The sequence below is a fragment of the Ananas comosus genome, linkage group 4 (genome assembly GCF_001540865.1).
Source record: "Ananas comosus cultivar F153 linkage group 4, ASM154086v1, whole genome shotgun sequence".
In the NCBI taxonomy this organism is placed as follows: Eukaryota; Viridiplantae; Streptophyta; class Magnoliopsida; order Poales; family Bromeliaceae; genus Ananas; species Ananas comosus.
This window is the reverse complement of record NC_033624.1, coordinates 2,154,882-2,438,562: the sequence shown is the minus strand read 5'-3', so window position 1 is coordinate 2,438,562 and position 283,681 is coordinate 2,154,882. Positions and strand designations below refer to the sequence as shown.

At 36.6% G+C, this 283,681-nt stretch overlaps 33 protein-coding genes, 3 long non-coding RNA genes and 2 pseudogenes across 51 annotated transcripts in view; 18 read left to right on the top strand and 20 right to left on the bottom strand.

Annotated features, from left to right (window-relative positions):
• Nucleotides 1-1,644, top strand: part of LOC109708443 (non-specific phospholipase C2) — a 3,998-nt gene extending 2,354 nt beyond the window's left edge. For both annotated transcript variants that reach the window (XM_020230189.1, XM_020230190.1), the window contains exons 3-5: nt 98-615; nt 731-910; nt 1,115-1,644. In XM_020230189.1, coding sequence (XP_020085778.1) covers nt 98-615; nt 731-910; nt 1,115-1,428 — 1,012 coding nt within the window. In that variant the 3' untranslated portion in view covers nt 1,429-1,644. The remainder of the gene's footprint in view (nt 1-97; nt 616-730; nt 911-1,114) is intronic.
• On the top strand, nt 3,105-8,881 carry LOC109709464 (hydroxyproline O-arabinosyltransferase 3-like). Of its 3 annotated transcripts, XM_020231720.1 has the most exons (11): nt 3,105-3,159; nt 3,236-3,350; nt 5,807-6,077; nt 6,410-6,551; nt 6,960-7,027; nt 7,122-7,323; nt 7,416-7,513; nt 7,762-7,831; nt 7,910-7,981; nt 8,133-8,246; nt 8,449-8,881. In XM_020231720.1, exons 3-11 carry the CDS (start codon nt 5,809-5,811, stop codon nt 8,602-8,604), a joined length of 1,191 nt encoding a protein of 396 aa, XP_020087309.1. In that variant the 5' UTR covers nt 3,105-3,159; nt 3,236-3,350; nt 5,807-5,808; the 3' UTR covers nt 8,605-8,881. The 3 variants fall into 3 exon arrangements, with proteins under 3 accessions (XP_020087309.1, XP_020087310.1, XP_020087308.1); XM_020231721.1 differs by having other exon boundaries at nt 3,125-3,350; nt 7,783-7,831; XM_020231719.1 differs by having other exon boundaries at nt 3,125-3,350.
• On the top strand, nt 31,358-33,269 carry LOC109708352 (protein LATERAL ROOT PRIMORDIUM 1; the record flags this gene model as incomplete). The annotated part of the gene is given in 2 exon segments (XM_020230053.1): nt 31,358-31,752; nt 31,861-33,269. Coding segments are annotated over 2 exon segments (781 nt in total), but the record flags the coding sequence as incomplete, so codon positions are not given.
• On the bottom strand, nt 43,129-46,627 carry LOC109709302. Its single transcript, XM_020231466.1, has 4 exons — nt 46,318-46,627; nt 45,970-46,139; nt 44,086-44,190; nt 43,129-44,002 (listed from the first exon to the last, which is right to left on the bottom strand). Exons 1-4 carry the CDS (start codon nt 46,372-46,374, stop codon nt 43,567-43,569), a joined length of 768 nt encoding a protein of 255 aa, XP_020087055.1. The 5' UTR covers nt 46,375-46,627; the 3' UTR covers nt 43,129-43,566.
• On the top strand, nt 57,463-59,347 carry LOC109708745 (ABC transporter G family member 23). The gene has a single exon (XM_020230565.1). The coding sequence runs from the start codon at nt 57,509-57,511 to the stop codon at nt 59,345-59,347; it is 1,839 nt and encodes a 612-aa protein (XP_020086154.1). The 5' UTR covers nt 57,463-57,508.
• LOC109709500 (AT-hook motif nuclear-localized protein 23-like) lies at nt 65,465-65,982 on the top strand (the record flags this gene model as incomplete). The annotated part of the gene is made up of 1 exon (XM_020231758.1): nt 65,465-65,982. A coding segment is annotated over exon 1 (501 nt), but the record flags the coding sequence as incomplete, so codon positions are not given.
• LOC109708559 lies at nt 70,831-72,937 on the top strand. Of its 2 annotated transcripts, XR_002215779.1 has the most exons (4): nt 70,831-71,301; nt 71,426-71,484; nt 72,653-72,710; nt 72,810-72,937. It is a non-coding gene; the product is annotated as an uncharacterized LOC109708559 (long non-coding RNA). The 2 variants fall into 2 exon arrangements; XR_002215778.1 differs by having other exon boundaries at nt 70,831-71,484.
• Nucleotides 80,200-82,133, top strand: LOC109709581 (NADPH:quinone oxidoreductase). 2 transcript variants are annotated; one of them, XM_020231879.1, is made up of 3 exons: nt 80,200-80,315; nt 80,485-80,682; nt 81,616-82,133. In XM_020231879.1, exons 1-3 carry the CDS (start codon nt 80,216-80,218, stop codon nt 81,912-81,914), a joined length of 597 nt encoding a protein of 198 aa, XP_020087468.1. In that variant the 5' UTR covers nt 80,200-80,215; the 3' UTR covers nt 81,915-82,133. The 2 variants fall into 2 exon arrangements, with proteins under 2 accessions (XP_020087468.1, XP_020087469.1); XM_020231880.1 differs by having other exon boundaries at nt 80,246-80,315; nt 80,423-80,682.
• Nucleotides 82,194-85,368, bottom strand: LOC109708744 (pentatricopeptide repeat-containing protein At2g03380, mitochondrial-like). The gene is made up of 3 exons (XM_020230564.1): nt 85,298-85,368; nt 84,701-84,905; nt 82,194-84,449 (listed from the first exon to the last, which is right to left on the bottom strand). Exons 1-3 carry the CDS (start codon nt 85,366-85,368, stop codon nt 82,509-82,511), a joined length of 2,217 nt encoding a protein of 738 aa, XP_020086153.1. The 3' UTR covers nt 82,194-82,508.
• Nucleotides 86,080-87,325, top strand: LOC109709551 (transcription factor bHLH100-like). 2 transcript variants are annotated; one of them, XM_020231836.1, is made up of 3 exons: nt 86,080-86,539; nt 86,631-86,978; nt 87,064-87,325. In XM_020231836.1, the coding sequence occupies exons 1-3, from the start codon at nt 86,219-86,221 to the stop codon at nt 87,160-87,162; spliced, it is 768 nt and encodes a 255-aa protein (XP_020087425.1). In that variant the 5' UTR covers nt 86,080-86,218; the 3' UTR covers nt 87,163-87,325. The 2 variants fall into 2 exon arrangements, with proteins under 2 accessions (XP_020087425.1, XP_020087426.1); XM_020231837.1 differs by having other exon boundaries at nt 86,085-86,539; nt 86,634-86,978.
• Nucleotides 88,389-95,794, bottom strand: LOC109709338 (putative amidohydrolase YtcJ). The gene is made up of 15 exons (XM_020231521.1): nt 95,663-95,794; nt 95,423-95,577; nt 95,231-95,332; nt 94,742-94,814; nt 93,810-93,916; nt 93,605-93,728; nt 92,759-92,953; nt 92,334-92,419; nt 91,444-91,551; nt 90,796-90,891; nt 90,605-90,703; nt 90,399-90,473; nt 89,883-90,014; nt 89,668-89,783; nt 88,389-88,815 (listed from the first exon to the last, which is right to left on the bottom strand). The coding sequence occupies exons 1-15, from the start codon at nt 95,751-95,753 to the stop codon at nt 88,641-88,643; spliced, it is 1,734 nt and encodes a 577-aa protein (XP_020087110.1). The 5' UTR covers nt 95,754-95,794; the 3' UTR covers nt 88,389-88,640.
• On the bottom strand, nt 96,495-105,447 carry LOC109709337 (beta-galactosidase). 2 transcript variants are annotated; one of them, XM_020231519.1, is made up of 18 exons: nt 105,303-105,447; nt 104,927-105,133; nt 104,093-104,332; nt 103,308-103,454; nt 102,822-102,900; nt 102,173-102,356; nt 101,571-101,636; nt 101,004-101,246; nt 100,626-100,832; nt 99,879-100,182; nt 99,646-99,805; nt 99,420-99,528; nt 99,128-99,263; nt 98,953-99,011; nt 98,573-98,872; nt 98,346-98,468; nt 97,244-97,945; nt 96,495-96,950 (listed from the first exon to the last, which is right to left on the bottom strand). In XM_020231519.1, the coding sequence occupies exons 2-18, from the start codon at nt 105,057-105,059 to the stop codon at nt 96,780-96,782; spliced, it is 3,363 nt and encodes a 1,120-aa protein (XP_020087108.1). In that variant the 5' UTR covers nt 105,060-105,133; nt 105,303-105,447; the 3' UTR covers nt 96,495-96,779. The 2 variants fall into 2 exon arrangements, with proteins under 2 accessions (XP_020087108.1, XP_020087109.1); XM_020231520.1 differs by lacking the exons at nt 104,927-105,133; nt 105,303-105,447 and having other exon boundaries at nt 102,822-102,913; nt 104,093-104,222.
• On the top strand, nt 112,203-122,462 carry LOC109709448 (bifunctional serine/threonine-protein kinase/NEDD4-like E3 ubiquitin-protein ligase). Of its 2 annotated transcripts, XR_002216101.1 has the most exons (10): nt 112,203-112,611; nt 114,168-114,254; nt 115,935-116,024; nt 116,344-116,424; nt 116,573-116,767; nt 116,856-118,985; nt 119,844-119,990; nt 121,045-121,403; nt 121,803-122,084; nt 122,279-122,462. XR_002216101.1 is itself a non-coding variant. In XM_020231702.1 (9 exons), the coding sequence occupies exons 1-9, from the start codon at nt 112,537-112,539 to the stop codon at nt 121,933-121,935; spliced, it is 3,297 nt and encodes a 1,098-aa protein (XP_020087291.1). In that variant the 5' UTR covers nt 112,203-112,536; the 3' UTR covers nt 121,936-122,269. The 2 variants fall into 2 exon arrangements, 1 of the variants encoding a protein (XP_020087291.1); XM_020231702.1 differs by lacking the exon at nt 122,279-122,462 and having other exon boundaries at nt 121,803-122,269.
• On the bottom strand, nt 122,652-130,464 carry LOC109709446 (F-box protein At3g54460). 3 transcript variants are annotated; one of them, XM_020231700.1, is made up of 9 exons: nt 129,688-130,464; nt 126,192-128,831; nt 125,896-126,109; nt 125,178-125,435; nt 125,029-125,088; nt 124,821-124,951; nt 124,397-124,511; nt 123,839-123,997; nt 122,652-123,069 (listed from the first exon to the last, which is right to left on the bottom strand). In XM_020231700.1, exons 1-8 carry the CDS (start codon nt 130,203-130,205, stop codon nt 123,851-123,853), a joined length of 4,083 nt encoding a protein of 1,360 aa, XP_020087289.1. In that variant the 5' UTR covers nt 130,206-130,464; the 3' UTR covers nt 122,652-123,069; nt 123,839-123,850. The 3 variants fall into 3 exon arrangements, with proteins under 3 accessions (XP_020087289.1, XP_020087288.1, XP_020087290.1); XM_020231699.1 differs by having other exon boundaries at nt 122,652-123,079; nt 129,688-130,462; XM_020231701.1 differs by having other exon boundaries at nt 122,652-123,079; nt 126,192-128,778; nt 129,688-129,780.
• On the top strand, nt 130,922-132,944 carry LOC109709620 (reactive oxygen species modulator 1). The gene is made up of 3 exons (XM_020231927.1): nt 130,922-131,049; nt 131,362-131,399; nt 132,584-132,944. The coding sequence occupies exons 1-3, from the start codon at nt 130,977-130,979 to the stop codon at nt 132,695-132,697; spliced, it is 225 nt and encodes a 74-aa protein (XP_020087516.1). The 5' UTR covers nt 130,922-130,976; the 3' UTR covers nt 132,698-132,944.
• On the bottom strand, nt 133,257-141,954 carry LOC109709619 (condensin complex subunit 1). Of its 2 annotated transcripts, none has more exons than XM_020231924.1 (17): nt 141,729-141,954; nt 141,232-141,560; nt 140,974-141,134; nt 139,747-140,890; nt 139,475-139,666; nt 138,368-139,018; nt 138,032-138,208; nt 137,822-137,889; nt 137,207-137,429; nt 136,992-137,091; nt 136,795-136,910; nt 136,649-136,706; nt 135,120-135,271; nt 134,796-134,991; nt 134,394-134,564; nt 134,222-134,318; nt 133,257-133,555 (listed from the first exon to the last, which is right to left on the bottom strand). In XM_020231924.1, the coding sequence occupies exons 1-17, from the start codon at nt 141,871-141,873 to the stop codon at nt 133,552-133,554; spliced, it is 3,984 nt and encodes a 1,327-aa protein (XP_020087513.1). In that variant the 5' UTR covers nt 141,874-141,954; the 3' UTR covers nt 133,257-133,551. The 2 variants fall into 2 exon arrangements, with proteins under 2 accessions (XP_020087513.1, XP_020087515.1); XM_020231926.1 differs by lacking the exon at nt 133,257-133,555 and adding an exon at nt 133,565-134,125.
• On the top strand, nt 144,663-147,497 carry LOC109709276 (mitochondrial fission 1 protein A-like). The gene is made up of 5 exons (XM_020231427.1): nt 144,663-144,927; nt 145,672-145,801; nt 145,906-146,027; nt 146,951-147,014; nt 147,241-147,497. The coding sequence occupies exons 1-5, from the start codon at nt 144,835-144,837 to the stop codon at nt 147,324-147,326; spliced, it is 495 nt and encodes a 164-aa protein (XP_020087016.1). The 5' UTR covers nt 144,663-144,834; the 3' UTR covers nt 147,327-147,497.
• On the bottom strand, nt 147,925-150,961 carry LOC109709275 (annexin D3). Its single transcript, XM_020231426.1, has 6 exons — nt 150,690-150,961; nt 150,295-150,440; nt 149,393-149,644; nt 148,969-149,181; nt 148,761-148,850; nt 147,925-148,451 (listed from the first exon to the last, which is right to left on the bottom strand). The coding sequence occupies exons 1-6, from the start codon at nt 150,862-150,864 to the stop codon at nt 148,248-148,250; spliced, it is 1,080 nt and encodes a 359-aa protein (XP_020087015.1). The 5' UTR covers nt 150,865-150,961; the 3' UTR covers nt 147,925-148,247.
• Nucleotides 159,072-160,938, top strand: LOC109708393 (annexin D4). The gene is made up of 6 exons (XM_020230112.1): nt 159,072-159,258; nt 159,416-159,600; nt 159,713-159,928; nt 160,028-160,255; nt 160,363-160,434; nt 160,532-160,938. The coding sequence occupies exons 1-6, from the start codon at nt 159,219-159,221 to the stop codon at nt 160,733-160,735; spliced, it is 945 nt and encodes a 314-aa protein (XP_020085701.1). The 5' UTR covers nt 159,072-159,218; the 3' UTR covers nt 160,736-160,938.
• LOC109708602 lies at nt 162,759-164,561 on the bottom strand (annotated as a pseudogene).
• On the bottom strand, nt 167,743-170,121 carry LOC109708601 (annotated as a pseudogene).
• LOC109708743 (L-type lectin-domain containing receptor kinase IX.1-like) lies at nt 177,950-180,295 on the top strand. Its single transcript, XM_020230563.1, has 2 exons — nt 177,950-178,790; nt 178,866-180,295. The coding sequence occupies exons 1-2, from the start codon at nt 177,950-177,952 to the stop codon at nt 180,008-180,010; spliced, it is 1,986 nt and encodes a 661-aa protein (XP_020086152.1). The 3' UTR covers nt 180,011-180,295.
• On the bottom strand, nt 180,643-182,318 carry LOC109709539 (rubredoxin). Its single transcript, XM_020231821.1, has one exon. It carries the CDS (start codon nt 181,647-181,649, stop codon nt 181,008-181,010), a length of 642 nt encoding a protein of 213 aa, XP_020087410.1. The 5' UTR covers nt 181,650-182,318; the 3' UTR covers nt 180,643-181,007.
• LOC109709537 (uridine 5'-monophosphate synthase) lies at nt 182,607-186,341 on the bottom strand. Its single transcript, XM_020231819.1, has 6 exons — nt 185,307-186,341; nt 184,996-185,079; nt 184,661-184,743; nt 184,460-184,547; nt 184,115-184,369; nt 182,607-182,934 (listed from the first exon to the last, which is right to left on the bottom strand). The coding sequence occupies exons 1-6, from the start codon at nt 186,294-186,296 to the stop codon at nt 182,806-182,808; spliced, it is 1,629 nt and encodes a 542-aa protein (XP_020087408.1). The 5' UTR covers nt 186,297-186,341; the 3' UTR covers nt 182,607-182,805.
• LOC109709538 (probable ADP-ribosylation factor GTPase-activating protein AGD11) lies at nt 186,726-190,075 on the top strand. The gene is made up of 9 exons (XM_020231820.1): nt 186,726-186,904; nt 187,055-187,167; nt 187,755-187,848; nt 188,273-188,348; nt 188,440-188,603; nt 188,693-188,894; nt 188,979-189,095; nt 189,203-189,298; nt 189,484-190,075. Exons 2-9 carry the CDS (start codon nt 187,125-187,127, stop codon nt 189,763-189,765), a joined length of 1,074 nt encoding a protein of 357 aa, XP_020087409.1. The 5' UTR covers nt 186,726-186,904; nt 187,055-187,124; the 3' UTR covers nt 189,766-190,075.
• On the bottom strand, nt 191,029-192,587 carry LOC109708477. The gene is made up of 2 exons (XR_002215749.1): nt 191,650-192,587; nt 191,029-191,411 (listed from the first exon to the last, which is right to left on the bottom strand). It is a non-coding gene; the product is annotated as an uncharacterized LOC109708477 (long non-coding RNA).
• Nucleotides 195,643-196,737, top strand: LOC109708742. Its single transcript, XM_020230561.1, has one exon. It carries the CDS (start codon nt 195,643-195,645, stop codon nt 196,735-196,737), a length of 1,095 nt encoding a protein of 364 aa, XP_020086150.1.
• LOC109708741 (putative UPF0481 protein At3g02645) lies at nt 198,752-200,039 on the bottom strand. The gene has a single exon (XM_020230560.1). It carries the CDS (start codon nt 200,005-200,007, stop codon nt 198,784-198,786), a length of 1,224 nt encoding a protein of 407 aa, XP_020086149.1. The 5' UTR covers nt 200,008-200,039; the 3' UTR covers nt 198,752-198,783.
• Nucleotides 201,760-209,399, bottom strand: LOC109708740. Its single transcript, XM_020230559.1, has 2 exons — nt 207,973-209,399; nt 201,760-203,377 (listed from the first exon to the last, which is right to left on the bottom strand). The coding sequence occupies exons 1-2, from the start codon at nt 209,337-209,339 to the stop codon at nt 201,979-201,981; spliced, it is 2,766 nt and encodes a 921-aa protein (XP_020086148.1). The 5' UTR covers nt 209,340-209,399; the 3' UTR covers nt 201,760-201,978.
• LOC109708738 lies at nt 215,000-215,577 on the top strand. The gene is made up of 2 exons (XM_020230558.1): nt 215,000-215,267; nt 215,407-215,577. The coding sequence occupies exons 1-2, from the start codon at nt 215,097-215,099 to the stop codon at nt 215,575-215,577; spliced, it is 342 nt and encodes a 113-aa protein (XP_020086147.1). The 5' UTR covers nt 215,000-215,096.
• Nucleotides 217,320-218,439, top strand: LOC109708737. The gene is made up of 2 exons (XM_020230557.1): nt 217,320-217,344; nt 217,534-218,439. Exons 1-2 carry the CDS (start codon nt 217,320-217,322, stop codon nt 218,133-218,135), a joined length of 627 nt encoding a protein of 208 aa, XP_020086146.1. The 3' UTR covers nt 218,136-218,439.
• On the bottom strand, nt 222,277-223,858 carry LOC109708570 (UPF0481 protein At3g47200-like). Its single transcript, XM_020230369.1, has one exon. The coding sequence runs from the start codon at nt 223,839-223,841 to the stop codon at nt 222,618-222,620; it is 1,224 nt and encodes a 407-aa protein (XP_020085958.1). The 5' UTR covers nt 223,842-223,858; the 3' UTR covers nt 222,277-222,617.
• On the bottom strand, nt 232,004-243,005 carry LOC109709154 (CSC1-like protein At3g54510). Of its 2 annotated transcripts, XM_020231229.1 has the most exons (10): nt 242,567-243,005; nt 241,027-241,173; nt 240,374-240,437; nt 239,660-239,872; nt 238,624-238,815; nt 238,010-238,308; nt 236,741-237,024; nt 235,220-235,494; nt 232,780-233,013; nt 232,004-232,323 (listed from the first exon to the last, which is right to left on the bottom strand). In XM_020231229.1, exons 1-10 carry the CDS (start codon nt 242,836-242,838, stop codon nt 232,174-232,176), a joined length of 2,130 nt encoding a protein of 709 aa, XP_020086818.1. In that variant the 5' UTR covers nt 242,839-243,005; the 3' UTR covers nt 232,004-232,173. The 2 variants fall into 2 exon arrangements, with proteins under 2 accessions (XP_020086818.1, XP_020086817.1); XM_020231228.1 differs by lacking the exon at nt 235,220-235,494 and having other exon boundaries at nt 236,745-237,024; nt 242,567-242,994.
• On the top strand, nt 243,128-245,250 carry LOC109709155 (ganglioside-induced differentiation-associated protein 2). The gene is made up of 3 exons (XM_020231230.1): nt 243,128-243,451; nt 243,547-243,811; nt 244,730-245,250. The coding sequence occupies exons 1-3, from the start codon at nt 243,199-243,201 to the stop codon at nt 244,959-244,961; spliced, it is 750 nt and encodes a 249-aa protein (XP_020086819.1). The 5' UTR covers nt 243,128-243,198; the 3' UTR covers nt 244,962-245,250.
• Nucleotides 245,823-248,800, bottom strand: LOC109708379 (pyrroline-5-carboxylate reductase). Its single transcript, XM_020230089.1, has 7 exons — nt 248,534-248,800; nt 248,398-248,446; nt 248,185-248,276; nt 247,163-247,235; nt 246,659-246,779; nt 246,426-246,531; nt 245,823-246,276 (listed from the first exon to the last, which is right to left on the bottom strand). Exons 1-7 carry the CDS (start codon nt 248,753-248,755, stop codon nt 246,088-246,090), a joined length of 852 nt encoding a protein of 283 aa, XP_020085678.1. The 5' UTR covers nt 248,756-248,800; the 3' UTR covers nt 245,823-246,087.
• Nucleotides 249,785-254,000, bottom strand: LOC109709695 (U-box domain-containing protein 44-like). Its single transcript, XM_020232021.1, has 3 exons — nt 253,037-254,000; nt 252,363-252,663; nt 249,785-251,419 (listed from the first exon to the last, which is right to left on the bottom strand). The coding sequence occupies exons 1-3, from the start codon at nt 253,664-253,666 to the stop codon at nt 249,942-249,944; spliced, it is 2,409 nt and encodes an 802-aa protein (XP_020087610.1). The 5' UTR covers nt 253,667-254,000; the 3' UTR covers nt 249,785-249,941.
• LOC109709426 lies at nt 254,957-257,005 on the bottom strand. Its single transcript, XR_002216094.1, has 3 exons — nt 256,850-257,005; nt 256,675-256,753; nt 254,957-255,191 (listed from the first exon to the last, which is right to left on the bottom strand). It is a non-coding gene; the product is annotated as an uncharacterized LOC109709426 (long non-coding RNA).
• Nucleotides 266,076-270,210, bottom strand: LOC109709659 (BTB/POZ domain and ankyrin repeat-containing protein NPR5-like). 4 transcript variants are annotated; one of them, XM_020231978.1, is made up of 3 exons: nt 269,287-270,210; nt 267,966-268,511; nt 266,076-267,740 (listed from the first exon to the last, which is right to left on the bottom strand). In XM_020231978.1, the coding sequence occupies exons 1-3, from the start codon at nt 269,830-269,832 to the stop codon at nt 267,279-267,281; spliced, it is 1,554 nt and encodes a 517-aa protein (XP_020087567.1). In that variant the 5' UTR covers nt 269,833-270,210; the 3' UTR covers nt 266,076-267,278. The 4 variants fall into 4 exon arrangements, with proteins under 4 accessions (XP_020087567.1, XP_020087569.1, XP_020087568.1 ...); XM_020231980.1 differs by having other exon boundaries at nt 266,076-267,878; nt 267,990-268,511; nt 269,287-270,209; XM_020231979.1 differs by having other exon boundaries at nt 266,076-267,914; nt 268,050-268,511; nt 269,287-270,209.

The window sequence follows — 283,681 nt, the reverse complement described above, 5'->3', positions numbered from 1 at the left end:
AAAATATTTTTATTATACTTTTATTTAAAAATAAGAAATGTGATTAGCTTGTTATTGATGACGTGGTGCAAGTGTGACAGTGTAGAATTCCTCGCAGCTTACTGGCGAAGGGCTACCCGCAAAGGACGATATTCGACAACATCCACGACGCGGGGCTCTCTTTCGGCGTATACTACCAAGACGTGCCGGCCGTTTTGTTCTACCGTAGCCTTCGCAAGCTCAAGTACATCACCAAGTTCTACTCCTACGCCGGAAAATTCAAGGAACATGCGAGCAAAGGCGCTCTCCCCAACTACGCCGTCATCGAGCAGCACTACTTGGACTCCAAGGCTCATCCCGCCAACGACGATCACCCGTCTCACGACGTCTACCAAGGCCAGCTGTTCATCAAGGAGATCTACGAGACCCTGCGTGCCAGCCCCCAGTGGAACCAGACTCTCTTGATTATTACTTACGACGAGCACGGCGGGTTCTTTGATCATGTTCCTACGCCCGTCCAGGGCGTTCCCAGCCCCGACGACATTGTTGGCCCGGACCCTTTCTTCTTTACGTTCGATCGATTGGGAGTGAGGGTTCCGACGATTATGGTTTCACCCTGGATTGAGAAGGGAACCGGTGAGTAATGTCGGAATCGATGAGTTGAGGACGTGTTCTCTTCTTCTTCTTCTTCTTCTTCTTCTTTCGTATTAAAAGCAATGAATGTTGACGGTGTACCATTCACTGGTTGCAGTTGTTCACGGTCCGAATGGTGTTCCGACCGCAACCTCGGAGTATGAGCATTCGTCCATTCCTGCAACTGTAAAGAATCTTTTCAATCTCTCATCGCCTTACTTGACGAAGAGAGATGCATGGGCTGGAACGTTTGAGGGAATTTTGCAGACGCGGACCGAACCTAGGACGGATTGCCCAGGTGATCAGATAGCTAACAAATTCTCAGAATATATATAGAATGAGCTTTTTGTGTCAATGTCACTAATAGCAACATGTTTCTTGAAACAACTTGAACTCATGAACAACATGTTTCTCTTCTGTGTCAATACTCAAATACTCAATATAATCAATCATGTTGATGATACGAATTCTAACTGGTTTCTCGATCGTCAAATTAATGCAGTTGAACTCCCCATGCCTGTGAAGATCAGGGACGGCGAGGCCAACGAAGAAGCCAAGCTGAGCGAGTTCCAGCAGGAGCTCATGCAGCTCGCGTCGGTGCTCAACGGCGATCACCTCCTCACGAGCTTGCAAGAAAGGATAGCGAAGCAGATGAATGTCCGCGAAGGCATCGCCTACATGCGGGGCGCCGTCAAGCGCTTCTTCGAAGCAGGAGTGTCTGCGAAGCGTATGGGGGTCGACGAGGAGCAGATCGTGAAGATGAGGCCGTCCCTCACCTCTCGGACTTCGCCTTCGGCCGCAGCTGTTCATCCTTAACTAGCAAAGAGTTTGTGGTGAAAGATGCATGTTTAGAAATCTTTGTTAGAGAGATCTACAAAAAGCAAGCATTATATTCTTTAGGATGAAACGAAATGCTTGTGAAATTATATATAGGATGCAAACTTAGTCTGTAAATGGAGATTGGTTAGAACAAGTGGGAATCAAGTGTTTCTCAATATTTAATCAATAAAATATCTCAATTATGTTGTCACCTACCAAGAACTATTTGGTTTTCTGTTTGAGATTACGAGGACATTAGGAAATTAATTATTGAAGGCTCAATCTCAGTCGCTGATCACTAACGATTTTGATATTGTAAAATTACTTCTAACGATTCTAGAATTAGATTTTAATGCTTACTTCTAAGGATTCTAGATTTATTTTATGCGTGGAAAAATCCCTATTTTACTATCCTTTCAAAGGAATCATCTGTACATCTCGATGAGTGGAAAAATCAGAGTACTAAAAATCCTAAAAAATCATTCTAAATTTTTCTCAAGAAAATTCAATACTTCCAACTAATCAACCTTTTTTAATGCACAATATATAACTAACCATCCACAATAAATTTTTCTCAACACTGGGAAAATGAGAAAACTCAATACTCAAACTAGTTCTTCGGATGATCTACACAATCCATTATCATGTACTATTTTTAGTTTTATTTTGCCATGCATTGAAAACGATGGTGAAAATAATTTATTTATTTCTAATAGAGATGATTAATTCTATAGACTCATTAGAATATTGCTAGTGATTGTGTGCTAATTAAATTTTTTTAGTGCACAGTTGGCCATTGTCACCATATTTAAGACAGGAAAACCAACATTACATACATTAATTAGTATTTTCAAATATGTTATGTTTTAGAGTAGTCGATGTTCAAGTTAGAATATAAAAATTTGAAACTTATGTGCATTGATTACAACTCTAAATTAAAAAAAAAAAAAACTACTTTTTTACACTAATAGCTACAAACCTGTTTCAAACTTTTATACTTAATATTCACGTTATACGTTACATATAAAAAGGAAATTAATGATAATTAGGATCTCTTGAATTGAAATGGTTTAGAATTAGTTCTAATATCATGTTACCTGATAGATCGATCTAAAAGAAATAAGTAATGAATATATTTTAATTAACATTAGGGCATATATAGTGTTTGAATTTTTCTGTTTGTTTTTTTGAGAGATAGGTAGCACGCTACCCGCTTCGTTTATTTCATTAAAAATAAACTTAACTAGAAATGTGAATTAACTAGGATTCGAATTTGAGATCTCGGGTACCAACCACCAAGCTCTTTGCCACTTGCTCTAGGAACGGTCGGTATTTTTCTGTTTGTTAACACATAGTCTGTTCGAGAGACTAATTAATAAATCGCTCATACCGACCGTCCCTAGAGCAAGTGGTAAAGAGCTTGGTGGTTGGTACCTGAGATCCCAAGTTCGAATCCTAGTTGATTCACATTTCCAGCTAAGTTTATTTTCTAAATGAAATAGACGAAGCGGGTAGCGTGTTACCTATATCTCAAAAAAATAAATCGCTCGCATGAAAGAGTACATAGACCGAGTTGTAATATTGGGATAGTAGGAGGATTATCCAGACAATTTACGCAGTCAAACTTGGATTTTTTTTTTTCCGGTTTGTGGGAAAGGCACTAAATCAATGAAGTGGGAGAATGAGTGTGAGGAGTGAAAAGCAAAACTGGAGAAATTCTCTTCCCACGTAACCATACCTGAATTTATCCATTCCATCCTAACTCTTCAGCAAAAGGTCGAACTTATCTCATCTCATTCGGCAGGTCTCCTACTTTCCTTTCCGGTTTGCTGAAGGTATCTGGCGAAGAAGTTCTGAGCGGAATTTCGCCAATCCAGTTATCAGAAGGAAGCAAGATCCAGCTGGAGTTAAAAACCAAGGTAAAGTTTGGAAAAATAGTTTACTATTTTTAAGTCACGTAATGCATTTACATGCAGTTTACTATCTTATTTATGACTCATAAATAATATTTTATTGCATCTGTATTTCATTTATAAAAAAATACTATTTGTAGGTTGTTGAAGTTATATTTTACAAACTAATTTATGGTGAAATTTTGTAATTTATTATCTAATGATTTATCGTTATCATTATACGATGCAGCACTTTGGTTTATCTTTTCTAGGTAGATTTTTACCTTAAATAAATTTTAAAAAAAAAACCAAAACAAACCAGAGTTAATTGTTCCCTACCAATAAAGTCGGGTTTTTTTTCACATATTTTTTTGAGGGAAAGGTAGTACGATACCCGCTTCATTTATTAGAAAGATGAACTAAGCTACAGGAATGGAGCAGCCAGGCCCCGGTACGGGAAAAAAAAAAAAAAAGAAGGTTTTTTCACATATTAAAGTATACTAAACAAGGTTTTGGAAGTTTTCGATAAAACTAAACGACTTACGTTGAACACCACAATGAAAGCACTGATCCACTCTTTTCCAGCTACCCTTTTTTGGGATTATTTTGTACATATTTTTCTAAAATGTTTTGAAATTGCCAATTTATATCTGCTAACGTTTGATTATCAAATATATCCTTTAAAGATCCAAAATATACAAATTTATCCAAGTTGACTATTGTTAGTTAACAATTAAAATTTTCATCATTTGAAATGTTGTAATGCTAAATACATTTAGCATTTAATTTTTTATTTTTTAAGAATATAATTATTATTTTGTAGAAGAAAAGTCACCTTTAACTAATCCACTAACAAGAGGAATACATTTATATATATATATATATATAGAGAGAGAGAGAGAGAGAGAGTGTGTGTGCGTGTTTCCGAATCGAAGATTCATACCGTTAAGCATTATCTAGAACATTTAAAATTTTTAGAAATTAAATTTTATAATTTTTTGACATCATTTATCTTATGATTAAAAATTTTCAAAATTAACAATTTTTAACAGCCGGTATTCAATACTTGCTAGTTTAATTGTATAAAAAAATAAAAAAATATTGAATTTTTGATAGAAAATTATATTCATTATCTAAGAAAAATCAATAATTCCGATATTAAATTGAAGAATCCGATCATCTATTTTTAGGACGTTGTTCAATTTTTACCGTTCATATATATCCGCTTGATGGACTTTAAAATTATAAAAATTTATTTTTTATAAATTTTAAATACTTTAGATCATATTTAACGGAGTGAATCATTGATTTGAAATCTCCATCATCAAAAATAACTTATCAGTACGAAAGACTCTATACTCATAAGAGTATAGTAGCCCTACTTTCTCTCTCTCTCTCTCTCTCTCTCTCTCTCTCTATATATATATATATATATATATAATATAGGCTGGGGCTATTATACTCATATGAGTATAAAGCCCTTTGTACTCATAAGTTTNTTTAAAGTGTATCAAGTTAGTACCCTGTGGTTTCTCACTTTATCACTTTAGTACTCTGTGATTTAAAGTGTATCAAGTTAGTACCCTTGTGGTTTCTCACTTTATCACTTTAGTACCCTGTGGTTTAAAGTGTATCAAGTTAGTACTCTGTGGTTTTGTTTTTGTATCAAGTTAGTACTCTATTGTTTTTAAACCACAGGGTACTAAAGTGATAAAGTGCGAAACCACAGGATACTAACTTGATACACTTCAAACCATATGGTACTAAAGTGAAAAAGTGCAAAACCATAGGGTACTAAATACATTTTAAACTACATAGTACTAAAGTGAGAAAAAGTGAAACCACAATAGAGGTATTTGAAGTTTTCCCTTTTTATTACTTTGTGAGGATACATATGCAAATATTTTTATTTTTATTTTTTTTTCCATTCCTGTTGTTTGAACACTAGGAAAGCAGCACTTCCCACAGCGCACGAAAATCATATTCAAACAATTTTAGATTCTATTGTCTTCCAAAATCTTCACATTCCAACTCGGCTCTCCACTTTCCATGTGCAATTCCTATTCCATCCCCTTTTTGAGTTGGTGTAATATATACCCCACATTATAAATTTATAACATTTCTTTATATCTACCGGCCATCCCTAGAGTAAATGTCAAAGGACTTGATGGTTGGTACCCGAGGCCCAAGTTCGAATCCTAATTTTTCATATTTCCAGCTAAGTTTATTTCTAAATAAAATAAACGAAGCGAATAGCATGTTACCTATTTCTCAAAAAAAAAAAAAAAAAAAACATTCCTATATATCTACCTCATTAAGTGAACCGTTGCTTCCATGTTCTAAAAGTTTGAGGAACGTTTTGCTTGCATTAACATCTTTACGTTTATTAATACATTCATTAATTGGATTCACTTGTAATTCAGATAAAAAATAAAAAATAAAAAATAACACTCACAAAATAGCACACTATCTTCGTCGAACAGATATGAACGCACGAAAGGAGATCGGGAGAGCATCTCAGTTCCTGGCGGCGGCGGCGGGGCTGGGATTGTTCTTCGCAGCGTTCAACTTCGCGGCGTTGTTCGTGCCGCCGAGGAGGGAAGGGAGCAGCGTCGCCGACGACGACGGCCGCATTAATTGGTTCACGGGCGATAGAGAATTGGCGGCGGCCGCCGGGAAGCGGCCGTTCCACGTGGCGATGACTGCGATGGCGGATCCGTACAGCAGGTGGCAGTGCCGGATTATGTATTACTGGTATGGTTCAAAAATGATGCATATTAGTCCCACATAGTGGTGTCGATCGTAAGTGTTAATCAATTAATTCAAAAAAACGTGCATCTATTCAACTATAATGCTCATGAATTTCGACCTGACTCAATCTATATGAATGCAGTATTCTTAATTTATTAGGCTCAATCCTACGTATTAATCTCTTGACCTATTATTATGGTAGAGAAAATTGAATATATTTTAACCAATAATAAATAGCTAACACGTTACACGTAGTCCTAAAATCGTTAAAACTGATGACGGTAAGTATGTGAAGTTAGTTAAGTTAGTTAGAAAGCTGCAACTTTCACTGACAGGTACAAGCGAGCGAAGGCAGCAGGGGCGGGGGCGGAGGAGATGGGCGGGTTTACGCGGGTGCTGCACTCCGGCGAGGCCGACGATCTCATGGGGGAGATCCCCACCTTCGTCGTCAACCCCCTCCCTCCGGGCGCCGATAGGGTGAGCACTATTTTCCTTCTTTGATTTTTTTTTTTTTTTTTTTTCCCCGTGTTGCAGAATTGTAACTCGTCTAATGTTATTGCCGTCCTTTTGTCTTTGTTTTTTTTTTTTTTGTCTTATTTTTGTTATTATTAATTAGTATGTAATGTATATATAGAATATTAATTTTTCAACAAAAAATGGAAACCGGCAATAAAGTTAGAAAAAGAAATTTCGCGCTAAGTTCTTATTTTCTAATATCAAACAACACGCTTTTTGAAAATATGTTTTTCATATATAGACAATTGTTCTTATGCTTGTTTTCTAGAGATAAGAACAAGAATTTATTCGCTGAATTTCATTCGCACTTGTTTATAATTTCATTTGATCAATTTAAAGTTTTATTTTTCTCATGAACTGTGATATCAGGGTTATGTTGTCCTTAATAGACCATGGGCCTTTGTACAATGGCTGGAAAGAGCAGAGATTCAGGAAGAGTGAGTGCATTATGATTTACGTCGCGGTATCATGCAGTTGTTTTTTTTTCTCTTCTGAAGTTGATTTTCTGCCTGATCAAGACAACAATTACAGGTACATACTAATGGCAGAACCAGATCACATATTTGTGAAGCCTTTGCCGAACTTGGTTCGCGAAGATCGACCTGTCGCGTATCCATTCTTCTACATAAGACCGGCGAAACAAGAAAAGATACTAAGGAAGTACTATCCAGAAGAAAAAGGCCCTGTCACGAACATCGATCCTATCGGAAATTCTCCTGTAATAATCAAAAAGGTGGTTCTTACTGGATTTGCTTGTTAGGTTACAATAAAAATCTGCTATAAAAATGTCTTTTTTTCGATTCTATCTGTAACTTGTTGCTGCAGTCCGCGCTGACGAAGATTGCTCCTACTTGGATGAACATGTCACTGGAAATGAAAATGGATAATAAGACCGACAAAGCTTTCGGATGGGTTTTAGAAATGTGAGAGCCTTTTCTTTCTCATATTTTTTGGTTAAAACGTACGAACCGAACTAATTCGTGAACTACCGCCTGTTTTGAAGAGTCATGAAATCAATCAAATCAAATCAAATAAACTAGAAACGCTGCTAGATGGTCTATGCTAGTTCGATATGTTCTTTTACCCCCTTTTTTTTCTGTAGCTGTACATAGCTACAAACTTACAAGTTCCTTGTCAAATTTGTGCCTTTGAATTTCTGCTAAGACCGCAGGTATGCCTACGCTGTTGCCAGTGCATTGCATGGTGTCCACCATATTCTCTACAAAGATTTTATGATACAGGTATTAATTAACTGTAAGTTTAAGCTAATCTTTATTTAATTTATCGCTTAATTGCTGTGAATATGTCGATTATTGCAGCCTCCTTGGGACTTATCAGTAGGGGAGACATTTATTATTCACTATACTTATGGTTGTGACTATTCACTGAAGGTTTCTACTTTCTTACTTCAGCAAATATATAATTTTGTTAATTTTTTGTTTTGATGTTCGCAATTAGCAACCCTACACAAGCTAATGAACTTACTGTGAGATTCTTTTGTTGATGTGTTATATTTGGTACATTGATTTTGAGCAAAATCAGGGTGAGCTAACTTATGGAAAAATCGGGGAATGGCGCTTCGACAAAAGATCGTATCTTAAAGGCCCGCTACCAAGGAACCTTTCATTACCACCTCCAGGAGTTCCTGAAAGTGTGGTATGTTCGCATCCAAAATTTAAACTACTAAATGCTTATTAGAACAACTCTACACATTAAGCATATGCGATCTACTTCGCTATGGCAAACAATCGGCAGTTTACGTAACAACCGCAGATATTTTCGATTCTGCATATCAAAATTAGAATTTTCGGTTCGAAGAACCTACCACCAACCTTTTTATCTGATGCCACTGATGCAGGTAACATTGGTAAAGATGGTGAACGAGGCTACTGCTAACATTCCTGGGTGGGATGATGATGATGATGATAATAGTGAGTTGCGGAGTAAGTTTGAGGAACTAAACGAGTTACATACCTTAAAACTGATACAAGAAACGGAAAAGAATTACATATAGGAAAAACAAGAAAAAACAAGTTAAACTAGCTAACCAAACGGATTTCGACTGGGCTAGTACTGCGAGTTGAAGCATGCGAGTTATAATTGCTCCATATTGAGATGTTTTCGAGGAGTTATTTTGCTTCAAATGAGGCTTAAACTACTATAGAGGAGTTGCAACAGCTTGTAAAGCAAATATATATGATCTTGCTTAAACTATTTTCTGCTCTTGTTATGTACGTGTAGAGGAGCTACTCTCTTGGTAACTTCTTTAGATTGAATTGAAACCTTTTTTTTTTTTTGATTGGTGTTATACGCACAGTTAATGCACAAACAGTTTGGTTCTTACTAATAGAATATCTTGAGATAATTTTACTCTTTTTATGCATGTAACTGATGGAAATTATTTGCTGTTAGTACTGTTACATCAGCTTAAAAGCATCAACAGTATGCATAAGTTAAGGCTCTTGACATTTCCAGTGATACAGGATATATAGATAATGAAATATCAAGAAAATTAGGTATTGTAATCTAATGAGAAAAAAAAATAAAAAAATCATTTGCTGTAACATTAAAGTTACTACTTCCTAGCCGAATAATTACTCGTGCCTAAAAAAATGTCTTAATTCATTCCTTCAAAACCGAAAAAGGTTAAAAAAAAAAAAAGAATTTCCTAATTCTCCTCTCGTGCTCTTTATGAAAAATATGTGCAATTTTTACTACATTTTAAACGAAAACAAAATATTTTAGTGATAAAGTGTTTGACAGTGTCCAAGCTTTGAAGATCTAAAACATTTAGGCCCAGTTACTGTGGGTGGTCCCAAATGAACCAACCTACTGGCCCAAATCTCTGCATACACCGGGTGCAAGATACTTTATATACCGAAAAGAAAACTCAGCCGTAGTGGATTCACACTTAAAATTTAATAATTAGTGACCTCTTAGTAGGCGACCTAAAATACGTTAACAGATTGTGCTTGATAATATATATATATATATATATAGAGTGAGGCTACTATGCTATCGGAAGCACGGAGTCTTCCGTGCTTCCAGCTCGTTTTCGATGTTGCGACTTTCGAATCGTCGATCGGCTCCATTAAACTTGATCTAGAGTATTTGAAGTAGATAGAAAATAAATTTTATGATTTTACGATATCATTTGCCTAGTGAACGAAGGGGCTCAAAATCAACGGCTGAAAATAAAAATCTTACAAAATGTAATAATATGACATTAAAATTTTAAATCAAAGATATTGATCTTGTTTTATATAGTATAAAGAATTTTNCAAGCTTTGAAGATCTAAAACATTTAGGCCCAGTTACTGTGGGTGGTCCCAAATGAACCAACCTACTGGCCCAAATCTCTGCATACACCGGGTGCAAGATACTTTATATACCGAAAAGAAAACTCAGTCGTAGTGGATTCACACTTAAAATTTAATAATTAGTGACCTCTTAGCAGGCGACCTAAAATACGTTAACAGATTGTGCTTGATAATATATATATATATATATATTATTTAGATCGTAAATTATATTTATTGAATTAAAAGATTGTTATTATGCTTCTGTTTGGATGCACGAGCACATCGTTTGATTAACAAAAAAAAGTGTAGTCCTATTCAACTTATTAGTCCTTTTGGTCTATTATTGTTGAACAGAATTTTTTTTTTTTTGGGAAATAGGTAGCACGTTATCTGCTTCATTCATTTCAAAAATGAATTTGGCTACAAATAGTAAGACAACACGATCTCGAGAAGGAAAATATAGCTTAAAGAAAGAAAAAAAGAAAATTAACAACAAAAATAATCGACAGGTTAATCAGCTCAACAAAAGTCTCTCCACTCTCTTACCAACTCCTCAATGCGCCCGACTACGAAGAGAGGATCAGCAAAGTGATTTTTAAAAATTGCGTTATTTCTTTCCTTCCAGACTAGCTACCAGCACGCTACTACGGTAATCAGATCCTACAGAATCTCCCCCGACCTAATATTTATGATCATTTTACTCTAGATCGTCAGTACATCTTCCACTATCTGTAAACACTGACTGTCCTCTAAGGTTCGAAAAAGTATAAACCTAGTGTACACACATCCTATAAGGAGGTGGTCCATTGTCTTCGTAACTTCACCACAAAGGACACAAAGAGGATTACCCAACCATCCCGTTTTCAGAAAATTATCAGCCGTGGGGATTTTCTTCTTAAGCGATAGTCATAAGAAAATTTTTACTTTATAGATATTTTAAGTTTCCAAATGTGAATCAATCTAGTATCTCGGATGCCTTCCCTTCGAGTCACCAAATAAACCGATTTAACAGAAAATATATTTCCTGCATTTCATCTCCACCGAACTTCATCAGATTTATTTGTCGTCTGAAAGGAAGCAAGCAAATCCTTTAATTCCCTAAGTCTCACACGGCCATTCCGAGCCCATGTTCCAACTCCTCTCCAAATTTTTCGCCGTCTCCATCCATTAGGCGAGAAACACTCGATCCTTAATAAAAGCTTGCTTTGTAACAACCTTATCGTATATGTCTGAAAAATGTATCGGGATCGTCCAACGCTCAAAAGACAGATTGATCAACTGTTCTAACGAGAGTATCAGTCTAAAGAAAATTTTCATACCAAGTTACAAATGCATTATTACCTTACGATATCCAAACAGGGCGAAAGTGAGAGCGGTCTACGAGACGTAGGGATACGCATGGTTCAGGGATAGTTTTGTTTATCTCGGGAAGCGCGCCTATCGCGCGTCGGATCGTGGAAAACGCGGAGCGCAGCGCCGAGCTGGCTCGCGATCGAGGCCGTGAAACGCGTGCCTCCTGCCCACCCTGAATCTGCATGTGAATTAATCGCTCGCCCATCTCCTATACAGTTTGTCGCGTGCACCGGGTGTACAAGCACATCTCATACACCAGAATTATAAAATAGAAAAATGTAATTCACTGAAAGGGCTGTTTGTTTCGAGATTTATAATATTTCGAACATTCTCTGTATTTTCGTTCAAAATTTTTAAATCTTTACCGTACAACTTATTAAGGTAAAGTGATATTGTAGGTGTTGTAAATTATTCATGCCTCTAAAATTAAATTTTAATTTTAGCGGCAATTGCTTATATATTTCTAACAAGTTTTCGGCTTTCGTATTTATTTTTCTTAGGAGGAGGCTAATATTAAAAATATTCTTTTAAAGTTTCAAGTTCTTTCAAATATACTCCTACAGTTAAATTTTGTTAGAAAACTATTAAGAACAGTTGTTATTTCTGTAAAATTTGTATTTTACCCTTTCAAATATATTTTTTTACCCTCACCGATTTTTCTTATTTGCGCATAAGTTAGGAGAAGAAGAAATACTTTGCTTTTTGCCTTTTTTCAAATATTTTTTTTTTTTTACCATAACTAGCTTTTTTTTTTATTTGCCATTAATTAGGGGCAAAATAGGTATTTTTACTATTTTTAACTATAATAGAAATTTAATTTAGATTTAATCCGAGATGAATTAACGGACACTAGCAGTAGAAATATTTTTTAAATAATAGAAAAATATACTGCAAATATTTTAAAAATTTTAAAAGTTATATAGTCCATTATTTCTTTTTCAAAGATTTGGAAAGGTATATTATAGGCAATTATTCCTTAATTTTGAATCGATCCATTGATTTTGGGTTGTTTTTTTGTATTTGGCCACCTCAAAAAAAATATTTTCACAAATAGTTCCACTAATTTTATAATTATAATTTTTACTTTATTCACGCCATACAGGTATCATATAAGTGCCATGCGGTAGGAGTGGAGGGTGTGGGATAAGTTGAATATAATAATTCATTCAACATATCTAGACATGGTAAATAATTTACAGTGTCTAATATATTATATTACTTGAGCGTGAACCATTAAATCACGGTGAATGGTTTACCGTATTTTAACTTACCACTCAACTCCCATCCTACTCGCGTGGCGCTGACGTGGTGCTTGCGTAGCGAAAATAAAATCAAAATTATAATTATAAAATTAATGAGATAATTTATGAAAAAAAAAAAAAACAGCCGGTTGATTTTACTAGTCACGAGTGCGTTATACACCGCATGCAGGCGAGAGGTTCTCGAGTCTCAAAAACGTAAATATGATGACACGCTGCAGGTTTTTGCATATGATATGATAAAAGTGTCGCAGCAAAAGGTACGAGCGGCGCTCTTTCTGCCCAGCGCGATGCCCCCGGTCCCCCCTCCCCACCCACCACCGCCCCAGGGCTCGAGGCGACCAACGAGAGAAATTTTTTTAAATAAAAAAAAAAACACATACACACTCTCCCCACGCCTCGGTAACTGCGACGCGCATCCCCACAGGCCACACCACAGCGCGAGACGGAGAGGACCCTCCCCTCTCTCTCTCTCTCTCTCTCTCTCTCTGAGCCCCATCCTCTCCCCCCCCTCCCCATCTCCGCGCGCGCATCCCCACGCAAGCGGGGTTCTGGGGCGCTCAACGCGGATGCGCGACGCGTGTTCCCCGCAGCTTAATTTGGTGGGGGTACGCGCACAGGAGCTGCAACTGGGAACCGCCGCTTCCGACCCTCGGGAGTGGAAAACTAAGAACCTCCGTACGGTTGTTGTTGGGTTGGGGATGGAGGGGTAGTTAATTCATTCATTAATTTATTGCTCTCTTGCCGAGAAGGCCGAGAATGATAATTTTTAGTTTGTTAATTTATTATAGACCAGGTTAGTTAGATGGTACAAAATTGTTTCCCACCATCCACACTTATTTAGGCTTAGTTCCGTATTGAGATTGATATGCTTCTGCGTTCTCTCGTGAAATTGTAGACAATATATTGTCTACCGACTCATCGCGAAATATGGGGTGTAATATTTTCTCATCACACGTAATGCAATCTCTCCGTAATCCCAAACGAAGGCTGAGTAATTTTTCAAATTCTCCTAATTTTTTAGATAAACTTCAAATTCCATCACTGTGGTTTCGTACTTTTTCACTTTAGTGTTCTTCGGTTTAAATGTATCAATTTAGTATTTTGTGGGTTTTTTTTTTTCTTTTCGTCGCTCCTCTTTTAACATTTTGTTAAATTATATATAAAAAATTTCAGATATTCCATCTAGATTTATCATATATTCACTTTAGTACCTTTTAGTTTTAACTTTGTCACTGATTTAATAAAAAAAAAATTTAGTGAAGAAAAAATAAAAAAAAAAGAAAAAAATGAAACCACGGGATACTAAATTGATACGTTTTAAACCATAGGATACTAAAATAAAAAAGTGCGAAACCACATGCATGATATTTAAAATTTTCTCTATTATTGGATAAAGATTTTTATTTTTAAGGCTTTTTAAATATCTAGTATATGATGCTGAAAATTCATAAAATACAAATCATATTTTTTAAAAATGTTTTAACTCAAACTCGGTAGTGTAATATTCTTTTTGACAAGTTATTTTATATGACTAACGAATTCAGTATATTTGTTTATTTGATAAAATAATACTGTGAGCTTTTACAAGAATTGCATGATGATATAATTAATACTGCGTCTTAAAAAAAAAAAAAAAATCATATTATATACATAAGAAGTAAGCTAAATATATAAGCAGTAAGCTAAATATATAGAAAGCACAATTCCCTTAATAAGAGATGAACTGATAATGGAATGCTAAGGGAGAAGTGCCAAGATGTTTACTATATAATAACCTAACATTAGGCCCCGTTTGGATACCTCTAAAAACGTAGCATAGTTAAACTATACTACGCCGGTAGGAAAATAATCCTATTAAGCGTTTGGAAGAAAAAAAAAAATGTAATTTTTGGAGTATAGTTATACTATACTCCAAAAAATAGAGTAAACTTACAATCCACTTTAACCAAAAGAAAAAATTTTACCATTTTGGGTTCCGAAAGATATATCAATTTCTAAATTTTAAATTTCAACATAAAATTTTAAATTTCAAAATTTAAAATTTTAAAATTCAATTTTAATTTTGATTTTAAATTTTAAATTTCAAATTTCAAATTTCAAAAAGTTCAAATTTCAAATTTCAAATTTCAAATTTCAAATTTCAACTTTCAAATTTCAACTTTCAAATTTCAAATTTCAAATTTCAAATTTCAAAAAGTTCAAATTTCAAATTTCAAATTTCAAATTTTAATTTAATTTTTAATTTTTAATTTTCAATTTTCAAAATTTAAATTTAAACTTAAATTTTAAATTTTAAATTTATAAATATGTAAATTTATAAATTATTAAATTTAAAATTTAAAATTTTAATTATAGATTTTTTAAATTTCAAATTTTAAAGTTTAAATGTTATACTTTAAATTTTAAAATTTAAAGTTTCAAATTTCAAATTTTAAATTCAAATTCCAAATTTCAAATTTCAAATTTAAAACATAAAATCTAATTTAATTTTTTAATTTTAAATTTTAAATTTAAATTTTATATTTTGAATTTTGAATTTTATTTTTTAAAATTTTATTTTTAAATTTTGAATTTTGAATTTTGAATTTTGAATTTTAAAATTTTAGAAATTTAATTATTATAAATACTATGGAATTGTATGATCTGTATCCAAACGGCTTAAAAATGAAGCTGTGGAATTTTTTTGTAGTTACAGGATTTCGTATTTTATTTAGATCAAAACTATAGAATAAAAATGCCATAGAGTTTTTTAACTATGCATCCAAACACGGCCTTAATGTACACTTTAATTAACCGAATGGTACGTGACACGTTTCAATTGATTAATTAATATTAAATTCCATAAGTTTTGAATCTTATCGTAGTTCATTGATGTTAATTAATATATCAATTTGCTTTCCAGAATGTTGTCTACTGAAGCATTGAAAGAGATGCATACTTACTTCGATAGTGATTAATCAATCAACATCTAAGTCACCAACCTTACCACCATTATGTAAAAGTTAGACATTTAAAGTACTTGGTTGAATTACCCTTCTCGTGGATAGTGATGTCAATAGATGGAATTCGGGGCGAATTTTCAAAATCCCAACCTAAATCCAGTTATTCATCTAAATGTGAACTCGAATTCGACAGACTTTAAAAGTTCATATTCAAACCTGAACCAACCAAATATTCGAAATCCGAATCTGAAACAATTATTTCTCTTTATCATATTTCAAAATATAATATTAAATCTAATTTTTTTAAATACAAATTCAAATATAACATCAAAGAGTAAAATAAATTCGAGTTCGGGTTCGGGTACAGGCAAAATTCATATCCGAATCCAAATTTATTGGATTTTTATTTTTTATACTATATTCGAAACTATATTCATTTAGTATCGAATAAATCTGTTATGTTCGAATTTGAGTTCTAATAAAATTTCAAATATTCGTACCCTTTCACATCCCTACTTGTGTATAGTGTGCTAGTAAAAACTACTGGATTTGCATGTGGGTGTGTCGGTGTGAGTATTATTATAAACCCTTTTTAATAAGCAAATTCATTTACGGCAATTCATTATCTAGTGATGCAATTCTATTTTCTATGTAGTTTTCTTCACTTTGGAATGGTTATAGGAAGCTTTTCAGCATCCCTTTCAAGCGTTTCATCATTGCTTTTATTAGATTAAAGTATTTGAACGGTTAGGAAAAACAAATATTAGAGTACAACATTAATATATATATATATATATATATATATATATAAATCAAGATGATTGAGACATCTATTTAGTTCTAATTGTTTTTGTAAAATAATTTTAAAATTAATTGTGCGATGTTAATTACACAAACAAGCTAACATGCTTCGGGCAAAGAAGTAAAAGATTATCATCCGCAGATTTTTTTTAAAATTTCTAATTACTTCTCGGAAGAAGAGCTTGTAGTAATTAATGCTTTTGCGCACTTTAATTAAAAAAGAGTTTGTGCTCCCGACTTCTCCAGCATTGAGATCTTTATAACTAAATGTGCAACAAATTGCGCATAATTGGCGAATAATTTTCAGGTAATTGAGACTAGTGAAATTATTGGTGATTAGATTTTTCATAAAAATAATTTACTGAACAGTTTACTGACTTAGATTAGTCAATAAGGCAATATTGGCAAAGAATTAGTATCACATACCAAATTTGTTTTGCGACCCACAAATTTTAAGTTCTTGGTTTAATTTTATTATTTACCAAATTAGATAATGCCTCATTCGTTAAGTATCCAACTAAAATAAAAATATTGAATTTAAATACCGTAAAACTTTGATTCAAAATTAAGAAACATTAAATTCGATTCAAAATTAAGTTTCGTGCAATGTGGATATAATTTGAATTCCAATTATTGTTGCAGATATTTGAAAAGTCTATACTTAAGCATCCTGCGAAGACCAAAATACTCTCTAGACGGGTTATCTTATAACTAACATTGATGCCTCAATAGCAGATCATTTCTAGAGTCATATATATTATGTCTCCATTTATTCGGAAGCATGACTTATCTATTTTTCAGAGAGAAAATGAATAGTTAGCTTTTGAAGATACTTAATTTGCAGACCAGCTAAAGTGGACGAGATTTCAACTCCTGAAAATCTGGGCTCACGTACGAAAGTATCTGCCAATGAAGCAAATGGCAAAGAGTTTGGTGGTTGATATCCAAGGTTCCAAATTTGAATCTTAGTCAATTAACATTTTCAATTAAGTTTATTTTTAAATAAAATAAACGAAGTGGGTAGCGTGCTACCTATCTCTCAAAAAAATGAAAAAAAAGAAAAAAAAAATCGGTGGTCCATCCTCTAACTAGCACGCAGACCCTCTCTCCTGTGCTTATTTAATCGAATGCCACAAAATTGCTAAATACAACAAACATTCATTTGTAAAATGCCAATTCCTCTTCACTCGTACCGTCCTCTTCGCTCTTCGTACATTAATTAATTACATATCGCACATTATATATGAAATATATAGAATTTTTCCTCTCCTAGATCTCTTCTCCGAACCCCTCCTCCTCACTACATATCTCCTCCTCCTCCTCCACGTCTGCATATATTGTCCTTAGATCTGATATAGATATATAGATATTTGTACTTTAATTGTCCACGCTAATTTTAGTTAAGGACCTTTTTCCGACACTTTTTTTTTTTTTGTTGTCGTGTGATGGGCTCGTGTTCATGCATGCATGGTTGGCGTGTTGATTAGTGATTCGGTGTGTGTGTGTGTGTGTATGTATAAGTATGGATCATTAGGGAATAGTACGTGCTATAGTACGTGCTACAGTGCTATGGGTACCCACATATGTGTTCCCCCAATCTCTCTCTCACTTGTGTAGTGTGTAGAGTGATCAAAGAGATGAGAACGTCGCTGATGGATGGATGTGGTATTCCGGGTTTGGGACCCCTGCACGTACGAACCATTTCATCTGCATGTACATGTGGTCTTATGCGCAGAGTTTTTCAATTGAATCATTAAAATTACTCTATTATATATTCTGTGCGGTTTTGCTTCTGCTTTCGGTAGCAGTAGTTTTAGTAAAGAACTCTTTAATCAACGCCATTTTGTCTTTATAGAGCTTTTAGTCTTTTGATTGATGATCTAGATGTGGACACACTACTTTGTTGGTTTTCCAGCCTTTTTTATCATAAGACGCATGTTATCATTTAAACCCTTATCGAGTTCTGAACATGCCACTTGTTCAAATCTAGCTGGATATTTAGCAATCAAAATTGGTAAGGTTTTAAAAGAAGAATCCTTTGACAATGTTTTCTAGTATAGTGATTTTTCTATCAGCATTATTTAGGATGCATCTATAGATATTCAACTAGCTATTCTTGGAGAAAAATAATTAATTGAAATGGCCTTACCAAAAAAGTAAGATTACACCACATAAGATTACCTACTTAAATTTCATCGGATAATGTATTTTTGTTCCCATGTTTCATACATGATGAACACAAACACACAAGTACTAAGCTAGCTAAATGGACATATTTCTTTTTTTTGAGAGATAGATAGTACGTTACCCGTTTCGTTTATTTCATTTAGAAATAAATTTAGCTAAAAATGTGAATCAACTAGGATTCGAACTTTGGTCTCGAGTACCAACCACCAACCCTTGACATATTTCACACAGCTTTGACCAATTTCTTTTCTTTCTCCAGCTTTGCAATATTGGGCACTAGCATATATATATATATATATATGTATACATGTATACATGTATATACATGTATACATGTATACATGTATATACNATATATGTATATACATATATATGTATATATATACATATATATATACATATACATATATGTATATATATACATATATATATACATATACATATATGTATATATATATATATAGAATTGAGCTCCTATGCTTTTAAAAGTACCAAGTTGTTGGTGTTTGTAGATTTTTAGCAATTGGATTAAGCAATGTGCGGTTAGGATGACGTGAACCCCCTAGGGTTGAGTGGGTGGTGGGTTGAATAGTATAATCTAACGGTTGAAAATAATCAAAGGCATAAATTTAATGGTAAAAAATTTACAAGTACCAAGTGTTTCGTGTTTTTACAAGCATCATAGCCGAACTCTATAGATATATATATATATATATATAACAAATAAAGTTTCCACAAGGTATCCAAACGTCCAAATTGGTGACATTTATTTTTGATAGGGACACACAAAGTACAATCCAACTGTGTTTTCATAGTTCCCCTTTACCCCATTAATACAGCTTTAGTTCACTAATTTAGAAAATTCAATTTTTGAGGGGTTGGGTCCTGATTGTACTTTTCTTTATAAAGAATTAATATATAACTAAATTATTTAAACTGATTTAGTGAAAAATATAGCACTGCACCACCTTAGGAAGAATTTTTTCTAAACTCTGTATGACTCTTTTTTTTTTTTTCTTTGAGAGATAAGTAGCACGCTATCCGTTTTGTTTATTTCATTAAGAAACTCTGTATGACTCTTCATCAGGTGATGAGTAGCTTAATTTTGCCCCGCGTTTGAGGACAATCAATCATGTTTTTTTGGCTCATAATTGAAGTCCAACATTGAGAACAAGTTGTGGTTGGTTGAGAATTTAGTTTGCAAAGGGAAAAAAAAAAAAAAAAAAAAAAAAAAAAAAAAAACTTGAACAATCTTTTCTTGTTACAAGTATCAACTTAGTTAGCATTTGGAATTTACGGGAAACACACCGAATCTATTTTATCATTTCCCTTTTTTGATGGGGTTTGTATCATTTTAAACATATTTTTAAGCTATAAGATTGGTGGGATCGAAGTAGATTGCATTAAGTGTATGACACCATCAGAAGCAATTTTGATCGAGTCTCATGACCTCGCAGTTCAAGATCTATTCTATCAATCGGTTCCACGCGTTCGACACCTATTCTATCAATCGGTTCCACGCGTTCGACACGTATCTTTTTCAAGATTAACATAAATGATGAGGGGGCTGAAGCTCCTGCCTCGGAGTGGCAGCTCCTTGGCGAACTAATTGTACCTAACTGAGGAGAAATGTTAAGCATTAACCCCTTGCGTTTAGCAAAGAGAGAAACTGTCATGACGACGCAATCGTTTAAGGTAACACGAGAATCGCACATCGTACTTTTCTTAAAATTTTTGTTTTGTTTTACCAGCATTTTTTGTGAATTTTAAGATGATTAATTTGTTATTTTTAAAACAATTAATTAAGAAACTTACAAAATTATCGATATTGAGTTGGGTCGTATTCGGTTGTTTTTGTAAGATGAATAATATTATATATTAACCCTTAAAATTTTCCAACACTCAGTGAGAACACGTTCTTTAACAGTTGCCTAACATGCAACGAAAACTAGCTAATTAAATATGTACTTCAATCAGATGATCGAGTATATATGCAATGGAGATAAACTATAACTTGCATCAATAGTTTGATGCTTTTTTTTTTTAGCTGCGAAATCTTTTGATATGCTTGTGATTTATTTAAACTAGTAATTAATACATTCCCCCGCTCAACCAAAAGGATCAAACACTTTTAGTTTTATTCCTTGGGATAAGAACAAATCAGTTTAGATAATGCTTATTAGATATTATATAAACCTTAATTAGTAGTTAATTAAAGAAGTTATGTTAAGCTTGTACATGTACTTAATATCATTGCTTATTGGATTCTTGTGCATGCATGATTGCCTATGGATGCACATAATATTTCTTTTCCAAAAGCATACTTATAATACCTGATCATTTTGGAGACTAGATACTTCCCAATTTTCTTTTCTTTTTTTTTTTCTATTTCATGTACTAATTAATGTGGAGGAAAATTAAGATAGATTGTCCAAATGTGTTAGGTAATTCTCAGCTTCTACTTTTTTACATGCTTTTTGGTATTATATGTGTCACTTGTTAACTTTTGATATAGAACTTCAAATTTAAGGCTCCATCTTATTAAAGTAGGGGTCTTGGAACCTAATTCATCTTTGCATTTAAGAAAAAAGCTCTTCTTTTGGTTTTGCAGTATCTTTCTTGGGCAAAGCAAGTTTACAAACTTAGATTAATAAAGTATTGTTTATTACTTTTGCCTAATTAACTGATATCAAGCTGGTCCCATGATGCAAACTCAAACCAAAATCAATAAAGACCATGGTCCCTAGCTAGAATCTCATAAATGAGATAATGAATCTAATGTAAAAAACCTTGAAATGTTAGGCCCAGATTTGGTTTTTTTTTTTTTTTTTTGAGAATAGGTAGCACGCTATTNAAAAAAAAAAAAAAAAAAAAAAAAAAAAAAAAAAAAAAAAAAAAAAAAAAAAAAAAAAAAAAAAAAAAAAAAAAAAAAAAAAAAAAAAAAAAAAAAAAAAAAAAAAAAAAAAAAAAAAAAAAAAAAAAAAAAAAAAAAAAAAAAAAAAAAAAAAAAAAAAAAAAAAAAAAAAAAAAAAAAAAAACAACGCTCAAAGCAGATCTTTCCACGAAGTTAACAATATCTTGAACCTTTGGACGGCCAAAACAAGGTCGAGCTGTTGATTACGAAAGATAAGGTTATTTCTGGCCTTCCAAATCGTCCACCAGCATGCGACCAATTCAGAAAGTCCATTACTTCTACCGCGCACCGCAGTCTTTTCCGTCCACTTATCCCAAACTACCAGTACATCGTCACCCAGTTCCTCTGCGTGGAAATCCTCGAGTCCCATCATCATGATGTACTTGATAACGACGCATTGAGTGAATAGATGGTACACAGACTCGTCGTGGGCCCTGTACAACACACAGACTGTATCTCCAGTCCACCCTCTCTTAACAAGGTTATCGCATTGAGTGAACAGATTTGGTATTATTATCCAAAAACATTGATTTGATAGGAAACAACTTGTTTAAGTGCATAATAGATTTGATAGACACTTTGAACTAATTGCAAGTTAGGTAATTAGAGTTGGAGAGGGGAGCTTAATTAGGATTGCCTTTGAATTCTGATACCATGTTATTTAAAAGATCTATCGAATAAAATTACACCGGGCCTAGCTAGCTAGTAACATGTTTAACTAGCATGTGATCCTATCTTATCAGTATTAGACTCGAACCCAATTTTGTTAACTATCGATGCTTTGAGTTGAGACTTTTAAACGGAGATATGATGTATGCTTATTTCCTTGGACTTAGTGACAATTTCATTATAATGATAGGGTAATTAAGTTTTACTAGTAACTTTTCAAAATTTTATGTAAGCTTTATTTTAACCTTTGATGGCTTTCAGAGTATCTCAAATATAAACCAAACCAGCCAATTTTGCCGCTGGTGGGTTTTGATATTTTTCAGTTTTATTTTCTCACGATTTTGTTATTTAGTTTGCTTAAATTCAATTTATAAACTTTATCTTCAAAAGATATAAATATCTTTAAATCAAATGTTATAGTTCTCACTATATAAAATCTAAATTATCATGGAAATCAAATTCCCTGTATTTCCCAAAATAGTGATCGAGTAGAAAATAATTCCAGAAATATATATTAACATTCATACTCACGTGCATGATGAATATAAAAAAGAATTAATAAATAAAATAGAGTATAAAAATTTATTCCATTATATAATTAAATTTATTAAATGTCACATGAGAGGGATAGAAACGGCTTAAATACTGTATTATCTAAAAGATCGATTTAGTACGAAACAAGAGCCTAGAAATATATACTAACACTCTGCAACTTCATGTGGAGAAAATTCCTTCGTACAATATGTCAATTTTGCTGTCTCACATTCTTACAATTCCAGTTCAACTTGCAAGAACAATCTTATAAACGTAGCAATCCTATATCATGTTCGCGGCTGAATGAACTTAACCCATCATTGTTATGTAATTTTTTTTTACGTTTTCTGATAATTAAGTTTTTGTTCGGACATGAACAATAGATCTACATTCTTGACGGTTTTACCGTTCATCTAGAGTGACAGAATAAGTCCGAGTCATCGCTATCGACGGGCGTTTCTTCTGTGGGAATCCTAAGATTCCTGTGCAGCTTGAAGAGATCCAGATAAGCTAGCTCTACATCTCTCCCACAAACCTAACATTCAGCAGCAAAGACAACTTAAAAATAGGCCTGAAATCTATCCACCTATCTATCCCTGACCCCCTGACAAAAGACCACCTGTCCAAGTTCATGCCCATGGCACCCTCTCCCCACCCCACTCTCTCCCTACTAGCTAAGCTATATATATAGCTAGGCATAAGAAAGGGTTGTACCAAAATATTAAGGGAAAACTTCAAAAATCTCCCATGTAGTTTCACTTTTTTTATTTTAGTACCATATGGTTTAAAATGTATCAAATCAATACCCTGTAATTTCTCACTTTATCACTTTAGTAACCTGTGGTTTAAAATGTATCAAGTTAGTACCCTGTGGTTTTGCATTTTATCACTTTAGTACCCTGTGTTTTTTTTTTTCAAGTTAGTACCCTGTGATTTATATAAACTATAGGGTACTAAAGTGATAAAGTGTAAAACCATAGGGTACTAAAGTGATAAAGTGAGAAACCACAGGGTACTAACTTGATACATTTTAAACCATAGGATACTAAAGTGAAAAAAATTGAAACCATAGGGTACTAACTTGATACATTTCAAACCACAGATTACTAAAATGAAAAAGTATGAAATCACGGGGGGATTTTTGAAGTTTTCCCAAATATAAACATATAAACAATAAAATAAAATAAAAAAAGAAAAAGAGGGAGAAGAGGAGGGGCCCACATCCCACCATAACTCTCCCATTCGTTGGTGTGTTTTAATTACAATGCAAGCAACCTGCATAGTTTTTTTAATAAATGAACTAGTAGGTTGCTATAGCTAGAGCTAGAGCTGCACAACCTTAGGGACAGTTGGCTAAGGACACTTAAAAGGAGCCGAGTGTGTTAGAATACTTGTTTATTTATTTATTATTACTTTTTAGAAGAATAAAATATCATAGCTATATTAGGACTAAAATTAAACCAAGGGAAAAAAAAAAAGATTTTAAGTGCACGAACTGTATCCGCCATATCGTATCGTACTAATAAGATACCGACACGATACAGACCCAGTATTGATTGCACAACTCAAAATTCTCTATTCTTTAAATTAATAAGTAATTTTCTCAATAAAATTTAAAAGATGCGATAAAAAGACATAATAAATAGTTAGAATATTTTATTGCTAAAAAAAATAAATATTTTATGCTATTATGTGTTAGAATATAATATTTTTTTTGACCGGCACGTATCGGCACGGGTCAGCATGCACCATACCGTACCGTGTCGGTAAGTTTCCGGCACGATCCCGTACCACGATATTTAAATTCTTAAGAAAAAGCACTTAAAATATATTAACTGAAGTTTACCTAATTAAATTGTGCTTTTACTGAATAAATTTTTAAAAGCTCAAAATTTATCATAAGGATAGTATATATTTTTTATACTGTCGATCTCAAATTGTTCATTTCCGAGTACAACTGCTGGCATATCTTTTTATGTATTTGGCCAAACAAACATCTATCTAAATTAAAATATTAAATATATAAAAAAAATAAATTAAAACTATATGAAATGTATAAGACTTTACAAAGCTTTTTAAGAAATTAATACTTTCAAAAATTTTGTTACTATTTAAAATAACAAAAAATTTTGAACCTTAATTAGCAACATATAATTTTTTGAGAAATAGTAGTTGTACACTCAAAAAATAAATATTAAAAAATAATCTTTTAATTTTTTAATATTAAAAAATAATTGATAAGATAAATATAAAATATTAATTTATGGATGAAGGAATGTAAGTTTTATGTTTAGGTCAAATTATAGAAAACTTTCTTATAAATATTTGCCTTCCTAACTTGCAAAAATCTATGTTTTACCATATTTTAAGTTGTTGTATTTAACCCCTTTCAATCAGGATTCGATTATTATTCCGTCAATTTTTTATAATTTATACTAAAAATATTTTTTTAAAATAACATAAATATATTAAAATTTTATTTTTTATAAAAAGAAGTAAGAGCAACTTGATCATCTGCCCTTTTCATTAAAGCTATACTGGCCTAAAAATATTGTTAAAATTTAAAGGGTGCAAAATATAATTTTTTGAAAGTGTTAGGAAGGAAAAATAAAAATACGAATATTTACGGAGGTAAAATAAAATTTGATTTATAGAAATTTAAATGCTCTAGATAATATTTAACGATATGAATCGTCGATTCGGAAACTCTATCATAAAAAATGACTTATGATTACGAAGGCAATTGTACTTATAAAAATATAGTATCTGTACTATATATATATATATATAGCGTCCGGCTACTATACTTTTATGAGTATAGAGTCTATTGTACTCATAAGTTTTTAGCCATTAGATCTATTCTTTAATCATTTTCATCCGTTAGATTATGCTATTCAACCAACCATCCACTCAACCCTAGGGGNGTCTATTGTACTCATAAGTTTTTAGCCATTAGATCTATTCTTTAATCATTTTCATCCGTTAGATTATGCTATTCAACCAACCATCCACTCAACCCATCGTAACCATTTTCATCCTAGCCACACATTTTTTATCTGAACGGTCGAAAACTTATGAGTACAAAGAGCTCTATACTCATATGAGTATAGTAGCCACAGCCTATATATATATATATATATAACTAAGCTGCTATACTATCGGTAGCACGGACGTCTCCATGCTACCAAGTTGTTTTCAATGATGTTGCTTTCAAATCGACGATCGGCTCTGTTAGACTTGATGTATACTATTGAAAGTATTTGGAAACTAAATTTCATAATTTTTCGGTATCAATTACCTATCAAAAGAGTAGTCTAAAAATGAACAACTGAAAATAAAAATCTCATAAAAAATAATGATAGAAGATTTGAATTTAAGATCAGAGGTACCGATCTTACTCTAAATAGTAAAAAAAATTTTCTATAAATTTTAATCTGATTTGGATTCTTTTACACTGTTAAATTTACAAATGCATCACATCTACTATTAAAATTGTCAATTTTGAGACATTTTGATCACTAACCAAATGATGTCGAAAAGTTTTGAAATTTAATTTCCAAATACTTTCAATAGTGTGGATCAAGTCTAACGGGGCCGATCGTCGATTTGGAAGCCATATCATCGAAAACAACTTGGTAGTACGGAAGCCTCCGTGCTACCGATAGTATAGTAACTGGACTATATATATATATATATATATATATATATATATATATATATATATATATAGTTCGGCTATTATACTCTTATGAGTATAGATCTCTTTGTATTCATAAGTTTTGCTCTACCTTTTGATTATTTTCATCCGTTAGATTATACTATTCAACCAACCACCCACTCAATCCTAAGGCTTCGTTTGGTTTGAGTATAAGCCAGGACTGTCTATTCTAGGGATAAGTATAAGTTCAAATATAAATCTGGAATAGACTAATTTTGTATTTGAATGAAAATTGAGTTGTTTTCGGAAATAAAAAAAATAGCGTTTGGATAGATAAAATGGAATAACAAGAATAGCGGATAGTTATAAATAGAAAATAATAATATTGCTCCCTATATTATATTTGATTTTAATTTTTTAAATTTTATATTTAAATATGTAACTTTTAAATTTCAAATATTTAAAATTAAAATTAAAATTTTTAAATTTCAAATTTAAAAATTTAAAGATCTAAATCTAAATTTAGAAATCTAAAATATCAAATTCTAAATTTAAAAAATTTAAAATATTAATTTAAAATTTAAAATTATAAAATTTAAAATTTAAAATTACAAATTATAAATTTTTAAAATTTATAATTTAAATATAAATATTTAATTTTAAATTTTAAAAAATTAAATAGAGGTGGAATAGTTGTTCCCATCTCTATTCCCACACAAGGGGTGGGATAGCAATCCCACCTCATTATTTTTTTTTGTGTTTAGGTATGATGGGAGTCTCCCAACCAAACAACGTGTAGGGGACTACTATCATTATAATTGAAAATTACTATCATTCTNTCCTATATATATATATATATATATATATATATATATATATATATATATTGATTTAAATGAAAAAGTTTGTGAGAGGGGAAAGGGTAAGGACCACGGATTCAAAGTTCAGTGCTCCAGAACCACCGTCGAACAGAGACAATCCAAGCTAAATTTACGGAGGTGGTGGGTCGCAGATGCGAGACCGTACGGACGTCCCCACCATCCCTCCCCAATCCGGGCCCCACCTCCTCCTTTGGCTTTGGTCCCTTCCCTCACCACCTCCCCAGTCCCCACACTCCCCAATCCCCACTCCCCAGTGCCCAGTCCCCAGTCCCCACCCCACCAATTATTACTACTGCCCCTCTTGCGCTCTCTCTCTCTCTCCTCACATCATAATCTCTCTCACTGAAATTATTGCGTGCACCCGGTGTACCATGCACGCCGTAGAATACTTCATGTAGAAAATAATAACAACCAAGTGCAATAACAGAAGTTCTAATAAGAATTTTTTGTTATTTCACGTGATACAAGAGACTTTATATGAGATATAAGACTATGTAATACGACTGTTATAAATAGAATACTGATAGTATCTAATGCAGTTTTAAGTTCTAAGTTTGAAGCATAATTATTTTCACATTTGTAGTTAATACATTTTTTAAAAAATAAAACAAAGCGGTTGTATAGCTTGTTGTTACCTTATGGCTCAAAAGAAAAACTTTGTATGTACATTTTGATTTTTATAATATTAATTATTAATATTATGTGCAGAATATGAATTCTATGAATGCACCTGATGCAGCGAATAATAATCGTGCATCACGCCACTCTACACTCTCATGCCCACCTCATCCCCACCTATTAACTCTCTCTCACTATCAATCACTAAGCGACAAAAAGGAGAAAGCTTTATTAGTTTCTCAAAAAAAAAAACAAACAAAAAATTTCTACCCTAATAGCTACCACTTTCAAAGTTTGAAAACAACAAGTTTGAATTCGGGATACATGCATGTTCCCTTGTAAGTAAGCTCGAGGAGTTGTTCAAGCGAGTGATAATAATAATAATAATAATAATAATAATAATAATAGCAATAATAATAATCGACATGACTTTACTGACAATAATGATGTGTGAATAGTAATTGGGACATAGCACATATCTATTTTATGAAAACTCGCTCGTTTTAATATATATATATATATATATATATATATATATATATATATAGAGAGAGAGAGAGAGAGAGAGAGAGAGTTTGACAATGATATTTTTAAAAGCAACAAGTATTTAATACTTATAAATTTTTAGCCGTTAGATCTGTACTGTTAATCATTTACACTTATTAAATTATATTATTCAATAAATCACCCACTTAACCCTAAGCCACTGTTTGGTTCAGGGTTAAGTAAAAATTTGTTATTCCAGAGATAGAGTTAAGTTCAGGGTTAAGATGGGGTTAGAGTAATTTTGTGTTTGGTTGATAATTGGGTTTAGTCCAGATATAGATAAAATAGTGTTTGGTTGGAGTAGGTGAGATAAAAAAAAATAATGGATAAAATAGTGTTTTGTTTGGTTGGAGTAATGGTGTGGGGTGGGAGTGGGATTAACTAACCCCACCACTAAAATTGGATATTTGGAAATAACTTCGGGGTTAAAGGGATTATTCCACTTCTTAATCCCGAACCAAACGGGTGCTAAGAGACTGACATCATCCTAACCATATATTTTTTAATTCTAAAGCTGAAAACTTATAAGTACAAATAATTTGCTACCTTTAAAAATATAAAAACTTATATATATATATATAAAATTGAGTTAGAATACTTTTAGAAGCATCAATCCCTTGGTGCTCTTAAGTTTCTAGCCTTTGAATTTACTCTTAATTATTAATACCCCTCGCATCAAATACTATTCCACCTACCATCTCTTATTACCGTCATCTCAACCTTACATCGGTTAAAAATTTAAAAATACCAACTCTTGATGTTTTTGAAAGTATTCTAACTCAACTTTCTCTCTCTCTCTCTCTCTCTATATGTGTGTGTGTGTAGTAGTAGTAGTTGTATTCGTCGTCTTAAGGAGATATATTTTAGTCGCATGACGTGTACATGTTCTTTATTTTTATTTTTTAGTAGTTGTATTCGTTATCTTAAGGAGATATATTTTAGTCGCATAACGTGTACATGTTCTTTATTTTTATTTTTTGATTTTGGGAAAGGATAGCTTCGATTTTGAACGGGAACAATCTAGTGGATGCGGCAATGCCTATTTTCGCCAAGCAACCAACCATTTACCAGTTGGGATGGAGGGCAAGTAGAGGAAGATATTCTTGCCTGCACCCGGTGTATCATGCCCCACATACTTAAAATTAATAGTTTATTTATTTACATATATTTTATCGTCTGAACCCAAAAGCTTAAACTACAAGAAACTCCTTGTTTTGTATACACGCTCTAATGTAAAATTAATAATAATTTTAACATGTGCTAGGGTCTATTAGCATACGATTTGATTCAATGTAATCAGTGCATATTATACAAGAATCAAACTAAATATGAAAGATTTTGAGCTAAACCTGATAAGAGCCTAGCAAAGTTGGATGATAAAACCAGTTAAGTGATTAGCTAGGTGAAGACACTAGCCAGATTATATACAACCTATATTTTTTCATCTAGTTGGTTTTTTTATATGCTATAAATGATATTAGAATATCAATAATTGAATGTACATTTGCAACGATCTGATTCACTAGCACTAGTAACTTCGTGGGTCGAAATTAACACTCAAAAATATTTAAACCTAATTATTATTATTATTAGAATTTTTTTTGTCGTCATATTTTGAGTTATTATTATTCTTTTCATCCCATATGGCAGTATTGAAATGTTACATACGCTAGCAGTGCACAAGTAATATGGTGAACCAGGAATAGGCAATAATTTCTCAAAGAGTAAGAGGGAAAGAGGGGTGGGGGCGCATGTTACCTTTGCTGCTAAAATACTAAAAAATACTAAAACACAGGCTCTTTTGCACGATGGCCCCTCTTCTTTGAAAGGGCTTTTCTAAACTACAAGTCGTGCAGGACTAAAAGCGCACTAGACCGTAAAAGCTATCGCATATATTCGCTCCCCTATTATTATAGCCGCGAGAAGTTATTAATGAACCGGTTCTTCAGGTTCGCTTCGGTCCGGTCCAAAATTCATCACACGTGTCGCCTCGTCATTGGTCCCTCTTTGTCCAAATTTTGTCTTTTTCTTAATTTTTTTTTTCTATTAATTTTTGTCTACTAGTAAAAATTTTTTTTTCTTTTTTACACTATATCCAGTAGACGTTCTTACTATTATTATTAATTATTAATTAATAATAAGTTTGATTACTAGTCACGTGACTTTGGGGGGGATAATAATAAGATGAGGAGAAGCCAATAAGAAAGGGAAAAGAAAGGGTGGGGAGAGATAGAGAGGAGAGGGGTGGAGATATAGAGCTGAAAGCTGAGGAGGTGGGGTGGCTTAGCTTTTAACGCAGTTGCAGCAGAAGCAGAAGCAGAAGCAGCAGCTGCAGGCGACAGCAGACGCAGAAGCAGAAGCAGAAGCCGCAGTGAGACAGGAGCCTGCGAGGAAAGAAACAAAGAGAGAAAATATAAGATAGAGAGAGAGAGAGAGAGAGAGAGAGAGAGAGAGAAAGAGAGAGGAGAAAAAGAATGGAAGGGGAGTGATCGAGAAGATCTCGATCAGAAGGAATTTCAGAGTCTCTCCCTCCATAATTAGTCCCGCCAAAAAGAAAAATAAAAAAATAAATAGAATTTGCAAACAAAAGAGGAGGAGAGAAAGAAAAGGAGAGAGAGAGAGAGAGAGAGAGAGAGAGAGGATATAGAAGAGGGAAAAGCAGGAACCCACCTCATCCGCTCCGCAGGGAAAACCCCGACCAACTCCTGGGACAAAGCCCCACCCGATTCATCACTTTCGTTCTGAGAATTCTAGAGATCATAGATCCAGATACTAGAGAGAGAAAATCGCAGGTGTGGAGAGAGAGAGAGAGAGAAAAGACAGAAGGGCGAAGAAGAGGGAGGGTGTAAGAGAGGAGGAGCTAGGGGGGTGTATAGTACTGACCTACTGGTTTGATTTTTTTTTTTTTTTTTTTTTTTTTTNACCAGAGTTAAAACCTAATTAAAATACCTATTTTGCCCCTACTTTATTAAACTATTCCCTTTAGTTATCATCTCTTTCTTTCCCAACTTGGCCTCATTACCCTCAAGCCCGGCACCGCCACCTCCAGCATCCAGTTCTTGCAGCCCCAGCCGCAGCTCCCTAGCAGACCCGTCGCCGCCATCTCCTACATGAGGAAGCCCGTCCCGATGTTCGACGCGCCGGGCATCCTGAGCGGCGCGGGGGTCGGGCTGGCGGGGTCGTCGTCGTCGTCGTCGACCTGCCAGGACTGCGGCAACCAGGCGAAGAAGGACTGCACCCACCGGCGCTGCCGGACGTGCTGCAAGAGCCGCGGCTTCGACTGCTCGACCCACGTGAAGAGCACGTGGGTCCCCGCCGCCCGCCGCCGCGAGCGGCAGCAGCTCACCGCCGCCAACATCGGCGCCGGCTCCTCCGCCTCCACCTCCGCCCCCAAGAAGCCCCGCCTCATCTCCTCCCAGACCACCACCACCTCCCACACCTCCACCTCCAACACCACCCCTCCCCGCAGCTTCGACACCACCTCCAGCCACCAAGGTTTGCTTTAGTTGCCATCTGTCATCCCTTTGCTCGCTCGCTCGCTCGCTCGCTCCCTCCGTTCGATGTGCTTAATTAATACATAGACGGTGTTTTGCTAAAACCTAGACGCGAGCTTCAGGGAGAGCCTGCCGCGGCACGTGCAGGCGCCGGCGGTGTTCAAATGCGTGCGGGTGACGTCCATCGAGGACGGCGAGGACCAGTATGCCTACCAGGCGATGGTCACCATCGGGGGCCACGTGTTCAAGGGCTTCCTCTACGACCAAGGCGTCGACGACGGCGCCGACCACGACCACGACCACGACCACGACCACGCCGCCGCCACCAGCAACGCCAGCGCCATTCCCAACATCTCGGAGCTCCACCTCGGCGGCGGCGCTCGGAACGGAGCCTCGTCCTCCTCTCCGATGCTCCCCTCCGACGTCTATGGCGGCGGGCCGCACGGCGGGGGCGGATTCCTCGGAGGTACGAACTTCGGTAACCCAATAAATTAATTAACCTCTTTCCACTCTCTCCGCTCTCAATCTCACTCTCACTCTCACTCTCACAATCTCTCTCTCTCTCTCTTTTACTAATGAAGAGTCCAAAATGACTCTATTCGTTAGCTTAATTCCGTTGTTTTAGTTTAGTTGTGCATGAGATTATGAGATCATTACGCACCGGTGAAAACGCCGCAACAACGCGCGCGCGATGTTGGTTCCAGTTTGTTTGTTGTTGTTGTTATTGTTATTATTGTTGCTGTTGTATAACATGTAAATCTATGTTGCTTTCTAGCTAGCTTCTTTCCTCTTTTCTTCTTCTTCTTCTTCGAGACATTATTATTCTTCCATCATCATTTAAAAAAAAAAAAAGAAAAGAAAAGAAAAGAAAAGTAGAAGATATACTTCCTACTGGTCGACGATGGGGAGAGTATCGCGAACACGTTACTACGCTGATGAGTATGCTCTACTCTTTTCAATGATGTTTCCGTATATAGAACTGATTGGGTGCAACTGCGGGTGCGCATGATTTCTGTAGGCATCCATTATTGACTATTTAGCTCATGTGATCTCCTTTGTGTACGAGTTGAAATGTTTGACTCCGACACCCCCCCCCCTTCTATCTCTTCTCATGTGTTCTCTTGCGTGCTCTAGCATCCTACCCAAGTAACAGTAATAAGTTTTTAATAATAGTAATGCGTTCTCTGTAGTAAAAGGAATATGTAGGTGGGTAGGGGCATGTGTGCTGTGAAGAGCATAGCATGCATTGGGACTTGTATCTGATTGACACTTTCCCTGTCAAAGTGTTTGTAATGCATGTGGTGGAGAACAACTCTTTTGATCTTTTCAAGCCCCAGCAAGTTAACTATTGGGGCTCTTTGACTGCATCCCTTGGCGAAGGGCCATATATGTACAGCAGGAAAGGCATGGTGGCGGGTGCCTTTCCTAATATTTTGTGCAGTCCCATTTATTCTCTTTGTGGGGGGAGAACCCCGTCAAGGGTGAAAGGATGTGTTGCTATGATATTATTGGCATTTATTTGCCCTCTGTGCTTCCCACATATTCACCTGCTTGTTTGATATTGTTGGCATTTCCATTTCCTAGGCTTTCAAATATTCATTTGCTCGTGTATAATATTGTTGGCATTTATGAAGACGTGATGTGCTTTCACATCCATCTATTCATCATATGAATGTGCTTGTGCAACAGTGAATTTAATAGGTTTTAGTGAGGCCGTTTATTGTACAATTTGGTTAGTTTAACATGGTATTGATGAAGACATACCGTGCGTTATCTAGTTGTTTTCTGTGGAATGATTTAGCTCTTATTACCCAAAAAAAATTTTATTTTAATTTTTATTAAGCTATTTGGACAGCAGTGCCACCCATTTTCACTTGGGTACTGTAGATGTTGTATTTCTAGTAGTGCGATATATATGGTCAAAGTGAGGTCTGCTTCAGCTGTCATGTCATTGAAAACATCTACATCTTTTCAGCCAAGGAATGTGACTCTATTATCTTATGCGTGTAAACAATGAGAAATGTTGAATATTTGAACTCTTAGCTCTTGTTAAAGCTTTATTAATAATGAATTTGCTGCTCACATTGCTACTTTTTGGATGCATAATTAGCAATTGTTATTCAGCTAAGCCTCTTATCTAATAATTTATCTTTTGGCTAGCTCATTGCATATCACTGACTGAATATTCTTTAGTGGTAGTCTTTCCCTTTCGAAATCGATATCTTGTGCTTTTTCATTTTTAAGTTATTTATGATCTTTAGTTTCCTAATGACTTTCTTTTTATGAGCATGCGAGTGAGAGAGGTGTAACAATGTTCTACTGCAACCCGAACATCGTGTGAGACCTGCAGGCCAACACCTTGGGAAAGAACACCAGTGCTGTGAGTAGCTTGGATCCTAGAAAGCAGATGATATCTTGTCTCTTCCGTTGCAATAAAGAAGGATTGGTATAGTCTTTATTTTAATCTTATAATCACAACTGTCATACCTCCTGTTTTACGCGTAGTTTGGTAATGTGGTGGCTAAAATAACCACTTTCATGCCGTGGAAGGTTTTATAAAAATATTTCAAAAGTGCTTTTAATTTTTCCTTCTTTAATGCTATAAAATTATGGTGGCAACCGCTACTGAAGAAGCATATGGTTTTTAAATTTTTATATGCTCCCTTGTGGTCTAGCGCATTTTCACTTTATCGCCCTGTGGTTCAAAAAATTGCACTTAATTATTTTGTTTTATTTTTGTTTCACAGGTAAGAACTAAACGTTAAGCAAGGTACCAAAGTGATACTTTTTATAAACCACATGGTGATACATTATAGCATTTTTACCATCTTATAACCTGCATTGCACTAGCCTATTTAAGAAAAAAAACTATTACTTTACTGGCTTGTTTAACAGCGGTTAATTTCTAATGATGAAACAAAAATAAAACCATAGGGCGGTTAAGTGCAACTTTTGAGGCCCCGGGGAGGCAAGCAAAATTGCACTAAACCATGCGAAGGCTAAATTGACTATGAAAGGAGGGAAGATTGAAAGTGCTTTTAAATTTTTTGAGCTTTTCAAAGTATAAAAATTGTACTTCTAGCCACATTACTAAAATAGGCCTTAATAGTTGGAAGTTGAGTAGTGAGATGTGAGATGATGTTACCCTCATTCTATGACACTCCAATAGTCCCACATGACCACATCGGATAATGTGTGAGAATGCGAAGAGCTTATATATGAAGGACACATTAATAATAATTATTGGGTTTAAGTATTTTAAGCTGGTGGATTGGGCTTAATGGGTTATTATTGCTAGCTGATCGAGTTGTTATATTTGGTATCGGAGCCGGTTCATCAGCCGGAAGTGTGAGATGGGCCTCACATCGCCTGGTTATTTTTTGCTGTGTGTGTGATTGGGCCGACAAAAACGTCAGAACCCAAAAAGGAGTCTATGACACCCCAATAGTCCAATATCAAATAAGAACGGAATTGTGTTTTGGGAATATAACAGATCATGGACCCTAATAATAGTAATTAAGCTTAAGCATTTTGAGCCGACGGTTTGGTTCCAACGAGTTACTATTGCTAGCAGGTTGGATCGTTGCATCTTCAAAGGTTAGAGTGGACCATTTGGACTTGCATGATAGGAGTATTAATTAGTTGGTTAAAACCAACAAATCAGATATATTCCATTTTGACTTGAACTTCCATTCCTTCGAAAGGTAGGAGCTGTGACACATTCACTAAAAAAAAAATTATTGGAGCTGTGACACTTCCACTAAAAAAAAAGCTGATGTGCCTTATATTTTAACTGTTGGTCCTTGGAAAAGATAAAAAGCAAAACATGATAGCTAAGTGTTACACTTTGAACCAAGGGCTAGTAATTTTCAAATGTACTATAGTGAAAACAGGTTTTTGTAGTTTTTCCAATAGTAAAAGTCATTGAGGAAAAAGAACATGTGAAGATTCTCCTCTTGTTATTTGTTCAGGAATAACACACTATTATTTAGATTGGTTGGTCAAAGTTGGTTTTATCGTCATAATCCTAGTTAATTGTTAAGATAGAGTTGAGAGAATGACTTACTCTTTTGTTATTTCAGTTATTATCTAGACTAGATGCCAAGCTTTATTGAAGGCAATTCACAGCTTGATGTACCATATAAGAATCCATATTCCTTTTCCATATATTTTGCTAGTAAATATATTTATCTAATACATGTTGTCTCTCATAATAAGTGGTACCAGTGTTCTCTGTAAAGAGGATTGCCGAGATCTCAAGCCTAACCATATTGTTTTTAGATTTGTTAAGAGCAATCTCCCTTCTTGTCTTGAGCATTATTATAGAGTTTCTGTTGGTCTGATTCTAACAAATATGGATGCTGCCTGATGTACATTAGTAGTTGCTACGGCATGTAGTAGTTCACTTTGCTTGGACTAATTTAGAACGTATCTTTCCGCTGAACATGGAAACTTTTTAGAAAGATGGCTAGGCTGAAGTGTGAAATTTGTTATTCATAGAGGCATTAATGTGAATAGGATAGCTGGGACATTTGATCTTCATCGTTTTCGATTTATGTTGTTTACTAGACTGAGGATAGTAGTTGCTATCCCATGAAATATTGTAGTTGGTACATAATTTTCCGAGCCACTACTCTATGGTACAGTGGTATATGTTAGTGTTGTTTCATTAGCTGAAATTGCTTTTATGCCAATGTTAAGAATGCGCACATCTTTTCCTTGAACATTTTGTCATTTTATGTATGAGGAAATATATTATTACACAGTAAATTGTGTGTTTGTGTAGTAGAATGTAATTTATTTGGGCGTAAATGCAAATTTCACTGGATCAGTCTCTCACTAGCCAAAGATGTATATGATTTTCTGTTTTTGTAATGTTGTGTCAAATGTATAGCAATACAAGGACAAGATTTTCAGTCATGTAGCTTCTACTGTCATATGTTGATTAAGGAAAGGTTCAAACATCAACATGAGTGCAAGAAATTGTAGTCTATAGTTTTACTACACATAAAAGTCATATGATGCTGCAACCAAAATCCCCAAAAACTGAGTCATCTAGTGTACAGGAGGTTTATCATGTTTAAAACAATTCAATCTGTGGGCCTAATTGTTTTAATTTTATCCTTTTCTGTTTTGAGAAAAGTTCAGTTTATCTAGCAGTTTGTTCGTCACTTGATCTGTGATAAAGGTGCATATGTAAAAATTGTCAATTCTGACAAGACTGATTCTTCTTTTTAATTGAAAAAGTTTTTAATAATTACAGTAGATAAAATGAATAACCTCAAAAGTTATTGTGTTTTTTAATAAGTTCAAATCCCTATTGTTTGTGCAGACAGCTGTTATTTAACTTGGTTTTGCTGAAACTCTTAAAACTCCAGCTGTATGTGCTGCTACTATCAGCTGGAAGCATGATTATGACAAGTTCATAATGGCTCTACTAGATATCTGTTGAAAATAATGTGATTTTGTCTAGGAACTTTTACATCATGCTGATTTTAGGCGCATCATGCTCTGGTACTAAATGAGGTTTAAATAAATGTATAATTAATTTATAAATGTTACCTTAGTATCTTATAAATGGTGACGGGAAATTGTAGATTTTCTGTAGCCTGGTGCTTGCTGACGAAGTTATTCTCATGGTGTATCGAATTAAGGTGGACTCGAATAACTTTGTACTCATATAATCTCAAAGTTTCATTCACCGAATCAAGGAATGCACTTGTATATTGAATGCATTTCTTTTAAAGTTTTTAAGAACTAACAATACTTTTTAAGCTGCTGGTATTCTAGATCGAGTACTTTTAGATCATCATTGTACGAAGTTTGTTTTATTAGCCAGAAAATTGCTGAAAGGTTTAGCTTTTTGCTTGGGAGGGACACATGGGCCATATAAAGTTGACTAAATTATCTGAAAGAGGGTGTGGCGTAACACACGTGCCTCCTTTTCTATCTTTCTTTCTCAAGAAGAGGAGAGAAACTACATATGTTGCATAGACACAGATATGGCATGCTAACATGTTACACTCCAAATATGCTAATATGGCAAATCTTTAAAAATAAGGATGCCCGATGTTTTTTTTTTTTTTTTTTGAGAGAGAGATAGGTAGCACGTTACCCGCTTTGTTTATTTCATTTAGAAATAACCTTAGCTGGAAATGTGAATCAACTAGGATTCGAACTTGGGTCTCGGGTACCAACCACCAAGCCCTTTGCCGCTTTCTCTGGAAATGTGAATCAACTAGGATGCCCGATGTTTATTTCAACGAATGTACATGTTTTGTACTTGCGTGTACGTGCATAAATACATAAATAGGAGTTGATATACATAGAGATAAAGTTATAAATATGCACTTGCCATTTTTTGCGCGCATGCCAGCTTGCCCCCACATGAAGACAAATATTTATGTGCATATTATAAACATTTCAATTCATATACAATCAAAAAAGAAGAAAAATCAATTATATGCACTTGTATTTAGTTAATTGGAATATTGATATTGCAAATATTTACATGTAATATTTAATCATACTTCACTAATTTATCCACTGCATGTGTGTGTACAGTATCCATAATAAGTTTTCTTTAATTTGGGTTATTTTTTTAGGTTTCTCATTATCAATGGATATGTTAATTAACATATCCCTTCCATCAAAAATCAAGGAGTGTTCTAAAACTGTAGATCCTAACCATTGCAACATTTCAACCATATTTTTAAAAAAATTTGGAATGTGTAAGAAGTATCTGATGAGCATTGTGTTCGATATGTTGTTAGAATGAACGTGCCTAGAGAATTGAAGTATCCATGTATGGACCACAGGAGAGAACCTATGAACTCAAGTTTGGGAAGAATCATATGAAGTTTCCATGGTTTCACTTCTTTCTTCAACTTTTTCTTTACTTTTAACCTTTTTATCACTTAAAGAGTATCTTTTTTATCAGATTCTCTTGAGAAGCTTTCTGTAATCAAGAAGCATAATTTATTATGTTTGTCTGTATTACTCAAAGCGCTTGTTGATTAGGATTTTCAGGAAGCATAACTTGTTATGGTTGTCTGTGTTGCTCAAAGTACTAGTTGATTAGGATTTTCATTGTAGTGCATTAATGCAGAGCTGTTTGATTGTGACTTCTATATTTAAATTTTGGTGAAGTTTAAATTTCTAAATGTTTTTGCTAACAATTTCTTTATTAGATAACTGCTTACTTTTTATCTTATGGAAAGTATCATAGCTAATTGTTACCGTTGTCTCTTTTTTGGTTTTTCCTTCTTCTGTAAGCAAAGTGTTCAAAGGTTTTTGTTTATCGGCATCCTATAGTCACTAGGCTTTTTGCCGAAACCACAAAGAACATGTCTTGTGTACAGAGACATCATGTGAAATGCTATTGTTAGTAAACACACATAATGTTTCTTTAGTTCAAAAACACAGTCTAAGATAGACAACTTTAGCCTTTGTTTGCATGTTAAAGTTTTCCCCTCATTAGATTTGGTAATGTTTGACTTGATTCCTTTGTGATGGATTCTGTTGCTCTGCTTATGATAGTTGGTTGAATAGATAGACTAAAAAAGTTATTGCAACATATAGGAGTAGAATATCAACTGTTGTTATATATTTATGCGAAGTAGTGTTCCTATGATGACTCGAATGTTTTCGGTGAACTTCTAAAATAAGTTATTGGATCCTTTACTCATATATTTGTGCTAGATTGTTGTCTTTGATAGAGAATCATAATTTTATCGTGCAATTTTAATCTCCTTGACTAGGCATGATTCGAGGGTTGTTTGAATTATGGCTGCAATGTCCTCGAGAGTTTGGTTTGTTACTTATATTTATTTACTTGCTTGCATTCAAATGATATGAAGCTGCATCAATCTGTTTGTCACGTTAATTAATTCTTTTTGCTATTAGAAAATTCTTTTTACTATTAGAAAAGCTTCGAAGAAAGCATTTATAACATTGCATTATATCATTTATTAGTTAAAAGAATGCACTGGAGAAAAAAAAAAAGAATCTACTACAGGAGTGCAAATAATAAAAATAATTGGTTGAATATCCGAGCAGAAGAAAAAATTAACTATAAATGTCTTAAGCACAGTTAGATGCTATCAAAGACGTACAACTTACATTTAACTGTTGAATCTGATGATGTGTGTGGGACAACCTAATGCACTGTCTTGCTAAGGCTGCTTCAATTGGCCACATTAGGAATTGTTATTATAATACCTTAGAGCTAGCTATTAGTTTCATGGGAATACATATTCTATGTTGTTCCAAGAAACTAAGTTGTCTGAGTTGCATGGTTTGAATGGTCACCGATCAAATACCAATAGGAAAATATTCTTTTATACTTTTTACGTAGCAATGATCTGTTTAACTAATCAGTCTATGCTGTACATTCTTTATGCTAGTAACAGTGCTTAGATGTCGTCCGCAAGCTACTCAGATTTTCTGCTTGGAAGCATTTTCAACCATTCTGTTGTAGGATGCTGTTGGAATCCTGCTATTAGTTTCTTGATGGCTTATAAATTTTCATATCATTAAGTGCAAGCAATGGTTCTCCCCCTCCTTGTTCACTGGTTAAATTATTACCTACAGCAGTGGTGGATATGCTTTTGCTTCAAATATGAGTAACAGGTTTAACCAGGAATCTATCTACAAATGTGTTTTATACGTGGGTGTCAGAGGTGTCGGCGTTGCTGCTCTAAAGTGATTGTTTTGCATTTATTGTACAGCTTGTGCAGAACTTTTGAAAGGTTCTTACTTCTTACTAATTCTTGATTCTACAGGAGTAGGATCAGTCGAGTGTATTTGACATCGTAATAATCACACATTAGATAATGTGGGAGTATGTGGGGCTTACATGTAACGGACACATTAGAACTAATTATTGGGTTTTAAGCATTTTGGGTTTATGGTTAAAACGAGTTATTAGTGCTAGTAGACTAAACTGTTACTGAGTAAGTCATAGTTGCCTGTCATCTAGTTATTAGCAGTACTCTTCAGTAAATAAGATCACATGGGTGTTTTTTTGTTTCTCGTTTTGGAGAACTATGAGAACGATATCGACCTTAGTGATTTCATGGTCTTCTAATAATCTTACGATGCATTTCTCGTTGTGGATGATGTATTTCCGCTCAATCTGGATGCACTTTGCTCTACTTTGCATTTAGAGTGCTAAGTTTCTTCTCAACTGCTTGAGTATTGCATTAATCGCCATCAAATTTTGTCACTTTAGGATGAGTTCTCTTTTTCTCCTCGCTCCATTTTGGTGTCTACATAATTGCGCATTCATTTTGGCTGCTAACTGAGGGCATTTGTTGTTCTCTTCTCTGTTTTATTTTATGCGCAGATTGATTAATTTGTGAACACATTTTATCATTTTGAAGTTTTAGCTTAGAGTGGTGCGATTATTGTCATGGTTAATTGGCTGAATATTATATATATTCCTCAGAATATATCATTATCCCCATCCTTGTGTACTAGTACATTTTTGATAGTACAAGTGCATCAATTTTGATGGCATTTTCCAATTTGAAATGGTCGATGAGAAGCATTATGTTTAATTGGATGGAAATCTAATTACCTTCTGATGATGTATGATACTTGCAAGTAGGGCTGTCAACAAGCCGAACATGAGCTCTGGTTGGGCTCGTTTCATAAATGAGCCGAACGCAGAGCTCATGGTTACGCCGACTCGTCAAAGTATCAAACTGAAAAATTTAGCTCATATTTAGCTTGTTTATTAATAAGCTTAACATGAGCTGGCATATAAACAGTAAATTAAAAGGATTAGTATTTAGGAAATAACTTGCCAAATTAGACTTTGATCTCATAATTAAAATTTTATATATAAATAAGTTTTTTTATAATTAAGTTGGGCTAAAAATTAAATAATAAAATATATTATATATTTATTTATTCATAACTAAATATAAATTATATAAATATTTGAAGAATTGAAAATTTTAGCTTGTGTGGGGCTTGTGTACTAAATATGCGACTTGATTTCAAGTTGAACATAAGCTAACTCGCGAACAACCGGCTGGATTGAAATTCTAGGATGTTTTAAAAATTGAAATTTTGGATCGTTCGATTTTTGGCTACTAATTCTTTTTCTTTTCTTTTCTTTTTTTGGTTCTTTATGCTCATGTATCTTGTAAATAAAAAATAGTCATTTTAGCCTTGTTGATTAATGTGCGACTACTAGATGCATATAAAGCTTAGGTTTTTCAAAATTAGCAACCACTTTAGACACACGAGTAATGAATTTGTTTTTGGTTCCCCTTGTATTTGTATATTTAATAGCAACTTGTTTTATGAGAAAGTTAGATGAATAGTATAATTTGGGGCTGTTGCTACAGCGGAAAATTAACAGAAACTATCATTAATCAGCTCAAACCTTAGTTGAGCAACCGGCTGTCTTTAGAGCAAGTGGCAAAGGGTTTAGTGGTTGGTATCCGAGATTCCAAGTTCGAATTCTAGTTGATTTATATTTCCAGCTAAGTTTATTTCTAAATGAAATAAACGAAGCGGATAGTGTGCTACCTATCTCAAGAGAAAAAAAAAAAAATTGAGCAAATAATTGTGCCAGAGTAGGGTCAAACAGAGTCTAGCAGATTTTTAGCAAATCCTAAATTACAATAGCTTGGTCAAAAAATGCGTCGTGGTGGTCTAAAATTTTGTCATGGTTGTCTGGTTCTTTTAAATCGCGAGCAAATATGATAGCCTAAAGCTATTGCGCAAGAAGATGGGGCGAAAGGATACAGAAATTTTTATTTAGCAGGCAAAATAGTGTAGAAATATCCTTTTTGTTCAATTCTTTTACGGGTATTCGGACTTTTTTTTAAGACGTGATTTAGCTCGTCCAACATGCTTTACAAGAAAAGAGTATTGCTACTCATACGCTTAAAAAAAGGTGCATATCATAGAGTCCGCTCATTCAATAGGTGAGTTTGTTTGCTTAAATTTATTCGATAGGTGGAGTGTATATCATACACCAAAACTGGATGTATATATAGGTTTTCTTTTCTGCAATAAATGTTTGAATGGCGGAATAATTTCAGATTTGTTTGGCCCATCGGTGTGGTTAGTGTGGCATGTTTTATGTGAAATGCCTTTGTTTAGCGGAACAATTTTAGGTGTGTTTGGTTCAGTAGTTCGGTCGGCCAGTTGATGAGGCTTCACTTTGATGATTCTTTCAAAATGTAGAATAGTGCAGTTGCATGTAGAGCTAAAGGGACAGCTGCAGTCGTGTGCTACACAAGTTGCGCACGATGCATGGCCAAACACCTACCATCTTCCAAGCTGAGTTGCACGGACGGGCGTTACATCACGGTATTCTCTCTGTTTGTGCTAGCGGGAATATAATTATATCAGTATAAAAAGAAAATGGTCATGGATTCAGTTTCTATTTAAGCAAAGTGGCCAACTGCTTTCAAGTTTAGAGCAATTTAAGAACATCATGATCCTGTACATCTTGCTGTTGCAACCAGCCAAGGTCTCAGTTGAGAGAAATTTCTCTGCTTAATCATCCGCAGAGTCTAGTCACTTAACGACCTTAACAACTAGCAATTCCGAACCCTAAAATCAATGGGACAGTACTAGACATAATCAAATAGGAAAGATATAACCGCATAGATCAGTAAGAGCTGTGGTATAGCTTCCCATGTTGAAACTAGAAAGAACTAACAACAAACCTAAGATCCTGTACACAAGCGGCAGGGTGACCAAATTATACAAAGGGCGCATCCCAGTTCTTCCAAAAAGAAGATTATTATGCGGCCGAAAGGATATGCAAGTTCATCCTTCGCAAGGATGATTATATGCGCCCCAGCCTCTGCAGGTGCTGCTGGTGCTTTGCTGCAGCTGCCTTGTCCGCAGCTTCACGCTTTAAAGCCCTTTTAGCGCGCCTCCCCATCACGTCCTTAGAAGCCTCTTTCTCCTTCTTAGGGCATCGGGATGGGCCGGCATCATCATTGTCAATTTGCTGACGTATGACAGGTCGGGCTTGCTTCCTTCCCGACCTCACAAAGCCGCCATCCCCCCACCTCCTGTTACCAATTCGAACACTTGATGAGCTGCCCATGTAGTAAGACTCCTCAAAATCATCGCCACCGTCATCCTGGTCATACTCATCTTGATAAAAGAGTTCGACTTCTTCAGGAGCCTCTTCTTGGGCCTCCACCTTCAGAGGCACAAACCAGGTGGCTCGCAGGAGAAGGCAAACACTCTCCTCAAACATGTAGTCATGAATACTGGAAAAGGAAGCAGTTAATCCGTATAAACTGATGTAAAATTCCCACCTTTCTTTATCTGAAGGCAATTGTTTGAAATTTACCAGCCATCAAGTGAGCGGTGAACATCCAGGAACTCGAATGGATGCTTGCACTGGGGACAAGAAGGCTTCTGATTGTACGATGCCCATCTCAGAATGCATGTCACACTGCACAAACGAAACAGTGCTGACATAACATTACCATCACAGCAAGTATTGCATTCAAAACATTAGTGTATTCAGGTCGAGTACTATATGAATACCACATTGTTTTAACTTAACATATTCAGAGGCATGATATAGGCATATAGCACAGCAACTCACCTTACAAGATTGCTTTTCGACACTATTTAATCATAAATATAGACCAACAACTGTGTTTTGTTATGATGACATTAACAAACATCAAAATTCAATCTGTAAGCAGCTGTGAGATGAGAAGCAATTAATACAGAATATTCAACCTCTGGGTCTTTGTTTGTAAAGAGTAAGCCAATACATATAACTTTATTTGTGGCATGATTGAGAAGCCCGTCAAAAAGGTTAACGTTAACGCCAACATCGCATATTACTTGTGGCGTGATTGCAAGCCCGTCAAAAAGGTTAACATTAATGCCAACATCACATATATATGCCCTATCAATCACTCGAGATTGACTTTGTGATCAAATTTCTCCTCATGCAATATATATGCCTTATCCAACCAAAAAGAGTTATCACAAAACACACACTTCAACTTATAACAATACATCCCATTTCATTCTAACTTCAGCATTAAAAAATGAAAGCAAAAGATGAAACTAGCAGACATTGTCTAAAAGGATGATAGAAAGTATGTTATATGGAAAGAAAATCAAGATCTTTCACCAATGGTCTTTGATATTAGAAAAGGCTATTAAACCTCCAGAAACACAGAATAATTAGTACTTCAAGTCCATTATCCACTCAATATCGTCAATAAAGCGAAGAGTTGGAAATTGTTAATGAGAGAAATACAATGCTGCAGAGTTTTCCGCTGCAGAGTTTCCTGTACAACTATTGTAACAAGGCTACTATAGAACCAAGAGGTAATATGACTTATTGTAGTTGGATAGCCTGATTATTATCACTGAGCCAGTTTCTAAAATTCTAAAATTAAGAGATGATTTGAGTGCATAATCCTCAAGCCGGGTTGAATTTCAGCTAAGCATAATGTTGGTGAATTTTGACAACAACTGAAGAGAGTGAAACACCATAGAGCTTAATAAATGAAAAACAGAAGTCTAAGCAAAGACAGGATATCTGAGTTCTTCTGACAAAATACCGGTAAGTCTTACTGTAAGCTAAAAAATATCTCACAATTCGAAGGTTACATAGTGCATTCTTTCATATATTTGGCATTTCGGCTTAACTCCAAACAAACAGAAAACTCCTGCCACCAAGAAATTCAACCAATGAGAACAAGTAGCAAACAGGACATCCAGACACCAAGATAACGACGGAACAAGGTTTTGAACACCCATTCTTCCTGATGTTAAAATGAAGCTGTCCTAATCCCCAAATATCCTTGCTCAAACAGTTTCTTCTCATTACCAATATTTGAATGCCTTTTCCCATGCTGATATTATCAATTGTTCTGTTTTAATTTGTCATGTCTACTGCCTTATGTTAAGACTTCTTATTGTGATCACTGCCATGAAGTTTCTGCCCACAACATCTATTCCTGAACATTCAAAACCAGTCTCAAACTTATTCAACTATTCCATATCCTTCCTTTGTCATCTAATTACCATCAACAAGAACCTTGTAACAGAAACACAGGACATGGGAAGCTATTATGGACCAATTAGGCCGAAATTCTTTATACAGATGTGGAATATAGAAATGCTATGACAAAAAAAACAAGAACTCGAAATACATACGAAGCATTTGATTTGCACGAGAAGTTAAACGAGTGCAATGACAAACCAGTAAGCGTGCTCGCAACCTTTTACAAGGGCCGTCTCCTGAAGCAGTATCTTCTCCAAGCAAATGGCGCAGAACCCAAAATCCACCCCCTCTGCAGCAGCGGCGCCCGAATCGGCGCCTCCCATCGCCTTCCCCTTCCCCTTCCCCTTCCCCTTCCCATCGCCACCCACCTAACACCACCACCGACAACAACAGCACGAATCCCACATCAAGAATCAAATCAAACCCTAATCCACATCCACACGACTCAGTTTTTGACCAACGCCCAATCCAACCCCAGATCTAAGAGGAAAAGATCGATCTAAATCTCGAACTAGTGGGAGGAGATCTGAGTATAGAGTATCGCACCTGATCCACGGAATGCGCCGAGGGGGAGATCTCGGGCTGGTCCTCCTCCGTGGCCATGGCGGGGGCGCTGCGCTTAGATGGGGCAGGACGGGAAAGGGAGGAAGAAGAAGAGGAGAAGAGGGTTAGGGTTAGGGTTAGGGTTAGATAAAGAAGGCGATCAATCCACGGCCCCGATTATCCACAGAGGTAAAAGGGAAAAGGGGAAAGTTCGGGGGAGAATGGGGGACTTTTTGGTGTACGACCGCGCAATAGAGGCGACGAAGATGCCGAGGGATTATTCGCGGAATAAAAAAAAACGAACAATTTCTCCCGGAGATTCTAAATTCTTCGTCAAACGCTTGGCGTACCCGCAATTGTACCCGAGAAAAGTCCCGCACTCGTGATAGCCGATAGGTCTGTTTACGTGTACTTCTCTTGCGGTACGCGGAGATGAAAAGCATGCGGACGCGTGGAATTCACCGGGGACTATTTGGACGGATAGAGATTTGTTTTGGGCGAATGGACGGCTAGTGATGTAGGGGACAGTTGATGAGTTGATTGGCGAATGAACGGTGGTTGCCGACGCTTCCACCGCCTTATATGCGGTGTATATATATGATGCTCCCGCATAGTTTTCCTCCTACATGGATATATTATGTTTTTGGTTTCTAAATTTTAATTTATCTGATTAAAAATTTTAAAAATTAAATTTGTGTCATTCTTTAGTTTCATAGCTAACTTGTGTGCAAATATAATAATAAAAAAAAAAATTATGATGCATTAATTTTGGTCAGGGAGAAAATTAAATTATGCTGTAAAAACTCTAAAATGCCTATTCAAAGTTTTGAAATCCAAGTTGCATGGCCATTTTTCGGATTATGGGCAAAATATATTACACACACACACACAAAAAAGTGATTGCATTAAATTTGTGCCACATGTTAGATGCCCCATTAATTAAACTATAATGAAAGTACATATCAAACTCTAATTCAATTGGAAGGGATTTGAACCAATTTCAAACTCAATAAAAACTCTTCTTCTTTCTCTTTCTCTTCCTCTCTTTCTTTCATACTAGTTTCGAATTCATAACTAAAATTTTTCTATCCTTATCCATCCACGACACTGTATCGTTTCGCCCGTATCGAACGCTCATTACTTTTTCATTCAATTTTTCTCTATAATTTTTTTTATTTTGCTTAAAAGAAAGGGTTTAAGAGAAAAAGAATGAGAGAATAGATTATAACAATAGTGGATTGAGTTGGATTTTAAAGAGAGAGAAAATAACTATTTAAAATTTTTTTAGAGGACATTTTTTGTACGATTATAGCAGTTGGAATATTGGAACAATTAGAGAGACATATTTGTGATGACAAAATTGATATTTTACTTATCTACTGTTAAAAAAATAAAGTAACAAATAAAAAAATATATAAATATTAATGAACTTTTATAAAAAATAACATAAAAAATTAAATTTTATAAAAAATATATTTATAATTTATTATAGGGGCAATTGATTTATAAAAAGCTATATATAACTAAGCCTTATTTTGGTATTGAGTTCTATCTAACGCTATTAGATAGAATGGAGTTGAGAAACAGTATATAGGGATATGCTTCTGTATTTTCCGACTAACCGCAATATGCATATCGTAACATTGCGTACGAAAATAAATTATTTTTTACCATACGTAACGCAATATTTTTGCAATTCCAAATGAAGCGTAATTCTATTAAAACTATGTTTGCTGAGATGGGCACCACCGTCCACAAAACAGGGACAAAAATTTTCTGGGCACCGTGCCCAAACAAATTGTTTGGGCACGGTGCCGGATGGGCGCTGCGTGTGTAGCGGCGCCCATCACCACCGCTAGAGATGTCAATGAGTCGGATTCGGGGCGAATTTTTAAAAATCCGAACCCGAACCCGACTCCAAACCCGAGACCCGAATCCGAACCCAAATTCGACGGATTTTAAAAATTCATATCCAAATCCTAATCCAACCAAAAATTCGAAACCCGAATCCGAATCCGAATCCAAAAATTTGAACCCGAAACAATTATTTTTTTTTCAATATTTTAAAATATATTATATTAAATTTAAATTTTTAAAATACAAATTCAAATATAACATCAAATTTTTATATATATATTATATATAATACAAAATAAATTTGGGTTCGGGTTGGGTTCGGGTTCGGGTTGGGTACAATCAAAATTCATATCCGAATCCATATCCGTCGGATTTTTATTTTTTATATTCATATCCAAATCCATATTCATATCCATTGGATATATCCGTTTCATTTAGATTCTGGTTCGAATAAAATTTTGAATATTCATACCCATTGACATCCCTAACCACCTCTCTCTCTCTCTCTCTCTCTCTCTCTCTCTCTAAAAACGGACCATGCCATTTTTATTTTTATTTTTTTCAAGGGTTGCGACACGCGGTGCCCATCCGGCACCGTGCCCAGACAAATTGCCCAGAAAATTTTTGTCCACAAAACAGGGGGAGGGGAGAAACGCGACGGGACAAAGTGCAGAGGAACAGAGCCAGCGAACCCCCACAAATAATGCGATCGCGTCCGTCCAAAACCGTCTCTATCCCCCCGAGGCGATCGCGACCACTCATGGCCATTAGTGGTCCTCTGTACGTGGATCAGCTCGCCAAGTTATTGCATGCACCCGGTGCACCGCGCACCGTAAACAGCACACTTATTAGATCTGAAATTCACAACTTTAATTCATGTTAAACATTTGTTCTGAATCAATCCATATCATTTTCTACGCCATTAAACATTTACAAACTACTTGATCTCTAAATAATAAAATTATATGCCTTGAATTTTTAAACACTATAAAACTCATCTATAAATCTAATACATAGCAGGCCTATTTACATGTGTAAATATATTTATTCCACGTACTCCTGTTTACTTAATAATAATAATCACTTAATAACTTATTTTGATATCTAAATGGACGAAATATCTGGTTGCATCGGGTGCAGAGAATAATAATATCGGGAGCATAAGCTGGCCCTGCCACGCGGACGCCATGTCAGAAGCCCCTATTTAGCACCAGCAATAGCATTCGCGTCCTCCAACGCTCGAAAGATCCCGCGTCTTCGTATGCGCTCCATCCTTTTGCCCAGAGAGTTGGGTTTAATTAAATTACGGATGAGGTGGATGAAGCGGAACTTAGCCGCACACGTACGCTCTCACATTTTACCCGTGCACCTTTTCTTTTTATTTTATTTTATTTTATTTTATTTTATTTTTTTGAGAGATAAATAGTATGCTATGCTTATTTTATTTAAAAATAAACTAAGTTAGAAATGTGAATTAAGTAGAATTCGAACTTGCGACATCGAGTACCAACCATCAAAGCCTAAGAATGGTCAGTTTTGTTTTGTTATTTTTGTTCTCTTCCCATGTCAGTGTCGGTGACTAGAGAGGCTACACGGAGGAACCGGTCTAAACCATTGGCAGGAAAAGATAAGCCTCGGCTAGTCTCTTTTTTGAATTCTTTAAAATTTTTAATTTTTAAAATTTTTTGATGCTTCAAAATTAAAAATATATATATATAATAATAATATAATTTATTTTTTAATAAATTTGATCTGATTGTAATAGATGATTTATATGATGACATTTTTTTTAAACTTCTGTATTTGCTATATAGTATGGATGCATGAAAATATTTTCTTCAAGTGTCGTTAAAAAAAATATTCTGACCGATAATAAAATTTTCTTATAATGATAAATACAGTATTGCTCTTACTAGTTTATGGCGATACAATGCTTATGTATTGTTGGTACAATACTACGAATGGAGAAAAAAGAAATTATAAACACGTGCAAATTTCATGGGATAGCTAGTTACCACATTTATAATATGTGTGGTTTAGAAATGATAGCATTAAAAGCACATAAATTAATTGTTTTTTGTTTTAAGAGCGAGTATACTCCAAAATTTTTATCATATTTTTTATATATTATTGGTGCGTTAGCGTTATATTATGGTAAAATTTAACTTAATAATGCACGCATGTTATATGTATTATATAGAATTGCCAATATATTAATAATTAACTGTATAGAAAGATAAATTTTGAGAGAGCTAAAATAAATTTATTTAAGGAAATACATATAGTATGCTATCACGTCATTAATTAGAACTTAACATTCTAAAAGATTTAAAATTTTTATATTTTTTATCACCTCTTTATCAAACTCGTCATCCCCCCTCCCAATATATGTATATATATATATATATATAAATTATTTTCTAGTAACTTATTTTGACATTAAAAAGGAAACTACAAAATATGTAACTATATCTACGTACGTACATAGCCATCAAAGGAGGAATTCTACATTGTCACACTTACACCACATCGTCAATAACAAGCCAATCACATTCCTTCTTTTCAAACAAAAGTACAAAAAAAATACTTTTTTACAATCATGATAGGACATATATTCTTAAAAGGATTAGTTTGATTGGTTTGTTACGCCACGTCACTAATATACTCATTGCATTCTAGAATTTTTCCCATCAAAGGCAGAATAAGGCAAAGGATGGGTCTACGCTGACGACGTGGTAAACGATGTCTGGGCAACGTGGACAGCTCATATGCTTATAAAAAGTATTCTGTGTCATTCTTGCACCACATTATTAATAGCAAACCAATCATATTTTTTTCTAAAAAAATATAATAAAAATATTTTTTTATTATCTACGATGAAATAACTCAATTCAGAAGGTATAATTTTATTAGTTAAAATTATTTTATTAATAATATAATTGGTGTATTCTAGATTTTTTTTTGTCTGCGCTGCGAGACTCATGTAGCTTGCATACGTGATATTTGACCGTTACGTTGGCGACGCATGAGGATCACACCCTTATACAAACCCTTTTTAAACTCTTCTTAATTCTCCTTACCTCTATTTAATGCCACCATGTAAAGAACACTTGATCTCACTCAAGTACTTTCAAGAACTTTCCGAACCATGTCTCGCCACCGCCGGCAGCCCTCCCGAGCACTTCCTCCGGAGTTCAGCGCTGCCGACGAAAGCCCTCCGAAGGCTTCGCCTGCCTCCGGATCAGGCAGCGTCAGCGTCAGTGTCAGCGTCAGCGGCAGCGGTGGCAGTGACAGCAAAGAAGGCTTAAATAAAAGCGGCGGTGATCCGAATGCTTCTTCTGCAAGTCAGGGTATCACCAATGCGCCTCGTAAAGCGCCGCTGCAGCCGCCGCCGCCGCCACCGCCTAAGAGTTAGAAGATCTACATATATGATGTTGCTGTAGTTGTTGCAGTGTTAATTTTTGGTGGTGTGTGATCTCGATCTTTCTCTTAAGTTGGTTTTTCTCTTTTTTTTTTGGGGTGTTAATGTTTCTTTGGAAAAAGCTAGAGCAACTTTTCTTTTTTTGGCTTTAGAAGGGTGATGTACATTAACGCTTTGCTGCTAGATAATCTGTTCCATCAAGGGTTAATTCTTCTATATTTGATGTTTGGGAAGATGAGTAGTGTACGATTTACTGATTTAGTAGCTTACATAAAGGGCCTGTTTAATTTGGCCCTAATGCACAACGGTAATTAAATGCTGGTCGCTGAAAAATTGTTTTTTTTTTTTTTTTGAGAGAGATAGATAGCACGCTACCTTCATTTAGAAATAAGCTTAACTGAAAATGTGAATCAATTAGGGTTCGAACTTGGGTCTCGAGTACCAACCACCAAGCCCTTTGCCACTTGCTTTTGGAACGGTCTCGGGTATTTCATTTAGAAAAATTATTTGAATAGTGGTTTTGAGGAAAAGTGTTATGATCAAAACTACCAAATAATTAGAGCTTGTGTTTTTCAGGAAAAACCTGCACACTGGTAAATGCTAGTTGGCTAATTAAAGTTTGCTTAAGCAGGGTTTTTAGAAGGAGCGTTATCATAAATATTTTTTAGGAAATTTTTTTTTTCATTTCGTCTTATTACTACAGTACAGCAGAATCTACAAATTTATAATTACCTCGGTAACAAGCATTTTACTTCTAGAGTCGATCTCTACTGCTAAAAATAGGAGTAGGATCAGGAGAACTTTTTACTATATGAATTTGCCAGAGCACAAAGTATTTTCATTCTAAGAATGACAAATCACCATTGCACTTTGAAGTGTTTGGAGATCATTAATGAGCTATAAATAAATATATATACAAGCTCAGTTTTACTCCTTTACAGTGAACTTCAGAATATTTTCCCTTTCTATGTCTACTATTTCTTTCTTCTTTTTTTTTTTTGCCATACTCTACAAAGTTAGGGATTCAGAAATATTGCATGCAGGTTGATAACAAACAACATTACAATTTTATTCCAAATTGTGCACTTCCTTTAGTTATATATAAATATATACATATATAAAACACAAAAAACATTACAGTTTTAATCCAAATTAATTTTGAACCCCTTTTATTCCTAAGTAAATGATATTGAAAAATCGCAAAAAATATTTTCTAGATTTTTCAAATAACTAGATCAAGTCTAATGGAGCTAATCGTCGATTTAAAAATGTTATCATCAAAAATAACTTAGAAGTATAGAAAAGCAATCCTACTCTCTCTCTCTCTCTTTCCCTATTATCTCACTTGCGGTCTTACCAAAAATAGATTTGATTTGATGTGTAAGAAGTGCTAAGGTTGTTATTGTTATTTTATCGGTATTTTATCGCGGCCCATGATTGTTATCTAGGTTGCCATGCTAAAGGTGGGGGTATCTAATCCCTACTAGTGTGGTTTGAAAACTAGGGATTAAGAAGTACTAAATTCTTTTTTTTCTTTTTTTTTTAGAAATAGGTAGCACGCTACCCGCTTCGTTTATTTTATTTAAAAATAAACTTAACTAGAAATGTAAATCAATTAAGATTCGAACTTGGGACCTCAGGTACTAACCACCAAGCCCTTTGCCACTTACTTTAGGAGCGGTCGGTAAGTACTAAATTCTTTAGTTAATAGATTAGTATATTTACACGCAAGAAGTCCTACTTGTGGCCGAGGAGCGTATACAATATTGGACATGATCAGTGTCTTCCTTCCAAATATTTGTAAGGATTAAGATTGATAGTGTTCGGCATCTAGAAATTATTTAGTTCAATCAACTAAGTTAAAGTTTTTCCCCATCTCTCTCTCTCTCTCTCTCTCTCTCTGTGCAGAGTTAAAAGTAAAGCTTTGTTATATTTACTATTTCAGAGTTTAGTACCACCACTGTCTAAACCAGTTAGTACTTCTTTGGACTTTATTACCCGAGTTCAATTTTTCGTTCCAAGCATGAAGTATACATGCGTGTAGCCTACAGATCACATCTTCAAAAAAAAATGTAACATTGTTTTCTTTTATACATCATTCTTCTCATTCCAAAATGTGTATTAGATGTGAAATTATATAATAATTAATTCTTGAACTCTAGTGGAACAGGATCTTATCGACCCATAAACACCTCTCGGTCAAAAACTGGACTCAACGTTTTGCTCTGCGCACCAACCTGGGCTTTGATTCTTCACAATATGCCGAGTGGAACAAGATGAGCTTCTACAATTCAATACGCTGATGCACGACATCTCGTTGTCTGATTATGATGACTCGACCATTTGGTGATGGAATAATAATGGCAGATTTTCGGTACGAAGCGCCAATAATTTTCTTATCTATGATGGAGTCAAAGATTGCAAAATCTTTTACCTGTGGAAACTCAAGGTTCCTCTCAAAATAAAATTATTTATGTGGTTAGCTGCAAGAAATAGAGTTTTGATAGCCGATACACCTGCTAAGCGAGGTTGGTATAGCCCATCAATCCGTGTGTTATGCTCCACAAATGAAGACAACCTAGAAGACATCTTCTTTTGTTGCACCTATGCGATATCCATGTGGAATTGGCTTTTTCAAAGTATTCTGACCACACAGCACTTGATGACCAATCTTTCTGAAGATATAACGACTCGGTGATGAGTAAGGATGCCGTTGGTGGGGCTACAAAAAAATAATTTTGATCTTTGTTTTACCACGACTTGCTGGGAATTGTGGAAACAGCGAAATATAAGAATTTTCAACGAACACCTGATTCGGACGAAGAGTTGGGAATAAGAATTCTCTCCAGGTGAAACTTTGGATATCTGTGTTTGAAGCCGAAGACTGCTTATCCTTCTCTCATTTATTGCTTTTGCTGTCTTTTGTTGTTTTTTTTGTTATTTTTTTTGGCCATAGTTGGCACAGAGTTGTTGTGGTTGAGTTTGTTTTGCGGACAAGCTTGCTTTTCCTCTCTTCAAGTTGTAAGCCATATGTTTTCTACTCAAATAGGTTATATTCCTGTTTAATCGAGAAAATTTTTTTTTCTTGAACTCTATAAATAAAATAATATGGTTTTATTTCAAATTGGGCATTTGTATATATATGGTTAGAGATTTTCTAATCTCCATCTTTTCAATTATAAAAGACAATTATGAGGGTTTGAAATTCATGCCTTTTCAGTGAATAACACTCTCTTTTGAGATCAGTCACCAACATTGCCCACAAAGGGTATGAAATTTCAAAGTTTTCCAATGCAAATTAAAAACTTTCTATCTTATCAAGATGATAAACAATGAATCATATCTGGTCTTCAATAAGTGAATAGTAGTTAATGTACCAATTTCACAGAAATTAATTTAAACTATTGTTAAACTATATATGGGCTACCATATACAAAATGTAGTGATTGTTGTGCGACCCAAAGTCCAATGCCACATTTATTACCTTGAATAGCAAAAAGAATTTTGGCTTATATATACCCCAACCAATTATTTCCTTTTTTTCTTTGAAAGCTCAATTATTTCTGAAACTTAAGATACATCATATATATGTTAAGATTTATTTTATTATTCAATATGTGAACTATTATTCTTAAAAGTATTCTCCCTCTGCTGGTTGAAAATAGCATATATGCTCTTGTACTTCATATTGGTAATTAAATATAATTAATTCAAACTAGTCATGATCGGGACCCAGTTAATTAATTCAAACATGGTAAAAGCAAACATTGCAAATTGAGGCCTTGTTGGTATCTTGTTTATTTATTTTTTACTTTTTTAAACACTATTGGAGGAATTTTTTTTGGTTGTTATTATAATTGACTAGTTTACAATGCATCAAACTAACCTACAGATAATAATTTATTTAAAACCGATCGTTCCTAGAGCAAGTGGCAAAGGGCTTAATGGTTGGTACCTGAGACCCAAGTTCGAATCCTAGTTGATTCATATTTTCAGCTAAGTTTATTTCTAAATGAAATAAATGAAACGGATAGCGTGCTACCTATCTCTCAAAAAAAAATAATTTATTTAAAAAAATTTCGAAAGCAAAAACAAAGTAAAGTTGAATATTTCATTTAGGCCAACCTATATATAAGCAAAAAAAATTATATATTTGAGCAAGTTATTTTGTGCATAAAATATGCAGAAGATATGGCTCTTATAAATACGACGGATCAAGCACGTCCTGTAGCTGTAATTTCGAATGAGGAAATAAACCTACATCCATTATACCTATATCTTTTGACCGGTTCCATTAATTATTCTAACATAATCCAAGATGGTCACACCCACTCTTCTGTTCATCCACCTTTATAATTAAACTTAAGTATTATTCAAACTACTTGGGTGGCCTAATTTTTATTTTTGGAAAAACTTCAAATATCACCTATTTGATTTCGCATTTTTTTACTTTAGTATCCTATGGTTTAAGGTGTATTACTTTCGTATCTTGTGATTTTATTTTTCTCCTTTTGTTATCCCCTTTATTTTTTTTTCTGTCAAATAAGTGACAAAATTAAAACAAAAGAGTACTAAAATGAATATTCGATTAATTATAGGTGGAATATCTGAAGTTTTTTGTATATGATTTAACAAAAAATTAATGAAAGAGCTAACGAAAAGAGAAAAATAAAACCATATGGTATTAAATTGATATATTTTAAAATACAAAATACTAAAGTGAGAAAGTGTGAAACTACATGATGATATTTAAATTTTACTTTACTTTTTTTTTTTTTTTTTTTTTGTGAGAGAGAAATTCGATGGCCTAATGCAACCAAACCCACACGGCAACATTTCCCCCTATCGGTCGTGTTAGGTCCAACCTCCATCAAACACACACAAAAAAATAAAAATACAAACCGTTGTATATCACGGTTGTGAGGATGACAAGTGGGCCCGAGGCACGCGGGTCCCAAATGTCAGCTTCATAGCCTTGGCATGTGGAGAGAGTAACGATCAGAGAAAACCAGCTCAACTACAAAACACTTTCCCTCACTACACGGGAAATTATTTCCTGCACCCGGCGTACCTACAAATATGTTTATCCACCACTGTCCTCATCAAATATTTTATGGTTATTATTTTAAATTAAAATATGATTTTGTTATATCTTAAAATTTTATTGAGTAAGTATCAAATATTTTCGAAAATAAACTATACAAAAAAGACATTATTTAATTCATTATAAATCAATATCCAAAATTCATTATTTTTGATAAATAGATCTTTTAAATATTTACAGTATATTTGACGAATTTAATTATAATTTTTACATCTGTATTGTCATATTATAAGATCATGTTTGAATATTGAAACAAATTATCCGATAATAACTTACTTAGCATGAATTTTTTTACATGGCGGTAAGATATAACTCTAATTTTTACTCCTTCCAAAACAAAATAGCATAATTATTTATAAAATAATTTATTTTATTTTTAAAAATAATTTGGAAATTAAATATATATAGGCTTAGTTTGGTATGGATGCTTATCTGATGCTACTAAATAAAATAGAGTTAGGGTAAAAATATATAAGGATATGCTTCTGCGTTTTTCGGTGGGACCGCGAAAAATATATCATAACCAACTTATTGCGATATGCGAAACACAATATTATGTACAGAAATAAATATAATATTTTTCTATCGTACTTATTTCCGCAATCCTAAAGTCATGGTATTTTGGATATTTGATTATACTTCTTATTGTCTATGCTTCCAAAACAGTGCTAGATGGACATGCTTACGGTGGACCGGGTGCATGTGCTAATTTATCCTCATGTGTGCAAACCATAATCTTTAATCTCTCCCTCCATTTTTCCATTCCCTCCCCTCCCACAACGTACCACACGTCCCTCCTCATCGCTCCGGCAATGGACGACCTTTGCTTCGACCTCTCCACCACCTCCGACTCCCCCCATGACTCCACTTCCCCTTCCTCCTCCTTCTACCACTCCTCCCCTCCCCCCTCCGTCAGCTCCGCCCTCGTCCCCGCGTCCACTCTCGCCATCGCCGACCTCTCCTACACCGTCCGCCGCCGACCCCAATTTAACATCCTTTTGCCATCGACATGCTTCTCCCCCCGCAAGGCCGAGCCGACACATCTCCTCAAGTCGGTGTCGTTCACCGCGAGGAGTTCGGAGATCCTTGCGATCGTCGGCCCGAGCGGCGCGGGGAAGTCCACCCTTCTCCGCGTGATCTCGGGCCGGGTAAAACCGTCGAAGTTTGACCAGCAGAGCATCACGCTCAACGACCAGCCTATCACGCGGCCCGCCGAGCTGCGCAGACTATGCGGGTTCGTCACGCAGGAAGACAACCTCCTGCCGCTGCTCACCGTGAAAGAGACGCTGATGTTCAGCGCCAAGTTCCGACTGCGAGGCGCGAGCTCGAGGGAGAGGGAGGAGAGGGTTATGGCCCTCATGCAGGAATTGGGCCTCGAACACGTCGCGCAAAGCTACGTCGGAGACGAGGAGAATAGAGGGATATCCGGAGGCGAACGCAAGCGCGTCTCGATCGCGGTCGACGTGATACACGATCCGCCGATTCTCCTCCTCGACGAGCCCACTTCCGGCCTCGACAGCCGGTCGGCTTTGCAGGTAGTCGAACTACTCGCTTCGATGGCTCGTGCGAGGCGACAGATTTTAGTACTAACAATTCATCAGCCTAGCTACCGGATGCTCCGGTACGTATCGACCTTCTTGCTCCTCTTACATGGCACCGTGGCTCACTGCGGTAGCCTCCGATCCCTTGAAGACACCATCGCTCGCATGGGGTTGAAGATCCCGGCGCAACTCAATCCCTTAGAGTACGCCATGGAGATCACTGATCAACTAGAGGAGTACACTGCCAAGTATACTAAATTGATCAAGCGCGAGGAGTTGCACCAAAGTGAGGACTCAATTGTAGAAGAAGAAGAAGCGGAAGGAGAACTCGAACACGAAGCCTCGAGGGATTATTACTGCTGCTCCAGATCGGAGGAGGTGGTTTCTCTGTCTTCGCGATTTGCGAAGATCATGTATCGGACGAAGCAGCTATTCCTCGCGAGGACGATGCAGGCGATCGTCGGCGGATTAGGCCTCGGGAGCGTGTACCTACGGTTAAAGATGAGCCCCAACGGGGTGGCAGAGCGGCTGGGCCTCTTCGCCTTCAGCCTCAGCTTCCTCCTCTCCTCGACCGTCGAGGCGCTCCCGATATTCCTCCAGGAGCAGCGCGTCTTGATGAGGGAGTCGTCGCGGCGGATGTATCGGATCTCTTCCTACATGATAGCCAACACCGTAGTTTTCATCCCTTTCCTTCTCGCGGTGGCTCTTCTCTTCGCCATTCCTATATACTGGCTTGTAGGGCTCAACCCCACGCTAAGCGCGTTCGTGTTCTTCGTGTTTGTTGTGTGGTTGATCGTGTTAATGGCGAGTTCTCTAGTTCTCTTCCTCAGCGCGATCTCACGCGATTTCATGTTAGGCAACTCACTCATATGCATCTTCCTGGGGGTCTTCTTCCTCTTCTCCGGCTACTTCCTTCCGAAAGAGAGCATACCAAAGTACTGGCTCTTCATGTACTACGTCTCCCTCTACAGGTATCCTTTGGACACACTTCTCATCAATGAGTACGGGGGGAGCATGAGGGGGAAGTGCTTCTATTGGCAAGATGAGGATCGCGGCATCTGCGCGCTGATATATATCTGTAATGTTCTACTTATGGTGCCAATAATGTAGATTTTTTATATATTAATTTCCAATTTCTTGTATAAGAATCTGAGTGATTTCTTTTACGCTCTCTTATTGTGTTTATGTACAAGAAATCGTTTTCGTTTCATTGTTGTAACTTTTCATGAGTGCGAAGGTAATTTTACACTTTAATTGTGTGTGTGTGTGTGTGTGTGTGTGTGTGTGTGTGTGTGTGTGTGTGTGTGTGTGGTAATTAATTAGTGAGGTGTCATTAATTCGATATATATATGCCGTACACGGTCCGTGCCTAGCTGAGTAAAGCCTAGTTCGGGATTGTGTTGTCGATAAGAAGTATTCGTTTTAATGCTTTAGACCATAAATAGGAGGAAAGTGCATAGACATGTATTTTTCTTTTTTCTTTTTTTCTTGTTTTAGGATTATGAAAAGTATATTTAATCAACTTAATGTGATAAACATAACGTGACATTTCGCACAAAAAAAAATAAAAACAAAATATCTTTTCATTGTACTATCTCACCGCACGTAAAGCAATTCACTGCAATCCCAGATGTGACCTTGGCAAAAAATTGAAGGCATCATCAGCTCAAGCGGAGAGGGGGAAAATGTAAAGCGAGATATAAAACGAGCCGGGCGGCCGATGAGCCGTCTCGGCTCGGTTGACTGCGTTGGCCCATGGGCCAGCACAAATGACTCAACCGGGCTGCCCGAGGCCGATTTGGGGGCCCAGTACGGTATGGCTCAAGACGCGACAAAGCCCGGCAGGCCGGCATGAATGTTTTTCTTTACAATATTTTATATTTAATTTATTCCCGAGTTTTTAAAGTCTTGCATGAATAATTGCATCGAAATTATTTGAAACTTTATTTAGCGCGCTTAGGGGCTATTTTTCGTTTTTGTTGTTCTTCTTTATCCTTTCTTTTCGTACTTCGAAATTCATATTTCTTATGAATAAAATGGTAACATAGTAATTTTTCTTAAAAACAAATAATAACGTATACTTAACTATGAGTGCCACAGAGAATTGTAAAAATAAGATTTTTTTTTTAAAAAAAGAAAAAAAACAGAGAACTCAAACTGGAGATTACTTTGCTTAAAAAGAAAAAGGGATTCTGAAGGTCAAAAATGCTGGTTCAGGCAGAGAGCAATTGATTCACCCAGAAGCTTTTGACTTGCGCACAAACTCACAGTGGATGAAGGGCTAGGATGAGAGCATGTTACAGTGAAGTCAAGTACTCTGTACTTTTGCTGCAAAAGGAGAGCACGCGATACAAGCTACATAGCCTGGAGAAAGAAAACTCAGCTGCTCCCAAACGCGAACACCCCACCAGCTTTTTACAGTTCTCAAAACTGTTGTTACACCGCTCCGCTTCTCCCCCTCCGCGCTTTTTTACTTTTTTTTTTTTTAATTATTTATTATTTAATATTAATATTTTATATTTAACACCCTCGACTAGATACTTTGGGTGAGGTAAAAGTTTTTTCTTTAAAAAAATTGAAGTACAGAGCCTAGCCAATTAGACAGCGCCACGTGGAGCGCATCGCCTATGACATGATGGCGCGTGGACGTGGGCTACTGCTTACAATAGAACAACATGTTTTCGTTCTCTCTCTCTCTCTCTCTCTCTCTCTCTCTCTCTCTCTCTTAGCTTGGGGTGTTTCAATGCCTTAACTTTGGAAACGAAGAGGGAAAATGGTGTAATGCACACGAACCAAGAAGGAAAATGGTTGCAGCAGCTGGTCCGGATAAAATACCAAGCTATACATATCCAGTGGAATATTAGTGTTGTTTCTTTTTTATTCTTAAAATGTAATTAAAAGAGCTTTAGTTTAGAACTTATAAATTGCAAATTTGAAGATCCCATGACAGAATTCTTATAGTCTATACATTACAAATTAGTTAAGAATAACGGTTGGCGTAAAAAAAAAAAGCGCCACATGGTGGATCGGTACACAATATGACTAAAAGCTGCAAAAGCCAAGAACATCGGGTATCTGCTGCATCGGGAGCAAAGGATGAATCATAGCAAACCGTCGACGGTTCCATGCGGTTAGAATCGGCCTGTAGTGAACCCATAAAAATAGAAAACTGGCCGAGTGGATAACTGAATAACAATTGACAGAGTATAAATAAACAAGTAACGCCTAAAAAAGAGTTTTTTTTTTTTTTTTCTGCGAACAAGAAGATCACTTTCAATTTTATACATTTTCTCGCTTTCTAGGAGTAGTGTAATTGTAATTTTTTCTTTTTTTCTTACATTTACTGTTTTCTTAGGATTAGTCTTTAAATTAGATGTTCTTCGGCGCACTAGTATACCCTATTTTGTACGAATTTTCAACTTCAAGCAATATACAAGCATTAGGCTCTTCAGTCGACCCAAAGACACTGTGTAATTCCCCACTCGGCTCATACAGCGGAACCAATTTAGTAATAAAAGAAACAAACTTGGCTGATCCGATATCTCATCAGCTGAATCGCTTGATCTGCCGAAGGGCGCAAACTTCGAGGATCACCATTTGTAGCCTTTCCGCATCCCTACACACTACCTTCTCATGGGGGATCGTTGATCGGGTCAACGGTCTGAAAATTAGGCTCATAGCAATAACAAATATAAAAAAGTCAAGTTGAAAGAATCTTTTCTATCATAATTATTTTATATTAAAATAATAATTTATTTCATTATTATTTTATTAAACTCTTTGATATATATATATCTACCCTTTGATCATTTTCACCCGTTAGATTATACTATTAAACCAACCACCAACTCAACCTTAGGGGCCACTATCATCCTAAACGCACATTCTTTCATCCAACGGCCGAAAACTCAATATTACCAAAAGCTTGGTACTATTGATAGTATAGTAGCATAATTCTATATATATATATATATATAGAGAGAGAGAGAGAGAGAGAAAGAGAGAGAGAGAGAGAGAGAGAGTCCAGCTATGGTGCTTGTAAAAGCACCAAGCACTTGGTGCTTGTAAGTTTTTTACGGTTAAATTTACTTCTCGGATCATTTTCAACCATTAAATTATACTATTCAACCAACCACTCACTCAACCCTAGAGAACCCACATCATTCTAACCGCATATCTCTTAATCCAATGGCTAAAAATCTACAAGCACCAATAACTTGGTATTTTTAAAAGTATAGGAGCTCTATTATATATATATATATATATATAAGCTAAATTACAGAAAACCTCCTTGTAATAACCCGCTTTTTCACTTTCCCTCCCTGACATTTAAAAACCTACACTTTGCCCCCTTGTAAAATAAAAAATGTGCACTTCACCCCCTACCGTTAGGGTTCCGTCAGGGTTCCGTTAAAAAATATATTTTTATACCGAAAATACCCCTCTGCCATCTCCCTGTTGCTTCGACTCCCTCCGGCTCGCCACCTCGCCGTCGACTCGCCGCCTCGCCGCCTAGCCGCTTCGCCGTCCTCCACTGCCTCACCCTCACCCACATCCCCTTCGTCGTCCTCCGCCGCCTCGCCTTCGCCTTTTTTGCCATTCTCCTACTGTCGCCCACCTCGATTTTCTCCTACTGTCACCGAAATCGAGGGCGGCGAGGGTGCAGGAGGAGAAGAGGAGCAGGTGGAGAAGGAAATGGAGAGAAATCGCGGCCGATTGAGGTCGAAATCGCGGCCGAACGAAGGGGCGGCTGAGGAAGATGGGAAAGAAGACGACAATGGCGAGGGGCAAAATGGTCATTTTACACACCATAACCCCCCTGTGAATATTTTTCATTTTACAGGGGGGCAAAGTGTAGGTTTTTAAATGTCAGGGAGGGAAAGTAAAAAAGCGGGTTATTACAGGGGGGGTTTTGTGTAATTTAGCCATATATATATATATATATATAGAGAGAGAGAGAGAGAGAGAGAGAGAGTGAAGCTAGGATGCTTATGAAAGCACGGAGGGCTCCGTACTTCCACTTTGTTTTCGATGTTCAGACTTTCGAATCGACGATCGGCTCCGTTAAACTTGATCTAGAGTATTTGAAGTATCAAGAAAATAAATTTTGCGACTTTTCGATATCATTTGCCTAGTGATCGAAGTGGCTCAAAATCAACGGTTGAAAATAAAAATCTTACAAAATATAATGATATGACATTAAAATTTTAGATCAAAGTTATTGATCTTGTTTTATATGGTATAAAGAATTTTCTATCAAAATTTCATATGATTTGAATATTTCTACATCGTTAAACTTGCAACCGGCTCACCACGGCTGTTAAAATTATTGATTTTGAGCCCCTTCGATCACTAGGCAAATGATATCGAAAAATCGCAAAATTTATTTTCTATGTACTTCAAATACTCTAGATCAACTCTAATGGATCGAGCAGAACGTCGATTCGAAAGTCCGAACATCGAAAACGAGTTGGAAGCACCGAGACCTTCGTGCTTCTATAAGCATACCAGCACAACTCTCTCTCTCTCTCTCTCTCTCTCTCTCTCTCTCTCTCTATATATATATATAATCCAGTATTATATAATAAAGATTTATTGATTATCTTTACATTATGATGCATTGATCCTAATAAAAATTATATGAATATTACTAAAAGATAAATATTTAGAGCATCTTATCATGGACAAAATATTTTTCACTGATTTCTTCTTGACAGTGACCAAATCTTTGAAGGAGCGTTCTGTCGGAAGTTTTGCTGGGATGTTTTAGAAACTTTTACGCGGATCTCAAGACTGATAGTGCGAATGGCTAATGGTCAAGAGTTCTTTAAAGTTTCTAGAGAGAATAATTAGTCTTCTGGAAGCTTGTAACCTTTATCTTTGTCTTGTAATATGCGTCACGCTTTTCATTTGTAGTCTGGATGGCGAGTGGCCTATATAAGGTTGTTGCCTCTATCCCGTCTCATAAGAAAGAATTCTTATTTGTAATCCACTTCAAGAGTAATAGAAGTGCTTTCTTCATCTCTCTCTATTGTTCTTTATTTTAGAATGAGTAGGTTTTAACTTAGCTAGTAAAGAGATAGACTGGCCCAATTCACAAAGAAATATCAATGCCACACGAGCTAAACAAGCAATTTAGTTTAAGCCCGCGACAACGCGCTTCTTCTGAGCCTTTTGACTGGATGCAGGAGAATTCGCCATGTTGAAGCCAAACCTTAAACACAGCAAAATTTGTATTGTAGCTTTAGCTTTAACCGTTGGTCTTAACTTAGACCACGGAAACAAACTAACGATTCCATTAATTGTTGACACCAAACTGGTTCATTTGAGTTTTGACCAATTAAAGAAAAAAAAAAAACCCCTAACAGCTGGAGAGACCCAACCACCTTCTTACGGCCCGGTGGGTCCCACTGATTTGACTTAAGAATGAAGCCAAAATTACTGCAAATGCCGTAGCCAGGGAGGACCACGTGCATCAGTACATTCTGTGCACCGCCATTATTTGTAGTGTTTATATATATATATATATATAATTAAAATGCCCAGTTTAATAGGTCAATCACCTGTTTTATCTCCTATATTAAATATTCTACTCTTCAAATCTAAAATTATTTTTATTTTTAATAATTTATTTATTTATTGAGTATTTTATTTATTTAAAAATAAAAATAAAAATAATAGTTTATAATTTAGGCAGCATTTTATAGACAAATATGTGCAGCAACATATTAAACACAAATAATATGCAGCATTTATAAGTCGTATGACTTACCTTCGAAGAATTAATACATGAATTATAACGTGTAAGTACTATATACTATTACAGATTGCAAAGATAATAAATTGCTGCAGCATATTGAGCTGCTACTCCAGCATATCCGGTGCACCAGATGCGTGGTGCACCGGGTGCTGGCGACGTTTCCTCTCAGTTTCTCTGCGCGGGCCCAGCCGGTCAGCCTAGCCAAGCCAACCGGTCGATTGGACGTTTCAGGGCCACGCCGTAACCCCACTGAACTGAACTCTTCTCCTCCTCGGAATCCGCACCCCCCAACACCCCCAAACCCCTTCCTTCCCGAAAACGACATGTCTCGTCAAGATTCCCGTCCCAACCCAACGGACGGTCCGGATGACCCTCCCCAACCCGCATAACCCCCACTTTTGTCCTCTTCCTCCCTCTATATAACCCCCGCACTTTTCCTCCCCTGCCCCTACCCCCACACTCGAGCACCGGTGTTGTTGCGCCCATGGCGGAGTACGTTGCGAACCCTAACAAAGCCATGATCGCGCTCTCGCAGGGCCACGCGTCCGACGCGGAGGCGGCCGGCGCCGGAGAGGAGGACGACGGGAGCAGCAGCAGCGCGCGGCGCGCCGCGGCGCGGGGGCTGGGAGGAGGGTCGGGGTCGGGGTCGGGGGGGAGGAAGCCGCGGGGGAGGCCGCCGGGGTCGAAGAACAAGCCGAAGCCGCCGGTGGTGATAACGCGGGAGAGCGAGGCGGCGATGCGGCCGGTGGTGCTGGAGGTGGGCGGGGGTTGCGACGTGCTCGGCGGCGTCTCCGCCTTCGCCCTCCGCCACCGCGTCGGCGTCTCCGTCCTCAGCGGCTCCGGCGCCGTCGCCGGGGTCGCCCTCCGCCACCCCTCCGCCCCGGCCTCCACCGTCGCCCTCCACGGCCGCTTCGACCTCCTCTCCCTCTCCGGCACCCTCCTCCCTCCCGGCGCCTTCACCCCCGCCGCCGCCTCTTCCTCTCCCTCCTCCGCTTCCGCTTCCGCTTCCGCTGCGGCNCACGGTCACCCCCACCCCCACCGCCGCCGGGTTGACTGGCCAGTTGCGGCGGCCTCGTGGCATCTCCCCGCCGCCGCCGCGGTGGACCAAGCGCAGCCGGAGGCGTCGCCGCAGCAGAAAGAGGAGCCGCAGGAGGAGAAGGCCGCGGCGGAGGAGGCGGCCGCGCCTCCATCCCATCCCCTCGGACACCTTGAGCCCCAACTGCTTCCACCGGCGGTGGTGGTGGTGGCAGGGGCGGCGTCACTCGCCGGGGCGCTGGCACGGGGGCTACTGGACGGGGACGCGGGGGCGGTCGCTGTGGCACTTGACGACGCCGCGGAACGTCCACGACCACCACCACCACCCTCCTCGGCGTCGCCTTCGCCTTCGCCTTCGCCTCCTCCCTCTCCTTCTCCGCCGCCGCCCCCACTGGCAACGCGGCCCTCACCACCACCACCACCACCCCCACCACCACGACATGGTCTTGTGGGCCCAGCCCTCCTCCGCGCGCGCTCCGTCGACGCAGCCTCCTCCTCACCCCTCCCACCACTACTGAAAACAACATACACAGTCGAAAACACCAACGTTCTCGCGGTAGCAAAAGAGCCAGCCAGGTAAAAAGGTCCCAGCTGTAAACGCACCTGGTTTAATTGATATTTTACAGGATTCAAAAAAATTTCAAAAGACAAAAAAAAAATCAACTTTTTGGATCTTTTAAAATGTTGGAGCTTTAAACTAGGTCTAAGGAAGAGGGTTCTTTTACTTATCGTAGCCAAATTAATTGGGTTTTTTGTTATGAGTAATGGAAGCATATCTATATATATATATAGAATAGAGAAATGCGAAGCAGTGATATACAGGAGATGGTAGGATAGGATACTGGTATGAAGTCTCGGGAAGCACTGAATCTCCGACTCCCAATGCAAGGTCATATCTCAAAGATTTAGAGATTAAAAGCTCGGTGAGGCCTGTTTTTATTTTATTTTATTGTTCAATTTCCTTCATCTAGCTATTTCTCTTTTCTATTTTTGTATACTGGAGAATGTGTGGTTACTGTTGGTGGTTGGTGTAGTTAATTGCGTAAGATCTTCTGCGCTCGTGTTTGAGTGTGTTTTCCCGTTTTTCCATCCCATCATGCATGCATGCATGCTTACTAATTTCTTCCTAGACGCGCTTGATATGATCGATATAGCCGCGTGTTCTCTAACTATTGTGTAATTTACTTTTGTTGAGTGTTTGCATGAAATATTATATGAGGGCGTGTTTGTTTTCGCAAAGCTGCAGTTTGTCGAAATCTGCCGAGTTGAGTTTCCTCCGTATGGTAGAATTCGACATCGCTCGTCGAGCACAAAGTCGTGAATTCGTGCCGCATGCTAATTCGTTCGCCGCCACGTGAGATTGATCCTGCGAGCGGCCTGCATGCGTGGATCCCACGAAATTTCAAGTTCGTGGATACGTTCAAACGCAGGTGAAGTCGGGTTAATTACGTGAACTCACGAGTTGATCGCTGGACTTTCGCAAAAACAAACACACCGTAAGCATCTTGACTACAGTCCCGTGTGTTGGGTATATATATATATATATATATACAAGATCTTCTCACCGTCCGTTCAGAAAAAGTAGTGATTCATTCACGGTCGCTTGTTCCCAAAGTTAAGACTCCTCGTCACTTTGGATGGACATACGCCCATGTTATTGTGGCAAAGCTGCGGAAGGGAGGTTAACGAGCCAATTCGGTGGTTTAGATTCATCTAATTATTAGTTGAGCGTCGAAATCGTCCGGTGCATGAAAAATAGAAAAGAGTTTTACGAGTGAAACCTAGCAAAGCAGTGAAATTGAACTTGTATGAAGTATTTCACGTTAGCAATATTCCCCAGCAGTTGGTAAACTCAGCACATCAGCAATAAAGTGAGCTTACCAATGATGATCTCTTTATCCACTTGCCTCTCTTTCTCAATCCAAAGGAAAGGGGCCAAAAGCAAAAGAAACAAAACATAGAAGAGTGCCCTGTCCATTTCTTTTTGACGAAGCAAGAAAGAAACAAAATAAAAAGAAAAAAAAAGAGAGAGGCGATCGTGAACAGCAAAAGACACAAAGAAGAGAGATATTATTATATGCGGGATGGAGATCTCGCTTCTTTCGGCTACTCTTTTTTTTTTTTTCTTTTTTTTTTTTCTTTTTCTTTTCCCCCCTAAGTTGAAAATTGTAAAGACAACTCTGAACTTTGGAGCTTTTTGACGAATAATCTTTTATATTTTTAATTTTAATAATTAAATCATTTGAAGTTAATTATCAAATAATTTAATTTGTCCTCCTTTTTTAAGGTGCTAATTAAATAGTAATGCTAACGAACATACGCCTTAAAATATAAAGTGGGAGGGGGTTTTTTTTTTTTCCGCTTCTTGCACATGGAAATAAAGTATGAGATAGAAATATAGGATGAATTTACTTTTGATTTTTTTTTTTCCCGAATAGTCGAAAAAGGTTTTACTATTTAAAAAATCTATTTATCAAATCTCTAAAGATTCCGTTTCTCGCGTCTCCACATCTAAATCAACTAGTCATACATTTATCAGCTTCAAAATTAATAGAGTTGTGTATCTGCATTTGCATATCTCTTCAATTTTTAAAACCTTTCTTCTCTACCGATTTGCTTTCTGTAAATAGTTTCTTTTTATTATCCTCTTCTCTTTGCTTTGTACGTACTCTTAAATACCAATTACTTAATAAAACCGTGTTCCACTTAAGAGAAAGAAAAAATCTCTAAAAAGTTTCTAAACGAATCTATCGATCCCTTCTCTTTAACGACGCTGCTGCATTATTGGCTTTTGCTTAGCATGGAAGCGTGTGTGTGAGAGAGAGGGGGAGAGAGAGAGATCGATGGTGTTTTCGAGCTTGATTTTGGGTTGGTTCGCGTGCGGGTCCCATGCCGTGTACTTCGATGTATGGTTTATACGAGCCAGGTGGATCCCACAACTATTCGGTGTCGGGTTCGGACCCTACTTGCAGGCGTTCACTAAGATTGTGTGTGTTTTTTTTGTTAATTACACGTAGCTTTCTGTGAATATATCGAATTATAAATATATTTTTATAAAGTTTAATTTTTTTATATTATTTATGTAAAATTTTTAATATTTTTAAATATGTCCTGTCGTGAGAATTCGTTAGAAAAATTTACTTAATCATAGATAAAATACTTAACCTTAATTAATTAATAAAATAAATTAATATTTTTATTCCTCTTATATTAAATTTTTTTCTCTCAATCAAAACCTAGCAACGATAACTATTTTTCTTTCTCTTCTTCTTCCTCTCTCTCCTTCATGCTAATTTCGAATCCGGTATCGAAATTTCTCCCGTCCCCATTCATCCACGATGCGTGTTACTTTTTTCATGTCGAACACGTGTTGTTTGTCCATTCAATTTTTCTTAGATTTTTTCTTATTTTGCTTAAAAAAATGGTTTTAAAAAATAAGTGTGAGAGAAGATGTTACAATAAATATGGATGGTGTTGGGTTTTAACGAAAAAGAAATGAGGAAAAAAGTAACCATTAAAATTTTTTGAAAGAATATTTCTGAATAATTATAGTAGTTGAGGTTTTTAAAGAGATATATTTGTAATTGTAAAATTAACATTTCACGTATCTACTGTTAAAAAATAAACGTAATAAATTAGCGGGACAAATATAAATATTACTGAACTTTTACAATCAATATAAGCTTATGAAAGGAAGATCGGCTTCGAGCCCTCCCCGCGTTTCGCGCTCTCCGCCCTCCCGTACGGCGGCGCCCCCTCCCCCCGCTCTGATTTTTTTTGCCCGTACGGCGCGGCGTTACCACCCCCCGCTCACCCTCCGTCATCTCTGCCTTCGTTTCGTAGCCGCGACGCCATCGTTGTCCTCCCTCGGGAACGCAGCCGCCTTCTCCCATACGACGCGGCGTTGCCCCCCTCGCCGTCCTTTCGTCCTCTCCGCCTTCGTCATGGCGCCTCTTCGCCTTCTCTCGCCCTGTTGCCTGTCCCGTCCGATGGCTCTCCACCTTCTCTCGCCCTGTTGCCTGTCCCGTCCGACATCCCGTCTGCCTTCTCCCGTACTCTCCGCCTTCTCTCGCCCTGTTGCCTGTCCCGTCCGCCATCCAGTTCGCCTTCTCCCTTCCGACAACCCGTACAACTCGGGGGTGGCGTTGTGCCGTCAGTGGTATGGGCCGCGACTTTTCCTCCACCGCACGTTCTCGGCTGAACAGCCCGGTGTGGCTTCTCCCTATGGTTGGTGGTTAGCGTGCATTAAAGAGCATTAATTAACACGATCGCAGCCCATCTCGCGTGAGGCATGGCGCTCGCGGGCTCTCTCGCGCTCTCTTTTCTGCTTTACCTCTCTCTGGCTATTATTATAAATACTAAACGGTTTGGCATTCCCCCCCCACTCGTCTTTTTCTCTAATTTCCCCTGATTTTTGTCCCCTGTTGTTGAGCGCTATTGTCTTGTCGTTCTTGCCTTGTGGTGCTCTTGAGTGTTACAGGAGATCGATAGGTAAAAACAACATTCAAGTGTTTATATATGCTTTCCTTGATTTCTCACAACAAACTTTTTGGGGAGTTTGTTTGTAGTTTTGTTTGGTTTTGGGGAGTTTGTTTGCAGTTTTGTTCGGTTTCCAGATTTAGCATCGGTATTTTTTTTTTGTCAATTTAAAAAAAAAAGATGAAATATTTACTACAAAATAGCATTTAACAGATGTAAAAATTGGAAATTTTTTCCCAATTTTTTATTTGGAGCAAGTTGGTAGCTTTGTGCCGACTGTTGCTTTTTTTTTTTTACGCACTTCGTAGAGCTTCCTGATTATTCTTTTATTTATTTGTCGATAATTTCGTAATGTTTTGGTTTATATTCCTTTTTTACTTTATGTTTTTCTTAGATTAAGTTTCGATAAGAAATAAAACTCCATTGTAACACATTTGAAAATATTATATAGCTAATCTAATTGAAGTTCAGTGGACAAGCCAAATACAATTTTTTTCCCTTAGCCATTAATTGTTAGCTATTTTTCTGCTATTCTTTTTCGCATACATGAATTTGTTGTGTTTTTTATGCTAACCTTTTCTTTTTTGAGTCAATATAAAGGATAGGAGAATTTGGTTAAGTGTTTTACTTTGGTGAAACGTCCGAAAACTACTGTTGTCCGCCCATGTAGTAGCGGGAGTGCTTCTGAGGAGGACCCTGCAGCGCCTCCGGGTTATTATGGTGGTGGGAATTGACAGAATGGCGGGCTTTTCTTTTTGGGTTTTTTGCTAGGGGCCCTGTTGTATAGCTGGTAGCTCTACTACACACTAAATAATTTTCTGCTCGCTGTGAAAGTCTTACTTATAGTTCACACTGTGTTGCCAAATCATATGATAGAAACTTTCCTGTTTTGCTTCGTTTAAATTATTCGACAGGTTTGCTGTTTTGCTTGGTCATGCTTTCCATACGCATCGATTTGCTTCGTGTTGGCGAGGTTCGAATTTAACGAGTCAATAATTTTTGTCCTATTTTTCTCTGGAAATTTACGTGCTTTGCTTTTGGCTGTCAGCATTGCAGTTTAATTCTAAGATTTTATAACATGCGAAGTGCCGATCTTTCACCCCTACTGTATGCTGCATTTATTTGGAATCTAAGTTGTCTAACTGAATTCTAAATCATCTTGTTGAAATTTTATAACATGCGAAGTATCGATCTTTCGCCCTTACTGTATGCTGCATGTATTTGGAATCTAAGTTGGCTAGCTAAATTCTAAATTACCTTGCTGAATTCTGCTGGCTGAAAATTCCATAGAAGTCCCTTCTCTGTATTGCCCAGCTGAATTCCCAATTGCCTAGCAGAATCCTGTGTTCCTAATTCAGGTCTGCAGAATCTGAATTGCACTATCAGACTAAGAGTAGGTAAAGAAAAAGGGTTTCTTAATTTTGCAACAGCTTCCTTTTTATATGAAACAATATATGTGAGTTTGCTTTCCAGGTTTCGAAATTTGGGTTCTGAATTCAGAATACGAACTCTGGACAAAGGATATTTATTTTTCTTATATTCTTCATAGAATTTCAAATTGCAAAGCTTAATCCTGAATTTCCGTGCTATGATGATCTCCTCCTTGAATATCAAATAATTGCGGTGATTGAGATGGGCGCAACCATCCTTCGCTGCTGATGGGGTACTTTGGATGGCCTTTCTATAGGTAACCAGTTCCTCATATTTGTGTTGAAATGCTTGCAGTTCTTATACAACTAGCACTACTAACTAACGATACTTCGGTGCCAAACTAATGATGTTCGATTTCATGGAGAATCTGAGCACAGAATATTTGTTTCCCTTCTATTCTTTGTGGAATTCCGGGTTGCCTATTTGAATTCTCAATTCTCTAGCTTAATTCTAAATTCTCTAGCTGAATTCTAAATTCAGAAATTAGAAGACATGATTCAGAATCACAGTAAAGTGCTTGGTGCATATAAAAGTTTCGATTTGAAAATTATGGCCTAATTTGCATAAGGGTATTTGGTGCATATGAAAGGTTCAAATTCAGCAATCTAAATTGCGGCGGCGGTGTTCCAGAATTTTGAATTCTGCATTCTTAAAGGTTAAAATTACATATGAAAAATTGGGGTGCAAAATTTTGAATTTTGTATTTGCAGTTTTGGATATTGTCTTGCATCGACAACATTTTAGAATTCAGGATTCAAAGGTTAAAAGGTTAACACTTGAAAGCTTAAAATTTACAATGCAGAATTGTGTTTCAAAGATTACAAACATTGATTATCTGTTTAAATTTTCAGTTTTTGTTGTTTGCAGGGTTTGAGTCTGCCTGCAACTGCTCATTTGAGTCTTGGTATTTATCACAATTCCTGATTATTAGTGGCTCCAAAAGGTGTAGATTTTAATTCCACGTTTTATTTCTTGCGCACTTTATGTTCCACACTTTTGTCACACAGTTCCATGCCCTCCCTCTTGATTGCCCTGCATGTTAGTCCATTTACTTTCTCGGAATTTATCTGCACCTCTTATGCCTTGCTCTTGAATTTTGTCGATACTTTACATTCCAAAGTAGTTTGTTTCCACCTGTATTATTTCTATGCTATTTGATTCGTTTCCATATCCTTCTTTAGTCTGCAGTTTAATATTCAAACTTTTCTTCTCTAATGATCGACTCTTCTATTTTTTTGCAGTATCTGAATTTGTGTACAATTTTTCTCTGTATCACAATTCCGATGATCTCAATTATGGGGTGGAAACGAGCGAGACTCGAGAGAGCTATATGTCAGCTTCAAATTTGAGCTTGAAATATTTCGAGCTAAATTTAGGCTTCAAGCTCGCTTGAATTAATTCGGCCGAGGCATCGACGAGCCAATTGAGTCGAGTCGAGCGAGCTCTAAACAGTCCGGATTTGAAATTCTGAACTTAATATAATCAATAGTTTTAATTTTTATAGAAATTACCTACATTTGATGCAACATTCATAGTTCAAAATACAAGAATAATTAAATGGAAATTTGAAGCTTAGGGTTGACTTTCCTGCTATTAATAAGGCGTTATTTGAATGATTATCATGTTTATTAGGATTATTGCTGCAACAGTGACAGTCGAAAGACGGAGATGTGGTTATGTAATTTAGAGTTATGGTTATTGCCACAGTTGTTACTTGTTTGGGTTTATTTTATGGCAACAAGTAATGGCCCAATATTAAATTAAAGCCTATCAATAATTAAAAATACATTATTATATATATATAATATATTAATATATATATATATATATATTCTATTATATAGAGTCCGGCTACTATTTTTTGAGTATGAACTGGCTCTTTATACTCATAGCCCCGTTTGGTTCGCGGTTAAGAAAAAGTAGCCTATTCCAGGATGGATTTAAGTTCAGGGTTATATGGTTGTTAAAATTTTTGTGTTTGGGTTGCGAGGTTGAGTGAGTTAGTCTAAGATATTGAAAAAGTGTATTGGTTGGAGTAGGGGCATAAGAGTATGATGATGATAAGAAGAAAAAGGTGAGGAGCTCGGGATTTGCATGGCAGGGTAAAGTTGTTGAGGGGGAGTGGAGGTTAATGATTCGATAAAGAGAAAAGGTGAAGGCTCGGGAATGCCCCATGGGGACACTGCGGGTAAAGTTGGAGGGGAGTGGGGTGTTCGCTAAACCTCACTAACCCGCGTTTTGGGTGGGGTCTTACTAACCCACCCAAAATGGAGTGGTGTTTGGGTATAAGTGCGTGGCGTTCAGGTTATTCCACCCTTACCCCAACCAAACGAGTCGGGCATAAGTTTTGTGCGACCCGTAGATTTATTCCATTATCATTTTCATGCCGTTTAGATCATATTTTAACCAAACCCACTCAACCTAGGGGACACGTATCATTCTAGAGTGGGACCACTCATTCCTAACAACACATCTCATCAATCAACGGTGTTAAAAATTTATGAGTACAGAAGCGAGGGTCTTTATACTTATAGAGTTAGTAGTTCCAGCCTTATATATATATATTCGAGCTTTTCGAGCTTTTCCGAGCCTAGATTACGAACAGAGCGCGAGTAAAATATCAAGACCTTCGGCTTTGAAATGAAATTTGAGCTTTTTCTTTTGTTCAAGCTCGGCTCATTTAATTTCGAGTCAAAGAGTCGGGCGAGCCAAATATCGCAGCGAACACGAGTCGACCGCGGCCGGGCTCGCTCGTTTGCAGCCCTACTCAATTATTTATACTGCTTGTTTGTGGACTAAGCATTAAAAAAGATATTGTAATCTTTTCCATGCATGAATTACACATATATATTGTATATATCTTCTGTTTCTTTTCCTGCGAAATGGTGCTCTGCGAGCGGGTTGGCCACGAGCACGAAGGGCGGGCGTTTGAGCCGGCGCGACGCGATGCTCGCGCGCGGTGCTTTTTTTTTTTTTTTTGGTAACTTTAATTATGGCCCCCAAGGCCATTTATCTGGCTCCCTCATTCTTCATCCTTGCCTTTCCTACATACTACTCATACAGGTAAAATAGACAATTAAGTTCCATTTCTTATTTGTTCTCTTTCTTTTTCTGTCTTGTTCTTCAGCAGTAATAGTTCTAATATTTACTATTGTATCCACTTTCCGCGCCATCACGCAGTTTCCTTACTAGTATAATAATTAAAAATTAAATATAATAATATATATTTGTTATTTGTTATGTTTCCGTGGTCAGGTGAACATATGTATTGACCTTTTCTTTTTCTATTTCAATTTTTCTCTGTATCACAATTCCGATGATCTCAATTATGGGGTGGAAACGAGCGAGACTCGAGAGAGCTATATGTCAGCTTCAAATTTGAGCTTGAAATATTTCGAGCTAAATTTAGGCTTCAAGCTCGCTTGAATTAATTCGGCCGAGGCATCGACGAGCCAATTGAGTCGAGTCGAGCGAGCTCTAAACAGTCCGGATTTGAAATTCTGAACTTAATATAATCAATAGTTTTAATTTTTATAGAAATTACCTACATTTGATGCAACATTCATAGTTCAAAATACAAGAATAATTAAATGGAAATTTGAAGCTTAGGGTTGACTTTCCTGCTATTAATAAGGCGTTATTTGAATGATTATCATGTTTATTAGGATTATTGCTGCAACAGTGACAGTCGAAAGACGGAGATGTGGTTATGTAATTTAGAGTTATGGTTATTGCCACAGTTGTTACTTGTTTGGGTTTATTTTATGGCAACAAGTAATGGCCCAATATTAATATTAAGCCTATCTATAATGAAAAATACTATATATTATATATATTAATATATTATATATATATATAATATATCTCTATTATATAGAGTCCGGCTACTATTTTTTGGATATGTGGTCTTTATATCATAGCCCCCGTTTGGTTCTGGGCGGTTAAGAAAAAGTAGCCTATTCCCAGGGATAGGTTAAGTTCAGAGGTATATGGTTGTAAAATTTTTTGTGTTTGGGTTGGCGAGGTTGAGTTGAGTTTAGTCTAGATAGTGAAAAAAAGTGTTGTTGGGTATGGAGTACGGGGCATAGAGATAATGATGATAAAGAGAAAAAGTGAGGAGCTCGGGTATTTGCTGGCAGGGTAAAGTTGATGAGGGGAGAGTGCCGGGTTTAATGATTCGATAAGAGAAAAAGGTGGGCTCGGGGTGCTGCGGGACTGCGGTTAAAGTTGGAGGGGTGAGTGGTGGTTCGTAAACCTCACTAACCCGCGTTTTGCGGTGGGGTTTACTAAACCCACCCAAAAGGAGTGGTGTTTGCGGTTATAATGTGCGGGCGTTCAGGGTTATTCCACCCTTACCCCAACAAACGAGTCGGCATAAGTTTATGTCGACCCGTAGATTTATTCCATTATCATTTTCATGCCGTTTAGATCATATATTTAACCAACACCCACTCAACCTAAGGGGACACTATCATTCTAAGTGGGACCACATCATTCCTAACCACACATTCTCATCAATCAACGGTGTTAAAAATTTATGAGTACAGAAGGAGGGTCTTATACTTATAAGAGTTAGTAGTCACCAGCTATATATATATATTCGAGCTTTTCAGTCTTTTCGAGCCTAATCGAACGAGCGCGAGTAATATCAGACTTCGGCTGGTTGAAACTGAATTTGATGCTTTTTTTTTTGTTCAAGCTCGCTCATTTAATTTCGAGTCAAGAGCTCGAGGCGAGCCAAATATCGAGCGAACACGAGTCGACGCGAGCCGGCTCGCTCGTTTGCCAGCCCTACTCAATTATTTATACTGTTGTTGTGGACTAAGCATTAAAAAAGATATTGTATTTTTCCATGCATGAATTACACATATATATTGATATATATCTTCTGTTTCTTTTCCTGCGAAATGGTGCTCGCGAGCGGGTGGCACGAGCACGAGGCGGGCGTGAGCCGGCGCGAACGCGAGCTCGCGCGGGTGTTTTTTTTTTTTTTTTGTAAACTTATAATTTGGCCCCCAAGGCCATACTCTGGCTCCTCTCTTCTTCATCCTCTGCCTTTCCTACTACTACTCATACAGGTAAAATAGACAATTAAGTTCGCATTTCTATTTGTTCTCTTTCTTTTTCTGTTTGATTCTTCAGAGTAATAGTTCTAATATTTACTATTGTATCACTTTCCGCGCCATCACGCAGTGTTCCTTACTAGTATAATAATTAAAAATTAAATTTTATAATAATATATATTTGTTATTTGTTATGTTTCACGTGAGTCAGTGAACATATGTATTGACCTTTTCTTTTTCTATTTTTTTTTTTTTTGTGGTATCCTTACTGGTACTAGTAATCAATGGTTAGTTACTTTTGGTACCGTACCTGGGAATTTATTGCCAAAACTTTGTTCTGTTGACTAAGCCGGCCATATGGTCAAAAGCCTGAATCGTCTCGTGCACCCCAAATTCTGCTATTTATTTACCATTCAAACTACCAAATGAGTAGTTGAGTACGCACCGATCCTCTCTGAAACAAATGACAAAAAATTTGGTAGCTGATATTTAAGATCTTAAGTTTGAATTTTAATTAATTTATATTTTTAGCTAAATTTATTTTTAAATAAAATAAATGAAATGACTAGCGTGTATATAAATTATCTTGTGTATGAATTTTATTTTCTACTTAAAGTTTTGAGAAAAATTGCTCTTGCAAAAATTGTGTAGTTATTTTGCTGGATTAAATTACAGTCACGTTTCGAGTCGATTCCTCTGTTGAGCATCAAAGATACGGATTTCTAGATGTTAAGTTTCAAAACCTAGTAACGGGTATTCCGAAACGTCAAAATATTCTGAAATTTGGGAGCACGTTCTATAAAATTCGAAGGTGTTGAAGCTGATTTGAAGGGTTGTGCTTGGAAATATCTTTGTTTGGATTTCTGTTAATCGCCTAGTCTGCGTTCTAACTAATGACACTATGAAAAGTGTCAAATTCCGAAACCACCCCGTATAAGTTTCGAAACCGACCGTTCCTAGAGTAAGTGGCAAAAGGTTTGGTAGTTGATAACCGAAATCCAAGTTTGAATTCTAGTTGATTCACATTTCCAGCTAAATTTATTTCTAAATGAAATAAATGAAGCGGGTAGCATGCTACTTGTCTCTAAAAAAAAAAAGAAACCAGAGATCATGACCGACAAGTTAAAGTTGCTTCAAGATTAGAAATGATCCAATATCACCTTGTAAGGAATTTTTAAGTGGAGATCAATGGTTATAAGTAAATTGAGAGATTTGGATAGACGATTGTTTTCTACTTATTTTGAATTATGGGGGTTTTATAAACCTTGTAATTCTTGTTTTAGAGTTTAGAGTTTTATTAACAAACTCTAATTGAGAGAGAAAACGAGGGAGAGTCTATTGAGAGGTTCTTGCATCCAAAACTATTTCTTATATTTATTGTGCTGTGGATTAATTAAAAAATATATTGTGGAGATTTTTACCATAGGCATATATCGGCATATCGTTGGTTGAACGACGTAAATTTTTTGTATACTTTATAGCTTTCTTATTCTTATACTTTTTTCTTTTTTGATGGTTCTCATCAAGCTTTTTTATAAGATTTGGTATTTGCAAGTTTTTAGTGCAAGTGCCAAAAGATTTCATAATTAGCAAGTGAGGTTTTAAATTCAAAATCTAATTGCTTTAATGTTCTAGTAAATTTTATTTTTTTAAAAAAATAAATAAAGTAAGTAACATATTATCTTTTTTTCCTCTCAAAAAAAAAAAGATTTTTGCCGCGCTATTATGCTGAGATGATTTGAAATATAGTCTGTTAAGTCCCGGTCGGTTCCTTCAATTTTGAAACTATCTATAGGCTACATTTTAAATGGGCCCTTACCTCATAGTTCTCTTCTCCTGTAACATTTTGTCAATATTAGAATTTTTTTTGTCTAATGTGGGTAGTTTGGTTAAATAAATTAAATTTTTTTTTTTCCAAAGCTAATAAAGCTAGCTATAGCTAAACTTATGGTTTTAATTACTGTTCAGCAAATAAAATTATAAGTCATCAATTTTTCAAAAAAGTTGAGTGGGGATGTTAAAAACAAAAAAAGGAAAAAAAGTTGAGGAGCATATTTCAAAATAGTCTAGAGTTGAGGGCATCTTAATTCATTTTACGTTATTATTTTTGGATTTCTTTTTTAATTTCTAAAAAATTTCAAAAAATCACTACATTGCATAGTAATTTTATTCACCAAACAGATGATTTTTGATTTAATCAAACCCATTTATTTAGCTTTAGATTTGGATGGACTTACGATTGTATTATCAGCTGATACAATTTAATAAAAACAGATAAATTTTTGTTTAAATTTGATTACAATTTTTGTTGATAAGTTCGGTCCAAACAGCGTTTTGATCACATAGATTAAAAATTATTCGATTATTATAGTTTTGCTATTAAATTTTGTTCCAAAATTTGTGGGTGAACTTTGTGTTTTCGTCCACTTATTATTTAAGCTAAAAAAAACTCCGAATTAGACCAGAATACTATCAATAACATCAAATAACATCAACCTGTTGGTACTATTAGTTTTATAGTTCTTGGATTGAGAAATGTACAGTTATAATGATGTGTTTCTCCTACGGTTGCGTATATGGTTGATTGAATTGTATAATCCAACGAATAAAAATAATTAAAAAATTAAATCTAACGGTCACAAAATCTTCTAACCGCTCTTATTATTATGTTGTTAAATTGATAGAGCCTCAATTGTATACTTCGCTACAAGGGGTTTTTTTGCAAATAGCCCCCTGACAATTTTTTTTTTTTAAATTGGCCCTGTGTAAAAATTATTTGCAAAAATGGCCCTGGTCCCGCCCCGTCAGCGCCACGTCAGCGCCACGCGGGCGGGATGGGCCAAGTGTTTATATTGAACACGGTGAACCATTCACCGTGTTCAATACAAAATTTTTGTATTGGACACGGTGAATGGTTCACCGTGTCCAATACAAAATCCCACAACTTAGCCATTTTTGGCTAAGTCGAATGTATTTGTATTGGACACGGTGAACCATTCACCGTGTCCAATACAAAAATCTTGTATTGAACACGGTGAATGATTCACCGTGTTCAACTTATACAATTGGCCCAGCCCCGCCCGCGTGGCGCTGACGGGGCGGAGCCAGGGCCATTTTTGTAAATAATTTTTACACAGGGCTATTTTCGAAAATAAAATTTTTTATGGGGCTATTTGCAAAAAAAGCCCTCGCTACAATATCTAGAGCGAGATGGAGGGTTTAGCGGTGGCGGCGAAACCGATGATTAAGGTCGCGGCGGTTTGCGGATCCCTCCGCAAAGGCTCCTACAACCGCGGCCTCATCCGTTCCGGTAAAACCCTAATAAATCCCCACCCTCTTTATTGAAGATACAAACAAAAAAAAAATATATCTAAATTATAATTTTATTATATAGATTTCTGAATTGTGGATTTTTAGCTCACTCATTCTCGTCGTCTCTGTTGTTGGGAATTTGGAAATTTGGGCGGATGAAAATGAAGCCATAGAGATGTGCGGAGGGAATGGGCCGGTGGCCGGAATGCAGATCGAGCTCGTCGACATCGCGCCGCTGCCGTTCCTGAACACGGATCTCGAGGTGGACGGCGGCTTCCCGGCACCCGTCGACGCCTTCCGCAAGAAGATCCTCCGAGCCAACGCCTACCTCTTCGCCTCTCCCGAGTACAACTACTCCCTCTCAGGTCCAAACTATGCCAACCTATCCTCAAGAGTGTGGAAATTCATTGTGAATGAAAATATGTTAAGGATGAAAGGCTCTAATAATAATAATAATAATTAGACTTAAATTACTGTGAGCCGATGGTTTGGATCCAACGAGTTATTTGTGATAGCAAACTAAATCGATACATTTGTAGCAGAACCGGTTTGTTAGCCAGAAGCGTAAGATGTTAGTATCATTTTGATTTTAGTGATTTAAAATTTTATTTTAGTCTGTGCTTCCTCGGGAGCCTAACATCCTATGGATCTTGCCTGGGAGCCCGCGCCTATATGTGAGGTTAGTCCTATATTGAAAATTAAAGGCTAGTTGTTGTACCTTTTTATACCCCATCATTTTCAAGCTCGTTGCTTGGAAGATAATAAGAGTAATATTTTTCACAAAATGCATACGTGCTATCCGGTTTTCTTCTACCTTACCTCGGTAAGATCACGAATCTTGCACCTTGGTAAGGTGCAACGGCTTACCCGAGACAGAGCCGTTGGATGCCTACCTCTGGCTCCTACATGTGTGTAGGATAGGAGAGGGCGCCCTTGAAGAAAGGGTGCAAGGTGCCCTTGAAGAAAGGGTTAACTGAGATTTACTAAGTGCTTCTTTCTCTTGTTTTTTTGCACTGAGTTTTACTCAATAGCTTGATCTACGAGACATCTGCATTATATATACTTATTTTTCACGCTTGATCTACGGGACTTAACTCAATAGCTTCCCTAGAGCACTGTTCTGGTTGGATCGATTATGACGCTTGAGAAATCCATTTATGCCTTTGTCAAATATCTTTTAAGTAGTTATCACAACAATGATGCTCAATCTGAGACCTTAAAACCTGCCTTGAAGATTAGATGCATACAACGCTGTTCATATTTTGTTGTAAATCTTTTCTTTTTAATTATTTATGTAGGCCCTCTGAAGAATGCTATTGACTGGGCATCTCGAGCCCCAAATTGTTGGGCGGACAAGCCTGCTGCTGTCGTGAGCGCAGGAGGGAACTTCGGAGGAGGGCGAGCTCAATACCATCTCCGTCAGGTCGGAGTTTTTTTGGATCTTCACTTCATCAATAAGCCGGAACTATTTGTCCACGCATTCCAACCTCCGCCAAAATTTGACAGTGACGGAAATTTGATTGATCCAGACACTAAAGAGCGGCTTAAGCAAGTCCTATTGTCACTGCAAGCTTTTACTCTTCGACTACAACAGTAAAAGTCAAATTCGTCAGAATCATGGGAAAACATTGCATTTGGCTACAAACACAAGTTTTATTTTGGGGTATTCTCTGTTTATTGTTTACACTCTATTGCTCAAACTCACATTGAAAGGGTCGTCGCAGATTTTAGATTTACTCGACTGTTTCTTTGTGCTTAAGAGTGTCATGTTTGGTTATTTGAACAAGTTGTCAATAAAGCCCAATTCCTTGTGTTACTTATCTCTATAATGGTTGCCTAAGAGAAGAAACAGAGTTGTGAATTATGCACAAAAGAATTTAAGTCAAAATCGATATAAACGGTGAATTGCGAATTTGCATCTTGCAACGTTTTCACTCATTTTGTACATAAGGTACATACACTCATGCAAAACTTCTGCCATAATGTAATATCTAGCAAATATACATAAGAAGAAAAATCTTCTATACACTTTCAGCAAAAAGAGAGGAAAAAAAAAAAAAAAGTGGTTGCTCTTGCTATCACCAAGCTGCTAAGAGCAAAAATCACCAAAACTTCAACCATTGATTGTTCTAATCTGTGTAGTAGTTTAATTTGCTCTGATACCTTGTTAAACAATTATATTTTGGCATTATTAACTTCTTTTATCTGCAGAGAACACATACTTTTGTCCCTTCTTGCTTCTTACCCAGCTAACTCCTGCTTGTTTCCTATCTGCCTGAGATTCCATTAGTCTCCTCACTTCCTTCATATCCTTCCATCTCCTAGAAGCAGCGTAAATATTCGACAGAGCAACGTAAGTTCCAGGATCCTTCGGATTCAACTTCAGAAGCTGTTTCGCTGAGTACTCTCCTAGTTCAATGTTGCCATGCATGCTACTGGCCGCAAGTAGTGAAGTCCAAATAAGTTCATTGGGCTGAAATGGCATTTCCTCCACAAAACTCATCGCTTCCTTTAACCTCCCTGCACGGCCAAACATGTCGATGAGGCAAGCATAGTGATCAATCGTCGGTTTTTCTATAGACTTGAAATATTTGTACCCCTTTTCGACCATTCCACCTCGATTGCATGCGGTGAGAACTCCAATGTAAGTGATGTGGTTTGGTTGCATATTCTTCTTGTTCAATAATTCATGAAACATTTCTAAGGCTTTTTGAGCATAACCATGCTGAGATAAGCTGTTAATCATCGCATTCCATGAGGCCAAGTCTCTCTGCGGCATCTTATCAAAAAGCCTACTTGCTTCCCCTATATAACCACATGATGCATACATGTACAGCAAGCTACTCGAGACAAATTTGTCGCGGCTAACATTTATTCCTGCTTTGGTTATCTGGGCATGAATCTGTTTCCCTTCTTCACCTGCTCCAAGCTCCGCACACGAAGTCAGAAGAGTTGAGAATGTATAGTGATTTGGAGCATCTCCCAATTCATCAGATAACATTCTAACATACAATTTTAAAGCTTCATGGCTCTCACCACTCTGCGAAAATCCTGCTATGAGAGAAGTCCATTGGACAACATCCGGACTATGAATCTGTTCAAAAAGGCGGAGAGCTTTGTCTAAACAGCGGTGCTCAGCATACATCCTTATAAGAGAGCTAAGAACAGATGCACCGCTGCTACTATTACAACATCCACGCTTAATAACAAGAGCATGCACCTGTGTCCCATTATACAGTCCTATTGCCCTCAAAAGCATCGACACAGTCGCCTCTCGTAGCTCCGCACTGACCTTCAAAGCCTCGAAAAATGCATCCACAGCTTTAGCTGCATACCCATTTCTAAGACACCCTTGTATTACCACATTAAAAGTCGCATCGTCCTTCTCCTCCATCTCAGCAAGAACTCGCTGAGCCTCGACATCGCAACTGTGATCAATGTAAGCTTCAAAAAGAGCAGTGCTCACAAAAACATCCAATTTCATGTCCATCATTTTCACAATTAGACCATGGAATTGCCGGACTGTGATAGCACTCAAATCAGCATCTTTAAGAGATCGAAGAACACAAGCAAATGTGACATGATCAGGGCTCAGGCCACTCTCCTGCATTTGCGCAAAAAGCTGAAAACACTCTTCCCCACCTAAATCCCCGGCCATTAGAGAGTTCCACGACACAACACTGGGCTCCTCAATCTCCAAAAAGGCTCTCATTGCACACTCCATTTCACCGCATTTAACATATAAATCTACCAAACCCGTGCCGACGAACACATCGGATCCCATACTCAATTTGACGATCTGCGCATGTATCTGCCGCCCCTCAAATAACGCACGGATGCTCACACAAGCACGTAAAGCGCACGAATAAGTGTGCGCATTCATCTCTGTGTAATCGCTTTTGACAATTTCTTGATAAAGCCTCAAAGCATCCAACTGCCGACCCGATTCACCATATCGAGCCAACAACGAAGTGAACGCGACGACATCTATGTCGGGAATTTCATCGAACAACTTGCGGGCAACCTCGACCAACCCGAATTTCGCGTACAGGTTAAGCAAATGAGTGTATAATACAGTAATTTCGGAGGAGAATGAATGCAAGCTACTAGTTTTGATGACGTAAGAATGAATCTGGATCAACAAATCAAGGTCGTTTAGATTGGAGCAAGCGTTTAGGACCGAGCGGAGAGTGAGGGGATCGGGTGCGGCGGAGGCGGAGCCGGGGGAGAGGAGCATGTCGAGGAAGAGGCGGAGGGCGGCGGCGGGGCCGAGGGGCTGGGACTCGGCGATGGCGGAGAAGAGGAGGTTGGTGCGGCGGGCGAGGGAGGAGGAGGTGCTAGGGTTTGGCGGCGACGAGGAGGAGGAGNGACGTAAGAATGAATCTGGATCAACAAATCAAGGTCGTTTAGATTGGAGCAAGCGTTTAGGACCGAGCGGAGAGTGAGGGGATCGGGTGCGGCGGCGTTCCAGGCGGCGGCGTCGCGGGCGGGGAGGAGGCGGAAGAGGGCGAGGGCGCGGTCGAGGGGCTGGGACTCGGCGATGGCGGAGAAGAGGAGGTTGGTGCGGCGGGCGAGGGAGGAGGAGGTGCTAGGGTTTGGCGGCGACGAGGAGGAGGAGGAGGAGGAGGAGGGTGTTTTGAGGAGGGAGACGACGATGGGTTTGCGAAGGGTGGGGGGAGGAGGAGAGGGGTGGAGGAGGAGCATGGCCATGGGGCTCCTGTACTGTGGCTCATGCAGCAGCAGCAGCAGCAGCAGCAGAGGAAAGAGATTTCACGCGTGGTCTTTTAATTTGGCAACAAAATTGTCAAAGTCAAGATTTCCTGGAATTGTATTCCACCCTGTGTCGGTTTTGCGAAACATATAAATTGAACTTTTTATCTTCCATCACACAAAAAATATTTACGTGGAATAACTTATTCCAACATTCAAACAAAATCTTAAAAAGTTTCGAGTTTCATCTCTGCATTTATCCTTTATTACTGGCATAATTCTCGTTTGTACATTCTTTTAGTTGTCTCTTTTTCAAAAATGTTGCACATACGAATGTGCATATCTGATTTAGGAAGAAATCTATCTATTGAATTGCATATGTGTAGAAAGGTGTAAAATTTGTTTACAAACTCCTCTCTTGTCATAACACGTGGTCTGAATTTCTGTGCAGTCACGTAAGAGTATTGATTAAAATAATTATTAAATTATTTCTTATAATATTAATTTCTACGAATCTTTCATAATGCTATTATTGTGCATAGAAAACTTCAATTGATTTGTGTGAATAGTTTAAAGTGGTATACCAATTTACTCAATATTTTTTATGTGTTACTGATATATTGTCAAACTCATATACCATCACGTACTGATATCAAATTGCTTCATTACATAACTAGTAAGTATTATATATATATATATATATATATAACACTGGAAAGAATTTAAAATTGTTTGGTATTAAAAAATTTGCTTAGAATAATACATTTGCTTACGAAGATAAGTTACAAAATACTTGGTTGATTCCCAAAGCAAGAACAGAAGCTTAAACAAATGCTTGAGATGGGAGTGTGAACTACACGAGGAGAGTACACTTAGTCGCATGCCAACACGACTAGAGCTCGTTCTTGCACCACAAATTCGTGTGCTCCCTCCGTGCTTAATAAGGTAGTAATTTAAATGAGCCCAGTTGATCATATTTAACTCTTTCCGTGTGATATCTATAGTAATTTTTCATTAATTATGCCACGATCGCTTGCTCACGTAATCCACAGCAGAGATATATTAAACAATATGAGCCATGTCATTATTAAGTAAACCATTGTTAATTTTGATGATTAATTTGTATTGAATCCTCAGTATATAGATTTGAGCCTAGCAAGTTGCACCAACATTTTCTAGCCTCATACCATCATGTTAGCCCTCTCGCCGCCGTTGTTCTCTTCGCCGTTAGAGAACAACGTGATGAGCAACGAACTCCGCTCCGATGATCGGATCTTCGCAAGCAACCGCATCCAACATGAAGATGGCATGCTCCAGCAGTCTCTCCTTTTCCCTTCTCCGCCGCATCCCGAGCTCGAGTTCGACGACCAGAGTCGTGCCAGCAACAGCGCAAAGGACTCCCCAAGAAGCCACAAGAAGTTGAGCCACAACGCCTACGAGCGCGACCGCAGAAAGAAGCTCAACAGCTTCTACTCGTCTCTCCGCACATTGCTCCCTGAATCTGATCGAACCGTAACGTCCCGCGAACTTTAGCTACACACTTGCTCACGTTGCACTTACAATCAAACTCCGTAGTACTCACTTCGATATCTTGTGTACGTAGCAGAAGAAAATGAGCATTCCATCGACGGTTTCCCGCATCGTGAAGTACATACCCGAGCTGCAAAGCCAAGTCGCAAGGCTGTCGCGAAGAAAGGAAGAGGTTTTAGCAGAAATCGCGAAGAGAAAAGAAGGATCACCAACAAAAGAGGGCATAGAGTTCCTTATCAATGTCTCTGCTACTTGTCTAAATAGTGAGGAGGTAATGGTTCACATCACTGTTTTGAACAAGAACATTAGTCTCCCTCTCTCTAAGTTTTTGAAGGTTTTGGAGGGAGAGGGGCTTCAACTAATGAATGCCTCAACTTTAACAAGCTTTGGAGATAAAACATTTTACAACCTCCATTTTCAGGTATGTGCTCCAAATTGTTGTAATTTTCGCTATTTGTACTATGTGTGATTCATTTTTAAATACTTAGTAGGTGTTATTTGGACAGATTAAGAGATGCACAGGAATGGAGGGTCAGATCTTCTGTGAGCATCTTGTGAAAGTTATTAAAGAGAAAGGAAGGGATGATTACTCCAGCATACAGTGATTAATGTTTGGGCTAATTTTCGAAGGCGAAAAAGTTGTTTATAGGAGAATTTCCGGATTAACGATATGATTAACAAAATTATCGTACATTATGGGCTTGGAAAGATCTTAGTTTTTCTACTTTTTTGAGGAATTCAATTCTGGAATTTTGGTGTGTTGATTCATGCGGACTCCTGAAAAACATTATCTGGATAATTAATCCACCACAATGTTTGTAATTAAGATAAATGCATTTGATGACAAGCATTTTATTTCCAAATTTCCCCAAATATTTTCCAGTAGCAGATGAGTCAAAAACTCTACAACCAGGATATGCGAAAAATACACATAATGAGAAATTTTAGTTCTTCTTATCATCCCTACGCAAAAATATTATGCAGGAACATCAGTAATTAATTCATAGTAGTTGTTGCTTTTTTTCTTTTCTTTTTTAAGCTACTAAGGTACCTCTCAGCACAACCTGTTGTAGATTCTCAAACATTTCCCCATCAAGAGAGAACACTTATCTATCAATAGATCACATAATTAATTTATCTATCTATTAATAGATCACATAATTAATTTATCTGATGGAGAATTTAGTCATATTTCCTGTATAATATAGTATACAATCTCTGATAACAAATAAGGATTTCATATCCAAACCATATGCCTAGAGACCAAAATTTGGTCTCTAGTATATTACTTTGATAGCTAACCTCAAACTTCTATGTTACATAATGAAGATTAACACAAACGAAAAGAGATTAAACATGCATAGAAATGCCGCGGAAGAGAGCAAGGGTACAAACGCTTTGCATGCTCGCACCTTTCGTAATAGTACACGAGCTAATTTTTATATAACGAAATCCGCTTTCCACGTGACACAAATTGTCCAAATGTCATTGCAGATGTAAAACCTTTTTGCATCAAAGATTGAAAGATCCACATCATGAGTAGTACAAATCCTTCAGGTGTGGAAGTAAAACGGCCTTGGATAGGCTCCTGAGTAATAATTATCAAGCATGAACAAAAATTCAAGGCAGTGTTGCGAATGCTCGCGCATGCGCACACATGTGACCGAAAACTCAAAATTGAAAACTAGCCTAGCAAACTTAAAACCCAACTTTCGATCTTACTCGTGGTAGTAAACAAACATTGGTAGCATACAAAGACAGAGAGAGGTTTAGCAATTTGGCTACTAACAGTAATGAATCATGAAGCCGAAGTGGCTTGCTGGTTCAGCCATAAGCATAAAAAAAATTATACTTCATAATTAAAACCATTCACTTACATATATTACCAATGTTCCCATTAAATATACATCTGAAATCGAAACAACAACACTGACTAGGTTTTGTTTCTACAATTTGCTGGAGCTACAAATCTGAGATGCGTACTATGCAGTTGATTACTTTATGTGATGCTAGAAACAAGCAGCATCACCGTATAATACAGGCAAATATACGAAGTGCTTGCCCAGCAGAAGTATTTACAATATCATGGGTACGCCTGTTTGCCGTTCACATAAGTAGCTAAGACGGAAGATGGTAACTCATTGACAAGCTCATCCCACGAACCGGCAGGCAAAACCACAAAATCTGCATACTTTCCAGGCGACAAACTGCCCAAACTATGGTCAAGGAAGCAAGCATATGCTGCTGATATGGTTTGCCTGCCACATTTGATTAAACAATACGTAATGGTTTTTTTAATCTCAAATAAACAATAATTGAGTGAAAAAAAAATATAAAGATATCTACAGAGAGGATTATCAAGTTCTTTTAGTAACAGAATAGATTGACATAGCAACGAAATGAGGATTTCCGAAGGTCTTTGAAGGTACTTTAAAAGCAACAAAAGAAACCACTTGTAGTGAAGTGCAAATGCACTAAATGATAGGGAAGTTATTCGAAGTTCTGCCTCTGATTTCAGGATGAGAAGTCTAGGTCCCTCTAATATGTATTCTACAGAGGATGAATGAAAGAAATGGTCAACGGATATCCATCAATCAGGCAGTTGAATCTTGTAAACAGTTGGCTTTCGTGATCACGAAATTGTATTCTGTAAGCATATGTCTCATGTTTTTGTTCCTATGCTTTGTCACAGTATATCTGTGATATCCGATCGATTAACCTTCACCAACCTTTTATCCTCTATCATATTTAATAAAGGAACTTACAAGGCGCTTGCTAAACAACTTTGAACTGCGCAAAATTTTCTGCTGGCACTGAATCACAATGCTAGCCTTGGAACTTCTTCAGAAATGAGAAAACCGTACCGCTTCACTAGTAAATTCATCTTATTATATATTCACACTCTACCATATTGAGATAATAATATACAATAATTCTAGTTTTTCCATCCGCTTGGGCCACTCAAGTCTTGTGTAGAAGTAGCAATGGGCAGTCTCCAACTTAGCTAGTAAGCTTAGAAATTTAGAACAAAATTCATATCAAAATGATTTCAATGGGAGCTTTGGTTGGCCGATATTAACTAGCGAAGGTAATGAACATGAAGGCCTTACGCTTTTATAGCATCATTCAATGCAACACTCTCACTGGGATTCCAAGCACTTTCCCATCCTGGGGGTACACGGTACAGCGCAGTTCTGATACTTCCTAATGGATTAACATCTGCTACCTACCAAAACAAAAGGCAGATAGCCAGATAGTACATTATTGTATGAGCCAAAAAATATAAGCATTGAAAATTAGAAGTACAAATGTTGAGAAAGCTCACCGGCCAGTCCGAACCAAAAGCTAAATGTGTACCGGCATCTAAAAGTGACTTGAATAAATACGAACTTCGCAAAGCGCGGTCTTCCCCAAGTTTTTTCCCAGCTGAATTAGCATCATCCAAGAGATGATCTGGCTGTTAACAACAGTAAACTAGCTAATTCAGCCAATGGAACATATCACACCATGACCCTATATTGGACAGTGGAAACTTTTGATGCAATCCAAACCTGTACAGAGTGTGAGCTTGAGTTTATTTTTCTCAGTTTCATCTCTTAGGTCTGGCAGACAAAATTGGTTACTTCGGGTATATCCGTTACTTAGGATTAGTTTATTTTGTTCTAGCTTGGTTATTTCCTTTTCCAAGATACCGAGATAGAAAGAAAGCACCACTTGATTAGGTTGACTAGCTACTCAAATAACTTAATCAAGTTGACTAGCTTAAAACAAGCGTAATAAGGAAAATCATAGAGAAGAAACAGAGATTAAAAAAAAAAAAAAAAAAGAGCCTGCACTTTACCTGCACAGATGCAATAACCCTTTGTTGACCAAAACGCTTTGCTGTTCCTGGAGCTAGATGTTGTGCATGTTCAATCTGGAAGTTTTGTATCACCATTACCATGTTGTTGTTCATAATAAGCATCCTTATTGATTATTCAGTAACAGACAACTAGTAACTCAGTTAAAGAACAACAACATATGGGACACAGCAAATTGAATGATTACCCTAAATCTGCGATCTCTCATTCCATGTACAGAAGCCACTGAGTTGAACATATCCAGCACCATGTCATTTGCTTTGTCTCCAATTGCATGGATTGCCACCTTGAAAACAGGAATTAGAATAGATGATAACAAGTGACATCCTCGCTAACATGTGTACATCTAAAAATAATAATATTCCACAAGCAAAGTACCTGAAGTCCAGATCTGTCTGATTCTAGGGTTGCATTAAGAAGCCAATCCAAATTTGTCACTTTTAAACCACTATTACTGGTGTCATCTTCATAAGGCTATAATCACTCATCGAATATGCTTTGTTAGAGAAGCCCATCTTTACTAAAGAAATTAGAAGTGCAGGAGAAATTTGGAGAAAGACAAACGATACTGATTAACTCATCCGAAAATAGGGAAGTCCAAGTTTTAGATACAACAGCAGAAAAACTAGAAACATAATTGCTTAATCAGCATGCTTCTCCATGGCTACTGGGGAATGTCTAATCTACAAATTATTGAGAGGATTTCAATTCTAGGATAAAAGAAAAGCAACTAAATCAAGAATAATTTACTATGGGAAAAAGGCAGAAAATTAGAATTCTATTACTTGTCTACAGGGAAAGTTTTTCACACATGTAAATCTCACGTCTTCAGAAGACGAAATTATTAACAGAGAATAAGTACTCAAGAGAAGTTACCCCTCTATACATAACTATAGCGACATTTGGTGTGAGTCGTTCATCTCAGTAAGTTAACAAAAATTATGTCCAAAACCTAAATTGAAATAAATAGAACACAATATTGTATTAATGGACAGAAGGATAGAACATTCATAAATATATTCTCACCTCATAGAACAGTGCACTGTTGGAACCCACCGAACCATCTAAAAAGGCTTTAACACCACCAAGGTGTACCCATTGACTTATTGCATGACCTGTTTCTTGCATAAGATCCTAAATGTATCATGAAACAATGCTTATAAGCAGAATATCATTTAATGAAAGGATTCACAAAAGCTAATTTGTGACCAAGTTCATCAGTTCAAAAAGGTGAGTTTACAACTGATTTTATACAAGATAAAATTAGCTAACATATAACTATCAACAGAAGTAATTCCAAAAGAGTGTGAACCCTATCAGTAGTGCTTTTGCTTTCAGGGCCTAGTGTTTTCACTTAACACATATGAGGTATAAAGTTCTTCCAAAGTTCATTAGCTGCTTGTACTTTCCATTTTGTGGTGAGCTCATGAATTTTCTCAGGATTAATCATGCATAGCCGTCAAAAGTATACTGGCATTGCACTACATTAGGAAACTATACTATATCAGAATTTATTCAACAAAAGTTCTTTGGCTGCTGAAATTTGGAGACTTTCTGAAAATACTCGATAAAAAATCGAAAACTCCAAAGCAAAGTATTCTAATATTGGTCCTTACAAAAATATGATATATAGTTGCATAGACCAGCAAACAACCACAGGTTAATTAAGCGTAACAAATGAAAACACAATGTAGCGAAGTGCAAATGCACTAAACCACAAAGGGGTCATTTAAAGTATTCCTTTCTATTAACTTTTTAATTGATCTTACATGCTGAACAAACGACTATACGTCTCAATTTAGATAATTTTGGTAAAAGAACAATATGATACTATTAAGATAACATACTGTTGATATTCATTAAGGATGTAATCAAATAATAGAATTACACATACAATTACTGTGGAAGGAACCTACAACTAGCCGTGACCATGATGGCAAAGGGAAGAATAAACAAACTCTTATCATCATTTTTTCAGAAGAATCAGCCCACCTGTAAACATCTGTAGACATATGAGTGCCATAGTGAGGTCAGCAAAAAGCTTGAAATTTAAGCACCTCAAATTCTTTACAAATTTCCCTTTCTTTTGATCATAAATAAGGATCACAACCTTCCAAAATATTGCTCAACTTTAAACCAGGTAAAAAGCAGCTTTTCGTTTACTACTAGTATGATACTATCTCTGAGAATTACACATATTTCAGAACTAGGTGGAAACTAGAAACTACTGCAAATCCTGATAAAAGTCAACAAGTATGCATGTAGAAAATTCCTAACTAATACTAGAAGAGACCAAGAATGTGATTTTAAGCACAAGAGGATTGAAAGGTCCAAAACTAACCTGAAAGATCATGCCAAACAGGATCAGCTGATGCACCCGGTAAATATCTTCCCATGTCAACTACAGTTGTCACCCCCCTCATCAGTGCATGCCTGCTTGCTCTCATCAGGGCATCTCTTTTTTCATGGATTGAAACCTCAGGAATTACAAAGCGAACAAGTTTCATTGCGGAATCAACCAGCAGACCAGTAGGTACTGTATGTAAATATGAAAGTATTAACTTTTAAATGAAATTTGATTTCCTGGTTTGAGTTTCATATGAACTAATAAGTTCTAAAGTTTTGCACCTTGTCCTCTACCATGTGAACAGAACAGTTAAAGACACATCAGAACCAAATAAAGCTCAGACAAAAAAGAAAAAGGAAAAAGAAGAAAACTAAGAAGGAATAATAAGACTTGCATATGGAGACCACAATGAGGAAAAACATTTTTCATATCAAGACATCGAGCTAGTAACTGCTGCAAAAGAACAAGGACAGCCTTTCATGCAATCAATAAGAGCAAACTTCCATTAAAAAAAATCTTTTACTAAATCTGAAGCTATTTGAGCTACATACTGAACCAAAACTTTTATTAAAGCCATCAGAATCGGATTCAAAATTTAACTGACATTTTATATTAGTATGATTTTACATCATGATCGGAGGGTAATCATGTGAAAGAAACTGAAATAGATTAAAAAAAAACGTGATTAACTTGTAAAATAATAACAAGAGCAAAAGTTATTTTTCCTTCCCAATTTAGGTAGCAAACTTCGCTCTTTACAGGATTTAAAAAAGTTTCTTACTTATCCAACACGGTGACAATTATTTAAAGAAATTAAACAAACTGAATACACAACTTTACCTCCTTCAGTTGTCTTGATAATGCTTCCACCAACTGGATCGTCGGAGTTTCTAGTAATCCCAGCAATCTTGAGAGCGAGCGAATTTGCCACTCCCATGTGGCCATCCATGCGCGAAAGCCAAACCTGTAGAGAAAGAATACCATAACGTCAGCTAGCTGTACTACCAGTTTGGAAACTAAATCAGTACATGTTTGATAAACACACAGGGTTGTTTGGTGTAATATCATCTAGCCAAGAAGCATTAGGTAAGTCACCTCCCCAAAAGTCATTGTTCCAACCACCGCCTAAGATCCACTGGCCAGGAAGCTTATCTGCCAGAATATGTTTCAATTATAAGTGCAAATGAACCAAAATAGTAAGCATAGTTGATTACAAAAGCAGTCAAATTGTGAAATCCAACTTAACCTGCACGATACATTTTAATAGTTACATGCAAGATGATCAAACACTGTACGCAAGCTATTGTACACTCTTTGAGACATCAGTTTCCCACCATATGCAAGAACCCAAGGACCAAAGCGAATCCATACTTGAGGACACCATGAGGATAATTAAAGGTTTATTCAAATCAAAGTTTTTCGGAGAGCTACACAAGGACGGGTGTGCTAACCTAAAATAAGTTGCACATGAACAAAGGATTTCATTACGCAATGCACAGCAAACAAGTAATCCCAGTATCATTGAACAGGTTAGAGAAGTTTGAGGCACTATACTGTAACATGCAGGCAAGCAACGGACACTGTTAATTCTCATGCACAAGAACATGTCGAACGGGCTATCCCACATATATAACAGGATTAACTAAATCCATTCTAATCATTATTAAGACTTGAAAGGAATCCCGATAAGCCAGATTTGGGACTTTAGCTCAGTACTCGCCTAAGAACCAAGTTTTACTGCTCTAACATTTCAAACTCAACTGGACCAACATTTCATAACCCTTCAATAAACAATCCGTTTATGAAATTTCTCAGAAAGAATTCGTGACGAAAACGTTATAAACTTATTGAAATAACAGTCAGGTATGCCACAATAACGATATGCAATGCTTAGCAACTTTTCCTTTATTTTCTTGAACTACAAGTTGAATAAACAGTTGCACTCCGGCAGAATAAGAGAGTAAACAGGATGTAAACCTCTGACAGCTTGCTTGACTTTTCTGACAAAATCATCTTTGTGTTTGATGTTTCGAAGTTCCACCTGCCCCATCTGATTTCCAGTAAGCAAACGAGACAAAAAGAAGGATCAGTAAGTCCCACTAAGAAGTAATAAAGCAAGATCCAACAGATAAAAAAAAAACGAGTTCAACTGTGCGATTCTTTAATAAAAACACGGCATTAGCTGTAAAACTGTTAGCAGCATTCTGCATCTGCGTAAGACGACTTTTACAACTTCAAAAGATAACATGCAGGGTGAACCTCTTCCACCCTAAAACTATCACAACACATAAAAATCGTCACTTAGGTATTTTCCAGAAAGATCACAGAATTCGTGTGATGATGTTGATTCAGACAGAGGTGATCTATATAAATATAAATAAATAGCTCAATATATAAACGAAACATAGACTACGTAACTCGGCATAAATTGCTCTGATGATTACTAAACTATTGCGCGGACTATACCTGCAGACCACCAAATATCAAGTGCACGTGAGAATCGATAAACCCGGGCATCACAACCTTCCCATTAAGATTCAGCTCATTTGTGTTGCAACCCACTAAGTCCTGAATTAAAGATTGCATAGCAGCTCAATGGCATCAATAAGATAGCAATACTTTAAAAAGAATTGAGAATATAACTTTGTAAAGAAAAACCTTGAGAGAAGAATAGGTTCCGAGACGCAGAATCCGGCCGCTGCGGATGGCCATGGAGTCTGCGAAAGGAAGAGCGGAGTCGCAGGTGTAGATGGTGGCGTTGGTGACGACGACGTCCGCGTACGTCCTCCCCCATTTCAAAACGCTCCCTGCGACTGCAAACGACGATTCCCACAGGCTTGTTTGTTAGGGTTGTGTTGGAGTTGGATGTTGAGAAAAAGGAAGAAGCTCTTTGCTTACAGGAGGAATTGATGGCCGGAAAGAGGATGACGGCGGAGAGAGCGGCGGCGGCGGCGGAGAGGAAGATGAGAAGATTCCCTCCGGTGGCCATAGGTTTTTTTTTTTTTTTTTTTGGGTGGGCGATTTGCTTATTGCGCGAGGGAATCAAGAGAGATAAAAAATGAGAGAGGAATTGGATGCCACGTCATTATCAACTGCAGCATATTAAACAACTTTTAATTCAAAATAGGGCTATTTTTGCATTTGCCCTCTCAAAAAATTTATTTTTATAAATAATCTTATCAAATTTATAATTATAATTTTGGTCCTATTCCTATCACGCAGATGTCACGTAAGTGCCACAAACAAGGAAATGTACTGGAATAAGTTGGACACGGTAAATTATTCACCATGTCTAAATATGGTGAATGGTGATATAAATACGAAACACTGTGTTTGAACACGGTGAATAATTCATTCATCGTGTTTGAACACGTCACCGTATTCAACTTAACACCCCTCCAACTTCCATAGCGCTGATGTGGCGCCTGCTTAAGGGAGATAGGATGAAATTTGTAATTATAAATTTGATGAGTCGAAATGTAAAAAAAAAAAATTGACAGGGGCTCATGCCAAAAAGGCCCTTAAAAATAGCATACTTTCAACTTTTTGACTCTTATTAATAATTTGGTGGTAATTTTGTTATAAATTTAGAAGTCCAACAAGTTAAAAGTTACTACTTCCAGAAACACCTTTAGCTGATTTGATTAGAGGAGTCCGAACAGAAGTGCGGAGAGATATACTTTTTTCAATTCTAGTGAAACTACAATTACATTTTAGCCAACTCTATTTCTTGCTAAAATAAATAGAATATTCATGCTGCATTCATGTTGATCACAAACTAAATACAAAATACAAGAAAATTCAACTTACACAACGAAATACCAAAAAAAGCCATCAGAAATGCCCCGAATTTTGTTACAAATGTTTGTGGAACAATCCACGTTCAAACTGCTACAAGCATTAACTACATATGGCAATGCTTGATTTCCATTATTCATTGCAAACGACTAGCAAATGACCAGGTATGACAACAGAGGATCTCAAAACTCGTACTCCCCATTACCACATAAGAATATCACCGAGGAAGCTGAGATCGATAAATGTCCTGGCACGAGCTAGACGGAGAGATAGGACACAATCTTATGGAAAAGGAGTAAGGAACTGGAGGAACCAGGTATTGTTCGTGCACGGACGGTGACCAACTATCGTCTCCGCCAATTCCCATGTGCTTGTGGTCAAGATGCACCTGTATAACAAGATCAAGCGCTGAACCTCAGCTAAATTAAGTGTCGAAATTAAATGCAGTAGCTGTTTAATAACCAAGCTTCTTAATCCGGTAGATTGGACCTGTTTAGACTAAATCGCATGCCTTTCTGTTTCGCTTCTTATTCTGGTCTTAAAAATATTTTTTAAAATCTAGGCTAAGAGAATCATAATTTCAGAATGCATCAAGGCAATTGAAAAACCTAATATGAATGTAAGATGTATACCAACCAATGTAACATGAGAGAGAGAGAGAGAGAGAGAGAGAGAGAGAACCTCGATGTCATGTCCTTTAACTAAGTCTTCGTTACGAGTTGCCCTGTCAAGCTCTTCAGTGCTGTAGTAACTTGCACTCATTTGCATAGGTGGGGAGTCATCATAAGTGGAAGCGAATAGGCCAACTCCATCCTTGTTTTGAAAAGCAACCCATCTGACATCTGCTCGGCCGGAACACTCCCCAGGAACAATGTAAGGCACATGCATATCTTCTACACTGCTTTCGTATATTCCAACATGTGCAGATTCTTTCCTATCCGGATAGCATTCAAATGGTCCCTTTCCGTACCATTTGACGCAATCTAGCGATTTGTCTACATGGAATACGACACCGACACGTGGAAGTGGAGGAAGGTCAATATTAGGGCTAACTTTGTAGTGCAAAATCACATCACCAGATTCATATATTAAGTAGGAGACATCAACTTTAAATAAAATGGAATTTGAGTCTTCAGATACTTTCTCAAAATCGTCAGATTTCAGCAAATCCTTTGGTAAGCCATAATATACAGTTGAGATCTGAATAGTATTGTCTGTGAGTTCTTTCGTAGAAAAGTGGCTGGTCTGAAATGATATATTATCAAGAAAGGCGGCCTTCCACTTGGAAAAGTAACTGTTTGGACCTCCTCCTTTGTCGTTATCAGTGGGTGCACGCCAGAAGCAGGGAAATACACCCTGAGTTACAACTACATTGTCATTAACCTGCAGCTCATTCAGAACAAAGTAACCTGTTATTCCTGTTTAATTATAATAAAAATAAAACACTAGATGAATCATGAATCAATGAAAGTAGGTAAGCTTCTTATGAAATCTGGCATAAGCCAGAGTACAAATTATCAATAAAGCATATCAAACTTATTGTATGAGGGGATCATGGATTTGAACAATTGATTGAAACAATTCTCTTTGTATGGGAGTAGCACTGCATGCACACTTGGCAGTGGTGGGCGGCAGGCCCTCATAGACTGTTAATGTTAGTCCAAGAGAGGACAGAAGACTCAAGGAGAAGTTAAATAAGTTGTAGCTACCTTTACATTAACCAGGAAATTGTGATAGTTGCAAAAATGTTCAAGAAAGCCATAAATAACATCATCACACTTACCTTCCAACTATCAATTGTTCCTGTGCGTGTGTTCACTTTGATCTGCCAACTGTTCTGTTTTGTAATGATTAAGCTCTCACTAACGCGCTCAGAAAGCAAGGTGCCTTTATCCAAATTGATTACCTAGAAAGGATGACATGCACGAAGATAATTCCAGTAACGGTTACATTTAAAAAAAAACAAAACAAAACAAAAAAAACAAAAAGTTGAGTCTAATGGATGCATACATGGGGAGTGACAGCATTCTTGGCAGGTAAACAAAGTTGAGTAGAAGCAAGAACATGTCCATCTTTTGTCCATCGTGTTGAATACTTCAATTTCGCAGTTACCATCAAAAATATTTCTTTTGCTGCACATGCTTCCCACAGAGGATACCAAGGTGATGACTGCAATTCAATAAGATGACTACATTGGGGTGCAATTGCAGGGAGGTCGAGTATTCCTGAACCAACGCTGCATCCATCTCCTTGCAGAACCCAGCTGAACTCTATTGCTCGGGTTGAGTCAAAGAATTGTGCATTTTGTATCTACATGATACATAAGAAAATTACGCGTTATGCATATCTTCCTCTTGTGGGAAGTTAGATAACACTGATTACAGGAGTACCTTAACAGCCATGTTTTCCAGTAGAAAGGTCTTCAGAGGCTGATAACAATATTTAACTTCTGAAAACAGCAACAAACTTGATGAAATATAAGACAAAGTTTAGCTTGGGACCATTTTTGTGGAATATATAGTTTCAATTATTACTCAAAGAAGTAAGAATCTGATTCTTAGTTACCATGCATAGCTGGGTGAGGTGTACGATCAGGCCATGTGAGACCATTTAAACAAAAGTTCAAGTCATTAGGCATATCACCAAAGTCACCACCATATGCCCAGTGTTTAGTTCCATCATTTGCCTCCTTCAGTAATCCCTGAAAGAAATATTATTTTGTTTAAGGTAAATAGAAGAGTCGCCTTTAGAAGAGAAGGGTCTTGACTAAAACTATAAAAATGTTTAGTTGGTAGTTTGGTACTTTACAAGTTAAGCGTGGCTGTAGGCTATGAAGATATGCAGAAGAGCTACTCACCTGATCAACCCAATCCCATATGAAACCTCCTTGAAGTCCAAAAGTGTTATCAATAGCTTTCCAGTACTCATGAATATTCCCATTACTATTTCCCATAGCATGTGAATATCTTAACAAGAAAAAAATAAATAAATACTTCGCTAATATACATATATATTAAAAGAAAAAAAGAGATAAAAAATCAAAGCGAACTCAATTGAATATGCAAGGCAAATGAACAACATACTCGCACAAAATAAGCGGTCTATCTTCAGTTGGATCTTTAGCAATTTTCAGAATGTCCCATACGCGCATATACATCGGGCAAATGATATCTGTCGACGAAGTCCTCGATCCACCTCCTTCATAATGCAAAATCCTCGTTGAATCCTTTCCTCGTATCCACCCTGCATTGAATCAGCAATTACATATCAGAAGACCATATAAAATGTCAAGTGGCGAGAAAAAAAGGTCTGTTACCAGCCATAGCAGAATGATTGGCCCCATATCCAGACTCATTTCCCAAGGACCATGCAATAATGCAAGCATGATTCTTGTCTCTCTCCACCATGCCAATAGCACGATCAAGCATAGAATTAGCCCAAATTGGCTCTTGTGTAGGATGTTTGAAACGGCTGGAAAGATCGAAGCCATGTGTCTCGATATTGGCTTCATCTATCATGTAGACACCAAAGAGGTCGCACAACTCATACCATCTTGGGTGTTGAGGGTAATGGCTGTTTCTCACAGCATTTATATTGTTTTGCTTCATTAGGACCAAATCCTATAGTCAGACATAAATAAACGATGTTTCTATCAGGATAAAGGAAAAGGAAGATACTTAATATACGTACCCTAGAAATATCTATGTACATATGTACCCTGGCAAAATCTAAATTTTCACATGTGCCCTTCCAAAAAATTTTCTCAGACATATGCCCTCGTACTACATAAATGCCCAATCCTCTAAAACTTTCAAAACCCCTCCCTCCCAGTTGCAAGTTAGGTAACTCTCCAATTCAAGGGTATTTTGGTAAGAAAATACAGTGTCAAGTGGTAGTATGAAAACTCTGATCTTATAGTGGCATATATGTAAATATAATATTTCGCAAGGATATACATATATAAAGGCTCCAAACAAAATTATTTAACTTGTCAATTTTAATGCACTGATGGTCATATGTTAATGATGGTACATGAGAAAGAATACACGAGTAAGAGAATGACCTTAATCATGCAAGCTTCCAAATTTGTCTTCCCTACACGTGGATGATGCTCGTGCCTATTGACACCTCGTATTACAACAGGTAGCCCATTAACAAGCATCTGCTTGTGAACTCGTGATACTTGCCTTATGCCTACTTGGCATGATTCACAGTCGAGTAACTTTCCAGCTGCATCTTTCAGGAGGATGACGAGAGTGTATAAGTTTGGCTGTTTATGGAATATAACCCAAAAAAAGAAGAAGAAGAAGAAGAAATAAGCATAAATGATTTGCTGATAGCATTCACAATTGTGAGATAATAAAAAAGAATGAAGATTCTTCTCAGCTGTTTTACTTTCTTGTTTTTTTCTTTTTTAATCTTTTCAAGCAAGAAGGCTCACATGCTCGCTGGACCATAGTTTCGGCCCTTCTAGTTTCCCTGAAAGATGATAACCATGAAAGCCAAGACTTCCAGCCGGTGGTGACTTGAGCTCCATGTTTGCCACATTAAAAGAAGTCAAGTCAACTTTGCCTTCATTGGTTGCACAATCATGCCATCCTTCATTGTCATACAATGAAGCTTCTATCAAAATACTTGAAACATCTTCTGGGCTGTCCTTCGGCCCATCAATTTTCACCTCAACCTGGACATATATAAGGTTAAATATTAGATGGATCCATGTTACACAATAATATGTGAATAAAGGGTACCTTTTCATGCAGAAAGAAATCTACCAGCTACTGCATATACAACAAAAAAATGTTAATAGTGTAATTTTTTCAGTTCAAAATGAAATTCCTCATTTCACTTGAAACTGCTAGATGACCTTTTCTATGATGATCCAAATACTTCAATTTCTATAAGTATTAGCAGCAGATGGTAATGCAAAGATAGCTAGGATAAATAATTCATTTTCTTAAATTTGCCCCTCAATATCAAAGTTTCTAGTCACTCCAAAGGTATTTACCTGGACATCAGCCACAAGAAACTTTTCATCCAGGCTTGCTTTGAAGAAGTAATCGGTTATAAAGACCTACAAAGCAAATTATCCCATCCAAATGTTATAAACAATATATATGGTTGGTGCTCTTTAAAAGGAGAATGGTCGAAGGAAACTTTTAATAAGCGCACCGAGAGTATATGAAGGCAAATTAGTAATGAATATGAACCGACTAGTAACATTTTGGGAATGCTCTATATATGCTAATTGAAATGTGAGATTATTATCGTGAAACTTGGATCAGAAGGGGACAAGGGACTTATAGATTCTTTGTATTGGTCTACTTTATAGCCTAATGGAAATCTTATAACCATCAGATATGGGACTGATGAAACCCCCCACCATCATCATAAGGTAAGATGTCTACAGGTCAAGGATCTAGATTAATCACTTTACCCGCCTTCCCCCGTCTTCTCTGTAAGTGCCTTATGCCTTTCTGACTTGAGTTGTGAGATGACAATCTCATTTTTCAAGCACAAAATCTGAAGCCTTCTGGGAATGTTACAAATCGGTAGAACAAACGGCGCCTTAAATATATATGCACAGGAGGGAAACTAAGACAAACAAACCTGTGGCTTTGAAAGAAGGATAACATCTCGGTGAATACCAGATAGCCACCAATGGTCTTGATCTTCTAAATAGGAACCGTCACTCCATCTCATCACTTGAACGGCAAGAACATTTTCCTTGTCGGAGTCACACGGATGGCAGCAGTCAGTGATTTCAAACTCAGCTGGCAGCCTGCTGTCTTGGCTGTATTAAAGACATCAATAAGATTTTCCCCATTGAAATGGCACAAATGCATATTGAATTTCTATAAGAGCACTCAAAAGGGATTTTCTGAATCTTTCTCTGTATTAGTCTTCTCATCTCATATGAAAATGTCAAATATTATCTAGAGCCTTACCGCATCCTACCAAACAGCATGCATAGGCATAACAACAACGGATTAATACAAGCTTACTTCAGTAGCTTCCCATATTTCTCTCAGAACTCATAAGCACTTCATCTAACATAATGCCACTACCAAACTATGAATGGCAAATGCTGTAGATGATCAATATAATAATTGGAGACAGGAGGTTAAAAAAGTTGGCATTTCAGGAAACTTTTTTTTTTTAATACAACCACAATAAATTCGGCCATCATGGTAAGACAACAAAAGTTAAAAATTTTACAAAAAAGGAATTTGAAGAGAAAGGTCAGCATTATATATACCTATATCCAATATGAACTCCATTCACCCAAGCAAGGAATGCGGAATCAACAGCTTCAAAATGCAAGAGGATCCTGCGACCTATCACTTGCAACTTATAGATCAAAAGAACAACTAAGTACCGCAAATGCCAAAAATCATTATTCACATACAGTGGTGAATATAATACAAATAAATATTAAATAGACAAATAACAAGAACCATGACCATACCAAAGAATCAAACTTAGCTTCATAAATGCAAGTAAATAGATGATAATGCACAGCAAGAACTCTCTAAAATTTGAACGGCATTGTTGCCAGCTCTAACACCGCCTAACCTATTGAAGAGCTCTAATGTGCAGAGAAATGTGAACATAGCTTGGCTCATTCTATCTAAGCAAGTACATTTTAATAATCACCAACAAATAATTGCAACAAACAACATAAAGGGAAAACATTTACCCCAACATTAAAGGAAAGATACCAATGGAGTTCTACCGGACATACCTTTCCATTCTCTTGGAATGCGAAAACTTTTCCTATAACAGCCAGTGGGATTCTCTGAAGGAACATATGGCGGATTCAACGGAAATGGATAAATTACATTCGTGTAAATCGGACGGTCAAAACCATGCATTTGCCAGTTTGATGGAACTGCTTCAAATGCATAATAATGTTAGAAGATATTCAGAGAGAGAGAGAGAGAGAGAGAGAGAGATGGAAAATTCCATCTCTAATTAAAATTGGACAGCAGAGATGAACTTTAACGTTTAATAATAGAAGATGACAAGATGCAGATTCTATACTTATACAACCTACAATTATAAAAGGAAACATTCTAGAGACTAGCAACTTTGCCTTTTTACAATAAATAGAACCCACATATTGTACATCCTGACACTTTATAAGCTAGTAAATGTTTCCATTTTTGACAAATGATGAGAAAATGAAGTTCAATGAACTAAAGAAAGACTCAAAAGTTCTACAACGAGTTGACTTTAGAAATCAATTAAATGAAAGTTGACGAGTCGAGTGATAAGTTTTGTCCTATTAAAAGGAAATGCTAATATCGATGCATGTCTATGGTCCCTGAATTCACCAAGCATTTTACTAACAATCAACATAATTTCTTATGCTATTCGGCCGGCAAACATTTATCAATTGATTGCACATTCAAATAGACGAAAATAATGAAAAATGAGAAAGAATAATTGTTTACAAACAAAACAAGAAACAATGCCATGCTTATGCAGTTCTTGATTAAAATGCTAAGGGAAACGAAAAAATCTTGCCTGGTAGCGTATCCCAAGCTGAATCATCAAAGTTACCATCAAAGAAGTTTGCAGGAACATTTTCAGGTGAAGAAGACAAAAAGAACTTCCAGGACCCACTTAAAGATTGCAAGAAAGGTAAGCCCTTGACCCAGCAAGCGGCACACTCGAGAGCGCCAACCACAGCATCGTCATTCCATACAGCATCATTGGAATTGAGAAAATTCACATTGCTACGTTCGTACCAATACCTAAGAGATCCTACATACAGAAAACAGCCATGGTAAATACAAATATAAAAATATGAAAATACTGTTCTCTACTACCTTAAGTTGGAAGAGATAAATGGTTATTTAGTATTATATAACATGACATCAGAACAGGAAATCCTAAGTTCGAGTCATGTCAGGCAAAAACACTGTTCTCCACCGGTTTAAGTTGCTAGAGATAAATGGTTGTTTCGTATTATTCAACAAGCATATTATTTATATGCGACCTCCAAGTCTTTTTCTATCATAATATTCTCAGAATAAGATAAATCATCTCGTAAGTAAAATACACTATCCTAACAAATCAGACTCATAGCTTGCAATCAAGATAAATTATTTCGTAGGCCGTGAAATACGCTATCCTAACAAATTACACTCATAGCTTACAATTATAATTGAAAAGATAACCTCGTTCTGTGATATTCTCAAATATCATAACAAAATAAATCACCTCGAGGTTGAAATACACTATCATAACAAATCAGACTCGTAGCTTGCAATCATAAAAGAAAATCCTGTGGAGCAGGCTTAAAAGGAGAAGTTAATTTACGCGAAATTAACAGCACACTCGCTTAGGTAGTTTCACCTTCAAGTGAATCGTGCGAGCGCAGTGGCACGTGCGAGTCGCGCTTCCTCCACTTAATGAACGATGGATCCTCCCAAAATTTATACGAATTGTTCGCGGGAGAGAGTAGCCCAATCGAAGAAACCATCGCCATTCTAGTTATTAAAGATTATAATAATCCCTTCTTTAATTGTTTTCAACACGAAGTGTCAACAAGCATCTTATTTCCTGCACATCAAAAAAAATTAAAAAAAGGATTATTATAATCTAGCTTCTAAATGAATGATTTCGTAAGAAAACCAGCAATAAATGTGTGATTATTTTTCGCCGCTGCGATTGGGAGGGATGGATTCGGTGGGATTTGTGAGAGGGGATTGAAGGATGATTAATTAATTACCCAGAAGCTGCGAGAGTGATGAGAAGAGGGAGCGCTTCGCAGGGAAGCCGATCGTGATCTACGATCTCTGACCAAGTGCTGTGCTGGAGATGAGGTGGTGATTCGCATATTAGATAGAGATTAGAGAGTCACAAGCGAAGGACAAAATTTATTCAAACTAAATCCCACCGTCCAAGTGTGAGGGGATAGGATATTAACGAATAATCTCTGCGGAGTCCCATCAACTATATTCCTTTTTGAACCTTGATTAGTTAATTTGGATTACGCCAAAAATTTGGTACGAATATAAACAAATAAAATTTATATTTTAATTTTAAAATATGATTTTTAAAAAGCTATTAACTATTTGAATACATGATTTTTACGAAAATAATGTGTTTATCATTTAAAAATTCGTTCGGCCATTAAATTAAACTATTTTATCCCGAAATCTACAAAATAAAGTAGATCACGTAAAAAAAAAAAAAAAAAAAAATTGCAGTGTAACTTTTTGGTGGTTCTCAAACTAGAGTTGTGATATTTTGATCTTCGGACTTTAATTTAATGTTACCATTTTGACCAATTTTTTTCATAAATAAAATTAATTGGACATGTGAAACAACAAAACTTTGAACTTATAACCTTAATTACGGTGTAACTTTTTTGTGGTTCTCAAACTAGAGTGGTGACATTTTGATCTTCAAACTTTAATATTACTGTTTTGACCCTTTATTTTTTAGGAATAAAATTAATTGGACATGTAAAACAACGAGGCTTCGGAACTTATAACCTTAGGTACCAATCATTAAGCCCTTTATTTTTTCGGCTAGAGACAGTTGATAATATTTATAAATTGTTAATATCGAAATAATATGAAAATATTGTAATTGATGATACGATAATAATTAAGATGCTGGAGCACTTCTATGTCGACAAATTGTTAATATTTTGGCAACATCCTAAATAAGATTGTAGGACTTGATTGCGACAATTTATAAAGTTGAAGTCAAAAATTACAAAGAATTAAAGTTTGAAGACTAAAGTATCGAGGCCTCATAGTTTGAGGACCAAAATTGTAATGTACCCACGGGATAATTACTTGCATATCTTAATTGGCCTACAAAGCCCAATATATAAAGATGTGCATTGTCAGACCAAGTAATCAGTACTGGGCCTGGGCCGGCCCAAAATCCAGCTAATGAGATTTTCTTAAGCCCATTGAAACTCTAATTACTTGGTTGCGTTTATAATGGGCTTGTTCCATGGCCACGTAGATACTAGATAGAGAGATTTCTCTAGTAACAACTTTATTGTAGATGCCGGTACCACCGCTGACTAGTGCAGTTGGTTGATTTTATAAAGTTAACTTGAAGCTTGAGATATATCAGATTAAAAGCCCGAAGCCTAAAACACGATGCCAATTTTGTGTCAAAATTTACGCTAAGACGGAGAATCAAACCTCTGACCTCGGATCATTGTGGTCTGGTTCAGAATCAAATAGTCTAATCATAACAACACTTAATTGTAGGATTAATGGCCTAATTAAGTTTTGTTGATGCAATGTGGGCTAATGTGGCCCCCACCACTGTGAGTGGATTCGCTAGCATGCAAGATGTTGGGGGAGTAGTTAGTGGTTCACGTCTCGGACATCACCATCACACCCGTCTCTTTCCACGTCCCTTTGCTTTTCTCGAATCTCCATCGCCTCGTCTCCGTTTCGAAGCGCGTATTAAATAACAAATTATTGTTAAATTTTAAAGTATTCACAAATTAAATATCTAATAATAACAATATATACCCTGCTTTTAAATGTTAAATAAATCCAATTAATTAATCGATAATCCCCCATCACAACTTTTTTTTGATTTGATGTTTACGTCCGGACTCTCGCGTCGCTTGTGCCCTGGGCGAAGCCGGTCCACGACATGCGGCAATGGTCGGCGCACGCGGCAGAGAGTGTTGCGTGGACCCGGTCCACCAAGTCAAACAGGGACATGCCTATTTTCCCAATCTAAATAATTTATCTATAGGTAAAAAACGTTTGGCCACAAATCTTCCGAAATTTTAATTTTATTATTCAACCTTTTAATTTATTTAATTTGAATCAATGGACGATACTTTAACTTCACAATTTAAGCTAATTACTTACTTTAATAAATTTATAGTTGCAGAAATTATATCAAATATATAAACTAAAATTGTGAAAATAAACCACGAATTCAAATTTTTAAGTCAAAATATTGTTGACTAACTCAAATCAAACAGATTGAAAGGTTAGATAGTAAAATTAAAATTTTAAAATGTTGAATAGTCAAATTAAAATAGTAAATAATTTAGGTGTGTTAAGTTTTATGTACGTATAAGGGGAATTGGAAATAACAATTCTTGATATCTTCAAATATTTAATTATCTATTTAATGTTATAATTTTGTTCCGCGGAAAGTAATAATTTACTTGTGAGGATAAAGTTGACAAGTTGATGTTGTTATATCGGCACTCTATATAAAGATTATAATTTCTATTTTTCTGAGACAAAAATAGAAGTATGCCTACTATATTCTCATAAGTACAGAAAGCTTCGTACTCATAAATTATAAGTCGCTTTCAATAATTAATAGAGTTTCATAATCGGCGATTCATACCGCTAGACATGATGTATAGCATTTGAAGTATCTAAAAATCAAATTTTATTATTTTTTGAATTTATAATGAAGTTCGTAAGGTCAATATAAAATAAAAAAACAAAATCCAATGATCTTCTGAAAAATAGAAGTTACAATTCTTAAAATCAAATATTATTTATCATTGATTTATATAGTGAATTGAATTTTCTATCGCAAATTTAACCAAACTTAATTCTTCTACACCGTTAATTAGAAAACGTCCCATACTGGCTTTAAAGATATTAATTTTGATGCCCTTTGATCGTAAATATATGATGCAAAAAATTAATAAAATTTAATTTTTAGAAGCTTTAAATGCTTTAGATTATTTTCAATGATATGGATCATCAATTCAAAATTACGTCATAAAAAATAATTTATGTATATAAAAATAATTATACTCATAATAATAATATTATAGTCGGATTTTAAAAATAATTTAATATTTATTTTATTCAATAAGCCCCTGTTTGGTTGGGAGTTCAAGAGGAGAAGATAAGGGGTTATCTCCTGCCCTTTAACCCGAAACAAAAAATTTATGAAATGGGGTTAGTTAACCCCATCCCACCCAGGAATTCAGGAATAGAAGTGAAATTAAGTTAATCCAACTCCTATTTAATTTTTTAATATAAATTTAAAATTAAATTTTAAAATTTAAAATTTAGAAAAATTATATATTTAAATTTTAAAATTAATATTTATTTTTTAAATTTTAAAATTTAAAATTATTATTTTTAATTATTTAAATTTTAAATTTGATATTTTATATTTGTAACTTAAATTTTTTAATTTGAGATTTAAAAATATAGATTTTAATTTTAAATTTAAAATTATTATTTTTAATTATTTAAATTTTACATTTAAATTCAAATATAAAAATTATGGAAAAATCATTATTTTTTATTTATAATAACCCACTATTCTTCTTATCCCACCTACTTCAACCAAACACTATTTTACTTATATCTGGACTAAACCCAATTCTCAACCAAACAAAAAATTACTCTAACCCCATCTTAATCCTGAACTTAACCCTATCTTTAGAACCCAATTTTCAACCAAACAAAAAATCACTCTAACCCTACCTTAATTCTGAACTTAACACTATCCTTGAAATAACTAGTTTTTATTTAACCCTAAACATTTTTTTTGTTCGCGGGAATAACCCAATTTTCATCCAAACGCAAAATTGATCTAATTCCCGCTTATACCTCAATTTATACCTATTTCTGGAATAGTCATTTTTTTCTTATCCCCGAACCAAACAATACCTAAGAGTATGAACTAAGGTATTTTACTGAAACAAATAATCCTCCAAAGAAAAAAACAAAAGACCACAAAAAATGTTTAGGGCCCCTAACATCATGGCTAATATATTAATGAGACAAGCATATTAATGATCAGTAGGATCATCTTTTTGATACCGTAGTAGTACTCCAACATGTCAACCTTTCGGTCCTGTTGCGTCACATCTATCACTCATAAAACTTTATGAGAACTCTATCTTGGGCCAAATAAATTTTTTTATCATGTATTTCGTATATAATTTACACCTTATAAAATTTTGAGGTAACTTAAATTTGTCAACTTAGCATATTTTTTACTTTATCATCTTATAATAATTCAAATAAATTATTCTTAATTATTTTATACTTTATCATTTTATTTGATAGTAGATCCTTACAGTAAAATAAATATAGAGTTATAAAATAATTAAATAATTTTTTTTAAACCACAAAATCAAAATGATAAAAGTTTTATTATAGAACAATGCCAAAACAACTTTGTTCTTGTTCTTCGATATTGTAAATCCTGGTACGGCTTTTTCGTGAACGCAGTTCACTCAATAATTTCTCCACGACCCCAACCCGGGCGCACGTGGGGCCCCACACGTGGACGGTATCCGACGTGGCGGCGCCATCCTAACGGTCGGTTAGACCAGGTCGACGGCGCCGCCGTTATCTCTAACGGTTCTCGCCGCGCCCACACGTGGCGAAAAGTAACATGGAATGAGTATGCGGGGTTAAAAAAGAAAAAAAAAAAAGAAAAAAAAAACGGGGGGTGAAAAGTGGAAAGAGGGATCGATCCGTATGTATGGAAGCTCCTAAACTCACGCCTCATTTTTCGGTTTTAGGTGGGTTTTTAATCTTGTAGGTCCACGTGGCACTTCGGAAAGGCTTAAAAAAGGAGTATTTATATCATTGCTTTTTTCATTTTTTTATCCAGTATTTTACGATTTTACCATAGCGCTTACTCGGACACAAATGAATGGGCCAATAGTTGGAGAAATCCTCGAGAATGCCACTTGGAACTGCAGTCCGAAGTTCCGATATCAACCACTGTTTTGGGTGATAATATCGTTTATGCCACTGGACGGCTTATCTAGTGTAGCTCATTTTGATTGGAATATCTATTTTCTTTAAATTTTAATTTTAGTAATTATTCTTTTAAATTGTTTAATTTAAGTGACTTGGAAGCTCTTCAAATACAAAATTTATGCTAATTATTTATTTTAATAATTTATAGTTACATAAATTATATAAAATATACTATATCCATGAAAATAAATGTTACGTTCAAATTCTAAAATTAAAGAGTCACTAATTAGCTCACATCAAATAAATTAAATGGTCACATAGCGAAAAATCAAAATTTTTAAGGGTTGGTAATCAAATCTAAATAGGTGATAGTTGAAGTAAGTTTTATACATTTTAACCTAAAAAAAATCCGTATGTAGCGATTAGTACTCAATCCAAATCAAATTTCTAAACATGGAGAATTGGGAAGTGCGAAAGCGAAATAATCCAAAATAACTGAATCTACAATGATTTCGTAGACATTAACTTTTTTGATAATGATATTACAATTAATTAGACTATTTAACCATTGCTACAATAGGATTAAAATAACTCAAAATAAGATCACTTATTATTGTAATCTTGTAGTTTGATATATATTAAGCCCAAACAAAGTTTTTTATAAAGAAAACCAAGACTAAACCATTCACCCCTTATCCATTAATTTGAACTTAGGGCTAAAAAAGCTGGAAACTTATGCACGCGCCTGTTTTCACACCGACTTATGCACGCGCCTGTTTTCACACCGTGTTCACTTCCCTTGGACTCAACTTTTAGATTGCCTAATTTATACGAGTGTCAAGTAACATCATTTAGCTCATTACTATATTCAAAGTTTCATATTTAGATCATAAAATTTCGAATGCACCAACTTATTGGATTCGAGAGTAGATTTGTATCGTGAATTTTTTATTTGATACAATACATATTCGAGATATCTGAATTTGATTTTGATTTATGTATAGATTCGGCTCAGAGCCGACCCGATAAAATCCCTATCTTTGGCACAGATCAATTATGGACATGAAGAAGATACATGCCCTAGCTCCACCTTTTTTTTTTTAATCCTTTGCTCTTTTGAACAGTTGGTTGGCAAGTGATAAGGCCATCCACCAAAAGCACTTCCACATGATCAAAAAGCTCAACTTTTTTGAGGGCCATGGAAAGGGAGAGTGTTGATGTTTTGCCCAACCCACAACATCAAATGAGCTAGCATGGTTCACCTACTTCCTTGTAGATAGCCCACATAGCCACACTATTCGTACGATCGCCCTACCTCATGGAGCTAAAAAGAAGTGTAAAAAAAAAAGTTCTTGAATTTTTAGAGGGGCCTATTGGGATTAGTTGCAGGACATTAATCATTGTTTTCTTGTCTATTTTATGTCTGATTCTGATTGTCGTTTGAAAACGAAAGTTGATTAGTATTTCACTGATAGTGATTGAATTTTTAATTTTATAACATGCAGAACTAGTTAACATCTCCAATTTGACAGAAACATTCATTCTGAGTAATTTTGACTTTACGATATAGCAATGAATTTATATCTGGACCAACCATTCTTACACGTGGGTTTATTAAGAAAACCAAAAATTAGAAATGTATAGAATATAATACTTAATTATTAAAAAAGTAGGCAAATAAATGATAAATGATGGCTATTCATTTAGAAACTATTTCATGGGTTTAGTCTAATGTCAAATTTTGCTATATTAAAATTCCCTATACATCACTGGGGGGCTATTTTAAATATTCGGTGTATAGACCAGGTCCATGCAATAATTCTCTCAAATGTGGTATTTTCGTAAATAACCGGAAAGATGGGCTCATTTCCAGAAATATCCAGCTCCGCTTTAAAAAAGCATTTGGGATATTTCGGTGATAGTAAATCTGTAAACACCCCCAGAAAAAAAAAAGGGTAAAATCCTCTCTCTCTCTCTCTCTCTCTCTCTCTCTCCTTCGACTACTCCCTCGACTCTCGAACTCCTCTTTCGCACCATTTTCGATCGAAACCCCAAAATCGAAGAGTCGGAGCATCGAACGAAGCCCCCGAACTTAACCCCTAGTGCGATCTAAGGTGCAATTCGCGGTCGAGTGAGCATATTTTGAAGGATTTGAAGTGGTATGTGGATTGGATCGTATCGTTGATAGGGCTTTATCTTTGGGGATTTGAAGTGGTTTTGATCGGTGTTGGGAGGGTCGGATATTAATGTGTGGTCGCCGCGGCGGAGGAGGGGATGTCGTCGTCGGCGGCGGCGGTGGGGGCTTCGGATCTCGGTAGGCCGGGGCCGGTGGAGAGGGATATCGAGCAGGTAATGGTTTGTGATCACTAACATTCTCTTATTTTTTGAAAAAAAAATGCTAATTTGTCATGAACGTAATTTGTTGTCTTAGTATTTTCTTGGTATAAAAAAAGGAAAAAAAGTATGGGAAAATATGGATAACGTATGAATTAATCAAACTAACTCAAGTAGTTTATACGCTAGAAACCTTGAAGTTGATAAAAGATAGAATGATTACATAAGATTATTGAAGAACTACTGAATCTTTTTTCTAAATTCTCCAAATTTTCGTCAAACTTCAAACTTTTCAACACTGAGGAATTTAATTTTAATTCCGAACTTGTGACTATGGTTAATGGTTTGTAATCACTTAGCAGCGTCCTTGAGGATTTATTGGCTCCCTAGTTTCTAAGTATGTTTATTTATTACGGTTTACTGATCGCAAAACAGGATTGGGAATGCATCAGAGGATTTGGTAATATTAAGTTTGTTTAATGAGTTGAGTCTACAGCTTAGTCAATGCTAATGTTTTGAAAAAGCTTTTGAAATTGCACTTTGGAATTCCCAATGCAAATAATGTTTTCATGCTGTTGCCATTGTTGTTATCATCAAAATTGGTGTTTATTTCCCCATAAATTTTGGGATCTACTAATTTCCTCTTTTGAGGATATCACGGGCTTTTGTCCTCTTGCTTGCAGTGGCTGCACTCATTCTTCTTGAACAAGACTGCAAGCAATTTTACCTATTTGTAGAGAAAAATCTTATTATCTTCCACAACTATTTTCTATCCTTTGATGATAAAAGCTGGTGTTGCCTCAGGGTTTAAAAGCTAGGAAGTTTGTTAAATTATAGAAACTCGTAACTGCTTTCTTAGCTCTTGTTTGCTTTCCATCATTCATCATAATGTTGTATAGGATAATTCACTTATTTTCTGGTTCGTTTAAGCACTTTAGTAGCTGGTGGTGTTTTGTCTAAATCAAGGGAAAAGAACTTTCAGTTAGTTGATTGTTATGCTGTCTTAAGTTCTGCAGTACAATCGAATGAGAGACTAGCAAGTTTTTCAAATGAATATAGTCAAAGTTTATGGGAATACCTAGGAAAAATTCTACAGGACAATGTAAATACTGGTTTTATACTCTTGACTGAAAAGTTAGCTAGTCTGAGATCCAGTTGAATATTCTTCTTTGTGGCAGAAGAGGGTGGATTATTAGTCAACGCCGGAAGAAAACGAGTAAAGAGGAGGTCAATATGAAACAACACATAATAATAGAACATAATATGGGAATCATCTGTTGTTATTTGGGAAAGAACCTAAGGCCAGACTCCAAAGTTGGTCTAGTGAAGCTGAAAATTATAAACTACAGATTGGGTGTTGAGTTAACAATGCCAAAAAATTGTTAGGCATCTCTTAGATGGAGGTGATAGAAAAGTACTTAACATTTGCTTATGTCCCAATGCTCTACAACATTTCTAGTCGTTTGTTTGATTTGTGTACTTTTTGATTCACTCCCAATGTTGCATCGTGTATTATTTGTGTTTCATTTTATGGAGTCTTGACATATTCTTTTTCTTCCCTACTTTTACAGGCTATCACTGCTCTTAAAAAAGGGGCATACTTACTAAAGTATGGGAGGAGAGGGAAGCCAAAATTTTGTCCATTTAGGCTTTCCAATGTGAGCTCCAGATTCTAACTTCTTCTTTTTTTTTAATTTTTGTTTTTTGGTTTTTTCACAACTGCAAGATTACATAAGTTGCAGTGAACAATTGTTTGTTGTTTTCTTGTCAATATAGGATCTTTCTGATGCAGTTCTTGAGCTTATACCAAGTCCTGCAGGCATGGTCCAAATCTAACGAGTACCCAATAGACCTAGTTGATTAGCCGAACAGCCTTTTAGTTTTCAGAATGTCCACTTATAGGAACATAATTTCCAGGTTATTTTACAATATACACTGGTTGTCAAATCATTACCACGCTTCCTCGTCTATGTTGTTATAGATATTTAGTGAAGTAATAAATCCTTTATACTGTGGACACGCATTACTGCCCGTTATCATAGCTGTAAAATTATGTTAATCAGTGATCAGTGATGATATTTTGTAGTAATGATGTTTTTAATTTTATAATCCATGTGAGAATTTACCTCCAAATTCATAAATTAAGAAGGTCGGCATGAATCTTGAGAACCTTCTCGAACGGCTATGCTTTCCTGCCATAGTTATACATTTGATATTTGGTGCTGCTAATAGGGTATCTACCCCAAGCCGATAGCGTTCTTGTCCATAGCTTGCTGGAACAGGTTTTCGCCTTTCTCTTTGAATTTCTCCCATTCAATTTCCTTTTCGGTCCTTTTGGCTAAACGGAAAACAATTCCTTTTCAGTCTTCTTGATCAGGCATTTCTATCTACTTTTGTTGTCATTCTGACCTATAATTAATATGATCACTATGAGTATTAATATTACAGTTTGACTATCCTTATTATATCTTGTACTTCCATGCCGACCCGAGATAGAACATTTTAGCATCGTTTGTTTTTTTATTTGACTTCCCTTGGAATTCAGCTTGGGTGCTTATTTAGCCCTGTATCTCCTAGAGGAAAATATCTAGTAGAATTCGAGTTCCATTCCTAGGGATCAATGCTTTGTTGGATTCCTTTAGGAAATATTACTTAGAACTTTGTTATCTGGGCTTTTTTTTTAATTGTACTATGAAAAGTGTTTTGAAGTAGAAAATATCAAAGAAGTATGAAGAAGAGAGCAGGTTATGTAGATGGAACAAACATCCTAGAGAGATAGAAAATTGTGAACACAAAATAATATATAAAGTAACGCAATTACAGAAGCAGCCTCCATGCCCTACCCAAAAAGAAAAGATTGTCATCTTTTTCAATTTGACCTACCTATGTTGGCTGGAGACTCTAATCTCCATCATCACAGAATATCATTTGTCCTTTCCAGTGCACTCAATCAGTTATTCTAAAAGTATCTGAACCATTTAGGCTTTTGATTCTTGATTTATTTATATATTATATACTAAATAAATATACCTGCCACACTTATATTCATGATTGATCTAAAAAAAACATTGCGTGGTTGATCTTGATATCTTTTCCACACTTATATTGTTATTTATGTGTGATTGCATAGAATTTGCTGGCAGATGTATTCAAATTTGTCTCTTCATGTGTTTGCTTAGTGGTTAGTTTTTACGTATGTTTTCTCTTATCACTCAATGTCTTGAATGTGCCTGGTGATTCTATCTGCATTTGTTTCTTTGTCCTTGTATATTTAATTAGTGATGTGCTGCGAATCATATCTTACTTATCATGAGTCTCTAACCAATTTTATTCCTCAGGATGAATCTGTATTAATATGGTTCTCAGGCAAAGAAGAGAAACACCTCAAGCTAAGCCATGTATCCAGAATCATTCCTGGACAACGAACTGTAAGAATTCCATATTGTATTTTAAGACTGCACAAGTATCTCCCTTGTGCAATTTGAACTTCATGGAATGTGTAAATTTGTTCTTGATTTATTTAGAAATTCATAGTTAACTGGAGGATTGCAAAATCCATCCAATCACGTAGTAGAATTTTTTCTAGTGTCATATGTCAGTATATGTCTATACTGAGACACCCTACTCCTTTTTTCCTGAAGTCATGATATCTGAACTGTAAGGCGGAGGAAATCAACTATAGTTTATGCTTACTCCTACCTACATACTAAGAAGCATTAATGAGTTACAATTATTTTGTTCTTTTAGGCAATTTTTCAGAGGTATCCTCGTCCAGAGAAGGAATGCCAGTCATTTTCTCTGATCTACAATGATAGATCATTGGATGTTGTAAGTTTTGCTTTACTAACAGTAATTCATATGGTCATCTTTTGCTTCTTTAGGTGACACTTACAGGCCATTGTACAGTTTACTTTCCTTTCATCCTATTCAATTTATCCAATTCTGAAGCCGAGTATCATACACTAATTGACACCAGATATGCAAGGACAAAGATGAAGCTGAAGTTTGGTTTGCTGGTCTAAAAACACTAATCTCACGCAGCAATCCTCGAAAATTGCGAACAGAATCAAGAAGTGATGGAATCTCTTCTGGAAGAAGCAGTCCAAGAACATACACGCGTAGAAGCTCACCTCTAAGCTCTCCATTTGGTAGCATCAATAATACGCAGAAGGTGCTCCAACTCAAGTTTAAATTCTTTTCTTCATTTGAGCTTAGTAGTTTCATAAAACAGGAAGTCCACAATCTTTTATTTAATGCAGGATGGCAATGACAACTTTCGGCTTCAAAGCCCGTATGGGAGTCCACCAAAGAATGGTTATGAAAAGCCCTTTTCTGATAATGTATTGTATTCTGCCCCTCCTAAGGGTTTCTTTCCTTCAGATTCTGCTACTGCCTCGGTTCACTCTTTATCATCCAGCTATTCAGATAATGCAACTGGGCTTCCAAAAGGTGTCACAATGGATGGCTTCAGGGTAAGTTTATCAAGTGCCGTGAGCTCATCAAGCCAAGGTTCTGGTCACGATGATGGTGATGCTTTAGGAGATGTTTTCATATGGGGTGAAGGAACTGGCGATGGAATTCTGGGTGGTGGAAATGCTAGAGTTGGAAGCTGTTGTGGTGCTAAAATGGATTCCTTTGTGCCAAAAGCACTAGAATCGGCTGTTATACTTGATGTTCAAAATGTCTCGTGTGGTGGAGGGCATGCTGCACTTGTCACCAAGCAAGGAGAGATCTACACTTGGGGTGAAGAGTCAGGGGGCCGGCTGGGACATGGTGTAGACTCTGATGTATTGCACCCGAAGCTCATCGATGCTCTTGTTAATACAAATATTGAACTAGTAGCATGTGGAGAGTACCATACGTGTGCTGTTACACTCTCCGGAGACTTGTACACCTGGGGCGATGGAACATTCAACTTTGGGCTTCTTGGCCATGAGAATGAAGCTAGCCACTGGGTCCCCAAAAGGGTTAATGGACCTTTGGAGGGCATACATGTTTCATCGATTTCTTGTGGGCCTTGGCATACTACTGTGGTAACTTCTGCAGGGCAATTGTTTACCTTTGGGGATGGGACTTTTGGTATTCTAGGTCATGGAGATCGCAGAAGTGTCTCGATTCCTAGGGAAGTGGAATCCCTCAAAGGGCTTCGTACTGTGCGGGCAGCTTGTGGCTTTTGGCATACTGCTGCAGTGGTAGAAGTTATGGTAGGTAGCTCAAGCTCTAGCAACTGCTCTTCTGGAAAGATTTTTACATGGGGGGATAGTGATAAAGGCCGTCTAGGGCATGGAGACAAAGAACCGAAACTTGTGCCTACTTGTGTGGCTGCTTTGGTCGAGCCAAACTTTTGTCAAGTGGCTTGTGGCCAGAGCCTAACGGTGGCACTTACAACCTCAGGCCATGTATATACAATGGGTAGCACTGTTTATGGTCAGCTAGGAAACCCTCAAGCAGAGGGCAATCTTCCTGTCCGTGTTGAAGGAAAGCTCCTTAGGAACTTTGTGGAGGAGATCTCATGTGGGGCCTACCACGTCGCAGTCCTGACTTCAAGGACTGAGGTCTACACTTGGGGTAAAGGTGCGAATGGCCGATTAGGTCATGGCGACACTGATGATAGAAATTCACCAACACTAGTCGAAGCATTAAAAGATAAACAAGTCCGAAGTGTTGTTTGTGGGACTAACTTTACTGCAGCAATCTGTATTCATAAATGGGTTTCTGGTGTTGATCAGTCCATGTGCTCAGGCTGCCGAATGCCATTCAACTTTAAGAGGAAACGTCACAATTGTTACAACTGTGCGCTTGTGTTTTGTCATTCTTGCAGCAGCAGAAAAGCTCTTAGGGCTTCGATGGCTCCTAGTCCTAACAAACCGTATCGTGTCTGCGACAGCTGCTATAACAAGCTAACTAAGGCAGTAGAATCTGACCCATTATCATATTCTACAGTTAATAGGAAAGGAAACTCAATACAGGGTTCGATCGATATGGATGAGAAGTCGGATCAAAGATCGAGTGGACAAATATCTAGATTGTCTTCGATGGAGTCCTTTAAGACTATGGATGGTAAAACTTCCAAGAGAAACAAGAAGTTTGAATTCAATAGCAGTCGTGTATCTCCTATCCCAAATGGGAATTCTAATTGGGGTGGACTCAACATTTCAAAATCTTTCAATCCTGTATTTGGAACGTCAAGAAAGTTTTTCTCAGCTTCTGTTCCTGGATCTAGAATAGCTTCTAGGGCGACATCGCCCACATCAAGAAGAGCAAGCCCTACTCGTTCTGTGACACCAACGCCAACACTAACAGGTCTAACTTCCTCGGAAGTTATTTTGGATGGTGCTGGTAGGATAAGTGAGAGCCTAAGCCAAGAGGTTATTAGATTGAGAGCTCAGGTACATGCTTTAGTACACCATCCATTTGTTGAATCGTGTGTAAATGCTTTCAGATCTATTATGCTATATTAAACAAAGTGTTTTATTTCACAGCTGTGGGAACATATTTCTCTGTTCCCTCTTGCATAGTATCTGACTTGATGGTCTTTTTCCTTATTATTGTGAGAGATTCTCATTAATCTGGGGCTGTAAAATCAAATAAAAGTTTGTACATAAAACATAGCTGCAACATATTAATTCTTGCAACTATGAGAGAGTACCATAGGTAGCACTCATGGTTTCCCACCACAATAAGCTTTTCCGGCGGTAATTTTGTTTTATGTAACAGTATTTAATATGAATCAAATGCTTTTGATGCAACTTTGCAACATTTTAATATAATCAGCAGTTGATGGCTAACAATTCGTTGAAGTGATTCTTTCTTTGATAGTCATATTGAAAACTCAAAAATGTGTATATGAAAGTATGGGTTGCGAAAGTGGAAACATATTATAGGGGTCATGGCCTTCGCAAATATGTAGCTTAAGTGAATTATTACGAAGTTAATCTCACAACAAATTCAGTAGATAGTGTCAATCTTAAATCAAGTAATGGTGAATTTTCCTTAACTTGCCATATTATACATAATGAAGCAGTGATAGAAATGGGAACAATTGATTAGTGGTGATTCTTTCATAATACCAGAATTTATCAGGGCCTTGCAATAGGCCAAGTGAAGAGAAAAAAATATTCCTCTAATGATTATGATAATAATTGTTAACTTAAGGTTCTGATATAAAGTCCTAAACTTTGCTTCCTACTAAGAAATCACAAAGTTTGCAAGATTTCACATTAAATCTGATTAGCACTATTTTCCAGGTGGAAAGTCTCACTAGGAAGTCCCAACTTCAAGAAGCTGAGTTGGAAAGAACAACTAAACAGTTGAAGGAGGCTATTGGAATTGCAGGGGAAGAAACTGCAAAGTGCAAAGCAGCAAAAGAAGTTATCAAGTCGCTCACTGCACAAGTAAGATTTCTTGGTCTGAACTTCAACATGAATGGATGCTTTCATTAGACATTTTTTTTCTTTTGCTCCCATTAATATTCACAGTCAATGCTACCAAGGTGATGTTATGATGTTTTTGTTAGTTCCACTTTTTTAAAAAAATCTTTCATGACCAACACAACATTCCATGCATGCACCTCAACATTATGAACCTCTGATGTTTTCAACGGAGAATCATGATCAAAGTGGCGCATTATATAGTTGCTTGTTAATCTGGCATGACATATCATATAACTTGATCATGCTATGACTAACAACAGAGTTGCCAGTCTCTGTGTACAATATGACATCCGTGGTTACCACGAATACATTCCTATGTTATGCCATCAATTATTTGCTTTTTTGAAGTGCTACCTCTGTGAAATTCATAAATCCTCTGTTAACATTTCCATTAATCTTTCGTTTGCATAATCTGATCCGATGAAAGTGTCTAATGTCAGCAATAAATAGATTTACTATGAGTTTACCTACTTTAAGACTTATTTCTTGGACTATACAACTATGCTAAATTGGAGATCAATAAACAATTTTGATAGAAAATTGATGCAGATCGAGCGTTTCCAAACTGAACAGACCTTTTACCTCTTCTCCTAGTTTTTTTTAATAATTTCTGCATTCTACTGTCTTTGCTTTCTGTACTCTCTTACTTCTAGTCAACCTTGCCTCTACATTACTAATAGACTTTTAGCTAGGTCAATTTATCCGGTTTGCATTTGAGTCTTTAATTTCTTGAATTTTAATTTAAACATAACATATCTTGATAAATCAAACTGCAGTTTGATTACTTGTTACTATTGATTCTCTCATTACAAAGATTTCATTGTAGAGAAACAACATGTATGGGTAGCTTATTTAGGTCATTGTTCTTTAGGCAATTTATGTTCACTTTGTGAAAAGGAACTTGACAAATGTCTGATAAAATTTTACGTTAGAAAAATAAAATCCTTACATCACATATATTAAATACATTAAAGAATGGTTTATCGTGCTTGTGACATTCTCTTCTTGATAATAGTTGAAGGGCATGGCTGAACGGCTACCAGTAGGAGCTTCCAAAAACAGTAAGCTACCTTCTCTAAGCATTCTCAACGGCGCTCCCATCTTGAGTGATATCACCCCATTAGCTGTTGAGAGTATGAACAGTCCAAGAACTTCTAGTGAACCGGATTATAATGGCTCTAATAGCTTACTATTTTCAAACGGATCAAGCTCTTTTAGCAATCGGAATAAAACGGGTCATTCAGATGTGTTAAGAAATGGAAGCACAGATCCAAGTCATGCATCAGAATGGGTCGAGCAAGATGAACCGGGCGTTTACATTACGTTCACTTCTTTACCTGGAGGGGCCAAAGATCTCAAGCGGGTCCGCTTCAGGTATACTTAAAGACCGCTCTCTAGAAAAGAACTTGGTTACGTCAACATACAATGTTAATAACTAGATTTTACTTTGGAACTGCTGATAATGACTATTAACAATGATTATGTTGTTATCAAAATTAATTTAGAAGGTAATTGACTATCATATTCTTGTCATATAGATATTCAGAGACACCTTTGAAAACCAAAAACCTTCAATGGTTAACAACTGAAAATGTAACCTAAATTTAAAGAAGAATCAGATCTAGGAAATAGTCTTCTTGTGTCAGACATCGGAGGTGTAATTACTGTGGTACCTATGTAATGTATATTAAATACCACCTTGTTAGGTTTTTCATACCTGTTTTCTTTTTCCGGATTTCAAAAGACATTTAAGCATTAATATTTCAAATGCAGTCGGAAGCGGTTCAGTGAGAAACAAGCTGAACAGTGGTGGGCCGAGAACCGTGCGAGGGTATACGAGCAATATAACGTTCGCTTGGTTGACAAGTCCACCGCCAGCATCGCCAATGACGATGAATCTCATTGATATTAGATTGAGCTATAAGGAGTATTTGATTCACAGATTACGAGCCAAGTCGTGATCGTGAGGAAGCTCTTACTGATCAAGAAGCTATAAGTGGCTGTGGTTTTTATCAGCCCCATAAAAATGGATAGAGGGCCCAGCTGTTAAGAGATGTGGGTTTGGTTCCTTCACATAATTTTTCTTTTTCTTTTTCTTTTTTTCCTTATCTTGTGTGAAAAGTAGATAAGTTTGAGCTATGAGGAATGTAAATTTTTTAGAGTCAGCTGGCTAATATCTTGTCTTGTAAATGCATAACCAAATCCCCTCGATTCATTATCTCTGTTTTTATTTTTTGTGCTTTCTCCAGCATCTAACAATTATTAATATGAGCTGATGGTGATGTTTCAACAAGAAGATGCCGCTGCACGTGGTAATATTTTCATCATAAAGCTCCAGTGAGGCAATTCGGTTTGATGCAGTTGTAAATGCAATGTAAGTAGAGATGTATTTGCTTTGATGCCTTTCTTAAATGCAATATACTTAGAGATGCATATAGTTGGACCGTGCATGCTGCTGTAAATGCCAGCGATAACAAGGATAGTATTTTGGCATTCCCACGCCACATACTGAAAAAAGGAAGTGCAGTGGAGTTCTCGAGTCAACGAGGACAAAACAAATAACAAATAGAGAATCTTGTGACAATTAGTGGCAAAGTTAGTTATTCTTGTGGAGACCCGTAGTTAAGGGGCCATCACTGCAATTTACCCCAATAAATAGAATTGTAAATTTCATAATGCAGTAGAGTGCTCTTTAAGTGCAAGTTTTCCAAATGCATCAGCCTTTTCTCCTGAAGTGAAAAATGTAAGCAACAGAACTTCAAAAACTAAAAGATTACACTTGCACCGAAAGAAATGCTGCTACCTACAAATAAAGTTATTTAAGAATATGTCGTGCACGACAAAATAATATATACACGTGCCGAGTAATTTCAGATGAGTTGTAGTTGATAACTTACCCAAAGCAAAATAAAAAGCAGGTGTAAGAAACGAATCCTTTAACAATAACCAAAGCAGGCTTCGAAATGGAAAATCTGTTAAACTTCAATGGATGAGACAGCCGGAGTAGAAAGATGAACCACACCAAATGCATTCCCGTTTCCTACAAGAGTCTGCAATTAATAGACAATAATAATTCACTTCATGAAGCAAACATAGAAATAAAAAATAAGAAAAGTTATAAAGTTTAATTTTTCTTGCCCTATTGTCGTAGAGCAGTTATGCAAGAGGCAGGTTCCCAATAGATTATTAGGGAAAAAAAAGAGCCACACAATATAAGAGAGATCAACAAATTTCAGCCTATTAACCAATTGTATAAAATCTCCAAAAACTTAATTCATCATTAGATCTGAGTGAAGAGTTTGAGAAAAAAGATGATAGACAAAGAAACTTATTAGTAGCCTTTATAGTTGGATAATTGTCTAAGCAACAAATCGACTACAAATACATTATAAAATTGTTCCCAACCATTACAAACTTTGACATTTAAAAATGCATCAAAACCATTACAAATACATTAGCACGCATATTTACGTTCTCATTAACAGGATTAACTTAACCAGTCATCTTTTGGCCCACTACTATTAATTTAGGTAACCAAATGTGTGTATCATTAGATCACCTAAGCCTTAAATGCCAGAGTCAATGAAGCTGAAAAATCATCTAAAGAACATCAAAAGCAATAGAATGAATTGATACAAATAATGACACTGTCAATGTTACAATGATCTGTTGGTGGTAAGTGCACATTGTAAATAACAACCTGACTATAGTGAATAATTTTATTTCTCTCCTACAAGCTTGATAACCAGAAGATATTAACACATCAATTGCCAATTAAGAATTAACAGTTAAAAACAAAGATGTTATACCTCAAGTAATTGCTACGTTTTAACACCAGTATCTATAAAACCGAGTTTAGCCAGATAATTATTTTCAGCAAAATCATGTAGAGTACGATGTGTCCGGGCCCCTCCAAGGTCACTGTTGCTGTTTTCTTGGAGCAGCACTCTTCCGCATGCATTAGGATCCTGAAGATACAACAATATGATAGTTAACCTTTTCTTATCTTGCCCGCACGCTCCTACCCCGAAACCCTCCCTAATATGTATACGAATCTACTGCCCAAGAAGCCAGGGGCTTGAGCCCCATTTTTGGAGCACACAAGCAGGGTTCGAACCCCTGACCTCTAAAACAATAACACCTAGATAACAACTGCTGGGCTAGCATTCCTCTGTTTATCGAATCGAAATTTTAGAATAAAACAGCATCACAAAGCAATCCATACTGACAAAATGGAAGTCAATAGTATTATCTTTACAGAAGTACATCCTCCAACCAAAAATACAGTGGATTATGGAATTTGAGCAATGTAGACTAATTAAATCACTTCAAACAAAATTAAGTTATAAGGAGAATCTATATTCAACCTGTAAAAATTCCAGCATTTGCTCTTCAATAGTACCCCGCATCGCCAATGTCTCCACATGGATGGTGCGAGTGGCACCCATCCGATGAGCACGGCTGATCACTTGTTCTTCCATGCTGATTGATTATAAGAAATTCAAAATGTACGTTAAAAGAGCTCAGCGTGATGCATTGAGAAGCAAGAGGAAGAGAGGCACCCAGGAAAAAAAAAAAACAATAAGTGAAATGGTTTTATTATTTATAGAAAATCATTACAAGAACTTATATCTTCTTAGTAGCTAGAAGGTAGAATAGCATACAATCTAGTGCTAGAAGCATTTTAAAATGCTATTAGTGGTGCTAACTCAAAACCTATTTCCTTTTAAGTCCTTTTCAAATCCATTGCTGGATCTCTAGTTGTTGCCTATCAATCAATAAAACAATTACCTTCTGTCCCATATAGGTTCCATCAAAAATACGTGTGTAACAAAGCTCAAATCAAGGCCTAAAGCTGCACTTCCATCCATTACCAATGCCAAGCAGTTTGGATCTTGCTGAAAGCTCATCAACGACTTAATCTGTGCACAGTGGAAAAGAATAAGCTCAAGGAAATATAAAAATTAAAAATAAACAAAATCAGTGAATACATGAATACCTTTTTGAAAGAATGCAGAGGACTGTACATTGCAGCAAATTTGATGCCAGCAATTGTCAACTACAGAACAGAAAACATTCATAACCATCTGCTTTAAATCATGAAGCATACAACTATATGAACTGTAACAGCTTAGACTGCTTGAGTACCTGCTGCTCAATGATATTAATATGCTCAAGAAATTGAGAGAATATTATCACTTTTTCAGGCAATGTCCTAGAAGACATGCCATCAGTTTCAGAACCAGTCTCTCGATCATTTGACACACTAATAGGTACATTACTATTGGTATCTATACTAGCAGAGTAACCAAATTTTCTATTAGATTCCTGCACCATCTTCAACTTTTCAACCAAGTAAGCAACTTTGCTGCTTGATGTTGATTGCCAGTCGGGATCCCAGTCATCCTGCATGAAACTGAAAAATCTCAACCAGAAAAAAGAAAAAATAATGAAAAGGTAAAAATGTATAAAGACCCACCCTCCAATTATAGGCTATTTTGAAATACGGCTCAGGTCCTTTTATTATTATTATTCTTGACACCCGTTTAACCCAAATCTGAGTTGTTTCCATCAATTGAATTGAGGATTCTATTAAATTTAATGATGATTTCATTATATTTAACAGCTTAGCCCTTTGTCCAGTGGACAGAAAGGGCAGATCCATTAACAGTTAGTATCCGATAGCTAAAAGAACCCTTAATCTTAAAGAATCGCAAATTCAGCTGACAGAAATAACTCAAACCAACCGACTTGAAAGTTAAAAGGGGTGTCAATCAAAAAATATATAAATAAAGCCGGGAGATCTATTACAAAAAGGCCTATAGTTGATAGGTGACTGATGCATAAAACTTCACAAATGACATGCCTGTTTGTATGATGGCTGCAACTCTATAAGATCTTTAGGAACTGGCCATTTAGGATTTGGGTTTTCTGGGCGTGTTAGTATTTCAGGGGACTGCATCTCATAGTGATGGCCACACCCCGGATAAGTACATTTCTCACTATCCAGAGCAACGCAACCAAGGCATAATAAATGCCGACATGGTGTGATAATAGGCAAACGGCACCAATATTTGCACCTAAAAGCAGAAGTTTCAGAATACAAAAAGAAATTGACATATACTAGACAATAGGATGTTAATTGGAAAAGGCATCAATTACCTGAAACAATTACATCCATCCAAAAGCGAAATTCTTATAAATGCATATTCTTCTGAAAGAGGATCAAGACCATGCTGCACTAGTATATCCATCGTTTCTTGGATATCCTGACCGGCATCCACTACTTTAATATGCCCTGCTACACAACAAGATAATCGTATGTTCCTAACTGTTCTACTTCGGAACTTCCATTGTTTGGGGTTCAGCAGTGATTCGACATGAGAAGGATCATTCCAATCGGCCATCAAAATATTTCGGCGAACAGTAAGAACTAATTCATTGTAACTCTTCGCGTGCTCCTCATTAAAATCTAGAAAAGTTACTCTTTTGATGCACGGAGGAATATTATTTAGATCAGATTTTCTTGCACTAATCATAGTCCTTTGAAGTAGTTGTATAAGACGAGACCGTCCCTCCTCCGTCTGAACCTCAAAAGGTCTCTGAATTCCGGCCTCCCAGTATTCCTGATTCTGCCCATAGGCTTCTTCATGAAGAAATTTAAGCATTGGCTGAAGATGAGACACATGACTATTGGGTGTATTTGGAGTTGGCGTTCCAGTTAAAATCCATCGACTTGATGCAGCCAACGAGACTGCCATCTGCAATTTGTTCGTCAAGCTGAGACTCGAACCAAGAGTATGCCCTTCATCTAGCATCACCCTAAGCCAATGTATTTGCATTAGCACACTCCTCTTACGTGGACCCCATTCTGCACTTAACCGATTGAATGTGGTGATGACAATGTCGTAGTCCCATGCAAGACTGTGAGCACAGGGCTTCTCCTGATCAGCCGAAGCCCAGATATAAACTCGCAATTGCCCAGGTTGAATATGCCTCTCGATTTGCATTTTCCAGTGGTCAACTAAATTTGCTGGGACAACAATCAGGGTCGCTTTAGACAAATACAGCCTGACTAAGTCCAATGGCTTGGTAAGAGCAATTCTAAGTGCAACTGTATCAAACTCCAAATCATGGAGCTTGGATGGATAGCACCACCGAGTTATACGTCTTTCAACCCTTCTTACAAGACCAAATGCTTCAAATATCTTATGATATCCATAGGTTTCTTCACTTAGGAAAGATTCTAAACTTCGCCTCACGCCAACTGTTTCCATTTCTAGAAGTTTCTTTTGAGGAAGATTGGCCAACCAATTTAAAGCCTTCTTTGTTTCAGAATTGAAAGATGTAAAATGCTCTTTTAAGACACTAGTGAAGAAGGACACATTTTCTTCTTTTCCCTGTTGGGTCCCTTTTGTAGAGAATCCTGGCAAGTAAGTTATTGTTTCTTTAACGTCCCAAGACTCCTCTGGCGCTGCGCAGTTCTGATAGAAAGGATCAGTGTTCATACTACAAAACCATACAGCTGTAGCATCGAGTGTACTTCTGCCTGTCAGCTTCCGCCACTTTCTACAAGAATCACACTGAACCCAGGTCTCACTAGAATCGGAGACAAAACTGCTATCTCGCCTCAGCTTCTTGTGCTGGTTGCACAAGGCAGTACACAGCTTTGAAGGATGCCAACTTTCTGCAAGATCTAACAAGCTTGTGTCACTAACAACATTGTCTCTTTTCTTTCTGATATCGCCACAGCCTGAAACTTGGGCAAATGTGTCCATAAGATTCCTCCTAACACAGCTCAAGCTTTTGCTGCATCTAAGAACACGTGTGCGTGGCATTGAGTGGGTCTCAGCGCAAAATGAAATCGTCGGCTTCCCACATGAAGAGGCTGCGGATTCTAGAGGACGATCATGATTCATCGATCTACCTCCTTTCTGTGAGGAGGATCTTGAATTTTCAACTGAACTAATTCCAAGTGGAAGTTGGGGAGAAGAGACTTCCCCCCTTCGTACGCTTTTCCCCAAGAACCTTTTCCAAGTTGACATAATGTTACCTCTGATCAAGTTATCCGCACCGACTTCATAATACCCACATCTTTGATTGGGTCTATGCATGCACCACGTAACATCTACTCCCTGAGGTGGGTCAGCCAAAGTTTCTTGAGTTTTCAGAATAAGAGATAACGCAGTTATTGTCTTTCCTAATCCAGGTTCATCACAGAACATTCCTCCACGGAAATCATTAATAGTTGGAGCCTTTTCAGTATGTATTTTTCCTGAAGTAGTATTCATGTAGAAAGAGAATCCATCCTCAGTACAGAAATCCTTATACAGAGGGTGCGCCAGAACATCAGGGTTACGCTCTCGCTTTAACATCCACTCAACAGCTGCCTCTTGATGGGGAAAAAGTTTAAGCTTCATGCAAGGCATGACGGATGCAGCCAGGAACCTTAAATATCGACAAGTCATTGAAACCCTAACTAGGTCCCTTGGGCCAAGGTGAGTCAGCACGCTTGTCAACACTTCATCAGGAAGGTTCCAAATTCCATTAGTTCTAGATGTATCTTTGGGCTTTACTCTAATATAATGAATTTTCTTTTCCAGATCAACACTAGGCAAGCTCTTAAATATTTCATGAAGATCAAATAACTTTTTATTAATGGATAATGGTGTTCTCCTGTGCATCTCACATCCAAGGACGTGGCAGTCACAGCAGTTCCAAATGGATTTATCATCATCATGTGTATGATCTGGAGAGTCCCATTCAAAATTAAGTAAAGAATTTCTTAATTCCCACATGCAGCTGTTAAGAAATATGCATCAGATATTTGACAGAAGCATCAGAAAGGTAGCATATTTCATATAAGAAAAACATAGTGATTCATACATGAATTAAATGTCACCGTCGGCAGCTGCCAGGAGGTCATACAGACATACATTATATGCCGACGATACATCCGTACATATATGATTAAAATACATATAGTGGCTAGTTTCCTCACGATTTTCGAACTCGCTAATAAGTAATAATGTAATATCAAGAAATTCTAAATGACTATCTATGGCAACAAACAGTCTACCTACTTAGTTCAAGGATTTCGAGAACCTAGTTTTGGACTCTAGTTCCGGTTTTATGTAATAGAAAATCAGGCTGAACACAAATACAGCTATATAGAATGATATTATTTTGTATATCTTTATATTCCCCGACAAGATTATTTTTAATTGTGCAGTATCAACATTTTACAATACTATTTACACCAAGCGAGACATTTAGTAATGCTATGTTTTGTCTCACATAGTTTAGAAGCATGACAGTTGTAGTTGACTCTAGAACTAGTTAAGTAACAGCTTTACCAGATTAACCCACTTTAGAGCTGAAACCTGAGAACCAACAACCCCAAAAAAACAGTTTGGAAACTGCTACAAGATTTAGTTATACAGTCGTACAAGTAGACCCTAACATGAACAGTACATGGCCCAGGCTTTGCTGTTCCTTACAAAATTGAAACCTTTATTGCTAATATTACTGTTTGATTGGTCGAACCTGAGTTAGAAGCCTAGTCTTAGTTGCAACCATGCATGCCAGTAATAGTACTGAAACCCAATATTTAGCAAGAAAATATAGAAAACTTAACAAGGAGAGTTCAAGAACGCACCTCAAGTGCTTAAATACAGAAGCGGCCACCGCCGGCGACCACGGGAATTGCCACCCCGACCACGCCGCGATCGGCAAGAACACATCGACCAACACCACCGCCCTCGATTCCCCCTCTCCCCGAGCGGAAACGCTCAGCACCCTCGCCTCGATCTCCACGCACCCGTGCGCCACCAGCGCGTGGAGATGGTGCACCACGCTCGTGCTCCCGTTCACCACAACCACGCCCCTCCGCCGCCTCTTCCTCGACGCCGCCGCCGAGGCCGAGGCCCCGCCGTCGCCCGGAGCGGAACTCCTCGCCTCCCCCGGCCCCGCCCCGCCGTCGCCGTCGCGGATCGGGACCAGCGAGATCCCACACTCGGATCGGAACCCGACATTGGGGCCCTCGCCGAAGAGGTCGCACGGGGCGCCGCGCGCTGGGGTTTGGGGAGGCGGATCAGGGTCTCGGGGCTCGGCGACGGCGAGGACGGCGCGGAGGAAGCCGCAGAGCTTGCGGCGGTCGAGGGGGTCGCCCTCCATCGAGGGAGCTCGCAGAGGTGGGGAATTGTGCGTCCTAGGGTTTCGAGGAGAGGACTAGGGTTTGGGAAAGCATTGGGGAGGAAGAGAGAGAAAGGTCGAAGCTCGAGAGAGAGAGAGAGAGAGGAGGGGAAGGGGGAGAAGGGAAGGGCGAGAGGGAAGAGCGACGACGAAGCGGCTCAAATCTCGGTACGTTGTAGCGGATGCTGTAGAGCCGTTTGATGTCGGAGTTAGATATGATTCGGTTGCGTGTGACATCATAACTTATCGACTTTTTTATATTTAAACTCTAGTGCGCATAAAATTTTGAAAATTTCTGTTATTACTTTTTAATCTACAAATTTGCCCATAATTGTAGGCCGCATAAAAATTGAAAGAGACCCATGTAAAATTTGACTTATGCTAATCGTATTTAAGTAACATTTATAGTAAAATTTAGCTCTTGTGCCAAACAGAGATCTCTCTTCTTAATTGAAGATATTAATTATTCAACTACTTTGGGGATAACTCTCACATATAATTTTATAAAATTTTAAAATATAAAAAGTATTATTTTATATATTTTAATATATTATAAAAAAAATATAAAAACAATAAATATTTGGAAATCTTATAAGATCATATACAATCCTGTATAATTAACAATTTAAATTAAATAAAAAAATTTTAAAACCATTTACTATAATTTTCTTAATAAAATTAGTTATAATAATTAAAAGTTTAAAAAAAAAAAAGAGAAGGAAAAGTAAAAGGGGGCAGACGGGCGGCGCAGAGATGGCGAGGGACAGCTGCCTGGCGCGCGTCACCGCCGGCGTTGCGATAGGCGGCGCCGTCGGCGGAGCTGTTGGTAACCCTAAATCCTTCTCCCTCTTCCTCCCTTTCTCTCTCCTCCCCTTAAACCCTAACACAAAAAAAAGAAAAAAAGAAAAACACTAAAACCCTAGGGTCTCCTCAGAGCTCTATTCTTACCCCTGGATCTGTTGCACGCTGATTTGGGGTTAGCAATCAGCGTCCGACTGTAGGAGAAGGATTTTAATATTCTAGGGTTTCAATTTGGGGGTAAAGGAATGAGATTTTGAAGTGATTGACCCATTAAATTTTTTAGGCTTAATGGAAAGTAGATGAACAAAAAGTTATTGAGAATGATTTTTTTTTTCAGGTGCGGTTTATGGGACTTATGAGGCTATTAGATACAAGGTATGGTTTCTTGATTTTTTGTATCTGGACATTATTTTCGTTTTTGTGTGTTGTAAATGATGGTATAAACATTTAAAGAGTCTGATTTGGTGTGGATTGAGATTGAAGTCGGTTTGGAAATCTGCTTTGATTATTGCTGTTAATTTGCGTTTCAAATCAGCCGTAGCCGCAGTTCTTGCATCAGTTATTATACTTTTTACATGCTGTTTGAAGCTCTTCTGAATCGAATGGCATTTAGGGGTCGTGCGATTTGCCGGTTTATAGCATTTTAGGAATGTCGTATGTTTTACATTTCGAATGACAAGTTCATTTTCGTGTCCGGGGCTTATATATTCTTGTTAATGGCCTACTGACGACAAAACCTCCGGACCCGAATTGCCAACTAGTTGGGAACCTAGAATGGTTCCCCCACTTTAACACTTTTAGCAGCTTCCTAACTTGAGTTGCAGGGTGACGATTTGAATATCTTGAATTGAAAATATGGAGGATTTTTGGAATATTACAAACCGTGAAGAGAATGGCCCGTTAACACCTAATGCTTACATAGGTAGTATACCTGTTAGTCTTCGTATAAATTCATATCTGCCGAGTAAAAGGTTTGTGGTTGATAGGTACTACTGACATGTTGTCATAGAGGCTGTTATAGAACCTTGAATTAATGAAACAGTAAATGGTACAATTATTATGTATTGTCTATTTAGTACAGAAATATTTTTCTAAAAAAGTATTCATAAACTAAAAAAAAAAGAAGAAAAAAAAAACCAAATTAGAATGATTGCCACCACGATTGTTGTTACTGGACAAAATTCATCAGGAAGAAGATCTTCTTTCTCACCTTAGCTTGTAAAACGAAACTATGCAAGTACTATTTCAAATGTTTAGAGTCTACAAACAACTCCATGCAGAAGTCGATATGTACTCTCCAAAATAAAGAAGCAAGCATATGCTTCTTTATGGGCTCACCTTCTTAAAACTGTTTTTTTTTTTTTTTTTCAATTAAAGGGCATATTCTTTCTTTTCTTTTTTGCAATTTGATCTACTTATGCCAATTACTGAAGTTGGATATGTTATTTGATTTGTGTTGCCACTTTGTTTCCTGCAAATATTTTGTTTTTATGCGCTAAGGCAGATACTCTTAGAGGATTTACAATGTTCTAAATCTTTGTTGGTTTTGCATGGTGCAGGTCCCTGGTTTACTCAAAATCAGACATATTGGGCAAACAACTCTTGGAAGTGCAGCTGTTTTTGGGCTCTTTTTGGGAGCTGGGAGTTTGATACACTGTGGAAAATCTTACTGAGTGCGCTCGGAAAATTTGAGGTCGACATGTAAGGGTTGAGTTCTGCGCAAGAAGTGGTCGAAGTGAATGTCCTGTTTTTTGCTGTGTATTTGAAGTGATTTTCTTTGACATGTATTGGTGCTCGGGCTCAAAATGTACCGTTTCACCACTTTTTCCTTCCATCCAAATTAGATCGAAGAAACAAAATGGTACCATTTATTGAAATTTGTCAAGTGGTGTTGGAAGTTACTAGTGACCAACCAAATAATGCTTGTGTGCTAATAATGAGTTTATGCATTTAGGTGGTTGCCGACTAAACTATTTAGCATGAAAATTCCTAGAGATCTTTAACACTAACAAATCTGTGTTCTCATTGATGCATTCAAGATCAAAGATGAATTTTAGTGTAGGATTTTCAAATCCAATGTAGGATTTACAGGACATAGAAAAAAGAATTGTGTTCTCAAGCATATGCCTAACGTACATCACAGAAAGGTCAAGATAGGTTCAAGAAGAAAACCAAAGCGTTTGAAACCACAGTTGACGCATGCTATTGGTTTAGCCTACCAGAAAGCGCTACTAATGAACATCAAACATGTCATTAATTGAATGTATTACAACAACTTGACCTCCTTGTACAACAGAGTGGAATACTATAGAACGAGGCATTCTGTATACAACACTCTACAGCTTGAAGATGTTCAAAAGGTTATCAATCTCTGAAGACAGTACATCACCAGTAGAAAGTATAATATAAACAAAGAAAAATAACCTAAGCACCGGTTATACTGAAATGCCCCGGAAGATTGGTCATCTTTACAAAGCAAGCGACTAGGGGTGTATGTTGAGTAAATAAACCTTTTAATACCCCTTGACTATCTGTATATAAATCAGCAAATAAATTAGTTAATGATGGCCAGAAATTCAAAGTCATTACATGATCATGATCAGTGAAATATGAAATAAATTGGTTGGAAATAAGTATATTGTTCCAGATATTGACGTATTAAGCGAACAATTGGTTGAAGAGAATGAGAGAGGCAAAGTTGCATATACTATAACTGACAAACAAATAATTATAAGTTTATAACCACAAGCAATATTTTAAAGTTGTATAAAGTAGTCTCTTTAAAATAACAAATAATTCTAAACAGGAATTGTGACACCCCAATAATTCCACATTGGAGGGAAAAAGATTTCTATATAGAGATATGAGGACTAAGAGCTCTGATAGTAATAACTGAGCTTAAGCATTTTTGGCCAATGATTTGAATCCAACAAGTTGTTAGTGTTAGCAGACAGGATCGTTACAGGGACTAATGGAAAGTTTTCAAAAGCCTAACATTTTATCAGGCACAATTAGTGAACAATTTGGCCAATCAATACATGAATGAGATACAAAGTATTCATCTTCTTGTCCTTCATGTTGCTGTGTTTGGTGTCTATTATCTAATGTAGAAAGAGAAATTAGCACGTCATACATCAGATCCCACTATAATGAAGAGCAAGAAGGATAAAACATGGAGAGAGCACAGATAAAAGTACCTTCTACTTGAGCGAGCTGTCCGTCTTGTCAGACCCCGATCTACTGAATCTTGCATCACTGAGCTTCTGATTTTCTTCATTTTAGATTTGGACACACCTGCATGTCATTGCACATTAGCATTCTTTAATATATATACATGTTTTTTAAGATAACCAGTGAACTGCTCAAAACCTTTAGGAGAAGTTCTTGGCGATTGAACCTCCTCGCCATCTGCCTCGAATTTTGTCACGACACTTGAGTGGCAACTTTCTTCCGACACTGTATCATTTGATTCAGATGAACTCTCCCTTTCCATGTCGTCTCTTCCCTCTACTGAAGGGTTGATTACTTCACCGTTTGCATCTGTGCACAATTAAGAAATTACTTATTCACACTCAGCAGAGACAACATCATTACCAATAATAAGTGGAATAAGTATATGTCTTTGATATGATATCACTAATATGCTCAAGGAATATGCGATTTCAGGCAAAGAAGTTTGAACACAAAAGCAAGACTCAAATATACGGTGCTAACGTAGTTTGCAAATGGAGAAAGAACCAAACCAGCAATGCAGTGACTCAAACTAATTACCTTTCGCAAACTTGTCATTAACTTTTCCTCCTTTCTTATTTGTCAGGAGGCCTTGAAGACTACCCACTTTCTGCTGGTGTGCACGGGCATTTCTAGCAGTTATCTCCTGCTCCTTCCTTTCCATGTGAACCTTATTAAGCTTCTCCTCAAATTCCTCAATGCACGCTTTAAGATCTTGCTTAGGGAATTTTTTGCACTAAATTATAATAGGAAAGATAAGTTAGATTGCTACTGTAGTAATACATCAAAAGAAAATGACTCTTCAGAGTATAATGCTTTTTCCCAATAGCATGTATGAACAAGGTGTAATGAGTATTCCACTACCTTGGCAACTATGCTTCGGAAGTGATTCATCACAGAATCTTCAGATAAAACATGTTCATAAACTTTGAAAGACTCAATAAGTTTTTTCAACCCCTTTTCGCTGAAGGTTAACTGAGATAGGCAATAAGCAATATACTCCCATTGTCTTGTATCTGCAACAGGAACATGTGGTTGAGAAAGGCCCATGATTATTTGAAAGTACAAGATAACTAAAAGTAAGCAACTGATTATTGAAATTTAGGACAAAAACTGCAGAACAAGCTAAAGAGATCAAGCTTACATTTAAGCTTCTCTAATAATAACAAGCAACAAGAGAAACGCGAAAAAAGTCAAAAATAAAATAAACAGGAACAGGCCTCTTGAGGGGAAAAAAGGTGGCAAATGAGGGACATCATTCCATAAGAGTAATTACATCTTTGGTTCCAAAACAAGCCATTCTAATGTGCAAATTTAACTTCACCAGGAAAACCATTTCTATATTATTGCTATCCAAATACTAATTCACAGAAATCCGCTCCCTCTCGCAATTTTGATTGTCAATATTTTATAAATCAGAACCACATATTTGGAAAGAAGTTCAGTTTATGATGACTATGATGGTCCGTCAAACAATAAGGTTGCAACTCGATTGAAAATGATCCACGCTGAAGTCCAGACCTAACCCAACCCAAGCGTTAAAAGTTCAAACTGCAATTGGAATTACAAAAACCTCAAACCCTAACCCATCCAAACGCATCGAGGATTGACATTAGGTTGAGCCATTTAGCGATTAGGCTGTGTCAAATTCCAGTGAATCAAACAAAATTGATCTTATTTCTACGTAAGACATGAGAAAGAAATACTGGACATAAAACTGTGGGCTGTGTAAACAAGAACTCTTACAAACATAAGGTGACCTGTCATGTTAAATTCAAATTGATATAAAGAATGCAAATTTGTGCGACTTATATTCAAAAGCTATTTTATATTTGTGTTTGTTTTACATTTGCATGAGAGCATGTATTTGCCTGCAAGCTAGCATATAAAGATCATATTTGGTTTGAGATCAACCCTAAACCAAGCAAACTTCAGATCAGGTTCAAATTTCTCAACCATAAGCATCTAATAAAGGATCGAATGAAGGGACACACCACAGATTGTGGCCCTGCGGGACTTCTCCTGATATCTATAAACTAAAATACTAAAATAATGGACAGTGTAGAAAGAAAACACAAATACGTATCTCCAAGCGTTGCACATAGTGACAAGACAAACAAATAACATAGAGAAAAGAGACCAAAATATTAGAAATAAATATCCATAAAAAACAGAAAAATCTACCATAACTATCCCCCAAGATTCAATAGTTGATGATTACATAAAAACAGTATCGATCTAGAATAAAAAGTTAAAAGTTAAACGCTAAGATAAAAGATTTGCAAGGGAATATGGATCAACTTTCATGCTGACTGTTGAAATAAAAAGCACAAAACAGATAAAAAGAAAAGGTTAAAAGTTAGAAGGCACTTTTATGTTAAAAAGAAGCATACCAGTTACACCAGTGAACCTGTTACATAGCTTCTCAACAAGGGCTTCCATTTGTTTGTCCTAGAGACAATTAGGAGATATAGGTAATGAGAACATAGTTGATAAGCTAAAAAGGTATGCTTTGACAAGAAAGATAAGACACCATCACCTTCTTGATAGAATTTATTAAGAATTGCATGATGTTGAAGAAGGATTCCTCCTTAAGGTTTTGGTTGCACAATCTGCCCAATATATCTGGAAGTAGATTGTAGATTGGATTGTTTCCTTCAAACACAACAAAGCAGCCAACATCAGAAGGAGGTATTGCCACTAATTACTATTCAATTTCAAGCATTTAAGTGATACCTTTCTTTGACAACTCATGGAAGAAAAGTTTGGCAAGACTTGAAATCCTTTCATCCTCATCTTCTATCCGTGTAGCCATTTCGTTTATGTACCCTTTAACCTGTTAAAACATTTGACCTAAGCATAATGGAGTTTTGTAACGCAAGAAGAAAATGCAAGAAAAAAAAAGGATAAAGAAAAAAAAAAAGAACTAGGGTCAAGTCAGCATCCTGCACCTTCATCATGTCATTTAATATAAGATGGGAAAGCACCAAAACAGCATTTTTCCTCACGGATACCGAAGGATCTCGCAAGCGAGCATACATATATTCAGTCCAAGGCTCTAAGAGATTAGGAAAGCGAGCTGCCAAGTCGCCAAGAGCTATTGTGCAATTGGAACGTACAGTTTCTGATGTAGCATTCTCCGCAACAGTAAAGAGGAGCTGGAGATTAGCCTCACTGAAAGTTCAAATAATTACAGATTGTAAGCCATCATTTGCAGCATGAAGCTGAAGCAGTTGAAATTTGATATTTCGATATCATCGCAAATGAAGTGCCTATTGGCCTGGCTTACGGAGCAGATTGTCTGCTCCAAAAGCAGCAAATAGGCCTTTTGCGAATAAAACATCTTGAGGTTTTTTGCCATGGAAGCTGAAATTATTTTTTGAAACCGAAAAGCAGAAGCTCCTATTTACGCCTTCTACTTCTGCTGCAGCGAGAAGCTATTGGATGGGATATTAATGAAAAAAGTCGGTGATGCTTTTCCAAACAGCTTTATTGTAACAACACTTCTGCAGTAAGTAGAACCAAGCCAAACAGGCCTTACATATGTCCTGCACCGAATGTCTTACCAAAAGTTGGAGTCAATAATCATCAGTCTGCAAAGAGCAAGCATTGCAGAAGCCTGCAACTCCGGGTACTGCCAAACAAGGTAATAAATAATGCCTCTTAAATTCTAAGAATAAGACTGACTGATAGCAAGCAAAATGATTATTATATGGCTGTTGAAAGGATATAAAAATTTGAATTATATGAGAAAATTTAGAGAACATGAAAATAACCTTCTGCATCAAATTCAAGTTTCTACAAAGCTTTGAAAGAAAGGGTGCACAGTATCCAATCAGATTTTTATCAATAGGACCACAAGAAACAATTTCTTTCTCTGCTCTTTCGGCAAGTGTATCTATTACTATGTCGACTGATGCACCAAGGCCCAATTCAGCATTTATACCTGGCACCTGAAACAGGTACAATAAAACTCATAAGAAAATACTAAGAATCATTAGCTCTCATATGCCAACAACAAAATACAAAATCAGAACATAACTAATATTACAAAATAATCAAAAGAATTTGACAAAAAACAATATAAGTTGTTTTATCAAGTGAACACACACCTCAGATACTTCGGTGGAACCGCCATGAGGATTCCCAGCGAGAGAACCTGATTTCTCCTTCTTTCTTTTCTGTTTCTGCACCTTCCTCAGACAGCTTTCAATATAGACCAATTGATTTAGTGCAACATGACTTACAATGAAAAGAAATCTACTAAGTTTCACAGCTGGCACCGTGGAAAGAAAGTCAGTGCTTCCCTGATCTACACCATTCGGCACTTCATCTCTTACGGTACAGCTGAATACAGAGCTGAGAGACCTCTTCACGATATCAGCAGCAAATTTTTCGGGTGTTGGGTGTAATGAATATACAGCATTTATGGCTTTATCAGCGGCTGCATACCAAATGTTATCCGGGAGCCAAAAGCCATTTATTAAGCTCTGTAGAACAGCAAACACCCTAGCCCCAGAACTTCTTATTTTTTCCTTATCTTCCTCAGAGAGTCTTTCAAGAGCAGCACATGCTGTTCTTGCAAGTAAAGTTTCCTCCTTAGCCCAGCGGCCAAAACCAATATCAATTATATCCTGTATGTGAGTACTCAGAATGCTGGAAGATGCTTTTGCTGCCATGCAGAGAATGGATAAAGCCCCACGGCTTTGCACTGCCACCACTCCGGCGATATTAAAGCAAAAGTAATCCCACAAAGCTGATATCTGCAGATCAGTTAAATTATTTGATGCTCTGCTGTCATTTGAACATTACATCATTGAATGAAATCTATATCTTATGTTCAAAATTAGAACTATCAAATTTATTTGAACCTTTGTTTATCCAACATGTCTAAAGGACAAAAGCATTCTGATTATACAAAGCTAAAAGGCGATTAAACAGCAAATTATATGCAAAATGAAGCAGTTGCAGAAATCTAAAACAACATCCAAACTCAGAACCTTGGATTGTTAGAAAGCATAAATGAGTAAGAGGAACCAGGGAATTGGTAGTCAGAACTCTAGAGGAAGAGAGAAGACCGAAGCTAAAGAAAAAGAGCGAGGGAGAGGGAAAGAAGAGAGAGAAGAGGAGAATCACTTCTAGAGGTGACTGGTCAAAAAAATCGAGTGAATTAACACAAAGAAGAAGCAAGTTTCACAGCAACTAATAAGAACACATACTGTGCTTGAAGAAATTTCCCCTTTGGACACCAAAGAACTAATCAAACGTTCCAACGCTGCAAGGTCACCAATGCTAGAACCAATTGCTAAGGTTAGCAAATTTTTAGCAGTTTCAATTGGGCCTTTTCTTATATATATAGTGATAAAAGCATTTTCCACAGCTTCATATATAGACTTGTCCTGGGAGAATACCTGCAGAAACAAAGAAATCGACAATGTTAATTGAAATATCTCTGGATATCCAACATATATTGAGATTCTTCAAGGTTTACCAAAGGCAACATTTTGCGGAGGCACTCTTCTGAGCCGTCGATTTGAAACTGCCTGCATCTCATCAGCAGAAGTATTGTGTTCTCCACATCAGTAGCAGAAGATGAAGCCAGCAGCTGGACCAAGGTTGGCATCAGCGAAGTAATACACCTCGAGAACCGCAAACCAGCCTCTAGAGAGGCTACCAACGCCCTAATCTGCTCCAAATTCCCAATATCTGGAACGGCTGCACCATTTTCTTTCTGCTCCTCACTACAAGGCAAGCAACTATCACTGACGCTCTCTTCTTGATCCACCACTGCTTCTTTAGTAGAGGTACCCTCAACTTCATGAGCATCTTCTGAAGGGCTAGAAGGTTCTATCCCATGCAATTTCTCTTTATATTTCTCCAAAGTTGCCTCAAAAGCTGCAACACGAAGCTGCGGGCCAAACGGGTTATGTTGCAACATAGTAATGAGAAGATTCAATGCTGACTTCCTCACCATTGCACTCTTATCCTCCAGCCTTCCAGAAGCAACTGCTGCCACCTCATTCCACAGACCAATAGAGACAGCATTCTCTTCACAAAGCTCTGCCCACACTTGAAGGACACGACTCCTAGTATATGCCGACACATCTCTGCACCGTTCGACCAAGATCTCTAGCATAGCCTGCTTGCTCCTCAATCTTAAGGATTTAGAGCTAACATCACCTTCAGAATCTTTGAAAGCCTTTGCAACCAGCTTGCCTAAAACACTAACGAGAGCATTTCTGATCTTGAAAGACTCCCCACCAAAGTGAGGGACCAGAACACCAATATTGGTGGACATAAGTTTTGGGGACCGGGCTGCAAGCTCTATAAGAAACCTCCCCACGTTCTCCGCCCCAATACCATCCCTCGAATATTCTTTGGGATCAGCTCGACCTATCTCTCTAATAAGTGAGACAGCAAGACTACCATCGCCAAATTTCTTTTCAGCGGCAGCAACTGCTTCGGCAATGTGAAGAACAGCATAATCGAATTTATGGATTAAGTGCAAGATCGATGCACATGTCTGATCGGTCCGCTGGTGCTTGGTTGCTATAGTACCTATGATCCGGCCAAGGCCGTTTCTGGTTTCTTCATCCCTCAACAAGTTTTGGTTCTCATAAAGAAAGAAAGTGCACCTAAATTCCATAAATAGCTGTCACAAAGTAATTAAATAAGGTAGAGGAAGAAACATACTGATCATATTACTCAAAGGCCGTACTTCGAAATAAACGAGAGGTAACTTTCATCGGTGCCTGTAGATCCGAAGAGCAGAGAAAGGTTGATCTCGAGAGAATTCGCAATCAAATTGACTATCCGACTCCTTTGAGCTTCCCAATTCCACGCATACCCTGGATTTTTCTTCCGGCCCTGCGTGGCCACCTAAAACCCACATAACAAAATCAAATCTTTTTCACCAGAAGAGTAAAAAAAATAAAAAATCTGAAAACTACTAGGGTTCTGTGCTTGATGAATATACCTTAGAACTGCCACCGGTCTCACTACTAGACTCCTCAGCAAGGACAATGTTAAGGAGAAAGAAGGTGTAGATTTTGAGAGCGTTGCGGTGGGAAACGATGAGGTCGGCAATGGCGACACCGCCAGCTGGCGAAGAGTCGTCGGGGGCACGCAAGAGGGAGTCGGCGTTGGGGAGGAGCACGCTGAGGTTGGAGCGGAGGGTTTCGACGAGGTTAAACTTGGAGGAAGGGGCGAGGCGTGGGAAGTCCCGCACGAGGGAGTATATGCGGTCGAAGATATCCTGCTCCTCAACGCAGAAGAGCTCCTTATCGGATAGATCAAAGGCGACACCTTTAAATCGCCAAATTAAAGCAAAATTAGCTCAAAATGTGTCAAATTGAAGGGAAACGAGAGATGCGCAACTGGGGTTCCATCGTTCCAGATCGAGTCAAAGAGAGATTAGCTACTTTAAGTAATATTTGCTCCAAAAAGAAAGGGGAAAGGGTGTATGGGGATAACCTTTGACGAGCTCTTCGATTTCGGAGGGGCGGAGAGAGGAGACCTCGATGGGCGATCGCACGCGGAGGCGGTGCTCGTCTGAATCGTCGTCTTCGTCTTCCTCGAGGTCTCTGAGATCGGATGGGAAGAGGAAAGGGGGCGCCATGAGAGAGAGAGAGGAGTGAGAAGGTGCGGAGTGTTTTGGGAGCGGAGAAAAGAGGGAGAAGGAGAAATGGTGCTCTGCGGTTTGAAGCAGAGGGAGTAGGGCTCAAAATATGGGGAGCGGGAAAGTAATTTTGGTGGAAATGTATGGAGACCCCCCTCAACTATCGACGTTTCAAATTGGCCCTTAACTTCAATTTTTTTAACTATTTTTTTTTTAAAAAAAAAAGCTATTCTAGTTTACTAAATTATCAGATTTCAAAACTTTATTGAATTTCGTAATAATTTCAACTGATTAGATTACTTTAATTTATATTTTTAGTAAATAAAATTAGATCAATTAGATGGTCATTAATAAGTTGATTACAAATAAACTTGTATAAAAATCATGTCATATATGTAGGCATTTAAATTATCACGGGCCAAACAAATATTTTGGTCTTTAATAATATTTTTTAAAATTGTTATTTATTATTTGATGGGATGCGTTGCAAATTAACTAATTTTGATCATAAAAAAAATTGTAGAGCATATCATATCATATAGAATTAATATTTAAAAAGTTAAGAAAGAAACAACAAACAATGCAATACAAGATGAACGAGGCAGTTTTTTTCTTAGTGAAAATATAAAAAAATTACTTTAATTATCTCATATTTTTTATTTGACTGACCTTGAAAAAATTTAATTTTCCTATCTAATCATTAAATTTATTTAATTTAAGCTGGTTAGTGACCTTTTAATTTTAAAACTTAAATGCGCCATTTATGTTAACAAGTTTACTTAATATATTTTATACAATTCACATAGCTATAAATTCATTAAGATAAGCAAAGAGCTTAAATTTGTTATCCAAAAACTCATCGCTCTATTAAAATCAAACAAATTAAAAGATTAAATATTAAAATTAAATTTTAAAAGATTAGGCAGTAGAATCAAAATAGTGTACACTTATGATAAATTTGGTATATTTTTTACTTTTTGTTTTTATTAAATAATAAAGAGCTTTGTTGTATTTAACCATTTTAACCTCTTCATATTTTTTTTAAAAAAATAGCCCTCAAAAAATTGTAGTCACATAAATGGCCCTTCCTCGACCACACAAGCGTCTCGCAGGACAGAAGAGGGGACAGCAAAGCCGGTGAGGCTGCGCGTGGAGGGAGAGCTCGGGATAGTGGTGGTGGAGATGGGATCAGGGAGGTGGGCTGTGCTGCTTGGGTGGTCGCGACGAGGAGGTTGGGAGTGCGTGGAGGGGATGGACAGGGACAGAGCCATTAAGGGGTCGGCAATAGCCACGGCCTCCCTGAATTATTAAAATTATATAAAAGTTTCTTATAAGTTACAATAAAAATTAAAATATTATAAATTTTAATATTAGGGGAGCTAAATTATTTTTTTTTAATAAAACTTGTGTTTGAATTTTTTTCCGAACCTCTTGTTCTTTTTCCTTCAGCTTTTACGGTTTTGCTCCTCTTTAAACATATTATTGCTACTATTGTTAGCAATAGATGAACAGTAAACTTGATAAACTCTTTTTTTTGGACTTTTTTCGAAAATAATCCTGTAAAATTTTATATTTGCCAAACTAATCCTGTGAAATTTTTATTTGTGAAACTAACCCTCCTCTCGCCACGTGGACGCCACGTCAGGGATTCCTAAAAAAGACGGTGAATCGTTCACCGTCTTTGATATTTGTTGTGAAGGCGGTGAATGGTTCACCGTCTTTATAAGACGGTGAATCATTCACCGTCTTTAGTACAAATCCCTACACTGCGCAAATCTTTTCAAGTTCATAATATGGTGTTCTTGATAAGACGGTGAATCGTTCCCCGTCTTCTCGAGAGCACAGAAAAGGCGGACTTGAGAGGACGGAAAGAGAAAAGGGTGGAAAGAAAAATTTTGCACTAAAGGTGGTGAATGGTTTACCGTCTTCTAAAGACGGTGAACCATTCACCACTTTTACAATAAAAATTATAAAGACGGTGAACGATTCACCGCCTTTTTAAGAAAATCCGGACGTGGCGCCCACGTGGCGAAAGGAGGGTTAGTTTTACAAATAAAAATTTCACGGAATTAGTTTGGCAAATACGAACTTTCACAGAATTATTTTCGAAAAAAATCTCTTTTTTTTACTATTCAAAGTCGAATTTTTTACCGTCAAATTTAAATCTTAGCCTCTTCGAAGCTTAATTCCTGGCTTCGTCCCTAGGGACGGGGATGTAGAGGAGTCCGCGTTGAATGAGCACGAGAATTGGTTTGCCAAATCAATTCTCTTGTTCATTTTGCCAACTTGGTCCTCTTCTATTAAGTGTGGCACTTGCATGAGCAATAGTGGGTCATTTCTGCAAACATAATTTTGCAATTAGAGGTGATGTGTTAACAGAAATATCTTAGAAGGGGCTAATGCAGAAAAAAAAAAAAAGAAGGCCCAATTATAATATAAATATAAATATAAATAATAAAATATAGAATTACTATGCTATCGGAAGTGTAGAGGATATGATACTTTAAATTTTTGATCATTAGATCAAAAAATATACGGTTGGAATGATTGCGGAACCCTCAAAGTTGAGTAGCACTCTAGAACTGAATGGTCCCTACAGGATAATAATATTAATTCAAAAATGATAAAAAGAAGTGATCTAAGAACTAAAAAATTAAAAGTATCATATTCTCTATACTTCCGATAGCATAATAACTCTATTCTCTATACTTTCGATAGCATAATAACTCTACTCAATAATAAATAATGTAGATATATATAGGATTAGTCGGCAAGTAGTTCGAAACCTTGGTGAGGAGGTTTTTACTGTGAAAAAGTCCCAGAGAATCCGAGATACCGCGGGGGACAACGCCTATAAAGATTAAAAAACCAGAGCTGTATTTATCGCTCTCTCTCTCTCTTGTCTTCTTCCCTTGCAACATCTTCGAAACCCTAGAGAAAACCCTAACCCTAGCCGAATCTATGGAGGCGAAGATCGGCAGATTCTTCGACTCCGTCGGATCCTTCTTCTCCGGCGGCGACAGCATCCCCTGGTGCGATCGCGATGTCATCGCCGTGAGTGTTTTCTCGCTCTATCCGGATCATATTTCCCCGTAAATTCGTGTGGTTATCATGACCCCTTAATTTTGTATTTTATTTTTGTTTCTTTGTTGCGATTTGTTACGCAAAAAAGGGTTGTATCTTGCGGTTGTCTAATTGTGAGCGATCGTAATATAAGATGTTGCCACTACCTCTCCAGATATTAATTAATTGAGTTGTTATTTGGATCAATTCGAAGAATTAATATGAATAAAAAGATACGATGCAAAGTTATATTGCAATGAAAGATTTCGCCTACTGTTTAGTATTTACTGTTCAAGAGATAGCTCTTTTTCATTTGTTCCATCTTTGTTTCTCATATGAAAAAAAGGGGGGAAAAAAGAAAAAAAAAATTGATTGCTTAGGAATCTCAGGGAACTTGAGCCATAGTGTTTTTTAGAAGTGATTAGGTGGTTGGTTCCTTGTCGATCCAGGACTCCAAGCATAAAATTTCTCCAGGTGGATTTCCCAGGCATGATTTTCACAACACTGTTTTAGAAACAGTTATCTTCTTTTCTAAGTGTTAAATGTTTTGTGGTGCTGCTACCTTTCATCTTTCACCTTAGTTCTTTTGACGTATTTAGCATCCTCAAAGTTACCGGCTAACAATTCTTATGCTTTTGTGTAGCTTACATGTTTCTTGGTCCAACGCTATATTCTTTATCTGATTGGTTCTTGGTATGCATGTCTAATGAGGGGGATAACTTTACGCTTGTGCAGGGTTGTGAGAAAGAGGTTGCTGAGGCTGCGAGTGAAGAACAGAAGAATGAAAGCCTTATGAGGTTATCATGGGCTCTTGTTCATTCCAGACAATCAGATGATGTGAACCGTGGATTAGGCATGCTAGAAGGTGAATTAATTTGTCATTGTAGCATTAACCTTTTTCCTTTTTTTCTTTTTTTTCCCCTAACTTCTTGAGCAACTTGTGTATGTGGAATGACTTTGTATCGGCAGCTTCATTGGGCAATTCTAGCAGCCCACTGCAGATGAGAGAGAAGTTGTACTTATTAGCTGTTGGATATTATAGAAATGGCGACTACCCAAGAAGTCGACAAGTTTTAGAGCGGTGTTTAGAGGTATGGTCTGCAACCAAAATATTTTTCTACTTGAGTCGGTATATGTTTGCTACTCATAAATTTAGTTTTGTTTCGAACTTCTAGCTGTGCATCTAGCGATGGCAACAGGTCGGAGTCTGGACGGGCTTTTTAAAAACCCTAACCCAAACCCAACTACCGAACTCGAAACCCGAACCACATGAAGCTGGACCCGTCCGATTTCGAAAATTCATAATCAAAACCAAACCTAACAGAAAAGGGAAAAAAATGAAACCCGAAATTCTGACCTGAAGCAATAATTTCTGTTTACCAAATTTCAAAAAAATACCTCATACTCCAATCTAAATTTGCAAAATGTAAATTCAAATTTTCATATATTATATAAAGCCGGTTTGGGCTTGGATTTGGGTTCATGTTTGGCTTCGAGTTCTTATACCCATAAGCAAAATCCATATCCATTTAGCATCGGTTAAATCCTCCCCGTTCAAGTTTGGGGTTGGATAAAATCTCAGGTGCCCATACCCATTGACATCCCTATGTGCCTCTCTACACTTTAATGTTTTTTTTTTTTTTTTTTTTTTAATAGAATGTAACATGCTTGTTATATTGCATTTCTTTATAGCAAATAAGCTCAACTTTTCATTTCCACCCAATGTATTAAAGTTTTGCTAATTTTTGATGCATCTCCTTCTAGCTTCTTTGTTGTTAAGAATATTTTTGTAGACATTAGTACTTTAATTTTAACCTCTATATGTGTGCGCGCCCTCAAATTTTAACTTGAAACTTATTATGCTGTTCAGAAGATCTGCAATACAGAGTAATGGTGGACGTGTGCTCCTTTGTTTAGAGAAAATCTTTGCTATTGGATATAAGAATTTCAATGTTTTCCTAAGACATTCAGGAGATATCAGGTTCTGATATTAACATTATTCTGTAATTTGTAGATTGCACCTGATTGGAGGCAGGCTATCTCATTGAAAAAGGCAGTGGAAGATAAGATTGCTAAAGGTGAGACGAAAACTAACTTACGATGCAAGAGGCAAAAAATTTAATTTTAACATATTTTTCAGAATATAGACAAATATATGATCGGCTTCATTCGAACATATACATACAATTGATATATCGGATCTTTATTTTATTGAATCCACTCCATGTGCTTTTAGTTAATCTTCTATTCACGTGTTTTTACCACTAATATACTTAATGAATTAATGATATTGTCGGCGAACAGATGGTCTGATCGGCATAGGGATAGCCACTACTGCTGTTGGGCTTCTGGTGGGTGGAATTGCTGCTGCTGTCGCCCGAAAGAAATAAAAGCTTTTTTTCTTTTCTCCCTGAACTTATTCAATGAATATTCGAATACTTTTTCTTCCTGTAATGTAAGCTGTTTCAGTGGTGTCTTTGGAAATTTGACAAATCTAAACGTTGTAAGTTACTCTTATCGTTTACCTATTAACGTGAAGAAGTGGATCTTTTTTTTCTTTTCTCCCTTTTTTGAAGAATTCAACATTAAAATTCTTTTTATTTTAGATGATGAAATCATACTTTAGTTGATCCATAACATCTTGCCTCTGCTGATTAACATCTAATATTGGTGGAAAAGGGACCACTTATCTTTTCCTGTGATCAGATGAAGAGACCAAGGGATGATTTTGACACTTGCTTGCCAAGATGATGACATGTATAAAAAAAAAATCAAGGAAAAATTCGTGGAAAGCATTTATCAAAATTATGTAAAATAAGATTATGTTCCCATTTACTGTTTTTTTAGGATTAAGTATTAAGCATCTATAGCATATCTTAGGAGAATGGAACAACCTGTATATTAATGAGACTAAAGAGCAAAAGGAAAAAGGAAATGTGAAATGATATAAACCATTTTTCCCTTTTGACATGATATCCAAGTATAGGAAGCTATCAGAAACGAATGATTTATAAATTTACAGTGATAGGGTTGTTATCCTCTCAAGTACTAATAACACGTATTTTACATATGATGAGTTACTTCATATTATAGCTCTTATAATATGATGCAAACTTTTCTCTCTTAAAAATAATCACCCTTCACATTAAAAAAAAAAATCAAATCAAAGATTCTGAACTATCAAACTTCATACACCACTAAAAACATGTAATTTAGCTAAGACCATTATAAATTACCTTATTCCAAATGAGCATTTCATATCACAAATATTGTTGTTCGCATATATTTGGTTTATATATGATCATGAGTCTTCACTCTTCACTCCCTATCAGGGTAAGCAAGATATCTTTGTAAAACCCGGATGTATCGCCGGTAACCTCTCGGGTTAACGTTGTGTTGTACATGATCTTGTACACCTCCTTTATATTATTCATGTCGATTTCGGCCCGGCTCACTATGGCCCTTGTGAGGGTTCCCTCGTCGGTGCCAAGGCCTTGAATTGAATATCTAATCACCTGCAGAAGAACAGCAACAGTTCAACAAAATAGATAAAATCTTAGTAATGTTACTATTGTTAGGATCTGATGAAGCTTATGTAGAAATGCTTTTTGAGTAGAGCTTTGCGAGGAGAAGTGACAACTTCTCCACAGAGATCATTTGTACAAGAAGTTGAAGCTTCACACTCCAGTTTAAGTTGAATTAGTTATTGTTTTCCGCTCCTGCCAAATACATGACTCTTGCTTCTCGATTTTGCAAGTTATTCAAGACTTTGGGCAAAAGGGCACAGGTTTTTCTATTCTAGCCCTTAAGACTCTGGAATTTACCTCCGCAAAGTGCTTCTCAGGAAATCCTAAGCACAATACAGCAGCCCTCAGCACCCTTGAAAACAGGCTGCTACCATAGCTCTCAATGTCCTGAAACAGTTGAAGTTCAAAACAAATAAGCTCAAATGAGTTATTATAAACCGATAACTTGTCTTGTAACATGCCATAATGTTTCCATTTAATTCTTTATTTTTCATTAATGATGTACCTCGTCGATTGCCTTTCCGAAATCTTGCTTGTAATGCTTGAATGTTGCTTTCAGTTGGGACTTGTTCCGCAAGCTAATTATGCGGAGTACATCCTCGTGGTGCGGTTGCTTCTTCCTGATGGCATTGCAGAGCTCGGTCGCCTCAGATTTCGCTAAACCTTCGTCGACGTAGTCGTCCGTGTATCTATACGAGCTCACTAGACCAACCAAAAACTGCGTAGACAGAGAACTGTTTCAATCAACTGCTTAGCCCCTTATTTCACATCGATTTGTTGTAACAACTTCTAACTGCCGTACGACAGTTGAAAAGTTTAGCTCTTGCAGTCATTTTATGAATATCTTGAATCGCAGAATGCTTAAATGTTTTTTTTTTTTTGAAGTTTTGGAAGTTCGGATTCGCTTCTACGAAGGCAAGATGATTCACCTGTCTGATGGGGTCTTTGTAAGAGCAGGAAGCAACATCTTCTTCGAGAGAGGAGGAGAACTTCGAGCAGTACGCCTTTCTCACTGCCATCAGGTGATCCGGAGACGAAGCGCAAGCGACTTCGACGATCACCCAAATGTAGTGCTCGTCCGTCTTTCGCAACGCAAAGTTGTCGTCCTTCCTTCTTAAGGCCTTGTTGACTAACTTTGCGTCCCTTTCTGCAGGGTCCACCGTCCACAGCATCATCGTGCTCTGTTACACCGCACAGACGCGTTTAGATCTTCGAATTCCATGAGAATTACTCATCCATGATTATCACGGCCTTAGTGAAGTTGAATTTTCAAAAGAGATTATTGATATTATCTTTGTTTTCATCAAATTGCCTGTTACTGTGTCATGGATAGTAATACCCAGTTTGCTAGAATTTTCACAATCTCTGAAACAAGAACAGGATCACCAGCCAATACAATGAGTAAATTGTGTTACAAAATTTTCGTTCCAGGCGAAGAAACATCGAATTTAGCAATAGTCATTTGAGAATCTTTTAAAATGCACCAAATTCTTTGTCAAATTGTGCATATAGAGCTTGTATTTATGCGTGTACCCAGCGAACCTTTTTGCATATACGGTTTGACGCAAATACTAACTATATCGGAGGTATTTACGTAATTTCGTATATTTACAGGGGTATATCTGTCAAACCAAGGAAGCTTGTTTTTTTGGGGGGGTTGACTTGTTTTTATCTCTGCTCATTTCTGATGGTTTCATGAACTGTAACAAGTATATTAAAATTTAACAAAATGGGACAATACTACAGAAACATATCAATTCCAAGAATAAGATGCTAAACTAATTCAAATGGAATGTAACGATCTTTACAACCAAAAGGATTGGAATAGTACCCTGAAATCTCCGGAGAGCTCCGAATGCAGCCGATCGAGAAGCGATTCGTTGTAAAGCCGGGCGTACTCGCGGGCGATCGCGGCGCGCTGCGCGGCGGTCCGGCGGCCCAGTATCTCAATGAGCTTCTTCTCGTCTGTCCCCCATCCTATCGTTCACAAAAACTCAAGAAAAACGGTGTGAAATACTTCCTAATAAAAAAAAAATGAGGAGAGAGAAGTGTGGAGTGTCACGAAACTCGAGATGAGATCTTTCTCGAAACAAGCAAAAGAGGAATAAGGAGAGGAAAGAAAAAAAGATAAAACATAAATCACGATCAACTAGCCCCCCCTCGGGGGCTTGCATAAGAATAAAAAGGAGAAAGAAAAAAAAGAGAGAATTGTTGTTAGTTACGTACCCTGGACGGCCTTTCGGATATTCTCGGCGTCCAGGGCGGGGGGAGGAGTCGGGTCGGGGACGGCAATAGAGGCCATGTCTCCAGCGCCTCTCAGGTGGCGGCGGCGGTCGCCTCTGAGAAAGAAGGTGAGGTGGTGGAGGAGGAGATTAAATGGAGGGAAGTTAGATAAGCACATTACATTTTACATGCTACACCCACTCCTCTCTCTCTCTCTCTCTCTCTCTCTCTCTTTTGCTGTTCTGTAGAAATTTAATGCAAATTAATGCAGTAATAAGAGTTTTATTTAAGGGCTAGGTAAGGTTAGAGGAGGAACATATTATATGCCATGTTTTTTTTTTTTTTAGAGATAGGTAGCATGCTATCCGTTTTGCTTATTTCATTTAGAAATAAACTCAGCTAAAAATATGAATCAACTAGGATTTAAACTTGAGACCTCACGTATCGATCACCAAGCCTTTCGTAATGAGATTAAAATTCTCACATCATAAATTAATGAGTTAAATTTTTAGTTTTTTTTTCTTATCTATTAATTTTATATTTATTTTTTATTTATATTTATTATGTCTGTAAATAAAGATGTTAATATTAATTTGGACACAAACCTTATCTTTATCTTCATCTTTGACCTTTGCGTACTCCCCGTCGCATCCGTCGACTTCCCGAAAGCGATGTTTATAGGGATATCGTGCTTTAAGATTAGGACAGAAAAAATAAAAAATAAAAAAAAATCCTCGCCACGTCGAAAACGAATTTTGTGTTAAAGTAATCCCTTCTAGAGTGGACGGGAACACGTGGCACCATAGACATCACCGTCATGTGTCCACGTGGCTCCGCCTCTGCTTATTTTATTACTAGCAACTAACCCTTGCAATGCACGAATTTTAAATTGATCTTTTAATTACATTTTTTATATAATACATATTAATTTTTACATATTAAGTTTTTTTAATATATTTTTATTATAATTTTTATATAATATATATTAATTTTTACATAGTAAGCTTTTATTAGAAAAATTATTGAATCAAATTAAAATAAATACTATCATGATAAACTAATAGATTGTAAGTAAATAATTTAAAATGAAAAGATTNTTTTTTTTTTTTTTACTAATAAATAATGTTGGGGCTTGAAGCAAAGTAATTTCGTGCAAGCAAAACAGAAAAAAAATACAGAAAAAAAGAGGGACATGTCTGCGAACGGAGTCATGAGTAAATTGGACTAACATTTTCTTAAAAATCAAATACTAAATTTTTTATTTTTTATCTTACTTCAAAATTTTAGTTTTATATAATTATTTAAAAAAGTTTGTCATAAGGTTTTATGTGTCCGTCGGCACGGGCCGTATCCACCGTGCCGTACTGTGTTAATAAGATACCGGCACGATATAGATCCCGTACTGATGGCACTGCTCAAAATTTTCTATTCTTTAAATTAGCTAGTAATTTTCTAAATAAAATTTAAAAGATGTGATAAAAAGACATAATAAATAGTTAGAATATTTTGTTGTTAAAAAAAAATATATTTTATTCTATTATATGTTGGTACATAAAAATTTTTTTGATCGACACGCATCGGCACTGTTCGGTACGCACTGTGCTGTATCGTGCCGGCAAGTTTCCGGCACGACTCCGTGCCACAGCACTTAAATTCTTGGTTTGTCATATGGCTACAAGTAAGCCCCATTACAAAAAATAGCGTTTTTGGTTAAAAATCTCCCTTAAGATTTTCTTATGCGCCTAATAGCCAAAATTTTTTGATTGTTGTATATGGCAAATTTACGCGGAACTTTATAAGTGCTTTGGTACAAATGGGACGAGAACTTGATCCCACGGTGCATGAAATTTCTGCATAATCTGGTCACCGCTGTGACGGCCAAGATTAGTTGTTAAAGTAGACATCTTGAAATTCTTCTGTCCTTGATTAGAATTTCTATTCAAGTATTATTCACAGAAATAAGTGAATTGTTACATGAATATCTTTTTAAATAAAACTGAGAATAATATTACTATTTTATACAGTTGGTTGGTATTTTTATTTCTGACCAAGAGGTCTGAATTTTACTCTCGTGCATCAACATTTGGAAAAAAAAAAAAAGAAGAAAAGAAGATGTAACCAGATTCAACCCAGTGCGAAAACTGGTTAAATAGTTTCTAGTGTTAACTTGAACGTGCCAAGCAACATATCTTTGACTATTTACCTTCATGACTTGATTACATAATAATCTCTAAAATATGATACATTTGCCTTCATCATACTCCTATATATTTTAGAGATTACATAATAATCTCTAAAATATGATACAGGCTTCCGGAACTAGCAGTCTATTGGTGGGTCATATGGAAGAACAAAAACGATACAATCTTTAGAATAATCCAGCTGGACCCCCTGATAGCAGTTCGCAAGGTTAAACAGCTGTCGAATATTTTGGAACAACTACTTTCGGCTAATCGACACTTCGGTGAGCTGTAGTTTTTTTTTTTCCACCCTGTAGCCTAATTCATCTTTTTTTTTTCACCCTGTAATCTAATTCATCTTCTTTTTTTTTTTACCCTCTTAGAGGTCCTGGTTGTCTCACCACTGTAGCATAATTTATCTTTTCAATGAATGAAACGGATAGCATGTTACTTTTTTCTCAAAAAAAAATATATATATATATCTAAATATGTACTTTCGTATGTATACATGTATACAAGTAGTACCTATGCTGTTGTCTACTACAGTTTTGCTAAGGTTTGGGTGGAGCCTACATAATTCGATCCTATCCACTCATTTTTTTTTATTTTCATATTTTTTCGAGGACAACCAATAATGAGACAACCAAATGAAGTGACTAAAATATCTCGACACATGAAACACACCATGGCTCACCTAGATATTAAAATCAGTCTCACTTGTGAAGTGCGTGTTCATAAAGCATGTCTTATAATTAGTAGTACTATACTTTTATATCTTAAGTTACCTAAAATTAATTTCTCAGATCCCACTTAATCAGGCCATCTACTAAAATTAATAAATGAACACATGAAACACATGTTGCGAATATATTTGTTTTATTTATATTAAAATTTTAAATATCAAGTTAAATATCAGAAAATTGGTGGATGAGAGATAAACATCCACGTGGCCTGTTTCTTGTGCTAATAATGTTTGCAGACCCTCACAGAGATGCAACGTGATTGATAAAGATAACTTAGTATATTACTAGTTACTAGAAATTAATAATGGGGACCAAATTATTGTACCTTTATGCGTTCATAGGGATACAGATAGAGCAGATCTGGCTGGAGGAGTCTCCATCTCACTTTGGTTTCTTTGACGGTTGAGTCTCATTCAGAAAGGATTGATTTTAATTTTATTGTTTGCATTCACATTATGTTTCGTTTGGGACTGTTTGGGACGGGTCTGGACGATAACGAATTTTTAAGAAATCAGAGCAAAAAAACAAAAAAAAGATCTCTCATCGTTTGCATTATTTTCTTATCTACTTGCGATGGATATGGATTCGTAGTGAGTTTTTTTTTCTTACTTTATTTTTGGCCTTGCTTACTGTTCTATTCTGAGTGAATCGGAGTGGCAACTACGTGTATTTGAATCCCTTTGCATTCTTAACCATGCAGTTATTTTTGTTCGGTATGTAATTAACCATTACTATTATACTATATGCATAAATTTTTTTTTTCCTCTCTTTTTTTAAGACAAATATTTGATGGTTTTGGTTATGCAGAAGTGATTTTTAAGTAAAGATGATCGTGATCATCAAACCAGGCATTTGATCACTGGACCAACTCTCATTAACTTGAGTTAGTTTAATGTTTAATTAACTCAATCCTTGTACACGTGCCAATAGTTTAAGCGTTCCATAGAGAGAGATAATTAATGCGGGGACGTGCAACCATGCACCATCTATGGTTAAATGACTTAAAGAGTTACAAATGGTAGTAGTTAATTAAATGCTTAACTATGAGTGCAACTTTAATGGAGAACTCTCTTTTAGTGCTGAGACAGATTAGTAAGCCATATAATTTAAAAGTTTTTTTATCTAAAAGTTTTTTATCTGAATTTTAATACCGCGGATTTAAAAGATGCCCAATAAACTTGAATGAAGAGTTTCTCATTTAAGTTTTTTTTTTTTTTTTCCGCTTAACTGTGTATAGTGGTTTTGTAAAAATTTTATTGCCTATTTAGCAAGAAAATCTAAAGAAATTTTGTTGTATTTTTTTTAGACTCAGGTTAGATTGGATCATCTGTGATAGACTAACTTGATCCAAACCAATCTATTATGGATTGAGTTCAAAATTAAGGAGGAAATTAAGTAACTTAACTTAATTACCAGTAGTTTTGTGCAGTTAATAAACCAACCAAAATTGCTAGATTGTCCTTTTCTATGAACAAGAATTTTCTTTAATAACCGATTGTTTCTAGCACAAGCGGTTAAGAATTTGATGGTTGGTATTTGAAGTCCTAAATTTAAATTTTAATTGATTTATATTTTTAAAAAAATAAACTAAACAGATAGCATGCTATTTTCCTCTTTAAAAAAATAATTTTTTAATAACAGTTAAAGGTATGTTGTAGAAATTCTCTATGTAGTTGTCCTCTTGTGACAAAATTGAACCCAATCATGAATTATTTATTTGCTTGTAACTTGCAAAATCAACGACATGAATAAAGACCCTTTTGTTGTTTCTTTCCTAGGTAGTAGGTACTACCCTCCTAATTAATGGCACCCATTTACATGAAAATGAATTAATCTATGAACTGTATATGACTAAATCCAGCTGTAGTGGACCCACTTAATTAGTGGGTTAGGTTTAGGCTTGACCCAAGTTCATGTGTATTTTTATTTTTCTCTCCAATAATTGAAGCTAATAATTAATTTGGATATACCCTCTATACACATTTGTACATATTTCTCTATTCTCAAATGTTTAATTTCTTCTTCTTCTTTTTTTTTTTTGAGAGATAGCTAGCACGCTACCTGCTTCATCTATTTTATTTAGAAATAAACTTAACTGAAAATGTGAATCAACTAAGATTTGAACTTGGGACCTCGGGTTCCAACCACCAAACTCTTTGCCACTTGCTCTAGAAACGGTCAGTTGTTTAATTTCTTTAATCAGCAATTAAGATAACAAATTCTCCTTAGACATATCTTTTCTTTCAATGCTTAGCTAGCTAGTTTAAGGCGTGCTCCTTGACATTTTCTTACAATAGATACACCAAGTGTGTACATAGATTAAATTAACAAATATATCCTCCAAACTAATTAATGACAAACATTAGATTACACATCGTGTTTGATACAGAAAAATTAGGTAATCCTTCAATTTAGCAGAAAAAGATAAAACTGATATATAGCAGTAGATCGAAAATTTTTTAATGAAGCGTTGCTAGGGAGATTCCTTTTACGCATTGGAGAGGGCTAACCTAGCAAGATGATGTAAGAACGTGATCAAGAATAATCAACTAGTGTGACGTGCATTAAGGTGCTTGTGTAACACATGTGGCATAAGACAAAACATCAATAATCAATCTCTCTCTATATATTTTAACAAAATAACATGTTCAAGTAGTATTTATATTTGAGGGTTTTATGGATAAATATAGCTATCTAATTAGAAAATGGCACATCAATATAACTTTCTAAATTTTCCATCGAGTCACAATCAACTTTTTCTTCTTCGTTCCTTTTCAGCTTTTTGAGAACGAGACCTCTCTAGGAGAAATTACATTAATTATTGAAATTAATTAATTCTGGTTCCAAGAGGTATTTCACATTTATCATTTGAAAAAAAATAAAATATAATCAAATCAAATCAAATGTGGGTATTGTTTGGCAATGAACATGCTGAAAAATTAATGGAATAAATTGAAAATCAGAGTCCAGGTGAAGTAAAAAAAACACACTAATTAATGAAATAAAATTTGAAGACTCTATCTCAATGTTCATCACTCTATAAGTGGTTAACCATAGAATGAACAGTGAAATAAGGGCGCGTTTGGTTCGAGTTATATAATATTACAGAGTATCTCGACATATCCAGGTATTTTGAATTTCGGCGTGAGATTACTACTGATGCTGTATTAGCGCGTTTGGTTTAGTGTAGTAATGTAATACTGGATTATAGTGTTTATAGTATTATTATGTTTGATTCAGTCTATAAAATTTAGTAATCCTGATATAAAAATATAGTTTTTTTCCAAATTATCCTTATTGTGGTCATTTGAATATTATTTTTTACTAAAATAATATTTGCACTAGTAAATTAATTATATTAATAAGTAATAAAATAAAAGGACAAACATGAAAAAAAATTAACGTTGCAAAAAATTAATTTCAACCCATAAAAAAATAATAGAAAAAAAGATCATTATGCATAAAAGAATAAATAGGTGTTCGTGCAAAAGAGAGAGAGAGAAAGAGATAGAGAGCGAGAGAGAGCGGCGTGCGAGAGAGAGAGCGAGAGAGAGTGGCGTGCGAGAGAGAGGGGGGAGGGTGAGAGAGAGATGAAAACAATGGGTTTGGGAGTGTTGGAGGATAAAATTGTCATTTTACATAATATTTAGTATTACCGATTTTCAGTAATACAAGATACACGACCTCACTCTCATTAATATTTTCTGTGTAATCCTGCTCGATTTGTAATGCTACATTAACGACTAGATTACATAGCTGGTGAACCAAACGCAGTAATCCTGGCAGAATTACCTATAATCCTGTCGGGATAACTCGAACCAAACGCACCTTAAGACTAATCTGAATGGGATAATTGACAGGTGGTTGAGATTTAACCTTCAAATTTTAATCCCCTTAAAATTAGAAATGTCACCTAATGCCATTAATTGACAAATTATCATGTCGTGAGAATAATATTCAAGGATGTTACCTATGTACAATACTTCCCCATGTTACGCGCGCGCGCGCGCGCGCACACACACACATATATATATATATATATATATATATATTTTGATGTCAAATAGAATTTTTTATTAAAGTTTGATGAAATTTGAATTGTTCTATACCGTTGAACTTATGTGCCACATTGACAGTTAAAATAGTCATTTTTGAAGCCCTTTGATTACTTGATAAATAATGTCAAAAAATTATAAAATTTAGTTTATAAATAATTTTAATAGAGTAAATCATGCCTAACAGAGCCGATCGTCGAATTATATACTCTATCAAAAAAAATAACATACAAGTTTGGAGGCCTCCATACTTTCAACAGAAGATGTACTCTCTCTCTCTCTCTCTCTCTATATATATATATATAATTATATATACATATGTGTGCATGTATGTATGTATGTTTAGTCCCACATGGATTGCTAACATGCTTAGGACAAAAGAATTAACATGGATTGCTAACATGCTTAGGACAAAATAATTAACATAACCAAGTGTATTGAGCTTTTGACCTTGGCAAAACCTAAATATATATGTTGTGAACAATTGAATTAATGGCAACCCCGAAGCCTAACATGTTTTAATTATTAATTAATTTATAAACCTTAAGAAGAGAAACCATTAAGGAGGGGAAAAATTGTGGCCACCCTTAATTTCCTTTTTTCTAAAATTACTTTTTTGATCAGCTAAGGATTCGTTTGGTGAATATAAAACTGTGAAAAATAATTTTTCGTAAAAAAAAATTCAGTAAAAGAAAATTCTAAATTTTAATTTTTTGAATTGGCAAAAATAATTTTACATCCCACTAAACAAGTAAAAAAATATTTTTCATCTCAAAAATAATTTTCTTATTTATTTTACGCCAAACCGGGTAAGCCATGAATACATTTACCATATAAAATTTTAACACATCAATTAGTCTCTTAAATTATTGAAATTTCTTATTCAATATTTTTACAACATTACCGATTCTTAGAGCAAGTGGCAAAAGATTTGGTGGTCGGTACCCGAGTTTCCAAGTTCGAATCCTAGTTGATTCACATTTCCAGCCAAGTTTATTTCTGAATGAAATAAACGACGCGGGTAGCGTGCTATCTCTCTCTCAAAAAAAAAAAATAAAATTACAACATTGCCCCTCACCCGTTTTGCATGTGTTGTGATAAAAACCGACCCCACTCCAACCCCTCCATCCTTATCTCCATTACATAACCGAAGAAAACGGGCCATGTAATTAAATTCTTATATATGTTCCTAAAAAAAGAAATTGTATTAATTAATTCTCATGTTCTTCAAATACTTACGTAAAAATTAGACATGAGCATGCTTGTGCATTACTGCATTAAACTACTACGTTACATCCAGCTTAGCACAATGTGAAATTCCTAAACTGCCCTCCTTGACTTTCCAAAATACCAAATGAGTCCCCATGATCAAATGCCCATACAGTTTCAATATAAATGGCCACCATAAGTAAGGAGGAAGCATCTCTCATATAATCTCTCTTAAGTATTCAATCTCTCTTTCAAAAACAAAAAAAAAAAACCACTCCAACTTTAATTTCTTTCTTTGTGAGTTGAGAAAACAAAAGAAAAAACATCTCAGTTAGAGAAAGAACAATGGCTGAGGAGTTTCAAGCGCTCACCAGGGCTTTCTCAGGTTTGTAATGTTGATCAAGTTGCTATATTCCATATGTACTACATATGTAGGGAGATAGATATAATGATATATATATATATATATAAGATTAAGGTGAAATTTTGTATTGAGCTAATGAAAATTTACTGAAATGGTGCAATAATTGTATGGTTTGAAGGGCTTGGAGGGCTAGGTGTAGATGAGAGCACCATGGTGTCGACGATCGCGAAGTGGCAGAAGCAACCGGAGAAGCGATCACAGTTCAGAAAAGGATTCGCGCGCTTCTTCACGCCCCACGGTAGCATTGAGAAGTGCGAGGACGATTACATGCTCCACCTTAAAACCGAATTCTCGCGATTCAAGGTATGTTAAAATCTCCCATGATCAGTTTCAACAATTTATTATCATCTCTGTCGCATTTTGATCGCGAAACTGGATAGTTTCTGAAGTGGCATAAAACTTGCGTCGATTACAGAACATCATGGTGCTATGGGCCATGCATCCGTGGGAACGGGACGCGCGATGGGCGCACCACGTGCTCCACAAGGCCCACCCCTCCACCATCATCGTGGAGATCGCCTGCACCCGATCGTCGGAGGAGCTGCTCGGCGCGCGGAAGGCGTACCAGGCTCTCTTCCACCACTCTCTCGAAGAAGATGTTGCATACAATGTCAAGGGCAACTACTGCAACGTAAGTAAAGAAGATGAATGAGCTTCAACTTCCTTAGAATTTGATCACATTGGCAATTGAAACTTATTCTTTTTTCTTTTTCTTTTTTTTCATGAGCAGCTCTTGGTCGGGCTCGTCAGCGCATACAGGTACGAAGGCCCGAAGGTGAATGAGGAATTGGCGAAATCGGAGGCTAAGGCGCTCGGTAACGCGATCAAGAGCGCAGGCACAAAAGGTGATCTTTTAGTGAATGATGAAGTTATCAGGATTTTAACTACAAGGAGCAAGCTGCATCTCAGAGCCACTTTCAAACACTACAAGGAAATTTTCGGGAAGTCGATCGAGGAGGTAAGTGATTCAATTTCTACTCTTGAATACATTTCAAAAATGTCTGTTTTCAATAGTTTTGTAATTCATTCTCCTTGTGATGTTCGAATAATTATTGATCGAATCAGGATTTGAGTAGCGTCGAGAGCTTGCAAGAGACAGTCAAGTGCTTGGATTCGCCTCCTAAATATTTCAGCCAGGTGATAATCATCTGCCCAAATTGACAAGAATGAATCTTACTTTGTATAGTTATTATCCTTGTTTGATTTTTTAAGGCCAATTTTTTTCGGTGTTTAGGTGATTGATAAGGCTTTTAAGGAGGGAGCAGATAAAAGAGCGAAAGACGCTCTGACCCGCGTGTTTGTATCTCGAGCAGAGGTGGACATGAAGGAGATCAAAGAGGCTTATAACAAGCAGTACGGAGCTAAGCTCGAAGATGTGATCGCGAAGAACACTCATGGTTACTACAAGGAAGCATTGCTGTCCTTGGCTGGGAACTGAGAAATGTGCTTGTTTTAACAGATACAAAAATGTTCCTTTTTTTTTCGAGGGTTGGTACTTCGTTGTCGTTTAATCATCTCTTAGTTCGATAGTCACATGCTGTGATCTTCTCTATCAGCGTCGGTTATGTGTGTAAGGGTGCAAATAAAAATTTGTTCTTTTCATTGAGAAAAAACAAGTAACATTTATTTATATTCTGCTCACAGAGATCAGAATTGAACAACGAGCCGAGAAAATTAAATTCAATATGAATCCATCGAACTTTAGTTACAAAATCAGTAATGGAAAAAAAGACTGATTTGGAATCAGAGACAGTAATTTTGGGGTATTTTGATACTCCAGAAAAAAGCATCTGAGCATCCCTTTATATAGCATACAAATTCTGTTTTACACAATGCAGCATAAATATTCTAATACTACAAAATAACAAAGTTCTCAAACAAGCCCTTATAGTAAAACACTTCCAAAGCTTCATTCTTCTTTTGTTTTGCATACGAAAGCCCCTAACTAATTAATTTAAGACTATTCCTCTCAAGTCTATGTCTCCTCCAGAAAAGCCTCCTCTGTTGTACTCTGTTTTTTTCTCTCACTGCACCCATGATTGCAGCTTTTTATGTATTCGCATTTTCTACTCTTCCTCTTATTTACAACAATTTATTCTTACAATCACAAGTAAAGGTTTTCAATGCTGACACTGAGGTCGGAAAAGTCTAAGTACTGTTGAGAATTTGTTAATTTTGAGAATTTGTTAATTTTGACAAAAAATAGTCATTGAGTTAGAGTTGTTGTACTATTACAACATAAAATAGTACTGTTGTAAAATGAGGATAAAAAATATTGATGATAATTTCAAAAATATTTAATGGGCAATTTCACAACTTATTTTTTACAAGCATCCAATAGAAAGTCAAGTATATGAATAATAACAAAGTAAACAAAATTACAAGAACACAGGAATTTACGTGATTTACTTATGCCTACATTTATGAGAGAATAATGCAAAAGAATCTTTCACTATAAAACTTGAAGATAACAAAAAAATTACAAATAAAAGAGATATCACCTTTAATCCAAAGATAAAGAGAGTTCCAACAATCTCTAACTCTATCTAAATAATGTAAACCACACCTCATAAAGAAGATCCTACCTTCTCGATAGAATTAAAATTAAACCAAGATTTAGGGTTTTCTTTCTTTTTCTCCTAATTCTTTTCTCACTCTACTTCTCTCTCTTCTTTTCTCACTGATATTCTAATACCCCACAAAAAGCTATCAAACATGAGCTTTTAGATTAAAAGAATCATAATCTAATAAAAGCTTACAAGTCGGAGGCCCATGCATAGTAATAAAACATATAGAAATTAGACATCACCAAATTATATAGCCCAAATATGACAAGGCCCAATAACAAATAGGCCGAATGTAATTAGCTTAATAAGTACAATCTGCAATAGTTTGTAGACTTAGCACTCCTCTGATGCTTACCGTTTGGTTCGGGGTTAAGAAAAAGTAGCTATTCCAGGGATAGGGTTAAGTTCAGGGTTAAAATGGTGTTAAAATTTTTTTGTGTTTGATTGGAGGTTAGAGTTAGTCTAGGATAGTGAAAAAAAGTGTTTGGTTGGAGTAGATGGGATAAGAAGATAATGATTGATAAAGAAGAAAAAGGTGATGACTCGGAATGCGTGGGGGATTAAAGTTGGGAGGGGGAGTGGGATTAATGATTGATAAAGAAGAAAAAGGTGAGAGCTCGGTATGCGTGCGGGATTAAAGTTGGGAGGGGAAGTGGGGTTAGTAAACCCCACTAATCCGGTTTGGGGTGGGGTTTACTAACCCCACCCCTTAAGAGTGGTGTTTGGTATAAATTGGGGGTTAAGGGGTTATTCCACCCCTAAACCCCCAACCAATCAGAGTTTAAAGAGAATATACCGAGCCTATGGAAAGAAAAAATAAATAAAAGCTCATAATTAACCTTTGTAGTAGATCAGATGAACACAGTAACTAGTACATTCAATTTCTTTGCACCATTTAATAACAAAATACGGTTTTTTCCCCTCTTCATTGGAAGGTAAAGAATCACAAGAACGTCTGAAACATAAATAAATAAATAAACAAACACTGCTATACACTTTGCAGCAGCATTTTTCACTTAAGCACATTAATTTAATCTTTAATTAATTACAAAAATAAACCTCAACTAGCAATTCACAACCCTGCAATTCTCGCGGATCTCCCCCTCCTCTCCGGTGAGCACCTCGATGGACCCCATCTTCGCCATCGCCGCCGCGAACTTCGCGGCCCAAGCTTCCCGCTCCGCCGCGTAGAACCTCACGAGCCCCGCCGTCACCGGGCTCGCCACCAGCGTCTGATCCGACGTCAACACCCCCCGGTGCGCCACCACGTTCTTGTAGTACTGGTTGTCCAGCGTCGTCGGCGACACCGCGTCGAGCGGCACCGTCGGATCGGTGGCGTCGCTGCTGCCAGGGGTCGTCAGAGTCGGGCACCTCGTCTTCAGGTTGGCGGCGAATCTCGGGTCCATCGACGGGTCCTGTGGCTGGCCGGCGGTGAAGTTGTACAACCTGCTGTCGAATGACGAGCAGTGTGACCGGCCGATGGAGTGCGCGCCGGACAGCGTGACCATGTCTTCGACAGCGAGCCCCTTCTTTGCAAAGTTGGCGGTGAGCTGGCGGGCGCCGAAGGAGGGGTGGGGGAGGTTGGGGAGGACTTCGGACTTGCGGGAGACGCGGCCGTCGCGGCGGCCGGCGGGGACGGGGTAATCAATGCCGCCGGCGGCACGCGGCCTCCACTGCGGCCTTCGCGGCATCGATCACCGGGAAGCCCCGCAGGCTTGGGTTGTTCGCCACCGAATCCTTCTCGGCGCGGTTGCCGGGGGTCGAGTCCAGCAGCACCGAAGCATCGCAACCCTGAGGATTGAATTGATCGACGAAATTAAATTTTGGCTAAAATTTTGAAAACTCATGCATGCATATGTACGTATATCAAGCTTTGGAAGATTTGCATGATGAGTTGTAATTTTTGCTTGTAAGGAGGTGTCATGAATGCTGGTCATGTAGAACAAAAGAAGAAAACCTACATGGTTGGACGTCAAGTTGCATGCATGCATATATGCAGAAAAATATGGAGAAAATAAGAACGTGAAAATGCACACTGAGACCGATCAACTATTATATATAAGTGATTTCGAAACAGGGCTCTGATCAGTTTTATCTTATTTTTTATTAGATCCATCAAGTTCTATTATTTTATTTGAGTTATTATGATAGTCACTAATCAATTATAGCAATTACTATATTTTTTTTGCTGAATGTGATTGAAGTTATGAAATTTAATAAAATATCTAATTATTCAATTTAAAAAATAAAGATTAAAAAAAATATTAATTAGAAAAAAGAGTAAATTTTAAGGAGATCTCCATTTCCAAACGGGCTATAGTTGATGGTATCTCCATTCATTTTTACCATACAAGTTTGTAGTTATACTTATACGCATGTATATACGTAAGTACAAGCTAGAATGAGTATATATATATACCCTAACGAAGCAATCGTGGAAATGCATCCGAATAAGCCCGGCGGCGAGGCCGGGGTCTTGCGCGACGGCCTGGCTCACGGTCTGCCGTACGATGGCCTCCGCCGCAGGACACGAGTATCGGTAGAAACCGACATCCAATGTCGACGTTGTCGGCGACGCCAGGGTTAGGATGCCAATAGAGAAGAGCAAACTAGAAGAGAAGATGAGCAAACCCATTACTAGAGACTAGGGAGAGAGAGAGAGAGAGAGAGAGAGAGAGAGAGAGAGAGAGAGAGAGAGAGAGAGAGAGAGAGGGAAAGAGAGCTAATTAGTTTACTTAAGGATGATGAGGAGGTTTATGAGAGATGGTTGAGTATAAATAGGTGGCTTAAATTAATGAGGTGTGTTTACTGAGTAAATTAAAATGAGGTGAGCATGGTAGTGTGAGGTGGACCTTTTCCTTTGTTTTATTGGGTGAAGTAAGCGCGTTAGTCAAAAGCTGTTTTAATTGAGAGAAGAGCCGGACCCATTCTCAACGATTAGAAGATAAATAAATATGTGATATTAATTGCTAAGAATGTAATTAATTTATTACTAATTTGCTATTTGTTGGCCTGCTCACCATATATATAATTATTATATATATTTAGTCTCAATATAATTAGGTTGGTGCATGTGGCACGAGCTTTGACACGATCATGGCTAGACTCGGTCCTTTCCTGAACTCGTGCAAAATTATATGGGGCAATTGAGAATGTTTTTAATTTATCATTTATTATTTATAGTAGTTGAATTTTTTAGCACTGAAAACGATATAGATACAATAAATGGTGGATTAGACCGTCTCAGATGATTGCCATGTAACTCTTGTTCCTTTAATTGTCATGAATTCAATTGGAATTAGTATAATGCACAAACGTAGATTGTTTTGGCTCTTTGATACACTAGCTAACGATTTTTACAATTACTAGCTATGAAATTTGGTTGCTAAATCTCCAAATTAGTACTTTAAATTGTGCTTACGCTGCTAAATTGTGATCCACATATCCATCATCAAAAATGACTTGATGGTAGGGATGCAAATAGATTCGAGCTAGTAGATATATTGTCTCGACCGATCCGTCCAGAATGTGGTGGTTAGTGAAAGACAAAAATAGAGAAAAAAATTATAGCCCATTTCAAATCTGTCTCGATCCATTAAGAAATAGGGTGGAAGGTGAATACCCTTTATTTTTTCCTTTGATTCCCAAAAAATCGTCAAAAATTCGCTCTCGTTCTGATCGGTTTCGAAAAGAACAGTAAAAGAAGATATAAAATAATAAAATTCAATCTGCTTGACTAGACAAGAAAATAGGACGGGAGGTGGGGGAGCCGTCCTGCTCCCGTATTTGCTCCATTTGCATCCCTACATGGACGAGAGTTCAACTTCTCTTATATACTTTTGGGCGTACAATGTACTTGATCGAAATGGACTGCAGAAGCGGAACCAAACAGGCCAACCATTTAAAGTAGCGGAACCACCTCTGGCACGGGTCAATAAGAACAATAAGTGTGAAGTTGGATTCTTAGCCCACCCCTCTTTTATTTGGGTTGGATTTTGACTTGGATAGGTTCAAAAAGTGTAATAGCCCATTAGTTTGGGTAGGGCCTGGGTCCAAAATTGGTTAGTACAGTTAAAGTATATGAATATTTTGCTCAGGATATTAGAGTTTTATTTTAATTACAAATGATAGTAATTGATAAATAAATAATGTGCTTAATTAGATGTCATATTTGTTACATTCAAATCATAAGTTCAAAATAAAATAATCATATTTTAGGTGAAATATAAATGATCCAAATAAATCATGTCAACGAACCGCTTTCAAGGAACTCAAAAGTGACTTTATTGAATTCCGTTTGGAAAAAATATTCTCATAATGTGTAATTAAGTTATTACTGAGATAGCTACTTCCAACATCTAAACAGGCCCCCCCGTAGATTGGTGATATATGGTTCCTATTTATTTTTTTTTTTTACAAGGAATTATACTAATAAATTAAATACGACAGAAATGGAGAACCCATTAACTTATGGTATATAGTAATATGAATAAATTAAATGCAGCCAACAGATTTTATATTAAGGTGAAAACTAGAATAAAATAATGCTGAAAGTTCAAGTAGTAAAACTAAACATTATTGACAATTTAGAATTTTAACTATCAAATTTAAAGTTTAAAGATATATACAAATAATATTTGAGTTGAAATTCAGAAATTAGTAGTATTGTAATTTATCTTTATTTTTCTTTGGTTCTCTGCATAAATCTTCCAATGTAGCCATACAAGTTATAAAATAAGTATAGAGATATTAAAAAAAAAGTATGTTATCTATACATCTAGTAGCGGAGTGTAAATTTTATACTCACTTCATCCAAAAGCATATATTTTCTTACTAGTATTTCCAATTTTTATTTTAATACTAAATATTCAAAAAGGGTTTGTTAACTCTTAATAGGTGTAGTGTAAAATTTAAATTCCATACGAGATGTAAAGGTGGTCTTTTTCCATGGGTTAACCATATATTCATATATACCATCCTTTTCTCAATTTTTCAACTGGATTTTTTTTTCTTTCTTTTTTTCCCGCTTTATTTCCTTCTTCTTCTTTCCTCTTGTTGTTTGTTCTACCTCATCATCATTATCATCATGGTTATCATCATTTTTTTTATTTCTTTATTTTCTTTATCATATGCTTTCTCTCTTTTTTATTTTTAGTCCTTACTCTTTTTTTTTTACTGTTTTTTTTTTCTTTTTCGTTATTTCGTTTCATCTTTGCCTGTCCCTCGTCCTCTCATCCTTCTCTACTTTTCGAAGAAAAAAACCTTTGACCAATAATTTTGTTAAAAATAATAAAATTATGGACATCAAGAACTCAGTTAAAATGAATTGCAAAAATTGGAAACTCAATTGACCCCAAAAATATATTAGTAGCCTAATTGAAAATTCGAAAAGAGGTATGTAACCAATCATGCCCCTCAAGAAGTCACTCTCAAGAAGTCATACTTATCTCCGTAAGTCATCTTCTCTCTCAACATTCTGCAAATCACGCTCACATGTTGCGGGATTCTTTACGGGCCGACCACGCTTTCGATTGTTAGTCATCTTGAATTTAGGTTTCTGATACCAATCTGATGCCGGAATTTAGAGGAAACGCAGAAATAGAACAAACACGACGAGAAAAACACTTAACCACCGTAGAATCCACACGCCGAACTCGAGCACACTCACCACTACGCGGAATCCACTATAGCAACGGTCAAGTAACACTCTTCTCTCATAGAAAATCGACCTAGGAGTTATGAGCAAGATAAAAAAAATCTTCTTCTCAAATAAAAGTAGAAATTCAACTCAACTTAATTTTCTCTTTAATTATAAAATTATTACATATTTATAGACTTTTAAATGATCTTACAACTTCTTTACATATTAATACACTGATTAATTTCATAACAAAACTAAAAAATACTTTTATAGGAATACTAAAAAATATACATTTTTAGATTATCGCAACTCATTTTAAGAAAACAAAGAAATACACTTATTTCAAAATGAATATTTATTAAGTGACTAATTGCTTCATCCAACAACTTCAAGAAAGGTGTCAATTAGGAATTCACAACCCTGCAATTCTCCCGGATCTCCCCCTCCTCTCCGGTGAGCACCTCGATGGACCCCACCTTCACCATCGCCGCTGCGAACTTTGCGGCCCAAGCCGCTCGCTCCGCCGCGTAGAACCTCACGAGCCCTGCCGTCTCCGGGCTCGCCGCCAGCGTCTGATCCGACGTGAACACCCCCCGGTGCGCCACCACGTTCTTGTAGTACTGGTTGTCCAGCGTCGTTGGCGACACCGCGTCGAGCGGCACCGTCGGATCGATGGCATCGCTGCTGCCGGGGGTCGTCAGAGTCGGGCACTTTGTCTTCAGGTAGGCGGCGAATCTCGGGTCCATCGACGGGTCCTGCAGCCGGTTGGTGGTGAAGTTGTACAGCCGGCTGCCGAATGATGAGCAGTGCGACCGGCCGATGGAGTGCGCGCCAGACAGCGCGATCATGTCGTCGAGGGCGAGCCCCTTCTTCGCGAAGTTGGCGGTGAGCTGGCAGGCGCTGAAGGAGGGGCCGTCACGGCGGCCGGCTGGGATGGGGTAGTCGATGCCGCCAGCGAGGAAGGCGGCGTCGCGGGCGGCGAAGGCGAGGATGTCGGCGCAGGAGACGGTGCGGCGGCACGCGGCCTCCACCGCGGCCTTCGCGGTGTCGATCACCGGGAAGCCCCGCAGGCTCGGGTGGTTTGCCACCGAATCCTTCTCAGCGCAGTTGCCGGGGGTCGAGTCCAGCAGCACCGAAGCATCGCACCCCTGAGGATTGAATTGATCGACGAAAATTTTGCTTAGAATTTTGAAAACTCATGCATACTTATATATACCAAGCTTTGTACAATAATATTCTTTTCTTAAATAATAATAATAATATTTTTGCTAATAAGGAGGTTTCATGAATGCTGGTAATTATTCAGTAACTAAAATTTTGATTTGATAAAAAAAACAAAAGAAGAAAACCTAATCGGTTGGACGTCAAGTTGCATGCATGCATGCAAGAAAAATATATGGAGAAAATAAGAAGGCGAAAATGAACTGAGACCCGTCAACTATTATAAGTGATTCCGAAATAGGAGTTCCAGTTTTATCTTTTTTGATCAAATGCTTCAAATTCTATCATTTTACTTATTAATTATAATCATCAGTTATTTATTAAATTTAATAACTTTATTAGCTAGTACTATTTTCTTTTTTCTTTTTGCTGAAAAATGATCAAAGCTATTAAATTTGATAAAATTTCTAATTTAATCAACTAAATTATTCTATTTTAAAAAATAATTTTTTTAAAAAAATATTAAACTTTACTAAAGGCTATAGTTGATGGTATATATCTCCATTCATTTTTACCATACATGTTTGTAGTTATACTCACTATAAAAAAATCTCAATATAAAAATATTTTTTACATGCCGTTTGAGAAAAGCGTCCTAGGATATAGTAAATATCTTTTTTTGTAGAGATAGGTAGCACGCTATCCGTTTCGTTTATTTTATTTAGAAATAAATTTAGCTGAAAATGTGAATCAATTAAGATTCGAACTTGAGTCTCGGGTACCAACCACCAAGTCCTTTGCCACTTGATCTAGAGACGGTCGGTACGATATAGTAAATATCGATGTTTCAAAAAGTGTCATCATATGAACTCTCTATTAGATAAAAAAAAATTTATTAAATGATAAGCTTTACTATTATTTTTAATTTTTTAATATTTTTGTCTCAAAATTTTAAAAAATTTCGATACTTTAAAACGTCAAAATATATTTTACTGACGCTTTACATAAGAGTTGGTATATACGTGACGACTCTACGCTTTCAAATATAATGCAAAATTATATTAGGATGCATCGTTAAATATTAAAAAAAACGTGCTTAAATGATAGTTTTCGTTTGTAGTGACTTATACGCATGTGTATATGTGAGTACAAGCTAGCTAGAATGAATATATATTTACCCTAACGAAGCAATCGTGGAAATGCATCCGAATGAGCCCGGCGGCGATGCCAGGGTCGTGTGCGACGGCCTAGAGCACAGTCTGCCGTACGATGTCCTCCACTGCAGGACACGAGTATCGGTAGAAACCGACATCTAATGTCGGCGTTGTCGGCGACGCCAGGGTTAGGATGCAAATAGAGAAGAGCAAACTAGAAGAGAAGATGAGCAGATAAGATCTGGAACCCATTACTAGAGACTATAGAGAGAGAGAGAGAGAGAGGGGGAGAGAGAGCTAACTAGTTTACTTAAGGATGATGAGGAGGTTTATGAGAGATGGTTGAGTATAAATAGGTGGCTTGAGTGAGGTGTGTTTACTGAGTAAATTAAAATGATGTGAGCATGATAGTGTGGGGTGGACCTTTTCCTTTGTTTAATTTATTTGGTCTAAGTACTCGCGTTTGGCAATTAAAGCTGTTTTAATTGAGAGAAGAGGACGTACCCATTTTTAAGGATTAGAAGATAAATAAATATGTGGTAGTGATTACTCAGAGTGTAATTAATTTATTACCAATTTGCTATTTGTTGGCCTGCTCACCATGTGTGTGTGTATATATATATATATATATATATATATATATATATATATTTAGTTTCAATATAATTAGGTATTTTTATGTGGCTTTAACTTTGACACGACCACGGCTAGACTCTCGGTCCTTTCCTCAACTCGTGGACAAATAATATGACGCTTTTTGTATTGTGACGGCTTAATTTACCGTTTATTATTTATGGTAGTAGTTGAATTTTTAGCACCGAAAACGATGGATCGGATAAATGGTGGATAAGGCTATCTCGCCGTGCTAGAGGGTTTCCATATAAATTTTGATCATTTAATTGTCATGAATTCAATTAAAATATCATGCATAAACATAGATTGTTATGGCTATTTGATGTACTAGCTAATATTTTAAGAGTTGCAAAATTGGTTGCTATATGCTTCAAATTAACTTTAAATTGTACTTAGGTGCTGAATTTTGATCACATATCTATTATCAAAAATAATTTGATAGATAATAAATGCAAATGGATTCCTAGTTGGTAGAGATAAATTATGATTGTCTAGAATGAAATGATAGTGAAAAAAAAAAAAAAAAAAATATAATATTATATATATATATATATATATATATATATATATATATATATATAATATTATATATATTATATATATATATATATATATATATATATATATCGCTAGTCTCCTATACTATCTATATTACCGGGCTCCGTACTATAGTCCCGTTTTTTATCTTAGGCTGTTCAAATCAACGATCTACACCGTTAAACTGATATAGGGTATTTAAAGTTTTAGAATAAAATTTTATATTTTTTCGCACTAGTTTACTTTATGATCAAATCATTTCAAAATTGTCAATTTTCAATGGCTACTATAGCGAGTTTGAGTTTAACGGTGTAGAAGAATCTAAGTTTCTTCAAATTTTGATAGAAAATACTTTAAACTATCTAGATTAAGGTTAACATTCTTGATCTTGAATTTAAAAGTCCTATACTCAAATTTTAAGATTATTCGATTTTCACTGTCCATTTTGACATAATTTATTTACTAAGTAACGATGTCGAAAAAAACTAAAATTTTATTCCTAAGAACTTCATATACTCTAGATCATATTTACGGTGTGGATCATTAATTTGAATACTCTAAAATCGAAAACAAGACTATAGTATGGAGCTTCGATACTATAGATAGTATAGGAGACTAGCTATATATATATATATATATATTATATAATATATATATATATATATATATATATTATATTATATATATATATTATGTCTTCCGGGGGTTCTTGGATACCGTGATGGCTGGCATCTGGAGAATGAAAATCCCAGCTAAAGTCAAAATCTTTCTCTAGATAGCATCAAAGAAGAGATTGCCTACCGGGGACAACCTACTTAAAAGGAGATGGGCTGGTAATAATGTTTGCGTAATGTGTGGGGTAGGGCTCGAGACTGTAGACGCACAACTGCTAGTGAACTGTGTCGTTTCTAAGTACCTCTTTGTTTCGCTTCTTGAAGGATTCCTTGCCCTTCCCTTGCTCGATGACGTCTATACCAGCTGGGAGGAGCTACGGGGGAAGGGGACACCGACGGACAGATTTAAGTACCTCTTAGTGAACTGTGTCGTTTCTAAGCACCTCTGCTAGTGAACTGTGTCGTTTCTAAGTACCTCTTCGTTTCGCTTCTTGAAGGATTCCCTGCCCTTCCCTTGCTCGATGATGTCTATACTAGCTGGGAGGAGCTACGGGGGAAGAGGACACCGATGGACAGATTTAAGGCTCAAAAGTCTTGTGGCAGCCTTATGGTGGACAATTTGAGGTGATAGAAATAGCGTAATTTTTCGAAACCTACCCTTTGACGTTTCCTCTGCTGCCTATCGTGTTGAGATACTGGCGAAGGAGTGGGCCGTCTTCTGTTGAGCTAGGGGACGTCTGTATTGTATCATCTATTCTTTCGACGTGTGTTTTTGTAAATTTTTTGTAACTAATTTTGTTTTCCAATTTCATTTTGCTTGCTTTTTCTCTTCGAGACCCTTGTTGCCTCACTCTATGTAGCTAAATTCATCTTCTTATTGAACGAAGAGGGGAGCGTGCTACCTTTTTCTCAAAAAAAAAAAAAAAAAAAAAAAAAATCTTCTATACTTTCGAAAGTACGGAGGCCTCCGTACTTATAAGTTATTTTTGATGATGGAGCATCCGATTCGGTGATCGGCTCCGTTATGTATGATCTACGCTATTAGAACTATTTAGAAACTAAATTTCATAATTTTTTGACATCATTTACCAAGTGATCAAAGAGCCTCAAAAAAGACTATTTTAATGACCGATGTGGTATGTTTTAAAGTTCAACGGTATAGAAAAATTCAAATTACATGAAACTTTAATAAAAACTCTACTTAACATCAAGAGTAAGAACAATACTTTCGATTTAAAATTTGAGTCTTTTATCACTATTTTTTGTGAAATTTTTATTTTCAACTGTTCATTTTGAGCCTACTCGTTTACTAGGCAAATGAAGTCAAAATATTATAAAATTTGATTTCTAAATAGTTCGAATAGCATAGATCATGTCGAACGGAGTCGATCGCCGAATCAGATGCTCTATCATCGAAAACAATTTACAGGCACGAGGCCTCCGTACTTTTGAAAGCATGAGAGCCTATCTCTCTCGATGTGTTAACAAATAGAGCGGAAGGTAGGGACCCTTTTTTTTCTTTGATCCTCAAAAATTTACTTCCATCCCAACCTGTTCTAAAAGAAATGGTAAAAGAAGGCAAAAAAATATAAAAAAAATCTAATCCGACCCGACTATGCAAGAAAGCAGGACGGGAGGTGCGGGAGCCCTCCCCTCCTGCTCCATTTGCAACCCTACATGGACTAGACGTCTAGACCTCAACTTCTCTTATATACTTTTAGATATCGTTTGGTTCAGGGATAAGCAAAAAGTGGATATTCCGGGAATATGTATAAATTGAGGTATAAGTGAGGATTAGATCAATTTTGTGTTTGGGGTGAAAATTGAGTTATTGCTGGGAATAAAAAAAATAGCGTTTGGTTAGGTAAGATGAAATAAAAATTAAAGTTGGTAGTTAAAAATAAAAAATAATGATATTATCTTTTTTTTATATTAGAATTTAAACTTTTATATTTTATATTTATATTTTAAAATTTAAAATATAAACTTGACATTAAATTTAAAATTAAAATTAAAATTTAAATTTTAAAATCTCAAATTTACAATTTTAAAAAATTAATTTTTAATGTTTGAACATTAAATTTAAGATGAAATTTAATTTAAAAAATAACATATCAGATTCTAAATATAAAAAAATTAAAATATCAAATTTTAAATTTTAAATTAAACAATTTAAATTTAAATTTTTAATTTGTAATTTTAAAATTATAAATTTTAATTTTTGAATTTATAATTTAAATTTTATAATAATTTAAAATTCTCTCTCTCTTTCTTTATGGGTGGAACAGCAGAGTGATACTAAAAATACTTTTTTTTAAATTCAAAAATTAAAATTAAATTTTAATTTTTAATTTCAAAATTTAAAATTTAAAATTAAGATCAAATTTATATTTTAAAATATAAATATCAAATATATATTAAAAAAATATAAAATTTAATATTAAATTTAAAATTTAAAATTTAAAACTATAAACTTGAATTTTGAAATTACCAATTATAAATTTTTAAAACTAAAATTAAAATTAAATTTTAATTTTAATTTTTTTAAAAAATAGGGTGGAACAATTGTTCCCACCCCTATTCCACCTAAGGGTGGGAACTAGCTATTCCCACCCTTAACGGGTTATCCTATAGGATAACCCGTTAAGGGTGGGAATAGCTAGTTCTCACCCTTAAAAATAGTGTTTGGGGAACAAGACGGGGATAACCTTTTATCCCCGCCCTTGTTTCCAACCAAACATGGCCTTAGCCCTTAGGCGGATAATGTACTAGACTGAAATGAAGTGCAGAAGTAGGACCAATCAGGCCTGACGCACTGTACATGAGCAAGCAACAATTTAAAGTTGCTATCGGACTGATTTAGAACAGTACCACTTCTGACGCACAATATTTTGTTTTGCTTGATTGAAAAGTAATGTTCTTAATTAGATAGATAGATACCTACGATAGAGAATTATAAGTTTTTTTTTTTTTTTTTGAGAGATAGACATGCTACTCGTTTCGTTTATTAATGTAGCCATACAAGTTATAAATAAGAGAAAATTATCTATATACTCAAAACTTTGAAAATATCTAATTTATCTTTTTTTTTTCTTTTCAATATACTACTTATATGTTCCTCTGTTATTTCAAAATATTCATGCAGTTACCACCCGTTAAATTAATTTGGGTTAAACATGAGTTAAATATCTACTAGATTTAAAAAAAATCAAAGTACTCATTTTGTCCATAACTTAAAAGCAAATAAAAATATCGGTGATGGTAGAAGTGTATATTTGAAAAAATCAAAAATCAAAATAATTTTTGTGCTCCTAACTTAATGGTAAATAAGAAAAATCAGTGATGGTAGAAGAGTATATTTGAAAGGGTAAAATAGTAATTTCACATAAATAACGGTTATTGCTAATCGTTCGTTTATTAACAGAATTTAACTCTAAGGTTGAAATATGTTGGAACGTAAAAAAGGTATTTTCAATATTAGTCTTCTAAAGGGGATAAATTAGAAAGTTGAAAACTTTTCAGAAATACATAAGCAATTGTCCCTATAAATAAATATATAGATATAAAATAGAGTAATATTATCTGTGTTAGTGTAGATTGTAATAATGGATGTGAGAGAATAAGTTGAAGAATTAAAGTTAAAATCAAATGAATGGTTGTGTCTCTTTGTTGAATTAGTTGTTCTTATGAAAAGATATGTCTTTTCATTTGATGCAAAGAGATGTATCTCTTTACGAAGAGACCTATTTCTTCACGAAGGGATATGAACCTTTTGTGAAAGAGTATATCTTTTCACTATTCGTGAAAGGACGTGTCATTTTGTGAAAGGATATAATTTTAAAAGTTGTGTCCTTTCATCGTAACCATTCACCTCCTATAAATAGAAGATGTTTGTAGTCTTTAAGTGTAATATAATTAATACTTTCTCCTTCCTAATTTTCATATTTATGCTTAAGAGAGAAGTTCTTACGGGAAAGTCTTTAAAAGTGTTGTTTGCAGTCTTTCTCCGGTCTTATGGTATCCTGGAGGTAATTTGCTGGTAACCCGACAGCATACATTCGAGTGGAGACAAATAACACCTTAAAGAAAGTGAACTTACACGCCTCAAGACCATAATTTACTTGATCTCCATTCATATTTTCCAATAATCTGCACATCTATTAACAGGGTCTAAATTTTATACTCAATCCATCCAAAAGAATATATTTTCCTTCTAGCCTTGCCAATTTTTATACTAGTAAGGATAATTGTATTAATAATAAAAATTCAAAAGGATTTATTAACTCTTTGCTAAGTGGACTCCTAGATAGAGGCAGTATTTTTCTATGAGTAAACCATTCATATCAACCTTTTCTCAAATTTTTAATTGGATTTTATTACTATTATTATTTTATCAGTTGAGTCCTCGATCTTTATATTTTATTTCAATAGGATTCCTGTTTTCTATGTCTCTACTATTTTTAACGGAATTGATATGTCACAGCGTATGATAGGTAGAATTAAAAAAAATAATAATAACCCAAAGATGAAAGGTCTTTTGTTGTTTTTTATTTTTCATTATTCCTCCTCATCTTTTGCTCTCCCTCACCCTCTCATCTTTTTCTACTTTTCGAAGAAAAAGACCTTTGACCTTTGACCTTGACCAAAAATTTTGTTAAAAATAATGAAATTATGGACATCAAGAACTCAGTTAAAATGAATTATAAAAATTGGCAACTCAATTGACCCAAAAAAAATGTTAGTAATCTAATTGAAAATTCGAAAAGAGGTTTGGAACCAATGGTGCAATTAATCTTTTTTCTATAGAAAAAAATAAAATGGGGTCAAAATTAAAATTAAGCACGGGCACTTTCCAAACTCGCCGTATTTCTAATGGTTGAATGGACCTGTAGACAAAGAGAGGCTAAAGAAACTCTTCTTTTTTGAACGTGCACCCGAAATAATGAAATTTTATTTAAGTTATTAGCTGCAACACACAATGCATGCACGAACACTATTATCTATACAACTCAGGTATACTATATATATATATATCGTATTAATATATATATATATATATATATATATATATAGAGTCCGGCTGCTATACTATCGGTAGCACGGAGACTTCCGTGCTATCAAGTTGTTTTCGATGATGCGGCTTCCAAATCGACAATCCGCTCCGTTAGACGTGATCTACACCATTGAACGTATTTGGAAACTAAATTTCAGAATTTTTCGACATCATTTGGCTAGTGATCAAAAGATCTCAAAATTGACAATTTTAATGGTAGATGTGATGTATTTGTAAATTTAACGGTGTAAAACAATCCAAATCAGATGAAATTTTTATAGAAAATTCTTTTTACTATTTAGAGTAAGATCAGTATCTCTGATCTTAAATTCAAATCTTCTATCATCATTGTTTATGAGATTTTTATTTTCAGCCGTTCATTTTTAGACTACTCGTTTGATAGGTAAATGATACCAAAAAATTATGAAATTTAGTTTCCAAATGTTTTCAATAGTGTATATCAAGTCTAACGGAGCCGATCGTCGATTTGGAAGCGGCATCATTGAAAACAACTTGGTAGCACGGAGACGTCCGTGCTACCGATAGTATAGCAGCCTAGCTCTATATATATATATATATATATATAGTTGAGCTAGAATACTGTCGAAAGCATCAAGAGGGTGGTGTTTTTGAGTTTTTAGCCATTAGATGGAGAGATATAAGATTGAGATGATGGTGATAGATAGTGGTAGATGATGATAGGTGAAATAGTATTTAATTCAAAAACTATTAATAATCAAGGAGTAAATTCAAGGGCTAGAAATCTAAAAACACCAAAAAGTTAGTGCTTCTAAAAATATTCTAGCTCAATTATATATATATATATATATATATATGAATCCGACTGGGATTCTATCGATAGTACCAAGGATTTGGTGCTATCGAGTTTTCNTCTCGAGACGAGCCCATGAGGCTTTTGTGGGCACTATTCCTGGCGTGAATTGGAAAGTATGAGACATTACTACCTTTTGTGCTTGGCTTTGTTTAAACAAACCTATAGAAAATATATATATATATATATATATATATATATAAAGCTAAAATTTACTCGATCACCTAGTTTATTAATATTTTTTAATATTAAAAAATTTAAGAAGAATTAAAACTTGATAAATTATCGAGTGTAATGACTCAAAAGAATATGTGCTGCGCACTAGTGGACTGGGGTCAACTCTTTACCTTTAATTAAACATTAAAACACTGCTATATTTAGCACACATTGAAATCCAAATGCGTATCAACAGCATCCCTTGTTTAGCAAAGAGTGCTCTGCTGCAGCTACATTGCCCTCCATGGCCTCCTCCAATCTTAATTCACGAACTCACTCATCCCCCCTCTTCTGTTGCATCTTGTTTATCTGCTCATTTTCCATTATAGCACCCCACGCAGCACCACTCTCCTTCAGTTTCAACTTCTCGGATCCCGCCCTCACGGTGACGGATGTGGTTCGTTTGGAGCCCGCTGCCTCGACAAACGGCACCGTCATCAATCTCACGAAGGATGCGCTCGACGATCCCATCACGAATAACTCGGGCCGAGCCATCTACAAAGACTTGGTGCCTCTCTGGGACCGCACCACCGGCGAGGCAGCCAGCTTCACCACATCCTTCTCTTTCGTCATCAAGCCGAGGGACGCCCTCGACTATAACTTCTCTGGCGACGGGCTAGCCTTCTTCATCTCTAGGTACCCGTCCGAACTCCCAAATTTTAGCGGAGGTGGCTACCTCGGCCTTTTCAACGAAACTAATGCTTTCAATTCGCCGGGGAATCAGTTGGTAGCGGTGGAGTTTGACACCCACAGGAATGATTGGGATTCAAACGACAACCATGTTGGTGTGGACGTCAACTCCATCAAGTCTGATTCCTTCCTCAACTGGCCTGAGAGTATGTGCAACAGTAGGAAGGCGACGGCATGGATTCAGTACAACGCTAGCACGACTAAATTGGGTGTGTTCCTCTCGTACGATGACAATCCGACCTTCGATGGTTCGTACAACCTCTCTTGCTCCATTGATCTAACAAAGTTGCTGCCTGAAAAGGTGGTCATTGGCTTCTCAGCAGCCACCGGCCATTACGCCGAGCTACATCAAATCCTAAGCTGGAACTTTGTATCGACTTTTGAACCAAAGAAAGGTACGAGCTCGCCTTCTCCCAATGCCTCTCCCCCGCAGTCTCTCTTTTCTCCTGGGAACCACTCCGTAAATGAAGGATCGAAGAAGAAAAGCAAGATCGCGATTGTGGCAGCATCTGCTGCTAGTGCAGGCGTCGTGCTCTTCCTTGTTGGGGTGGTTTGGGTCTTTCTGTGGCGTAAGAAATCCACCAAGGGTAAAGAAATAAAGGACACGACGAAAGAAGAGGACACTCAGAACAAAGAAAAGCATGAGGACTACGATGAATTGATTGACAATGAGATTGAGGAAGGGCAGGGACCGCACAGATATCCTTACAGCGAATTAGCCGCTGCGACGAACAACTTTGACGAGGCAAGGAAGCTTGGGCAGGGAGGCTTTGGTTCTGTTTACATAGGATTCCTGAATAATCGCCATGTGGCTATCAAAAGAGTCTCCAAGGATTCTCAGCAAGGGAGAAAGGAGTATATATCTGAGGTCAAGATTATAAGCCGATTGAGACATCGGAACCTGATGCAGCTAGAAGGTTGGTGCCACGAACGCGGAGACTTTTTGCTTGTCTATGAGCTGATGCCCAACGGAAGCCTTGATTTCCACCTCCATTGCACGAGAAGCGTGCTATCATGGCCTGCAAGGTACAACATAGCACAAGGATTGGCCTCTGCACTTCTATATCTTCACAAGGAATGGGAAAAATGTGTGGTGCATAGGGACATCAAGACGAGCAACATCATGTTGGATTCATCCTTCAACAGTAAGCTCGGTGATTTCGGGTTGGCGAGAGTCATCAATCATGACCGAACCTCATGGACAACGGCTCTGGCTGGGACGTTGGGATACTTGGCCCCAGAGTGTGCAGATACCGGAAAAGCGAGTACACAGACTGATATCTATAGCTTCGGAGTTGTCTTGTTAGAAATCGCATGCGGAAGAAGGCCTATAGAGCCAAGAGAGACTCCAAACAAGGTTAGATTGGTGGAGTGGGTCTGGGAATTGTATGCTAGAAACGCAATTCTTGAAGCGGCTGATGGAAGGTTGGGCGGCGAATTTGAAGAGCACGAAATGGAGCGATTGATGGTTGTAGGGCTATGGTGTGTCAATCCAGATTGTACTCTACGACCGTCCATCAAACAAACAATCAGCGTACTACAATTTGAAGCTCCTTTGCCCAATCTTCCCCCCAGAATGCAGGTGCTAGTGCATGCAACACCAGCAGGTGCCTAATATCAACTACACCTCCCCATCACATTTTCGTCTCTAACAGTGGCGACTATATCAAACATTCTACTGAACCAATATTTCTGAATCACCTTCTGTAATTTGCTGTAGCTCTGTAAAAGTAGCTCACGTACTTGTTTCATCATTGTTAGCATTCGTTTTGTTGCAATCAGTAGTCCTCTACTGCATCATTTTTACTATGTAACTGAGCAAATTGTAACTCGGCATATCTTACCATTGTGGTTGTGGTTGAATTAGATAGTTATTGAAATTAGACGGTTTCCATTGAAATGCTAATAAGAACTTGTTATCATAATTCAATTTGTCATCAGTTTCAATTAGGGCATAGAGTTATATACGCCAATCAAAACAAAGTACTTTACAACAAAGAATTATTTCAATCAAAACAGCAGCTTTGAACAAAATTAAGAGAGGGCCTACTTTGCATACAAATAAATGAGAAAGCACAAAGGATCATAGTAGCACATTAACCGATCGCTAAGAAAATTAATTTGTACCCCCAAAAAAAAAAGCATTAACCAATTATTTTCTCTCGAGTACAAATATACTGGGTTCGAAATTTTTGAACAGACATGTACATACCTGCTCAACTATGTAACGTTGAAATGAGATCAAACTGAACTTGAAATGTGTTATTGTTTTCTTTACTCCAAATTCAAGTTGTTCATAACAGGGCTAAGGGCACCATTTCTAATTGAGCAACTTCACTACCATCTAAATGGCAATTGTTTAACCAATAGATAATCATCTACTCCAGTTTCTGACAAGTTATATACTTGTATCTGCCAATACAATGCTCTGCAGTAGTCTCCTGGAGCAATTCCTCTTAACAAGTAAAAAAGCAAGTTTTAAATCGCAAGTGTTCTACTACACAGGCGGGTATCATGAAACAGGTATTTTATTAACAGTCGGGAAACACAGGTAAGAAGATTATGCGTTACAGCAGTTCATTTAGGCCGGGGTTGTAAATAGGTTGGATTGGTCATTGCAAGAAGTAACCTGAGAGGAAGAAGACGAAGCCGAGGAGGAGGCCGCCGTAGATGAGGAGGGCCTTCTGGCCGGAGGTGAGGGAGTTGGCGCCGAGGCCGAACTGCTGGTTCTGCGCGAAGCCGGCGACCTCGACGCTCTTGCTCTCGAAGAAGGAGCGGGCGGCGCCGCAGGTCGGGCAGCGCCAGTCGTCGGGGAGCTTGGCGAACTCGAAGCCGGGGGGGACCGGGTACGAGGGGTCGCCGGCCGCCTCGTCGTAGCGGTACCCACACGACCGGCACTCGTAGATGCCGGTGTTGAGCACGGCGAACTTCTCCTCTACCCGGCGGGGGTCCAATTTGGGCTCCGATTTCACACCGGCGTTTTCGGCATCGCCGGGAGGGGTGGTGGTGGTGGTGGTGGTGGTGGTGGTGTCGGTGTTTTCGGAGGGGGAAAGAGGGGTCTCCTCTTTGGAGACGTCGACGGAGGAGATGGTGATGGTGGTGGTGGTGGTGGTGGAGACGAGGCGAGGGGAGGAGAGGGGGAGGGGGAGGAGAGGGAGGTGGAAATGGTGGGGTTTGAGAGAAGGGGGCTTGAGTTGGGGGAAATGGTGGCGGTGATGGAAGGAGAAGGTGGGGCGAGTTGTGGCTGAAGCCATGGGAGGTGTTGTGCTCTCTCTACGCTCTTGTTTTTCTTCCTCGCTTCCTCTCTCCCTGTGGAATGAATAAATTGGTGGTTTGGGGGCGGGATCAACGCCTACAGCTTTCCACTTGTTTGGAGCGAAGAGGAGGAACCTTATCCACCACAAGCATATGCTTCTAAAGGATCCTTCTAAAGGATTCCCATTCTCCTTCGCCCGAAAAAATTAGAAAAAACAAAAAACAAATTTATAAGTTAGATTAAATTTAAAAAAACATGTTTTTTCTCAAAAGAAAATTAAGAGTACTTATATAACAATAGCCACCAATATAAAATAAAGATATACAATTCTATATAATCATCATTTCTTTCTACAACTATTTATAGAAATATTCAAATATTCATGAATCTTGTAGAAGAGAATATTATGCTTCGAGTCCCTTGGAAAAGGATTTGTGCAAGCACCGCAGACAACATATATGAATCAATCAATACTCTTCCAACCACATATGGCGCTACATTATTATTATCTTGAAACTTCCTTCACATCAGCCGCATAAAAAGACAATATCCTGTATGCATTGCAGGAGCAATGAAAGGATTGCGGCCTGGAACATACTATGCATGATTCACAAATAAGGTCAGAAAGTAAGTCACAATGTAAAACAAACAAATAAATCGCCAAAACAGGGACTAATGCACTATCAAAGAACTCGGTTCAAGGTGCCGTTTGGTCCACTTCTATTGCTGATGAAATTGATTTGCCACCGAATCTACATTATCTGCTCCAATCAAGCTTTCTCCGCTTAAGATTTATAAATGCACTTCTGCTATACTACTAATAATACTTGTATTTGCTCAAATTCTTCATATTTCCTTTCAACAAACAGAAAAAACCATGTTCAACAGAGATAACAAGCATTTCAATGCAGTATGCTAACTCTGCCAGAGAAAAATTGCAGCTTCAAACTCTAGAGGCTCTCCAACAAAATAGTCCTGTCTGACAAGTATTATTAATAGGAAAGTAAATTAAAAATGTTAGCATCAAAAAACCTTGCGGCTTTTCTCGACGATTACCGACTGGGGAAGACTAACAAACTGCTCGCAAGATGATAACAAAACAAGGTCGATATATGGAATAATAAACTTGGGAACGAAAATTGAAGCTAGAAGCTTCACGAGCAACTAGCTTTGTAAGCTTCCCATCCTTGAACTCGATACTCTTGTGCAGCTTCAGCAGGATTTTGTGCCTTTATGATCCCACGCCCAACTATAATGACATCGCTGCCTCTGTCACGGATGACCTGCATTTGTAAGGGGAGTCGTAACATAGATGAATAGGCTATGAGACTTTGAAGAAAATCAAGTTACCAAGCAATTGGAAAAAAAAAGAAAAAAAAAAGAACAATGGATGAAATTAGGAACAGTATGAGGTGAGCATGTGATCAAGCGCAATCTAAAAGTTCGTATTACCAGTATACAACCAAAAGGGGATGCAACAAAGAAAAAGCAACAGCTTATGCAGCATAGATTTGTAAGAGGCATTAAAGTGGTGTTAATCTGTGGTAATTCATACTAGATTACTAGTAGGAAATAATTGTAAAGATTCAACTTTTACTTTAGACTCTTCGCTACCATGCGCTCAAGGACATTATGCAAAAGAGCATTATGCTTGACAACAGTATGAAATGATTCTACTATGTACCAACTTTTTGACCAGTTTTAGACCTCATAGCAACTCTCTAAATATTGTATCAAGTTCCTGACCGAAGGATAAATGTAGCAAGAGAAGGGCTTTCACAACAAAACTGTAGAGCCAACTAGAAGGGGTAGCAATCAACCTTACTGGTCATAGTTACAGCTCATGCAACCAATCAACAAGCCCCCAAAAGTTGCTCAAGACATGACAGAAAATTCGAGAACCAACCCGATCATTGTAACTTTTGGCTTGCGTAAAAGAGTGAAATACGAATGAATCAGATAAACCTAGTACGCATCAATAGAGTAGGCTTATGTTTGTTCACTAAATATGATAGAAGTCTACCTAGCTAGCTGCCATACTGCTCAAAGATAAGTAATGACTGGGAATGCTAAACCAAAAAGCTTTTGTCTTTACATATTACAAGTGACACTTGTAATATAAAAGTAGATTTAGTTCAAAATATAAGCAGCTTTGAAGGACACACCATAATCCCGTGTTTTGCTTACAACTAAGCGACACGAAGATAGGCTAATGTCAGCAAATTGGTTCAATATAAAGGGTAAACAATTCTTACCTCTTTCTAAGAAAATCGGTACCTTGTTAAAAAGTGCAAAAGTACATTGACTGGCCTCACCAAACTATAGAAGAATAAACACATGAAATGCTAGAAAAATCTACAACGGTCATGAAATTACTCTGACATGATTCTGACAGCATTAAGAGTAAAGAGAAAGCTCTAAAATACAGCACGCAAAAAGGATAAACATTCAAGAAAAACTTACGGAATAAGGAGTGTTGTATTGCTGGCCTAAAGAATCTCCACCAGAAACCAGTTGTACCCCTGGAGTCGCATGAATAAAGGCCGGATCTACCGACCCCACTTGCCATGAAGCTGGATTTACTGATATAAATCCAATTACAAAATCTGAGTGTTGCTGTGCTATTTTAACTGCAGCAGATGTGTAATCTCCGTGAGCAAGGTTCCCAGCTGAGCTCATTTCAGCGAGCAAAAGCAGTCCCCTGCCTCGAGGCAAACCCTTCAAAATCAGAGCAGACACAGACAGTTAGAAATAGTAACTTCTAAATACATAAATAACCAGCTGATGGCTCGTTTAAATCTTAAAAACCTTCAACTTCAGACCATCCACAATTCCTGGTCCAGATATTATGTGCGCATTAACAATATCAGCCCAGTCCAGTATGCGGAATATACCACTGAAAAAAGAAGCACGAGATCTTATTATGATAACTGAAGCATTGAAGAACAATTCTCAAAAATATAGTGTTCGTAAATAAGGCCCAGAATGACAAAAAGATTGCATTCTCACCCTTCATATTGCATAGTTACTGTATTTCCGATGTCAGCAAACTTACGATCTTCAAAAATCAAAAAGTTGTGCTTCTCTGCAATCTTTGAGACAGATGGAAAAACTGATGCATCAGAAGGACAAAATGGTGTACATGCTTCATACAATAACAAACACACAAGATAGTTTGACATCACTCAAATCATCTTATTGAATAATAGCTTATAATGAAAGTCAACTTATATTAATTGTAGGTACTATATGATGCATCCACAAACTTAAGTGTCTAAAGTAGTCCCCAACAACGAATAGCTAGAAAATACTGGAATAGGCCATGTTGGTCAAAGGAGACATACCGCGCGGAGTTGAGAACCAAAATCTGATGTAAAATCAGGCAATATATCCACATGGGTCTTCAATAAGCAAATCTCTGGTCCGACCTGCAAATCAATTAGGTAGATTTCAGGTAGTAAATCATAGTTATCAACACAAAAATTATGTATCTTACAATTACAGCCAAAGTAGTTAAAGCAGAAAAGCAAAAGGACATGAATGGTGACATAAAACCTATTGCAAGGATTAGCAACTACGACCCAAATTTTTAGTCTTTACTCCAGGGAAGATGCAATCGTGTAATGTATGTTAGGGAAGTGCAACAAAACCTCACCTTTTCAGCGATTTCAAGCAGTTCTTTCGCGGTGCCTACATCGGCCGCCAAGCAGAGATTGGTCTGCTTGGCCTCCATCACCTCAAAAAGCCTCCTTCCCGTCGGATTCTTCGCCGTCGCCGCCCTCTCTCCATACGAAACCCTAACCCTAGCAACCTTAGGCGGCGGCGCCGGTGCCGCGGCGGGGCTCGGGACGGCGACGCTGCGATTCGCATCCAAGAACGCCCTGACCTCGTCGGCCTTCTCCACGCCGAGCCTCCCGCGGGCGACGAGCACGCGGAGCACGTCGGAGAGCGTGGCGAGCGCGTGGAGGCGCACCCCGGCGGCGGCGAGGTTCTGGCGGCCGCCCTGCTCGCGGTCGATGACGACGACGGCGTCGGTGACGAGGAGCCCCTCGGCGCGGAGCGGCGCGGCGGTCTCGAGCACGGAGGCGCCGCTGGTGACGAGGTCCTCGACGACGAGCGCGCGCTGGCCGGGGCGGAAGGCGCCCTCGATGGCGCGCCCGGTGCCGTAGGCCTTGACCTCCTTGCGGCGCATCACCATGGGGACGCCCTCGGCGGCGGAGAGCACGGCGGCGATGGGGAGCGCGGTGTAGGGGACGCCGCAGACGAGGTCGAAGGGGACGGACGCGGAGGCGGCGAGGGAGAAGAGGAGGCGGGCGAGGCGGGAGAGGAGGGAGGGGAAGGAGACGACGAGGCGGAGGTCGATGTAGATGGGGGAGACGATGCCGGATTTGAGGGTGAAGGAGCCGAACTTCACGGCCTCGATGTCGTGGAGCTCCATGATCAGGGCTTCCAAGGAGTCGGCGTCCATCTCTCTCGGATTCGGCGACGGCTTCTTCGATCGAGAGGACAGCGAGAGAGAAGCGGCGGAGATGCGGCGACGATGAGGGATGGGGAGTGAGGAATAATAATAATTAGGATCGCATAGGAGTCGGCGCCGAGTCCTGCTTTGGAGGCGTAAAGTCGGTGCTTTCGAGGAGAGGAGCATGGCGCACTAGAGAGAGAGGAAATATTCGCTCTCGATCCGACGTAGCACTCGTATTGTGGATTTTTAATGGATAATAAAATTAAAAATGTATAAAGACCCAAACAACTGACCAGTCTGATTATTGAAAATTTATATTTAAAATAATTAATTTAATTAACTAAAAAATTAATTAAAAAAATTAAAACTAAGGAAGTGCCCGTTAAAATTTTTTTTTTGAAATTTATAAATTTTTTAAAGATATTTATTGGTGTTATTTGATTGAACTTCTAATATCACTCTCTAATATTTTAAACCAACAAATTCATAGTCCGCTGGTGCACCAGGTCTACGAATGACGTGGCGCACCCGGTCCAGGCAACAATTATGTTTGTTCCCAAGCCAAGAGGAACCATTGGTTTTATCCGCAGCCACCAACCATTCATCAAAAGCTGATTCTGCCTTTCTCTTGCTTGCTTTTGTCTTTTTAAAACAAATTTCACTTCTTTTTTTTTTTTTTCCTCCCATTTTCAACGAAATATTGTTTAAGAAAAGGGTGTGTGAATGTAATCGCATGGATGATCACAATCTCCATCGCAGCTGAAAAAACCGTTCTCACACTTCAAAAAGAGGTAATATGTCGTTATATTTTTTCAATCGTTTATTTGTGTATTACATCAATCTAAACGCAACGTTAGTTAATTGATTAATTGAGAAGGGGCATAAATGCATATGCTTATTCGTTTTTCTTTTTCTTTTTTCTTTTTGTTTTTGTTTTTCAGGGGTGGAAACAAATGGAATTAGTTGTCATCAGAAGCAGATCTGCGTGATCTGTGAAAGAAGAGTATGTAAATGACTACGCAACACGAAATTCATGATCCCTGCTATCTCCCAGGTTAATTATTTCTGTTTTCGTTTAAAATATTTATTGGTATAATTTTATCTGAATTGATGCTAAGAATAAGCATGGAAAAAGGGAAAGAGAGAGGAATTATTTTGTGGTGGTGGTCGAGAATCACTTGGTGGGTGGAATTTTTAGGTCTTTTTAACTTTTGTGGGTGCTTCTGCATAAGAATATGAGAATCTTAATCTACTGTGGAAGATTAATAGTTTAAATGAGTAAACCATTGTAGATTTAAATAGTTATCAATGTATTTGGTACAGTCCATGTTGGGAAATTGATCTGATATGTACAACATAGTCACCTTAGCTCAACTAATTATGATAAGTACATTTTTTCTGAAACAAAAATCAGATGTTACTAAACTTGCAGCATTGTAGTTTGGCTTTAACTTCGTCTGCTGGAAAGGTTGGAAAAGGAATTACTCTGGAGAAATCCGTGACATCTACTAAATCTTTAATTTGTTAAGCTAATAACTTCTAAATTGTGATAGATACAGTACGCATTGATGCAGCAACTAGTCTTTTCTTGATGCTTCATGTTTTGTTCCTGATATTATTAAGCATCGCCGCAATTTGCAGGTTCCTGTAATCCACTGGAGAGGCTGGAGAATCTGTTGAATCAACCGGCTAATCGATTTTGCGCCGATTGTGGCTCTCCAGATCCGAAATGGGTGTAAGTATCAAAATCCGAACATTTGTTCTAAATCTTACCATTTTCCCATGGATTTGTAGTGCTGTAGACTTCAACTCATATGTTTTGTTTATCTTTCAGTTGTCTTTGCCTGGCTGTTGTCAGATTGAGATTTTTTTTTTCTTTTCTTTTAAAGGCAAAGGATTCTGGTGTTGTGTAATTGATAATGTAGCCAACATTTTGACAGGACAAGAGCTAAATAGGTTTTCGCATTTTATTGATATCAATACTCATGTTCTGCAGTTATTATACATAAGAACCACGAGCTTGCGAGTAGGTTTCTAGCATCAATTATATTTACAGATTATTTGCTTTTAGCTTGAAGATACGCATTAATTTCTCTCCTAGTTATTTTTAGTTCCGATACGTCTTCCTCTTTACGGGAACCGAATTACGATTTGTTCAGGTCATTGAGTATTGGAGTGTTTATTTGCATCAAGTGTTCCGGAGTCCATAGAAGCCTTGGGGTACATATAACAAAGGTACCAGACTGTTCTTGATGTATCGACAGAGTAATTATAGGATGCGTATAATTAATGTAACTGTAAATGAAATCATCTGATTCTGCTTCAGGTACTCTCTGTGAAGCTTGACGAATGGACAAACGAACAGGTCGATTCTTTAGCCGACGCGGGTGGTAACTCTGCTGTGAACATGAGATATGAGGCTTTTTTGCCTGAAAACTTTAAAAAGCCACTACCGGATTCTTCGATAGAGGAACGCTCCGATTTTATTAGGTACGATACGGCGAGGTGATGCATTTGTTCTATTGTATATTCAATTTTTGAAATGTTTGAAGAATTCATTCTATTTCTTGGATTTTCAGGAGGAAATATGAGCTGCAGCAATTTTTGAACTCCAATGTACAGAATTCATCTGCAGCATCTCTGAGTTTCAGCACGCACAACAACGGTTCCAGTAATAAACACTATGAGAAGCAACACACGGGAATTCGTCACGGCCTAGGTCACGCTTTTAGAAATAGTTGGAGAAAAAAGGAGTCAGAGCATAAAGCAGTAAAGAAAACGGTACGATCTGTATAAATCAACTCAGATAACATGCTGTTTTCCATTAGACAGATAGTTTCGATTGTGTTAGTTTCAAATTTGCAGATGGGCATGGTAGAATTCGTCGGCTTAATAAAGGTTAATGTCATTAGAGGAACAAATTTAGCTGTTCGTGATATGGTGACCAGCGATCCTTACGTTATCCTAAATCTAGGACACCAGGTAAGCAAACTATGGAATCAAAATCAAGTGTTTATTATGCTGACTTATTATGAATTTCTGGCGATGAAATGTTTCGGGGTTTTCTTGAGCCATTTTTATTGTTGCAGTCAATGAAAACCCGGGTGATAAAGAGCAACTTGAATCCTGTATGGAACGAAAGGCTAATGTTATCCATCCCAGATCCTATCCCGCTGCTCAAGCTGGTAAGTTGTATTTTGATTTCAAAGAGATCGAAAGATGTTTTCACCAAGCACCAAGAAACACATGTTCCTCATAGAAATTCATCAGTTTGATCATGTAATTTGCTCACTTTCTGATGTTCATGTAATGAGCATTTTTACTGCATACATTCTAAGCAAATTAAAGCCTGTTTGTCTCTCGACAACAGCAAGTATATGACAAGGACACATTCTCGACGGACGACCGCATGGGGGAGGCTGAGATAGACATCCAGCCCCTCGTTGCAGCAGCCAAAGCCTACGAGAATTCGTCCATTGCAGACTCGATGCAGCTCGGGAAATGGATGGCGACTGATGACAACACGCTGGTCAAGGACAGCATTATCTCTCTCGTTGACGGCAAGGTGAAGCAGGAGATCACCCTCAAGCTTCAGAACGTCGAGCGTGGAGTGTTGGAGATTGAACTCGAATGCGTCCCTCTCAGCCAATAATCTTTAGAAAGTTGGAGGTTCCTACTGTAGAAGGAACACTTTGTTTATGGTGGTAGATGATAGACATTAATATGTGCCAAAAGAAAGAAAGAAGTGTTATGTGAATTATTCTTAACCTTTTCCTCTGTGGTTTGCACTCATGAATCGGCATAGGTGGTGCCCTCTTAGAATTGATGAAATGGTTGAAGAACTTTGTTACTTCTTATCATGTGATCATGGATGGAACATATCTGTCAGTATCTATGATGTAATAGGAAAAATGAAGTTTTAGATAGAGCATGATGATGATGATGATGATGACAACTAGAAATTTCTGTTTTTGCTTCAGTGAGCAATACTAAGTTCTTGATGTTGCATGCTCGATCGAACGACAGCGGATTAGGATACGCATTGTGAATAGCGAGTTCAGAGAACTTTATGCACAAGGAAACTTGAAATTCCTCAAAAGTATAAAGCATAATGTGTCCTTCCATTATATTTTAATCTTTGAAGTGTGTTGCTTAATCCAGTTGCATAAGGTTGGACGCCCCTTTGGAATTGTGCTTTATAAGCTCTAGGTGGCAGATATTCCCTACATGTACTTCTATCAAGATTGGCTATTCAACAACTCAAACACTACAAATAGGGGTTTTATAAGAGGATTTTGGAATCTTACACACAGGATTGTTTGGTCTTCTATTTGGCAAGAAGCTGTGTACTCTAGCTGCAGATATAGGAAAAATAGAAAATATATCATATCTATTAGATCTTAAATATCTTCTGCAATTGTTGTCTCATTTTGATAGCAGAAAATACCAAATCAACATTTACATATCTACCATAATTTGAGAATTTGCGTGTTCTTTGTGAGGTATGTTAATAAGGTATTAAGGTAAACATATGAAACTCCTAATTGGGTTTCTACTACATTGTCCAAATTTTATGGAAATTTTCCTGGGAAAAAAAAATGTAACAGCTATCTTAGTAGGTACAAAACATTCAACTAGTAACTGCAAAGAAAAACACTTGTCTTGTTGATGTTCTATTGAGATTGGTAAACAAAGTCTCATGATTTTTTAAGTTTACATAATGTATACCTCCAAAGCTTCAATGCTTATGATTCGTGCATTATCGAAAAATAGTCAAAAAAAAGAGAAACAAAAAACTCAAATGGAAAAAGATTTTAAAAGCCTTTCCATCAAGCTTCTCACAGAGAAAATATAGTTTCAGTGGTTTGTGTTTTAGATGAGATAGTTTTGAACACAGCTGGAACAAAGCAGGAAATATTTGGAACCAGCAGTCTCTTTCACAGCACAGAATCAATTAATCAACATCTTCGCGCCAATATCTTATACAAAAAGTACGCTTAAAACAAAGATCATAGGAATGGCATTCACAGATAGTGTCTTATTTACCACATACATCCACAATCGGAAAAAGAAAAAGGAAGGGAACTTCAATAGATGCATAGTGCCAACTCGATTTATCAGCATCCCTACTCGCCAACTTTGTTGGAAAGCAACTGACTATCAGACTAACTCCATATGCTAGAAATTTCTATGGATCACTTTCTTCGAAATTTAGTGCAGAAGTTTGTTGCTCTTCGGCAATCTGTATCTTTGTAAGTCTCCACATTCAACAAAATGGTGTTCTTATCTCTGTTAGCCCTGCACAGAACAAAATTTGTTACTTCATATTACAGCAGCAAATCTGAAAGTTTATGCCAAGAACGTCTGAATACTGCAAGTTTCATCAGCGGAGAAAAAAACAATATACATAATGTGAAAACCACTTCTTTTATAAGAGTTTATTCTCTAGACTCAAAGGGGTGAGCTTTTAATTGGCCTTCTTAATCATTACCTTGAATAATTAGTGCAATGTATAAACGAACATAGGGTTACCAACCTACAAATTGAGTAGAGCCCATAATTCCAATCATTTTTCAACCGCCTCTGAATACAAAGACTTGAGAATATTATAAAGCTATGACAGCAGGCATGCCTCTGCATCATGATTTTCTTCTTTGCTCCACCAGCTCGCATATGGCCAATGGTAAGACATCATTATCAATTACTAGGCAATGCTTACTATCATTGATATTAGGTGTTATGGTGCTGCTCTCATTACTGCTCATGATTTTGTCACGGCAACAATTGGCGAAAGAGAAACATTTAGATCAATTTTCACGAAATTAAAAAGGACCACAACACGTTAGCACTATATGTAATATTGATTAATTTGAACATTACACAACATTATTTACAGGCCATCCTGGGGCTTGTACATGCAAAGGAGTGTATCTTCATTGGATTTCAAACTTCATAATTTTTCACCAAATCCCTAATATGTTTAAAACATCATAATGATAAAGCTATATTTGGAATCTCGTGCACTAATTTTTATCTCGCAAACAAATACTTCTAATCTAATTTGACCATTAATATCCTCAATCGCCTCCTATTTTCTCCACCCAAACAGAACATGAATCTCCTCCTTTTTTATCACATTAGCTTATCTACAAGTACCATGAAACTACAGACAAATTGACAAGAGTGAGGACAAAGTTATCAGCATACAATCACATATTCACAAAATGAATGAGATCATTCAATTCAATTCATGTAACCTTCATGATTACCCACCATTCTATATGAAACAACTGATAAAGGAAAACTACAACACCTTTATTATGAGAATAAACACGAGAAGTGTGAGATGGTAACATAGAGACCAACAATATATTTCCCAAATGCAAACAAATCAAAACATAACTCCTCCAATTATATAGATATTTCAATATTCAAAAGCAAAAAGAGAGAACTCATAATTAAGTGAGGATAGGTAAACACCTCAATAAATACTTGAAACAGTTAGCCTACGGGTAGCGGCCCGATGTCGCCCCTTCTGATGGCGCGGGCGATTTCATCAGCAACAATCAAACAAGAAGAGACCCACCCATGCAACACCATCCATACCATCTTCATCAGATGAATCGTCAACCCCCACGGCATCGCCATTAAAGCTTTCGCCAATTGGGTACCTCTTTCTCCTCTGTGAAACAAGATTATTACCGATAATGAATCAACAGCACCTCCCCAAATTTTTTTATTTCTTTACAAAGGTTTTGGGGTTAGAGATTGCAAAACAGAGGGGCGAACAAAGCCCAGATCATTGAATTACGAAAATACCTCTCAGATCGGCCAAAAAGGGCATCTTTGTTTTGGATGGAATAGATCAACCAGAAGGATCAGGCAAAGACCCAGTTCACAAAAAAAGCTCTAGCGAAATCACAATTGATGAATTGAAGGGAAAAAAGAAACACCTTAATGCGCACAACAGTTAGATTTTCTTATGCTTTTATGCTAATCAGCTCACACACAAAAAGCAGATCAACAAATCAACATTCACAAAAAAAAAAAAAAAAAAAAAAAAAAAAAAAAAAAAAAAAAAAAAAAAAAAAAAAAAAAAAAGAATAAGAAGAAGAAGATTACTTTGAAGAGAGGAAGAGAGGCCAATCCTTTAAAAAAGGCTTCTTTTGTCGAATTCGATTAGCATCTGAGGTGTCCCACCCAAAACCCTAATGCAAGAAGGTGTTTCTGTTTAGGAAGACGAAAGTTTCGACAGCAGGCTAACCAAAGGATCAGGAGAACAGACTATTGTCCTCTTGTTTATTTATTTATTTAAGCACAGTTTTGTTTCATGAGATACAGTTCTGACTTCAGAGTCGGACAATTGACACAGTAACACATGCCCGGTTGGAAGCGGACAAATAAAAAAAAATAAAAAATACTAATTGTACGTCTTAAAAAAAATAATGCAGCTTACACTTTTTTAATTTAAAATTTTAAAGATTTTTTTAAAAGAATTTTTAATATTAGAAAATAGTTGACGCGAAAATAGTGAATATTGTTTTTGTGAATCAATGGAAACAAAATTTATATTATTTACGTGCAAGTTAATAGAAGTGATCAAAGTTTTCTAGCATATTAATAATTACTATCAGAAAAAAAATATTATCAGCTGAATCTCCGTAAATCTGAAATATTTGACAATAAAAAATGATGTTTTCTGTTAGCAATGGCACTTGCATCAGATAAAAGTTGGTGGTTTGAGTGGGCAACAATGTATGTCGAGAACGCACCTATTTTATGATCAGATGAGGAGTGATTTTGGAGGCTTAATTTGTATTGCATTTAACGCAGTATATGTATTTAGTTAATTAAACCGTTAGTTTTTTAAAAAAAACTGCTATGCTACTATGGATATAAAGAACTCATACATACCTTTAATTTAATGTGTCTAGTGTACTTTTTAATATATTAATAATCTATAGAAATAATATAAGGGAAAAATTATAGCATGCAGTATATAGGACAAATAATTACGCATAGATGGCTTGACCGATAAATCAATCAACCTGAACTCGCCTACTCGGCTTAAAGGTTCGATCAAATTAGAGTGGAATTGGTTTGGCCCAAACGAGATGCAAGGACATTATTAGGTTGATAAGAATGACATAAGCCAATAAGCTAAAAGCATAAAGGGACCATTTGGTTGCTTGTAGTTGGATTTTTGGACAGCATAATTATAATTAAATTTAAAGGGACTGTCCAAAAATCCTGCACTAGCCACTAAGCTAAAATTGTTCATGAGATGACAATATTATTATTAACCCTTAAATGATATGATTAAATCCTAAAAATTATAATTAAATTTAATTTGAACAACATAATTAAATATTAAATCCTGAAGGGCCCGTTTGGTTCGAGTTATATATGTAATATTACAAAGTATCTCGATGTATCCAGGTATTTTGGATTTCGGCGTGAGATTACTATTAATGTTGCATTAGAGCGTTTGGTTTAATATAGTAATATAATACTAGATTACAGTATTTATAGCATTAATATGTTTTGTTCAGTTTATAAAATTTAGTAATTCTGACATAAAAGTATAGTTTTTTCCAAAATTATCCTTGTTGTGGTCATTTGAATATTATTTTTTACGGAAATGACGAATAGAGGGAAGGAGATCGTGATGATTACTTGGGAGGACGACGCAATAGAAGATGATAGGTGTTCGTGCGAGAGAGAGAGAGAGAGAGAGAGACGTCGAGAGAGAGCGAGAGAAAGCGGCGTGCGAGAGAGAGGGCCAGGGGACGGCGAGAGAGAGATGAAAATAATGCTGTTAATTAGATTTTGGGTTGTTGGAGGGTAAATTTGTCATTTTACATAATATGTAGTATTAACGGGTTTCAGTAATGCAAGATACACGACCCCCCTCCCGTTAATATTTTCGATGTAATCCTGCTCGATTTGTAATGTTACATTAACGACTAGATTATATAGCGGATTAACCAAACACAGTTATCCTGACAGGATTGCCTGTAATCCTGCCAGGATAACTCGAACCAAACGCACCCTAAATGATAACCAGTAATCATCGCTTATTCCAATCTTACATACAGAGTAAAGCCAATATACTTCAAATTCTTCCCAATATTTGAGCCAAGAATAATTACCATTAAACAACACTAATTCCATATCACTATCTCCTAATTCTTATTGAACAACACTATAATCCCATCTCATTATCTCCTATTATACCAACTATATATCATTTTGATCATCCCGACATGGCCGGGTCAGAAATCTTCATCGCCAACGCTAGCTGCGGCACCTGATTCGATGCCGAGCAACAGCGGAGCGACCAGTACCCCCGGTGGCTGATCGACATGACGTTGGAGAGCGAGAAAAAGCAGAGGGAACTCGGCGCAGCGCGGTCTCGGATCGGGCCAGTGCCTGCTCTCCTCTGCGGGAGCAAGAAGCACACAAATATGTTCGACCCAGTAGTCGTCGCCATCGGCCCTACCACCGCGGCGAGCCGCATCTGTTGGCCATGGAGGACCACACGAAGAAGGCCGCCGTAGCGTTCATGAAACCGAACGCGCGCGCATTCTTCAACAAGGTCGTTGAAATTGTTGGAGAATGCAGGGACTGCTACAACGGGGGCTCGCTCCCGCTGATGAGCAAAGATGAATTCACACGCATGCTGTTCATCGACGGTTGCTTTATACTACAATTCATCGATCAGGCTGTGAAGAACGACATGAAGGATTTCACGGTGAGCGCGCACCTGCAGGGGTTCATCTTGCGGGACATGTTCTTGCGGGAGAACCAGCTCCCGTACTGCCTCCTCGAAAAGTTGATGGAGGCGAAGAGCGTGGATATCGACAAGTTCGTGGATCAAGTCGCGGACACGCAAGGCCAGTGGCAGAAGATGGAGAAAGAAAACAGCAGTAAGAGCATTGACGGGGAGCACGAGCACCTCCTGGCGCGACTGCGGATGCGGCAGCTGGGGCCGGGGGACCAGACCCCACAGCTGGCGTGGGGGAGCAACTGGCAGTCGTTCCGGTCGGCCAAGGGGTTAATCGAGAGCGGCATCAAGCTCCGGTGGGAGAAGACCAGCTTCCTCCACGATGTCAAGTTCACGCCGTGCCTCGTCTGGGGGAAGCTGTCGCTGCCGCGGATTGTCATCGACGACCTCACGCGATCGCGGCTGCTGAACATGATCGCGCTGGAGATGTGCAGCACCGCAGGCGGCGACTATGGGATCACGTCGTTGGTGTGGTTTCTGGATCTGCTGATCGACCACGCCGACGACGTTAAGGAGCTGCGCCAGGCCGGGGTGCTGCTGAACGCGCTGGGGAGCGATGAGCAGGTCGTGGAGATGTTCGACGAGATCGCGACAGACCTCGTCCCCGACCAGCAGGCCTACAGCACCGTGACGCAGTCCATCAACAGTTACTATACGTTCAAGGCTAGGGTTTCGATCTACAGGATGCTGCACAGGCGTTTCGGGCAGTCCCTGGTGGGCCATCGCCTTCCTCGCGGCGGTCGCGCTTCTGGAGCTCAGCGTGGTGCAGACCGTCTATACTGCGATACAAACTGCATGTGTTTGTTTGTACCAAGTTCGTCCGTACTATTTGTTTAATTTTATCCCGCCACTAGCTACATTTTTGTTATTGGCAGCTCAATTTTTTTATAGAAATTTACAAGTTTTTATATTAATTAAATGTAAAATATTTGATTAAAAATTATGTAATTAGTAATTAGTAATTAGAATATGTGAGTATCAGAAAAATATTTATTTTATAGAAAGGTACTGTATTGATACGCAAATATTTTTGTAAATGACATACATCAGAACTGTAAGGCTTGTGTAAGTATTTTTATAAATGACACATATTAATACAGTAAAACATACATCGTGTTATATTGTGCTGGCAAGTATTTCAAATTATTTCGCATCACGACACTTAAAGTTTTAATACTCTTCATCATTCTCAAATTTGAAAGTGCCAAAATAAGCAGAAATTTGAAGAATAGCAGCATATGCGAACCAACATACCATTTAATTTCACTGACATCAATAAAAGCATTTATAAGCCAGCAGAAAAGAACTTTGACCACTTATCATTCCCCTGCTATTATCAAAATTTATCTCCTCTTCACTAATTTTGCTTAAGATGTTTTTCCTGTTCTTTCTTGAGTTTTTAATTTGTCTTTGTGGAGGTTTTAATGGCCATGTGGGCTGCATAGTGGTTTCGAAGATAATGTCTCTAAAGTCTACACTTCTCTGCATATATATGTATTATTATACATACAGTAACCTTCAATATATATATATCTCAGGACATACATACCATTAGATCTACCCTTGTGATCATTTTCACCCGTTAGATCATACTATTCAACCAACCACCCACTCAACCCTAGAGGGCCCACATCATCCTAACCGCATATCTCTTAATCCAATGGCCAAAAACTTGGTAGCACCAGTGACTTGGTACTATTAATAGTATAGTAGTCTAGTTCTATATATATATATATATATATATATATATATAACCATACCTTGCTTAGTATCCCTCTAGAGCGAATAAGCTTGATATTCTCCATATCTACTCAAGCTCGATCAACCGGAGATTACCTCAGTATAATTAAAATTTAGATCATGCTTGTCCCTTAGCATTCTATTGAGCCAAAGAGAAGATGCTTCTCAGCAGCTTCGATAATTTAAGTTTTCCGCGTCATGAAGTTAAACAGTTTAAAAAAAATTCCAAGAGTGTTTAATTTTTGACATGTTGTTTTACTCGGAATCCTTATTTCCAGATCCATGCTTACCAAGGTATTTTTCAAGGATGCACTAAAATGTTTATAGAGCATTAAGATTTAAAGAGAGAGGAAGAAAGAGAACGGTGAGAACAGATAATTACGGTTGTAAGAGTTATTAATTAGTTAGTATAAATTTGAAATATTAGGAGAGTCCGATTACGGTGCTTTCAGAAGTATAAAAAAATTGATGTTTTCGACTTTTCAATTCTTGAATTAACTCTTTCACTATTTTTAGCCCTTATATTAATATTATTTTTCTAGAGTGACTACTAAATCTTAAGAGGACCAATGCTATCTTCTTTATATTTTCGAAAGTATAGTAACTCTGCACATGTTAGAAAAATAAGTATATGTTACATTACGTCGTTTCAAATATCAAAAAATTACAGGTGAAAAAAAAGTTAGTTAGTATACTTTCGAAATATTGGGAGAATCGAGATACATTACAGAAATTCAACATATTAGGAGGATAAAATTAGAAGTAAATTAACAGATACATTTTAAAAAAAAATAAAAATAAAGCTCACGCTTTAACAGTGGTATAGAATAGTGAGTATGAAATAAATCAACTTCACACAAAATAACTGAAATCAATCACACCGAAGCAAATTTCAGTACAAACCACACACTTCCACGCTGCAAACCCTCACACAGGCCAATATGGCCAAGCCAATATATATTATTTTAAGCAAACACGAAACTCTGCAACACAACAAACACATCCAGTCCAGTATAATCCTGAGCATTTTTATTTTACTTTTTTTCTTCAGACAGTGGCATGCATGCGACGGTCGGAGAAAGAGGCAAATTAAATTAAGCGAAGAGAGACGCCTCAGCCCCCTCCCACCCTATATATAATTTGCTACTTGGAAGGTGGGTGGACTGTGTAGTGAGTCTGTATCACTGAGAAGATGGTCTGCACCACGGTGAGCACCAGAAGCACGAACGCCGCAAGGAAGGCGATGGCCGACCACGGGCTGCCAAAGTGCGTGTGCACCATCCTGTAGATCGAAACCCTCACCGTGTTCCCGTAGTACGCGTTGATGTTGTTCATCACGCCGCCGTAGGCCTGCTGGTCCGGCACGAGGTCCGTCGCGATCTCGTTGAACAGCTCCGCCACCTGCTCATCGCTCCCCAGCGCGTTCAGCAGCACCCTTGCCTGGCGCAGCTCCTTAACGTCGTCGGCGTGGTCGATCAGCAGATCCAGAAACCACACGAACGACGTGATCCCGTAATCGCCGCCTGCGCCGCTGCACATCTCCAGCGCGATCATGTTCAGCAGCCGCGATCGCGTCAGGTCGTCGACGACGATCCGCGGCAGCGACAGCTCCGCCCAGACAAGGCACGGCGTGAACTTGACATCGTGGAGGAAGCTGGTCTTCCCCCACCGGAGCTTGATGCCGCTCTCGATTAGCTCCTTGGCCGACCGGAACGACTGCCAGCTGCTCCCCCACCCCAGCTGCGGGGTCTGGTCCCCCGGCCCCAGCTGCCGCATCCGCAGCCGCGCCAGGAGGTGCCGGTGCGGGCCGTCGATGCTCTTACTGCTGTTTTCTTTCTCCATCTTCTGCCACTGGCCTTGCGTGTCCGCAACGTGATCCAGGAACCTGTCGATGTCCACGCTCTTCAACTCCATCAACTTCTCAAGGAGGAGGTACGGGAGCTGGTTCTCCAGCAAGAATATGTCCCGCAATACGAACCCTTGCAGGTGCGTGCTCACCGTGAAATCCTCCAGCTTGTTCTTCACGAACTGATCGATGAATTGTAGTACAAAGCAACCGTCGAAGAACAGCATGCTCGCAAATTTCTCGTCGCTCATCGTCGGGAGCATGCGGTCGTCGTAGCAGTCCCTGCATTTTCCAACAATTTCAATGACCTTATCGTAGAATGCCCCTGTGTCCAGTGTCGCGAACGCAGCGGCGGCCACCTTCTTGTGATACTCCATGGCCAGATGGGCCTTGTCGTGGTGGTAGGGGCCGATGGCGACAACCACCGGGTCGAACATCTCCGCGTGCTTCTTATTCTTGCGGAGGAGATCCGGAACTCTCTGGATCAAAGGCTGGCTGCGCGACCTGTTCAAGTTCGGCATCTCGATCAGCCATTCGGACTTGCTCAACGGGAGGCTGCGCGGAGCCACCATATTTTTCGACCCAGAATTGGATGCGGTGATCTCCGCCACCGGCGCCGTCATCTTCTCTGATCTGGACAGTCTCCGGTAGCAGATGGTGTGGCCCCTGAAGGAGTTGTGATAGATGTGGAGTTTAAGAGTGCATGGGACGTGACTAGCAAAGGGAAGAGGAGTGAACGTAAGTTCGCCTTTTTCCTTTCTTACATTTGAAGATTAGAATAAGCAGCAACTTTGGCTGCAGAGAAAAGCGGCAGCACAAGACAAAAAGAGGGAAGAATTAATTCCACTCACGGGTAAATTGCACTGCAGCCCCTGAACCCCACTTCAATTAATAATAAATTAGCACATTTATTATTAACTTCTAGAATTAATAACTCTAATTACTTCTTAGTTAGATTAATCTAGACGTACCAATTAATGATTAATAACTAAAAAATTATTAAATTTAGTAAATTTATACGTTAAATAAGTTACAAAAATCAAATTTCAAAAAAATAGAATTTGAGGGATCTTAATTAAAAAAACAACCTAGGTTCAGATTTCAAAACGTCCCAAAGTTTGAGGGGTCTCCGTAGGAATTGACCCACCGTTTAATATCTGCTCAGTGCAGATAATTTTAATTTGATTCCTCTCTACCATCCAAGTTAGCATTATAAGATTTACAACATAGTCCAAGGATTATGTTTCCTATAAAATTCAAATTAAGTCTTAGTATTAAATTTTTTTTTGATATTATAAATAAGAGAAAATTAGCTTTTGGATGGAGGACTAGTGTGATGTGTTGTAGAACCAGGATTGCTCTTACTTCGTCTTTAATAAATTTTGTGGATGTGCTTTTGGTCCCCCATGAATGTCTCGGATAAAAGAAAAAGGAGCAGCATTAGTAATGATGAGGCAATAACGTGCCATGATGCCAAGCACGTGCTCTTGTCTAAATCTGCTCGTACAAAGTTAATTCGCGAAAAAAGAAAGCATTATGAGCAAATTTCTAAATCTGGTCATACTGATTATACCAAAATCGATCAAGCCTCTCAGAAATGTTATAGATCCCTCGGAATATTACTTTATATGTTGATATAAATATGTTGATATTTGTGGTATGAAAGTTTGTGGTTAATTAGCATATGCACGAACTTTAATATAACACACGAATCTCCCAATATATTAATAGTATATAAAATTAATATTGATGGGATCTGTAGTAGGTACATAAAGCCTCATTTGGTATCATGAAATAGTATAGGAAATCAATTATGATAATAAAAGACAAATTCCTTTGCCGTTATATTAAATTGTACATTATTAGTTTAAAAAAAATAACAGGCGATCGACAAGGATGACAAATGAGGCCTAAGCACTTTTATTACATATATATGCTAATGAGTCTACGTACAACCTAAGGATTGTAATCCTTAAAGTTTCCTCATTTAAGAGTGCTTTGTTTAGGGTCTAAATCTTTGTTTAGGTTGAATAATATCACTTGTACACTGAAAAGTAGATATAAATTTTACATTCCTCTACCAAAGAGATTCTTTTAATTTATTATTACATAAATTACTTAAGATAAATGCTACCTACATCTACGATCCTAAAAGGATTGTAGGATTTCTAAAGTGTATATATACAACTCTCTTTAAATTTTAACACTAAAAAAAAAAAAAAAAGAGATTAATAAGAAAACGTTAATTATTGAATCGATAAATAGTAAGATTACAATCAAAACACAACTCGCTCAAGACAAATCACTCAAACAAATCACTCAGCTGCACGCTGCAAACCCGCACACATACAAATCCACTCAAGGAAAAGACAATTAATTAACGCAAGCATAAAAATTAACTCATAACACACATCACCAGTTAAAAGGCAAGTCATATTCCATAGCAACAACAGAAGCAAAGAGAGTTAAGCGCGGCGTCGACCCGGTCCAACTTAATTGCCAGTAGGGGGGTGGATTGTGTAGATGGTCTGAAGCACCGTGAAGACAGTCTGCACCACGGTGAGCACCAGGAGCAGGACCGCGGCGAGGAAGGCGATGGCCGCCCACGGGGTGCCGAAGTGCGTGTGCAGCATCGTGTAGAGCGAAACCCTCGCCGTGCGCTGGTAGTATGCGTTGATCTGCGTCGTCACCTGGTAGTACGCCTGCTGGTCGGGGACGAGGTCGGTCGCGATCTCGTTGAACATCTCCGCCACCTGCTCGTCGCTCCCCAGCGCGTTCTGCAGCGCCCCGGCCCGCCGCAGCTCCTTAACGTCGTCGGCGTGGTCGATCAGCATGTCCATGAACCACACGAACGACGTGATCCCGTAGTCGCCTACGCCGTCGGCCCCGGCAACGCACATCTCGTGCGCGATCATGTTGAGCAGCCGCGAATGCGTGAGGTCGTCAATGACGAACCACGGCAGCGACAGCTCCGCCGAGACGAGGCCCGGGACGAACTTGACGTCGCGGAGGCAGCCGGTGTTCCCTCGCCGGAGCTTGATGCCGGCCTCGATCAGCTCCTTGGCCGACCGGAACCTCAGCCAGCTGCTCCCCCACGCCAGCCGTGTTATCTGCTCCGCGGGCCCCAGCTGCCGATCCCGGATCCGCGAGAGGAGGTGCGGGTGCGGGTGCGGGTGCGGGCTCTTGACGCTTATTCGACTCTGGTTTCCCGGGTCCGTGATCAGATCCAAGAACTCGTCGATCCGCACGCTCTTCACCTCCATCAACTTTTCGAGTAGGACGTAGGGGAGCTGGTTCTCCAGCAGGAACATGTCGCGCAGGATGAACCCCTGCAGGTGCGCGCTCACCTTGAGATCGTCCGCTTTGTTCTCGACGATCTGATTGATGAATTGTAGTACGAAGCAACCGTCGACGAACAGCATGTCCGCGAATTCCGCGTCGCTCATCAATGGGAGCGGGCTGTCGTAGTAGGCCCTGCATTCTGCGGTGATCGCGAAGGCATTCTGGGAGAATCTGTAGTGCAGGTCCAGCGACGCGAACGCCCCAGCTGCCGCACGCTTCCGTTCCTCCATGGCCAGTAGATGGGGCTTGTTGCGGTGGTAGGGGCCGATGGCGACCACCTCCGGCTCGAACATCTTCGCGTGCTTCTTGCGCAGGGGTTCCGGCACTCGCGAGATCCGACGCAGCAGCGGGCTGGGTGCTGCCAAGTTGCTCGCGCTCCCCTCCTGGGCTTGGAAAGGTAAGCGGGACTTCGACTCCACCCGTGAACCGGGGGCATCGTTGAATGAAATGAGCGCCGACACATTGTCCGGTGTGAAATCCTGCTCCGGGACGGTCGCCGGTTGGCTGCTGCTGCTGCTTCCATCCATTTTGGTAGAAATTAAAACAGTTGGTTAATTAATCGGAGGGGTTGATTTATGTACGGTTTCAGCTTGTATAGAAAGTAATTTGGCCCCATGGGGAAGCAGTCCGATTTTTTCTGGTGAAACTGGTGTATCGTCTTTTACTTTAAAATTTTATATTTTACTTTTTAGTTATAATTTTTATATATATATATATATATATATATATATTTGAAAATATATATAAAAAAGTTTATAGTTTAAGGTTTAAAATTTTTTTACATGTATGTTTAAATGTCATAAAATATACCTCTATTATTGTATTGAGTTATAATTAAAAATAAAAAATAAAATTTTAGAGCAAAAAACAGTGCACCGGATGCGCCAGAAAAAACCCCACTGCAGCTAGGGCGATGGGCCCGCGTGGGCGTTACGTGACTTCCATCGGAGATGTCCGGGTGCCACGTGGCATCCATCCAAGGCATCTTCAGATTATTTTCTGTGGACATAGTGTCCATAAATTTTTTTTTTTTGTCCGATTGTGTGGTATGACACTTTTTGTGGTTGTGGATAAGATGAGCGTAAGCCGGCTTTTGTGTCTGACATAGATTTGGAGACTAGAATAAAGCATTGCTTGGCTGCAGAGAAAAGCGACTGCACGAGTCCAAAAAGAGAGAAGCAGAGAAGAAATCAATTCTCCTGATCAGCTGGTGCTGAAGAAATTAAATGACTACACAGAGCAATTGCTTGCGCATCAGTAAAACCAAAATCATTGGGTAATTGCACTGCTGGTCCCTGAAATATGAATTTTATTTCAGTTATTAAAATTTTAAATTTTAATACTTAAAATTATAAATTTTTAATACTATTTTATTTTTATTTTTAATCTTTTAGAAATATTTTATTTTTGCACTTATTTTAGAGTAAAAAAATAGGATCAATTTCATCTATGCCCCTGTAAAAACTTACAACTATCATAAATACCCTTATAAATTTGNTTCCTCCCGCGTCATTACCCAAAATCGAAGGATAAGGGAAAATCCGTTTCGTCTCCCGTTCCGTTAGGTCATTGTTGGGGAGAATCGTGACCGTCCGTTATGGTGGGTAGGAAATGGGGCGTGAGGATCCAACGGTCGACGAGGGCTAAACGTGGACAAGCTCTACGGTCGACGCGTAGCCTTCGAAGCTTCCTCTCGTTAGGCAAGTGGATATGCTTTGGATAAAGGGCCACGTCAGCAACTGTTCAACCCAAAAAAAAGACTCGCAAAACGTACTCCCCACTATGGCACTATTTGACCAACGAGTATATTGCGTGAACCGGGTGTATAAGTGCATATGGGTCAATTTCATCTATGCTCTTGTAAAACTTACAAATATCATAAATATCCTTATAAATTTGATAATATTATAATTACCCCTTTAAATGCCTACTTTCTTTAGAAAATGCCCAAACCGTTAAAAGTCCTCCCTCTCCCTTTAAATTAAAGATTGAAATGTCTATTTTATTCTTGACTATTATAAATGGGTTTCAAAATAAACGGAATTTCAAAATCATCCCTCACTTTTTAAATCTTCTTTGTTTATATAAAGATAAATATTTAATAATAGTTTGAATAAATATACTAATATTTAACTCAGATCAGTTAAATATTTAACTGTAATAAATTTTATTAAGAACTAGGCTAGAATGCTATCAATAGCATCAAGCTATTGGTGCTACTGATTTTTTACCCCCTGGATTGAGAAATGAGTGGTTAGGATGATATGCACCCTCTAGGATTGAGTGAGTTGTTGGTTGAATAGTATAACCTAACGGATAAAAATAATCAAATGGTTAAACTTAACGGTGAAAAATTTGATAGCACAAAATTCTTAGTGCCATCGATAGTACCCCAGCCGGTAGGGTTGACAATCTAGCTCGCTGTTCGCGAGCCAGCTCGTGTTCAGCTCAAAATGAGCTCGAGATCNTATTTTAGAATGTAAAATTTTAAATTCATAAAAGTTTGTTTACATGCTAGTTTGTTGCTATTCCAATTGATTTTCTTACCTTGCAATATTTTTATAGTTGTATCAATTATTTTTCATTGCTTCTTTCTAATCTTGTACATAATATTAAATCATTTTATTATTACTTCAAATTTGATAAGTAATTTTATACTACATAATTGATGATAAAGCTTTATAATTGTTCAATCAATTTATTCTTCACTCTCTCCCTTTATAAAAAACTAAAAAAATTTAGGAGCATTTAACAAGATTTAATAAGATAAAAATACTATTCTTAATTTAGATTAGATTCTACAAATTTTACAGAAATCAATATGAGAATCTAACTAAATGACTTACACAGATTTCATAAGTAGGTCTAAATAATTATAGTAAAGATATTTTTTAACTAAATATCTTAGACAATAAGTATGCATGTTGCTAAATCCTAATTAAGAATTTTAAATTCAAAAGGTATTTACAAAAGTTATAACTTATTAGTGAGAATTGGAACATTTAAAGGGGCAATTATGAAAAGGCTAAAATTGGTATTTGCTTTGCCGTTAGTATAAATTTTAACGGAAGTTACTTTGAATGGTAGTTTTGAAAGTTTGTTGTATTTAGAGGGATATTTAGAATATTTCAACTTTTATAGGGGCATCTATGAAATTATATGCTTTTGGAGGGGCACACAGGAAATTTTCCCAAAAAAATATATATTACTTTTACATAGTCCAGCTATATGTCCGTACAGTACGCACTCGTCAGTCCGTTGTCCATCTCTTAGTTTTAATTTAATGGTCTGATTTCTAATTAGTGGTGAAAAAATTGTCGCTCAATGAATTGTATAATTAAAATATTAGATGAAATAACAGTCTATCTGTACACTCTTGGTAGAGATTGTATGTTTTACCCTCCTGATTTAAGGGTTAGTACCAGCTCTTTGAAATTTTAGTTAAAACAAATGCTAAGACAAATAAATTAATGTGGGCCATAAATGATTTATAAATATAAATTTTATACCTATATATAGTATGTAAATACAGTATTACTCTGTTAAAAAAGACCTAATGATTGCGCACTCCATCATAAGTTAATTAAAAAAGAAAAAATCTTGACCTTGTTATATAAGTCGACAAATAATAACTTTATGGAAAAATTTCAAAAACTCCCATGTGGTTTCATACTTTTTCATTTTAGTACCCTATGGTTTAAAGTGTATCAAGTTGGTACCTTATGATTTCTCACTTTATCACTTTAGTATCCTGTGGTTTAAAGTGTATCAAGTTAATACCATGGGGTTTTGCACTTTATCACTTTACTACCTGTGGTTTCACACTTTATCACTTTAGTACCCTAAACCATAGAGTACTAACTTGATACAAAATTAAAACCACATGGTACTAAAATGATAAAGTACAAACCACATGGTACTAACTTGATACACTTTAAACCATAGGATACTAAAGTGATAAAGTGAGAAACCACATAGTACTAACTTGATATATTTTAAACCAGAGAATATTAAAAAAAAAAAAAAATGAAACCACGAGCGGAGTTTTTGAAGTTTTTTCTAACTTTATAAAGATAACATTCTTGTATACCTACTTTTTCTTTTTCTTTTTCTTTTTTTCCAATAAAATTCGGGGCTTTAGGTTTGGGTGACGGAGACAGGCCTGATGTGCTCTTTGGTCCCGACTAATTTGTCGGATAAAATCATAAAAGGAAGCGGCAACATACTAACGATAAGAAATAACATTTGAGCGATGCGAGGGCCGAGGCACAAACAAATGAAAGATTTAGAAGAAAAGGCACAGAGATACTTTAAACTTTGAGTTTTGACAAATTAATTTTTTAAATTTTATCAAATAGTTTAATAGGTTTTTTTCTGAATTGAACTTTATTAACTAAGTATATATAATAAATCAGATCTTTATTAAGTATCTAATAAATTAAGTAATTTTGTTTTCAAATTAAAACTTTTAATTGTATAGATTTAAGTTTTTTTTAATTGGCCATTTAAAATCTCACAATTTTCCACTCTCAACTAACAATCTTCAACATAAATTTATAAATTTGTAAACTTATGAATTTAACATTTTAACTTTTTAACTCTATAAAACTAACATTTATAAATTTGTAAACGTATAAATTCAATTTGCGATTTTAAAAATGTATAATTTTTTTTTTTATAGAAATCTAGAAATGATTTAAAATTGTATATACCTTGCTCATGATCTTTTTTATTATCACTAATCTAAACTATTTAATCATACATTATATGCTAACCATCTATAATTAAGGCTGAAACACTGTCATATTATTCAATTTCTCATTCTTCAATGTTATGAAATAAATCGCAACACGCAAACCGCCCAGTTGCACACCGCAACTCATGAGCTTCTCACAAAATAACCAAACTCAATCCCACATAATTACTAGACTTAATCCCACGGAAGTAATTAATTAAATCCCAACACAAACCACCCAGTCGCACACTGCAACACAACAAACACACACAGCCCATTACATAAAAACACCAGGAAATTTGGTTTTTCCTTTTTTTTTTTTTTTTTTTTTCGTGTCGGTACCCCGCAATCAGAGCCAGACGTACGTGAGAAGCGAGACGCGTCGACCACATGCGAACCAATTTGCTACTTGGCAGGAGGTGGAGCGTGCGGCATTGAGTAGATGGTCTGTAGCACCGTGAAGACAGTCTGCACTACGGTGAGCACCAGAAGCACGACCGCTGTGAGGAAGGCGATGCCCCACAGGCTGCCGAAGTGCATGTGCAGCAACCTGCAGGCCAAAACCCTAACCTTGACCGCATGGTACGCGTTGATGGATTGCATCACGGTGCTGTAGGCCTGCTGGTCGGGGGCGAGGTCCGTCGCGATCTCGTTGAACATCTCCGCCACCTGGTCGTCGCTCCCCAGCGCGTTCAGCAGCACTCCCGCCTGGCGCAGCTCCTTAACGTCGTCGGGGTGGTCGATCAGCAGATCCAGAAACCACACGAATGACGTGATCCCGTAGTCGCCGCCTGCGGTGCTGCACATCTCCAGCGCGATCATGTTCAGCAGCCGCGACCTCGTGAGGTCGTCGATGACGATCTGCGGCAGCGACAGCTCCCCGCAGAGGAGGCGCTGCGTGAACTTGACGTCGCGCAGGAAGCTGGTCTTCCCCCGCCGAAGCTTGATGCCGCTCTCGATCAGCTCCTTGACGGATCGGAACGACTGCCAGCTGCTCCCCAGTGCCAGCTGCGCCATCTTGTCTTCCGGGCCCAGCTGCCGCATCCGCAGCCGCGCCAGGAGGTGCTCGTGCGGCCCGTCGATGCCCTTACTGCTACTTTCCTTCGCCCTCTTCTGCCTCTTGCTTTGCGTGCCCACAATGCGATCCAGGAAGTTGCCGATGTCAACGCTCTTCGCCTCCATCAACTTTTCGAGGAGGAGGTACGGGAGCTGGTTCTCCAGCAAGAACATGTCCCGCAAGATGAACCCGTGCAGGTGGGCGCTCACCGTGAAACCCCTCAGTTCGCTCTTCACGAACTGATCGATGAATTGTAGTATAAAGCAACCGTCGAAGAATAGCATGAGGGAGAATTCCTCGTCGCTCATCGCCGGGGGTGGGTCATTGTTGTCGTAGTAGCACTTCCTGCATTCTCTAGCAATTTCAAGGACCTTGGTGTAGAATGCCTCCGTGTTGGGTTCCGCGAATGCAATGGCGGCCTCCTTCTTGTGGTCCTCCATGGCTGACAGATGGGGCTTGCCGCGGTGGTAGGGGCCGATGGCGACGACCGCTGGGTCGAACACCTCCGCGTGCTTCTTGTTCCTGCGGAGGAGATCCGGAACTCTCTGCATAAAAGGCTGTCCGCGCGATCTGTTCAAGTTCGCCTTCGCGTTCAGCCAAGCTGCAGTAGTATTTGACGACCCAGAATTCGGTACGATGATCTCCACCACTGCCGCTGCGGTCGCCTTCTTTGGGACGGTCTCCTGATGGCAGTCGCAGATGGCCGTGTTTTCAGCCATTTTGGAATGAAAACAGTTTGCAGTAAGGAGTTGTGATAGATGTAAGGTCTAAGAGTGGAGTGGGACTGGCTAGAGGTTATTAAATTGTGAGGAGGCAATAGAGGTTACAGAGGGAAGAGGAATGACGTTACTTAGCTTTTCTCTTTCGTGCATTTCAAGATTAGAATTTATATCTATAAATATAATGAAAGGGCACCCAAATCGAAGCCTCCCACGTTTCGCGGGAGCGGGGTGGGCTTTTTACCTCTCTCTCACTCTTTTTTTTTTTAATATTTTTCTCTCTCACACTCTCTTTCTCTCTCTTACTTTTTTTTAAATTTTTTCCCCATATTTTTTATTATTTATTGCCTAAATCAAATATAAAATTTTACCACATCAATCCTATTTTTTAATAGTCAATATAACAAAATTAAATTTTATTTACTAAATATCAATATTTTTTTTATTTTTTTTAATATCAAGTGTGAAATTTTTTCGTATAGATCAATCATATTTTTTAATTGACAAGATAACAAAATTAAAATTTTATCGAATTGGGAATCCAAAAAAATTCTCTCCTTGTCTTGTGGGGTGGGGCCCATAAGTTTTTTTAGAATTTTTTTAGAATTAATTGCATAGTATTGTCAAAAGTTTTCACCATTTTTTATTTTGGTTACTAATTTGTTTTTTTACAATTAAGCTTCAAACCTTTTAATCTCATTGAGATAAAATAGCAACCGTTAAAAAATATTTTAAAATTATTGAAATTATTATGCCATCGCCTATTTAACTTTTTTTTTCATACCAATTTTAATCCCTAAAAAAGGGGGAGGGGGGGTAGGGGTGTAAAACGGGCCGGGCGGCACGTGGGCCGCTCGGCCCGGCACGATTTAGGCCGTGCCAGCCGGGCCAGCACGGCTCGGAACCCAGGCCCAAGGCAAAGTTGCCTTGGGCCTGGGGTTTGCTCTCCTCGGGTGGAGGGCTCGGCCCTCCTCCCAAGGAGAGCTCTAGCAGACCTTGGGAGGAGTGATTTTGGTCCAATGGACCAAAGTAATTTTGGTCCATTGGACCAAAAACCCTTCTCAACTTTTTTTTTTTTTCAAAAAAAAATATACAAAATATATTAAATAAATTTAAATATTATTTTTTGTAATTATTTTTATAAATTTTAAATTTTTTAATCAAAATATCAGTTTATATAAATATAATTTATTGTTAATTTTTTTTAAATTATATGTACATTTTTAAAAAAATAAAAAAAGAGCCGGCCCGGAGCACGGCCCGGCCCAGCACGGCCCGTGCCTTCCGAGCCTAGGGGCCGTGCTGGGCCGGATGGTAGGAGTTCGGGCCCGGCACGGCCCGGCCCGGATTTACTCACGGGCCGGGCCGGGCCACTCTCCAGCCCGGTTCGGCCCGGAAAATGTGGGCCGTGCCGGCCCGGCACGGCCCACATTACACCTCTAGGGGGGGGTGTGGAAGTTCATCTAATTGGGAATCCAAAAAAGTTCTCTCCATATTTTTGGGCCGAACCCAATAACAAATAAAGAGTAAAATTTTATGAAATTTATACATTTTTTTTTTCTTTCTTTCTTTCTTTCACAGAGCTCTAAAATTTCAATATGTTTCTCTCTTTCTTTTTTTCTGTCTCTCACCTTAAGTAGCCAAGCGGAAGCCCTCCAAGTTACCAAATAACAGTATATGCCCGCCGTTGCCTACCTTGCTATTAATTTATGTTTAAGAAATAATACATAATATTTTTAAAGTAAAAAGTTATTATTTATATAAAATTTAATTTTAGTTATATATGATTGGATAGTTTAATCCAATATTATCTATATAATTTATTTATTTTTGACTGCATAAATAAAAATGAAATAATATGGAGATTGAAGGTGGAAGAGAAGACATTTGAGCCTGAAAAGATTAAGTATTTAACTCATAAATTATTTTTCTTCATATTATAATATATTATTTCATATTAATTATTTTGTACTTTGAACTATTAGACATATTTTTGTATCAAATTATAGATAATGTTCTATACAAATTAAACTATTGATCGTATGATGTTGAGAATTTCAAGCGGCTCGTTTAGGACTCGAGCTCGCTCGACTCGAAATTAGGCTCGCTCGAGCTCGGCTCAAATTAATTTCAATCCAAGCTTGAGCTTAAATTTAGGCTCGAAATTAATTTCAAGCCGAATTTGAGCCAAGGTAAGCTCGCTTGAGCTCGGCTCGTTTCCACCCCTACCTGCGCCAACTTTTTCGGCGAGAAAAAAAAAAAACGCGAGAGAAAAAAAGAAAGAGAAAAAGGTTTAAGGATATTTTGATCAGTTTGCTGAAAATCCGGACAAATTTGTAAAATCGAAAAAGACAGCCCAATTTTGCAAAAGCTCAAAACTTCTGAGTTTTTTATGCAAATTGACCTATATATTGTAATATTAGATACAAAAATCTGCCCCCTTTATTATTAAACAACAAATTGTATGGACATTCACAACATAGAGGACATGCATTAATTAATTAATGTTGGTGAGTAAGTTGCTGCATGAGTTTACTAACATAAAAGCCTTTGTGGGAATCTGAAGGATTTTGAAATGCTGTGCTTCTCCAACAATATTATTTTTACAGTGTTGACGCATTGAAAGTAAAAGACATAATATTTTCGCATTGCAAGTTTGCAACACAAGCTCAGGTCCTACTTTGAAGTTTATATATTTTGTTCATTATATTCTTTTAATTAATTTAAAAAATGTATATATTTAATGGGGTGTGATCAAATATTTAGAATAAGATATAATATTCAGATCTCAAATTATTTTTATAATAAAATAAATCACCTTGGAAATAAAAATATATTATCTTGCCAAATTATAAATAGTACTTTTTTTTAAAAAAAAAATTAAGCTCCTTACAGTCAACCATACTAAATAATTTTATGCAAAATGACTTATTTTTAAGTAACTTATTTTATATTTAAACAGTATCTAAGCAAAAGTCATCACATTGTATATAGCAATATATAATGAGTTCGTATAGAACAATGTTAAAGAGTCGGACAAAATCATCACATTGGTAAATTTTACATTTTAAAGTTTAAAATTTAAATTTGATATTATAAATTTTTAAATTTTAAATTTTAAATTTGATATTTTATATATTTCAAATTTAAATTTGGACTTAAATTTAAAATGTAAAATTTAAAACTTAAAATTTTTAAATTTTTAAATTTGAATATTTAAATTTTAAATTTTAATTTTAAAATTTAAAATTTAAAAGTTAAAATTTACAATTTAAAGCTATAAATTTAAAATTTAAAAATTTAAATTCAAATATAATGAGATGGGTAATGTTATTATTTTCTATTTATAATCATCAATTATTTTTTTTATTCCATCTTATCTGTACAAACATTATTTTTTTTATTCCTAAAAACAATCAAATTTTTATCCAAATACAAATTGGCCTAATTCTCGCTTATACCTAAACTTATACTTGTTCCTGATATAAGCTAGTTATTATTTATAGCCGAGCCAAACGAACCCTTATAAGAGTACTGGTGCGGGACTAGCTAGCTAGCTACCTAATGGTTATTAAATTGTGAGGATCGAGGCAATGGAGGAAACAAAAGGGAAGCGGAATGTACGTTAATTAGCTTTTCCCTTTCTCTCATTTGAAGATTAGAATAATCAGCAACTTTGGCTGCAGAGAAAAAGCGACCGCACAAGACAAAAAGAGAAAAGAATTCCCCTCAGGTGCGGGACATGTTAATTAAACAACAAATTGTATGGACATTCACAACATAGAGGACATACATCTATCTATTTACTATATACTAAAGTAGAACCCTGGGTGATCACTTCGTATAAAATTGACACGTGGCACCCTCTAGGCTTGCCACGTGTCATCTTCAAATGTAGATTAGAAAATTAGAGAATAATTATTAATTAGGAAATTAGTATATGGAATAATTAGCATATGGAAATTAGTATAAAACTAACACAAATATAAATTAGAAAATTAGTATATGGAATAATTATTAATTAGCAAAAATCTATAACTTTTATTTTTATTATTATTCCATAGTCCATATTATAGGAAATAGATTTTTCCGAATTATTATAGTAAATAAATTTCCTAAAAAAATCTATTCCTATTACTATAATAATTAGGAATATAATTCTTTATTATTATTCTATATAGAAAAATCTATTAAGCGGCAAGTATATACAATATTATAATGATTTAATTTTATTTCCTAATTAATTATAAAATGAAATATGGAATAATAATAAAATAAATGTTATAGATTTTTCCTAATTAATAATTATTCCATATTATTATTACATAATTTAAAATATATTAATTTATTTCTTAATTAATTATAAATGGAATATGGAATAATAATAAAAATAAAAGTTATAGATTTTTCTAATTAATAATTAAATACTAATTATAATATATTAATTTTATTTTTTAATTAATATAAATGGAATATGGAATAATAATAAATAAAGTATAGATTTTCCTAATTATTAATTATTCCATATTATTATTCCTAATTTTACTAATTTTATTTCCTAATTAATAATAATTTTTTAGGAATTAGTATATAGAATAATTATTAATTGAGGAAATTAGTATATGGAATAATTATTAATTAGGAAATTAGTATATGGAATAATTATTAATTAGGAAATTAGTATACAGAATAATTATTAATTAGGAAAAATCTATAACTTTTATTTTTATTATTATTCCATATTCCATATATAATAAATTAGGAAATAAAATTAATATATTATAATATTAAATTCTTGCCGCTTAATAGATTTTTCTATAATAGAATAATAATAAAGAATTATATTTTATAATTATTATAGTAAATAGAAATAGATTTTCCGAATTATTATAATATGTAGGAAATAATAATTAATTAATATTTCCCAATACAACTTATTATTATAGTAAATAAGAAATAAAATTAATATATTATAGGAAATTTTATAGATTTTTATACTAATTAAATTAAATATATTAAATATAGAGGAATAAATTAAATCAAATTAATGAATTTGATTAAGAAGCCTATGTTCTTTACTTATTCAGACACGAGCCATCCTTTATAAAAATATCATTTTTCCTCTCTGTTTTCTTCCACCAACAGAGCTAACAAGATAAACAAGAAGAGAAACTGAGAACAGAAGACAGAGGTACGTACGAGATCAATAATGAAAATGCACCAATTCCTCTTCTCACTCCATACAAAATGTGGCAATTTTAGTAGAAAATACTATTAAATTTTAATGCCACTTTAAAGTAGAGATAATTATTATTATAAATATTGCATGTCACTTTCCTACTATCACTACTCGTGTAATTTTATATTCATAATTTTTATTTTCTACTATCGCTCTATCTCTAATTTTTTTAGTTCTTAGATGTTGATGTTTTAAAATTAATATATTATTTTATTTTATTACTTAAATACAAAGCAAGTATTAATTTTTTTTTCTTGAATATCTTATTGTTCTCAGGATATGGAAATGGATATAATTCTATACGTGATATCTCTCCTCTTGGGAGCAAATGGAAGATCAAAGTGGAAGCTGATTTTGTCTATATACTATGCCTGAATTTCATCGTCCAGATGTGTGAATAGCCTAGAACTAACCAACAAGTTTTAATGGTAAGTGCGTATTATTTATCATAGATATATATAGTTGTTTCTTATTTTTTGTATATACTAATAATAAATATTCTTACTCAGACGGATGACATGAGTCAAGCACCTGAAAAGCTTGATGAGTTTTTGGGAAAAACATTGCTATTCAAGATAAGGATAAAAGAAAATAATATCAATCATCCTAAGCCTGTGTACACAGTGAACAGACTGAGCAGCGATAAAACTCTGATTGATGGATTTTTGAAGAAGTCAATTTTAATTGAGGTAAGTGGCAATTCTAAATTTAAATATGATGCTACAATTCGGGTCGATCTATATATTTATATAAATATATATATTAAAAGTAGTTTAATTTGATATGATTTAATTTTTAACATAAATTTTTATATGTTTATCGTTACAGGAGACCAATTCTGTAACGTACGATAATGAAGAAGCAGATATTACATCGCCGAACACACTGACACCATTAAAACGCAAAAACTCTACCCCTGGAGAAGATGACTTTAAGCAAGGAGAGCATCAGATGTCAAGCAATAAGCAGAAAATAATTATCAAGAAGGAAAAGGACTAAATAATTTTGATCCTTATATCGCAGATTAGGGATTTTAAGCATTAGCTATTTTGTATATTTGTTTAATTATATTTTGGTAACATTTTGCTATGGATATTGCTTTTTATATAAGTCTTCATTTTGCAATGTTTTGACAGAATTCCAATTAAACACTTATTTGCTATAATCTAAAGTAGAAGTTTTGGAAGGAATCTTTGATTAAAATGTTATTTATTAGTTTTTTATTAGTGCATGATATTTGTTTTATTGATGGTTATTAAACAACGTTGACTATCTAAGAGGTAATTAACTCATCAATTTATTATTAAATAAAAATACTTCTAACAGTATATTCTTAATTTAGAAAAGATATAAGAAAAATACTAAAAAAAAGTAATGTAAATTAGTTTAGAGATTTTGAAGCAATACAACAGGAATTTAGTAGAATTTAACTTCCTAGGTTTTAAATAAAACTAAGTAAAAAAATTATTTTATATTAAAATAAAATGAAAAATGTTAAGAGTTCGTAAAAATTATGGAAAAGTTTCAAAAAAAAAATATAGAGAAGTAAAAAAATTTGCTGTAGATAAACAAAAATCTCAAAACAAAAAGCAGTAAAACATAGGTATTAAAAAGAAATAAAAAAAATGTGAAATAAAAATATTTAATTAAAACAACAAAATGCAAATAAGTGTTGGAGAGAGTTCTCAAAGTGGATACTAAGTGTTGGAGAGATGAGAAATAAATATTTAATTAGACAGGCTCATCTAATTACAATCTAGAANGATGATATTTTATAAAGGATGGCTCGTGTCTGAAAAGTAAAGAACATAGGCTTCTTAATCAAATTCATTAATTTGATTTAATTATATTCCTCTATATTTAATTATATTTAATTTAATTAGTATAAAAATCTATAAAATTTCCTAATAATATATTAATTTTATTTCTTATTTACTATAATAATAAGTTGTATTGGGAAATAATAATTAATTATTATTTCCTACATATTATAATAATTCGGAAAAATCTATTTCCTATTTACTATAATAATTAGAAAATAATAATTCTTTATTATTATTCTATTATAGAAAAATCTATTAAGCGGCAAGAATTTAATATTATAATATATTAATTTTATTTCCTAATTTATTATAATATGGAATATGGAATAATAATAAAAATAAAAGTTATAGATTTTTCCTAATTAATAATTATTCTGTATACTAATTTCCTAATTAATAATTATTCCATATACTAATTTCCTAATTAATAATTATTCTATATACTAATTTCCTAAAAAATTATTATTAATTAGGAAATAAAATTAGTAAAATTAGGAAATAATAATATGGAATAATTATTAATTAGGAAAAATCTATAACTTTTATTTTTATTATTATTCCATATTCCATTTTATAATTAATTAGGAAATAAAATTAATATATTATAATTAGTATAATAATAATATGGAATAATTATTAATTAGGAAAAATCTATAACATTTATTTTATTATTATTCCATATTCCATTTCTATATAGATTTTTCTATATAGAATAATAATAAAGAATTATTATTTCCTAATTTTTATAGTAAATAGAAAATAGATTTTTTTAGGAAATTTATTTACTATAATAATTCGAAAAAATCTATTTCCTATAATATGGACTATGGAATAATAATAAAAATAAAAGTTATAGATTTTTCCTAATTAATAATTATTCCATATACTAATTTCCTAATTTTTATTTGAGGATGACACATGGCAAGCATAGAGAGTGCTACGTGTTAGTTTTATACTAATTTCCATATGCTAATTATTCCATATACTAATTTCCTAATTAATAATTATTAATAATTAATAATTATTCTCTAATTTTCTAATTTATATTTAAAGATGATACGTGACAAGCCTAGAGGGTGCAACGTGTCAGTTTTATGCGAAGTGATCACCCAGATTCTACTTTAGTATATAGTAAATAGAANTGGTGAAGAAATTATAGAAACACCTGATGAATTTCTCATAAAAGAATCAATAAATCCAATTGCATCAATAGTGGATAGTACGTATCCTTCATTATTAAGCAATATTCATGATTTGCAATACCTACAAGAAAGAGCGATTCTTGCTCCTACTCTTGAAATTGTGGATGCTGTGAATGAATACGTGCTTTCATTGCTTCATGGTGAAGAAAAAGTTTATTTGAGCTCTGACAGTGTTTGTAAGACGGATGTAGGCTTAGATGGTCTTGAGGATGTATATACACCTGATTTCTTAAACAGTATTAAATGTTCAGGAGTTCCCAATCACATGCTCAAACTAAAGCAAGGTGCTCCTGTGATGTTATTGAGAAATATAGACAAGTCTTCAGGTTTATGCAATGGAACCAGATTAGTGATCACTCAATTAGGAAAACACATACTAGAAGCAAAAGTGATCTCTGGGAGCAATATTGGGGAGAAGGTGTTTATACCCCGTATGGTGATTACTCCATCAGACTCCAAGTTACCTTTTAAAATGCAACGAAGGCAATTTTCGTTGGCTGTTTGTTTTGCTATGACAATAAACAATAGTTAAGGTCAATCGTTATCACATGTTGGATTGTACCTACCTAGACCGATATTCAGTCATGGTCAGTTATATGTTGCAATATCTAGAATTCGAAGCAAAACGGATTGAAAATTCTAATTTGTGATAGAGATGGTTTATTATCCAAAACCACAAGCAATGTGGTTTTTAAAGAAGTGTTTCAGAACATAAAATAGATGGGCGATTTATTTTTCTTCAAGTTATCAAAATTTATAATTTTTCAACAATTCAACTCTGTCATTTTATTTTTTAAATAAATTTAGATCTTTTTTTGAAAAAATTCACTAATATTATGATATTTATCATTTCACTTATCTAACAATTTATCTATATTGTTATTGGAGCAGATACTTTCCATCTTCATGCAATAAAGTTTTTTTCTTTATATTTTTTTGAAGACAGATATCTATATATTTTTGAATCTTGGAAGTTGGTATGTCTCTCATATAACTTTTGTTATTTTATATTATTATATTAGCCGTGCATCGCACGGGTCAAAAACTAGTTAATTAATTAATGTTAGTGACTAATTAAGGTGCTGCATGAGTTTACTAACACAAAAGCAGCTTTGTCCGAATCTGAAGGATTTTGAAATGCTGTGCTTCTCCAACAGTATTATTTTTAGAGTGCTGATGTACTGAAAATAAAAGACAAAATATTTTCGCATTGCATCACAAGCTCAGGTCCTACTTTGAAGTTTGAATATTTACTTTGTTTAGTATATTCTTCAAATTAATTCAAAAAATTTACATATTTAATAGAGTATAATCAAATATTTAGAATAAAATATAATATTAAAGCCTCAAATTATTTTTATAATAAAATAAATCACTTTGCAGATAAAATATATTATCTTGTCAAATTATAAATAGTAAAGAAATTTTAAAAACTAAAAAATTAAGCTCCTCACGAGCAATCATACTAAATATTTTTTATGCAAAATAAATTATTTTTAAGTAACATATTTTATTATTTAAGCATTATCTAAGCAAAAATCATCACATTGTATATAGCAATATATAATGAGTTCATTGAATGAAGCGGATAGTATGCTATCTTTCTCTCAAAAAAAAAAAATATAATGAGTTCGTATAGAACAATGTTAAAGAATCGGACAAAATCATAAACCAATTAAAAAGCGCATACATTCTATAGACCAACGTATTAATAAATTTATTAAGAGAACATTGACCAAACACAGTGAACTATTGCGGGAGCAAATTGTCTCCGGAACCCTCCAATCAGAGCCATCTATGTGGCAACTGAACATATTAAATGATAAATTTTTAGGGAGAATCTCAAAACTTTAGGCCGTTTTGAAATTTGAAATAGACGCTGCAACTTTAAATTTTTCTAAATTAAATAATTTCAATAAAAAATTTTAAAAATTATCTCAGTGCAAGTTCATTAGAGTATAAAAATTTAATTTCAAAAAAATTAGAATTCCACGGTATAGCTCATGATTTGTCACGTACTGAATGCTTTTTTAGAGAAACTTTATTATGTAACATATATTACATCATTAATAATCAATTAATTATATATATATTTTAAAAATAATAATAAAATTAGTTTTTTTAATTATGATAAGATAAGTAAATTTACCAGAAATAATCTAATTAGTTAAAAATATGGTATCAGTAAATATAACTGATGCTTTCTATTTTTTTTTTTTTAGCTTCTTTGTGGTTGTAACAGTTGTACAATTGGGCTTTTTTTACATTTAGATCCCTGACAAATTTTTATTTTAAAAATAGCCCTGTCAAAATTTAATTTGCAAAAATAGTCCTGGGCCTGCCACGCAAGCTCCACGTCAACGCCACGCGGGCAGGGCTGGGCCCGTGTGTTAAGTTGAACACGGTGAACCATTCAGTGTTCAAACACGGTGAATGGTTCACCGTATTTAGTACGTATTTTTTATTACGTATTTTTTGTATATTGAAAAGTGGAATAAGGAGTAGGGATGTCAATAGTTATAGATATCCGAAATATTATCCTAATTCAAACCCGAATAAATTATATATATATATATATACATAATTTATTTTTATTTATTTATACAATATATAAAATATTTAACCACTGGATGAAGATCTAAGGAACTATTAAATATTTTATATATTGTATAAATAAATAAAAATAAATTATGTATATATATATATAATTTATTTGGGTTTGGATTCGGAAAATATTTCGGATATCCATACCTATTGACATCCCTACTCCTTATTCCACTTTTCAATATATAAAAAATACGTAAGAAACACGATGAACCATTCACCGTGTTTAGACACGGTGAATGATTCACCGTGTTCAACTTAATACTCTGGCCCCAGCCCTGCCCGCGTGGCGCTGACGTGGCGCCTGCATGGCAGAGACAGGGCCATTTTTATAATTTTAATTTTGATAGAGCTATTTTTAAAATAAAAATTATTCAATGGGCTATTTGCAAAAAAAGCCCTGTACAATTTGTTCCCTTGTTGATCCCCTGTTCCTTTTGGTGCTTTAATTGACGGTGACTGAACGAGACTTGATGTGCGCTTTGTGTCAGTGAGGTCAGAAGTAAAAAGATACAACGAGGAATTCTACACTGTCACCCTTGTACCACGTCATCAATAACAAACCAATTATATCGATTTTTTTTAAACAAAAGTATAATAAAAATATTTTTTACAATCAGGATGAGACATATATCTCTAAAAGAAGATATTTGATTGGTTTGTGACACCACGTCACCAATGCATCCGGTGCATTCTAGAATTTTTCAGATACAACAGCGTATATATTATATATATTAATGATGAGGAAATAACATGCCGTGACGCCAAGCACGCACATACTCTTTTCTAAATCTGATCGTACAAAGTTAATTCCAAAAAAAATATATATACTGTGAGCAAATTTTCTAAATCTAATCACATTGATTATATGAATATTAATCAAGTTTAATGAATCTATCAGCAAAAACCGATGGATTACTAATAATTTGAACACGTACAAATCCAATTTAGATACATGAACTTATTCAGCTATTCTTGTTTTATCTAGTCAAGAAGAGTGCCGTAATTAATAAGTGTTATAATTGAATGTCCACATTTTAACCGTTATAAAATAAAACTTTAAATCACCAAACAAATATGACATAAGTTTTTTATACTAATTTAAATTTTAATAAATCGAAGTAAACTAATTTACTATAATTTTTTATATTTTTCTATCAAATTAGATGATTAAAATTCATTATGTTTTAATTAAACAATTTAAGTTTCCTAACCTACTTAAATTTATCCATGCCAAATTAGATGATTATATGAAATAAAATAATTTTTATTTTATGTGTATAATTAATTTCTATAAAATTCATAAGTGAAATTACTTTAAAATTTTTGATTTTTTTTTGGTATAAAGTGTGCGTTGCATGGACTCTCCGCTATCAATTAGCACTAACAAGTTTAGCAAATTATACATTTTAATGGTTGGAATTCAATCTTTGACCTACAAGTTGTGCTCGTTCTTTCATAATTCGCACCTTTCTACTAATTAATTTGATAAAAAATACAAGTTTATAAAGTATTATAAGATTAATTTATAAGCATTGACTCAATGCTACATTACTGTAGAAATTATTAGATCTCACAGTTGTGCATGCATTCATGCAACTAACAGAGTAGATATAATAGCCGATGCTTCGTCACCACTACCTACGATACTCATTAATAAAGGTGAGTTCAACCTAGCTAGTTAAAGATTAAAGTCTTAATCACATATAGTATGGAGATAATTACTTATCTCATTTATTTTAGAATTGTTTTAATAATTCTTGTCAATTTTTATTACGTTTAATTATTAAATTTAAAGAGTAATACGTTGCTAAAGTTTATTTTATTGTATTTTATTTAAAATTTAACTAGAGGCCACAACACTTTAATTACAATTATAATAGCCCGGTGGGAAAGCTACCAAGCAATCTTCACAATTACAATTTTGGTAATAGGCGGGACTCATTAATGGAAAACATATATTTTGAAGCAGTTTACTCTTCTTCTTCTTTTTTTTTTTCCATTTTTAGAGAAAAAGAAAAAAAAGAGCTTACTGCGTTACAGCAAGCCAAACTTAGAATTACACCGAAGTGCGCCCGGTTTACAAGCCAGGCCACTCCAAATTAACTTACACCAAACACAAATCACTCCGATGGTACACCGCAAGCTAAATTCCAACGCAAATCACTCAATTGCACACCGCAAACAACTCGATCCCACACCCAAAAAGTCAAATCCGAATCCACTCTAAAAGTATATGAGACGACAACGGAATTTCCACGCAATGAGCAAATCATCTACCCAAGAAGGACAATTAAAATGACGCAAATATACATATATATATATAATAAGAAACACTGACATTGACCTCGAGAAGAAGACCACGAGAAGAGAAGAGAAGAGAAGCCCCGGACTCGATCAATCGACCTTGCTACTTGGTGGGTGGGTGGATTGTGTAGTGAGTCTGTATCGCCGTATAGACGGTCTGCACCACGGTGAGCACCAGAAGCACGAACGCCACAAGGAAGGCGATGGCCGCCCACGGGCTGCCGAAACGCCTATGCAGCATCCTGTACAGAGGAACCCTAAACTTGTTATTGCGGTAGTCGTTGATGTTGTTGATCACCGGATAGTACGGTTGCTGGTCAGGCAGGAGGTCGGCTACCGTCTCGTTGAAGAACTCCGCCACCTCCTCGTCGCTTCCCAGCATGTTCACCAGCACCCCGGCCTCGCGCAGCTCCTTCACATCGTCCGCGTGGTCGATCAGCAGGTTCAAAAACCACACGAACGACATGACCCCGTAGCCCCCGTCGGTACTGCCACTGCACATCTCGAACGCGATCATGTTGAGCAGCCGCGGTCGCGTGAGGTCGTCGATTACGATCGGCGGCAGCGACAGCCTCCCCCACACGGGGCCAGGCTCGAACTTGACTTCGCGGAGGAAGTTGGTCTCCCCCGGCTTGATTGCGATGCCGGCCCTGACCAGCTCCCTGGCCGACCGAAACGACAGCCAGCTTCTCTTCCACGGGAGCTGCGACGTCTCGCCCCGCGGGCCCAGCTGCAACTCCTGCAGCCGCGCGAGGATGTGCCGGTGCGGCCCTTCAATGCTCTTTCCTCTGTTTTCTGTCTGTGTCTTCCGTTTTGGCGTGCCCGGAACGCTATCCAGGAACGTGTCGATGTCCACTCTCTTCACCTCCATCAACTTTTCGAGAAGAAGATACGGGAGCTGGTTCTCCAGCAAGAACATGTCCCGCAAGATGAACCCATGCAGGTGCGCGCTCACCGGGAAATCCTTCATGTCGTTCCTCACGAACCGATCGATGAATTGTAGTATAAAGCAACCGTCGATGAACAGCATGCGGGTGAATTCATCTTTGCTCATCAGCAGGAGCAAGCTTCTGTCGTAGCAGTCCCTGCATGTGTCGGCAACTTCACTGACCTTATTGCATAATGCGTTCGTGTTCGCTCCCGCAAACGCGGTAGCAGCCTCCTTCTTGTGGCCCTCCATCTCCGACAGATGGGACTTGCCGCGGTGGTAAGGGCCGATGGGGACGACCGCCGGGTCGAACATCTTCGCGTGCTTCTCATTCTTGCGGAGGAGATCCGGCACCCTTGGGATCCGACACCAGGCGTTGATCTCGCTCAGCGATGCCATCTCTATTAAACAATCTGGACGCAGGGGGATCTCCGCTGTTGCCATCAATCTTCCTCCGCAGGACGGTCTCCGGTTGGCGGTTGCTGCCGGTGGTTCTGGCAATTTGGGTGTGAATACAAAATGAGGGTTGAAGGAGTTGATATATATATATATATATATATATATATATATATATATATATATATATATATATATATATATATATATATATATATATATTGGTTATATATATATAGCAGGGCTGCTGTGCTTTCAGGAGCATCCGTGCTTCTGAGCCGTTTTCGATGATGGAGTTTCCGAATCGACGATCGGCTCCGTTAGACTTGATCTAGCGTATTTGAAGTTTCTAGAAAATAATTTTTGCGATTTTTCGATATCATTTACCTAACAATCGAAAGGATTCAAAATTAATAATTTTTAAAAACGTGGCTGAAAATAAAATTCTATAAAAGGTGTGATATAACACTAAAATTTCCGATCAGAAATATTGATTTTGTTGTACATAGTATAAAGAATTTTGTATCAAAATTCATCTGATTGAATACATCATACGCCGTTAAACTTGAAAACGCAGATTCAACTCATTAAAAATTATGGATTTTGAATCCTTTCGATCACTAGGTAAATGATATCAAAAAATCGCAAAAATTATTTTCTAGAAGCTTCAACATCCGCTAGATCAAGTCTAACGGAGCTGATCGTCGATTCGAAAATTTCATCATCGAAAACGCTCAGGAGCACGAGGCCTCCGTGCTCTTGAGAGCACAGTACCCCTGCATATATATATATATATATATATATATTATATATAATATATATAATATATATATATCCAGCTGCTATACCTATCGGTAGTACGGGACCTCCCGTGCTACCAAGTTTTTTTGATGATGTGGCTTCCAAATCGACGATCGTATCCCGTTAAACTTGATCTACACTATTAAAAGTATTTGTAATGTTAAAATTCATAATTTTCGACATCATTTGACTAGTGATCAAAGATCTCAAAATTGACCAATTTTAATGACCGATTGTGGCGTATTGTGAGTTTAACTGGTGTAAAACAATTCAAATCCAATAAAAATTTTTATAGAAAATTTTTTTCACTATTTAGAGTAAATCAGTATATCTGATCTTGAATTTAAATCTTTTATCATCATTTTTTATGAGATTTTTTATTTTCACCGTTCATATTTAGACTATTCTGTTTGATAGATAAATATTCGAAAAATTTATGAAATTTAGTTTCCAATACTTTTAATAGTGTAGATCTAGTCTAACGAGCCGATCTCGATTTGGAAAGCCGCATCATCGAAACAACTTGTAGCACTATATATATATTATATATATATAGATATATATATATATATATAGTCCGCTACTTATACTGTCGGTAGCACGAGCCCTTTGCTACCAATTGTGTTTTCGAATGATGTAGATACTCATATATTATATATATCCGGCTATTATAACTGTCGTACGCACGGGCCTCCCGTCTACCAAGTTTTTTTTCGATGATTGCGCTGTCCAATCGACGATCGGCTCCGTTAAGACTTGATCTACACACATAAAATTATTTGGAAACTAAATTTTATAATTTTTCAATATCATTTAACTAGTGATCAAAAGATCTCAAAATTGACCATTTTAATGGCCGATGTGACGTGTTTGTGAGTGTAACGGTGTAAAACAATCCAAATCCGATGAAAATTTTACAGAAAATTCTTTTCACTATTTAGAGTAAGATCAGTATATCTGATCTTGAAATTAAATCTTTAATCATCATTTTTTATGAGATTTTTATTTTCAGCCGTTCAATTTTAGACTATTTATTTGATAGGTAAATGATATCGAAAAATTATGAAATTTAGTTTCCAAATACTTTTAATAATGTAGATCAAGTCTAATGTAGCCGATCGTCGATTTGGAAGCCGCATCATCGAAAACAACTTGGTAGCACGGGAGGCCCCGTGCTACCGATAGTATAGTAGCCGGACTCTCTCTCTCTCTCTCTCTCTCTCTCTCTCTCTATATATATATATATATATATATATATATATGGAAAAGAACTATTGTGCTATCGGAAGCATAAAGTGGTTAGTGCTTCCGATTTTTTTGACCCTTAAATCAATCCCACTGTTCATTTCTAACCATTGGATTAATATTATTAACCAATGGGAACCACTAAACCCTAGCTGGACCACTCAACCCTAAGGGGACCGCTATCATCCCAATCGTAGAATCTTTGATTCAAGGGCTAAAAAATCGGAAGCACCAACTACTTTATGCTTCCGATAGCATAGTAGCTCTATATATATATATATATATATATATATATGTATATATATATATATGTATATATGTATATACATATATATATATATATATATATATATATACATATATACATATATATACTATCATTATACATATATACATATATATATATACATATATATAGAGTCCAGCCGTTTCTATCGGTAGCACGGACCTCCGCTGCTACCAAGTTGTTTCGATAATGCGGCTTCCAAATCGACGATCCGCTCCGTTAAACTTGATCTACACTATAAAAAGTATTTGGAAAATAAATTTCATAATTTTTCGACATTATTTGACTAGTGATCAAAAGATCTCAAAATTGACCATTTTAATGGCGATGTGGCATGTTTGTGAGTTTAACGGTGTAAACAATCCAAATCCGATGAAAATTTTATAGAAAATTCTTTTCACTATTTGAGTAAGATCAGTATATCTGATCTTGAATTTAAATTTTTATCATTATTTTTTATGAGATTTTAATTTCAGCCGTTCAATTTTAGACTATTTTGTTGATAGGTAAATGATGTCGAAAAATTATGAAATTTATTTTTCAAATACTTTTATAGTGTAGATCAAGTCTAACGGAGCCGATCGTCGATTTGGAAGCCGCATCATCGAAAACAACTTGGTAGACGGGAGGCCCGTGCTGATAGGCCTCCCGTGCTACCAAGTTGTTTTCGATGATGCGGCTTCCAAATCGACGATCGGCTCCGTTAGACTTGATCTACACTATTAAAAGTATTTGAAAAATAAATTTCATAATTTTTCGACATCATTTGACTAGTGATCAAAAGATCTCAAAATTGACCATTTTAATGGCCGATGTGGCATGTTTGTGAGTTTAACGGTATAAAACAATCCAAATCCGATGAAAATTTTATAGAAAATTCTTTTCACTATTTAGAGTAAGATCAGTATATCTGATCTTGAATTTAAATCTTTTGTCATTATTTTTTATGAGATTTTTAATTTCAGCCGTTCAATTTTAGACTATTTGTTTGATAGGTAAATGATATCGAAAAATTATGAAATTTAGTTTGCAAATACTTTTAATAGTGTAGATCAAGTCTAACGGAGCCAATCGTTGATTTGGAAGCCGCATAATCGAAAACAAATGGTAGCACGTGAGGCCCCGTGCTACTGATAGCATAGTAGCATATATATATATATATATATATGGAGTCCGGCTATGGTGGTTGTAAAAGCACCAAGCACTTGGTGCTTGTAAATTTTTTACCGTAAGATCTATACCTTTGATCATTTTCAACCGTTAGATTATACTATTCGACCAACCATCCACTCAACCCTAGGAGTCCCACATCATCCTAACCGTACATCTCTTAATTCAATTGCAAAAAATTTACAAGTATCAATAACTTGGTACTTTTAAAAGCATAGGAGCTCAATTCTATATATATGTATACATATATATATGTAGAGTCCGGCTACTATGCTATTAATAGCACGAAGTACTTGGTGCTACCAAATTTTCCGCCGTTAGATCTACCCTTTTGATCATTTTCACCCGTTAGATCATACTATTTAACCAACCACCCACTCAACCCTAGGGGGCCGACATCATCCTAACCGCACATCTCTTAATCCAATGGCCAAAAACTTGGTAGCACCAATGACCTGTGCTATTAATAGTATATTAGCCTAGTTCTATATATGTATATATATACATCTATATACATGTATATATATGTATATATATATGTAGAATTGAACTATAATACTTTTAGAAGTACCAATCCCTTGGTGCTTTTAGGTTTCTAGCCGTTGGATCTACTCCTTCATCACTAATAGCTTTTGGATCAAACACTATTACACCTACCACCATCATCTCAACCCCACATCTTTCCATCTAATGTCTAAAAATATAAAAGCACCACTCTCTCGATACTTTTGAGAGTATTCTAGCTCAACTCTCTCTCTCTCTCTCTCTCTCTCTCTCTCTCTCTCTATATATATATATATATATATTTAAGAGAGGGAATCGATATATATGGGGCAAATTTTATTATTGCTAGAGTAAGGAGTTTCAAATAATGAGTGACTACAATATATCTGTTTTGAGTAAAAATTATTTTGGATATATCAATTTCCCACTTACTTGGTTCATTTATTTTTTATTTTTTTTTTTGATTAAACAGAAATTTTATTAAGTAAAATAAGCTAAGCATACAAGATGGAAGCAGCTGAGGCCTCCGAAAAACAGGCAAGAAAGAGGCAAAAACTATAAACTCATAATAGGATTCATTAATTTTGATAATTATTATTTATTTTATAGGTATCGAATTTTAATTTTCATTCTATTAGAAATTCATTTTAATTTCCATCCTAATAATAAATCAAATATTTTTAATTATTTGTCATTTTATTTTTTAATTCTAATACAATTTAATTTAATTTTTTTATTTCTATTTCAATTATGAATCAAACATGTCCTAAGACTGATGGAATGAGATTAGTGTTAATTAATTGCATGAGGCAATACACGAAAAGGAGAGTAATGTACGAAAGTTGGCTTTTCTTACAGCTGAAGATTAGAAGAAGATAAAAGAAAATAAAGGAGGAGGAGACGAAGAAGATTAGAATAAGAACGATCGAGAAAATTTTTCTTTTTCCAGTTGGGTCGAAGAGTAGAGATGCAAACTTATTTGGGTTGATAGAGTTTCCACTCTGATTTATCCTGAGTGGGCCGAAAAATAAAAGATAAAATTAAGAAAAAAAAAGGTCGGTATTAAATCTGTTCCAATTATTTAACAAAATGGAGCGAAAGACAGAAAACCCTTCCTTTCTTTGATTTGCTCTGATTCATAAAAAATTCATCAAACACTTGCTTTTATCACGATTTGTCCGAAATAAAGCAATGAGTGGATGTTAAAAAGATAAAATAAAAATCAATTCTAGATCTGCCAAAAAAATATAGTGGGAGGTGGGGATCTCTTTTGATCCTGAATCTACCCAGTTTGCATCCCTAATGAAGAGCAAACTTTGTGAAGGAGTGAATTTTACTCGGTTGTTAAAATAAGTAGGAGCAACATGTCAACCGTAATGGGATCAATTGTGTATGTAAACTAATTAAAAATTAAATAAACACATACAAAACTTATCTGAATTAAAAACTATTTTAAAATAGGTATCCAACCTTTCAAAATTTTAATTTTACCATACACCATTTTAATTTGTTTAATTTAAATCAATCAACAGTACTTTAACTTTAAAAATTAATTTGCATCATTTAGCTTTGCATGTTTAGAAAAGTCCATCAACGAATTCATATAATTTGCATTGAACAAGCTTAAAAAAAAATTGCAATGAAACAAAATCAAGTCTAAAACTTTGGCCATTACGATATACTATTATAATACTTTCGAAAAGGATACTGGAATTTTAGTTATGATCCTAGTGCTTGAACTAAAACTTACTAGATGTATTGCTGGAATTTACATCATTTGAATGAAAAGAAAATAACAAAAACATCAAAAACAAATTCTAACAAGACATGAAAAAAAAAATTTCTCTCACTTGTTTTAAAACATGAGGAGAGAGGAAGAAAATTGGGAAAAAATATGGAGAGAAAATAACGTCTTACAGAAGTCAATTCCTCCTCTCTCCAAACATGGAGAGAAAAACAGAATGTTTTTCTTTATTCATCCAAACAATATGAGAAAATATTTAAAATTTTCCCATTCTTTTCTATCTAATAAAGCATTAAAAACTAAAAAAATAATAAAGAAACAGGGAGCTGTCCACTGCTGATGTGGTGCACCAGGTCCCAGCATCACTCCCACGAAAAAGATACACCTCTGAACATTCTATTGCCCTTATTCTGCGCAAGCAGTGATAAAACTTATTCCAATCTTAGAGACAGAGAAAAGTCAATGTACGGTTGTTCACCCCAATTCAACCAACAATACTTCTCATTAAACAACACAAATAACATATCATCTCCCAAGTCCACTTAACTAATCATTTTGATTCCAGCATGGCCGTAATAAGATGCATGATGCCTAAGATGCTATATAAATTTATTAACACATTGCCAACATTGTGGAAATCCAAAGCATGTTGAAATATTGAGCTATTTCTACAATATTATTTTTTTATAAAAACCCAATGTATTGGAAAACACATGATATATTCTCACTATATCATAAACTAATCAAATATCATCACATTATGTATGTCAAATATATAATGATTTTATAAAGAAAACATTCTTAGAGACCTATGACACTACTCTAACATATGATATCTTTGCACTGCATCACAAACCAATCAAATTCTATTACATTATACAGACCGACACGTAATAAGTTAATAAAGAGAAGACTAACCTAAAGCCTAAAGTTTGCGGCTTTAGATTGGGGGTGAGTGAGCAGGACTGATGTGCTCTTTGGTCCCCAATGATGCGTCAAATAAAAGGATCGACAGCAGCATACTAATGACGAGCACTACGGTGCCATGATGCCAAGCACAAAGAAAAGATAGATCTTAGCAAAGTTAAAAATTACTGCAAGCTATTTCCAATAATAAAAAAAAACTGTGAGCAGATTTTATAAATCTTATCGCATTAATTATATGAACAGTAATCAAGTTTAATGAATCAATCAATAATAACCTCTCTCCTATTGATTAACTAGTCTTAGACATGAGAAGAAGGATAAAAGATAGAATACTAATAATTTAAACACATATAAACCCTGTTTAGATATATGAACTAGTTCAGCACTTTTCTTTTTCATTTAAGAAAGAAGATACGATAATTAAGAAATAAGACACGAATCTACATATGACCTTTTTAAGTCATTTCTTTATAAAAAAGATGAATCATCTTAGAATGCATTATCCTATTGAATTATAATTGTCAAGACCTTGTAAGGACAACTCCTAAATACAAAGAGGAAAATTTTAGTGTACAAATTGTTATCGGATAACTTCTTTTCACATCTAAACAATCACACAAGGTGAAAACATGTAGAACGAATCCGCTTTTTGCCTATAAATTTTTTGTTTTGTTAGATTTCAGCCATTTAATGACTTCTAAAGATAATTGCATGCTAGTGCAGTTACACATCCATTCGGCACAACTTCAATCTCTACGACCCAACTGCCAACAGTTTCTCCTACTTCAAAATTTGGTATTCAGACTAAACGTACGAGATGCAGATGATAAATGCACAACACAATTGATCTACTAATGCACTAAATACAAGGAACAAAATTTCAGTATGTAAAGATAACAAGTTACAAAAAATTAGACAACAAATAAAAAAATATTTCAAAGTTGAATGTATTAGCTTTCAAATATAAATCCCAAACTCCATATCGGTTCCATGGAATTTTTCCTACTTGCAAGGAGCTTAGATAAAAGGAGGATTTCATGTGACTAATTAGCTGTTTGAGAACTCTCTTCTTTCTTTTTTCTTCTTTTCTTTTGTTTTCCCCCTTTACTAAAGCATGGATGAGAGTGAGATTTAATGAGCTCTTTGGTCCCCATTAATTAGCCACACCAAAGCAAGAGACACAGCTAACAGCAAAATGATGACAAAAAAAGGCCCAACAAAGTTGGTGGTTAAAAGGAAAAGAAACAAACATCTCTTCTTAATTTCCTTTTAATTTTTTTTGCTGATTGGTGCATCGCGCAATTAAGAGAATTATTGTCTACAACCAGAGCATCCGTACATCGTGTGCTTTACTAGCTTTTGTTATCTGTTCCATCGCATAATCCAAATCTCATCCACCCATTAGTCTCCTCAGTCCAAAAGCGCAGCGATTCAATTACAAGTATACAAATGTATAATGGAAGGCCGATTGGGTACAAGTGCACAAAATATACGAATGCACATGGTGCAGAGAATAGATTTCCATTCATATAGTTATGCATGTGAACAACTAACAAGTTAAACAGGTACATTACGATATCACATAAATGAGACACAGTAGTCACAGCAGAAGATTCAACATTAGGAAGGAGGATTGCAGACACACAAAACTAATAGGGTTAAGAAGAAACCAGAGGCTGTATGAGACTATTAGATTCTTGATCGAAACCAACTGGGCGCATCCATGGGGGCTGGTAAGAGTTTAATGTGGACTCTTGAATGCCTTCAATGTGCTCCTTTTCATCCCGATCATCGTTCTCCTTCGCAATCTAATAAATAAATAATGTCAAACACATTTGTATCTGTAGAAAAAGATATTATCTGGTAGACGGCAGGTTCCTCGTGTTCACGAATAAGAAGTGAGTATAGTACACTTAAAAGACATCGGCAGATTTCATGCGCACGATTGCAAATTGAAACTAATCACAAGAGTTAAGGAGGTTAGTAAGGTGGATACAGAGGCAGTGCACTGCTTGATGCTGTTTCGTTATCAGGATAAAGAAGATAGAAACAAAAGGAGGAGAATAATTTCACATGAGACTTTCAATTATGTATAATTTCACACGAGATTTTAAATTATGTTATCGTTTGTTTTTATGTTCAATAATAAAAATGAAGTATAAATTATAGCTAAAAATTTCCATAGGAAGTTATGAGAATGAAGGACACATTAATATGATTATTGCCAATCCTTGCATTTAACTTTGCGAAACAAAATCTGATACCTGGATTGTGCAATGACGGAAGGTTGGAAGAAACCGGATCTTGCAATACTCATTAAACAAGATATTCAAAACAAGTAGTGGTAGTGTACAAATTGAAGCTCCCGGTTTTGACTTTAATCCGAAGAGACCAACCATTGTGATTTGCATGAGAACAACACTAATGAAGATATAATGATGAATGTACGGCCAATACTGCCCACATGTATCATAACCAATTTCATATACATATTGCATCTGCAATAGCAGATATATTAAGAATTAATTCAGCAGCTAATGTTACCCACAAAAACTGAGAAAGCAAGTTAGACTTCAAACACAAGTACATGAAGAAATTACCTTCTATACTACAATGAGTAATAGTCTCAGAAAAAAGAACAAATGCGTAGGAGAGAAAAAGAAAACCAACTGTCATCTTTGCAATCATTAATTCCAAAATCTGTGTAATTTTATTCAATTCAATCTAATTGATATACCGGCTTACAAAAATCTTGCATAATAATGCAATTTTAAGGGACTTCTTGCAAAAGTAATTCTTATATGCCCATGATAACATTAAGGTAGTGTTTGGTTGGGGAACAAAGGGGGGAATAAGCCCTTGTTCCCTCCTTTGTTCCCAAACGCAATATTTGTTGCCCGGGAATAGTAGTTCCAGGATTTCAAGAACAAGCCGGTATAAGGCTGGAACTGCTGTTCCACCTTTTTACTGGAACAAGCTTGTTCCTTGATGAGAACAAGATTAATTAAAATCTAAATTTAATTTTAATGATAGTAAATTATTAATTAATCTAAATAATATATTTAAATTATTATTTATTACTTTAATAATTAAGTAATTAATTAATTTATTATTTGTAATTAATTAATAATAATTAGATAATTATTATAATTAATTTATTATTGATAATTAATAATTAATAATATTTATTATTATTTATTAATAATTACTATCCTTAATAATTAGATAATCGATTGTATTATTAATTTATTATTTATAATTAATTATTAATAATTATTAATTAGACAATCGCTATTATTATTAATTTATTATTTATAATTAATTAATGATAATTAATAATAATTATTATTATTTATTAATAATTATTATCCTTAATAATTTAGATAATCGATATTATTATTAATTTATTATTTATAATTAATTATTAATAACTAGATAATAATTATATTAATTTATTATTCCTAATTTATTATTAATAAATATTAATAATAATTATAATAATTAGATAATCAATGTTATTATTAATAAAAATTAGATAATCGATATTATTATTAATTTATTATTAATAATTAATTAATAATAATAATTAATAATTATTATTTTTTATTAATAATTATCAATTATTATTATAATTAATTAGGTATTCAATATTATTAATTTATTATTTATAATTAAATATTAATAATTAAATTATTATTTATTTTTAAGTAATATTTTGATGTTAATTAATTACATAATACAAATTTAATTTTAAATTATAACTTTTATTCCTCTTGTTCCAATCTAACCATCCAAACACTATTTATCTTATTCCTAGGAACAACCCAATTTTCATCCAAACGGAAAATTGGTCTAGTTCCTGCTTATACCTGAACTTGTACCTATCCCTGGAACTAGCAATTCTTACTTATACCCGAACCAAACGCAGCCTAAGGGCTTGTTTGGTTCAAGGGTGGAATTGGAATGGATAATGGAATGAGAATGAATTGGAATGGTAATTGGAATGGCCCACTCCCCCAAGACGTTTGGTTTATTTGTGGATTGGGAATTGGAATGAGTTATTCACATTTCATTGTTTAATTCGTATAAACTAAAAAAATTATAGGATACTGTAATACTAATTTTACTCTCAAATATAAATTTATATTATTTAAAATTTATGAAAAATATAATACTGTTCTCTAATAAATTTTTCAAAAAAAATATCAAATTTATTTTTAAAAACTTTTATTGATGTGGGTTAGGGATAGGGTTTTGAGAGAGGATAGGTTTTTTTTTTTTTTTGATGAGAAAGGGGTGAAGAGAAGGAGGGTGAGATGGTCACATGGGCTTCGAGAACTTAGTGGGCTTCCGGAATGAAATCTCAATCCGGCCTAGAAGACCGGAATCAAGTTGAAAGCTAATGGGTCATTCCCATTCCAGTTCGGAATAGGAATCCCAAACCGATTCATGCGAACCAAACAAAATTAACCGGATTTGATCAAACCGATTCCCATTCCATACCCAAAATGGATGAACCAAACAAGCCCTAAATGTTGCGTATGCATGTATTACCTTCAGTCAAGCAAGGAATGGAACTTAATCATAGACAATACATAAAGACTTGTCATTATCCACCAAATAGATTTGTTGCACATGCAATATATATGTCAGCTAATTTTTTTAAAAAACGATAAACTAAGATGATTAAAAGAAAAAACTAACCTGATTGACGTACACCGCATATCCAAGTAAAAAGTATATTATAAGAAATGGAAGCAACAATGGTGCGATGACAGAATAGACCATCCCGATCAATATTGCGAGTGAAACTATCGGTACAACTCTATAATATGGAAAACCATAAAGATAAGGAAGTTTCTTTGTTTCTTGTCCAAAAGAATGGGCCTTTATAAAATGCCAACTGAGTAAACCAAGCTGCAGAATTTCTAAGGAAAATCCTGACATACCGTCGGTTAAAATGTACGTAACGAAGAAATCTGACAGCAAGAAGCATGCGCAAATATCAGATTGTTCATAGTGCACACTGGGAAGACAATAATCAGATTCTTCCAAAACCAAAAAATTGTAACATTTGCATTGTTTTCTCCTGACATAATTAGAAGTACAACTTCACAGACAATAAATATGTTATCCAAATTATTCCCGACTCCTAATAAAGTATGATATGTGTTAACTAGTTTCATGTGTAATGCATGTGACAGAGGATCATGATTAACCAGGTTTTTTTTCTTTTGTTTTCCCAATAGTTTCAACCAATATGATGGATTTTCTTTCATTCCAGGATTTTTTTTGGCTACATCATTCACTCTTTTGTAAAGAATTCTTCCAAATTTGTTGTATGTACGAGATTTTGACTGCATTAACCAAGGTCACGTGAAATACAAGTAGAGGACCATGATAAATTAGAATTTTTTCTTTTTTTGTATTCACAATAGTATTAACCAATATGATGGATTTTCCTTTATTCCAGGATATTTTGCCTACATCATGCACTCTCTTGAATAACTGTTTTCCACATCTATTTTGTGTATGAGATTTTGACCCAACAGCTATGGTTTTTATGTGATATAACAGCTACGGTTTTTATGTGGTATAGACGGTTATTACTGCCCTAGTTCTCTAATCCAGCATGTATAAACTCCATTGGTGTAACTCCAATATCAAGATATCCAAGTCAAATAAGTTTGTTACTGTCTTTCTCTATTATCCCCCAACTAAAACATTTCGTGATTCCACAGATTTCTTCATCAAACATGACTAGCTCTCCTTTCCAATGCCCTTTTTAGGTTTTGCAGTGTCAATGTTCTCAAGAAAACACCTTTGCCCGTTTCTATGTTCTTTGCCATATACTTCTTGCTGGCTGATTTGCTTCCTTCTTTGCTTTAATCAAGTTTGACCAAGACATTTATCTGAAATACTAATGATGATATTAATTTCTTAAAATTCATATTTGTTTTTAGTAGATTTGATAAAATTCATATAAAAGTAATAACTAAATCCAATAGATAAGAAGTTTATACTCCCAATGTACCCTCCATTACACTCCAATTTATATGGCAGCAAAATAAACTCTAAATAGAGTGCTCGTCATACTTCTCATAACTACGTATATGGACTTTCGAAAAGAACATTAAGTCAGACTGGTTATTTCTGCACAAGATAGATACTGACAGCTAAGCTAAGCATGAATATTTTTATAATGAAAATATAAAAGAAAAGAGCTTACTTGAGCAGAAACAGCACTTGCAAGATGACTAGGAAAATCTTTTGGATGAGCAAAGGACTCTCCAAGTTGATCAAGCAGCGAACCTGATAATAAGCTCAAGAAGAATACATTCCCTATCAAGAAATAAAAAACCATGCTACAAGCCTTCATCTCCTTTCTGCTCCTGGAGACGCAGCCTTCTAGTGAGGCCATTGCAAGCATCGCAAAAGGAATTAGATAAATAAAACCATTGAGAATCGCGCTTGGCAAGTATCCGGCCAGGACTGAACTAAGCCCAGGTCTGCAGAAAATCAAGATAGAAAAAACAGCAACAGATGTAAGCTGACATATCATCATCTATTTAACTGGCATCAATACAACCATTTTGAAACAAAGGAAGATAGCTTTGTCGCTCCCAATAATTACTACTAATTACTCCCCTGCTTTCATCAAAGTTTACTTCCTTTTCACTGTCAGGTTTGTCTTGTGCCTTCATTTTGGTTAAGTCGTCTGTTATTTTATTTCTCTAAGTTTTTGTTAGTTTGTGTGAAGGCTTTGATGGCCATGTGGGCCGTGTAGTTTGTTTCGAGGATAACATATCTTCAGGGAGTTTTCCCTCCAACTTCTTCTCGGGGCAAACGGATACCCCTAGATTGCATAGTATCCTCTAGACCAAAGCATGATCTTCTCCAGATCAATTCAAGCTCAACTGGAGATTACCACAGCATAATTAAAAATTCAGATCATGCTTGTCCCTCTGCATCTATTGACCTTAAGCATTGTATTGAGCCAAAGAGAAGATGCAGTTTGGATGACTTAACTTTCCCGCTTTCTTTGGCAAAAAAAAAGAGAGAAAAATCTTAGTTCTCCACATCATGAAGTTAAACACTAGAAAATCCCGAGGAAATGGTAAAATTGTCACATGTCACTCAATGTCCTTCTTTCCAGATCCATGCTTATCAAGGTACTCTTCTAGAATACACTAAAATGTGACAAATGGCTCATGCGACAATAGGCATGACTTGATTAAAAACTGAAAATCTATGTAATCACTTCAAATTTTGTCGTATTTTTCTTTATACATTTATAAGTTGGATCTACCATAAGAAACAATAGAAATAAGCAACCGGTTAAAATTTATGTTATTATTGTATAAGTTGCTTTCTGTCCATCATGTACCTTATAGATGATGGGAAATCTGCATTGATTTCTTTTAATTAACATAAAGATATTTAAAAGATAAAAAGATAAAAGTAATGACTGAAGGAACTAGTTCGATTGCTTACATCAATTGTACTGCTTTCACTGGTGGGAACCACTTCTTTAATTTCTCAAACTGTACAATTCCTTGAACAGCCGTGACAGGGAAAGCAAAGAAAACTGTGAGAAGAAATGCCGCGATAAACACAGCGATCCTGTGAATAGCCAAGCGACGATAAGGGATGACCAGATTGTTCCATAGCACGTCTTTTGGTTCCGGAGCTAACTCTGTGATCCATAATAGTGGATTTACATGCTGTTGTGTCTCAGCAGCAAGAGCAGCACCGATCCGAGATTTAAATGAGACAAAAGCAACTGGTAACTCCTGGAAGTCATTTAAAGGATTTAATGAATAGAAAAATAAATGTTAACATTTACAGTGCCAATATTTCGGTACTCCGGGGAAGAAATTCTCCTTCCCACAGAGGTATCATATAGGTAACTTTCCGAAGAAAGATGTTTTTCTGGAACAGCATATTGGACTAAAAGGATTTGATGAACAGAGAACAAAACTTCCTATTTAAAAATCTGATATTTCAGGTTACTCTAGGAAAGAAATTGTCCTCCCAACAGAGGCATCATCTAGTCAAATAGTTAACTGTCTAGAGCACGATGCTTTCATGGAATTATCAAGCATTACCTTTTGTTTCAGTACATTTTCACACTGAAGCAGACGTATTCTTCGGTATACCCCCTTCAGGGTTTCTTCATGCACTGCAACATCTGCGGCATTTGGTTGAAATTTACTAGAGATCCAATGCCAAAAATTGCATTTCCGTACTGCTTGTTTTTGCAATTTCTTCACTTTTCTTTCCATCGAAGATGCCACACTCTGCACAGGCCACCCTGATAATTACGGTACCGCAACTGATCAAAGACCTTCAATAGTTATCATTACAAGCTATATTTAGCTTAATTGACTACTTAGTAACAGCTAGAAATGATAACTGTACAAGTTATCTATCAGGGCAAAATAAAAAATTTAATTTGCTTCCAAATATTGGAAATAAGCCCCACTGGAAAGCAGTTTGAAAAGCGAAAAAATAGAATGACAGAGAAAAGAAACTAACATTAAACAAAAAATGTACTACAAAATTTTATAGGATAATTATTCTTCCATCAAATGTTTTTTGGGCTTCCGCTATAAATTTCCAAAACTCCGAAGATTTAACACTTTTCTACTCAATAAAAGCTCAGCTGCAGACTGTCTAAGTTGCAGATCAGTAATTATTATGATCTAGATCATTAAATTCAAATATGATGTTCTAGAGACATTTTCCTTATGCATCTAGTTTATCAAAATATGAACTGCTATAATACTTTCATACAAGATGCTGCTAACGTTTATGGTTGATATTAGATTAAAATGGTTTTAAATCAAATAGATCAATAAGATCTTTGCTATCATTTATATATCTCTTGAACTGCAAGTTCCTTATGCAGCGTCCTTTGATATCTTCTGCCTTGATTGCGAAAAACCTTAGATAATCACAGCACATAAGGCGGAAGAAAAAGGTGACAGGCAAACCTCAAAAAGACAAAATTCATCATAAGTTTATCACTCTGAAGAATGCGGGAAGAAATTGCTAATCAAATTAATGATACATTGAAAGCCTCATAATGGTGTTAATATTACGATTGTTCTGTAGCATGTTCGGTAGCTAATAGTAGCTTACCAATAATTCTTCAACGTTTTTTTCGCTGTGTATAATCTGATATGATTGGTAAGTTAAAGGATAGTGCTTCGAGAAAAAGTGATCGACATTACAACCACGGGCCTCATGTTCTGTGCACAAAGGAATACCACGAACCAGTACAGTGAATTGGTCAGGACGGTGCCTGTGATAACTAATATGGCGAATCCTCAGATCTAATATCTGTTTGTATTCCTGTTTCACATAAGAAGAATGATAAAGCATATCAAATGGTATAGAATCATTAATTTTTTTAACATGATTTTGAATTGTTTAGAAGTAAAGGAGCCACAGGAGATTTCTATCAAAATCTCATCCTCGAGACACCAGCAGTAGATGGTGATGAGACACAAAGGTAAAAATTAGAACTTCAGTTATCAGAATGACAAACTAACTAAATATTACATGTTAAATTATATGAAACAACCATTTGTCTCTAAAAGCTTAAAGTTTTTGGAGACCAAATGGTTGTTTCATATAATTTAACAATACTGATTCAAAATAACCACCAAGGAGCACAAAACCGATGCTGATTGTTCAGGTCCTAATTTTTTCTGAACACAAAATCAAGAAGAACTAGAACATGGCACCTTGTCAAATAAAACCAATAGGATCAGGAGAATATACTCATGGAAACTATCAATTATTTCCAATCAAGAAATTATTAGAAGTACCAAGAATTATTTTGCCACATACCTTATGAAGCAAATAAGATACGTAAAATAATATAAAGCACAGGCATGTGAAATGAACCCAAAGCCTGAAAAGCAAAATATCGCAATTTAGCTGCAAGAAAGTGTTCTTGAGATTATTTAAAGCCAACAAAAGTATAAGAAGTAATTGTATCAATCAAGGGAATCTTTTAGTTTCTCTAATTAGTTTCTCTAAGACTATATAGGAATCCTTTAGTTTCTCTAACATTAATTTTATTTGTCTGAGTCTCATATTAGTCTCGACCACCTACTAACTCTAGACAAGCTCAAGTATTTTACATGAAAGTTGATAATGAACAAGCAAAAAGCATGTCATAAAATAAGCATTTCCAGCATTTTTGTTGTGTCTAAGATGCTACAGCCGGTTATTTATCAAAACTGGGCCTAGTGGGATGAATCAATACGTTGTCCATGGCAATTCAATTGTAGAACTGCTGCATAATGTGTATAGTAAAAAGAAGACTAATTAAATGAGTTCGCTAATAAAACCGTGACATTTTTTTTCTCGTAATGCATTTTAAAATAAGAAACAGCAACTTACAGTATGATATCAAAAATCTTCGGATGTTGTAACTTCAGAATATATTAAATTTCACATATACATTCTGCTATATTATCAAAAAAATTATATCTCACCTGTTCGAGCCCCTTCCAACATTAGATATTGTGAAGGAGTCCGTGGAATACGAGACTTTTGTACGAGTCAGACCTTGTCGACAAGTGTAGTTGACTGGTACAAGAACTAAAACTCCAACAATAGAGCAAACTGTAAAAAATTTGATCCTAGAAGGTAGTAAAACAGAACTAATCAGAACATTGAGAAAGAGAGAAATCAGTTGAAAATGGTGCTTCAAACTGAAAGATGAAACAGTTCTTATTTTCACTAAACATAAGTTAAGTGATTCTTGAGACAGTAAATTAGCAACACTAGTGATGCTTGGCAAAAGAAAAAAAAATGCATAGCTTAGAGGATTATTACCATATTTTAATACTCATAATCTTACAGATTTTCACTATTTAAAACACTGCCGCGTCGCCTCGAATCCTACAAGTTTCCCCGAATCCATTTTGAGTAACTATTAGATAATGAGATTTCAATTGATTCTGAGTGATTTTGGTGGGATTTGTCTCAGTCCAATGTTCATAATTTATGGTAAAATTTATCAGAAAACCCTTTCTTAAAGTGAATTATCTCCCTCATTATATCACTAAGGAAAGAATTCATTTCTAAGTAGTTCGACTGAATTCTTCTCCTCTGAATTTACTTTTTCACATCCGATGGAATTTCAGAAGAGAAGACTACAGTTTTTTTTTTCTTTTTTGATTAAACAGGAGTTTACCCTATTTGAAAGAGGATACAGGGGAAAGGGGACAAGAAACTTGCGCAACAAAACACAAGTGCACAAGGAAAGAGAGAAAAGAGGTGAAGCAAGAAATACAACAGGTGAAGTAACCCAACGAGCTCATTAGCTCAACCAAACAGATATCCAAAGCTTAACTAAATTAGAAATAATTTTTCCCAAGTCTCCGACTGTAGAGCGTTTGGTGGAAAAGATTCTCAAGTTCCTCTCTTTCCATAGTTCCCAGCACGCTGCCACGAAGGAGAGATCGAACGCTGTTCTTGAATGTCTCGACAGCGACCGGAGTTTAGCTCAGCAAGACTACAGTTGAATTATTTAGAAACAAACATAATGGGAGTTTAGTTAAATTCCATTTGGTTTTGTTGTTCGGTAAAAGACGAGAAATCATTCCACTATTTACTTTTCATCAATCTAAAATATAATATAATAGGATAAAATACTTAAAATCCCTGTAAATATCCATTTTTTCATTTTTTCCCCGACTTCCAAAAATTCACAAGGTTACGGTTACGGTATTAACAGAGAGAAGAAAATGATCAAATTATCGCTATTTATTATATAAAATATAATTTTTAAATATATTTTTGTTATTTTAAGAGTATTTTTTATATAAATTAAGAAAAATGGATGGAATAGTGATGTAATCAATGCATTAATTTGAAATTTTGAAGGAATAAATGTAAATTTTTAGAAATAAGAAAGAAAGAGTGAAAAGCCGAGTATTTATAAAGGAGTTTACTGTACTTTAGTCAACATAGCTTAAGTTTTTGAAGAACAACGAAGATGGTTTCATGTATTTCAATGGGAATTCATACCCAAACTTGAAGAGGCGGAGGAGGACGAGGGCGTCGAGGCCGCGGTGGCGGAGGACGTCGTCGTCGGAGAGGCGGAAGGCGGCGAGGATCCAGGCGAAAGAGGGGCGGAGGCGGTCGAGGGGGAGGGGCTCGCCGGCGGCGATGCGTCGGGCGAAGTAGACGGGGGCGTTGCCCGGCTGCCTCTTCAGCACGGAGAAGAGCGTCAGCACCACCACCGCCAGCCCCAGGTTGATCCCCGCCGACGCCACCAGGCTCTCCGCATTCATCATCATAAACTCAAAAAAAGTGAACGAGTTCGTGAGAGCTGGGGAAAACAAAAGGAGGGAGAAGAGGGTTTTTAATTAGCGGGGACGATGATGTGGGACGCTACGTGGTAACGCGACGTGTGAGTCGACCGAGCGGGGGATACAGAAGGAGACGCGTGTAAATAAATGTCCGTCTCTTTGACGCGGCCTGTTGGGTGTTAAATGGGCTGGGACAGACCGGTACCCAGCCCGATATGCGAAAGGCGTTTTTGGGCCGTCCTTGTCGGACGTGCACAGTTCGATAGAGAATCCAAAGCATTACCTCTCTTCCTACAATAAGGAGTGCCGCGGCGGCGGCGGGAGAGATAGCCATAAAAAAGGAAAAGAATGTCGGGAGCGTCGGGGGAGGAGTTCTCGGTGGTGGTGCTGGCGTCGGACCTGGGGGTCGACGCGCGCTCGCTGCTCACCCCCTCGGAGCGCCGGCACGCCTCAGCAGGCGACGACGAGGTCTGGCACGACTGCCCCTCCCATCTCGGCGACGAGGACTTCTCCGATCTCGACGCCCTCCAAGCCTTCCGCGTCGAGGGCGCCGACCGCTCCGGCTGCCGCATCCTCCGCATCGTCGGCAAGTTCTTTCCAGGTCCCAAACCACGTCCCCTTCTCAGGGTGTCGCAATCGCTCGCTTTCGATCGAACTCGCTCGTAATAACTGCCCTTTTTTTTCCCGATTTTCCAGCTCAAATTATCAGCGGGGAACGTCTGAGGAGGTACGTTTTCCACAAGATTCAGTCGGAGTTGCCCGAGGGTCCGTTCTGCGTTGTGTACATGCATAGCACGGTTCAATCGGGGGATAACAACCCCGGCATGTCGGTATTGCGGTGGATTTATCAGGATCTTCCTCCTGATTTCAAGGAGAGGCTCAGAGTCGTCTACTTCTTGCACCCCGGGCTCCGGTCGCGGCTCGCCATTGCTACGTTTGGGAGGTTCTTCTTGAGCGGAGGGTCAGTTTTTTTTTTAGAACTGTTTATCTTTGATGTTAGTTGCTTGAATGCTATTAAGATGAGATTGGTTTGCGGGTCTCAGTAATTACCATTCTCAGCATGATTTGAAGTCTCAGTGCATACTAAAACAATGATTAATCATAAGATTTGTCCTAGTTTCTTAGATCAACAGCAACGGGAAACTAGCTATGTGAACCTCTCATTCCAGTAGCATATGAAACTATGATGCCTAGACTAGGCGACGAAGCCCGTTGTAGCTTTATTTGCAGTACAAAACCAACACATTTTAGTGCATGGATATCAAGTAGAAATTTAATTTAGAAAAGTAAAATAACAATTCAGAGTTTATTCATCAAAAGAATTTCCAGGCATATATAACAAGGATGTCCTTTGAAGTTTAAGTTGGACAAACAACACCCTTCTGGGCACTAAATTTAACTTCGCTCAACTCATCATAATGAGCTACCTATGTATCTCTGATGTCCTTCTCGGCTTTTACTTGATTACTTATAAGCCGAGGTAACTTTAGCTTAATTCGTTCCGGGCAACTCAGGACTCACTTTGATCTGATTTCATGAGTTTGTTTTTCAGATCGAGCTTGAGCTTTCACTTGCATCTCTGGTCATTTACGAACTGACACTCACTTGGATAATCTTTAATTTCAATCGAACTTTTATAAGATACTGAAGCTTTGTTTGTGGAACATTTAGACAGGTAGGTTTTCTTTCTTGTCTACAGCAGAGTTTTATGCAATGCCCTGCATTTAATGTAAAACCACATCTGTATTCTTCTTTTGTTTTGCTGTTATAGCATTGTGAAATATCTTATACGTTTCACGTTTCACATTTTTGTTTATACCGAAAAACCATACATCAGGGATTAAATTTTCTTAGTCGCCCATCATTCGATTCCATGCAGATTGTATTGGAAAATCAAGTACGTCAGTCGCTTGCAGTATCTGTGGGAGGACATAAAGAAAGGAGAAGTCGAAATCCCCGAGTTTGTGCAACGGCACGATGAGGTTCTCGAGCATAGGCCGTTAACTGACTACGGCATAGAGCCCGATCCTCTCCATTTAACTGAGGTGCCATCTCTGGGATATTCACTTGGAAGGTATGAAGATAAATGGTCTTCTCGCGACTATTACTAATGAAGTTCTATCTGCTAAAGGCAAAGGCACTTTGAGTGGATCTCATTTGTACATAAGATCAGTATTGAAGGAACTCCCCATATCTGTAGATGTGTGGATCTATGTAGTATCTATTGTCATTGCCTGCTTAGTTAATCTAGACTTGTGTTACATATTCGGAACTGTGCAATATTTATGGGGGAACTGATAATCACCCTTCATATTAGCTAAGCATGCTTCGTGCTTTTGCTGCACAATATCTCTTATACTCGGTTTTATCTCTATATACTCAGATCATAACTCTTCCAGATTTCTTGCTTGTTTACGTACTCGTGTTTACTATTGAAAGGGATCAAATTTTGTAGAATATCTGCTGTAAGAGCAGATACCAATCAAGCCATCATTCAGGTTTACTATTGAAAAGGATCAAATTTTGTAGAATATCTGCTGTAAGAGCAGATACCAATCAAGCCATCATTCAGGTGACATTGTGCTGTTGCCTTATGCAGCTAAAGGATCTGCAACATCCATATGATAATGTGTTACCTGGTGCCTTCATTCATATTTTTCTCTAATCTCACACAGATTAGATCTCTAAAATGTGATGTAGAGTTCGCATGTAGTTTAGGTATGTTTGGTTACGCATCGTCAATGGTTCTGTGTTGGGCGAAATGTGGATGTGTTGTTTGTTGCTGCAGTTAAAGTACTGCATGCAGTAAAAAATTTTAAAATATCTAAGAAAGAAAATATATCAGTTCAGTAGTTACGAGAAAGATAATACTATAGTATACACTATACAGTATTTTTTTTCGGTCGATCGTTTTGAAAGAACAAGATTTAAGAGGGAACGTTGAAAATCATGACAATAAATAAATCAGTGCAGAGACCAAGCAGTCAAAGAATAAATAAACATTGGTAAATGCTGCAAGCTTGAATAGAGCTTGATCAGCGCATGTAACACCAGAACTGCAGGGTTTGCTCTTATACCACTGCTTAACCATTGCCTTTGCGGCACTTCCGGCAACAAAAAGTTAGAGCTACCTTTGAAGTTAACTGATATCCCAAACTTAACAGAACATAAAATAACTCCGAATCCCAGTTGTATGAATTGTTGCTACTTAGAGAGGCCAATAAGGATATAGTAGAGCTATGTTTGAGAAAGTTCTCGACACCGTTTTGTGGCAGCAACAACGGCGTTTATCAATGTACCGCGGAATGCACCCCTCTCCAGTTCCTGAATCCCAGCTATCGTAGTTCCAGCTGGAGATGTGACCTCATCTTTCAGTTGACCAGGATGCTTTCCGGTTCCGCCTACCATGGCTGCAGCTCCAAGAACCTGCACAGGAGAGAAATGGAATTATCAGAGACTCTAAATGAATCAAAAGACATTGTTAATACAATAAGAGCACCATCAAATATACACTTGTTTAATCAGACACTGCAGCTGAATCTAACGACAGGTATACTCAAAGTTCTCGTACATACTGTCTGAGTAGCTAGACCAAGAGCAAGATCTCGAGGAAGACCAGCAGCCACCCCACCATCAGCCAGCGCCTCTATTGCCAGATATACGTAAGCAGGGCCACTACCGCTGCAATTCAGAGGAAACTACAAGTCAAGCATACGAGTAGAAAATGCTAATCATCTAATTATCACGAAATCACTAAACATTAGAAAAGCACGGTACAAACTGCGCAAGGCTGATATATAGATTGTACCTCAAGCCAGTTATAGCGTCAAAATATTTTTCATCAGCTTTCCATACCCTTCCAATTGCACTGAACAAACTAGCTACACGTTCTTCATCTTTCTTTGTTGCCATTTCGCCCATGCACATGACTACGATAGAAGCTATGGTATCAGCACTTGTAGCACAATATTTTTGTTGAAAGTTACTAGTAAAGCAAAGATAAAAAAGACCAATTAATCCTCTTCCAGTTCACAGATTCTCAATGAACAAAACTAAAAAGAAAAAAAAAAAGAAAAAAAGCATGCAACATATGGGTAAGAATACTGAAGCTAAGCGCCTGCCTCATGTCAAGTAGGCTTTTAAGAAGAACTTTCAGAACTGAAATTATGCTCCCAATAAAGATGTGACAGAGTCTTGACATATGTGGAAGTGTTTAGCACATTTCAATCTTCAATTGTTCATTGATTTGATGAATGAAGAGAGTTATCTTGTAAGACTACATAAAGAGAAAAATCAAGTAGTCAACTATCACCTGATGCTGCTTGACCTACTGCTGAAGGAGTATTTGGCATTACCCTAATTAACCGACGCTGACCAGACCATTCCTGAAGCAAATGATGCACAGTTAAAGGAAACAGTGGAGATGTTAACAGAAGTATATAGAAATACACTACCGATCAAAAGTTTGGTAATTGCAAACCTAATAATACGATTTCAGCTTCTATGCCAAACAATTTATCCATTCAATGCTATCAGGATAATTCTTCGATCATCTAATCTTAGCATCTATAGCTACAGTCACCTATATATATGTTTATATATATACATTGCACTAGTTATTAGTGCACTTTGCTGCTTTAGTATGACTCTCCCACCTCATACTTCTCTAACATCGGTAGTACTATCAATCTTATTTTATTCCTCATAAGTATTTATTCCTTATTATAAGCTAAGAGCATATCCATCAGCATTCGTACGCTTGTTTTTAGAGGTTATCTCAAAGTTGGAGAAGTTTAAAAGCTGGAATTTCCATACAACTCCATGGAAGTTTCCTATAGAATGGTAAAGCATACATCAGCAATGAAAGATTGCCTCCATTTTATTCCTTTAAAAAAAAAAAAAAAATGAAATTCTGCTATGACACAAGTTTACTCTAAGCAAAAGCAGAATTAAATAATTACCACTTCATCTGACAGTTTATAACTTCTCGCTGTCCTTTCATTTTGAAATTCACAATATCATGCACTAAAATTCATGCCAAAAGAGACTTTAAATCGTGATCTATTATACAGGACATCGGTAGGATTGTCAGATTTTGGCTTTGAATTGAACATTTTTATTGAAACTACAAATAAACAACAAGTTAGGACACTCTTTAAGCCAGATGTTCGCTTGATCGCCAATAACTTGATTCTAACTCTTTATTTCACAGTTATACATGAATGGAATGCAATTTAATGAAGCTGTGCAATAGATCTAAGTCACAAGGAAAATGGATTTATGACCCGGGAACATGAAAAACAGCATATAGAAGCGTGCCAGTTTAATACCAACCTGCAAATCTTTCATTTTGATTCCTGCAGCAATTGAAACTAGAAGTTTCTCTTCTGTAAAGAAGGGCCTTAGTTCCAGAAGAACATGTTTAACTGCAAATTCAACAATTAACACACGTAAGCTTTCGCCGGAGAAAGTGAAAATAGAATCTGAGAAAATTACTCAATCATTGATCGGTCTAACAACAACACAGAGTAAAACGGGAAACCTTACCGGCTTGGGGTTTCACGGAGATAATAACGACATCGCTGTCGTCGACTACCTGTAAACAACAAAAATTTGTTGTTAGCTGAAAGTCACGGGGGCAGAAGTAGGGGGAGGAATAGGGAGGAGGGAAGAAAGTATGAGCCTGGGCGTTGGAGTCGAAGATGCGGACGCCGAAGGATTGGAAGACGGCGCGGCGGTCGGGGCGGCGGTGGGCGGTGCGGATGCTGGAGGGGGGCAGCACGGAGGACTTGGCGACGCCCCTGGCGATGCTCTCCGCCAGATTCCCCGCCCCGATAAACCCTAGCTTGAACGCCGCCGCCTCCCCCGACGGAGGAACCACCGCCGCCGCCGCCGCCATGTACATAGTAGCTTCAGGCCAAGGGAGCGACGCGAGAATGGGTTTCAGATGGGTTTTAACTTTTAAGGTGGAACCGGTCCGGGTAATGGGACGATTACGGTTCGGTTCGGGGGGATCTGAAACTGGGTGAACCGGAACTAAATTTTGGAGAACAGTTTTTCTTTTTTTGAGAACAGTTTTTCAGTTCGAGTTATAGGTTAATTGAAATATTATTATGGATATTAAAATTTGGATCTACGTTGTTGTTGGATATTAAGCTTCACGTAAACTTAAATAAATAGTAATTTTTGTGGAAAAATTTAAGTTGAAAAACTGATGGCGGATGATAATAGAATGACAAAAAGGGTAAGAACTAAGAAATGAATAGTAGCTTGTTTCACTACAATATAAAAGCTTCTTTTTTTTTTTCGCTATTTAGGTTTGGTTGTTTTTATGTACTTATATATTTTTAGAATTTACTATGATTGATTGCACAACTCTGTCAATATTTTTAACAACTCCTTTAACTTGAATTGTATGATGTCAATTTGAACATTTTAAATAGAATATATAAAATCGTAAAACAAATACTTGTATGCAATCAAGAGACAAGAGCAATTAAATATAAGAATTATACAAAAAAAAAAAAAAATGTACACAAAATTGTTTTCACCCTATGCATAGTATAGCGTCCCCGTATCCTCCTTAATTCTATATATAAGAAAAAAAGGTATTTTGAAAAGAAAAAAAGATCACAAGAAGTCCGTCTCCTCTATTTGTAATATAATATATAGTACTTCATTTTATCAGCCATTTGTGTGGATTTTGTAGCAGCATATTTTTAAGAATTTAAAAAATATGGGTTGAAGATTGTCACCCAAATTCAATGGTTTGATAGGTCAGGTTACTTTTCAGGTGATTTATTAATTAAAATTTTTCCAGGTAACCAGATGGGATTGTGTTGGGTGTATCTCCTCTAAAGCTCCTTGTGTTAGGTATGGCCTTTCTGAATTGAATAAGCTGTTAAAAATGGGACCAAACATACACTACACAAACTTTACAATAAAATTATCAATACAGGTACAAAAGAACTTGAAATTAACAACTGACCTCTACAATAAAATAACAACCTTGGCTCCTTTAAGGACTTGAAAGACAAATTCAGAATTGCATCGAAAAAGATTTCCGCTTAACACTGTACAAGATCTTCTTCCTATGACAAAATTAAGACATCTGAAAAGTAGCTAGATTGCATCTGCAACAGTTGGAGGTGAGCCAATATTTTAGCAATCATCGGTCTCAGGATCGGATCTCCCCTCTGCGTGAGATCAATAAGCAGAGCCTGAGAAGCTCCGGCGTACATTTCTCTGTAAATTTCAAGCCGAAAGATCCTCTCGAGCATCCATATTGCCTTCTCTTGAGCCTTCAAATTACCCTCTTCAAGGACGCGCAGAAGAGCCGGCACTCCGGACGCTTTCTCGATAACTTTGCTTCCCCTTTCCCACATCTCGTCTTGCATTAGAGTACCCAGAGCTTCTAGAACCTCAATATCTGCTTCTCGCTCCTTGCCCTCTAACACTTGTATTAAAGGACTTACGATACCGGCCTTACATAAGCAGAAAGTGCTTTTGACAGTGCAATGACCATTGTGAACCTCGCAATAAGTTTCAGAGGAAGGGGATACACACAACCATTTTGGTGACTTGGCCTTGCACAAAGTGAGCGAGTTCTGCGAGAGCTGAGCCAATGAAGTTGCTGCTCGGGACTTGGCAATTATCGATCCATCTGAGAGTAGCTTGCGAAGGCAACCGATCACTCCCTGAGAAACTGCTGTACTCTGTAGTTTCTTATCCCAGGGAATGGTGAACCGAATCAATAACCCAGAAATATTCTCAAGTAACCATTTCCTTGTAGGTGGTGTTGAAGAAGAACTTATGCTTGTCCCTAATAAAGAGATTACAAGTGGAAGCAAATTCGCTTTATTAAGAAATTCAGTTGCCCTTTTGTCCTTCACCGGTAGATTACTAAGAATTCCGATGGCGGCAGCCTTTTCGCTCTCGGATGTTGATGAGAAGATAATCCTTATCAAGATGTTGACATTGGACTCCCCAAGCTGTTGAGTCAACTCTTGTGTGGAATCTTTTGACAGATTGAATATTAGATTCAATGAGACAGCCCTAATTTCCGAATTGCTTTCTGTTAGGAATGGTTGGAGAAGCTGCATGACACCATTTTCTCTAAGTTTAGCTCTGACTCTTTTCGCAGTAGAATGACTCACTATGCTATTGAGAGCGTGTAAAAGGTGAAGCTGGATAGCTGGATTCAATAAGTTGAGAAGTGAGAGAATTTGCTGAGCCACATTTCTATGGTGAAGGATTAGTTCGGATTTCGCTAGAGTTGATAGTAGTGCTGCAGCGGGTTCTCGAAGTGTCATGAGCACTGATGTAACGGAGAAAAGAACTTGAAATAGCGGTGAGATTACATCACAATTTATCAAGAGTTCTGTATTTTCTGCCAAGGTAGAGAGGTTGCGAATGGCGCCCAGTGCGGCTTGCTTAGCTTCGAGCTTCCCATAAGTGAACATTTTCACCAGGGGTTCGATTGAGCCTTCTCCAAGCACGGCTTTCATTTGTTCCGTGAGTAACATCCTCGAAATGGCCGTCGCCATGAGAATCTTGTTCATATCAGAACCTGTGGCAGAACGACCAATCATATTCATCAAATATAAAGCAGGAAACTCTGGAGAAACAAAACGAAATTATTGAACGCCATAATCATTTCAGAAAGACACCTGATCAAGAGAACGATACTTGGTTACAGAACTGAATTCCTTTAATTCTGCTTAAACAGAAGATGTCAATGAACTTCCTGAGATGACTGTTTGTTGAGAAATAGGTGTTTTTAAGGCGTAAGCCGGGTAGCGTTTGTCAAGGAATGTTAAATTGATGGCAAAATATCTATATCCAAAAGCATCAATATGGTTAGAGGTATTGTGTGCTATTAATTTGGAAAATAAAGAAGTCTAATCAGAGAAACTATGGTAGCTATGAACACCATCTTCTTGATATGTTGTACAGAAATGAAGGTCCGCTACATACCAAGAACGGTGAATCCATGCCTAAGCAGTGGTACAGATGAAAGTAAGGCTGATACACTAATAGGGAGAAAGCAAGGATTACAAATAAGAGACAGAGAAATGGTGCAAGAATACCAACGCAATACCTTATCCATGATATCATCTGAAAGCTAACATGACGCAGAATGAAAGAATATTTCATCTTTAAGTTCTGCTGAGGTGGAGAAAAGTTCGAGGCTATAAGCCTAAATCCAAAAGCTCTACGGAGCAATTCAGTCGATTAGAAGAGAGTTGGATCATTTCCTCAAGTGCTTTTCATCACAGGCCTTGATGATTTATTATATTCCTAATGATCATGTTATATTCTAAAGGTGCATAACAGGATTGGAGAGTTCTTTATTCGTTAGGACAGCCTAATGAGTCAAAATTAAAACATGTGCTTTTGACATGGAAAATGGCGCGTAGCAATATCCTTGCTCAAGAATGTTATAACATGATTAGAACTCCAAGATATAACGCATGCTAAAGTCCAGTAGGCAGCATAAAAAATGGCATTACCTTCTCTAAGATGGTGCATCATCGGTACAAAACAACCAGCCTCCGCCATCAGAAGAACATTTTGTGTGTTGGCCGATAAAGCATGTAACAACTTTCCTGCATCATCCTTAGCACGCGGGTCATCTCCATTTTGTAGTGCGACCAACATAAGAATAGATCCCTTGATTCGACCTATTCTCTGCCGGACTTTCAAGATGTCCGATATATCCAAAAGCAATCCCACCGCTTCCCTCCTCTCCTCGGTACATCTCGCCAAAGACCTCACAATAATCGAAAGTGCATCAACACTTGCCATTTTCTCCTAAGGATGCAAAACAGGGAACATCAGCACACCGAGTAAAGAACGAACTTCCAAGCTTAGGAAGATTACATGAGCTGGTTTTTATCGATTTTAACTTGCTTGCTCATTAATTCGTTACAAAACACTGAAAGGCGCATAATGAGCTCATAAACTAGAGCATTTTAGGGCAAATTACAGCAGGCGTTTTAAAACCATAGCTTAAGTTTCGAATTCGCTTAAAACTTTCAATTTTGACCCTTCCTTTGAATTATCATTACTAAATTTATAATCTAGTGAAGAATAATCATACAAGAGTTAATGGTGCTTCACATGCATGGATCAAATTTTACGGCTAGAAGATGAACTGATAAACTAAATTTTCCAAAATCATCACCTTGTTATCATTGCCGCGGGCTGCAAGACTTCTCAAAGCCGAGATTATCTTCACTCTGTTGCCACAATTCGCCGAACCCAATCGATTCAACAAGGCCGGAATCAAGCTCCCGCCTTCTCCCACCACCAAAAACCCCTCTTCCATCAAAATCCCAATCTCCGAAAGCACAACGCCGAGCTCGTCCTCATCCCCATTCTTGATCCTCACCATCAAGTCGTCGGCGTCGGCAACAATCTCCCCCTGCTTCCCTTTCAGCTGATCACCGAATCTCACATCCAGCATCTCCTTCCTCAGCCGCTCCATCTCCGCCCTCATCTCCGCCGGCGCCTCCGCCCACGCCTCGATCACGCGGCCGAGGCCGCGCCCGACGCCGCGCGCGGCGTCCTCGAGCAACCGGGCGCGCACCGCCGACGCGCCGCAGCCGCGCACCACGGCGCGGGCGCGGCGGATCTCGGGGCCGAGGGACTCCACGGCGCCCAGTGTTCCGACATCGGGCTGCGATTGTTGAATGGCTTGGAGAACGGGGTTCAATCCCCCGATCAAGGACGCGAAGAGCGGGACCGCGGAGGCAGCGGCGAGCGTTTCGGAGAGGGATTGGGAGAGGTCGGAGAGGAGGGGTTGGGGTTGCATGGCGGGTGTTTGTGAGAATGCGTATGAGAGGGGGGAGTGGGGGGATAGAGATGAGGACGGAGTGGGAGTGCTGTGGTTGGACGTAGGAGGAAGCGGTCAAGGAAGGGGGATATACGCATGATGTCTCTTTCGGGAGAGCGTCTCAGGACTCGGGAGGCGGGGCCAAATGGAGGGAGTCAAGAAGAGGGGGTCGTCTCTCTCACTCGTCACTCCTCACTCGTGGTGGTGGATAATTTTGGTGTGGTTGGAAGGAGAAAACGCGGGAGAAGTGAGAGAGACAGAGAGAGAGAGAGAGAGAGAGAGAGAGAGAGAGGAGACGGTCAAGTCAACGCCAGGGAGTGGACCTGATAGTGAACGCTGCGTCACGTGCTAAGGTAAAGGGTTTTTTATTTTATTTTTTATTTTTATACGAACGGATGTAGAAATAGTTATTTTTCTTTGGTAAAAAGAAAAAAATTACAAAACTTATGTAAATCAATCTTTTTCAAATTTTGATTTTACCGTCAAATGTTTCTATTTATTTGATTTATGTCACATTTTAACTTTAAAATTTCAGTTAATTATTTTATTTAATAAATTTATAATTGCGAGAATTGTATGAAATATATTAACTAAATCTGTAAAGATGAACGACATATTCCAATTTTAAAATCAAAGTGTTGCTGGCTGATTCAAATCAAACAAAATTAAAAATTTGGATGGTAAAATTAAAAGCTTTGAAAGATTGAATAGTGAGATCAAAATGATTGATAATTTAGGTAAGTTCTATACATTTTAAATTTTATCTTTTTTTCTCTTATCTTTTTTTTTTTTTCCCTCGATCCTAACAATGTTGAAATAACTGTCCTATAAATAATATCCAGTAACCTGATCCTCTGTAAATACTCTATTTATTCTGTAAGAATGTACATTGTCTTTTGAGAGTAAGGAAGAGAGCATGTTAAAAATTAAAAGGCGAAGATTGCACTTATATAATCACAAATTGGAATTAGGCTGGAATACTATTAATAGTAAAACGTTCTTTTTGCTATCAAGTTGTTAACTCTTGGATGAAAAATTATAGGGTCAGAATGATATTAGTCGGTTAGAGTTGAGTGGTCCCCTAGGGTTGAGTGGTCCCCATTGGGTTATAATATTTAATCTAGTGGTTAGAAAAAATGAAAAGAGTTGATCCAAAGGCTAAAAAACTGGTAGCAACAATGAGATTTTGCTACTAATAGTAGCCCAGTCCAACTCCACAAATTGTAGCGATTATAATCTTTGCTGTAGCATTGAAAAATATAAAGGACATTATAAATAAATCAATTAAGTATTGCTAGTATATCATCCGAAATTAAAGTGTTACAATTCTAACCTTACCCTTCTGAATCAAGATAAGTAGTACAAGCCATTATAATAGAAGTACTCCCTGCTTAGTACACTATTATATTTGATCCTCATTCAACTCATAACATATTGCATCTTCATATAGGCTCCTCAGTAGCAGCACATCTCAAAAATCCAACAGCAGCAAAGGGCAGCAATGCTGCATAAGTTGAACAGCAATCAGAACTAATTTTTTTGCGAGAACACTCAATAGTTAACTCAAAATTCAGTACTATATTTGCATTGGTTATTCAGAAATCTGGTCCTTGTAATTTGACATGAAGTTCAATTTCATTCTCATATATAGTGTCAGTTGTCAACTGTAAAAATATAATTTATGAAATTATTTGTTCTGCATAAATATTATGGTCAACCTTTAGTTTACTATCTGAGATAACTGTCATGGTGCATTTGGTTCGCGCTATCTTTTAAAGATTCCTAGTAATCCAATGGGAATAAAAAAATATGACGGTGTTTGGCTAAACGCACTAAGTATAATCTAGTTGGTAATATTGGATTCACTTCGGAATAAGATTTACCCCAAAGTACTAATCTAATTCCCTTGAAGGAGGGTCGGTTGGATTGGGGTAATCATAATATATCTAATCTATTTCTTTCTTCCTACCCGCAGACTAATTGATATTACTTTTCTTTACACTCTAACCTTATATCTCTCTCTAAACTTATTTTTCTCTCTAAAATTCAATTTTTTTTCTCTCTCTAAACTAAGCTTTCTCTCTCTCTCTCTCTTTTTAAAATTTCAACTCTCTCACTCCCTCTAATTTTGACTATATTTTTCTTTCTATTTTTTTAATTATGCTCTCTCTCTCTAACTTATACTTTCTCTCCCTTTTTTCTAAAAAGATGTTGAAACTTTTGGTAATATTATCTAAAATTAATTAAATAAATAAATAAATTAATTATATATTTTTTGTAATATTAAATAACATGGCTAATTAATATTACCGTGCGAACCAAACACAGGAATTTCACATTCTTAGTAATAGGATGAATAGGAATAAAATTCTCGGATATCTTTTATTCCTAGTAATCTTTCATAATGCGAACCAAATGCACCCTCATACTCCTGTAGAACCATAATTAGACTTTGTGAAAACTGAAACTCCCATAGTGAGGTTAAAAATGAAACAGAACTTTATACAAAAATAAAATCAAGATAAAAAATTCGAGTGGAAGCTGAAAAATCTAAAGATGTTGATTGATACTCTGAGAATTGAACTAAAATCTGTGCCAAACTTTGTGGAGCTAAATCTGTAATAAGCAGTGCATATAAAGTGAGAACAGAAGAAAATCCAATTGATAGCTACACCATTTTCTTTTGTAGTAAAAATTTCTTTGAGATGAACTTAGTTAGAAATGTAAATTAACTAAGTTTCAAACTTGAGTCAAACTCTTAATAACTCAACTGCGCTATAGATACGGTCGGTTAAAATTTCAGGCTAGTAAATTTTTTTTTTTTTTTGATTGTTGAAAATGTGAATTAACTAAGATTCGAACTTGAGACCTCAGATACCAACCATCAAATCCTTTGCCACTTGCGCTAAGGACAATCGGTCAGGCTAGTAAAATATTACTACATGCATAAGTTCAAAAATAAAACTACCAAATGATAATTAGCTTACCATCCTTCAATGAACCCTCCCTCTCCTCTACTCTTTGAACTTTGGCAGCACTGTTTCTTCTCCTGTTTTGTTGGGTAGCCTTGCAACATGTATATACATATATATTTAGGATAAATAAGTTGGAGAAATTAATGAGAGAGAGAGAGAGAGAGAGAGAGAGAGAGAGAGAGAGAACCCGGCGGAGGCTGGGTGGTTTTGGGGGCTTCCATTGAGGAATATGAAGAGAAACAACTAAAACCTTAGTAAAATGTAGGAGGTGATGAGGTGTTGTTGTTTGATACAAGAGTGCTCTATATGCATGAGTTAGCATGCAGAGGGTTTGTGGGTATGTATGTATATATATGTTCAATAACCACTTAAAATAATCATGGAATGAAAAGAATATTAGGATTTATTTGGCTTGCTTGAAGCCTAATGAGAAAGCCAACCAGTTCCAAACTACGAGGAATTCTACACTATCACACTTGTACCACGTCATCAATAACAAGCCAATCACATTCCTTCTTTTCAAATAAAAGTACAATAAAAATATTTTTTTACAATCATGATGGGACAGATACTTCTAAAAGGAGATATTTGATTGGTTTGTTACACCACGTCACCAATATACCCGTTGCATTTTAGAATTTTTTCCAAACTACGTGCATGTCAGTGTGTTTTTTATTTTTTCCTGTATTCTTTTTGGCACGTGGTTTGTTCATTACCATAATGAATAAAGCAGATTGAGATTTTTCTTTTATTTTTCTCAAAAAAAAATATTGATAAGGAAAATAAAGTTTGCATCTAAAAATGGTCCATTATGGAGGATTTATTGAGCATTTCTTTTAAGGAGAATCAGGAGATCAACCCTATACGTGAAATCAACAATCCCCTTTTCACTTCTCTTTCTTTCTTTCTTTCTTTCTTTTTTTTTTAATTAAGGATGATGCAGCCCACATGCAAGTATATGATTCCGTAGGAAGCGTAATTTAAAATCTTGACCTTTTTGCCCAGCAAATATAGTAGTCACACTTACGACAACAAAGGCGAAAAGAATTTAATTCAACGAGTGCAAAAATATCAAAAGAAAATCGAAAAAGAGAGAATAAAAGTAACGCATACAAATATTTACGTGATTCGACTACTGGCTTACATTTATGGACGAAGACAGGGTGAAAACTATTATTATTATAACTAAAGTGGTGTACAAAAGATATTTCTCCCACAAATCCCTAATTTCAAAATAGCCCTCACATTCTTTTCGATCCACCACACCAAATCAATGTAATAAAATATATTTATATTAGTGACTAATAAAATTTGATAAAATTAAAAATAATCTCAATAGAATTGTGCATAATCCTAATTTAGCGTAATGGGTTTACTAAAATAGAATAGAATTAGAAAACCTTGTGCCTTAGGACTGAAAATTCTATGATTTTGCCTTGCTATATTTTCTTCCTTTAAAAAGAGAGAGAGAGAAGCTGAGATTGCCTTCCCCTCAAGAAATCTCAGAATAGCTTTGACATTTAAATTTTCCTCTTTTTTTTATTGCTAGTTGGCATGAAGCTTTTTGTCACACCCAATATCACTACTAGGGGATCTGATTCCCCACAAAGATAGAGAAAGGGATAAAAAAAAAAGTGAGATTAGATGCCTTAACTTTTATCTGATGAGTGAAAGATTTCAAAACTACTTTACCAAGCACAAGAAGAAAAGAATACATTGTGCACAGGGTTTTCAAACGGATGATGCTATATATATTGACTAAGTAAGATTTTGATTCCCACAAATAAATTTATTAAATTGAATTATCACATTAATCAAACTTGATTAGATTTAATATATCTGTATGTTCATGCTAGTTAATTAAGACCCTGTAAAAGGATTCCTTAACTTTCAGTTTTTTTGCTGTAATTGGTCCTTTTCCTTTTTTGTGTCTATTACAATACTAAATTAAACCACCAACTACTAAAACAGTTGAGTAGCTAATGCTGTCTTTTGAAGCGCTTTCGGTGTTCTTCTAGATGCATGTAACAAGGGGAACAAATAAAACCTTATCCTGATACAATCAATAACATCATGAAACGGATAACTCTTCCGGTGTAATTTTACAGAATATTAAGGGCATCTTTGATATTCAAGGATACTTATTTATTTTAAGAGAAAGATAGTATATTATCTGTTTCATTTATTTTTTTTAGAAATAAATTTAGCTGAAAATATAAAGCAACAAGATTTTGAATTTGAGACCTCAGATACCAACTATCAAACTTTTGGGCACTTGCGTTTGGAACGGTCGATTTCAATTAGAAAAGGTTGAGATGAGAAGAGATGCTTCTCCTTCAACCAACTCAATGTAATCTATTCAATGTGTTATCTATCTCTTACAAAAGCAAACAGAGTAAATTCTTTTACTATATATAATGCATACTCCATGGTATCTCGATTACAATTTAAATAGCTTATGTGCTGGCATGCCCATAGGCTTCACATGCTGGGTAGATCACTGGTATTAGGGGGTTTGGATTAAACAAGTATTTGACTAAGTACTTCAAAATGTTTTACTGTTAGTCACTAATGCTGAAAATTTACCATGTACTGGTCTGCTAAGATATGAGCTACATTGGGCCATATGAAGATTTTCTTTTTAAATTTCTACTTGTTATTACAGTCTAGAAGTTTGATTTTGAACATTACAAAGCTTCACCGGGTATTTTTAGTGCAAGTGGCAAAGTATTTGGTGATTATTATCTGAGGTCTCAAATTCTAAATCTAGTTATTTCACATTTCCATCTGAGTTAATTTTCAAAAAAAAAAAAGAATGAAATGATATTTATACTCGCGCGAAAGCTGGCGTAAGCATTTTTACTACACTTTGTCTCAATCAAATAAAGTATGGTGCCTACTTAAAAATTAAATAGATATACTAAATAAGATATTTATACTTGCGCGAAAGTTGTAACACAAACATTTCGAGGGCCCACTAACCCAAACCTCACTACAACAGAATTAGATTATAGGGACACATGTTTGGGACACTTTTGTGTAAGTGTCACATTTATGCCTAAATTTTTAAAAAAATCTGCTAACACCTAAATATAAAGCCTAATCCAACCAAAAATAAAATGTTACTCTACTCAACCCACCCTACCCAGCCCATTCGGCCCGATTACAAATAAAAAAAAAAAAATAGAAAAATCGATTACCATCTCCCCTTCTCCCCTCACTCAATCTATTAAAATTTTAGACGAAGAGCCCTTCCCTCTCGTCCTTCTCCACCACCACAGCCAACGAGATAGAGTTCCGGCGGTTGCTAAATGCCTAAATAAGTGTTGGTAAATTAGCAGCACTTTTTTTTAAGTTATAGCGACACTCTTTAACTGTCACTATATACCTAGCGACCCCACATATAGCAACACTTTTCAAAAGTGTCGGTAATTTAGCCAACAGCACTTTTTTTGACTTATACCGACATTCAAAATTGTCGCTATAGACCGTTTTTGTTATAATATGTAGAGGAGTTTCTTAGCCCAATTTGAGAGAGTGGGACATCAGAGGCCCATCATGGCCCAGGATTAGTTCCTCATCATTATTAATAATCCTTTTGTAATAGTATTAGACACAACCAGTTTCATGGCCCAATAGGCCCAAGATAATTTAAAGCGCTTGAGAGACCACAATGTTGTACCTGTAAAATTTGTTGTTCTCTAACATCTGAAAATTTAGGTTCCACGAAGTTAAATAACTTCATTAAATACTTACTTTGTCCACTTAATTAACTAGCAACATGGAGATGCATTTTTAGATTTCACAAACCGCATAATTTGATGCTAATTTGTAAAGTGTTATAAAATTAGTTTGTAAGCATAGCATTACTCAATGAAAAACCAACTAAACGAAGAAACTGCCGGTCAAAATTGTTTGATTAGAAAGATGCGTGTGTGTGTGTGTGCGCACGGGCGCGCGTGTTGAACAACATTAATGAGCAAACCTAACTTGACATCGACGATCGTATAGCAATTAATTTTCTTTGAGAATCCTTACGCAATTGAAGAAGTGCTATTTGTTACTTATGAGTTGAAAATTCAATCTGAATAGGTTAGATCTTAATAAATGTTCAGCTACTTAGATGTAATATTAAAGGATTGAGTTCATATGTATGACACTATGACACTAGCTTTTTCCCATTTCTATGTCTCCTAAGGCCAAAAGTTTGAATATGAAGGTTAATTAAAGGGCATGTACTTAATCCAAAATATTAGAAATTGCTAGATGAAAAAAGTTTTTGTATGTATACATAGTGGGACCACATCATAATAAGTTATTCAATGATAAAATGTTCGGTATGAACTCTTTTTTTTTTTTTTTTCTGTGTGTGATTGGAAGTAAGAAGCTTGTTTTTTGTTTGTTGAACGGTTTTAATATTCACGATATGGCCGGAAAGCGTATTTCACATTGTAGGGTACTGATTTATCTTAACTATATTCGATAGGTTTGATCACATTTCTTGTCCAGCAAATGCTACAAGTTTGTTGAATAAATTAAGAAGATATAAGTTGAATGAGAGATTTATGAATTCAAACAAGGCTTAAAAGAACTCAACATAGCTGGGTTCAAAGAACCTGGCAAAATCAGATAAAAACTGGATGCAATTAATCAGATTGAAACAAAGCTAAACAAAAAAGAAACTAGACCACATGGAAAGTGTGATCGACCAACCTGTGGTATCTTATTAAAGGGCCCAAACAAAACCCAAAAATTTATTTGATAAATATAAAACGTTTCACACATATAAAAGTCAAAACTTTAATTATCATTTATTTTGACACTAATATTCTACTTGGGAGGTATGACACTTTTTTTTTTTTTTTTTCCTTTTCCTTTAGTACCTTCTATAGCCATTTCAATGATTGGAAACTTCATAATTGCGTTATAAATATTCTCCTATTACCTATTAATAGTGTATAGAAAAGAGCTTGCTCCCACGACTTTTCCATGATGGTGATATATACGATTGATATGACATTTACCTTGAGATTTATTCAGCATTTAACATGAAATTGGTGCCACTGCAGCTCAATTTTATTGCGGATGAGATTTCTTTAAAGCTTATTATTGCAACATGGAATTTTTTGGATGTAAAAGAGAGCGACAAAACGTCCGTTTCATACGATAGGACTGTTGTTAGATACGATGAAACAGTGTGACACAAAAAATAATCACTTTATTATAATAATATACGTGTCGCGTGTAACGTATTGGTTCAACTAAGATATAATTTTTACTTTTTTTTTGGTTTGATCTTGCTGTTAGTATTGGTAGTTCTCAACACCAATCTGATCCTTCAGAATTACGTACTCCCATCTCAGTAGATTAATTTGTAATGATCGAACAAACCTATTATAGTCAATCCAGAATATTGGAAAATGTTAAGAACCAGAATATTGGAAAATGTTAAGAGGATCTACAAGAAAAGGTTTGTGGCAAAGTTTATAATATATAAAAGCACAAATTCCTCGCAAGTATGTATGGCGTTCATAGATTGGGGACATAATATTGGCTTTGATACCATATTATTATTCAAAAGTAAAATGTGTGAAGTGAAACTGAATCATTTTCCTAATCACTCTTTGATTGCTTTTTGTTCGGTAGAAATTAATTCGCATGTCATTTCACTACAACAAAATTAGATTATAGCGACACATGTTTGAGACACTTTTGCCTAAGTGTCTCATTTCTACCAAAATTTTAAAATACATCTATTAATGTCTAAATATAAAACCGAATCCAACAAAAAATAAAATGTTACTCTACTCAACCCACCCAACCCAGCCCATTTGGCCCGATTATAAACAGAAAAGAAAAAATAAAAAAAGATCGATTACCATCTCTCCTTCTCCTCTCACCCATTCCACTGAAATCCTAGACGAAGGGCCCTTTCCTCTCGTCCACCTCCGCCACCGCAGCCAACGAGGTAGAGTTCCGGTGGTTGCTAGATGCTTAAATAAATATTGTTAAATTAGCAGCACTATTTTTAGGTTATAGCGACACTCTTTAATTGTCACTATATACCTAGCGACCCCACATATAGCAATATTTTTTAAAAGTGTCGGTAATTTAGCCAACAGTACTTTTTTTGACATGTACCGACATTTAAAAGTGTCACTATAGACCGTTTTTGTTGTAGTGTTTTTAGTTTTCTTGTGCTTGTAGTATCACTCAATAGATCCTAAACTTAATAACATTAAATTATATATTTCTCTTTTACATAAATAAAAATATAAGAACAAGCCTTTTTGTACATCATTTCAATTTGAAGTAATCATATAGCCTTTAATTGATCTTCACCATGCCACATTACTTAATTTATTGATTGGTTTAATATAAATCTTATGCAATATAAGATATGCCTACACTGGCTTACCTTATGTTAGCTTATTAAAATTCTCTATCTTGTCGTTTTCTTTTTTTTACAGAGAAAAATGTAGCATCATATCTGCTTAGTTTTTTTTTTTTAATTAAGATAAATAAATTTAGCTAAAAATTTAAAATATCTAGACTTCGAATTTAAAACTTCAGATACCAACCATCAAATCTTTTCGCATTTGCAGTAGCTAGGGGGCAGCCGGTAATTTTCTATCTTGTCAAACTAATCAAAGCATGAACACTAGGCTCTCTTAATTTGCCTATACATATTTTTTTTCTTCCCGTTTTAACATAAATTATGCACATACGATTGAGTGTGTTGGATGATCAACTTTTCTTTTACCAAAATTAAAGAAGAGAAAAAAAGTTACTAATATGTTTTTACTTTTTGATACCAAAGAAATCCTAAATCAATAGATTGCCAAAAAAAAAAAAAAAAATTTCACCACCACACCCAGCACATTAGAATTTGAGTTCAGAAGAAAAAAAAAAAGCAAAAAAAAGAGACCTTAGATGTTCAATTGCTACCATAATTCTCATGTTGATCTTCACATTCTCAAACACAAATGGCAAGTAAAATTCATTACTTATTTCACAACATGAGATCCAGTTGAAGAAGGGAGAGGGTTTGATTGCATTGTCTTGTAAGTTGTATATTTTGGTAACCTAATTCCTCGAGTCAATTTTATATATTTTGGTAACCTAGTTCAATGAGTCAATTTTTGAAAATTACATTTAATAAACTTCAAACTTTTACGCATAGTCAACGGCCCAAGAAAATGTAATGATTGAAATACATGCGAGTCAAGAGTATATATTATTCGAGGTTACCAGAACAATTATTTCATAATATCTATGTATGTGTGTACTTCGAATTTCCAAGCCATAATAGCATAAGAAATTAAAACAAGCACTCAAATTAACAGTATATTACTTATAGCCTTATATATACAGATATTTTAAATGAATATAACTAAAAATCAACCCTGCATTACAACTTCCCAAGAACTTTACCTCTTTAAATTCCAAAAAGAGAAAAATGATAAATAAAGAGGTAACAAAATTTGACCCAAGACGTGCTTGTTCACATGAACCATTGGCAATAACACATTATCACAAACATGATTCACATCACACAGTTGGAAAATATGTAAACATCCATTTCTGTCAAGAAGAATAATATATATATATAGAGAGAGAGAGAAAGAGAGAGAGAGAGAGATCCAATGGTTAAAAATGATCAAAGGAATTGATCTAAAGTTAAAAATTTGATAGCAAAAGAAAATAGATACTATCAATAATATTCTAGCTCAACTCTCTCTCTCAACTCTCTCTCTCTCTCTCTCTCTCTTATATATATATATATAGATTGGACTCGGGGCTATATTATAGCAAAATTCCATTGTTTGTTATCAGTTTTTTAGCCTTTGAATCAACTCTTTTCATTATTTCTAACCATTGGATTAAATACTAACCCAGTGAGGACCACTCACCCTAGGGGAACCACTCAACTTAACTGATAATATCATCCTGACCCTACATTTTTTATCCAAGAGTTAAAACTGATAGCAAAAGAGCGTTTTACTATTAATAGTATTCAGCATAATTCTATATATATATATATATTATATATATATATATATATATTATATATAGAGTGAGGCTACTATGCTATCGGAAGCACGGAGCCTTCCGTGCTTCCATTTTTTTCAATGTTGCGACTTTCGATCGTCAATCGCTCCGTTAAACTTGATCTAGAGTATTTGGAGTACCTAGAAAATAAATTTATTATTTTTCGAGTATAATTTGCCTAGTAATCGATGGGCTCAAAATCAACAAATTTCAATGGCCGTAGTGAACCGCTTTGCAGTTTAACGGTGTAGAAATATCAATCAGCGGAAATTTTGATTAGAAAATTCTTTATACTATATAAAACAAGATCAATATCTTTGATTTAAAATTTTAATGTCATATTATTACATTTTGTAAGATTTTTATTTTCAGCCGTTGATTTTGAGCCCCTTCGTTCACTAGGCAAATGATATCTTAAAATCATAAAATTTATTTTCTAGGTACTTCAAATACTCTAGATCAAGTTTAACGGAGCCGATGACGATTCGAAAGTCGCAACATCGAAAACGAGCTGAAAGCACGGAAGGCTCCGTGCTTCCGATAGCATAGTAGCCTCACTCTATATATATATATATATATATATATATATATATATATATATATATATATATAAAAGAGTATTTTAAAATGTTGTATGTACAGTAAGGATCTGGCCATGTGAATAAGTTGGTCACTGCATGTTCTTCTATAGATGAAGTCCCAAAGAGAAACATATTGTAGCTTGACATAGCAAACTACATGGTTCCTAAATCAACAGAAGCTATATAAGGGAACTATGCCACCAAAGAGAATTTAATTCATTCCACTGTGGCCAACAAAATATTTATGCCTCTGCCTCATTCCTCACACCATCTTGCAATAGATCTAGGTCATGATCGATCCTTAACAGGTGAAAGAGAGAGAGTGAGAAAAGGATGTAGAGAGAGAGAGAGAGAGAGAGAGAGAGAGAGAGAGAGNAACTATGCCACCAAAGAGAATTTAATTCATTCCACTGTGGCCAACAAAATATTTATGCCTCTGCCTCATTCCTCACACCATCTTGCAATAGATCTAGGTCATGATCGATCCTTAACAGGTGAAAGAGAGAGAGTGAGAAAAGGATGTAGAGAGAGAGAGAGAGAGAGAGAGAGAGAGAGAGAGAGAGAGGGGGGAGTGTGTGTGGTAGAGCCAAGCAAATATAAGAGAGAATTATGAAGCTCAAACAACCAGTACAGGAGAACACTATTGAACCTATAGATGATAAGCAGTGTCCCAAAAGGCTCCTCTAAGAGTATGTGTTGAGCCCCCAAAAGAGACTTTAAAATAAAGCTAAGGAGACAACAAAAGCAGGCCACAGTTAGGGAATCAACACTTGAGTAAAATAACAAGGGAATTAATTCATATATATTAAAAGAGTGTCGTGTAGTCACATATAGTGTTCCATTCATGCAAGACAAGAGACTTGTTTGTCGATAACTTAGCTACTTACACATTGTGTGCATATATATATACACACACATAACAATAGTACTGGAAAGTATATAGTGTCCTAAAAGATGGTCATGGTGCATGGGATATCATGTAAAAAAGATAAGGAAAAGGTATAAACATACATGCACTATTGAAACTATATATATATATTGTGGGAGAGCACGGCTCACTCTCTATATTTGGAAAGGCCTACCATTCAGGAACAAAGCCTCAATAGGGTGGCTCTAAGCCATCTGCAAAAGGCAATGGGGATAAAAAGGGGAACACCCACACCACTCTCCCCAATGGACATGATCCCAGCTACCATTAGTAGAAATAATAGTTGCTAACTGTTGGGAGTAATACATCCACCATTATAGCAAGCAACGCTAATGCATGAGAGAGAGAGAGAGAGAGAGAGAGAGAGAGAGAGAGAGAAAGAGAGAGAGAGAGAGAAAGAGAGAGGAAACAAAAACAAAGGAGTTTTTGTCCAAAATAGAAAAGCTATAACAAGCTAACAGCAGTAAAAACAAAAGGGGTGACAAGCCATGGAGAGAGAAGAGATTGACCCTGCATTTCTCTTCCATCATTCAAATAAGCTTACTTAGATTCTACTTGTCTCCCTCTCTAAATCCCTCACATGCAAATGCACCCCCCATGAGCCAATACTCCAAAAAGAACCGCAAAGGACCCCAAAATCCAGACAAAAAAAAAAAGAGAAATAATAATAATAATAATAAAATATCTCATTGGTCTAATGCAGCTGCACATGTCGCACCTCCTCCGTCCTAATTTTTTTTTTCTTTTAAAAAAATAATGATGAAACTTTTTATGCAAACAACCCCATCAAAAACACAACACCCATAATTTAACCACCATTACTTTAAAGAGGGGCTAATTAATAAAACCTCGACCATTACCTCTGATTCTAACCCCATTCCCTCATTTGACCTTGCGTAATTAATTGATCCCTTGCCCTTTTCTTGCTTCCCAAATCATAGGTAATTAACAATAATCAGATCATATAGGCAAAAGATCCAATATGATAGATAGAGAGAGAGAGAGAGTGAGTGAGGGAAATTAAGGAGGTTCTTTTTAGAGCTTACAAGGTGTTTTCATGGGTAGCCATGAGGAGAATACATTGAAGACGGAGCAATGCCGCCGCCGCCGCCGCCGCTTTGGGACCTACTGCTGGCGCTCTCATGATCATCTCCCCCCTCGTTCATCTTACACCCCAATTGCGCCGCCATGCCGAGATTCAGATACACCATCCTCGAATCCAGGCTCAGGTTCACCACCCCGCTGTTGCTATTGCTGTTCGCGTTGCAGCTGCTCGCCTCCGAATTCATATTCGGATACATCGCCACGCTCGGGCTATTCGCTCCGCCGCCGCCGCCGCCGCCGCCGGAGGAATTGGCGGCTGCGGCGGCGGCTGCGGCGGCGGCTTCTTCTCTGGACATGACCATGGCGGCGGACTGCACGAGCTCGAGACAGAGCCTGAGCTTGTTGGGCTCGATGTGGGAGAGGCCCGGGACGGCGCCCTTGAAGAGGAAGTCGGAGGTGAGGGTGCGGAGGATGTCGAGCGGGGTGACGCCGTCGACGGTGCGGATGTTGGGGTCGGCGTGGTGGTCGAGCAGGACGGCGACCATGTCCGGGCAGACCATCTCCGCGGCGACGTGGAGCGGGGTCTTGCCGGCGGAGTGCAGCGCCAGCGCCTCGTCGAGGTTGAGCCCCTCCCCCATCACCATCAGCTTCACGAGCTCCACGTCCGAGGAGTCGAGGGCGCGGCGCATCCGCNGGATGTCGAGCGGGGTGACGCCGTCGACGGTGCGGATGTTGGGGTCGGCGTGGTGGTCGAGCAGGACGGCGACCATGTCCGGGCAGACCATCTCCACGACCTCGCGGCTGCAGCTCTCGACGGCGTAGTGCAGCGCCAGCGCCTCGTCGAGGTTGAGCCCCTCCCCCATCACCATCAGCTTCACGAGCTCCACGTCCGAGGAGTCGAGGGCGCGGCGCATCCGCCGGATCTTGTGGTGGTGCTCCTCGACGTCGCCGCCGGAGACGCCGACGCCGACGATGTCGATGGGGTGGTGGGCGAGGAACGGCGGGTGGTGGTGGTGGTGGTGGGGGTGGCGGCGGGCGAGGGAGGACTTGAGCCGCAGCTCCTCGATCTTGGCGACGACGTCGAGCGGGAGGTGCTTCGCCAGCACCTCCGGCGGCAGCCCCGACTTGGCGACGAGGGTCGAGCAGGTCCCCCACAGCTGGTGCATGTCTTGCTTCCGCGACGCCAGCAGCACCTTCATCACGTCCTCGATCGACGCCTTCTCCACCATCCCCGCCAGCTGCTTCTGCAATCCATCCATCATCAGTCAAAACCATAACCAAAACCAAAATTAATCATCATCAGGCAGGCAGGCGGGCAGGCAGGCCACTACAGTACCCCCTCCCGTCCCCTTGCTTCCTGGCTTGCTTGCTTGCTTTGCATAAAATATAGCCCAGTTAATTAATTAATTAATTAATTAATTGCCCTCTATCGATTCGTATACATTTATACATGTAGAAGCCGGCCGGTGCGTGAGCTTGGGCTGGGCGGGGGAGCGACGGAAGGTGAAGACGGCACCCAATTCGAGAAATTGGCGGCCGGGAATGCTGCATGAGGTCGGCCAGGGCCCCATGGGGAAAGGCGAAACCCTAAGTTTAGAAACCCTAATTATGGCGAGTGTGAGATTTGGAAAACGGAAGTCCAATTATAGGATTGACGAGTGATCCTCACTGTAGATAGCCGCTGTTGGCAACAGTAGCAGCAGGAAGGAGGAGACGAAAGGAAAGATAAAATAAAATTAAAATAAAATAAAAAGGGGGCAAATCAATGCAGATTTTTTTTCCTTTCCTTTCCTTTTCTTTTCTTTTCTTTTCTTTTCTCCTGTTGGCAATCCCAACATATATATATATATATATATATATATACATATATGTATATGCATATAGGTATTTAATTTTATACACATAAAAAACTGATGATGATGATGCAAAGAAGAAGAAGAAGAAGAAGAAGAAGAAGAAGGAGGAGGAGGAGAAGAATTCAGATCTAGGTTGGGATGGTTGTGGTGGATGAATCGGGACCTGAATGAGGAGGACGAGCTGCTCGACGCCGAAGGAGCGGGCGGCGGCGAGGGTGTCGAGGGCGAGGTCGACGGCGGCGGTGCAATGGGTGTGCCAGCAGCCGCGGTCGGCGCAATTGGGGCGGGGCTCGTGCTTCTGCGGCACCACCGACACCTGGCCGCTGTACAGGAACTGGAGCAGCAGGAGGAAGACCTCGTAGCTCACCGAATTCACCGGGATCACGACGCCGCCGCCTGCTCCGCCCGGGCCCGCCGCGCCGCCCGCCCCGCCGCCTGCGCCTCCGCCGCGGGGGGAGGAGGCGGAGGGGGATCGGGGGCTGTGGTGGTGGTGGTGGTGGTGGTGGTGGTGGTCCTGGAACAGCAGGCCGGGCGGCGGGGGGTCGGGCCCGCAGAAGAACTTGCGGAAGAAGAGGCTGCGGGCCGCCAGGATGCAGCGGTGCGCGTGCACCAGTCGGCCCTCCACACTGAAGCTGACGTCGCTGAACGCCTGCCCGTTGATCAGCAGGTACAGGTAGTCCAGCGACAGCGTCTTCAGCGTCTCCTCCATCGATCCTTACTCCCGATTAATTCCAACCTAATATATATATTGATATATGTATATATATATATATATATACTATCACAAACTACTACTCTACTTCTTCTTCTTCTTCTTCTTCTTCTTCTTACTCTAAGAAGAAGAAGAAGAACTCCTCATCTCTTTCTCACACCGCTGATGATGCTCTCTTTTTTTTTCTCTCTATCTCTTTTCTTGGTGTGTACGGGGAGGGGGTGGAGCTAGCGTGGGGTTGAGATCAAAGAGGGAGCAATTTGGGTGGCTGTGCAGGGTACTTACATTATTGGGTGTGTGAAAAGAGGGAAAATGGAAAGGGAGCGGGGGGGGGGAAGGGGGTGAAATTGGGTGCGGGAGAAGAACCCTAGTTGGCAAGTCAAATAACAAGAGTGACACTCTTCCAAAATGATATAGATGATGATTATTGCCCTCCACCTTCCATGTTCCTTACTGTGTGCATATCCAATTGGAGAGTAGCATTATATTATTAACCAGATTCTTTTCTTTCTTTTTTTTTTTTACATTATAAACATATCTAACTATATAAAAATGTTATATTTAATAAATTTATTTCTCAATATTAGAATTAATTCTTTTAATTAATAGCAAGTAAGACACTATTCAAATACGAGCAATATTTGCTTCTTGCACCACTTCTAGGTTCCTTGTATATATCAATAGTTGTTTGAGTCTGCCTACCTGTATATAATATATCAATATGCTCGCATATTATTATTCAAATAAGACACCATACTTATGAGTCATGGAGAGAGAAAAAAAGAGTAGCTCTAATATATATTGGATTTTAGTAGTTGAAATTATTAATTCCATTTTTTTTTTTCATTTGCAAAAATGATTCTACTATTCTATGCATTATTAAGGCAGACAAAGACATAGCCTATCTGCATTTCCTGTACAAATAATAATATCATGAAATATGCCACACGCTATCAAACGAGTTTTTTTAAAATTTTGTTTTATATTGATAAAAAGGATGACCTAAATTAGTTAATTGTTCCGAGTACATAAATGTTGACAATTAACAAATCAGTAGATTAATTAGCCTGTGTAATTGAAATTTGAAAGCGAATAATTCCATTTGATATTGCTCTTATGAAATTAAGCTCTAGATACATGAATATCTTGTTCAATATACTTTTTTAATTTATACCAAAAAATTATATTTCTAATAAAGAAGAAATGTGACCAAATGTTTAAAATAAAATATTATATTTAATTGTCAAGTCATTTTTTTAGAATAAAATAAATAACCTAGCTCGAGGGTAGAATATGTTATCCTAACTATAATGAATAGTAAAATCTTTAAAGAATCAAAAAATCAAACTCCTTAATTATAATTATATTAGAAAATTCTATACCTAAAAAGTTATCCTAGTATTAAAACTGGGCTAAAAGGCATAGTTATTAAAATACATAAAATAATTTGGAGAGGAGATTAAATATTGTCAATATGACGCAATTAACACCATTTAACAGATAAAATCAGCAGAAATTAAGTAAGAAATAAATGGCATAACTATCTAAATTTCCAGCTTGGATAGTTATCTACATCAAGTGATATTAAAGTAGGATTTTTTTTTTTTTTTCGTTGGAACACATAACGGTTTCCCAACTTATCTACTTTACTGTTATATATATATATATATATATATAGTAATAATCCTTACCTAGGAAATATAGTTAATAATTAAGGGCTAAGATATTCGATGTACCAGATTAGTTAATTAATTAGAGGTTGAAGATGCAACCTCTACGTCAATGAAGCTTGATTGGCTAATTAATTAGTTAATTAATTAATTGCATCATCAAAAAAAGCATCCAATAAACGATCCAAACAAAGCTTTTTTATGTACTTTAATTCTAATCTAACTTTCTTCTATATAAAAAAGCTAGATCCTCGAAAAAAGCTTCTACAAAAATGTTAATTTGACTGCCGCTCTTTCCTCTGGAATAAATAAATAAATAAATAAACTCAGCTTCCTCGCAGCAAAAACTTCAATCTTAATTTTAGCTTTAACGTAAAGCTAAAGAAAAAGCCAGGTCAAATAAGGGCTTTGATAGCGTTAATTAGTAACGGAACAAACTTTCATTGGAATAAAGATGATTAGCGAGATGATTAGCGAGATGATTAGTGATGTGATTTATAATAGTAAGTTGTGCCTTGCCATGTATTGTTTAATTAAAGGCAATCAAATTAAAAACAATAGCATAGATACGGACCGATTCCTGATCTAAGTAAGAAACATATAAAATATTTAATTAAATAGACATTTCGAGGTCAAACTATGGATAAAATTGAATAAAATATATGCTCCAATTTGTCCTCTCTAAAGCCAATACCATCCCTTGCCTAATTGCTAGCTGGTTATTGCTTGTGAGTGACTCGATTCGATGCTCATTGGTCCACGAATCAGCAGGGCCACATTAAATAATAATAATAAAAACAAGGTCCCACACAAAACTAATGATTTTTGAGATTTTTTTTTTTTTCTTTGCACCTGCAATAGTGTGATTGCTTTAAGCCCTAGCTAGAGGGGCCCAATAATGTGTGTGATGCCAATAATGTTTCCCCTTTAATCACATTGCTCTCTCTTCGCCGATTCCGGCTCAGATGGACAACGCAGTAATCATATAAAAATCAAAACAGTCGCAATTAAAACCCTTACAAATTTCTCTGTCACGCAACACCGCGCCCTTTTTAGAAATTGTCCTTCCACGCGATGCTCGGTTAGTGATCGTAACATTTGATGGTTCATGTCCCGAACTCCATCGATCCCTTTTTTAAGCTTTCGCTAGTTGGCTCGCAAGATGCTCTCTCTCTCTGTCGCGCGCGCGACAAAGTAATCTCATCAAGACTAATCCCCGACGTGTGGTGGGATCGATGATCGATCAGGGCCAATGTATAGCGATAACGACTAGTCTTCGCTAACAACAACAGCGGAAAAAAAAAATAATAATAATAATGATAAGGATAAAAGAACATGAAAACTTTTTGAGTTATTTTTTTATTAGTTAATATGGTATCAGATTGGTTAACTCAAATAATGATGAGGATAATGGCAAGGTTTGTAATTTTGCCCCGGGCACGAGCCCTATTTCAAGGGAGGGCACTTACAAAAGTTGTTTCTTGCAGGGGGGGAGTGTACCCAAGCTACTGGTGTTGCTAAGTGTGCGCCGGTCGTAGAGTAGCTTAGCTTTGTCTCTGGAGGAGTCCGAGTTAAGTCTCACTTACAAGCGACTGTTGCAGAGAAAAACCCAGTAGATACTAAAAACATTACTACATGCATGTACACACACACACAGAAAGAGAGAGAAAGAGAGAGAGAGAGAGAGAGAGAGAGAGAGAGTGAGTGGTGGAAAAGACTGAGGCTTAGAGGGGGGGTGCTGGTGATCTGGGCATCGTGCTTCGTGTAGAGAGGCTGTGAATTTTCTTTTTTGGGGTTTTTTTTTTAAAAAAAATCTTTAATAATTTTGGCTTTTTATAAGTTTATTGGTTTTTTTTTTAAAAAAAAAATTTCTGGAGTTCTTGGGAGTAGAGCCTGGGGTGGGACTTGGGAGGGGGCAAGGGAGCCATGCGCGCCTGAGCGAGAGGGGCCGGGGAGGGGCGGGGGGGTGGGGCCTCCGAGCGCGCCAAAATAGGGCCAGGGCCCTCGCACGTGCGACGCGGACCTCCCCGTGGCACGTGCGACCAAGCCAGGGTCAGGGCGACCCATGCAGATTCGGCGCTGGTTCTTAATTTCTTATCCTCCAACACCCGATGGGTCCAGAATGCACCGATTATATTGCTGTTACAGTATCTTCAATCAACCAAATTATATTTTTTAGATTCATCCGTCCTATTGTGATTATTAAAAAACTACTTTAATTTTAATTTTTTAAATAAAAAAATAATTTATTGATTATTGGATGATGTGCTGTAAGTGCTAATGCGACATGCTTGTGCTTGTGCTTGTGCTTAATAGAGAGTGTTGCATAACTAATTGCACTAATAATAAAAAACTTGATGAACAAATTAAATTGGAGCTAGTGATTAGTTAATCAGTAATGTGAATAAAATCAGTTTTGTTAATAGCACCACTGCTTTCTGCACTCTTTGCTCCGTGTTGTGTGGCAGGAGGGAAGGATCCAAGTGATTGACCCATCACTGACCGTCTTATGATTTGTGGGAGTTGGACGTGACATTTGACTACTCATTCTTCCCCACCCCCCCCTACTCCTTCCCTTCCCCAACACACGCACACGCACACGCACACGCACGCGTGCACGCACACGCGCGCGCGCCTTCCTCCGGTCCACGGTCCACGGTCCACCCCCACACTCCTCACCATAGAGATATCCCATCCCGGCAGCGTCTGTTCCTCGCCCCGTCGTTCCCTGCACCCGGTCCACGCCTCCGCCCGTGGACCGCACTCCGCGGCGCACGAGTGCGACGGTGCGCCGGGTGCAGGGAGCGGTTTTCTCGGCCTGTTCCGCTCCTGCACCGCATCGGAAATTCGCGCCTTTCGGTTACGCGGTACGACGGATGCGTCTTCTCCGTTTCTGCCTTTCTCTTTCTTTCTTAGAAACTCTTTGACTTTTCTAGAGAGAGAGAGAGAGAGAGAGAGCGTGCGCATGTGTGATGCGAAAAAAAATTTAAAATACATCAGTTATATTACTGTTACAGTATCTCCAATCAGTTATATTGCTATTTCATCAAGAATAAAAATATAATTAGTATGTTACTGATAATCTAATGCAAGTGTGATATAGTAATGTTTTTCGTAATATTTTTATTGTATATAAAAAAAAAAAAGATAGATATGATTGGGTTGTTAATAATAAGGTAGTGTAAATTGACATAAATATTCGTAAGACACAAAAGAGACTCTGATAAATGGGCCCCACGTGTCATCCTAATGCAATATTTTATTTTAATTTATTTTAGTATTGCGTGGGTGGCGTGCGCACCACTCCGCGGCTACGGGGGCCAAGCCAGCCACGGATACGCGTGTCGTCGAAACTCTCTCTCTCTCTCTCTCTCTCTCTCTCTTTTTCTTTTTTTGGGTTTTTGGGCTTTGAGTGGACGGCTGTGATATGATCGATGAAGGGACGGATGGAAGGGTGGGTCGCCATTTTCACGTCTTGTCTCTCTGTTTTAACGTCTTCGTTTTCTACAACACGACGTGGTGGTACGGCGGATTAGTTGTCCAGTATGGCCGCCGTACGCCTACGAGTGGGGATGCGTACGTACAAATCTACCGTATCTAATGGAAAACTATATCACATACGCATCTGTGTGCTGGATTTTATATTTAAAGCACATGTAAATATCGTACTTCTGTATACAAATTCTGTATATTGAAATAATTAAAAACTGTATTTCGGTTTTTAAAAAGTCACTGATATGCTGGTATAAATATACTGTGTAATGATTGATTTATATAGTATATGATTCGCACATTCATGACTATAAAAATACTGCATAAGCAGTGCATAAAGTGTTATAATTGATGAAAGAGAGATTAGAGAATGATTTGGAGCTAGAGAGCAAGATCAGCAAAAAAAAAAAAAAAACGAGGTAGGTAAGAGAGATCAGAGAAATTCAAAAAGAGAGCTGACATAAAAACTGTTTTGACTAAGCATATTCCTCTTTTGATACTATATTTGTCGTATCGTATTATAAGCTCCAAATCAAGAGAACTGAAACAAAGAATAAAGTCTTTTTCTAAGCCGTGTCAAAAAATTTTGAGTTAAATTTGGAAACTTTTGGATTGAGCTCAAGTCACTAACATCCTAGGTAGATTCTATCAAGGGGGTGGAGATGGGCTACGTTACGTCGAGTTGTATCGACCTTTGATAATAACATTTATGTAGCCAAATTTAAACCTATATATCTTATGCAGTTCAAAGAGAGAATGCTATTGACCCAAACTGATGGAACATATCAATTAGTTGTGAGTCTTTGGACTGGCACAATATGTGGCTCAAAAATTTTAGCTTGCCCTCGCACTCAAATCCTCAACTTAATCCTTCAAATCATTTGACTCAAAATCATCCACAGTCCAATCATTAATTCCCTTTCGAATCCGATCCGACTATCCGACCTACTTAACATATAAGACAGATCTCATAGACAATATTATTCATCAATTATACTTATTATGGAAGTTCAATTTCGCATGACCTAATACGTACTTTGTGTCACGTGGCCAAAATATGACTATCGACATGCGAAAAATCCAATCTCAGATATCTTTTATGTCGGTGGATTGTGATTCGAATCCAAGTTAAAGTTCTCTTGAGCGGCTCAAGCCCGATTCGAGCCAGACATTGCCTTTAAGTATCTTTTGCCCCTCCAAACTATGCAGGAGTTGTTTTTTATGGTGAGAGTTGTATGATACTGAAGAATTTTATAACGGTTAGCAATATATCGAAAATTGATAAATACATTTGCAGACCGGAGTGCACGCACCATAAACAAAACGCACTGTTGGGCTAAACAAGTCCTTTAACTTTAAAAAGAGAAGATCTTGGAATAGCATAGCAATTAATCCGTGATCACCTGCAGGAGAAGATGAGATGTAAAATACTAGAGGAGGGAACAAAGAGAAAAGAGATTATATTTTGTTTCAATTTCATTAACTATTAATTTAAAAAAAGATTACAAAGATTCTATTTATAAGATTCGAATATATCAAAATTCAGAATCCTACCACGAATTAGAGTGGTATTCCTCGACTCAAACCAAACTTAATTAAACACATAGACCCTCCTCCTAGATCATGCACATGCGTATACTCATGTGTTTGGTCAATAAAAATTACACCAACATGAAATAGAAAGCTTAAAAGGTAAACAAAGAGTCAAAAAGAGTCAAAACACTAATGAACAATAGTTAGATCATTAATTACCAAAATGATATATATAGGGGGTACAAAAGGATTAATTAGAAGGTATATATATAGTATCTCATAAACAGTTAATCCAATCATTAAGCTACACCGCCAACCGTGTGTACATGTTTGCACCTGGAAAAGGCAAAGCCAATGCTCTACTTCTGGGCTATTCTAGAATAGCATGCGTAGATGTTATTTTTGGCAATGGAGTAGATCTCGAGAAGAGAGGTTTTTCCCTTCCCTAAAAAAAAAAAAATTATTATTAATTAGTGGTTCCCCACCATTTCCTAATATGACATAAATGAGAGGACACAAATGAGCGTAGCATGATTAAATTTTGAAAAATGCGACGTAACGGCGATAAAAGTTTGGCCCATTTGCCTATGACTATTATTGTATTGCTCTAGGCCTATTCTTTATATTACTCATTTGGGATTAGAAAGCTACTATGCTATATATTCACCAACACTTTTTCTCTCTCTAACCATTTATTAAGGAATAAAAGCTACATGTTTGAAAAATTAGAAAAGAAAGAAAAGGAGGGTTCATGTCAATATTGAATTGAACTATATATATATATAGTAGGAATCTATTAGAAAAATCTTAAATAGAAAAGTTTTTGAGGCCCTCTTCAAGTGACTTAATTTGTTTCAACAATGATTCCACTGTGCTAGCTCTTACTAGAATCGTTTTACTTGGAATATATCATTGCCTATTGCTATAGTAAAACCACACCCCAAACAGTAAATAACGGCGCAGTTTCTCAACTTGCACCTTTTTGCATAATATATTCCTATGCATAAAACACCATTTTGTCACTCATTAATTAGCAGCTACATTCATTAATTATGTACATATAAATTCATTAATTAGCTGCTACATTAATTAATTATGTACATATAAATTCTTTCTACTATAATAATCTTTTGTTAAATATAAAAATATTTAAAACTCTATTTTCTATTAGTTTAAGCTTTTGAAGAATAACGATTGTTTCGTATTATTTAGTACTTTTAGTTACAAAAACATCAAGATAGAAAGGTTAAATGTTCAACAGTGAAAAATTGAGGATTTTTGGCAGTGAAAAAAAAAAAAAACTAAATTTGGCTTTTTTTGACTCTTAAAATTATTAAAGGTATATTTACAAAATTAACTAAAGGTCTCCCGGTGTAGTGAATTTTCATATTAATACCTCATTTGGTTCTTTGTGGGTGGTTTTTTGACTCTGTCTTTTGTAGCATGCATTTCCATCTATGTCACAATTAATTTGGATGATTTTTTTTTCTTTTTTTTGCATCATTTATATATTTCAATATTGTCACTTTGGTTTTATGTAAAAATCTTTCAATGTAAGTGTGCTATTATAATTTGCGCTTGGATCGCATTTTACTAGTGTATTTGGATCGTTATTTAGTCATATTTTGACCTAAACATGATAAAACTATTAGAGTAGTTTACTTCTGGATTTGGATTCCACGAGACTTTTGAACAAAACCAATCCAAATTAATAAGATCCAAACTCGTTAATAAAGAATTTCTGCTTCTCACAACTGTTAAGGTTCTATTTTTTATCCATTATGAGACTATTATTCTTAACACCTGCTTTTGACACGTACCAAATGTCATACAAACCCAATCCACAAACTAGATGCGACTAGCATATAACGAGCATAAACAAATTAAGGGGGTGTAAACCAAATTTTGATATCATATTAATTAAGAGGGCTCAGACACAACACAAAAGATTAAAAGCTTTTAGGTTGAGATACTCTCTATACTATATAGAGATCAATGTTTCTATTTTATATCAAATATAGGACTATTATTCTTAACAGCAACAGCAATAAACAATTAAAAGTATCTTAACAAGAGAGTTACTTCATGTAATAGTGTTCAACAATAAGTATTTTTAGAAGCACTAAGACTAAACTCTCTTTACTCAAATTACTAAATCGATCACCATGGAACTAGGCTAATCACTGTCACTCCAAAGTAATCTTCAGCAAAAATTAGGTAGGATTCTTAATTTTTAATTTTTAATTTTTTTTTTTTTTTTTTTTTTTGGGAGTTGTGTGTTGGATTCTAATATTGTGGCCAAGAGGGATCAAGAGACATAAAAAAGGCTTAATATGAAAGCTACAAAGTTGGGATTTTCACTTAGGTGTAGCCTAATATATTATTTTATATATATATACTATAATATATATATATTATATATAATATATATATAAATATAATATATATATATATATAATATATATATAATATACCAAGTGGAAAATATTAAATATCCCTACCTAGTACGTAGTAGCTAGCTAGCTAGTTATGTTTCCAACCATTTAGATGTTCTTCACCACCATGCATGAAATGCTGGTTCTCCTCACCAAAATTTTGCTGCTAAGCTTGTTAGGTTAATGGAAAGGACCTACCAACAATTGCACGTTTAGAATTTGTTAGATATTTCGATGATGCGAAGACAATTGGAATCTACCATTCTTCCACTGATGACCGTCGACTATTTTAATTGATCGGCTACCGCACTGCAGCACTAATTATGAAACAAATTCATTAGTAGATACTCCCATATGACAATATATATAGATACGAAAGCATTAGATATTTTGAATTAAATTAGAATGAGTGTGTTATGTGACTGTTCATGCCAATTGCCCTATATATATAAACGCATGCCCTAATACGACATGTACGCGCTATGGTAAGTGCCTCGTCGATTGATAACATTAATTTCTCTAAAACTCCTTAACAAATTGACTATACTTGGCATAGCATGTGTATTTATTTTTTTAAGATACTAATTATTATAATTATGGTGAAGTTATTATGGAAAATCTCTACCTCAGGGAAAAAGCTTATCATAAAACCGACACTTTCCACTACAAAAATGTTATAGAGTGCTAGGACTTAAAACCCTAACAATGACCTAGCCTCTTAGAAGCTATATATATTTATGTTTGCCATGCATCTCGCATGCCGAGCTTCCAAAAATATTATTCTATAAGCTGCTAAATATATATATTATTATATATATATATATATATATATATATATATATATATATATATATATATATATATAATTATATATAGTAGTAATAGAGGAGTTATTATGCTTCTGAAGCAACGGAGCAATTCCATGCTTCCAAGATCGTTTTCATATTGCGACTTCGAATTGTCGATCCGGCTCCGTTAAACTTGATCTAAGATATTTGAAGCACCTAGAAATAAATTATGTGATTTTTTGATATTATTTGCCTAGTGAACGAAGAGGCTCAAAATCAACGTTAAAAATAATATCTTACAAAACATGACAATATTACATTAAAATTTTAGATCAAAGATATTGATCTTATTTATATAGTATAAAAAATTTTCTATCAAAATTTCACGTGATTTGGATATTTCTACGCCCGTAAATTGCACAACGGCTCACTAACGGCCATTAAAATTATTGATTTTGAGCCCCTTCGATCACTAGCAAATGATATCAAAAAAATCATAAATTTATTTCTAAATACTTCAAATACTCTAGATCAAGTTTAACGAGCCGATCGACGATTCAAAAGTCGCAACATCGAAAACGACCTGGAAGCACGGAAGGCTCCGTGCTTCTAGAACATAGTACCTCACTCTATATATATATATATAATATATATATACTAGTAAAATGTACGTGCAAATGCACATAATATTATTAGAAAAAGTTATTTTTTTAAATTATTTTTTAATTTTAGGCCATATTTTATATGATTGCCAAATATGTATCTAAAAAATTTAAAATAATAACCGCTATTAAGAATATATGCTTTAAATGATAAATAATTAACAATAATCTCTAATGCAAAATTACTTTGAAATTAAATAGAAAAATAAATCTGTTAGAAATAAATTTTTGAAATTAAATAAAAAAATAAAAATCGCTTATCTTAAAAAAGAATTTTCACACCGTAATCTGTTATAGAAAACTTACTTTTGAAATAGATAGAAAAAATTTATATTTAGAATTTCACATCAGTAATCTGTTATAGAGAACTTACGTATTCATTGCTGTCCTATTTCTATTTTTATTCTTATATTTAAAATTTTTCGTACGGAAAGAGAAAAATATGCGCTAATTTTTTCGCCGAAAAATGGGTCTGTCGACAGACCGACACACAAATTGAATAACGTGCTTTTTATATATAGTAATAGATATAGCATGAACAATCATAGTGATATTTTTATTTGTCCATATATAAATACAATCCAAAATATTGATATGCAAACACATCAGCAACTCACGAGGCATGTTTTGTAGAGACATATACGATATGGAGAATTTTTTTTTTTTTTTTTTGAGAATAGGTAGGCGGTGCTACTGCTTCATTCATTGATGATGAACTAGGCTACAGAGGTGAGGCAACTAGGGCCTCGGAAGAAACAAAGACCAACTAGGGTCACGAAAAAAAGTAAATAAAATAAAATAAAATAAAATAAAAATAAAAAAAAGACCCTGCTAAGGTCGGCACGGTCTACTGCCGTCGGAGGAGGATTTCCCACGAAAGTAACAACTGCTTTATCCTTTGTACAGCCAGAGTTCGGATCCGTAGGATATTTCGAAAAATCAGATCATTCTAACACTTCAAATGTCCACTAGCAAGCAACCAGTTCCGGAAGGCTGTTGCTCTTGTTATACCGTCCTTCCTGGTCCCACCATATCCCAGACATGATCCGTCGTCACTAGCTCACCCCCCTGCACGCCCTCCACCCGCCACATGACCATGATGAACTTGGTAAAAACACAATGAGTAAACAGATGGTCCACCGAACTCCTCATGGGCACTGCATAGTACACAAAGTGTGTCGCCAGTCCACCCTCTCTTTACAAGGTTACCAGCTGTGAGATCCTTTTCTTGGACAAGCAAGCAAAATACTTTGACTTTAGAGGTATTCGAGTCTCCAAATCTGATAGCCCCGTCCGTCCTTTGTTCCCCTGTCGCTCACATGCCGTAGGCCGATTTGACCGAAAAATCGCCTTTGCACTCCATCTCCACCATAGCCTATCCGGTCTCTGCACAATCTTATACATACCATCTCATTCTTGAGCGCCGACAAGGTTGGCTGCCACCCTGTTGTAGAAGCGAACTTCATCGCCCAGAATTCTATCCCATCTTTCCAGTCCTCAGACTATCGAAGCAATCCCCAACCAAGAGTGTTTACGATTCGTCATCAGCGTATATCTCCGGAAAAGACGTTTTCAGAGCTATTCCCCGCACCATCGATTAGACGAAAAGTCTATAGAGCTCCCATTGCCCAACTTATAAGATATCCCCAATTGAAGATGCATTGGTGGTTAAGGAACTCCTTTCCACCAATTTCGAGAGGGTCTAAACATTTTCCTTCCCGAGAGGGACGGTCTTCTTGGTAATATAAAGCTCGATCAATCTTGACCCACGCATTGGGTGTGGACCGTGTGTTAATCTCCACCACCATTTGACCAGGAGAGCCCGATTCATGATATCGACATCCCAGAATACCAGCCCGCCTGCGATTTGTTGCTCAAACAGACATTCTTCCATGCCACCTAAACGTCCCTTGCCAACGAAATTTGCTTACCCTTCCAGAAAAAGTCTCTACGTAAGGCTTCAATACTCTGATTACCCATTTGGGCATCTTGAACACCGAAAGTAAATTACAGCGGTAAGTAGTTGGTAAGAACGCGTTGACCAAAGATCCAGTCTACCCCTCGTGATAGAAGCTTTGGCTTGCCATCCATCAATCTATCCGCAATTTCTGAATGATCCTCTCCATACCTCCTTAGTTGGGGGTCTAGGGAAAGAGGGAAGCCTAGGTAAGTGGTGAAGAGTACCCACTCTACAGTCGAGCAACTGCCGCGAGCTCTCGCTTTGCCCTCAACCTGTCCAAGGTAGTAGAGTTCTGTCTTCCCGCTATTAATTTTTCATCCCCGAAGCCCACTCAAAACGCCACATCAAGCTGAGATTTGCCATATATTTTTTCCTAGCCTCCAAGAGAAGAAAGGTGCGTCCTGCGAATGTGTGAGGGAGTCTTTGCTTTCGTCAGACGCCCAATACCCATGATAGGTTATTAAAAGTGGCCTCATTGGTCATTCTGGCCAAGCATGCCGTCCGCCCACTATGAGGAACAGGAGTGGTGATAACGGATCTCCTTGGCGAACTCCTCTTTCGTTTAACACTTGGTCGCCTCACCATTAACCAATATGGCTACTTTCGCGTTGCACACAATTGCTCGATCCATCCGCACCATTTTAAATCAAATCCCCACCACGTGAGGACACTGAAAAGAAAGGGCAATGTATCCATCAAAGCTTTTTCGAAGTCCACTTTATACCGACCCCCTCGATTTTCTTCTACTAGCCCACCCCAGGATTTCCGAAACTGTAACGAAAGCGTCAGTGATGCTCCTCCCTTTCACAAAAGCTGATTGAGTCGGGAAATTAGTTCACTCAAAAACCGCTCGTCGAGTCTATTGGCTAAGACCTTCGACAGTATTTTCCGAATGCCGTTGAGGAGGCTAATGGTCGAAAGTCGTCGCCGTTTCTCGCCCCTTCCTTCTTGGGGATTAGGCAGATAAAGGTGAGTCGATTGGTGACGTAGACAGTCGTTCCAGCCTTCGTAAAATTCCTGGAATCACGTCTGAGTAAATACACTCTTAATGGTATCCCAGGTTTGGTAAAATCTTAGTGGAACCCATCCGGCCCGGAGCTTTATCACTTCCCAGTTGGAAAACCGCGCATTCTTTATTTCAGTAATGTTGAAGTGTTCGCGTTAGCCTCCTGAGCATAGGAGCCGTAACGCCGCTTTGTGGAAAAAAGCCTACTCCAATCCCGAAATCAGCTGACCTCATCATGTCTGTCGAGTAAGCTCTTTAAATTTATGATAAAAGTAATCCTTTTTGTCCTTCTTCGTGTTT

Bases quoted from the DNA above. Each gene is read 5' to 3' on its own strand.
- LOC109709446 (XM_020231700.1), bottom strand. From the start codon at position 130,205: ATGGAGGGCGACCCCCTCGACCGCCGCAAGCTCTGCGGCTTCCTCCGC. The intron at 125,436-125,895 runs GCATGTCATTTG...AGTTTCATGCAG, and splicing joins TGCAGCCATCATACAAACAG to GATGACTGGGATCCCGACTG. The intron at 124,512-124,820 runs GTAATTGTTTTA...ATAATCAATCAG, and splicing joins GAACCTATATGGGACAGAAG to CATGGAAGAACAAGTGATCA.
- LOC109709302 (XM_020231466.1), bottom strand. From the start codon at position 46,374: ATGGCCACGGAGGAGGACCAGCCCGAGATCTCCCCCTCGGCGCATTCC. The intron at 46,140-46,317 runs GTGCGATACTCT...TGGTGGTGTTAG, and splicing joins CGGCGCATTCCGTGGATCAG to GTGGGTGGCGATGGGAAGGG. The intron at 44,003-44,085 runs GTAAATTTCAAA...TTCCTTTTCCAG, and splicing joins CACCGCTCACTTGATGGCTG to TATTCATGACTACATGTTTG.
- LOC109709537 (XM_020231819.1), bottom strand. From the start codon at position 186,296: ATGCTCCTCTCCTCGAAAGCACCGACTTTACGCCTCCAAAGCAGGACT. The intron at 185,080-185,306 runs GTGAGGTTTTGT...ATTGATTTGCAG, and splicing joins TGCTTGAAATCGCTGAAAAG to GTCGGACCAGAGATTTGCTT. The intron at 184,744-184,995 runs GTATGTCTCCTT...TCTGTCTCAAAG, and splicing joins TTGGTTCTCAACTCCGCGCG to ATTGCAGAGAAGCACAACTT.
- LOC109709154 (XM_020231229.1), bottom strand. From the start codon at position 242,838: ATGATGATGAATGCGGAGAGCCTGGTGGCGTCGGCGGGGATCAACCTG. The intron at 241,174-242,566 runs GTATGAATTCCC...ACTACCTTCTAG, and splicing joins CTCCGCCTCTTCAAGTTTGG to GATCAAATTTTTTACAGTTT. The intron at 235,495-236,740 runs GCTCTTTTCTTT...TCTTGCTGTCAG, and splicing joins TGCTGTTTCTGCTCAAGTAA to ATTTCTTCGTTACGTACATT.
- LOC109709337 (XM_020231519.1), bottom strand. From the start codon at position 105,059: ATGGCGATGGTTTCTTCGATTGGGCTACTCTCTCCCGCGAACAATTCG. The intron at 102,357-102,821 runs GTATATATAATG...TCTTTAATACAG, and splicing joins GGAGTTCATATTGGATATAG to CCAAGACAGCAGGCTGCCAG. The intron at 101,637-102,172 runs GTTTGTTTGTCT...TTTGCTTTGTAG, and splicing joins TCCTTCTTTCAAAGCCACAG to GTCTTTATAACCGATTACTT.
- LOC109708744 (XM_020230564.1), bottom strand. From the start codon at position 85,368: ATGCACATTCGTATGTGCAACATTTTTGAAAAAGAGACAACTAAAAGA. The intron at 84,906-85,297 runs GTAATAAAGGAT...GCCAAACCCTAG, and splicing joins TACAAACGAGAATTATGCCA to CACCTCCTCCTCCCTCGCCC. The intron at 84,450-84,700 runs ATTCATTCTTAC...TTGTTGATCCAG, and splicing joins ACCTTGATTTGTTGATCCAG to ATTCATTCTTACGTCATCAA.
- LOC109708743 (XM_020230563.1), top strand. From the start codon at position 177,950: ATGGCCTCCTCCAATCTTAATTCACGAACTCACTCATCCCCCCTCTTC. The intron at 178,791-178,865 runs GTACGAGCTCGC...CCGTAAATGAAG, and splicing joins GACTTTTGAACCAAAGAAAG to GATCGAAGAAGAAAAGCAAG.
- LOC109708742 (XM_020230561.1), top strand. From the start codon at position 195,643: ATGGAGGACCACACGAAGAAGGCCGCCGTAGCGTTCATGAAACCGAAC.
- LOC109708738 (XM_020230558.1), top strand. From the start codon at position 215,097: ATGAGTCAAGCACCTGAAAAGCTTGATGAGTTTTTGGGAAAAACATTG. The intron at 215,268-215,406 runs GTAAGTGGCAAT...TTATCGTTACAG, and splicing joins AGAAGTCAATTTTAATTGAG to GAGACCAATTCTGTAACGTA.
- LOC109709275 (XM_020231426.1), bottom strand. From the start codon at position 150,864: ATGTGCTTATCTAACTTCCCTCCATTTAATCTCCTCCTCCACCACCTC. The intron at 149,182-149,392 runs GTGAATCATCTT...CTGTCTACGCAG, and splicing joins ACAAAGACCCCATCAGACAG to TTTTTGGTTGGTCTAGTGAG. The intron at 148,851-148,968 runs GTACATCATTAA...CAACTGTTTCAG, and splicing joins TCGGAAAGGCAATCGACGAG to GACATTGAGAGCTATGGTAG.
- LOC109709538 (XM_020231820.1), top strand. From the start codon at position 187,125: ATGACTACGCAACACGAAATTCATGATCCCTGCTATCTCCCAG. The intron at 188,349-188,439 runs GTACCAGACTGT...ATTCTGCTTCAG, and splicing joins TTGGGGTACATATAACAAAG to GTACTCTCTGTGAAGCTTGA. The intron at 188,604-188,692 runs GTACGATACGGC...TTGGATTTTCAG, and splicing joins GAACGCTCCGATTTTATTAG to GAGGAAATATGAGCTGCAGC.
- LOC109709464 (XM_020231720.1), top strand. From the start codon at position 5,809: ATGAACGCACGAAAGGAGATCGGGAGAGCATCTCAGTTCCTGGCGGCG. The intron at 6,552-6,959 runs GTGAGCACTATT...CTGTGATATCAG, and splicing joins TCCCTCCGGGCGCCGATAGG to GGTTATGTTGTCCTTAATAG. The intron at 7,832-7,909 runs GTATTAATTAAC...CGATTATTGCAG, and splicing joins ACAAAGATTTTATGATACAG to CCTCCTTGGGACTTATCAGT.
- LOC109709695 (XM_020232021.1), bottom strand. From the start codon at position 253,666: ATGCAACCCCAACCCCTCCTCTCCGACCTCTCCCAATCCCTCTCCGAA. The intron at 252,664-253,036 runs GTGATGATTTTG...TTGCATCCTTAG, and splicing joins CCCGCGGCAATGATAACAAG to GAGAAAATGGCAAGTGTTGA. The intron at 251,420-252,362 runs GTAATGCCATTT...GTTCTGCCACAG, and splicing joins GATGCACCATCTTAGAGAAG to GTTCTGATATGAACAAGATT.
- LOC109709276 (XM_020231427.1), top strand. From the start codon at position 144,835: ATGGAGGCGAAGATCGGCAGATTCTTCGACTCCGTCGGATCCTTCTTC. The intron at 144,928-145,671 runs GTGAGTGTTTTC...ACGCTTGTGCAG, and splicing joins GCGATCGCGATGTCATCGCC to GGTTGTGAGAAAGAGGTTGC. The intron at 146,028-146,950 runs GTATGGTCTGCA...TGTAATTTGTAG, and splicing joins TTTTAGAGCGGTGTTTAGAG to ATTGCACCTGATTGGAGGCA.
- LOC109708741 (XM_020230560.1), bottom strand. From the start codon at position 200,007: ATGCCGAACTTGAACAGGTCGCGCAGCCAGCCTTTGATCCAGAGAGTT.
- LOC109709155 (XM_020231230.1), top strand. From the start codon at position 243,199: ATGTCGGGAGCGTCGGGGGAGGAGTTCTCGGTGGTGGTGCTGGCGTCG. The intron at 243,452-243,546 runs GTCCCAAACCAC...CCGATTTTCCAG, and splicing joins CGTCGGCAAGTTCTTTCCAG to CTCAAATTATCAGCGGGGAA. The intron at 243,812-244,729 runs GTCAGTTTTTTT...GATTCCATGCAG, and splicing joins AGGTTCTTCTTGAGCGGAGG to ATTGTATTGGAAAATCAAGT.
- LOC109708740 (XM_020230559.1), bottom strand. From the start codon at position 209,339: ATGGCTGAAAACACGGCCATCTGCGACTGCCATCAGGAGACCGTCCCA. The intron at 203,378-207,972 runs GTAGCAAATTGG...GATTAATTAACC, and splicing joins CACGCTCCACCTCCTGCCAA to AACTGTTTTAATTTCTACCA.
- LOC109708379 (XM_020230089.1), bottom strand. From the start codon at position 248,755: ATGTACATGGCGGCGGCGGCGGCGGTGGTTCCTCCGTCGGGGGAGGCG. The intron at 247,236-248,184 runs GTTGGTATTAAA...CATTTGCTTCAG, and splicing joins TCAAAATGAAAGATTTGCAG to GAATGGTCTGGTCAGCGTCG. The intron at 246,277-246,425 runs GTATGTACGAGA...TCTCCTGTGCAG, and splicing joins TTGGTCTAGCTACTCAGACA to GTTCTTGGAGCTGCAGCCAT.
- LOC109709619 (XM_020231924.1), bottom strand. From the start codon at position 141,873: ATGGCGCCCCCTTTCCTCTTCCCATCCGATCTCAGAGACCTCGAGGAA. The intron at 139,667-139,746 runs GTAAACCTTGAA...TTGTTTCTGCAG, and splicing joins TCCGCAAAATGTTGCCTTTG to GTATTCTCCCAGGACAAGTC. The intron at 136,707-136,794 runs GTGATGGTGTCT...AATTGTCTCTAG, and splicing joins TAATAAATTCTATCAAGAAG to GACAAACAAATGGAAGCCCT.
- LOC109709448 (XM_020231702.1), top strand. From the start codon at position 112,537: ATGTCGTCGTCGGCGGCGGCGGTGGGGGCTTCGGATCTCGGTAGGCCG. The intron at 116,025-116,343 runs GTAAGAATTCCA...TTGTTCTTTTAG, and splicing joins TCATTCCTGGACAACGAACT to GCAATTTTTCAGAGGTATCC. The intron at 118,986-119,843 runs GTACATGCTTTA...ACTATTTTCCAG, and splicing joins TTATTAGATTGAGAGCTCAG to GTGGAAAGTCTCACTAGGAA.
- LOC109708393 (XM_020230112.1), top strand. From the start codon at position 159,219: ATGGCTGAGGAGTTTCAAGCGCTCACCAGGGCTTTCTCAG. The intron at 159,259-159,415 runs GTTTGTAATGTT...TATGGTTTGAAG, and splicing joins GCTCACCAGGGCTTTCTCAG to GGCTTGGAGGGCTAGGTGTA. The intron at 159,601-159,712 runs GTATGTTAAAAT...CGTCGATTACAG, and splicing joins CCGAATTCTCGCGATTCAAG to AACATCATGGTGCTATGGGC.
- LOC109709581 (XM_020231879.1), top strand. From the start codon at position 80,216: ATGGAGGGTTTAGCGGTGGCGGCGAAACCGATGATTAAGGTCGCGGCG. The intron at 80,316-80,484 runs GTAAAACCCTAA...ATGAAAATGAAG, and splicing joins CCGCGGCCTCATCCGTTCCG to CCATAGAGATGTGCGGAGGG. The intron at 80,683-81,615 runs GTCCAAACTATG...TTATTTATGTAG, and splicing joins GTACAACTACTCCCTCTCAG to GCCCTCTGAAGAATGCTATT.
- LOC109709551 (XM_020231836.1), top strand. From the start codon at position 86,219: ATGTTAGCCCTCTCGCCGCCGTTGTTCTCTTCGCCGTTAGAGAACAAC. The intron at 86,540-86,630 runs GTAACGTCCCGC...TTGTGTACGTAG, and splicing joins TCCCTGAATCTGATCGAACC to CAGAAGAAAATGAGCATTCC. The intron at 86,979-87,063 runs GTATGTGCTCCA...TTATTTGGACAG, and splicing joins TTTACAACCTCCATTTTCAG to ATTAAGAGATGCACAGGAAT.
- LOC109709338 (XM_020231521.1), bottom strand. From the start codon at position 95,753: ATGGCCACCGGAGGGAATCTTCTCATCTTCCTCTCCGCCGCCGCCGCC. The intron at 94,815-95,230 runs GTATAGTCCGCG...ACTGGAAATCAG, and splicing joins TGATATTTGGTGGTCTGCAG to ATGGGGCAGGTGGAACTTCG. The intron at 93,729-93,809 runs GTGTGTTTATCA...CTTTCTCTACAG, and splicing joins ATATTACACCAAACAACCCT to GTTTGGCTTTCGCGCATGGA.
- LOC109709620 (XM_020231927.1), top strand. From the start codon at position 130,977: ATGGCGAGGGACAGCTGCCTGGCGCGCGTCACCGCCGGCGTTGCGATA. The intron at 131,050-131,361 runs GTAACCCTAAAT...TTTTTTTTTCAG, and splicing joins CGCCGTCGGCGGAGCTGTTG to GTGCGGTTTATGGGACTTAT. The intron at 131,400-132,583 runs GTATGGTTTCTT...TGCATGGTGCAG, and splicing joins ATGAGGCTATTAGATACAAG to GTCCCTGGTTTACTCAAAAT.
- LOC109709659 (XM_020231980.1), bottom strand. From the start codon at position 269,832: ATGGAGGAGACGCTGAAGACGCTGTCGCTGGACTACCTGTACCTGCTG. The intron at 268,512-269,286 runs GTCCCGATTCAT...GATGGATTGCAG, and splicing joins AGCTCGTCCTCCTCATTCAG to AAGCAGCTGGCGGGGATGGT. The intron at 267,879-267,989 runs GTCGACGGCGTC...AACCTCGACGAG, and splicing joins CCGACCCCAACATCCGCACC to GCGCTGGCGCTGCACTCCGC.
- LOC109709539 (XM_020231821.1), bottom strand. From the start codon at position 181,649: ATGGCTTCAGCCACAACTCGCCCCACCTTCTCCTTCCATCACCGCCAC.
- LOC109708570 (XM_020230369.1), bottom strand. From the start codon at position 223,841: ATGGCATCGCTGAGCGAGATCAACGCCTGGTGTCGGATCCCAAGGGTG.
- LOC109708745 (XM_020230565.1), top strand. From the start codon at position 57,509: ATGGACGACCTTTGCTTCGACCTCTCCACCACCTCCGACTCCCCCCAT.